Here is a 288,358-nt window from a genome sequence, read left to right on the forward strand (position 1 = left end):
TAGTGCTGTTGTGGAATTGTCATTGGATTACTAATACAGACCAGGCTAATGCTTGGGCAGCTGGTGGCAGCTGGTGGAATAATAAAAACAATTATTAACATATCGAGATCTAAAATCTGGTGTCAGTAACAGTGATCTTGCATCCAAACTTGATTGTTAACATCGATTTCCTTACCCTTTCAGGAAATGAATCTCCCATGCTTTCCTGGTCTGGCCTTAAAGTGTCTCCAGACACACAAACATGTGATACACTCTTCAATTGTCTCTGAAACAGCCAGCAAGACACTCAATTGTATCTACTGGTCCGAGCTCTTAAAGGATATACCCGGAGAGAACACCCGGTCCTAACCTTGGTGTCAGAAAAGGGAACGGGAAACATAGTCCTGTTGACCATGCAGAGACCTCCTTCCCAATGTCTTACGGTTTGTGACAATATTTACAGCGCTTTCCCACAGACAGCACAGGAACATCGGGAAATGAGTATGTTACACAACACATTACGCTTTCCCTCTGCTAGTTAATGGCCGAACATCGCCTTCATGAAGTTTTACCCATACAATATTTATATGCCTTAATATGTTTAAACATTGTGAAATATAAAATGAGAACTGCTGTAGTCCCTTCATCCCATCAATTTTGCTCCTTCATTCAATATATCGGCAGTTCTCAGAAAACGCGTGTTGATTAAATACAATTTGGCTGCAATGTGATTCGTGAACCTTTCCCCATAAAGTGAACTCCCGTTCATTGTGACGCAATTCCTTGCCGGAACCAGCTGAACAGCAAAACCCAGCCTCAGGATCCTCTGTCTGCAAAATGTACAATCAATGTGTTCAGCTAAAACAGGAATGCAATCTACTCTGGAAGCCTTGAAACTGAGCCTGAAACGGGGAATTGTAGTCTACATTTAGAAGGAACTTTATTTCAAACTGTGGGAGACTCTTGAGGAGAACTGGAATTTCCCCATCGACATCACGTGTTCAGTCAGCCCCACGTACTTTCTGGTGAATAATGTAGAGAAAGGGACACTGTTGTAGTGAGTGACTGTAGTGTGAAAGTGTTACATTTACAGCACTGTTTTATTACAATATGTGATTTAAAGATTTATTTAGACTGTGCTAGTGTGTGTATTAAACTAAAATTAACTTTTGCTTTTACTGATATTTGGGGCTTTGTCCCTTACCCTCTTTTTCCCACAGACGCCATCATTAATATTGCACGATTTTCTACAACACGGTGTTGCACAGGAACACAGCTACTGCGTTATTGGAGAACAACCTGGACTAATAGCTGATCTATCTTCGCAAGATTCTCCTGCTCTCTCCCTATCCCTATAATTTCCAGAAATCCTTATTTATATACAGCGACTTGGTTTCCACAGCCTGATCTGAGAAAGAGTACCCCTGGTTCGCCAGTCTCTGTGTGCAGACATTTATTCTCATCTCAATGCAAAGTAGCCTGTCTGTACTTAATACTGTGGCCCCTTGTTTTAGACGTCCAAGCCAGGGAATTAACATCCCTGCTTCCAATCTGTCTCGCACTGTCAGAGTTTTATATATTTCACTGTGATCACCACTCATTTTCATAAACGGCATGGAATACAAGCCCAGTCGCCTCAAACTCGGCTCCCACAACAAGTCTGTCATCCCAGAGATCAGTCTGGTCATCCTTCACTGTTCTCCCTCAATGTCAGGTTTGTCCTTTATTGGGTAAGTAGACCAAAGCTGCACACAATACTGTACAATGTTTGAGATGGGGTCTTACTAAGGCCCTGTACAGCTGCAGTAAGATACTCTTACTCCTGTACTCAATTCCCCTGAAATGAAGATGAATATACCATTTATCTGCATACCTGCTTTCTGCTCCTGCAATATTGCTTTTAGTGACTGATGTCCAGGAAGATCCAAATTCATTTCAATGTTCGAGTTCCACACTTGCAGGATCTATATACATTGGTCAACGTGCCAATGCCATTCCCAGTATTGACCTCTGGCTTCAGAACTCACTGTCCTACATGTACCTAGAGGGCTGTGCATAAATAAACAAAAATGCAGCTTAAGTTCCTTTACAGAACAACATTTTTCAACCACGCCCTTTTCAAATGAGAGGCTGCCATTTTATTATTCCCATCAAAGTGCACAACACCTCATCTCCCCCAATGGTCTCCATCTGCCACGTATTTTCCCGGTAATTTCACTTGTCTCAATCACTTTGGAGCTTAGTTACATCCGCCTGACCCATTCACATGCTGACATCGTTCAGTGCTGGCAGCAGAGTTGGGAATGTTGCATTTGAGCCCCTCAACCAAATATATGATGTGTATTGGGAATAGCTGGGGCCCAAGCCACGATCCTTGTTATATCCTACTAGTCTTCCATTTTCTTAAAACAAACATTGTTTTATTCCTACTCAGTGTTTCCTGACAGCTCTCCCATTCTAAAACCATGACCAAATTTGCACAATAGGCTTGGGCTTTATCAAAAATCTTTCTGAGATTGCACTCGTATTGCATTGATAGCTTCTCCATAATTTTGCTAAAAGCCACTTTCTCAAATATGATTCCCATTTCATAAATCTCTGTTGACATTGTCTACGCCCATTAATGTCAGTCCGTACTTTCTCTAAACTGTTGATTTGCAAATTTCATTATATTCCCTTTTTCGCACCAGACCAAAGATCCCTCGTATTGCTGGGAAGTTTTCTTTTTTGTTTTGTTTTCATCTGTGAAGGCATAACTAAAGTATTTGCTCCATAGTTCTGCAATTTCCCGGTCCTCAATTATCTGGTGTCAAACTGTAAGAAAGCTGCACTTTTCTTTCTCTTAATTTTGCCATTGGCATATTTTCAGAAAATATTACAAGTTCTGTCTTTTAAACTTTGTTAAGATATTCTTCAGAAACCTATCAATTCCTATTTTAAGGTACTCAGTGATTGGCCTTCCACAGCCATACAATCACTGAAGTAAAGACTCTGTACTATCAGAAATGCAGCATGGTCGACATTAGAACCAGTTCGCAACACAATAACCGTAGGCGTGAATATTAAGGCATTTCAAGTGAACTACCATGTATTTTCTACTGGTTTTGAGGTTACCATGACAACTCCCCTCTCAAGAATTGCATTTCAGCCTCCAACACACTCTGGGTGAAAAGCAATCCTTAAATCCTCACTAAACCGCAAACCCTTCACTTCATAAGTGTGGGCCTTTGACTGAAAGGAACAGCTGATGTCCATCCACCCTGTCCATGCTCCTCGTAATCCTGTGCTTCTGAATCACGTCCCCCTCAGCCTCCTCTCCTCCAGTCTAAACAACCAAAGGTTATCCAGCTTCTCTCCATAGCTGATATGCTCCATCCTAGTGAATCTCCTCTGCACCCCCTCCTGTGCATTCACATCCTTCCTGGAATGTGGTTTCCAAAACGACACACAGTATTCCATGTTGGCCACACCAAAGTTCCGCATTGCTCTTATAATCTGTGACTCAATGAATCAAGGTTTTGTTTACAGTCCCCTATGATTTCCCAACTTGTGTAATAACCTATCCATCACATTCAGGGATGTGTGTAGAAGCACCCTCTGACCTTCCCAGTGTGCTGCCGCTCATTGAATCCTCCCTTGCCTGTTTCCTTCTTCCAAAATATATCACCTCATACTTATCAGGGTTACATTCCATCTACCATTGAACTTCCCAGCTGACCATTCTATCTGTATCTTCACGTATGTTAAGGCCTTCCTCTTCACTGCCAACCAATCGGTCAATCTGTGTATCAAACAGAAACTTACTTATCACACTCCCCACCCCTCGTCCATATTCACAGCGACATCATTCATGAGTACCACAAATTTTAAAGTTGAAAATCACACAACATCAGGTTAGAGTCCAACAGGTTTGTTCGGAGGGCCTTTGACTACTTCTTCATCAGGTGATTGTGCTCTTTGAGGAAGAAGCAACACTTCGAAAGTTAGTGCCGCCAAAGAAACCTGTTGGACTATAATCTGGTGTTATGCGATTTATAGCATTGCCCACCTAGTCCAACACCAGCACCTCCGAATCACAAATAATAAGGGTCGCAGCACTGATCCCTGCAGTATACCATTGGACACTGGCCTCCAGTCACACAAGCAGCCGTCTACCACCACCTTCTGTGTCCTACCATCAAACCTCATTTGAATGCAATTTGGCAAGTCACTAATGAGTCCTATCTGTTCCCTGTTTATTCTGATTCCGCTGGGCACACTTGTAAAATATCTGGGAATTCTCCCTAATCTTGCTTTGCCAAAAGGTTTCCATGCCCCTGTGTTAGTTAGTCGCACACGCGTGCAGAATGTCCACCTCATTGCAGCCTTAAATCGTCTGTCCTTTATCCTGCCATCATTTCCCTTGATTGTGTATTAGACAGCTGGAGAAACATCCTGTTAATTTCCAACTTGTCACATGTTTTGTGACTTTTACAAATTTCACAATGACCCATCTCTCATTCTTTGAAACTCGAGAGAACACAGGCCGAGTTTCCTCATCACGCAATCGCGCCAATTGAGGGACTAATCTGGAGAATGCCCATTGAACTTCCTCTGTGGTCAGTATATTCTTTCTCAGATTTGGTCAACAAAACTGTACTCAATATTCCAGGTACAGTACTCACCAACACGCTGTTAAACTACTTCAACATGTCTTTACATCTGTATTCTGACTCCCTTAAAGCAAGGCAATCCAAACTTTAACTTACTACTTACATATATTCCTCCAAGTACCCTTCACATTTATTGCATTTACAAACTCATTGGGTGAGTTCTTATAGAAAGCCTTCTGATAATCTAAAATGTGCCAATTGTACTGGTTCCCCATTATCTATGCTGTAAGAATCAACTTCAAACAATTCCAATGCTTGTCAAGTTTGATTTCCCTTTCAGAAATGCAGACTGATTCTCTCCAATGTTGGTGTTCATTTCGAAATAACGAATATCACATCCTATATAATAGACTCCAACAGTTTCCCCACAAATGTCAAGGTAATTGGTCTGCAGTTCTCCACACTATGTCTTCTTCCCTTTGTAGATGCTTGGATCACGACCGTTCATCTATAGTGCTTGGATCACGTTTACAAATGTCCATTTATCTACAACGGCTTCCAGACTATGCACTGGGAAATGGAACACAGTCATCGATAGTGCAACTAATACTTCTATTAGTGGTTTACTTCTGAAGATTTTGGTGTGAAGTACATCTTGTTTTGTCAAGGTTAGCAATGCTCAATCCAGCTGCATGTTCAAGTAAAGCCTTGTTACTGATAAAAATTGACTTTATGTCTTTTGATCCACATGTCCTGTATGATGACGTCGTATTTTTGGGTGATTTTCTGGATCTTCCTCCATGAAGACAAATGCAAAGTAACTGCTTATTTGTTTGGTCATTTCCCTGTTATCCATAATAACCTCGTCTCTCCTGATTGCAAGATTTCCACATTTGACTATGTTTTTCTCTTTCCTTTGAAATATAGATCATAGGTTTATGCAGTCTTTGTGTTCCTGTTTGTTTGCATGCATGTTCCCTTTTTGATTTCCTGACACGTTTCATGGCCCTCCTTTTCTGGATCGTAAATTTCCGAGAATACTCAGGATTCCACAATGTATGGAATTCTTTGGAGGTCGCTTCTTGTGATTAATATAATCTTTAATTCATTATGCTAATCATTGTTAACTCACTTTCTCACTCTTGGGTGTTTTACCTGAAATAAATAGACATATTTTTCAGATTTTGCAGTGTTTCTATAAATCTCCTTGTACTGACCAGATATATTCAGGATCACTGCAGGAGGACAGGAAAGAAATAGCGGGGGCCCTGGTTGGTACTTTTGCATCATCAGTAGCCAACGGGTGAGGTCCTGGAGGACTGAAGGGTCCTTTCCCTTGACTGTTCTGCTATCTGTGGTGTCCTCATCCTCAGGGGCACATTGTTCAGTCATTTCGATGGGCTGAATGGTTTCCACATATTCATGTAACCAGCTCGAGATGCTGAATGAGCTCGTCAGGGAGCGGTGAAGACTCGTTTAATTTAGGTATTTTAGTTTGATCTTGACTGATCTTTTCCGGATAGGAGAGTCAATGTTTATTGGGAACAGACAGGAGACGGATGGTCAGACGCACTCGGATCAGCCATGAGCATTCTGGATGGTGCCGCTAAATGGCCAACTGCTGCCTCTTTCCAATGTGTTGTTCCCTCAATCCATGCTCCTGGCCTTTACAGAGATATACTGCTGCCCCTATCCCATGTGTTGTTCCCTCAATCCACTTCTCAAAGCTATTACAGGGTAGACGACCATCCCTTTCAGCCAGAATGGATCGTTACAATGAAACGGGAGGAGACCCTTCTGCCCCTCCAAAGAATTACACAGGAATATAGGATGAAATAATTCAGCTCGTTGAGTACATTACACAGACCAGGACGAGGCCATTCAACACGCCTGAACTGCTGCACGGGATCAGTGATGCTGTCACTAACAGGAAATAGTAGAGATATATGATTTTTTAAATAAATCTGTAACTAGTTTTGATGCAGAGATCACTGTAAGGTCATCAATGATCAATAATCTATGTAAACTATCTGGACGAAAGGACGGAATGGATCAAAGCTGAACTACCTTGTACACCAAAATGATCATTCAATAGATCTTCAAATGGAGGGAGTGAATCTGCATTATGATGTAGACAGGGAAGATCAGTGAGCATAACCTCAGTAGAAATAATATAATGTGAGTTTTCTATTGCAGTCGGGAACAATTTAAATGCAGAGAGATTGCAGAACTCTTTGATGCAGATGTTTTTCATATTCTTGGTACATGAATGATATGAAGTCTGTCTGCAGATGTAGCAAGTGATTCGGAAGGTAAGTGGAATGATGCTGTTTCTAGTAACGGGTAATGGGTTTAATTAGGATTATTTCACTGTATCTGTGCAGGGCATTGTTGAGACCACATCAGATACGCTGGGTGCAGTTTTGATCCTCTATACTAAAAATAAAACCGGATACAATTCCTTTCAAAGATGTTCAAAGATGTTTCCCTTTACTCATTCCTGAAATGAAAGTATTTTGTTATCGGGGATTACCTGTTTAGATCTTAGATGAGAAATCTTATTAAACCACGATTTTCAGAGAAGTCTTTCAACTGGTTACATATTTTCTCTTGTTAAGAAGACTAAAGCTAGATAATATTTTTTGAATGAGATGCATTGGTATTAACAAAAATATTATGAAGATATCAACCCGTTTTTAAAAATTACACAGAAAAATATAAACATGTCATCAAATTATAAAGAGGGCACATTTCCATACTGTAAGTAATCTAATCTAATCTAATCTATTTTTTTTTCTTTTGCTAATGAGAGGCACTGTGCACAACAATAGCAATGATGCTGCAAACAGCATGCAGTCTATTATCATCCATTCCAGAGAATGGACATGGAGAGTGCACATGGTCCAATTTGGTGTTCAGTTGACATTCTTGTATTTTTTCACACAGAGCCGGAGAAAAATAGTACTTGCTTCAGAAGAAGCAGCCAATTAGTCTCTCTCTCTTACTTTGTTCTGCCTGAAAACAAGGCGTGAGAGCAGAAAAATCCTGAGTCATCTTTACCACTCGCAGAGGATTCCTGATGAGGATTCCTAGGAATCTCTGTACAGCTCGAAGCAAAGGGAATTCAGCCAAATCCTACTGTTCCGGGAAGAAATCCGCATTTCCAGACATTTGTGTGAGCAGAATAAGTTCAAAGTCAGAAAAAACATTTGGGACACACTATCATTTTACCAATTCTTCAGAGTTCAACTTTCAGTGTCTCAGATTTTTCCAGAAAATTACTCAGTCCGATACCTATATCATTGGACACAGCACTCAAATCGTTCCACTTAAAATTTACTTTCACCAATAGAGGAGTGGGAAAAGTAATGAGTGACCCTCCAACATTGGGCAGAACATGAACAAGAGATTCTCAAAGGGTTGCTAAGGTGTGAATTCCCTTCCACAGAAGATTGTGATGCCTGGATATTTCCATTTGTTCAAAATTGTCCATTTAAGACATTTGAAAGACAAATGAATGTAGGGAAATGGCACACTGACAGAAAAGTGCTGCTGAGACCTTAATCAGATCATAGTGCATGGTAGAGCAGTGACAAAGTGTCTGATGATCCACTCTTGCTCCATAGTCCCGTGTTATTCAGCCTCTCACAGCTCCTGCAAGGTGCCGATGGGGGCCACTTGCTCCAAATGCCTGGTCCACAGTAACACAGGATTTCATTTAATCCCTCACAACTGTCACACACAGATTGGTACGGATTGGAAAATGTTATTTGGAACTCCAGGCTGGTTTTGAAAGACGCTTCTGGTCTCTTTACAGAGTGCCCCTCTCTGCAACTTTTGCTTCATTTGTTGGTCTTTGTCGAGACCAGGATTCATTATGAATAAAGCTGCATATCTCACTCAGAGATGACTCAAAAATGCTTTGCCCTCTCTGATTACAATATACAATAGCAGTACATCCAGGAAAATTACCGCCGTTTACTTTGAAATTACAGAAAATGAAAACATAAGGAACACGAATACGTAATTCGGACGGTCAAACCATTGTCTACGATCATGGCTGATCTACTGTTAGCATTAACTCCTCCTTAATGCCCAGTTGTTTACACTCCTCAGCTCTCTGATAGGTAGAAGATTCATGTGCCACCTCTTTAAATACTTTCAGTGATGTAGCTCCCCTAACTCTCTAGTCCAGATAATTTCTGACATTGATTGCACTCTGTGAGCGGAAAACACTCTCTACACATCCACCGTCACCTATTCATGTGAACAAGGGGTGAACACAGGGGCTCAGGAAAGAGTGAATGGCCTTTATATCAAGGCAGTAGTTGACTGAGGATGTCATCAGGACCACCTACTTTTTGAGCTTAATGAGAATCAAGTCTAACTTCCCCACTGGTTGGGGTCTTTCAGAGCACAAAGGAAGATGTTTGTGTTCGGTGGCCGACAATCCTCGCAGTCCAGGGATATCTCTTCAGGAGATCCTCAGATTAACTTCCTCGTGACAGACATCTTCACCTCCTTCGTCAACGTCTATGTGCCCCCATTCCCGGCGCGCCCCCATCTATCCCAATATCAGAAGTGGAGTGATCACTGAAGATCACACAATATTCAGAACATTTCGTCCCCACTAAGCTCCTGAGCCCCTCTGTGTCTATATTTAGCAAGACCCAAACAACATTCACGTGAGTGCTGTTAAAGTGTCGGTAACATTCACGTAAGTGTTGCCAGGCACTGCACATTTCCACAGATAAAAGAGGAGCTCATTCAGCATCTCAAGCTGGTTACATGGATATGTGGAAACCATTCAGCCCATCAAAATTACTGAACAAGTAGAGGGACAGCCCATTCAATCCTCCTGCCTGTTGCCCAGGAAGAGAGGTGTCTGGTCAGTACATTGAGCTGTTAAACAGGAACGGGCAGAGTCCAGTAAGACCTCTAAACCTGTTCTATGAAACCAGAAGGAGACCATTCACCCCTCGAGACACTTACACAGTAATAGTAGGGTGTCATTGATGCTCCAACCTCGAAAACGAATGGAGCAGAAACTGCACTCATAGACTGCTCACAATGTTCCTCGTGGCTCCATTGCCTGTGGAACAAATGATAATTCGGCAGTGAGGAAGGAAAACAAATGTTTTGTGCCGAACCTCAAGGAGGCATGTTCCATCTCCAAGAAGACAGACCTATGTTTTCCGTGGGGGTCAGAAGCTGCTGGGAACAGTTAACTGTTTTAGAATGAAGGTATTGTGACTCCTGTCGCGGTGGTGTATAACGTGAGGTTCTATGTATGATCACACACCAAATGCACTGTATTAATGTTGGAAGAGTTTAGTTAGACTGGCTCTCTCTCTCTCAATCGAAATGGGGAGGGGCGTGGACTGAGAGGAACGTTCTCAGAGTCTTTTGAGCCACCGAGAATCATGTAAACCAAGTTAAAAAAATCATGTAATTTATCACCATATTAGTTCTTTTTGGAATAGAATGAGTGACTGTCCATCACCTTACGTTTCAATGCAATCACCTCTTATTCTTCAAAGCGCAACAGATTAATCCTCATGCATTCCCTATTGTACAATTAGTCTGGTGAAACTCCTTTATGCTCTTTCTGCCAAGAGGATTATTCCTTATAAAGGAGAGAAAATCTGTGAAAAATACTCCAAATACTATCTCAAAAATACTCTAGGGTTGATCACAATAATTCTGTTCCCTCACTGAGCTGTCTCAGCTTCATTTCTGTGGAATAAAAAGCCATTCCTTCTCTCTGCACTGCGAATGATGTGGAATTTTGAAGTTTCTTACATCTGTGCGTCAGTCATCACCAGAGGTGTCGATGGAGATGTATATCACGAACAGACGGAGACTCAGTCAGAAAGAATTTACTTGAAACAGGGAATGGTCACCGACCTGAATGGAAATGACTTGCAGTAACATGGAAATCAGGCAGAGAAAGGGAGCTATCTTTCCTTTTGTTCTTCCCTCACAGGATGTGTGCAGCCCTGGTCAGGCCAGCATGTTATGCTGATCTTGAACTGAGTGGCTGATTCAGCTGTTGCACAGGATAATAAAGAGTAAACCACATTGCTGTGGGTTTTCAGTCACACAGAGACCTGAACATGAAAGGATAACCCATTACCATCTCTAGAGGACATGAGGCAAACAGATATGCTTTTGTTGAAAACTAGTGGTGATGATTTCATTTGCATTTCATCAACTTCCTTCATGAGATACCAACAGATTATTATTCTGTGCTGCTTGATTATGAGTCAATGATTTGACCACCATGCACTGTCTGTCCATCTGACAGATTCTGTGGAGAGGACAAATTAACCAGCTCAAGTGCAAATATTTTGTGACGTAAGCATAGTTTGAAGGGACTTGAAACGGTTATATCTGGATTTACCAAAGGCACAAACGATGGATTATTCAGCAGTTACATTGAGGCTGAGAAGGTGACTGAAATATCCTGTTTGTGGTCTTGGGTAGGATTGGTGAGTGGGGAGAATATGTAGAAGTGTAAATATGAATGAAGAAAAAAGATAATGTATATTAAGAAGAGTGTGGTTTCTCCTCACGTATTGTTGAGTAAGTTGTGAATAGTAATTTGCTAGTTATAATCAGTAAGCAATAACATTTCTGACCTGATCTGAAAATGATGACTTCCAAATTTTAAAATTTGAATATTAACAGCAATTCAGTTCAACTCAGCTTAATGGTCAGATGGATTGACTTACCAGGAACACCAATTGTAGCGAGGATGGGATAGTAACCACCTTGAATAATCCAAAGGATATATTCAATCCATTATGCTAATGATATCCAAGGCTGAGAAAGATAGTAAAGACCCAAGGATAAACTCCTGTCTGTTGTAATATTCCAGTCTAAGGTTCTCAGATTCTAATCCATTAATGGAACATCCCAGTCTAATGTTCTCAGATTCTTATCTCTCCTCCCCCCGTCTCTCGAGCTACTGATCCCTGTTAGTCCAGTCATTGATGCTCCCGCCGATACTGGAATAACACATTGAACCGAGTCCTTAATTAATAGAAGAGGCAAACCCTCCAGTGACACCTCTCGGATACACGGAGACTGACATCAATCACAGTCACTGAACAAATAGCTCCTGCCAACGCCTTTTAATTCAATATTGTTTTATTCAAATTCAAAACAATGATTCAAACTGTCATTTTCTGGATGGGCTATGTGACGGTGACTAATGGAACAAATCTTGAGGCTGGTAGATCAATTGAGTGTAACCATTCACTCTGTCTTGGATGTAGGAGTAATGCCATAAGTTTATCAGAACGTAAACATGCGTCTCTGATTATAAATAGAAACAAACATCCTGGAACTATTGATCAAGCATCATAATTTCAATTAAACATTGAGACAATTTTTATAGTTCATGATCTGCGGGGAATTTGTGTCTGTGAAACGCGGGGTTGTAACAGACAAATGGCATGGATATGTTAACAGAGAACTGAACGTAACAAATGCAATTCAGACTGTTATTCCAAGTTCAGAGAGAGGCAGATGAGGCCTGTGCTATTGATATTATCAATGTTAGTGAACTGTGATGAAATGTCATCTACTGGACTTCAATTACAGTGTGATTATGACATTGTTGAGGAGACAGAAAACAGAGAGAATTGGGGGACGTGGCAGTTCAGACTGGAGGGAGGGACAATAATATTCCCCAGTCATCAGTATTGGAATGTTACTCTTTATAACTCATATGAAGAACAGATTCAAAGATACATTTAAAGAGAGGAATGAGGAGTAAAATTTGTTTATTGAACACAAAATACTGGGACAAAATGATTTTCTGTCCGTACTAAACATTGGGAAGTACGAAGAAATAAGATATACTCATGATATTGAGCTACATAAATTGAAATGTGTATTAGAAAACCATGGAAGTGGTGTGCAATCTTTATCAAACATTATTTGTCCCACAGCTAAGATGCTGATTTCCCCTCTGTCAGTGATCCACCTCATTGAGATTCTCAGGCGCAGTGTCTCAGTATTGAGGGGGTTCTCAGTTCCTGCTGCTGTTCACCCAGTCTGTTTAAATTAAATCACCTTCTCACTGTAGAGAAAAAAAAAATCACTTGGCCTTTTGGACTCTGTTTAACTGTCAGCAACTCAGCTCTGTGATATTATTGGCGATAAATGCTCTGGGACCACAGCCAGTATCCGCACAGTGCTCAAACGGTATGGCAATAGATAAAGACCTTGCAGTCCGTGAGAATTTCTAAATAAAACTTCCATTTTCTGTCTGTTCCTGTTTATCTCCCCTCATACTGTCTTCTGATCTATCTAACTCACTTATTTAACATCCCTCCAATCACTCCCTGTTTCCAAATTGTGCAGTTGTACAGCTTGATGTTGCGGTCATTATGGAGAAATGGATCGAGCAGGGACAGGACTGATTGTTGTAGGATCCGGGTTTTAGATGCTTCATTAAGAACAAGGAAGGTACTAACAGTGGGGCAGGGGTGGGGCTTGGTGTGGGGGAGGGTGGGGTGGCATTGAAAATGAAAGACAGCGTTACGTTGGTAGAACGGATGCTTGATAAGTACTCGTCTACTGAGCTAGTATGGGAAGAGTTTAGAAAAAAAACGGAGAGGTCACCCTGTTGAAAGTTCTCTATTGCCGTCTGAAAAGTTCCAGAGATGTAGAGGAAAGGATTACAAAGATAATACTGGATAGGAGCGAAAGTAACAGTGTAGTTGTTATGGAAGAATTTAACTTTCCAAATATTGACTGGAAATGCTGCAGTTCAATTCCTTTATATGGGTCAGTTTTTGTCCAATGTTTGCAGAATAGTTTCCTGACACAGTATGTAGATAGGCCAACAAGGGCCGAGGCCAAATTGGATTTGGTACTGACTAATAAACTAGAGCAGGTGTTAGAATTGGAGATAGGTGAACACTTTGCTGATAGTGATCACAATTCAGTTATATTTACCTTAGCGATGGAAAGGGACAGGTGTATACCGCAGGGCAAGACTGATAGCTGGGGGAAAGGCAATTATGATGCAATTAGGAAAGGTTTTAGGTGTTATAGGATGGGGAAGGAAACTGCAGAGGATGGGTACAATTTAAGTGTCAGCTTTTTCAAACAACAGCTACTGTGTGTCCTTGATAAATTTATTCTTGTCAGGAAAGGAGGATGTGGTCGAGGGAGGGTGCTGTGGTTTACTGAAGAAGTGGAATCTCTTGTCAAGAGGAAGAAGGAGGCTTATGTAATGATGAAACGTGAAGGCTCAGTTCGGATGCTTGAGAGTTACAGGTTAGCCTGGAAGAACTGAAAGAAAGAGGGAAGAATAGCCAGGAGAGAGCATGAGAAGTCTTTGGCAAGTAGGATCGCGGAAAACCCTCAAGCTTTCTATCAGAGTGTCAAGAATAAAAGAATGACCAAATTAAGATTAATGGCAATCAAGGACAGCAGTGTTAAGTCGTGTGTGGAGTCTGAGGACAGGCTGTAAATTAATATTTGAATCAGTATTCACAACGGAAAAAGAAAATGCTGTCGAGGCCAATACTAATATAAAGACTAGACGGGATTGAAGTTCGTAACGTGGAGATGTTCGCAGTTCTGGAGAATGCGAAAATAGATAAGTCCCCTGGGCCAGATGGGATTTATCCTAGGATTCTCTGTGAAGCTAGGGAGGAGTTTACATAACCATCTGTTCGGATTTTTACATCGCCATTGTCTACAGGAATAGTGCCAGAAGACTGGAGGACAGCAAATGTTGTTCCTTTGCTCAAGAAATGGAGAAGAGACAACCCTGGTAATTATATACCAGGCTTCCTTTGGTTGTGGGTAAAGTGTTGGAAAGGATTATAAGAGATAGGATTTACTATCATCTAGAAAGGAATCATATGATTAGGGATAGTCAACAAGGTTTTGTGAAGGGTATGTCATGCCTAACAAATCTTACCGAGATCATTGAGAAGGTGACCAAACAGGTGGATGAGGGATAAGTGAGGTATATTGATTTCACTGAAGCGTTTGTTAAGGTCCCCCATGGTAGGCTATTGAAGAAAATACGGAGAGTGTGGTGTTGGAAAAGCAGAACAGATGAGGCAGCGTCCACGATGCATGCAAGTTGATGTTTGTCTTGTAAGCCCTTCATCAGGAATACGGTTTCAGGTCTGCAGCATCTGCAGTCTTCATTTTCTCCTCGGTCCTCGGATGTTGCCTGACCTGCTGTGCGTTTCCAGCGCCATACTCTCGACTCTGATCTCAAACATCTGCAGTCCTTACTTTCTCCCAGAAAATATGGAGATGTGAAAGTGTGGGTGATTTAGCGTTTGGATCACACATCGGCTAGCTGAAAGCAGACAGAAGGTGGTAGTTGATGGGGAATGTTCATCCTGGAGTTCAGTTGCTAGTGGTATACTGCAAGGATCTGCTTTGGAGTGACTGCTGTTTGTCCTTTTGAAAATGACCTTAATGAGTTTATAGAAGGATGAGTTAGTAAATTTACGGTTGACAGTAAGGTCGGAGGATCTGTTGGCAGTGCTGAAGGATGTTGTAGGTACTGAGCTGTAATGTTCTATGTGCATGCACCTACAATGGGCTAAATAGCTTCCTTCTGTGATGTAACGATTCTGAGGTACTCTGGCCCACAATAAAAGCTTTAGGTGCCTGGAGAGACAAGCTGGTCCAGTAAAGGACACACACTGCACAATCATCCATCATCTCTTCCTGTTCTCTGATATACAGCGGCCTCAAAATATCAGTCCAAACAAAATAGATTGATTCAAATTCAAGCGGTCAGGAGGACGTTCACCCGAGGGGATTGCCGTCAGAGGATTCAATGAATAATAAGAATTCAGAATAACACAAGAAAAAAAAACAATATCACAGCAGCATAATAATTGGCTGCAGAGTAAAACTTACAGTTCCAAATATTTCCAAGTTCAGCATTCTGTTCAGTTTTGGTCACCTTGCTATAGGAAGGATGGTATTAAACTGGAACTTTACAAGGATGTTGCCAGGACTCAAGGGTCTGAGTGAACGGGAGAGCTTGGATAAGCTGGGACATTTCTCTTTAAAGTGCAGGAGATTGAGGGGAGTGAAGTTCTTCGAGAAGCTAGTCATGGCCTTTATCAGTTCCAGTCTCCCAGCCTGCATCGATCCCCTTCAATTTTCCTCCCAGAGGAATGGGTCCATAGCGGGTGCCATATCCCTGGAACATCTGGACAACAAGGACACCCACGTCAAACACCTGCTCATTGACTATAGGTTCACCTTCAACACCATTATTCCCTTCAGAATAATCACAAAACTCCCTGACCTTAGTCTTGGCTCCGCCCTCTGAAATTCGATCCTCAGCTTTCTGTCCTACAGTACACAATCAGTGAAAATAGAAAATGTGTCTCTTCCAAGGTAACATTCTACACTGAAATCTCAAAGGATGTGTCCTCAGCCCCCTACTATACACGTGTACACCCACGACTGTATTGCCAAGTTTTGAACGAATGTTATCTACATGTTCACTGATGACACGAGCATAGTAGGCCAGGTATGTAATGATGGCACGTCAAAATACAGAACGGGCATAGAGGACTTAGTGATGTGCTGCACTGAGACCATCCTCCCTTTCAACGTCGGCAGAACTAACCAACTGATTAATGACTTTAGAAGGAAATAAGGAGAACATGCCCCCATCTGCATCAATGGAACTGAAGTTGAAAGAGTGGAAAGCATTAAGTTGCTTGTAGTGGCGATAACCGACCTCCCATGTAGATGTGACAGTCGAGATGGCACAACAACGCCTCTTCTTTCTCTGGCAGCTCAGGACATTTGACATGTCCACAAGGACCTTCACCAATGTCTACAAATGCACCACTGACAGCAAGGTTCTGGGTGCATAATGACCTAGTGTGGCCACATCCCTGTCCAGGACAGTAAGAGAAATGACAGCAGGTTGTCTGCACAGCCCTTGCCATCACGGAAACCAACGTCCTATCCATTGTCTTCATTTACACAGCTCACTGCCACGGAAAGGCTGACAACATGATCAAAGACCCATCGCACCCTGGACCTCCTACAATCTCTTCCATCATGCAGACAATACAGAATCTTGAACACACAAACCAGCGGCTCATGAACAGCATCTTCCCAGCCCATTATTAAACTGAGGAATGGACTCTGTAACTTCAAATAATGCTGATCTTGCTCACATTGATGTTGCCTATTCCATGCCCTTTCTGGTGTAGCCTGTATGCCTCAGTCCACGTTTTTCCTTCACCCTGTGATCTGTTTGTTCTTGCTTATTGTAGGAGCGAAATTCCCCAGCTAGGGACAAAGACTCTGGAGGCAGACGGAACACAGGCACGGAATGGACTTTAATTCAAGCAAAACCTGGTTAATGCTGGGAGAATACCAAAAGACCTCCCTCGAATCTCGCTTTGACATGAGAAGACAATCCTGTCCTTCATCTTTAGCTCAGATCAGAAGGCAAATCAATGACACACTTCGATTTTGCAGTAAAACGACAGTATTTTTATACGTTCTGTGTTTCAATGATCGAACAGAACTTTGTCAGTGTCCCCTCCACTTCCCTTCTGCAGAACCAATCTTGTAACACAACTGATCAATGATGGTCACTCGCATGGACAGACCGAGGTTCTTATTCGTTTCTGATGTTTAACGATTTTTGTTTTCTGTAGTCCTTGGGATCTTTCTATAATGCATTCCAAAGTTCGTGGCTGTGCTCTTTTTAGTCATATCCCTCATTGTTTATCTTGAAGGATTGCATAAATTCTATTCTCCAATGGGCAGGCTATCTCTTATCAAATTCCGTGATCACATTTTACATTAAAAAGCTGATTCTGATACAAAATTCGTAATATTATTATTATTTCTACTGTTAATCTTTTTCTTAGCGAATTAGACAAGACATGCCAGGCATCTCTTTAAGGTTTTATAATTCCGTTGAAATCTGTGTCCATGATTATTTACCAAATGTTTAACTAGAACTTATTACTATAGTAAACAGTTGCAAAGGTGCAGCTTGCTTCTGAATGATAACTTGAGTTGCTGTTTTTATGGATGAAAAGAATCCTTACTGAGATCAGAATAAGTTACTTTTTGGAGTGATTCTTCAAAGTTTTTTTGCTACAATTTTATTATTTCATCTGTGTTCTGTTACAAATCATCATTTTTTTTTTAAAAACGACCTTCTTTATCACAATGTTGGCATGTTTCAGAATCTTGCGAATCAGATTATCCTTTCTTTTGCCTTGGAATAATTCCCTTTTCAAAGTCCCTTTTTTCACTAATGCTAAAGCAATCTATTTTAATTTCTGGCTATTTTGTGGCTCTTCAGAAACAGACAGCTGAAGTAGACTTTTAAATTTAGGCCACTCCATGTCTCTAAAAAAAAGCAGCTCCAACTCTCACTATGATCTGCCAGAACTGTGTATAAACAAAGAATTTCACTCCACTTATATACATGCGACAATGAATCCTATCAAATCAAATGAAACCAAATCCAATGATAGAGAGAGCAAAATTGTCACAAGTTCAATACACCCAGCTCGAAACCTGCAGCCTGTCACATCCGGCCAAAAATCGTTGTAAACGATTAAACAACTAACTGATGGAGAGGGCTCCACAATTATTCCCATTCTATCAATGGATCGGCTCTGCACATCTGTGTAAAAAACAAGGAAATAGTATCTGTACCATCCTCGCCAAGGGTGTTGAGTCGATGATTCATCTCACCGTCATCATGATGCCCACAGAATCACAGATGCCAGTCTTCAACCAATTCTATTTGCTGCACGTGACATAAAGAAACAGCTGAACACAGTAGATACGACAAAGACAATGGGCCCTGTCTTTTGATAGAGGTATCAAGCAGCACAGACGTAACTCGTTCTGTGTGGTTTCTGATAGGTCCCCATGTGGACATGGTGCTGTTTTGGAAAAGTCACTGGATTAATATTGCAGACCAGGCTAATGCTCTGGCAGCTGGTGGAAGATAAGAACAATTAATAAAATATCGAGATCTAAAATCTGGTGTCAGTAACAGTGACCTTGAAGTCAATGTCGATCGTAAACACCAATTTGCTTTTCCAATGTACTTTCAGGAAGTCAACACCATCAACATACTGGCCAAAGAACTACAGCAGAAACTGAAACACCTGATCAGCGGATCCAGACAATCTATGCAATCGACACAGGAATTCTTGGACATCATCAGAAATATACACATAGACAAAGAGGAAACTATGTTTTCATTCGATGTAACGGCACTGTTCACCTCCATCGACAAAACCCTAGCCAAAGAAACAATAGCCAACCTGCTGGACAGACATAACAGACAACAGGACGTTGAACCTATCAATGAAAGACGGCATACATAAACTACTGGACTTGTGCCTCACAACGCACTTCACATTCAACAACCAAATATACGAACAAATCAACGGAACACCCATGGGCTCACCGATCTCTGGACTCATAGCAGAAGCAGTAATGCAAAGGCGAGAACACACAGTCTTACCACAAATTCAACCCAAACTCTGTGTCAGATACGTGGATGACACCTTTGTAATAATTTAAAACACAGAAATAGAGAACACACACCAGATCATCAACGCCACACTCACAGGAATCCGATTCACTAGAGAGGAAGAAAAGGACAACCAACTCCCATTCCTAGACGTGATAGTACAGAGAACACCGAACATTGAATTCACCACAAAGGTTTACAGGAAAGCCACACACACAAACCAAGTGCTGAACTATGAAAGCAACCACCCCAACACACACAAACGAAGTTGCATCAGGACACTATTCAAAAGGGCCACAACACACTCACACTGCAGCACACCGGAACTACTAAAAGAGGAAGAGGAACACCTATACAAGGTATTTGCCAAAAATGGATACCCTCACAATTTCATCAACAGATGCCTAAGGGAGAGACAATGGAACGAGGACATGCCGCAACCCAAAGGACTAGCCACACTACCATACATCAGGAGCATTTCTGAACTGACAGCCGGACTACTGCGAACACTAGGACTCATAACAACCAACAGCCACGCTCAGACAACAACTCACCAGAACGAAGGACCCGATACCCAACATGAGCAAAATTAATGTCGTGTACAAAATCCCATGCATGGACTGCACAAAACACTACCTCGGACAAACAGGAAGACAGTTAACGATCCGTATACACGAACACCAACTAGCCACGATTCGACACGACCAGCTATCCTTAGTAGCCACACACACAGACGACAAGCAACATGAATTCGACTGGGACAACACCATCATTATAGGGCAAGCCAAACAGGGAATTCCTAGAGGCATGGCACTCATCCACAGACTCTATCAACAAACACATCGACCTGGACCCAATATACGGCCCACTACAGCGGACAGCTCAAACTGACAAACGGAAGCGGCAGAGACAGGCCACTATAATTGCCGGTGGAAACAGCACAGATGCGCTTCACAGGAGGCTCCCAAGCACTGAGGATGTCACCGAGACAGGGGACGAAACGTTTGCAAGACAAATTCCCAGCTCGGCGAACAGAACCACAACAACCCTTCAGTCCAACCCGTCCATGTCTCCCAGATATCCCAACCCAATCTAGTCCCACCTACCCGCACCCGGCCCATATCCCTCGAAACCCATCCTATTCATATAACCATTCAAAATCCTTTTAAATGCTGCAATTGTACCAGCCTCCACCACATCCTTTCGCAGCTCATTCCATACACGTACCAATGTCTGTGTGAAAAAGTTGCTCCTTAGGTCTCTTTTACGTTTAGATTTCTTGAAGTATGGAAACAAGTCGATACCGACCCGCCGAAGCGCCACCCACCCAGACCCATTCCCCTACATTGACTGCTTAACCTAACACTATGGGCAATTTCGCATGACCAGTTCACCTAACCTGCACATTTTGGATTGTGGGAGGAAACCCACACAGACATGGGGAGAATATGTCAACTCCGCACAGACAGTCCACATAGCCTGAGGCAGAAATTAAACCCCAGTCTCTGGGATTGTGAAGCAGTATTGCTTACCACTGTGCCACTGTGCCACCCAATAACTTTTGCGTATCACACTAAACCTATGCCCTTTAGTTCTGGACTCCCCGACCCAAGGAAAAAGACTTTATCCATTTATCCTCTCCATGCCCTTCATAATTTTGTACATCTCTCTCAGGTCACCGCTCAGACTACAACGATCAAGGGAAACAACCTCAGCCTCTCCCGCCTCTCCCTGGACCTCAAATCCTCCCACCCTGTCAGCATCCTTGTAAATCTTTTCTGAACGCTTTCAATTTTCACAACATATTTCCGATAGGAAGGAGACCAGAATTCCACACAATATTTCAACAGTGGCCTAACGAGTGTCCCGTACAGCCGCAACATGACCTCTCAACTCCAATACTCAATACTCTGACCAATAAAGGAAAGCAAAACAAACGCCACTTTAACTGCCCTATCACCCTGCGACTCCACTTCCAAGGAGCCATGAACCTGCACTCCAAGGTCTCTTTGTTCAGCAACACTACCCAGGACCTTGCCATTAAGTGTATAAGTCCTGCTAATATTTGCTTTTCCTAAATGCAGCACCTCACATTTATCTGAATTAAACTCCATCTGCCAGTTCTCAGCACATTGGCCCATCTGGTCCAGATCCTGTTGTACTCTGAGGTAATCTTCTTCGCTGCCCACTACACCTCCAATTTTGTTGTTATTTGCAAACTTACTAACTGTACCTCTTACGCTCGCATCCAAATCATTTAAGTCAATGACAAAAAATTGAGGATCTAGCACCGATCCTTGTGGTACTCCACTGGTCACAGGCCTCCAGTCTGAAAAACAACCCTCCACCTCCACCCTCTGTCTTCAATCTTTCAGCCAGTTCTGTATCCAAATAGCTCGTTGTCCCTGTATTCCATGAGATCAAAACTTGCTCACCAGTCTCCCATCGAGAATCTTGTCGAACGCATTACTGCAGTCCATATAGATCACATTTACCGCTCTGCCCTCTTCGTTACTTCTTCAAAAATCTTAATCAAGTTGTGAGATATGATTTCCCATGCACAAAGCCATGTTGACTATCCCTAATCAGTCCTTATCTTTCCAAATGCATATGCATCCTGTCCTTCAGGATTCCGTTCAACAACTTTCCCACCACCGACGTCAGGCTCACTGGCCTATAGTTCCCTGACTTGTCCTTACCACCCTTCTTAAACAGTCGCACCACGTTTGCCATACTCCAGTCTTCTGTCACCTCTCCTGTGACTATCAACGGTACAAATGTCTCAAAAATAACTTCTCCAGCTTCTCACAGAGTTCTAGGGTACACCTGTTCAGGTCCTTGGAATGTATCCACCTTTATCCGTTTCAAGACATCCAGTACTTAATCCTCTGCAATATGGACATTTTTGAACGTGTAACCATCTATTTCCTGACATTCTATATCGGTTTCCACAGTAAATACTGATGCAAAATACTCGTTTATTATCTGCCCCATTTTCTGCGGCTCCACTCAAAAGATGCCTTGCTGATCTTTGAAGGGCTCCATTCTCTCCCTCGTTATGTATTTGTCATTAATGTATTTGTAAAACTCCTTTGGATTCTCCTTAATTCTACATGCTAAAGCTATCTCATGTCCCCTTTTTGCCCTCCTAATGTCCCTCTTAAGTATGCTTCTACTGCCTTTATACTCTTCTCAGGATTCGGTCAATCGATACTGTCCATACCTGGCATATGCTTCCTTCTTTTTATTAATCAACCCTTTAGTTAGCTTGCATTCCCTATGCCTACCAGCCTTTCCTTTCATCATAACAGGAATATACTTTCCCTGGATTCTTGTTATCTCATTTCTGAAGTCTTCCAATTTACCAGCCGTCCGTTTACCTGTGAACATCTCCCGCAATCTGCTTTTGAAAGTTCTTGCCAAATACCGTCAAAATTGGCCTTTCTAAAATTTAGAACTTCAAATTTTAGATCTGGTCTATCCTTTTCAGTCATTATTTTAAATCTAATACAATTATTGTAGCTGACCCCAAATTGCACCTCCACTGCCACCTCAGTCATCTGCCCTGCCTTATTTCCCCAGAGTGGGTCAAGTTTTGCATCTGCTCTAGTAGGTTCTTCCACATACTGAATCAGAAAAGTTTCTTGTACACACTTAACATGAGCAGCAATTTAGTCCAACCTGGCTCAATGACCAGATAGAATGACTTACCAGGAACACCAACTATAGCGAGGATGGGATAATAACCAGCTTGAATAACTATCAATGCATCATAGATCCAAAATGCTAATGAGATCTTAGGTTGACAAAGCCAGTAAAGACCCCCGGATAAAGTCCTGTCCATTGTTGGAACATTCCAGTCTAATGTTCTCAGATTCTGATCCATTGTTGGAACATTTCATTTTAATGTTCTCAGATTCTGTTCCATTGTTGGAACATTCCAGTTTAATGTTCTCAGATTGTGATCTCTCCTCCCCCTCTCTCTGGGTCTGCTGATGCCTGTTAGTGCTGTCGCTGATTTTCCCGCTGATACTATGGGATAGCACATTGAACTGAGTCCCTAATTAATAGAGGAGGAAAGCCCTCCAGTGACACATTTAGGATGCACGGAGACTGACATCAATCACAGTCGCTGAACAAATAATTCCGGTTAACCCATTTCAATTCAATACTTTTTAATAAAATTCAAAATCATGATTAAAATTTACACATTCTGGATGGGATATGTGGGTGTGACTGAGGGAACAAATGCAGGGTCTGGTAGATCAATCATGTGTAAGCATTCAATCTGCCTTGGATATGGGAGCAATGCCAGCGGTTTATCATAATATAACCATGTTTCTCCGTTTCTAAATTGAAACATACGTTTTGTGTCTACTGATCAGGCACTGCAATATCAGGAAGACTTTGAGAGAAATTTAATCGTCCATGATCTGAGAAGAAAATATCCCTCAGACTACGTGCGGTTATAACAGACAACGACATGGTTATGTTAACAGGGAATAGTAACTAAGAGACAATGGGGACTGCAGATGTTTGATAATTCAGTGTAGGCAAAGCATTGTGTTGGAAAAGGCACAGTAAGCCAGGCAACATCCGTTTAGCAAGAGAGTCGACGTTCCACGCAGGACCTTTCTTCATGACTCGGGAGGAAGAAGGGGGCAAAGTGAAACTGGGTGATGGGGTGAGGCTGGGGTAAAGATAAGTATTCGTTGAGCGAAGGTAGGAGGTGATAGTGGAGTGTGGAGCAGATGCTTGGAAGGAAGATGGACATTAGGTCTCCTCGAGAGGGCAGATGTGAGTCCGGGGGTTTGGTCTGGGATTTGGGTTGGCCAGGGGAGGTTGTACATCAGTGAATCCAATTTTCATGCCGTGTGTTTGCTGGATTCCGAGGCAGAAGATGATGTTTTCCTGGTAACATCCTGGTAAATCGCTTCTGAACCCTCTTAACAATCTTCTTCCTGTAACAGAACTGCACACAGTACTTCAGAAGAGGCTTTGTGAATGCCCTGCACAATCTCAGCATTGCTTCCCAACTTCTAACCACAAAGTCCTGAGCAATGCAGTAACCTTAAACACCCTGCACCACAACCTTCAAAGAATTATATCTGCGCCCCTGGGTCCCTCTTTTCTATATAACTACCAAAGCCCAGCATTAATTGCGTCAGCCCTGCCCTTGTTTGTTTCACCAAAATGCAAAGCCTCACATCTATCTAAGTTAAACTCCATCTGCCACACCTCAGCCCAGTGAATGATATTACTACCCCTTTATATTTATCCTTCGGATTAAAACGACAATCCCCTCTCCAGAAGGCCTACAGTCACCAACCTTAAGTTTCCCAAAGACCCAGAGCTTGGTTTGACTTGCGCAGGCAGAGGGGGGAGTCAGTAAGCGAGAGCTGGAAAGGAAACAGCTGCCTTGTATCAATGAATGATTTTAGGAAGAGGGAAGCCACATGTTAGAGATCTGAAATAGTGATCGGTGTTTTGGACCTATATTGTGCTTCTTCCTTATCTCTGGTCTTCAGTATTGATATCTACTCGAAATCCTTCATAGTGCAGCGTGTGTTTGCAGGATTTCTTCCACAAAAATAGGAGACTACTGATAATAGCCATTTCAACCAGAAATGATAGCCAAACAATTAAAGATCTTCATAGTTTATCTCAATGGCACAGCAAATGCACTCCACATCCTATAGTTAAGGCGAATAACTTGTAGTTTTTTCAATGAGAAATGTCCCGTGTATAATTTGGTAATGTTAAACAGAATTTAATAAATCCGTACACTTAAAATATGATTCAAAATCTGAGCATGGTTTAGGCCTTGATTAATGGATGGTGCCCACGTTTCTGAGGCAAAACGCTTGATTCGATTCCAGTCCATGACTGTCTGTTCGTGCCCCTATCTCTGTAGAAGATGGTGCATATTCATGGAGGTGTGTCACAGCATGTTACAAGAGGCTGATGAACAAACACACAGGAGCATCGTGTTGCAGCTTCAGCTGCTAATGCTGACTGAGGTTGTCTCCCTATCACTGGGCCGAAAATTCCAGTTTCAAAGCCCACAGAGCTGTTTCATAATATGTCTGAACAAGTTGATTAAACTCTTTTTGGAATCGTGCCTTGATGAAGAAGGAAGAGGTACGACTACTGAATTTGGGAATTGAGACGCAGGATGCCTGAAAGCACAGCCATTCGTGTCCATTGGAGTCACATTTGCACTTTCTAAAGGTTCATAAAATGATGAAGGGCATGGATAGAGTGAGTGGTCAAGGGGAATCTGAGGTAGCGTCTGGAAATACAGAGTAGAGATCATTACTCATTTTGTGTAAGGAAATCTGTAACCAGTGGAATTCTTCAGGGATCTGTGTGATGTCATCAACAAATTACAATCCATACCAATGAATTGGATGAAAGGGATGGAGCTCAGTTTGCTCATACATCAGGATAGTCATTCAATAAGATGTCAAATGGTGACAGAGCGTCTGCAAAGGGATACAAGCGGGGAGGGGGGCAGAGCGCCTGCAATGGGATACAGATAGGGGAAGGACAGAGCATCTGCAATGGGGTAGAGACAGGGGAAGGGCAGAGCATCTGCAAACGGAAAGAGACAGGAAAGTGCAGAGCATCTGCAATGAGATACAGACGGGGAGGGTAGTGCATCTGAAGTGAAATACAGACAGGGCGAAGGCATAGCGTCTGCAATGGGATGCCGACAGTGGGAGGGTAGGGCGGCTGCAATGGGATGCACAGAGAGGGAGGGCAGACAGTCTGCAATGAGATACAGCCCGGGGAGTGCAGAAGGTCTGCAATGGGACACAGACTGGCATTAGGTAATGGCAAAGAGACAGAGGACAGTTCTGAGCAAACCTTCACCAGAATAAAATAACACTACTATTTTATATATATATATATATATATATATATATATATATATTACACACACACACATGATGGGAATTTTCTGTTTTCAGGAAAAGTCAAAACAGCAGAAAATTATTTAAATGCAAGGATAATGCAGAACTTAGTGGTACCGAGGGATTTATGTGTTCTTGCACATCATTTGTAAGATAAATGGAATGATTCTGTTTCGTGCAAGGTGTGTTGGGTGTGATCTTAGCGATGTATTTTTCTGCATCAGTACAGGGCATTGCTGAGATCACATCTGAAGTATTATGTGTAGTTATAATTGCCTAAACTGAAAAAAAAAACAAAATTGCTTTCGAAACATTTCAAAGTTTTTTCTCTTTACTCATTCTTGGGATGAAGGCATTCCGTTATGACGAATTAACAGTTCAGCCTGAGAATTAGGGTTGTCGTGTTGACCATATAAGTTCTTGAGAAGAGTATAGTTGGTGAATATCTGGTGGGTATTTCTTCTTGTGTGGGAGAATAAAACTGGGGCAATAATTTAAGAATAAGTCAATTTGAAAGGCAAGGTCATTGGACTGAAAAATTGAACTTGATTTCTCTTCATATCTGACGCCCGGCAGGCTGAGCTTTTCCAGCAACTTCTGTATTTGTTTTAGAATAAAGCATCTTAACACAGATATTGTGAAGACACGAAACGCTTATTTTTACATTATGCAGGCACATATTAACAGAACTTCAAAACAAGTAGGGCCATTTATTGTTAATGAATTGATTCGGTGTATGACAACAGCAATAATGCACTGACCTGGAGTCGAGAACGTGATGGAGTCATATAGTTCGGACAATGTTCAAGGAGAGCTCACATGGTCCAGCTTGGAATCTGATAACGTTATTGATTTAACTTAGAGATGGAAAAAGGTAGCCTATCTGTGAAGGAACTGTCTATTGTCCATTTCTGTTTCCCTGTCGCGTATCACAGCAACGTGTGGAAGAGAAAAAAAACAGTCGCCTTTCCCACTCATGGAGGATTCCTGATGAGGATTCATTAGAATCTCCCCATTGCCTGAAGCAAAGCAATTCAACCAAATCCAACTGTTTCAGGAAGAAATTCCATTGGCAGAAGGTTGTGCGTGCAGAATACCTTCAGAAGTAATTATTCAGACTCGAAAGTGAGGTTGACAGTCAAGAGATGCTGTGGCTGCAAATGGGAATCCGGGATGGTGTTTCGCCTCCCACGTGCCAGCGTCGAGATGTCGCAGAGCGGCTGTCGAACGTTCTTACCGGGGTGGGGGAGCAGCCTGAAGTCATTGTGCACATTAATACAAATGACACAGATAGTCATAGTGAGGAAGTTGAGAGTGAATATAGAGAGCTTTAAAAAAGCATAAAAGACAGGACCGCGACAATGGTAATATCTGGTTTACTTCCAGTGCTCCTTGATAGTGAGTGCAAGAACAGGAGGATATGGCAGATGAATGGGCGGCTAAAGAATTGGTGCAGGGTGCAGAGATTTAGATTTTTGGATCACTCGGATCTATTGTGGGGCAGAGGTGATCGGATCGGGAAGGACGGGTTGTACCTGAACTGGAAGGGGATCAATATCCTGGCAGGCAGGTTTGCTAGTGCTGCAAAGAGTGTTTCAACGAGTTGGGTTGGGGTTGGGGAGGGGTGGGATCCTCAACAGCAGGAAGGCAGGTGTGAGACTGGAAAGAGATGCAGTAATCAGAAACAGTAAAGTGAAGAGACAGGTTAAGCTGGAAAACGACAGGGAGCAAAGAATGTCTGTTGGATTAAGTTGCAACTGCTTCAATGCAGGATGGCTGACAGGTAAGGCCGATGAACTCAGGGTGTGACTAGGTATGTGGGACTTGGATATTATAGCCATTACAGAATCATGGCTAAGGGAGGGACAGGACTGGCAGCTCAATGTACCAGGGTACAGATACTTTATGCTGGACAGAGACGGAGGAAGGGGGGATGGGGAGTTACATTTTTGATTCAGGCGAGTATCACAGCAGTTATCAGAGATAAAATAATTGATGGATCATCCAATGAGGATTTGTGGTTGGAGCTAAGAAATAAGAAGGGAATATTGATAGTATCTGGGTTGTTCTAGGGGCCCCCAAATAGTAAACGGAGAATTCGGAGAAAAAAAAAATAGGTAAAGAGATCGGGGAGACTTGTAGGGTCCATAGGATTGCCATAGTAGGAGATTTTAGTTTTTTCTAACATAGACTGGGAATGACATAGAATTAAGTACTAGATGGGCTGTATCTATTAAGTGTGTTCAGAAAAGTTTCCTCAAGCAGTAAGTAGAGGGTGCAACTCGAGAAGGGACAAAACTTGAAATACTCTAAGAACTAGTGCAGGACAGGTGACTGAGGTAACAGTGGGGGAGACCTCTGGGACAAGTGACCATTGTTGTGTTAATTTTAAAATAGTTATGGAGAAGGACAAAACTGCTCCACATGTTCAAGTTCTAAATTGGGGCAAGGCGAATTTTGATGGAATTAGACAGGAGCTTGTCGGGGTTGCTAAGAGGAGTTTGTTTGCAGGCGAAAGGACTTCTGGCAAGTGGGAGGACTTTAAAAGTGAAATGTCTTCAGTTCAAGGTCTATATGTTCCTGTCAGGGTAAAAGACAAGGTTGGGAGGAATAGGAAACCCTGGAAATCAGGAGATATTGAGGCTTTGACCAGCAAAAAGGAAGCGTGGCTCAGGTCCATGCAGCTGGGATCAAGGGGAATCCGTGGCGGTGTGTAAGAGATATTGGAGTTTACTGAAGATGGAAATCAGTAGGGCGAAAAGGGGGCACAAAATAGCCTTGGCTGAGAAGATTATGTTGAATACAAAGACGTTATTTAAGTATATTAAGGTAAAAGGAATAACTAAACGAGAATATGACCCCTCAAGGACCAAAGTGGACATGCATGTCGAGAACTGTAGGAGATTTGCGAGATTCTCAATGAATATTTCTTCTCTGTCTTTACTGTGGAGCAATACATGAAGACTTAGGAGCTTAACAAAGGACGTGGTGTTATCTTGGGGTGAGTCATTATCACAGCAGAGGACGTGTTGGATGTATTAGAATGTATGAAGGTGGATAAATCTCATCCTAAACAGATGAATCCACGAACACTGCAAGAGGCTACAGAAGAAACTACGGGGACCCTGGGTGATATTTTTGCATCATCGCTAGCCACAGGTTAGGTTCCAGAAGATTGAAGGGTAGCAAATGTTGTACCATTATTCAGGAACGGAAGCAAAGAAAAATCTGGGATTGCAGGCTAGGAAGTCTAACATCTGTGGTACGTAGGTTACTTGAGAAGATTCTGATGGCTAAGATATACATGCATTTGAAAAGACAGCGTTTGACTAGAAATTGTTTTTTTTTTCAGATTCTCTACAGAATGGAAACAGGCCATTTGGCCCAACAAGCCCACATCGACCCTCCAAGCAGTTACTCACCCAGTCCCATTGGCCTACCCTTTATTTATCGTTGACGAATGCACGTAACACTATGGGTAACTTAGCACGGCCAATCCACCTAACCTGTACATCTTTGGATTGTGGGAGGAAAATGGAGCACCCGAAGGAAACCCACACAAACACAGGGAGAATGTGTAAACTCCACACAGAGAGTCACCCGAAGCTGGAATTAAGCCCAGATCCATGGCACTACGAGGCAGCAGTACTAATCACTAAGCCACCATGCCACACTTGCTTGTTGGCAAAACAGTTCAATAACACAGGTGCAAAATCTATCTGCACTTCACCCATGCTGCAAGTTCCAATACAACTTATCATGGATAGTTTATTCTCCATTGAAAATGTCATCTTCTTATTATTATTGTTTATTGTTTGCTATTATTAAATTTAATAATTATTATTAATTGTTGTTTTTAGACTGAACAGATTGCGTGGCTTTGTGAGTGGGAGATCATGCCTCACAAACTTGTTTGAGTTCATTGATGAAGTGATCAGTACTATTGATGAGGGCAGGGCGGTAGCTGTAGTCTGTATGGTTTTCAGTAAGGCCTTTGAAAAGGTTACCATTGATAAGCTGTTCTGCAAGATTGAATCACATTGAATCCAGAGGGAGCTGGCAAATTGGATACACAATTGACTTGATGGTAGTACGCAGAGCGTAATCGTGGAAGGATGCTCTTGCATTGGAGGCCTCAGACACATGACGTTCATCTGGGGTCAGTGCTAGGTCCATTACTGTTTATTATCTATGTCAATGATATTCTTGAAAACGTACAAGGTATGATTAGTAAATTTGAAGATGAGACTAAAATAAGTGGTATCGTGGACAGTGAGGAAGTAGATCAAACATTGCAGCAGGACCTTGATCAACTGGAGAAATGGGCCGAGGACTATTTTTCGGAAAATGTGAAGACTGCAGTTGCTGGAGATCAGGGCTTAAAAATGTGTTCCTGGAAAAACGCAGCAGCAAAGGAGCAGGAGAATCAACTTTTATGGCATAAGCCTAGGAACCCTCCAACCACAAGGAGTGAATGCAGACTTCTCCAGCTTCCTCATTTCCCTCCCCCCACCTTTTCTCAGTCCCAACCTCAGACTCAGCACTGCCTTCTTAACCTGCAATCTTCTTCCCGACCTCTCCGCCCCCACCCCCTCTCAGGCCTATCTCCCTCATCTTAACCTTCTTCCACCTATCGCATTCCCAACGCCCCTCCCTCATGTCCCTCCTCCCTTCCTTTTATCTTAGCCTTCTTGGCACACCCTCCTCATTCCTAACGAAAGGCTTATGTCCGAAACCTCGATTCTCCTGCTCCTTTGATGCTGCCTGCCCTGCTGCGCTTTTCCTGCAACATATTTTGAAGCGAGGAATATATTTGCAAAGTTAGATCAAGGTAGGAGTTTCATGGTGAATGGTAGGGCCTTAAGGAGTGCAGTTTAGCAGAGGTACCACGAAGTTCATGTACACCGTTCTCTGAAATTGGAGTCACAGATGGACATGGCAGTGAAGAAGGCTTTTTGGCACACTAGCATTTATCAGTCAGCACAAGGGGGAGAAAATTGGGAAGTTGTGTTGCAGTTATACAGATGTCGGTGAGACTGCACTTGTCGTGTTGTATTCAGTTTTGGTCACATTGCGATCAGAAGGATGTTTTTAAATTGGAATGTGTGCAGACGGAATTTACAAAGATGTTGCCAGGACTCAACAGTGTGACTTATAGGGAGAGGTCGGACAAGCGAGAACTTTTTTCTTTAGAGTGTTGGAGACTGAGAGGAATGCAATAGCAGTGCACAAGATTATGACAGGCGTGGATAGGGTGAATGGACTCAGCCTATTTTCCCAGAGTTGTGGAATTGAGGACGAGAGGACATCAGTTTAAGGTGAGAGGGGAAAGAATAAAAGGGAAACTGATGGAAACTGTTTTACACAGTGAGTGGTACACAAAAGGAATGAGCTGTCAGCTGAAGTGGGTGAAGCATTTATATTAACAATATTTAAACAACATTTCGACAAGTACATGCGCAGGAAAGGAAAAGAAGTCTATGGGCCAAGTGCAGGGAAATGGGGTTAGTGTAGATGGACATTTAGGTTAGCATGGACCCGTTTGGGCCAAAGGGCCTTTCTCCAAGCTGTAGGACTTGATTAATCTACAAATGGAACAGCATTTGGGTGAAACTCTCGTTTTTCCTTTGGTCATGCGTTCAAATAATATTTGGACAAAGATCTTTCAAGTTAACTTTGTAGATATTTTGCCTTTCAGTTTATTATCAAACGTGTGTGTGTGTGTGTATGTGTGTGTGTGTGTATAAGTGTGTGTGTGTGTGTGTGTGTGTGTTTGTGTGTGTGTATAAGTGTGTGTGTGTGTGTGTGTTTGTGTGTGTGTGTGTGTGGTGTGTGTGTGTGTGTTACACAGTATTTTTCAAAGGGAAATATCAATGTACATATTTGCAAATCTTCTCATCATTCTTGTTTCCATCATAGTTTGAGTAATTTTGCTTTTGTCATAAACGTGTTGATTTAGCAGACAAAATAAATCCACCTGACTTGTTCCTAACACTGACCCTGACACACTCTGAAAACTATATCCTTGGCCATATCACCATACTAGTTTTTTTTTGTGGCCAGCGGAGGACTGTGACTAGAAAAGGGAACTGCGATCCAAAAGCACATGAAATTATAGACTCAGTGAGCCTAACATCAGTGTAGAGGAGTTTGTTGGAGGGGATCTGAGGGATAGGAATTCCATCCATTTGTAAAGACAAGGACTGATTAGGGATAGTCAACATAGTTTTATGCGATGAAAATCATGTCTCATTTATGTGTTTGAGTATTTTGAAGAGGTGACAAAGAAGACTGAAGGCACTGTTGTATATATTGTGTACACAGTCTTCAGCAAGGTGTTTAATAAGGTTCCCCATCGTAGACAGGTTACTAAGGTTAGGTCACAAGGAATCCAGGGAAAGCTAACCAATTGGTACAAAGTTGTCCTGAAGGTAACGGATTATTTTCCAGACTGGAGGCCTGTTGCCAGCGGTGTGCTGAAAGAATCAGTGCTGACCTCACTGCTTTTCATCATGTATATAAACGACTTGGATGGGAATATAGGAGGCATGGTAAGTAAGTTTACAAATAACATCAAAATCATGGTGCAGTGATGTTGATCACTGTGAAGAAGATTATCTCAGAGTACAACGGCACCGTTGACCATCAAAGTGCCAAGGACTGGCAGATAAAGTTTAATTTCGATATTTGTGAGGTTTTGCATTTTGGTAAGTTAAAGCAGGGTCGTGCCCTGGGGAATGTTGCTGAACAAAGTGACCTACGGGGGAAGGTTCATAGTTCCTTGCAAGTGTAATTACAGGTATACAGGGTGGTGAACAATGCGGTTGGCATGCTTGCCTGAATCGGTCACAACATTGTGTATAGAAGTTGGGTTGGCATGTTGTGCTTGCATAGGGACGCTTGTGAGACTACATTCAGAATACTGCGTACAATCAGTTTGGCTCTGCTAAAGGATTGATGTTGTTAAGCATGAGAGGGTGCAGAAAAGAGTTATAATGGTTTTCTGGAACCTTAAGGTTTCATCGACAGGGAGAGGATGAACAGGTTGAGGCTTTTCCCCCTGAACTGTCGGATGCTGAGGGGTGACATGAAAGTGGTTTATAAAATCATAAGGGGTATGGATAGCCTGAATGGCCAAGGTCTTTTCTCAAGGGTGGGGGAGTCCACAAGTAGAGTCATTGGTTGAAGGTGACGGGGGAAAGGTTTACAAGGGACGTTAGGGGTAACTTTTATCATGCAGAGGGTGGTGCATGTACGGAAAGTGCTGTCAGAGAAAGTGATGGAAGCGAGTACAATTACATGTTTAAATGTATCTGGACAGGTACGTCAATAGGAATGGTTCAGAGCGATATGAGCTAAATGCTGGCAAGTGGGACTAGATCAGATTGTGATATCTGGTCAGCACGGACTAGCTGGAATAAAGGATCTGTTTCAACGCTGTATGACTCTCTGATTGAATAAGAGGGATGAGGAAAGATTCTAAAAAAGGCATTTCAAGAGAAAATATTCTTCCCAGATGTTTGAGGTGTCTCTCTGTTTACAAGAATTCAAAGCTGAGTTAGTTAAATATTTGACAGAGAAGTGAGTCACGGATAATGTGACACAGACAGTAAAGTGGGGTTTACAACACAACCTGATCAGCCACAATCTTAGTGGCTGGTGGAAAAAGCTGAAAGTATCAAAAGACCTACTCTTGCTCCTCAGTCCCATGTTTCCATGTTCCATTCAGCCCCTCACACCTGCTATACAGGAGCAGTTGGAGTCCACTTGCTGCTATAAACTGGTGACAGAAACAGAGGCTACCATTCAGTCCCTCAATACTGTCACATACAGTTTGGGGAGATTTGGAAAATGTAATTGGAAATCCCAGGATGATTACGGAAGAGAACCCTCATCTCTCCTTACAGAGCTGCCCCTCTCTGCAACTTGTGTGTCATTTAATGGTCATGTTGTAGACCCAGGTTCATTGCGAATACAGCCCCCATACCTCAAACAGAGATGGCTCACAAAATTCTCTGGTCTCCCAGGCCACAACATTCAAACAGACCTTCCAGGAAAATAACACCCACTAACTTTCCAATAACAGAATGTGAGAACATCAGAAACAAGAGCATGTTGTTCACCTCCGCCCGCCACCACCACCCCCCCCCCCCCCGCCCCCCACCAAGCCTGCCTTGCCTTTCACTAAGATCGTGGCTGATCTGCTCTTAGTCTCAAATCCTCTTTGACGTTCAAATCTTCATAACTCTCAACTCTCTGACAGGTCGAAATCCATCTCCAGCCTCTAACAACACTTCCATCGAACGCAGAACATTACACAGTACAGCACAGTAGAGGCTCTCGTCCCTTGATTTTGTGCCATCCGTTTATCCTACTCTAAGATCAGACTCACCTACATTCTTCCGTGGACTTTCTTCCATGTGCCCATCCAAGAGTCTCCCAAGTTTCCCTCACGTATTTGACTTTACTCCCACCGCTGGCAATGCATTCCACACGTACACCACATTCTGTGCAAAAAAAAAACAACTGCTGACATCTCGTCTAAACCGTCCTTTAACTACCTTAAAATTATGACCCCTGGTGATAGACATTTCTGCCCTGGTGAAAAGTCTCTGGCTATTCACTCTCTCCTTGCCTCTCATCATCTTTTATCCTCGATCAATTCACCTCTCATTCTTCTTAACGCAAATGAGAAAAACCCTAGCTCCCTCAACCTTTCTTCATAAGACCTGCCCTCCAGTCCAGACAGGATTTCTAAATCTTCCTCATCCTTCCTATAATGGGGTCACCAGAAGTGAACAAAATACTCCAGGTGCGGTCTAACCAGGTCTTTACAGAGCTGCAGCATAACGACACGGCTCTTAAAGTTAATCTCCCTTCTAATGAAGGCTAACACACCATTCGCCTCCTTAACAACCCTATCAATTTAGGTAGCAACTTTGAGGGATCTATGGACATGGACGCCAAAATCACTCTGTTCTTCCACACTGCCAAGAACCCTATATTCTGCAAATATGAGCGTTCAAAGGGAATTACTTCACGCTTTTCCAGCTTGAATTCCATCTGCCACTTCTCAGCCCAGTTCTGCATGATGTCAATGTCCTGTTGCAATCTACAAAAGCCCTGCAAACACCCATGTACCACTTCACAAACCTACGTGTCATCGGCAAACTTACTAACGCACCCTTCTACTTCCTCATCCAAGTCAGTTATAAAAATCATAAAGAGAAGAGTTCCCAGAACTGATCTCTGTGGGACACCACTGGTCGCTTTCAGTGATCTAGCTCCGCTACCTCTCTGTGTAAGAGAATTCTTGACATTCACTACCCTCTGTTTGAAGAAAACATTCTCTGCTTCTACACCATGACGTATTGATATGAACACAAGATGGTACGCGAGGGATTAGACAGAGAGACTGACCCTGAACTCAAGGCAGTATTAGACTAAGGTTGGCATCATGGAGTCTGAGGAAAATCGCACTTATTGAGAATTGATCACGACCTTATCTACTGTTTGAAATCATTCACAGCACAAGAGAAGATGTTTATCATCAGTGGACATCAGTCACCTCAGTCGTAGGGCATCACTGCAGGATATCCTCAGAGTAGCTCCCTAAGCGCAGGCATCCCCCGTTTGTCATCATAGAATCCTTATAATGTGGAAGGAGGCCATTCATCCCATTGAGTCCAAAGTGAGAAAAATTGGGGATATTTACTGACGTTTACATAGTTTTTAGAACAAGATGGCCCGCCTCAGCTCTTGAAGCAGTCTGTGCCCATGTGTAACCAGAACTGAACACCATTCAAGATCGTGCTGTTAAAGTCTGGGTAACATTCACGTAACAGCACTGCTAGACACTGTACATTTCCACAGTAAAAGCTGCAGCTCATTCGGCACCTCAATCTGTGTTCACAAGAATATGTGGAAGTCATTCAACGCATCAAACTATTGGACAAGATGTGTGATAGCTCATTCAGTCCTTTCTGTCAAATACACAGTCTGCTCACTCTCTCACTTACAAGGGATCAGAAAGAGTGTGTTGTGCACCTGGAGTACTTACTGAGGGACAGAAAGCGGTCATTCAGCTTCTCAAGTCACTAACCCAGGAACAGGAAGGTGTCAGAGATGCTCCAACTTCACAAACAACTGGAGCAGGGACTAAACAGATAGACTGCACCATCTTGTTCCTCGTGGCTTAATTGCTCATAGTACATATGTGTAACTTTAACATGGTTTTCTGGCAGTAGGAATGAAACTAACTTTTTGAATCATTCACCAAGGTGTCTTGCATCTCCATGATATTGGACCCATGGTCTCCATATAGGTCAGAAGGTGGTGCGGAATTTGTTAACACGTTTAGAATGATGGTATTGTGACTGCTGACAGGATTGTGTCCAAAGTGACATTCAATTCAGTATCACACAGTAACTGTGCATTAAAATGCCAGGGACAATTCAAGTGTCAAGCACACTAGCCTCGCACCTTCATCAGGTGGTAGTGGTGGGCTCGATCCTCACACACAGAATTTATAGCAAAAATTTACAGTGTGATGTAACTGAAATTATACATTGAAAAATTGACTCTCTGTTAAGCGTTTCATCTGTTAGAATACCGTGATAGCTTCACTTCTTTCATGTGTAAATCACAAAACCTTTTTTTAAAAAGTTGCATTCTCGGGCTAACTGTTCACAACGGTGAAAGCTAGACAATTTGTTGAAGGTGTTGGCACCCTTTGTTCTCTGTCTAGGTCATGATGTTTAGGGGATCGCCATATGGTTGGGTCTCCGTGAATGGACGCAGCAGCTGATAACACAAACCCGAAAAAAGCGTCAAAAGAACCTCTCTTTACTCTGTAATGACAGGAGCAAGTCAAATCCCCACACACACGGTGCACCCATATATTGTTGAAAACGTTTCTCTTCTTAGCTGAAAAAAGCCGTTACATCTCTGCACAGTCCCACACTTACAGTTTCTCTCTCCAAAGAAGCAGTTGACAATGTAACGTTACCTTTCTCTGTATCTCTGCAACTATAATGGCAGCAATTGTATTGCAGATGGAGTAGATCACCTTACTTAGAGAAGAAGGACCAAGGAAATATAACTAAGTTTAAACAGGGACACATCAAAACTAACATGATATTCAGCAATCTGGGAAAACGGGAAATTTTAGAATTAGCTCCCACTTTATTTTCCTTCTGATTGATCATCAGCAGTACCTTTGTTCGCTTTTCATTTCTCGTGCTCTCTCTCTCTTTCTCTGTCTCTCTCTCTCGCTCTCTGGACATTTCTCCATGCATTCAACTAACCCCCCGATCACTCATCTGGCCATCCCTGACAGAAATAATATTATTTCCCAGTTGCTTTCAATTGTAATGTAGGGTCACTCGTTTCGACACTTTTTCTGTTTTTCTCTTGACAGTCGCTACCATACTTGCTGAGATTCTCCAAAATTTTCAGACACTGGAGAATTTTATTTCATATCTCCATCATCCACGGTTCCTTGGTTTATTTCAACTTTAATGCTGTCATTTCACAGGACGTCAGCATCTCTGGTAAGGGCAGCATTTGTTATCTGTCACTAATTGCCGTTGACTGCGAGACCATTTGTGCACACAATATGGAGCAGAATTTTTTTGTCACACTTAGTTTCTTTATCAAATGCTATCAGTGTATTAATAAAAGAAATCTTGATTTTTTATGGTTGCCGGTGTAAAATGAGGTTTCATTTCAATTGTTCCCATTCAAATTTAAGTTCTAACATCGGCTGTGGTAGGATTTGTAACAATGCTTTTAACGACATAACTTGTGCCTGTAAATTGCATCTGTAAACGGCCAGTGACATTATTACTCTGATATGAGATCCCTATTATGAAATAACTGGAGAGACAAGAAAAAGTTAGTGGTCAAAATATTTATAATTGGCAGACTTGTCAGAAAAGAACTGGAGCCATAAAATATGAAGTTATGAAGGAGGCAGATGATGGCTAATTCGGCAACAGCACTGACACAGTTGGAGATTGGAGATATTATAAAGGTAGGTGTAGGCAGGTTTGATGACAGAGAGAATACAAAGACATAAAACAGTTCAGGGCAAAAGGGAAACTCAAGGTTCTGAACATTCTTGTTACTTCTTGGATGTTTATGAATGAGGAGTCTGATATTGATGTAAATGAAGTGGAGTTTGCGACTGAAACTGAAGATAACAGTTTATGCATTTTAAAAAATATGAATAAATGAAATAGCAATAACCTTCACCGTCGTTTATAGAATGGGCAGAGATTGGCTTACCAAGAACACCAACAATAGCGAGGATGGGATAATAACGCGCTTGAATAATCATCAGTACGCCTCGTATCCGCAAGTCTAACCATGGCCAATGCTGAGAAAGCCAGTGAAGATCCAAAGCTGAACCCCTGTCCATTGTTGGAACATTCCAGTCTAAAGCATTCAGATTCTGATCCATTGTTGGAGCATTCCAGTCTATTGTTCTACGATTGTCTTCCTCTCCCTTTCTCTATAGCTGCTGATCCCAATCATCTTGAGGATGACACTGCCGCTGATGCTATGAGATAACACGTTGAAAAAAGTCACTTATTTATAGAAAAGGAAAGCCTCCACGCACACACTCAGGATCAATGAAGACTGACATCAATCACAGTCACCGAACAAACAGCTCAAATTAACCCCTCTCACAACAACTATGACAAATGACAATAATACGTGGTCTTCCTGAGATGTTGAAATCGCTATCGGGCTAATGGCACGTCACGTCACGAATTGTAAAATTAGAAGTGTGGCAGGGAGCTCAGTGATTCGCCTCTGTTTTGGCAGTGTAGGAATTGCTGGGCTCCTGAGGCTGTGTCTGATTACCAGGCCTGCTGCATCCTTTGGCTTTATTTATTTCTATTTAACTTTGACATTTATCTTACCAACATTGCATGGCTTAGGTGGGTTTAGGCATTTTTGAGAGACCTACTCAGTTGTATAGACGGTTAGATACAGTCCATTCCTTGTTGTCCTTGCAGCCGCGGCCTGGTCCTGTAGAGTGATGGTCAACCTCTCACTTAATCAGGGTTCTTAGTTTGACCTTTCACCAGTTATTGCTGGGGTCTCAGCAGGGCTGGAAGGCAGTAAATCTCTCTTGGCTGCTACACACTCTAGATTTCTCTCAGAATTAGCTTTGGATGCTCATCCCACCTGGATTGGAGAACTGCATGTCAGACAATATGTTTCCTGAATTGATTTTTGGACAAGTGTACGTTTATAGGATGTTGCCATATTTGAGCAGTTACTGTTCAGTAATTAAATAACCTATTAATCTGTTAGGTTTTCCAATAAATTAAATTATTCCAAGTTCCTCTTTATTGTTGAATTTTGCCTACAGTATTGGAATAAGTTGTGTTTTGCTTAATGTCAAATATTTTGAACAAACGAATTGCATCTGAAACACAGCACCTCACAATTACGTTAAAATAGGAAACCGTTTGGGTCGAGATGACCTTCTTCATATATTATGAGAGGCGTCTATTAGGATCCATAACAAGAAGGACAGATATTCATGGTTTAATTGGATAATTATTTGGTGGATAATACCTTTCAGGAACACGGGGTTTGACAGCGGAATGCGCCGAGCTGGATGAGTGATAACGCTATCAGGAATTATATTAGATACACAATCCACCCCACAGTTCCAGCCCAGATACGTATAAAACCAGATGAGATATCTGCTCAGCACGGAGTTCAGTGCAGACCAGGCTCAGTACAGTTCAGCAATCTATCCAGGAGGGAATACTGTGCAGCTCTCTTTAATCCACTCGCTATCTGTCCAACATGGGAAGCACTAAAGACCATACCAGTGCATTGATTAAGAAGCCTGGACGAAACGGTCTGTCCAGCTTGGATGATATGAAGAGTCTTGCTCTATAAACATTGACAACGTATCATGTTCAGTGTGGGAGCTGTCTTGTGAATAACAGTGAATTCATCTGTTACTCTCCCACCATGCAGAGCTGTGTACACCACCCCCGTGCATTGTTCAGTAACACTGGGTTAGATCATTGCCCAGCGTGGAGAAACTAGCAGCCCATGCTGGAAGTGACAGGATATGCAGCTCCCATCCATTTACAGCTCCATACCTCCGTTGTGCAATGACAAGGGGTGCTGTGGGTGTGTAAATCACTGCCAGAGAGTGATGACAGGGAAATCAGTTAAAATACCTACAAACAAAAGCATTTTGTGAGAAAAGGGAAAGGCAGATTGAGAGACAGCTTCATGGGAGATCACAGGTTTCAGAATTCTTAAATGAAGATATTTCGAGAGCATCCTACAAGATGAGCCATTATTATCAGGAATGATGGATGAATGTGCTATTGGTGTCAGTTCAGATGATGGAGAATTCTGGATAAGCATTTGTTCTGCAGCTTTGTAACTGTGAGTAGGGTCAGCAGTGTGTATTACTTATTGGGCTGAATCTAACAATAGTTTATCTGAGTGCCATTTTCATTGAGTGTGACAGAGGGATTGTCCTTCCGAGGCTGAGCTCGTTTCCTCATGCTATCTTTTCCAGCTCACCTCATTAACTACCCACCGCACCCCACCCTATGGTGTCCCTCTCATTCAATACCAACCAGATTCTCCCAGCCATCATGGCTGGAAGTACTCACCATCGCCCGGATGTCCCTGGGTATTCCGTGATCACTGGCACTGGTGCCATCTTTAAAAGGCCTATGGGCTCACGGTTGACATGCACTCCTTTGGACTTTGGGAGGAAACCGGAGCACCCGGAGGAAACCCACGCAGACACAGGGAGAACTGGCAAACTCCACACAGACAGTCGTCCAAGGAGCACATTGAACCTGGGACCCTGGTGTTGTAAGACAGCAATGCTAACCTCTGAATCACTGTGCCGCTTGAGGTACCTGCAGAACATCTGGGGATTCTTCCTAATCTTACTCTGCCAGCAAGTTTCCATGCCCCTGTTTTAGTCAGTCCCTTCAAGTGATTGATTTGCTTCTTCTATCTATTTTAAATGGCCTGTCCCTTATCCAGCCATTAGTTGCCTTAAGCATAGATTAGACAGGCAGAGAAACATCCTGTTTATTTCCAACTTGTCATATGTTCAGTGCATTTTCTAAATTTCACTGCGGTCACCTCTCAATCTCGCCGTTGGAGGGATTAATCTGGAGAATGTCCATTCCACTTCCTTTGCGGTCAGTATATTCTTTCTCAGATTGAGTCACCAACACTGTACACAATACTCCAAATACACAGTCTCACCAACACGCTGTGAAACTGCTTTACCATGTCCTTCCATCTATATTCTGATTCCATTAAATGAAGGCGAACATAACTTTAACTTGCCTCTTACATATATTCCTCAAAATGCTTTTCACATTTTTTTTACGAACTCACTGTATGAGTTCCTACCGAAAGCCTTCTAAAAATCCAAATATGCCAATTCTACTGGTTCCCCATTATCTATGCTGTAAGAAACAATTTCAAATAATTCCGAAGTTTGTCAAGTATGATTTCTCTGTCAGAAACACATGCTGATACTCTCAAATGTTGCTGTTAATTTCTAAATATCGAACATAACGTGATATGTAGTAGATTCTAACGGTTTTCTTACAGATGTCAAGTTAATTGGTCTGCAGTTGTCCACATTGTCTCCTCTTCCTGCAGATGCTCGGATCCATTCCATTTACCTACAATTCTTGGAACACGTTTACTTCCTTCCATTTATCTACAATGGCTTCAGGCCTCTGCACAAAGTGCAGGAAAATAAAACACAGTCATCAACAGCACAGTTAATACTTCTTTTGCCGATGTATTGCTAATATTTCGATGTGAAATACATCCGGTGTTTCAGACTTAGAAATGTGCAATCCAGCTACAGGTTCACGTATTACCTTGTTCCTGACATACATTAACTTTATGTCTTTAGCGTCAAAAGTTCCATATGATCATTTGGTAATTCTGGGTGATTTTCTGGGTCTTCCTCCATGAAGACAGATGCAAAGTAATTGGTTGATATCTCGTCCATTTCCCTGTTTCCAACAATACATTCTCCTCTCCCGATTACACAATTTCCTATTTGGCATTGCTTTATTTTATTTTTTTGCAATACAGATTGTAGATTTATGCAGATTTTGTGCTCTCTCCATTGTGAAAAAGGCCCTTGGGCCCAGCAGTTCCACACTGCCCCTTCGAAGAAGAACCCACGCAGACCCATTTCCATACGAGTCTACGTTTACGCCAGACTAATGCACCTAATTCACCCATCCCTGAACACTATGGAGCAATTTAGCATGGCCAATTCACCTAACCTGCAGATATTTGGATTGTGGGAGGAAACCGAAACACCAGAGGAAACCAACGGACACAGGGGGAGCATTGGAAACTCCACACAGACAACTTTCTGAGTATTCTCATGTTTTCACAATGTCTGAAATTCTTCTGAAGTCACTTCCTATGATTAATATAATTTTAATTTCTTATGTTAACCATCATTAAGTCACTTTCCCTGTCTTTGGTAATTGAACCTTAAAAAATAGACGTATTTTTCAGGCTATGCAATATTACTCTAGATCTCCTGGTCCTAACCAGATATGTCCAAGAACACAGCAATCGGGGAGAGAAGAAATTGCGGGAGTTCTGGCTGATAATTTTGCATCATTGTTCGCCACAGGTGAAGTCACCGAAGGCTGGTGGGGAGCGACTGTTGTGCTCTTATTCAAGAAGAGCTGCAACGAAGAACATAGGAACTATAAACCTGTTAGCTTCACATATGTGATAGGTATGTTACGTGAGAAGGCTCTGAGATAAGATATACATACATTCGGAAAGACACGGAGCAGTCAGCACGGCTTTGTGCATGGAAGATCACAATTTACTAATTTTTAGCGTTCTTTGATGAACTGACCAGGAATGTTGACGAGGTTAGGGTGACAAAAGTAGTCTACATAGATTTCAGAAAGGCCTTTAGATTAGATTAGATTACCTACAGTTTGAGAACATGCCCGCCGGCCCAACAAGTCCACAACACCCCTCCGAAGAGCAACCCACCCTGACTAATGCACCGAACACTACGGGCAATCTAGCATGACCAATTCACGTAACCTGCACATCTTTGGACAGTGGGAGGAAACCAGAAAACCCGGAGGAAACCCACGCAGAAACAGTAAAATGTGCAAACTCCAAACAGTCAGTTGCCGGAGGTGGGAATTGAATCCAGGTCCCTGGCACTGTGAGGCAGCAGTCCTAACCACTCAGTCACCGCGTCGCCCCAAGGTTCCACGTGATAGGCTGCTCTGAACTGTTCGATCACATGGAATTCAGAGGGAGCTGGAAAACTAAGCACACAATTGGCTTAATGGTAGGTAGCAGAGTGTAATAGTGGAAGGACGCTTGTCGGACTGGAGGCCTGTGGCAAGTGGAATGCCTCAGGAGTCTGTGCTGGGACCATTGCTTTTATCTCTATCAATGATTTTGTTGAGAACGTACAAGGCACGCTTAGTAATTTTGCTGATGACACTAAAATAAGCGGTATCGTGGACAGTGAGGAAGGTTATCAGAAATTGCAGCCGAACCTTGATCAGCTGGGGAGTGGGTCGAGATATGGCAAATCGAGTTTAATATAGATTAATGTGAGGTCTTTCATTTTGGAAAATCAAATTAATGTAGGAGTTTCATGGTGAATGGTTAGGCCTTAAGGAGTGCAGTGGAACAGAGGGTCCTCGGACTTCAGGTGCACGGTTCTCTCAAAGTAGAATCACAGGTAAACGACAGTGAGGAATGCTTTTGGTGCACTGGCCTTCATTAGTCAGGGAATTGAACATCGAAGTTGGGGAGTTACGTTGCAGTTATACAGGATGTTGGTGAGGCTGCGCTTGGAGTACTGTGTTCGGTTTTGTCCAGTTTGTTCCATGAAAGATGTGATGAAGTTGGAAAGAGTGCAGAAGAAATTCACAAGGATATCGCAAGTACTCAATTGTTGAGTTATAGGGAGAGTTTGGACAGGCTAGGTAATTTTTCTTTTGAGTGTACAAGACTGAGATGATAAATTACAGAAGTATATAAGATCATGAGAGACATGGATAGGGCGAATGCATTCAATCTTTTTTCCAGTGTTGTGAATCATAGACTAAAGGGCATCAGTTTAAGGTCAGAGGGGAAAGAATTAAAGGGAACCTGAGGGGCAACGTTTTTTACACAGAGGCTGGTACACATTTGGAATGAGCAGCCAGTGGTTGAGGGGGTTACATGAACAACATTTAAAAGGAATTTAGACAAATACATGGATAGGAAAGGATTAGATTGAAACGGGGGCAATGGCAGGGAGATGAGGTTACTGTGAATGCACAGTTTGGTCGGAATGGACCGGTTTGGAACAAAGGGTCTGCCTCTGTGCTTTAGGACTCTATGACGCTAACAACCATTGCTTGTCTCCCACTGAATGCCATATTGTACTTTCCCAATTCATTGGAGCGAACTTGACACTCCAGCCTCCAGGCTTCCATTATGTTTGACCGTCATGTTCAACATTCGATATTATATGCAGATGCCGTGTAAAATGCAACATATTCATGTCACTGTTCCTCAGAACAAGGTTATTAATTAGTCCTTCTGAGTACACATCACCAAATCCAAACTAACCTTGTCTCTAGTTTGGATCACAACACACTCTTCAAGCTACCTGATACACACTTCTGGAATTTATTTCTCACAGCATTAGCAGTCACTTAGTTTACGCAGTTTAGATGTAACGTGAGATAATTCAATATTCTTGCATCACCAGCAATACCATTTTTCCACAGCATAAGATATACAAAATTTGCACGACAATTTTACACGGCATGCTGTTTTACAATTTTACAAGGCCACGTGCTCCAAATACCTGGTCCACGTAACATAGGATTTCATTCAATCCCTCCAGACTGACACACAGAGTTTGGTGTGAGTTGGAAAATGTTATTGGGAAATACAAGCTGGGTTCGAAAGACATCTCTGGTCTCTTTACAGAGTGTTTCCGCTCTGCAACTTGTGGTTCGTTTGTTGGTCATGTCGTGGACCCAGATTCACTGTGAATACAGCTCACCGACATAACTCAGAGATAATACACAAAATACTTTTCTCTCTCTGACTGCAACATTCAGGAAAATTACAACCATTAGCTTTCCAGTTACAAGATATGAGAACATAAGGAACAGGATGAGGTCATTCGGAAAGTCAATCTTGCTGTGCCATTGTATACCATCATGGCTGATCCACTGACAGCATCAATTCAATTCAATTCCCAATTCTTCACACCCTTCTACTCAATGATAGTGGGCAAAAATAAATCTACTTCCTATGTAAATATTTTCAGAGATCTAATTCCCCGTACTCTCTCATCCAGATAGTTCCTGACATTCACTACCCTCTGTGAGAAGAAGACACTCCACACACAGGCACAATAACCTATTGATTTGTTCAAAAGAAGTGAATACAGGAGCCCAGCTAAGAGTGACAGACCCTGATAACAATGCAGGAGTTGGTTCAGGATGGTATCAAGGAACGCTGATTCAATTACATTTAATGGGAATCAACCACAATATTTCCTCTGGTTTGGGCTATCCATAGCACAAAGAAAAATGTTCGTAGTTTGTGGACATCAAGCCTTTCATTCACAGGACATCCCTTCAGGAGTTCTTCAGGATACCTTCCTGAACATAAACATCTCCAGCTGCTGCATCAATGTCTTTCCTCCACCATAAGATCAGAAGTTGTGATGGTCACTGAAGATCAGACAATTTTCAGAACATTTTGTCTCCTGTCGGGTCCTGAACCAGTCTGTACACATGAGCAGAAAAACCCGGACAACATTCAGGCTTGTGCAATTAAAGTGCTGGTAAAGGCCAGACACTGCACATTTCCACAGTTAAAAGAGGAATACATTCATAATCTCATGCTGGTTGCACATGGATATGAGGAAGTATTTCAGGCCATCGAAACGAATGAACAAGAAGAGGGACAAACCATTAAACGTTCTGCTTGTTTCACAGGAACAGATGCAGTCTGTTCAGTGCATCTAACTGTTAAACAGGAACTTGCAAAGTCCAATCAGACCCTTGTACGTGTTCCAACGTATTTGCGACCAGGACGAGAACATTCAGCCCCTCAACTGGGCAAAGTCTTATAGAGAATTGTAAGGGATAGGATTTATGCACATCTGGATAAGAATAATGTGATCAAGGACAGTCAGCATGGTTTTGTGAAGGGCAGGTCGTGCCTCACAAACCTTATTGAATTCTTTGAGAAGGTGACTAAGGAGGTAGATGAGGGGAAAGCGGTAGATGTGGTATATATGGATTTTAGTAAGGCGTTTGATAAGGTCCCCCATGGTATGCTACTGCAGAAAATACAGAGATATGGCATTGAGGGTGAGTTGGGGTTTGGATTAGGAATTGGCTGGCTGGAAGAAGACAGAGGGTAGTAGTTGATGGCAAAGGTTCATCTTGGAGTGCCGTCACTAGCGGTGTTCCGCAAGGATCTGTTTTGGGACCATTGCTGTTTGTCATTTTTATAAATGACCTGGAGGAAGGGTTAGAAGGTTGGGTGAGCAAGTTTGCAGATGATACGAAAGTCGGAGGAGTTGTAGACAGTGAGGAAGGATGTGGCAGGTTACAGCGGGATATAGAAAAGCTGCAGAGCTGGGCAGAAAGGTGGCAAATGGAGTTCAATGTAGCTAAGTGTGAGGTGATTCACTTTGGTAAGAGTAATAAAAAGATGGGGTACTGGGCTAATGGTCGGATACTTGGTAGTGTGGAAGAGCAGAGGGATCTTGGTGTCCATGTACACAGATCTCTGAAAGTTGCCACCCAGGTAAATAGTGCAGTGAAGAAGGCATATGGCGTACTGGCTTTTATTGGTAGAGGAATTGAGTTCCGGAGTCCTGAGGTCATGCTGCAGTTGTATAAGACTCTGGTGCGGCCGCATCTGGAATATTGTGTGCAGTTTTGGTCGCCATACTATAGGAAGGATGTGGAGGCATTGGAACGGGTGCAGAGGAAGTTTACCAGGATGTTGCCTGGTATGGTAGGAAGATCCTATGAGGAAAGGCTGAGGCACTTGGGGTTGTTTTCATTGGAGAAAAGAAGGTTTAGGGGTGACTTGATAGAGGTGTACAAGATGATTAGGGGGTTAGATAGGGTTCACAGTGAGAACCTTTTTCCACGTATGGAGTCAGCTATTACAAGGGGGCATAGCTTTAAATTAAGGGGGGCTAGATATAGGACAGATGTTAGGGGTAGGTTCTTCACTCAGCGAGTCGTAAGTTCATGGAATGCCTTGCCAGTAGCAGTCGTGGACTCTCCCTCTTTATGGGTATTTAAGCGGGCATTGGATAGGTATATGCAGGATAGTGGCTTAGTGTAGGTTAGGGGTGCTTTGATCGGCGCAACATCGAGGGCCGAATGGCCTGTACTGCGCTGTAATGTTCTATGTTCTATGTTCTAAGGGCTTGCGCAGGAACAGGAGGATGTCATTGATGCTCCAACCTGAAAAACCAATGGAGCAGAGACTACACTGAGAGACGACTCCATGATGTTCCTCGTGGCCCCATTGCATGTGGACCGTGTGCTATTTTAACATGGTTTCCTGGTAGTGAGGAGAGAAGCCAAATATTTTGTGCCAAGTCTCAAGGTGGCATTTTCCACCTCCGAGAGCACAGACCCATGTTCCCCATCGAGGAGAGAAGCTGTTGGGAATATTTAACTGTTTTAGTGTGAAGGTATTGTGGCTGCTATCTGGATTGTGGATAACATGACGTTCAGTGCAGAATCGCACATACCGAATGCACTATATCAACGTCGGGAGACTGTATGAAAACCCTGAACCTGTCTCTGTCAATCGACATGGAGAGTGGGGCTGAATTAGGGGAAACGTTTTCAGAGACACTTAAACTATCGAGAATGATAGCCCGACTAAAAAACCAAACAATGGAATTTAGCACGTTCTTACTGTCTGTTTTGAACTTAATGAGTGATTGTCCATTCCCCTCAAGTTTCAATACGATCATCTCATATTCTCTCAAAGTGCTAGAGATTAATCTACACTCACTCTTCATGGTACCATGATCCCAGTGATTCGTCTGTTGATACTATTTCAAACTCTCTCTGTGATGAGGAGATAATTACTTGTAAAGGAGAGAAAATCTGCCCACAATACCCTAAATACTGCCTCAACAACAATCTCAGGGATGATCATAATCATTTCATTCCCTCACTTTGCCGTCTCTGTTTCTTTCCTGTGGTGTGAAAAAGACACTCCTTCTCTATGCCGAGACTGACGTGAAATTTAAAAGTTTCGTACGTCTGTACATCAACATCAATAAAGCCAACACCAGAGATGGAGATGAACATCACTCTTGTGGAGAACTTCAAAGATATGGAATACACCTAAAACAAGGAATGGTCACCTCCCCCAATGGAAATGAGCTGCCGGAATATGGTAAACACGGAGAGGGAGGAGCTCTCTTTCCTTTGTTCTTCCCTCACGGGATGTGTGCAGCCCTGGTCAGGCCAGCATGTTATACCGATCTGAAACTGAGTGGCTGGTTCAGCGGTTCCACAGGACAGTAAAGAGTAAACTACATTGCTGTGAGTTTGCAGTCATACGGAGACCTGACCAGGCAAGAATGACCCATTGCCTTCTCGAAAGGACATGAGGCAAGTAGACGGGCTTTTTCTCACAAATGCTAATGGTTTCATTTTAATTATGTTAATTTCCTTCATTAGATATCAATGGATTATTAATCGATGGCAGTAGATTATGAGTCAATGACTTGAGCACGATACACTGTCTTACATCAGACAGGTTCTGTGCAGAGAACAAGTTAAACAACTCAAGTGCAATTATTTTGTAACGGACACGAGTTTGAAGAGACTTGAAGAAACAGCTGTATCGGATTTAACAAAAGCACAAAGGACAGTTCATTCAGCAGTTGCACTGAGGCTGAGTAGGAGACTGGGATATCATAATGGTGGTATTAGACAGGATTGGCATGTGGGGAGGTTATGGAAATGTACATCTGTGCAGGACAGAAAGGATTACGGAGTTTGAGAACAGTCTGTTTCCTTCTGGCATATCAGTGAGTAATTTGTAAATATTAATTTGCTTTATATAATTTCAAAGGAAATATTTTTTTGATTAGAAGTGAAGTCAAGGATTTCCAATTTCTAAACTGAACATGTCATGAGAAGAAATTCAGTTTAACCCAGTTTCACAGTCAAAGAGAATGCCTTACTAGTAACACCAACGATAGCGAGGATAGGATAATAACCACCTTGAAAAATCCATAGGATATCCTGGATCTGCCATGCTAATGATATCCAAGTTTGAGAAAGGAAGTAAAGACCCAAGGATAAACTCCTGTCCATTGTTGGAACATTTCAGTCTAAAGTTCTCAGATTCTGATCCATTTTTGGAACATTCCAGTCTGATGTTCTCATGGTCTGATCCATTGTTAGAACATTCCAGTCTAATGGTCTCAGATTCTGATCCATTGTTGGAACATTCGAGTCTAATGTTCGCAGATTCTTATCTCTCCACCCCTTCTCTCTGGAGGTGCTGATCCTTGTTAGTGCTGTCGGTGATGCTCCCTCTCACACTATGGCATAACACATTGACAGAGCCCATTTATCATTTATCGATGGAAACCTCCACTGGAATAATTGGAATCCAAAGAGATTGACAATAATCACAGTCAGTAAACAAATAGCTCCACTTAACCCATTTCAAATCAATGTTGAATTTATTAATATTCAAAATACCGTTTAAAATTTACACATTCAGCATGGGAAATGTGGGAGTGACTGAGAGAAAGGATGTAGGAGATAACAGATTTCTTGTGTGTAATCATTCAATCTGCCTTGGTTATGGGAGTGATAACAGAGGACTGCTGGAACATAAACCAGTTTCTCCGTGAAGAAATGGAAACGTACAGCCTGACATTATTGCTCAGTGATTATAATGTTGAGTGAACTTTTATAGTCCATAATCTGGTGGGAAAAGGTGCTCAAGACAATATGTATTATAACTCGCAAACTGCATGGATCGGTTCACAGAGAATTGTACGTGATAAATACAACTCAGATTGTTATTCGAGGATCAGACGGGGCAAGTGAGTGCCATGCTGGTGATGTTATTGATGTCAATGAACTATGATGAAGTATCATTTTTTGGAATTCAATTACGATGTGATCATGACATTGTGGAGGGGGCAGAAATCAGAGAGAATTGGAGGAAATTACTGATGAGACTGAAGGGAGAGATAATGATATTGATCGTCATCTGTATTGGGACGTGCCTCTTTATAAATCATAAGGTCAGACTCAGAACGCATCTATAGTGAGGGATGAGGACAGCCAACATTTACCGTGAGACCAGAAGACATAGGAGCAGAAATTTGGCCTTTCAGCTCACTGAATCTGCTCTGCCATTTTATCATAGCTTTAACCTTCTCAGTGCCATTCTCCTGCTTTCTCCACATAACCCTTTATCCTCTTGACAATCAAGAACCTATCGATCTCAGACTTAAATATACTTAATGACCATTTCTCTACAGCTTCTGTGGCCTTGAAGTCCACAGATTCCCACCTCTCTGGCTGAAGAAGTTTCTCCTTATCTCTGTTCTAAAAGGTCTTCGCTTTATGCTGGGCCCTTGGGTCAGAGTCTCTCCTATCAATAGAAACACTTTTCCAACATCCTCTCTGTCCATGTCATTCAGTATTTTGTAAGTTTCAATTAGAGCCCCACATATTCTTCTAAACTCCATCAAATGTTGACACAGAGTCCTCAAATGTTCCACATATGTTGAGCTTTTCATTCCTGGAAACATTCTTACGAATCTTCTCTGAACGTCCTCCAATGCCAGTGCATCCTTCCTGAGATATGGGGCCCAAAACTGCGCACAATACTGTAAATGTAGTCTGACCGGAGCTTTATATAGCCTCAGAAGTATATCCCTGCTTTTATATTCACACCCTTTTTAAATGAATGGCATAATTGAATTTGCTTTCCTAACTACTGACAATCTGCAAGTCTACCTTGCGAAACTCCTGGACTAGAACTCCCAAGTCTCTTTGCACTTCAGACTTCCTATTTTACTCTTAGTATTGAAAATAGTCCATGCCTCTTGTCTTTCTGGAAAAGAGCACGGCCACACACTTTCGCACACTGTACTCTATCAAGTAGTTCTTTACCCAATCTGCCAACCTGCCCACATCCTTCTGCAGGCGAAGGAGAGGACTGCAGATGCTAGAGATCACAGTCCAAAAGTGTGGTTCTGGAATATCACAGTCGGTCAGGCAGCATCCGAGGAGCAAGAGGTGCGACATTGCAGGCATAAACTCCTTGACAGGAGCGAGTGGGATGGGCGGTAGGGAGCTGAAAGATAAATAGGAGAGGGTGAGGCTGGGGAGATGGTAGCGTGGAAGGCGATAGTTAGACAAAGGTGGGTTGTGATAATGAAGGTCAGAAAAGATGGACAGATTGGACAGTTCGAAGGGGCAGTGCGAAGTTAGAGTGTTAGATCCGAGATAAAGTTGCAGGAAGGTGAAATGAGCAAACTGGTGAAATTGACATTGATACCAAGTGGTTGGATGGTCCCAAGATCGAGGATGAGATGTTGTTCCTCCAGGTGTTGGGTGACTTGGGTTTGGCAGTGGAGCAGCTCCAGGACTGGCATGTCCTTGGCGTATTGGGAGGTAAAGTTGAAGTATTCGATCATAAGGTGCTGGGGTCATTTTATGTTTGTGTGTGTGTGTGTGTGTGTGATGTACAGGAGACAGGGAACAATGTACAGAGTACAAGGTCTACGGGGTTTCGAAACATCCTTTGTGATCTTGGATGGTGGTGAGAGGGTTGGTGTAGCCACGCAATGTTGAGGAAGGGTGCGGGTTCAAGTACAGAGGTGTGGAAAGTTGAGGAGATTTAGTGGAACACCTTCCCGCAAGATCTCCACCACTTCAATGTTATCTGACTCTCTTCATATCTTTGTATTGTCGAAGCATCAGGCTGTGGGTGCCATGGTGGCTTAGTGCATCGTACGGCTGCTTCACAGTACCAGTGGCCCAGGATCGATTCTCACTACGGGTAACCACCAGTTTGGCGTCTGCCTATTCTCCCTATATATGTGGGTGTTCTGATTTCCTCTTGCAGTCTAAACATGTGTAGATTAGGTGAAACGGGTATTCTAAATTGCCCATGTATTAAGTTATTAGGCAGCGGAGCATGGGTCTGGTTGGGTTACTCTTCGGAGGGTTGGTGTGGGCTTATTTTGCCAAAAGGCCTGTTTCCGCACTCGAGTGATTATAATACTAAAAATTAGCCAAAGTGCCCTCAGTTCCTTCATCTAAGTCGTTAACTGCATAACGTGAAATTTGGTGATCCCAACACTGAATTTTGTGAAACAATGTTTGTCACTGATTGCCATCGTGCGAACGCACATTTTGCCCTTACTCTCTGCTGGCTTCTATCGATGCTAGCACGTTGCCTCTGACACCATGGATCCCCTTTCTCAATAACCTCCAGTGAAGCAATTTGTCAAAGGACGTCTTGAGGTGCAGGTAGATAATTAGATTTAGATTGCTTACAGTGTGGAAACAGGCCCTTCGGCCCAACAAGTCCACACCGACCAGCCAAAGCGCAACCCACCCATACATTTACCCCTTCACCTAACACTACGGGCAATTTAGCATGGCAAATTCATCTGACCTGCACATCTTTGGACTGTAGGAGGAAACCCATGCAGACACGGGGAGAATATGCAAACTCCACACAGTCAGACGCCTCAGGCGGGAATTGAACCAGAACTGAGGTAAAACACTGTAAGGCAGCAGTGCTAACCACCGTGCCGACCGCAAGCATCCATTGGTTGCTCTAAACTGCTCAGTACCTCCTCAAAGCATTCTCGTGGGTTTGTCAGGCATGACCGCCCCTTGATGAAACCATGCTAACTCTGCCCTATTTTACCATCTACAACCAAGTATTCAGAAATTGCCTTTACATCTGACGCCATGTTAATCAGTCTGCAATTTTCTGTTTTCTGTCTTAATCCCTTGTTAAACGGGGTGTCACGTTAGCGATTTTCAAGTCCACTTTGCACTTTCCTGATTCTAGTCATTCCTGCAAGATCACAACTAACGCTTGCACTACATCTTCAGCTATCTCCCTTACAAGACTGGAGTGTCGTCCATCTGGTCCAGATGATTTATCTAGATTCTGGCCATTCAGTTTTCTAACACGTACTCATTGGTGATGACCACCATACTCCGTTGTTCCCCTCACTCTGTTGATTTTTTGGGAAATTAATCGGACTCTTCCACTGTGAAGACTGACGCAAACTTCCTCAGCCATTTCTTTGTTGCCCACAACTATCTCTCTGGCATCATTTCCTATATCTCATTTTGCCTCTCTTTTGCACTTTATATATCTAAGTGGCTAGTTTCCCCCATTCTTTAATTTTCTCCCTCCTTATACATTTATTTGCCCTCTGTTGGTCTTTGTAAGATTCCCAATCCCTTGGTTTCACACTGTCCTTCCCCACATTATATACTTCTCTCTTTTGCTTTGATGCTATCCCTTACTTCCCTCGTCAGCCATGATTGCCTCATCCGCTCGTATCATGCCTCTTTCTCCTTGTAATGAATCTCTGCTGTGTTTCCTAAATTGCTCCTGCAATTGCTGTTCTCCTGGCTTTCCTGCTAGGCTACTCTCCCAGTCAATTCTACCCAGCTTCTCCCTTATGCCTCTGCAATTGCCTTTATTCAGTTGAAATACTGTTGCCTCTGATTCTATCTTCTGTCTCTCAAATTGCATAATAAATTCAACCATGCTATGATCGCTGCTTCCGACGGCTTCCTACAACTTAAACTCGCTTACCTAGTCTGCCTCTATGCACAACACTAAAACCAATATTGCCTGTTCCCTCGTGGACTGCACCACAAGCTACTCAAGAAAAAATCTTGTAGACATTCCATGAATTGCTTTTCTTACAATCCACTACCAAACTGATTTTCCCAGTCCTCCTGCATATTGAAATCCCCCATGATCAATGTAACCTTGCCATTTCTACACATCTTTTCTGTCTCCTGATGTATCTGGTTGCCCAGCTCCTAAGTACTCTTTGGAGGCCTGTTAAAGACTCCAACTGTGTTTGCTTTAACATTGTGTTTCCTCCGTTTTACCAATGCAGATTCTACACCATCTGACCCTATGTTATTTCTTGCTATTGATGTAATTTAATTTCGTACTAATAAGGCAACACCACCTCGTCTGCCCACCTGCGTATCTTTTGGATAGGGTGCATATCCTTGAACATTTAGCTCCCAATCCTAATCCCCTTCAGCCATGTCTCCGTTATGCCCATGACGTCATACCTGCCAATTTCGATATGGGTCATGAATTCATTTACCTTATTCCTTATACTGCATGCATTCAGATATCACATTGTCAGTCCTATATTAACCATCCCTCTTCTCATTGTCATTCGTTTTCCAGTGCATTTGTGGTTTGTTTGTTAACCATTTCTAGATACTCTATCCTATTTATGTCTGTGTTGGAGATTTTAATAATCTATCCTGAATTCTGCATTTTTGCCTCCTCTTTTAATTCAGGTTTCTAATCACCCCTACAACTGATTCCCGTTTCCCTATCCCCAACGCCATTCCTATTCCATTTACGTCCCTGTCTACAGCCCTAGTTATGCGATTCATTCGGACTCTGGTCCCAGCATGGATCCGTTGAAAGCTGTCCCATTGGCACAGGTCCTTTCTTCCCAAGTAATGAAATGTGATTATTCAACACAAAATACGGGGACAAAATGATTTTCTGGACAAACCAAAAATGAAATGTACAAAGAGATAAGATTGTTAAAATACACTCATGATATTGAGCTATATGAAGTGAAATGTGGATTACTCAACCATGGAAGTGGGGTGCAAACCTTTTCAGTCATTACTTGATCCACAGCTAACATGCTGATTTCCCCTCTGACAGTGATCCACCTCACTGATATCGTCTGGCCCAGTCTCTTGCACAGTGTCTCAGGAGATTATCAGTTCCTGCTAGTATTGGCACAGTCTATTTAAATTAATCCACCTTCTCTCTGGAGCCAGTCAATTGGTCTATTGGATTCCGTTTAGCTGTCAGCCACTCAACGCTGTGATATTTTAGGAGATAAGTGATCGGGGATCACAACCACTTTCAGCATGGTGTTCACAGGGTATGGCTCTCAGAAAAAGAGCTTGCGATTCAGGGGAATTTTAAAATAAAACTTCCATCTTCTGTCTATTTCTCCTCATGTTGCCTCCTGATCTATCTAATTTCATCTCCGTTTCACACCCCTTCATTTCTCACTCACTCTGTCACTCCGTTTTCTCTCCTCTCTGTTTATCTCCCATCACATTCTTTCTTCCTGCTTCATCCTTTCTCTCTCTCTGTCTTTATCTCCAATAACACTCTCTGCTTTCAGATAGTGTAGTTGGAGAGCTCGTGGGTGCATGAAGGACTGAATGGTTTCCGCCTGTGCTTTATTAATTCTGAGGTTCTCTGACGCAGAATAAAAACGCTGGTGCCTGGAGAGACAAGGTGACTCAGTGAAGAACACAGGGCACAATCATCCATTATCTCTTGCTGTTCTCCTATATACAGAGACCTCGAAATATCTGTTAAAACAAAATAGATTGAAATGCGAGCAGTCAGGAGGACGTTCGCCTGATGATATTGCAATCAGGACTTAATAAACAATTGCCACACACAAAATGTGAATTTGCCTGATAGCTGCTGCTCCCAATTATCACTCCTTAGCTCCTTCCTGATACTGACGTGACTTGCTTTACCCCAGTTCCATAGCTTCTCAAAAGCTAATGACTTATCCATGATCTAAGCTACATTAAAAATGAAGGAATTTCCAAAATGTTTCCAAAATGCTGTCCCCTGAAATATCTGTCACCTGTCCAGGCTCATTACCCAATACGAGATCGAGTCTGGCCCTTTCTGTAGAGGACTATGCACATACCGTTTCAAGTAACCCGCTTGGATGCACCAAACAAATTCTGTCCCATCTAAGCCACTTACTCTATGGAGTCCCAGTCAATACTGGGGATGTTGAATCACTCATTATCACAACTCTGTTTTTATTACACCTTTCCATAACTGGGCACACAATTGTTGTCAAAGTCCAGGTGGCTGTTGAAAGGAATATAGCATAATCCGAACACAGTAATTGCATCAATCTTATTTTTATGCTGTACTCATATTGCCTCAGTGGATGATCCCTCCAGTACGTCCTCTCTGAGTGCAAATGCAGCATTATCACTGATTATTAATACAACTCCTCCGCTTATTTTAACTTCCTCTCTATCTCGCCTAACAAAACAAAATCCTGGAACGTTGACCGCCCAATCCTGACCCTCTACAAACTAAGTGTCTGTAATGGCTGCAACATCATGGTCCCATGTATTGATTCAGGCTGTAAGCTCATTTGCCTTACCCATAATAATCATTGCGTTGACATAAACACAAATTTGCACAATGCCATCAGATCCTGACCTGATCGTTGGTTTGCGTTTCCATGATGTAAATTCTTCTCTTCTATTCTCCGCTAATCAATAAAACAGAAAATATTTAAACAGACAATTCCAGTTTCCTGCCTTGTCTCTTCAATACGTACATTGAATCACACACTCTGTCCAATTCCAGTAAAGTGCTGGATAATTATTTTACATTAAGCAACTGTCTCCAGCCACTCACTGTTTATTCTACAACTCTCTCTGGACCAATGGATTGGCATCTCCCTTGTCCCTCTCTCAAACAAATTTTTATAATATTAACATCGCAGCTATATATACTCACCCAAGCTCCAAGTTCATCCGTCTTGCCTGTCATACTCCTCATGTCATAATCAGCACACTTCTGACTGCCAGGCCCATTGTGTTTTAGCAACCTCTTCTGATTGTTGTTGGTCTTAGCTGTATTGGGATTAGTCGCCAGCCCCACTGCTCTGTTTCCCTCTGTGCACCCCCCCCCCCCGCCCCAGGACTGTACACTACATTGGGAAGACAGGCCGCCTACTTGCGGAACGTTTCAGAGAACACCCCTGGGGCACCCGCACCAACCAACACAACCGCCCCGTGGCTGAACACTTTAACTCCCCCTCCCAATCCGCCAAGGACATGCAGGTCCTTGGCCTCCTCCATCGCCAGACCATGGCAACACGACGCCTGGAGAAAGAGTGCCTCATCTTCCACCGAGGAACCCTCCAACAACAAGGGATGAACTCAGATTTCTCTAGCATTCTCATTTGTCCTCTCCCCGCCTTATCTCAGTCCCAACCCTCGGACTCAGCACCGCCTTCTTGACCTGCAATCTTCTTTCTGACCTCTCCGCCCCTTCCCCACTCTGGCCTATCGCTCTCACCTTAACCTCCTTCCACCTATCGCATTCCCAACACCCCTCTCCCAATTCCCTCCTCCCTACCTATTATCTTAGCCTGCTTGGCACACCCTCCTCATTCCTGAAGAATGGCTGATGCCTGAAACGTCGATTCTCCTGCTCCTTTGATGCTGTCTGACCTGCTGCGCTTTTCCAGTAATAAACACTTAAGTACGAGTTCATTAACTGGGAAAGATGAGTCTCTGAATCTGTCCAGTGATGACAGGATCTCATACTATCACCTCCAACAAACCTGCTTCACAACTAACTCCATTTTGCCAGAGCAGCGAGTAGAGAAGGAGGAGGGACGCCAGGAAGATTAGGGCTTAATTTATATCTGGGAAGTGGCTATAGCCGAAATACTACACGTGAATGTCCCTAATGCCGCCACCCTCTAAGCGCAAGGAAAAGACCCTGTAAGGTAATGCTTTTATTTCTTATGCTTCTTTTTCATTTATTTAAGTGCATTGCTAGTCCATACAAAGCTAACCTTACAAGGGCAGGGGTCCTCAGAGACGTGGTGTGTGACTTGCTTGATGTGGGAGCCAAGGAAAGTGTCTGACGTTACTGACTCTTACACTTGCAAGAAGTGTGTCCAGCTGCGGGTGTTGTTTGACAGCATGACGGTTCTGGAACTGCTGATGGACTCACTGTGGAGCATCCGCGATGCTGAGGAGTTAGTAGATAGCACGTTTAGTGAACTGGTCATACCACAGGTTAGGATACTAAATGGCTCCAGATACCACAAGATGCAGAAACAACACATCAACCGACTCTCCATCGTGTTTGTATTTAGCTAGTGCTGAATTTGTTGTTGATTTTTTTTTCTTTTTAACTATTTTCATATCTTTGCTTATGCAACTTGCAGCCAATAGATGAACAAAATACAATTTAAGGCAAATTCATATTTCGCAAAGTCCCAATTAGCCAATCAAATCACATCCTTTCTTGGTCAAACTTGCACATTCTTGCAGACTTGTCAATGGGACCTCTCCTTGACAAAGTCATGCAGACTCAGTCCTAATTTACTACGCACCTCGAAGTACTTCATTACAAGGACCCAGTTCTTCAGCGAAATATCCCAGGCCAAGCCATCTCCAGCTGCTTCATCAATATCCTTCCCTCCATCATAAACTCAAAAGTGGAAATGTTCAATGACAAATGTGCAATTCATACTACCCACAACTCTTCAGTTGAAATTTAACATAACACTATCAATTAGAGATTGGCCTACTTTAGATTTATGACAATGCAATGAGAAAGTCTAATTAATAGCATTATAATATTGGATTCCATGAGATCGGACTGTAGCATAGTTCATTCTGAAACTAGAGATTGAAATTTCAGCCAAGGGAACGAAGAGGGTATGAGTGGCAAGATAGCTTAGTTGGCAGGTTGGTGGCTTGGGCAAATCACAAAACGCTTTGCCAGTCGACAGGCAATGGCTAGAATTTGAAAATATACATCATTTATAACAGATATACATTCTTCAAATACATAAAAATGTAATTGAAAAGAGAAATCAACCATTGCTAATGAGGCTGGTACAATTGTAACATTTAAAACGCATCTGGATGGGTATATGTATAAAAAGGGTTTAGAGGGATATGGGCTGGGTGCTGGCAAATACGACTAAATTAAATTGGGATATCTGGATCGGCATGGACGAGTTGTACCGAAGGGTCTGTTTCCGTCCTGTACATCTCTATGACACTACTCTCCACATTCATTGTTATTACCAGGCTCGAAAACCCGATTAATGACCGATGTCAGGACAACTGCCTTATGATTTCTTGTCTTTTGCCTCACTTCCTTCCTTGCACAGAAATTTTACATTACGATTTTCCAGTTCTCTGGGACACTCCCTGACGATAGTTATTGCTGAAAATCCACCAGCAGTCATCCACAATTTTCTCCTCTATTTCCTTCAGAACTTTGGCTTGTTATCCTTCCAGTCTGTGTGATCTACCCATCTTCAAACATTACAGCTTCAACAGTACATTCTCATCAGCACCGACCACGACACTCATCTCTCGCCCTTGACTCTCTTGAAGTTCTGGAATGCTGCGAGTTGTCAAACATTGTTAGGACTGATGCAAAGCATCTATTCACTTCATCCTCTAATTCTTTGTCCTCCGTTTCTCTGTAACCAGCCTCGTTTTCTCGTTGTCCAATGTTCATTTTTGCATCACTTCCTTTCATAGATCTCAACTAAACTCCCGGGGTCTCCTTTTATATGGGGAGCAAGCTTATACTTTCCATATTCTCCAACTTGTTTTTTTAAATTATCTTCCTCTGCGAGAGAAAGACTTTCAAATCTAAACAAAAAGACTGACGGATAGTATTCCACGAAAGTGACTGCTGAAAGCAACATGTAACTACACTAACCCTGTTACCTATCATTGGTTAGCACGGTGACATGACTCTGCTGCCTCACAGTGCCAGGAACTCGGGGTCAATTCCAATCTCTGGAGCCTATCTGTGTGGTGTTTGTACAATCTACCCATGTTAGCATTTGGAGCATTAACTCCTTTCGCCTTTCCACCGTTTGTCTCCGTGTTTATGTCATCGGCAATATTTTTGCTTTAGGTCGATGAACAAATGCAGAAAATGCAATCGGTTTTCGTAAAAGTGACCCTAGTGCTCGGGCTGTCCTGGATCTTTAGGAGACTTGCCTGGCCACTTGTGTGAGTGCAGTGTCACTGGTTCCCACTCTATCCTTCTCAATCCGTCAGTTCATCCATCACTGAATGCAGCTTTTCCTCTAGCCACTCCTGAGACTACCCAGAACTCATCGCCTGGCATTGGATGCTCCCTTTGCAAGGCTGTGTATACAAAGACACTGGGCACTCTCTGACCCACTAGGGATGCTGGGAAAAGACCCTGCCATTGAAAGGAATAGAATAACTAAAATCCAATTGAAAATCAAATCAGAGTAGAGGGGATAAATTGCATCCGTCTGCTCTGTCTCTTTCTGGTATTTTGGACTAACTTCTGTTTATACTTGTCCATCTGCAAATAGAAGTTCCATATCGAACATAGAAAATTTACAGCCCAGGAAAAGCCCCTTCAGCCCTCCACGCCTGAAACCATCCAAATGTAATGTCTAAACCTTTCGGTCAATTCCGAAGCATCTGTATCCCTTTGCTCCCTACCTATTCATGCATCTGTCCAGATGTATCTTAAATGAATCGACCGTGCCTGCCTCTACCACGTCTGCTGGCAATACCTTCCAAACGCCCACCACCCTCTATGTGAAGTACTTGCTGCGTGTATCCCCCTTAAACTTTCCACCTCTCACCTTGAAAGCATGACCTCTCGTTATTGAATCCTGCACCCTGGGAAAAAAAGCTTGTCTCTATCCACACTGTCTCTCTTCTTCATGATTTTGCGAACCTCAATCAGGTCCCCGCTCAATCTCCTTTTTTTCTAGTGAAAATGTACCTAACCTACTCAATCTCTCTTCATAGCTAGCACATTCCATACCAGGCAACATTCTCATAAACCTTCTCTGCCCCCTCTCCAAAGCGAACACATCGTTTTGGGACGTGGCGCCCAGGACTGTACACAGTATTCTAAATGCGGTCGAACCAATGACTTATTCAATTTTAACATGACTTGCCAGCTCTTATGTTCAATACCTCATCCAATGAAGGCATGCATACTATATGCCTTCTTGACCACTCTATCCACCTGTGCAGCAACCTACAGGGAACAGTGGACCTGTACTCTCAGATCTCTCTGCCCATCAACTTTGCCTAGGGCTCTACCATTCGTTGTATAATTCCTCTAGAATTAGACTTGCCTAAATTCATCACCTCACATTTGTCTGGTTTGAAAGCAATCTGCCACTTTTCTGCCCAACTCTCCATTCTATCTATATCCTTCCTATTCTCTGACAGTCCCTTATGCTTTCTGCTACTCCGCCAATCTTTGGGTCATCTATAAACTTCCTGATCATACCTACAGTGCCCTCTTCTAGGTCATATATGTATATTACAAACAATAGTGGCCCCAACACTGACCCCAGTGGAACTCCATTTCGAGCAACTTCCTTCAACTCTTACTCTCTGTCTCTTGTTGTTCAACCACTTCTTTATCCACCTAGCGAGAACAGCCAATACAACATGTGACTTCACTTTCTCCACTAGTCTACAAAAGGCAAACTTATCAAACACCTTACTAAAGTCCATGTATATGACATCAACAGTTCTGCCTTCAAATAAACTCTTGGTCACTTCCTCGAAGTAGAAAGCGAGATAAGGTCCTAAAAGAAGTATTCAGGGAGCTAGGAGAGAAGTTAAAGGGGAGGACCTCAAACGTAGTGATCTCGGGATTACTACCATTTCCACGTGCTAGTCAGTGTAGAAATGAAAAAAAAATCGTCAGGATGAACACATGACTTGAAAAATGGTGTAGGAGGGATGGGTTCAGATTTATGAGACCGGTTCTGGGGAATCTGGGACTATTACAAAATGGACGATCTACATCAGAACCAGACCGGAACAAATGTCCTTAGGGGACTTTTTGCTGTTGGGGAGGTTTTAAACTCATGTGGCAGGGGACTGGGAACCAGAAGAGAAAACACTGGAGACTAATAATTATGAAGATAGCATTAATAACGGGAAGAATAGGTAGAGAGCAGGCGAGTGCAAAACAACTGGTGGCCTGAAATGCATCAACTTTAATGCAAGGAGTTTAGTCTGTCAGGCAGATTAACTTAGGGCTTCGATTGGTGCCTGGGCGTATGACATTATTGCTATCAATAAGACTTGGTTGAAGTAAGGGCGTGATGTTCGCAACTAAATGCTCCAGGAAATAAACTCTTCAGACAGGAGAGGGAGGAAAGTAAAGGGTGGAGTTGAATTGCTGGTCAGGGACGAAATCACGGTTGTGCTAAAGAAGGACACTATGGTGGTCTTGGAAGTGAGGCATTATGGGTGGAGCTGAGAAATAAGAAGGGTGCAGTTACATTGTTGCAGCTGTATTACAGACCTCACAACAGTGAGTGTGAGGTAAAAGAACAAATGGGTAAACAGATTATGAATAGATGTAGAGGCAATAGGGTGGTGGTGATGGGAGATTTTAATTTTCCCAACATTCACTGGGATACACTGAGCGTCAGAGGTCTGGATGGAGTAGAATTTGTAAGAAGCGTCCAGGAGAGTTTTCAAGAAGAGTATGTGAATAGTCCAACGAGGCAAGTGGCCGTATTGCACCTGGTACTGGGGAAAGAGCCAGGATAGATGGTAGAAGTTGCGGTGGTGAATTTCCTTGGGAACATTGGCCACAATTCTGAAAGCTTTCTAATACTCATAGATAAAAAAAGAGAGTGGTCCTGAGGAAAAAGTGCGAAACTGGGTCAAGGCCAATTATATCAAAATTAAGCAGGAGCTGAGAAATGTGGATTGGATACACCTATTTGAACGGAAGTCCACATTTGAGATGTGGGGGGCTTTCAAAGATTGGTTAACGGCAGTGCAGGATAGGCATGTCCCGTTGAAGCTTAAAAAAAGTGTTGCTAGAAAAGCACAGCTTGTCGGGCAGCATCAAAGGAGCAGGAGAATCGACGTTTCGGGCATAAGCCCTGAAGAAGGGCTTATGGCCGAAACGTCGATTCTCCTGCTCCTTTGATGCTGCCTGACCTGCTGCGCTTTTCCAGCAACACATTTTTAAGCTCTGATCTCCAACATCTGCAGTCCTCACTTTCTCCTTATGACCCGTTGAAAGCAAAGGATAGGAAGGGAAAGATTCGTGAACCGTGGATGACAGGAGAAATTGTACAACTAGCCAAGAGGAAAAGGCAAGTGTACATAAGGTCTGGGCAGAAAAGAACAGGACAGGCCGTGGAGAAATATCGGAAGTGTAGGACAAGTCTTAAACAAGGAATCAAGCGGGCTAAAAGGGATCATGAAATAGCTTTAGCAAGCAGAATTAAGGAAAATCCTAAAGCATTTTATTCTTATATAAGAAGCAAATGGATGGCTGTGTTCAGAACCTGAGAGAATGGGTGAGATTCTGAATGATCACTTTGCATCAATGTTCACTGAGGAGAGGATCATAATGAATTTTGAGATTAGAGATAGAAGTTTGATTAGTCTGCATCACGTTGGCATAGGTAGGGAAGTCGTGTTGGGTATGCTAAAGGTTATCAAAGTGCACAAATCCCCAGCACCAGATGGAATCTATCCCAGTTTTCTGAGGGAAGCGAGAGAGGAAACAACTGGGACACTGACAGATATCTTTGTGGCATCCTTAAACACAGGTGAGTTGCCAGAGTACTGGAATGTTGCTCACGTTGTCCCCGTGTAGAAGAAGGGTAGTCGGGATATTCCCGGTAACGACAGACCAGTGAGCGTGACGTCGGTGGTTGGGAAGTTGCTGGTCTACTCTAGCCCGTCTACTCTGCTTTGCATTTCAATTGGATTTTAGTTATTCTGTTCCCTTCAACGGCAGGGTCTTTACCCAGCATCCCTAGTGGGTCAGAACGTGCCCAGTGTCTTTGTGTACACAGTCCTTAATAGGGAGCATATGGTGCCAGGCGATGAGTTCTGGGGAGTCTCAGGAGTGGTTCGGGGAAATTCTGCATGCAGTGATGGATGGACTGAGGGAAAAGAGAAATAGAATGTGAGCCAGTGACACTGCACTCACACAAGTGGCCAGACAAGTATCCGAAACACCCAGGGCAGTCCGAGCGCCATGGTCGTTTTGAAAAAACCGGTTGAATTTGACACATTTCTTCATCGACCTAAGTAAAAATACAGCCGATGGCATAAACACGGAGACAGACAGTGGAAAGGCGAAAGGAGTTAATGCTCCTAATGCAAACATGGGGAGATTATACAAACTCCACACAGATAGGCTCAAGAGATTGGAATTGAACCCGAGTACCTGGCACTGTGAGGCAGCAGACCTGTGTCACCGTGCTAACCAATGGCAATAAACCAACAGGATTCGTGTAGTTACATGTTGCTTTCAGCAGGCACTTTCGTGGAATACTATCCGTCAGTCTTTTTTTTAGATTGGGAAGTCTTTCTATCGCAGCAGAGGATAATTTTAAAAACAAGAAGTTGGAGAATATGGAACGTATAAGCTTGCTCCCCATATAAAAGGAGACTGCAGAAGTTTAGTTGAGATCTATAAAATTAAGAGATCAAGAGTGAACATTTGACAACTAGAAAACGAGGCTGGCTACAGTGAAACGGAGAACAAAGAAGTGGAGGATGAACGGAATAGATGCTTTGCATCAGTCCTCACAATGGTTGACAACTAGCAGCATTCCAGAACTTCAAGACAGTCAAGGGCAAGAGATAAGTGTCGTGGTCGGTGCTGATGAGAATGTGCTGTTGAAGCTGCAACGTTTGAAGATGGATAGATCACACAGACTGGAAGGATAACAAGTTAAAGTTCTGAAGGAAATAGAGGAGAAGATTGTGGAGGCACTGCTTGTGGATTTTCAGCAATAACTACCGTCAGGGAGTGTCCCAGAGAACTGGAAAATCGTAATGTAAAATTTCTGTGCAAGGAAGGAAGTGAGGCAAAAGACAAGAAATCATAAGGCAGTTTTCCTGACATCGGTCATTAATCGGGTTTTCGAGCCTAGTAATAACAATGAATCTGGAGAGTAGAATCATAGAGGTGGACAGCACAGAAACAGACCCTTTGTTGCAACTAGTCCATGCCGAGCCAGATGTCCCAATTTAGATTTAGATTTAGATTACTTACAGTGTGGAAACAGGCCCTTCAGCCCAACAAGTCCACACCTCCCCGCCGAAGCGTAACCCACCCATACCCCTACATCTACATCTACCCCTTACCTAACACTACGGGCAATTTAGCATGGCCAATTCATCTGACCCGCGCATCTTTGGACTGTGGGAGGAAACCAGAGCACCCGGAGGAAACCCACGCAGACATTTAAGCTTGTTCCATTTGCCAGCACCCAGCCCATATCCCTCTGAACCCTTTCTATTCATATACCCATCCAGATGCGTTTTAAATGTTACAATTGTACCAGCCTCAATAGCAATGTTTGATTTATCTTTTCAATTAGATTTTTATGTATTTGAAGAATGTATATCTGTTATAAATGATGTATCTTTTCAAATACTAGCTATTGCCTGTCTACTGGCAAAGCGTTTTGTGATTTGCCCAAGCCACCAACCTGCCAACTAAGCTAACTTGCCACTCATACCCTCTTCGTTCCCTTGGCTCAAATTTCAATCTCGAGTTTCAGAATGAACTACACTACAGTCCGATCTCAGGAAACCAATCTTATATCGTTATTAATTCGACTTTCTCATTGCATAGTACAAAATCTAAAGTAGCCCAACCTCTCATTGATAGTGTTATGTTAAGTATCAATGGAGGGGTTGTGGGTGTTATTAATTGCACATTTGACATTGACCTTTCCTACTTTTGAGCTTATAATGGAGGCAAGGACATTGATGAAGCATCTAGAGATGGCTTGGCCTGAGATATTTCGCTGAAGAACTGGGTCCTTGTAATGCATTACTTGGAGGTGCATAGTGAAGTAGGGCTGAGTCAGCGTGACTTCTTCAAGGAGAGATGCAGCTGACACGTCTGTCAGAATTTTTCAGAAGATAATGTGCAAGTTTTACAAAGGATGGATGCGATTTGATTAGCTAATTGGGACTCTGCGAAACATGAATCTGCCTTAAATTGAATTTTTTTTAAATCTATTGGTTACATGTTGCATAAGCAGAGATATAAAAACAGTTGATAATTAATTTTAAAAAAAACAGATTCGGCATTAACTAAATACAATAATGATGGCAGGTGGTCGTGTTTGGGAAACCCACCTCCATCCACCTTCTGTATTCTCTGCTACATTCTCCTCAAACCCACTCCACTCGCAATTATTTCGCCACGCTCAACGCTCCGAACTTCATTGCTAATGAAGGGGTTTTGCCCAAAACACCTGTTTTGCTGATCCTCGGATGCTGCCTGACCCGCTGTGCACATCTTACCTGGGCTGCAGAGGATGTTATAGTGGGAGTGTAAAGGTTCTTTGGTCGTGGCCCATGTATGGACCAACCACATTTATAAAACTATGGCAGACCTTATGGTCAGGGCTATTAAGAGCTAGAATTTTTTTTTAAAGAAATAGAACCAAAAAGGTAATGATCTCTGGATTACTACTTCCGCCATTTGCTAATTGGCACAAGGTCAACAAGCTGGTAGATGCGTGGCTCAATGATTGGTGCTGAAGAAATGAGTTTGAAGTCATAGGACATTTGCACCTGTTCCGGAGAAGCAAAGACTGGTACTAATGAGGTGGTCTTCATCCGAACCGTGCTTGGACCAGAGTACGAGGGGATCACACATCCAGCGCAGTAGACAAGGCTTTAACCTTAATAGGGCGAGTGTGGGGAAGGTCAGATATTGGCGAAATTAGAAAACCCGAGTTAAAGGAGGAGGTAAGAGTGCAGAACTCAGGAGAAGTTATTAAAATCTCCAGGACAGACACAAATATGACACAGCATATGGAGAGTATTTGCAATCAAACTTCAAGCGAACAAACGAATGACAATGTGAAAAGGAAAGGTTAATACAGGACTGAATGTATACAGTATCAGGAATAGGGTAAACGAGCTTGTGGCGCAGATCGCCATTGGCAGATATGACGTGGCGAGCATCACGGAGACATGGCTGCAAGGGAATCAGGATTGGGAGATGAATATTCAAGGATATACATCTTATTGAAAAGATAGGCAGGTGGTCGGAGGAGGTGAGGGTGCCTTAAAGTAAGAAATAAAACTAAATCAGTAGTAAGAAATAAAGTAGGGTCACATGATGGGGAATCTGTGTGGCCTGGTGTGCCATAGTGGGATCATGGTCTAAGAAAAGGCTTGTTCTATATATTTTCTATCACTTGATTCTTAATCAGGTTGTACAGCTATTCTGAATTTCTGTATCTCCATCAAGTGCAGACGACATGTTTTTCTCGCCTAGTGTGGCGCCTCAACATTTCTTATTTTTTTACAGTATGTGCAACAGTGGGCGTTTATTCTAAGAATTTACTTCGAATTCAAGGAAGACGTTAGAATATGGTTTGAACTCCGGCAGTGTGTCCATTTGGTGCAATTTACTCGAATCTTTATCCTCATCACAGTCGCTCTTTCAAACAAACAATGAATTAGTCCGTAAATTCTGTAGATTTTTATTTACGCACTGACTATTGCTGGGGATGTTACAAAGGACATATTTCAATGTCACGGAAAATACAAATGTTCCAGTGCAAGGTACCAAATCCTAATCCATCCTAAATTGTTTACAAGTTGATAAATAATACATGCAGAGGTGGCAGAGCACACGTAAAACGAGGGTTCAGCTCTGTGTTCCAAATGTTATTTCTGGCTCCTTCATAAATGACCTTAACTACATCGCTCTGTAAATTAACCAAAATAAAAAGAGACTAGAATTCTTAATTCCTCATCTGTGAATACCATCTGGATAACATGAAAAAAATTAAAGTTTGTATGTGATATTCATAAGTGATGATGGTGAAAATATGGAAGATGCCGGCAGTGGAATGAAAAACAATTTTGTGGAAGGCCCAAAGCTTAGCTGGGTGGTTCACAGTGAGGAAGAAAGGGTTAGTTTGCAGGAGTGTATAAACAGTTAATTCAGATGGCCAGAACAATGCCCAATAAAGTGTAACACTGATAAATGTGAAGTGATGCACATCAGAAGTAACAAGACAAGAGAGTACTCAATCTATGAAGGGGGGATAAATTTGCTCGGTATTTCTTTGCAACAGCGAATGTTGAAGAGGTGGACATGGCCATAAGGGGTAGGAACAAGATGAATAGCTGTTCCATTCAGTGGAAGTTTCAAGAACAAAGGAAGACCACTGACAATATACCACCATTATTGCCACCATTATTACTGAAGCAGTAAGATGGAGACAGCTTTTCCTTCACAATAATACAGACTTCCAGCTATAATGGTCTTACTTCTCTGAAGCATAACAAGTTCCTTCACAGGTATTCGCTTTGACAAACAGCAAGTTTTCCAATGATTTTCCTGCAAGTTGTTCATCACAGCATTCACCACCCCACCCCAACCCAACATGCATGATCCGATGATTTTGCTTACTGTATTGTTGATTCAGTTCCATGTTTGGGTGTCTTAAACGTGTGATTACGAACGGGATGTTAGTATTTGAGACAGGCTACTTTGAGTGGATAGGAAAACACAAGTGTCCCAATTGAACTCAAACCCATTCTTCAGCACCATTTTAATATCCTCTGGTACTGGATCAGGCTGTGTCCCTCTTCTGAAATATGGGAACACTATTTAGGTTTAGCTGATGAGTGGCAAACAAGAATAATTGTTTACTTTTACCAGGCAGTAATTATCTCAAATAGGAAAGAATCCAGAAGCCGTCTATTGATATCAGTGACATAATCAACATCCAAAGACAAATATCCAGTCTATAAAGATTGATCAGAAATTTAACTGGACTGGCCATGGAAAAACAGCATTTCAGATGCTGGTAATTTTGTTTTGAGTAACTCACCTACTAAAGCTCCCCAAAATCTTTCTATTATTTACATGGCACCAGGCAGAGAGTGTAAAGCAAGACCCGCTGGTGCCTGGATGAGAACCATGCAAGAACTGTTGTCGAGGGGAAAGCATACGGCGAGTTAAACACTGCCTCCACTAGTAGTCAGTAATACTGAGTCCCTGCAACACTGACACACAAGATGCACTGTTCAGACTCTGTCCCAATAGCACTATTAATTACCAACACCAACTGCACTGAGGCTTCTCAGGGGCAATTAATGCTGCTCCCGCTCCGTTAAAATCCCATACTAATTAAAAAATAAACTCAATTTTCTAAAAATTGTTGAACAATGCAGATTTCTTTTATTGATCTGATGAGCCTGTCGCTATCTCTGAAGTTGTAGAAACCATTTCACGCATAAAATAAAAGACTAACTGACACCTCAGGCACAGATAATTCAAGATAATACAGCATTTAAGAAGCAGCTGATTCATCACTATAAATGTCAGGGCAGAGTAAGCTTTAATCTCGATACAAGTGAGATTAATGCATTTTGTTGGCTTTTGGCTGGCATATATCTGTGAGCTGAAGGTTCTGTCTTTATGCCGTACCGCTTTATGAATTGAATTTTTGAGAACAGAAGATGTAGTCCCACTATTTCCATCGCTGTGAGCATCATGTGGTGAGGAATAGAATCTCCAAGGTTACACAGTATCCTGAATTGAATCAATATCATTGTCCCTTCACTGTCACTTGTTCAGAATACTGTGGCTCTCTTTGAAACATATCTGTTAGTCTCCCTGCAACACAAGGATCACTGGGGTTCACCACCATATTCTGAATGGAAATTAAACACAGGCAATAAATGCTGGTCTTGCCAACGGAATTCATCTTACAAGAACAACTGAATAGACTCTGCTCTCTTCAAGGCACCCATTCTAACCGATCTGACTTATGACACAGTTTTAATGAGGCTTTAACTTTGACCTAAGCATCTGATCTTTCTGTAACTCCATGAAACTTCCACGAGTGCGTTCACAGTGCTGTTTGAAAAACACATTTGCAACTTGTGCTCATCATTCTGAAATGGAGACCCTTGTGCGCTTGGGAATGCTTTAATTATTTGTCAGTATCTAAACGCAATAGCAACGTAGAAACTAAAATCAGAAATAAGTGATTGGACAACTTGAACCAAGTCTGCTCTGTGATAAGATCATCGATGATCTGATTGTGGCCTGAAACACACATTCCTGCTATGCCTTATCACGTTAATGCATCATGTGTTAGGCGATAAACTATCTGCCTGCGTCTAAGAGTATTCAATGTCTTACTCTCTGTGAGGGGAGTTCCCACAGTCGCCAAACCCTTTGAGATGGTTAAAACAATCACCAACTCCTTCGCTGGAATATTCTCCAGTTTCCAGGAGACCATGCATTTCTGGAAATCTCTCGCACAAATTGAAATATTATTTCAGCATTCAACTTGAATAGACTACTCAGAATTATATGGGTTTAAACGGGATCATGCGTCATTTGCCTAAACACCAACTGATCCAAGTCCAGTCTGACAAAGTTTCCTCCAGAAATAAATGCTCCTCACAGGAATCAGTTGAGTAAATCTTCTCTGGACTGCTTTTCATGTCATTGTGCCCTCAGCTCCCCTCATGTGATCTCACCGTACCCTGCAAAACTGTAGAAAATCTTCCCTACTCCTGAATGTATTCTCTTTCAAAAGATTTGAATATATATATTGCCTCCCTATGATGTGCACGCAACGTGTTCTTTTTGTGATCCAGGTGCCTGATTTCTCAGTGCCTCAGCTTTGCAATCTCTCCATTGGAATAATACACTTTTTTTCCATTCACACCACCAATCTATTCAAACACAGACGCATTTTTCCTGCTATGCACCATATATCAATATATCATTGACTTGACCCACTTCAAACTCTCTATAATATTATGAGGTTGAGGTCAACATCCATCTGATCATTAAAAGCAATGCACCCAGCGAAGATCTCTTCGCCTTATAATATGATAAGGGAGTGCGACAAGTGATGTAACCCAACTCCTTTTTGATACCCAGTTTGATATGAAGGAGTGGTTCAATGAAATGGAATCCTTTCACACACTCTGTAGTTAACAAGTAACTATTTACCAATCTAGCGGCGGCATGCTGGCTCAGAGGTTAACAATGCTGCTTCACGGCACCTGAGACCCCGGGTTCGATTCCATCCTCGGGCAACTGTCTATGTGGAGTTATCCCATCCTGCGCGAGTTTCAAGCATGAGCTCCTGTTTTCTCTCACATTCCAAAGATGTGCATTTTAATTGAATTGGGTGTGCTAAATTGCCTACAATGTTCACGGATGTGTGAATTAGGTGCATTAGTCAGGGTTAAATATAGTTAATAGGGTAGAGGGATGCATCTGAGTTGTTTACTCTTTGGAGGGTCCGTGTGGTCCTGGTTCGTCTGAAAGGCCTGTTTCCCTACTCTAGGTATTCTATGATTCCAACTTTAACAGTGAATAAACCACTATCAAACTGAAAAATCTCTCTGTAACTCATTACTTATTCTGGAATAAAACAAGATTTTCCTGACATGCGGTTTCACTAATGCGGATTCCACTCATAAATCCATTATTAGTAAGAACAGAATTAAAAATGAGTTTCTTAAAGTTCACACAGAATGGACTCTGTTGACATTTCTGTATCTTATTCCCTCGTCTTTCTCTGTCTGAAATGCCATCTTAGTTGTTTTCTGGTTTCAAGGATATTTGCTCAGCGTGTTGTGCGCCTTTATTGATGGATGCGGCTTTTTAAGCAGAGTATGGAGATTTTTGTGAGACCACAATATTTCTTTCGCAGATGACACTTCCATGTCATCATTTTTTTTCAGATATATGTTGATTCTCCTCATCTGTCCAATTGCCTCTCTGTTTTATATCAATGTTATGTACAAAAGTATTGTATGATTGGTCTCATATTGTGAACACTAAATGGATCCTTCACCTCTCAGTACCTTTTTAAGTTAATTGGTAGCATTTGAACTGTTATCTGGATAAAAATGCTGCTTGTGCCTGATAACTGAACGGGTTTGATCTATTCTGTCAATTTGGGCACCTGTAAACTGCTTACCCACAGACATTCATTCTTCTCTTTAATCACTGAAAAACACCTTAGCCTTTCAAAGGTCATCATGGTATTGCCCAAAGTTTTGCAAGTTCGCCGTTTTTACGCACCAATCGTCTGATATGCACACTGATACCTCCTCCTCTACAATTATAGTCCGATCAAAAAATCCTGATTACGATTTTTAAATTAATCTTATTTCAAAACCAGGCAGCTGTCGGTTTTCTCCATATTCCTGTCTTCTTTCCTTATTCTTGGGGATTCTGCTTCCCAGGCTTTTGGTTGATAAAGGTCCCTCTCAGAGAGCAGATCTTTCTGCTGCCAGGCTGGACTTGTTAGCGGCTTGCTGCTCTTTGCCGCTCTGGCCAACTGTTCAAAAAGTTTAATATTTATACCCTAAAAGATTGGATTGTTTCATAGGTTTTAATATTGTCAAAACACTAAATACAAACTTGATTAGCGTTTGGCATCTTAGTACATTATTTAAACTGATTGGCTGAATTTGAATTTGAAGTTGTCTCATAGCAACTCAGATACAACTCGCTGTTTAATCAAATATTACATTTTTAATTTTTCCACGACTCTGTGAACTTGCTAAGCCCTTGGCCAGCCGTTCAACACTCTTGAATGTATAGTACACTTTAAAATTCATAACACTGTCCACGATTTCTTCCCCTCTGATTATCTCATATAGATCAATTCAGATACCTCTCAACCTTCTTCGCTCGAACGAAAACAGCAGCAATGAACTCAGACCTTTCTTGTATGACCTTCCCTCCAAACCAGGCAAAATCCTCGTAAATCTCTTTTGAACACATCCCAAATTCTCCACGTCCTTCCTGTAATGCAGCAAGCAGAAATATACGCAGTATTCCAAGTGTGGCCACAACGGAGTTTTGTGCACATGCAGTATGGTCATGTGCCTCCAAAATACTATCCCTCCACCAATAAAAGCTAACATAATATACGCCTTCTGAACAAGCCTATAAACCAGATTCACAACTTTCAGTGATCTACGTACATTGACACCGAGATCTCTCTGCTCATCGACACTGCCAAGAATCTTACCATTGGCCGAGTACTCTTTATTCCTTTTGCTCCTTCCAAAGCGAATCACCTCACACTCTTGCACATTAAACTCAAGTTGCCACCTCGCAGCCCAATTCTGCAGCTTATCTATGTCCCTCTGTAACCTGCAACATCCTTCACCACTATCCACACTTCACCAACCTTAGTATCATCATTAAATTTACTAACACGTCATTTTATGCCCTCATCTCGGTCATTTATAAGAAAAATGACAAACAACTGTAATCCCAACAAGATCCTGTGTAGGAACTATAGTTTTTAGTCTAGTCTGTGAGAACAGAAAGCATTGCTTTTGTGCCGCTGCCATTTTTGAGTTTTTCATTGTTACCTTCTCAGTTTCATCCTGCAAAGAGCCATCACTTAGTTTCACTCTGCGCTTCTTTTTTTACTGAAAGCTACTGGAAAAAGTACTTATGTTTCCGTTCATTTCCTGTCATAGCTTCACTTAATGTTAACCCTTTGCTGATTTGTTTTTGTTTGTTTTCGTTAATTCACAGGAAGGGGCATTGCTGCACAGGCCGGAATTTATTGCCCATCCTTGATTTGCCAGAGGGCAGTTAGGAATTTTCTACATTGCTGTGAGTCTGGAGTCATATATCGGTCAGAGCAGGCAAGGATGGCATTTTCTTTCCCCATAGGACATTAGTGAAAAAGGTGAGCTTCTCCTGAAAATCTATTCATGTTCACCACCAGTTTGTTAATCCCAAATTTGAATTCAACTTCTACCATCTGACATGGCAGGATTCGAATCCAGCTCCACAGAACATTATCTGGGTCTCTCGATGAACAGTTGAGCTATAATGCACTAGGCCACTGCCTTGCCCAATCCCCAGAGCGTGACTAACTTGTGCAGTATGACTTGCCCTAGTTTTTGACCTCATGCTGTCATTGAGTTCCTTATCGAGACATGGATAACTTTTCTCTGTCATGCAATTCCTCTTCTCTCACAGATATACTTTAATAGAGAGGTATTTAGTATCCCCTTAAGTATTTGCCAAATTTCTTCATCTGTCCTGCATTTGACTGTTCCACTAGCTCCCACCAACACCTTCCTTCGGCCACTGTAAGTATCATTACACAACACTAAGGCTCTCATTTGTGACTCTGTTCTCATTCTTTCCATCTGAATTTGAAACTACAGTATGTTGTGGTCATTCTTTTCAAGAGGACCATTAACTGCAAGATCGTTTTTCATTTCTACCTTACATCAAATCTAAAGTACCCTGCTCTCTGGGTGGCTCCATGATATGTGTTCTCAGAAACAATCCTTCATATACTCTACGATTTGTATTTGGAGCCTACTTTTTGCCAAGTTGATTAATTGATTAATTGAATCAATATGCACGTTTATCTCACCGTTGTTATCTTGTCACGAGCCCTCATTATTTCCGACCTCAGAAGTACTTTGGGGAGACGGTGGCTGAACATTACTCTCCCAAATAGGTTTCTTCAGTTGCTTTTTGTTTGCACCTGGACTAATTTTCATTTTGTTCCCTCGTGCCAATATCATTGCTTAATATAGCCTTGATATTATCCTTAACCAATACACCAATTCCACCTCCTTTACCTTCATGTCTATCCTTTCGGAATACGGAGTACCCATGGACAGTTCCCTTTCCTGTCCTGATCTTCCTGTAACCATGTTTCAATCATCCTTACAAGGTCATAACCATTTATCTCTGTATCTGCTGCCAGCTCATCAATTTTATTCCAAATGCCGTGTGCTTTCAGGTCTAAGGATTTTAATTAAGTTCTTTTGATTTGCTTTTCCCCTTTAATATTTTCTTGAGTACGAGCTTCCTGAGCTTACACACCTCACTCCGTTACGTCCCCCATTCATTTCATTTTCATTTGTTAATCTCTGGTTAACATCTCTATCATTTATTCCAACCTCCAACTCACATTTTGGACTGATTTGATTCCTTCTCGCAACATGGTCATCATACTGGCCATGCCTGATGTCCTACTCACCTCTACCTTCTGCTCAGTTCCTGACCTGCTGCTTTGTTTCCGAGCCTCCTGGTTTATTAGTTTAATTCCACTCAATTTGCACGAGAAAACATCCCCACCAGGATGTTGGTGCTCGTCCAGTTAAGATGCAATATGTCCATTTCTTAAAGCCCCCACCTGTCATGGAAGTGGGCCCAATGATCCAGAAATCTGAAAACCTCGCCCCGAACTAGCTCTTCTACCATATGTTAACCGTCACCTCATCCTTTTACACGAGGCACTGGGTGTAATTCAGACATTACAGAGAATTGTTTCTCTCTCTCTCTCTCTCTCTCTCTCTCTCTCTCTCTCTCTCTCTCTCTCTCTCTCTCTCTCTCTCTCTCACACACACACACACACACACACACACACACACACACACACACACACCCTTCATTACATTGAAGAAGAATACCTGGAACCTTATAAATAATCAGAATGATAAGTGGAATGAAGAAATTAGTTAAAGGTAGGACGCGAGAAATTAGAGTAATGAAATTACTCTTTATTGATCACAACGGACGAAGATGTGAACTTATTGCAGTGATCAAAATTATGAAAAAACAGGATAAAATAAGAATCCTCTGTTTCTCTTAGCTCGCATTACAGCATTCCAGATTCAAGATAAGGCAAAAGTTCTTTCTTGAGAGAGTTGTTACAATTTGGACTGCCCTGCCTGGGGGATTTGTGAATGAATATTCAGGAGGGAACTGGATATATATTAGAAAGTTCCGAATTTAAAGGGAAACAGTGATAGAGGTAGAAAATGGGAGGATGGGGGAGACATTTCACAAAATGATGCATACAGTGGCCCAGGAGCCTCCTTGCATATATTAATTTTCTGTACTCTGTCATGTACAAATGCAAGTCAAAGCCAGTAACAGATTATTTTCAGCTGTAAATATTGGCAAATATCTGATCATTTTGCTGCAGCATAACCATTTATAATGCAAGTATTGCAAGCTCAGCTTGATGATGAATTCTAATTAGTACTCAGCACACGAATATTTTAAATCATGTATCCCAACAACTAAAACAAATATTTCCTTTGCTTTGCCACAAAACTCTTTTGAAAGTGTCTGACTGTTCACTCACACGGATGTATGTTCATCGTTCTTTTTCACATTTCACATTAAAAAACATTCATTCTAAAAATTGCATTGTTTCAAATTGTCGTTAACTTCAATTTAATAACACAAATCATTTATTTAATCTAATGTTCTCTAAATCTAAATACTGACAAAGAGTATGTAATAGTAGCGAGTTTGGGAAGATTTGCAGCTCAGATTGAAGTTTTGGATGTAGACTTCTTCGCTGAGCTTGCAGGTTCATTTTGAGATGTTTTACGTCTTCATCTTCAGTGGGCCTCAGGGGAACCAATGCTGAAAATTCCTGCTTTCTATTTATATGTTTCAATTTCTTTGGGTTGGTGATGCAATTTGCTGTTGTGATGTTATTTCCTGTGGTGAAGTCACATTCTGTTCCTTTTTTCAGGGGTGATAGTTGAGGTCTAACTCGATGTTTTTGTTGATAGAGTTCTGATTGGAATGCCATACTTCTAGGAATTCTCGTGCATGCTTCTATTTGATTTGTCCGAGAATGGATGTGCTGTCCCAGTCGAAGTGGTGTCCTTCCTCATCTGTATGTGAGAATACTAGTGAAAGAGGATGATGTATTTTTGTAGTTAGTTGATATTCATGTATTCAAAAGCATGTAATTGTGATCACCACTATAGTCAGATAACATGTTCTTTGTTCCATATTAAATAAAATATGCATTTTTAATTTTTGTATCATAAGTTGTCAACAGGAATGCATATTTTAGTTCCATAAATATAACATAAACCTAATTGTTTTCAGAGGTGATGCAATTATTGTTTGGTTGAATAATGATATTTCACATTTTTGTGAATCACAATTCACGAACATAGCAAATATCGGATTTTTTCAGATCAGATTTCGATCATAACCTACATTGAAAAAAGACTTTAAAAGATTTGAATTCAGACACAGCTGCCTGTGATACTGGGTAAGACATTTGTCTGCTCTTAAATGAATTAAAAGAGCTTCCACCTGGGTCAGGGCAGTCATTCAAACATTATTTCACAACAAATTATTTCGACTCCATCTTCGGTCTGAGCCTTGACTGGGGGCAGATGAATGGACATGGAGTGTCAGAATCACATCGCACAAGTTACTTATGGTGATGGCATCTGGCCTGCCTCCCAGACTCCAAACATCTGCTACATGGACCAGGCACTGGGCGAAGACGTTAACAAGTTGACAGTTTTCTGCAGCACATTTTGTCTCGCAAAGAAAGCTCCAAAATCGTGTCCAATAAATGTCACCCTCACATTTGCCAGTATACAAATAAAATCGTACATCTCTGTTGATAGACAAAAATTAATACATGGGTCAACCAACAAAATCTATCTGAAGAAAACAGCAGCAAATGGCAAGTCCAGAATCACCTTAATAACAGAACTTGACGGATTCTGTCTGGTGTAGGTCGTCACACGCATGTTGTACTGATACTCAGGTGACTGTAAGAATGCACCCCTGAAGTGGACGTCTTGGCCGAACGCCCCTTCAAAGCTTCCTGATCTCACACATTCAACAATTGATAAGAATCCACATGCTGTGTGAAACATAGAACAGTACTGTACACTGCAGACCCTTTGAACCTTGACGTCCTGCCGATTTTTTATCCTACTCTAAGATCAGACTAACCTACATACCCTTCATTATACTATCATTCATTTGCCTATCCATAGCTAATAGTCGCTTAATATATCCCCAATGCAGCTGACTCTACTACAGTTGTCAGCAGTACATTCCACACATCCACCATTCTCTGTGTAAGGAACCGACCTCTGACATCTCCATTCAACCTTCGTCCACTTACCTTTAGGTTTTTCTCCCTCGTGATAGATATTTCCAACATGGGAAAAAGTCTCTGGCTATCCACTCTATCTTTGCCTCTTGTCATCTTATACACCTCTATTAAATCATCTCTCATTCTTCTTTGCACCAATGAGAAAAGCCCTGAACTCTTCAATGTGAGCATACTGATAAATCTCCTCAGCACCCTCATTAAAGTTTCCACATCCTTCCTACAATGAGTCGAGCAGAACTGATCACAGTATTCTGAGTGCGATCTCACCAGGGTTCTATAGAGCTGCAGCAAAATCTCGCAGCTCTTAAACTCTATCCCCCTGCTAATGAAAACATCATATGCCTTCTTAACAACCTTATCAAACTGGGTGGCAACTCTGAGAGAGCTATGGCATGGACCACAAGATCGCCCTGTTCCTCTGGCAAGAATCCTGCCGTTTTTCTGCATTCAAAATGAATTGCTTCATCCATTTCCAGGTTGAACCTCATCTCCCTCTTATCAGCCCCGTTCTGCATCCTGTCAATGTCCTATTGAAAACTACAACAGTCCTCCACACAACCCACAACTTCAACAATCTTTGTTAGACCGACAGACTTAATAACTTACCCTTCCACTTCCTCATCCAAGTCAGTTATAAAAATTGCAAACAACATAGGTCCCAGAACCGATCCCAACTGAACAGCACTGATCACTGAGCTCCAGACTGAATACTTCCTATTTACCACCACTTTGTGTCTTCTACGTGACAGCCAATTCTGTATCCAGACTGACAGGTTTCCTTGTATCCCATTCCTCCTTCCTTTTTGAATGAACCTACATTGGGAAATATTATCAAACGCCTTGTTAAAATCCATGCACTCCACATCTACAGCTCCACTTTCTTCAATGTGTTTGATTCCACCCTCAAAGAATGCAGTAAGATTTGTGAAGGATGACCTGCCCCTCACAAAGCCATGCTGACTATTTCTAATCAAACTATGATTTTCCAAATAATCATAAATTCTGCCTCTCAGAAACCCCTCGACTACTTTTTCCAATACTGATGTAAGACTAACTGGTCTGTAATTCTCAGGATTATCCCTAGTAATTTCCTTGAACAAGGAGTAATTTTTACCGCCCTCCAATCATCTGTCGCTTCTCCAGTCGACAGTGAGGATGCAAAGATCATCGCCAAAAGCACAGAAATCTCTTCCTTCTCTTCCTGCACTAACCTAAAGTTTTGTCCGTCGGGCCAAGGGGATTTATCTATTCTTATGTTTGTACATCAATCAATCGGTATTTCACCTCAAAATATCTACTCTCTGTCAAAATAAATGATTGACTGCTTTCCATTTCAGGGCAAAATACAGTGCTGCATTCTGGAAGACATATGGTTCCCCATTTCCTGTCAATCATGGAATGGAAAATTTGGGAAGGCACCAAGGCCTTCCTGATGAACTGCTGATGCCCAAAACTTTGACTCTCCTGTTCCTTGGATGTTGCCCGACTGGCTGTGCTTTACCAGCGCTATACGTTTCGATTCTGATCCCCAGTACCTGCAGTTCTCACATTCTCCATTACCTAGAGCTGTCCCCTCTGCACACTGAACAGGGAATTAATCAGCAGAAAGTCATTGCATGTGGAACTGACAAATTAGTTCTGGAAAGATGCATTTAATGAATACATTTATTAAAAGAGAAATTACAATTAAACAAATATTCATTCATTCCCAGAGTTACAGTTTTGGTTCATGAATTGGGCAACTTGATAACAAACAATGAATGACTAAAGAAGTCTGCTTTGTAGAGTATTCCCGGTGTAATATTCCAGGCTGGATGTCCTTTACCTTCATGTTGGGAATATTATCGGATAAACAGATGTGATAACGGAATGAAGTGAAAGGGGAAAGTGTGACATTTTTGCCATCACAGGGATGTGTTTGAGGGAAGTCAAAGCTGAGAATTCAATATCCTGTGATACAAGATCTATAGGCACGACAGGAGAGGTGGTAAAAGAGGAAGTGGGGTTGCATTACTAATTGTGGAGTTAGTTACTGCAGTAAGAAGGATCTAATGAGGCTTGGTGGTTAGAGCTCAGGATCAAAACCATGACAGACACACCGCTGGGGATATTTTATAGACTCCCAAACAAAAGAAAGTACAGGAGCTGATATAAAATCAATTTACTGAGGTGTGTTAATACAACAATAGGATCATTATATTCAAGCATTTCAGTTCCAAACATTCATTCGGGCAGTGATAACTTTTCAAGAGGGGACAGATGCCTAGATATTTATTCCAGAGAGCTTCTTATATCAACGTGTAGCAGATACAACAATGAGCGGGGCTGCGCTGGGCCTCACCGTGGGGAACGAAGCCAGTCAGATGTTGCAGGCAGGATTTGGAACGCATGAAAGGACAAGTGGCCCTGATTCCTATGTCTTGAGTTTGCTAAGGAAAAGACCCAAAAATGTTTGAAAAATAAAAGCTTTTTGGATGTGGGAGAACGATTTTATGGAAAAGTACGACAGGATCTGGGCAAGGTTCAGTTGCTTCTGGGTGAAACTGTAGCAGAACAGCGTGGGACAGGAGTTAGGGTGTCATTTGATCAAAATGTAATTGATGACAATGACGGCCCAGCATGTTACACCGAAGATGAATTTTAGGAACACAACCTCGGATGTCGACACAAATTCCGAACAGGAGTGAAAAGGAAAAAGAGGCTTAAAGCAGTTACAAAGTAAACAGGTCAATTGAGGTCCGAAAAGAATATAGAAAGTGTAGGGGTAAACTTAAAAAGTCAGTAGAAGAGCAGAATAGGAGGCGGGGAGTTAAAACATTCAAGGGTAGAGATTAGCAAGAATTCAAAGACATTCTTTCGGGTAATGAAGGGGAAGAGGATAACGCGGGAGTGAATTGGGAGTATTAGGGACCAAGGGAGAAGCCTGTGCACGGAGCCAGAGAATATGATAAACACTGACGCTCTTTCGGCTTTCAGTTTGAAGAAGGAGTTCCTGGATTCAGGGAGAGAGAACCTTGTGATCCTTGAATGAATTGATACAGAAGCTGATAAAGAATTGGAAGTTTTTGCGGGATAGAGAGTGGGCAAAACCACCGATCAGGATGAGATGTATCTTAGGCTGACGTGAAGAGATTACAGTCTTTTAACTATTCATTTTTGTTTTGCCTCTGGCCACAGAGAAGGTGTGATAGGACAGGATAACATCTAATATTGGATACAACTTTCAAACCGAGTGCTAGAAATATCGCATGGGATCAAGGACCCCCAAGTCTCACATCACTGAGAGGGAAATCATTTTAGAAAATTCTGTGGGCTGTTGAGGCTGGCTCATTAAATATCTTTAGGATTGAGGCAGACTGATTCTCATACAAGGTTTATGGGGAAAATATAGACAAGTGGAATGGGGGATTATCAAAATCGATCTCACCGAATTGAGTGTAAAAACAGACTCAGTGAAAGGATAGACATATTTTTGTCCCTATGTCGAATTGTATCATTTTTACAATAGCCTTGTATTCACTGGAACATCAACCTCTCTCGCTATGGAGTGAGACACGGTTTGGAATGCAGTCGACGGATTTAAGGAATTAATAAATACAGTACTATTATACAGAAAGCACCAAGGGACTGTGACAACGCAGACTGGCTGTCGGCGTGAAGATTAGCATCAGCGCAGTTAGCACTATCAGAAGGAAGACCTCAGTAAGACATCTTCCAAGGCCAATCGGTGATTTTGGATGGAGAGCAGGTAGTCAGCGCCCAGGTGTCAAGGAGTGCTTAATGCCCAAGTGCTACATCACTGCAGTGTCTCCCTCTTTCCCTAACCAAAACTAAATGTGAAGGGGTATAGAGACATGCTGTTGGTAGCAGAGTCAGTAGTAATTTTTGGCTCAAGAGGTTTTAAACAGCAGCAGCTCAGCCAAAACTACAGGCAAGCTCAAATAAAATCCTTTCAACTTTAGTCTTGCAGGAATGGAAATGTCAGTTATGACAGTTGAACGTTCCTCCTGCGGGATGTGGGAGCTCAGGGAAATTCCACCGTCCCTGATGACTACACGTGTGGAAAATGTACCCAGCTGCAACTCTTAGGAGACTTTGTTCGGGAGCTGGAGCTGGATGCCCTCAGGATCATCTGAGATATTGAGAACTTCACAGATAAGAGCTTTCGTGTGGTGGTCACACCGAAGACCCGCCCCAATCATGTTTCTGTAATGACTATAATATCCCAGTCCCACGTTAAGATCCATGCGAGGAGTACATCCGGCTTTCCTGTCTGTCCTGTTGCATTTAAATAAAGGCAATTTAATCCAACAGGAGTCCTTGCTCCCTGTTGTGTTCAAGACACAGAGGAGGTAGGTGACCACCTGGAATGGCGTACTGAGTAGGCAGAGAATGCAGGAATCCCCTGTGGCAATTGCCCTCGAAAACAAGTATACCGTTTTGGATACTGTTCAGGGGAATGACGTTTCGGGGGAAGCAGCAGTAGCCAGGGTGGTGGCGCTACCATTGACTCTGGGGCACAGTGGGAAAGGGTAACGGTAAACAGGACCTTAGAGATAGGAGAGTCGATTGTTAGAGGGACAGATCGGAGATTCTGTGGCCTCAAATCGGAATCCAGAATGGTGTGTTACCTCCCAGGTGCCAAGGTCCAGGATGACACGGAGCGGCTGCAGAACATTCCCAATGGGCAGGGTGAGCAACCAGAAATCATTGTACACCTTGTCACAAATGACACAGGTAGATGTAGGAATGAGGTCGTACAGAGTGATTACTGAGACTGGGAGAAAAGTTTAAAACCAGGACCTTGACGGTGGTAATCTCCTGATTATTTCCAGGGTGATGAGCTAATGAAGGTAAGAAGAGGAGGATATGGCAGATAACTAAGTAACTAAAGAATTGGTGCGGGGGTGGGGTCAGAGAGATTCAGATTTTTACATCATTGGCGTCTTTTCTGTGACAGAGTTGACCTGATCAGGAGGGACAGGTGGCGCATGCACTGGGAAGGGGACCAATATCTTGTTGGCGAATTTTGGTTATACTACAAGGGAGGGTTTAAACTATATTGGCGAGGAGCGATACCGTCATGATCAGGGAGGCAAGAACGAGGCTGGAATTAGATACAGTAATCAGAAACAATAAAGTGACGAGACAGGTCAAGTTGGAACATGATAAGGAGTAAGGAATGCCTGTTGGATTAAACAACTTTTATTTCGGTGCAAGAGGGTTGGCAGGTAAGACCAATAAACTAATGGTGTGGATAGGGACGTGGGATTGGGATCATATAGCATTTATAGAAACATGGCTAAGCGAGGGACAGACTGGCAGCTTAACGCATCAGGGTACAGGTGCTTTAGGCGGGACAAGGATGGTGGAAGGAGGGGAGGAGGAGTTGAATTTCTGATGAAGGGGATGATCACACCAGTAATCAGAGATAAAATAACTGACCAATCATCCAGTGAGGCTTTGTGGGTGGAGCTAAGAAGGAGGAAGGAGATGATGATGTCACCGGGGTTGTACTATAGGCCTCCAAATAGTCAACGTGAATTAGAGTAACAAATGTGCAGAGAGAAGGGAGACATGCAGGAGCAACATGGTTGTCATAAGAGTGGATTTTAATTTTTGTAACAGACTGAGACTGCCGGAGCGCTAAAGAAGTTAATGGAGTGGAATCCAATAAGTGTGTTCTAGAAAGTTTCCTCCAGCAGTATGTAGAGGGTCCGACTTGGGATGGGTCAAAACTCGAACGACTCTTGGGAAACAGAGCAGGAGAGGTGACTGAGGAGTCAGTGGGGGAGCAGTTTGTGACCAGTGACCATCGTCCTATTAATTTTCAAATAGCTATGGAGAAGGACAGAACTGGTCCACAGGTTCAAGTTCTAAATTGGGACAAGGGGAATGTTGATGGGATTAGACAGAAGCTTGCAGGGGTCGACTGAAGTAATTTTTTGCAGGTAAATGGACCGTTGGCTAGAGGGAAGTCTGTAACCGTGAGATAGCGGGAGTTCAAGGACAATATGTTCTTGTAACGGTGAAGGGCAAGGTTGGCAGGAATTGGGAAGCAAGGATGACAAGAGATATTTATGCTTTGACTGGAAAAAAGAGGGATGCGTGGCTCAGGCACAGGCAACTGGGATCAAGGGAGTCCCTGGCGCACAATAAGGGATATAGGAGTTTACCTTTGATGGAAATCAGGAGGGCGACAAAGGTGGTATGAAAGAACCTTGGCTGAGAAGATTAGGATGAATCCAAAGAGGCACTTTAAGAATATGAAAGGAAAGCAATAACTAGTGAGAGTATAGGAAGGCTCAAATACCAAAGTGGACGTATATGTGTGGAACCATAAGAGATGAACGAGATCCTCAAAAATATTTCTTCTCCGTACTTACCATGGAGAAAGACATAAATAGTTGGGACCTTGAGGAAGTTCGTGGTGATATCTTAGGGGCAGTCCATATCACAGTAAAGGAGGTATTGGACGTACTGGAATGCTTGACGGTGGATTAATCTCATGATCCTTAACAAGTACATCCAAGAACACTGCAAGGAACTAGAGAAGAACTTGCGGGGACACTGGTTACATACATTTATCACAAATTTGAGATTCCGGAGGACAGGAGGATAACAAATGCTGTGCCGTTATTCGAAAAGAACCCCCCAAAAAAGCCTGGGAACTATAGACCAGTAGGTTTAACATCTTTGTTAGGTACATTACTTGAGAATGTACAAAGGAATAAGACGGAAATGTTTTTGGAAAGGCAGGGTTTGAGTAGGAATAGTAAGCATGGCTTTGTGCCTGGAGGTTTATGCCTAAAACATGTTAAAGTTAATTGATGATGTGACCAGAAACGTTGACTTTGGCAGGGTATTAGGCGTCGAAACGTATGGTGCTGGAAATGCACATCAGACCAGGCAGCATTCAAGGAACAGACATAAGCCCTTCATCAGGAATGTCCAAATATCGATTCTCCTGCTTCTCGGATGGTAACTGACCTGTCGTGTTTTTCTAGTGCCACACTTTTTTCACTCTGATCTCCAGCATCTGCAGTGCTCAATTTCTCCTCAGACAGTAGAATTAGTCTGCATGGATTTCAGTTACAACAGAAGGTTTTCACCCCCAGGACACTGATATACAGTTATAGGAGGAGGCTCATCAGCCCCTCGAGCCTTTCAAGATGTACCCAGAGTAGATCAACTAGCATCAGTATCCTGTTCCAGCAACAGGATCAGTCTGTTCAGTTACTTGAAGTCCGTAAAACAGGAAATCGAAGTGACCACAAACTGACTGTACTCTGGGGTATACTGGAATAACACGAGGCCATTTAGCTCCTCAATCCTCGTTTCCCTTCAGTAACTTCAGGGCCGATCTGGTCTCGGTTGCAATTTCTCTTTCATGCCCAATTATTTGTTGCCCTTGAATCTCTGACGTGTCAAAATCCATTGACCCACAATCCCACCCCCTTCTCAATCATTTCTGTAATGCAGCTGTGTGAGACAGAGAGTCCCCAACATTCTCTACCCTCTGAGAGAAGGCAACACTCCCCACACATATACCTTGGCTTATTGATATGAACAAAAATACGAACTCAGCGTCAGAGTGGCTGGCCTTGACAGTTACGGCAGGATTTGACGGACCAAGGTGTCAAGGAGTCTTAATAAGATTGAACTGAATGGGATCAGGTGTAAACTTCCCACTGGGTCATTCAGAAAACAATATGGCTGGTGGACAGCAATCCTCTTCGTCCCTGGATATCTCTGTGGGCGATCTTTCGGGTAGCTTCTTCGGTCCAAAAACCTTCAACTGCTTCATCAATGTCTTTCCCTCCATCATTCGATCAGAAGTGAAGATGTTCTGTAGCAATCACATAAAGCTTCAAAACCTGGGCAACATTCAAACCGATGTTGTTAACGTGTAAGTAACATTCATGTGACAGTACTGCTAGACCCCGAACATTTCCACAGGATAAAAAGAGGACCTCTTTCAGCATGTCAAGCAGGTTTCAAAGAAACGTGAAAAAGCCATTCAGCCCATCGAAACCATTGGATAAGCAGAGTCACAACCAATTCACTATTTCCTGCCTATTACACCTGAAGAGATTTTTTTTTAAATTGCAAATATTGGAAAGCAGGAGGCTGGAAGACCACATCAAGCAAAGCAGCATTAGGAAGTAGATAAGTCAACTCCTTGGGTGTAACATTGCTTCAAGAGTGGGGATGGAAGTAAGGAGGTTTATATAAAGAAGCGGCGTGGGGACGAGGAGGTGCTGTGGTGAGGTGGGGGTGGATCAACACTGGTAAAGGGTACCACCGGGTTAGTTGATTGAAGGAATTAATCTAGTTGGAATCTGGAAGAAGGGTGGTCAGAGGAACGGAAGGGAGTAGGATGGGCTGGGAAGGGAGGGGAGGTGATGGGATGGGAGTGGGAGGGACTGGGAAGGAGTCAGAAGATTGGAAAGGAGGTTATTTGAAATTGGAGAACTCAGTGATCTCGAGACATTGACACTTCAAAAGAAAAGAGGCCATTCAGCCCCTCCAAAGTGTGATACTTAAACAGGAGGATGTCTTTGATGCTGCAACATGACAAACTAATGAAGCAGAGACTGCTCAGACAGACTGTTCCATGTTGTTCCTCCTGGCCCCATTGCTATTGATACAGACGTGTTAAGTTGGCGTGGTTTGCTGACCGTGAGGAGGGAAAGCAAATGATTTGCACCAGGTTCCAAGGGGGCATCTTCCCTCTCCGAGATGTATGGACGAGTCTAGGCCACTCAAAACATTCTTAAGCAAACAGCCCAGAGTATAACTTTGAAATTTGTTTCATTAAGTGTACGATGAAAATTACCTGGTGTAATTTAGCTACGATGACTACTGGATTTTAAAACAGACAAAGACTTTATTCTCAAAAGTACACAATGAAACACAAAGAACAGAATAAACAACACCTACAGAACTCAACCTATCTAGCTAGACTTAATTATGCTGTTCCGAATGCACAGAAGAGTCCCAATAAACAAACTCCCTTTAAAAACCAGTATACATGGAACACATGCTTACAGGTTGAAGTTGAAGGGAAGACAAGAGAGAGTTTCCACACAGCTCTCTGTTGAACTTTCCAGTTCAAGACGCAACTGAAAACTATGCAGCTCAGCTCACTTCAGATAGTTCAGCTAAAAGAGTGCATCACTCCTCTTTCATTGTACAGGTCACTTCTAAAACACAACCACATTGGCCTGACGCCTCATCTGTTTACCGATAAACAAAAGACCCCTGAAAATCCTTTTAATCTCTGTACAAAACCAGACTGACGGGAATTAGGCCCCGATTTATTGTCCTTCTGAAAAGAAATCAAGGACAGCATCCACCTGAGCCAAGAAAAAGCTTCTTGAGAGAAAAAAGGAGCTAGCTTTGTGATGCCTCCCCCCTTAAAAAATGAACCATCAATACCAAAAGATGGCTGCATTTTTAACCATTCAAACTCAGTCGGTAGTCTAAAAACGGACGCATACACTATAGCAACTGTAAACGTGCAAACGTGCACAACCCCATTCAAATTCAACCCGCGGTACACCCAGCACCAAACGCCTCCATATTTCATTCAAGTTTCAGTAACGCATTGGCAATCAGGTTTTCACAACCTGCCACATGCACAATTGTCATAATGAATGACTGCAACAACAAGCTCCATCGAAACAGTCTGGCATTTTTGTCCTTAAATTTATCCACAAATATCGACGGGTTGTGATCAGCGTATATGATTGTCTCAGATGTATCGCTGGTGATATCAACATTGAAATGTTGTCAAGCCAACACCAAGCTTAAATTCTCTTTATCCACCATTGAATCTTTCTGTTGATGAAGTTCAACTTCCTGGAAAAACACCAGATGGGTCCCTTGATTCCCTCGTCATCCTCCTGCAGGAGCACCGCATCGACACCCACATCACTGGCATCGATAACCACTTTGATAGGTTTCGTGTAATCCGGTGGGTCTCTTACTGGGGGCAGTGGTTAACACAGTTTTTAGGCTGGCAAATGCCTTTTGACAGCTTGCTGTCCATGAGAGTTCTTGCCCTTTTTTAATAATTTGCTGAGTGGAGCAGCCACACTGCTAAAGTTTGGCACAGACTTTCAGTAAAATCCAGTCAATCCCAGGAACTGTCATACTGCTTTTTGACGATGGTAAGGGAATTTTCCCACTACTTTCGTTTTTATATCTCATGTAGCGATTGGTCCATGTCCAATAACATGGCCTAGGAATGTGACTTGGGCTTTCGGACGTTCATTTTTAGCTAGGTTTACCACTAAGCCTGACTTCTGAAGTCCAGAGAACAAGTCCAATACTGAAAGTGTTCTATCAATGAGTGACAAAAAAAATCATCAGGTCATCAATGTACGCTACATAGTTGGTTAATCCAGCAAAAACATTATTGTCAATCTCTGAAATGTGGCTGGAGCAGTTTTCACACCAAATGCCATGATTTTGAACTGATATAGTTCAGTTGGTGTTATGAAAGCCGAGATTGCCTTTGCTCTCTATGGCAGAGGTCCTTGCCAGTAGCCTCTGAGCAAGTCTAACTTAGAAATGTAAGTGGCTTCTCCCACTTTTTCGACACAGTTCTCCAAACATGGAATTGGATATGCATCAGTCTTTGTAACGGTGTTAATATTGTGATCGTCCCCTCATGACTTTCGGGTACCATCGGGCTTTGGCATCATGACTATAGGTGAGTTCCAGTCACTGTAACTCACTTTGAATATGCCATCTTGGTGCATTCACTCTCACTCTTTCTGAACCTGTGGCAACTTTGGAGGGTTATGCCTATAAGGATGTTGTTAATCAGAACAGAATCTCCTATAGCTACATCATTCACAATTATGCTAGTACTTTCCAGTTTATTTCCACATACCTCCCAGAGTGATAGTATTACATCTTTTGGGTCATTTCGATTTGCTTGTGGAAGGTAACTCAATAATTAATCCCAATTTTTGACAACTTTCTCCTTGTTCAATTTGATTTGAGGAATGTCCAATTCAGAATCCTCTGAACTTGGTTCTTCCTTCTGGGCTGCAGTCATGAACATCTTCTCCTCTTGCTTTCTCTCACTATCAACCTATCTTTTGAGCATATTCACATGGCACACTTTGTGAGATGTCTTCCTGTCTGGAGTCTTTATCAATTAGTTCATCTCACTAAAGTTATTCTCAATTTGATAAGGTACGCAAAATTTTGTTTTTAAAGGCTCACCTGTTACTGAAAGGAACACCAATGCCTTATTCCCAATTACAAAATTGCAAATTTGTGATTTATTATCTGCTTCCTGTTTCATTGTATGCTGTGATACTTTTAAATTCTGTCCAGCCAATTCTCCAGCTCTATTTAATCATTCCCTAAGATTTGACACATCGTCCAATGGGCGGTCTCTGAATTCTGACTTATTAATTCCTCCCTCATCAATTTTAATGGTCCTGCTAGTTCTTGCCCCAAATTAATTAAAATGGACTGAATTTGGTCGACTCATTCGATGCATCTCTGATCGCAAAAAGTTAAAAATGAATTTCCTTACCGCAATCATCTGGATAATCCTGATCACAAAAGCTCAATATGGTCTTCAGTTTTTGATGCCATCTCTCTCTTGCTCCCTGTGATTCTGGATAGTGAGCAGTAGATTTAATTTGCTTTATTCCCAAGTTATCCATCGCCTCCTTGAATAGTTTGGATGTGAAGTTTGATCATTGATCTGACTGTATCATAATTGGTAGCCCGTATCTAGTAAAAACATAAGTATTTTTTTCTACAACCTTTAAGTTGTGATGCTACATAATGAGATTGCCTCTGGATATCTAGTCGGCACATCCATTATTCTTAATAAGTGCTTATTCCCACCGTTGGTTTGTCGTAGGGCAAGTATGCAATCAATCAAGACTCTTGTGAAAGGGTCCTCAAATGCTGGGATAGTTATGAAAGATACAAGTTGTATTACTGCCTGCTTGACATGTTTGACATGTCAGTCAAAATTCAGCTACATCTTTATGCAGCCCAGGGCTGTAAACAAATCTTTATATTTTAGTCGGTGTTGTCCTCTCTCCATAATGACCTCCAACTGGTAGTGCCAATTGGTAGTGCCAACTGGTAGTGCCAAGTGCCAATCGTGGCACCTCCTTTATATACCCAACTGGCAAAATAATTTGATGTATTTCTGCCCATGTCTGATCCACTTGAAATTGTAATGGTCTCCATTTCTTCATTAAGACATCATTTGTTACGTAATAACAGACAGGAATGCTTTCTTTCTTGCTTGCTTAATGCCTTTTTATATAACTGTTTTAATTCCTCATCATTCTGCTGCAAGTCAAACAGCTTAGCAGAGTTAAAAATGAGTGCATGTTTTCCCACCTGCTCCTTCTCTGTTCTACTTAGCTGATCAAAATACGATTCAGATAACTCTACATCAGCTTTCTTTTGATCCATGCCTTTTGATTCCTCCTGATTCAACCTTTACATTGTGATCTGTGACCACACAATTAGGGAAAATTCCTGGTTAATCATTCTCCAGGTCTTCCGTTGCCTGCATCTCCACTGGCTTGTCATTAGAGAAGGCTGCGCTCTTTCTGGTGAATCAGCTATACCATTTGCAAGGACAAAGTTTTTTCCTGGGGCTGACAGTTTAGGGTCCAGTACTCATATCACACATTCTCCACTGTTCTCACTTTACATAACTGAGCACTTTTTGTCTCACCATGAATTCTTGACATCAGCACATTTTCTGTCAATAGTCTCTCAGGAGTGCTTATCGCCTCATCCCTCAGTGTTGCAGACTGAGAAGATTCCACGTCCAATAATATTGGAACCTCCTTACCTATTACTCCTGGCCTATGTGAATTACCTTTAATCTTGCAATATATATTTTTAAGTAGATCTGACACACACTCATTAATCAACCTCTGATCATCTTGTAAACTCTGAGACAGTTGTCGAACTTCTCTTGTGCTTTTTGTTACTAATCCAACAGAACATCCATGCTTGTCTAGTTTTCCTACATCTGGTTTTCTGCTCGCCCACCAACACTGTGATTTTGTGTGGCCCACTTTATTGCAATGAAAGCACCTGCGCCTTTTACTTCTTTTTCTCCCTCAATGGTTTCTTTTTTTACCCTGTGGTAAGTTATCCTTATGACCTTCACTGAGATATATCTTTCCCTTTACATGTGAGGAAGTCTTTTTGCTCCAATTTCTATCCCTCGTGGACTGAAATAGATTCTGGAAGCCCAACCGAGTATATGGAACAGTTCATAATCATCAGCCACTTCAACAGCTCACCTTGCTGTTTTAGCTCTCTTCTTTTCCATCTGAGTTCACACCACTTCAGGCAGTGAACTTTTGAATTTATGCAAAATACTTACCTCTCTAAGGCCATCGTAGTTTTGCTTGATTTTTAAAACGCTTATCCGTTCAACGAAGAAACTCTGTTTGATCGTTTCCAACTTAATGTAGGTTTGACCAGGGTCGCTCCTTAGATTTCTGAAAAGTTGTCTATAGCCTTCTTGTACATGCTCATATGAAGTTAAAATGGCTTTTTCACCTCCTCATACTCCCCAGATACCTCCTCTGATAGTGATGCATAAACCTCACTTGCCGTACCTACAAATTTCGGTTGGATCAACAAAACCCACATTGCCTCTGGCCACTGTATTTGTTTAGCCACCATTTCAAATAATATGAAAATAGACTTCTATATCCTTCTCATCAAATTTAGGGAATGCTTGAACATACTTAAACAGCTTCTCACTGGGTTTCTGACTATCAGAGGCTTGTTCATCCTCACTCTCTTCCTCACTAAGCCCACAAAGCCTTTCTTTCCAGCCTCTTATACTGACTTTCCTTTTTAAAGTGTCAGTTTTGGCGGTCAAAAAAAAGCTCTCTCGTTTTTCTCCTCTAATGCTCTCTCTTTTTCCGTTACTTTTGCTTTTAATCGTAACTAAAAACCTTTAATTTCTGCTGCCCTTTCCTTACCTCTCGCCTCTAACTCAAGCTTCTTCATTTACAATTGAATTGTTGCCAACTCTACAGATTCTGATGGTTTCTGTAGCAGGTTTAATTGATGTGTTACTGCTGTTATGATCTCTCATTTCCTCACAGAAACAGGCAGTTCCAATTCCAGCTTCTCTGCTAATTCTTGCAACATGGTCTTTTTTCACATTTTGCAAACCTTCCAGAGTCACTACATCCACATCAATAAAACTTCTGGCGACTGAAAGGGAAATTACTATCCCAAGATTTGCCTACCCAACAAAACCAGAACCCAAAATAAAGACACGAGCACCTCACACTCGCCGTTTAAAATCCCGCAAAGAGCCACCAATCTGTTATGGGCTCGGCTAGACCACTCAACACATTCTTAAGCAGGCAGCCCAGACCATAACTTTGCAATTTGTTTCATTTAATGTACGCAAATTACCCTGAGTAAGATAGCTAGGTTGTCCACTAGATTTTAAAACACACAAAAACTGTACTCACAAAATTACACAATGAAACACAAAGAACAGAGTAAAGAACCCCTATAGAACTCAACTTATCCAGCGAGATTAACTTAAATATTCCGAATATATCCAACAGTCCCAATTAGCAAACTCCATTTAAACCGCTGTATAAATGGAACACATGCTTACAGGTTGAAGGTGAAGGGCAGAAAAGAGAGGGAGATCCCAGTTCAAGACTCCACTGCAAACTGCTCAGTTCAGCTCAGCTAGTTCATCTAAAAGAGCTGATCACTCTCCTTTCATTATACAGGTCACTTCTAAAGCATGACCACTTTGGCCTGAAGTTTCATTTGTTTACATATAAACAAACATCTCATAATATACTTTTAATCTCTGTGCCAAACCAGACTGGTTGGAGCCAGGTCCTGTTCTTTGCCCCTAAAATCAAGGGCAGTCCCTTTGAGCTAAGGAAAAGCCTTGATAAAACAAAAGGGACTAGCATTTTTTGACAGAGACGACATGCTAATGTTCTGTATGGAGGTCACAATCTGGTGGGAATGGTTAACTCGATCAGAGGATGACTGCTGACAGATCTAGGAACAACATGACGCTAATCGCAGGGTCACATAGCAACTGCACATTGAGGCGGTGAGAGTTCTTTCAGAACCTGGAGCTCTCTCTCAACCATCATGTTGAAGGTGTCGACAGAGCTATGTAAACTAACATAGAGTCATAGAATCTTACAGCACTGAGACAGTCCGTTTAGCACAAACTGGTTCATGCTGTCAAAAATGTCCACTCATGCTAACCTCATTTCTCTGGACTTGGCCCATGTCCTTCTCAACATTTCCTATCTATATATTTGGCCAAGTGCGAAGACGCGTATCGCGGAAAACACATTGTATTTCACGCTATCAACGTTTTGTTTTGGAAATAATAAGTGTTACTCCATAACGCTCAAGTTTTAATACAATCAGTTTTTAAAAATTATTTTGTAAATATACAGCTTAAAGACTCATTTTCTTCACACTGTCCTCATGGTACCATCACTGCAGGGATAGTATGTCGAAACTTCATTATACTGTAACTCTGTAGCAAGGAGACCATTCATTATAAAGGAGAGAAAATCTGTTCACAGTGACAATGTACTGTCTCAATAACACTTTACAACTGCAGGAAGGTGTCATCACACTTATACATTAATCATTTTGCAATGAACGATACCACACATTTACTGTGCTGATTACTTACTACTCTGTATGAATTCTGTCAGTGGCTCATGTCCAAGGACATCCACCTCCTTTTCACCAAGAGCACTTCCCATCATTTCGCCTTCTCATAAATCCAAAATGAGAAGGATGGCATATTTTGCCAAATTATTTATTTGCCTTATCAAGCAAAGCTACACCAAAAGCACCATCACTATTGCCAGTGGAGATGCTGAGGAGGTGATGGTTTAGCTGTATTATCTCCGAAATATTAATCCAGGGAGCCAGGTAATGACCCAGAGCCGGAATTCGAATCCTACCACGGCAAATGTTGGAATGAGATCAATAATTTATCAGGAATTCAGAATCAAATAAAACAATGAAACCATTCTCGATTGTCCTAGTTGGCACCCTAATGCTCTGCAGGGAAAGCAATCTACCAACGTAACCAGTTCGGGCTAACATGTGACTCCAGAACCAAAGCAATGTGGTTAACTCTCAGTTGTAGTTTGAAACGGCCAAGCCAGCCACACAGTTATATCACTCACTACAAAGTCTCAAAAGAATGAAACAGGACGGAACTAAACACTGTCTCCTTAAGCCCATAGACTGCAGTGGGTCAGGAAGACAGCTCACCAACATCTTCTCAATGACAATGAGGAAAGAGAATTACATGCTGGCTCAGCGTTCATTAATGAATACAAGTAGATGATCACACTCAGGGAATAGAGACAAAGGGACATAATTTACTTCAACAGTGACTTTGCTTTATACCATACATGGGCATGATTTTCAGTCATATGGGAACAACAGTAAAATAAAAAAGGTTCATCTCGTTTTATTTTCCATCCCAGCTGACCATCAACAATCTCTTTGTGTCCTTCTTTCTCTCTCTCCCTCTCTTTCTCTTTCTATTCAACACAGTCCTACTCCCCTTTCCAACAGATTTCCCTGTCACCAGCATCAATCACGCTATTTTGCAGTTGTGTTCAGTTCTGATGGATGCTCATTGAACTCGAAATGGCAATTTTGTGTTTCTCTTGATCGGAGGCTGCCAAATCTGCTCAGTTTCTCTGGCACTTCTCGTTCTTTTTGCTTCTTATCTCTTGCGAATTGTTTTGTTTTATTTAACCTTTAAATTTGTTATTACATAGGGATGTCTGCATTGCTGGCAAGGGCAGCATTTGTTCACCTCATTAAATGCATTTTCCTGTGAGGTCATTCTTCAGGCAGTATACAGCCAAGCATATTGGCTGTGGATCTGACGTCAGTCTTATGTCTGAACAGATAATAATGCTCGATGTCTTTAACAAAGGACATCAGTGAAATAGATGAACTTATTGACAAAATTGAGGTGAAGTTATGGTTGATATGGGTGAAAATCGCTTTCATTTCCAATTCCTCTCATTTGAGTTTAAGTTCTGACATCATCTGTAGTAGGATCTGAAAAAGTATCATTATGTGTCACAACCTGGCCTCTGAATTAAATTTGTTGTGACATTACGAATATGACAGTGTGCCTCTCGTGGAGATAATTTAGAGACAAGAAAAATGCTGTGATCGAAATATTTGCAACTGAAATCGTGCTTCGAAGAGAGCTGGAACCATACAGTCTGAATTTTATGAAGGAATAGATAATCGTTATGAACCATCAGCATTGATGTCAAGATGGCAACTGGGGGAATTATCGAGCTGGTCGTGGATAGGTTTGGTAACAGCCAGAATACCGAGACATAAATTAATTCAGGGAAAAAGGTACTTCGGGATTGTGAACAGTCTTGTTATCAGATATTTGTGAGGCCAGGAGTGTGGGCGATTCTGAAATCTGTGGGTAATGAATGGAATTTGCAGTTGAAACTGAAGACAACAATTTCCGACTTTGCCAAAGATAGAAAACAGAAATAACAATGAAGTTTGACATGGTTTATGGGTTTAATAAATGGATAGAGATGGAGAGACTTACCAGGAACACCAACGATAGCAAGCATGGGATAGTAACCCGCCTGAATAATCAGCAGTGCACCGTGTATTCGATGTGATAATGTGTACCCAGACCAGGAAAAATAAATAAGCCCCAAGGATAAACTCCTGTCCATTGTTGCAGCATTCCAGTCTAATGTGCTCAGATTCTGGTCCATTAATGGAACATTCCAGACTATTCTCAGATGTTGATCTCTCCTCTTACTGTCCCTGGAGCTGTTGGTCGCTGTTAGTGTTGGATGTGATGCATCTGCTGCTACAATGGGATAAATCATTGCAAGAAGCCCCTAACTAATAGAAGAGGGAAACTATCCAGTGACACAATTAGGGTCCATGGAGACTGACATCAACTGCAGTCACTGAACAAACAGATCCAGTTAACTCCTTTCAGTATGGCTCCTTCAGATCACAATAACAACAGGACTGGACTGGATGCTGACATTGCAAGCTATTGGTCACATCTCCCATCACCCATTGCTCTAGTGACGTTCGTTGTGAGGGAGAATGATGGATGTTTTCTTATCGCAGGCTGGATGATTCTGCAGTGTTGTATGTTTGCAATGTTGCAATGCCTGAACCTCCGACAACCACCCCCCAGAAAACACAACCTAGATGCTGTTACTGAGCCAATCTCCCCTCGACGAGATTACGCAAAGCCAATAGATTCTCAGTGGGCATATTTGCCCTGACCAAACACAGCAAGTGTTGTTCTGTCTGGGTATTCCTTTCATTGCTCTGATAAGGCAATTTTGTAACTTCAATAAACAATGCGCTAAAGTATTTTTCAATTCAAACTCACAAACATCTTAATACACTTGATTTGCTTCAAACCAGTAAGTCTAACATTTCTTTGAATTCAGTCCAAAGCCAAATGTGGCATGTTACAAAGCCGGTTCCACTTAAAAGGTTATGTTGTCCTCGTTTATTTTCAGAGAGTGTTCTAAAAACCCAAGATTCCAATATACGTGAATTTTGAAAAGTCCATTGTGGCTCCTTTGATTGTACCTAGCAGGTAATACCTCAGGTAGGCCACTTTCATTTCATATAAAAAAATACTGGTGTAATCAAGAGGACATGGATGGGATGGACAGATCGTTTAAGTTTGGGGGTTAGATGAGTCAGGGTCACTGTTAACATTGGACGCTCTCTACCTCCTTCTGCCTTTTTGACCTCATAACCTGTAAGCTTATTGTGTCAGATTTACTGTTTGTGCTAAGAGGTTTGTTGACTGCGATTGAAGCAAGTAATTTGGAACAGCATTCTTAGGTCGGGATACCCTGTCGGTTGGATAGAGTAAGGAATTCGGGTATGATATGTTCAGTTTGTGTGCTTCATTCCGTAATTTGGCAAATAAATATTGTTTGTTTAGAACTCGGCAGTCTGACCAGCTAATTCACTCCTGGAATATACACTATACACTAGACTTCAATAAATAGCAAACGCATGGTCTGGGCAACCTGCTTAAAAAGTTTTGAGGGTTCGGGCCTGGTCCATAACAATGTATAATAGTCTTGTTCATTAAAAGTCATGAATTAATGAGAAAGGAATGGAATGAATAGGATATTGGCTATGAGACATAAAGGGCTTGGGCCAGTGACTGAGAAGCGCTGAGGGAAGCACAATAACATATCGTGGTCTCGAGTATTCAACCATCACTCTTTCTGACAAATGGAATGAAATACAATGCAGTGCAAGATAACAGATAACCTTCAGTTCATGGAATGCTGAACGACAATGTGAGTAGAAAAGGACAATTTTAAATGAGATATGTGGAATTGTATTTTATATTTAAACAGATTAATCACAGGTTATATAGATTGAGAAGATTGTTTATAAATGGACGTGATATTCAGAATTAAAAACAGACACAGATAATAAAATGTGTTGGGTTACATGGAGTTACAGCAGAGTAAGAGTGAAGATATAGCTCATTCCGAACTGGTTCAGAGATGATGGGCGACGTGACCACCATCTTTGCTATAATTATTCAGAGAAACATGTTGAAAACTTTCAGAGCCTAAGGATACAAGCTTAATGAGAAAGCGCACAGACAATGTCATAATTAATAATCTATTCCCAGTTTTCATCACGTGTAGCTGTCTCTAAAATGCGTATTAAATCAAAAACAATTTGCTGTGATTCGTTCATTTATTTTCAGAACTTAAAGAAGCAGACATGTAATACATGTGGTACTGGCAAAACAAAATGGGAACAGGATTGAAGCATGATGTCCAAATATAACCTGGTTCAGCATCTAGCCCAATCAAGATAAGCGAAATATATAGATAGTGGAAATCTTTAACACAAACAAAATGGTGGAGAAATGCAACAGATGACGCAGGATCTGGACGGAGAAACAAAGTTGACATATTGAGGCTTATACGAACCTGCTCTGAAAAAGACATATGGGATTCAAAAAGTTAATGCTGTTTTCCTCTGCTCCAATACTGCTTGATCTGTGGGGGTTCTCTCCAGCACTTTCAATTGGTGCAATTGCAGGAGACAGAGAGTAATGGTGGGCAGTTGCTTTTTGGACTGAAGTCTTGTGACCAGTAGTGTTACACAGAGAGTGGTTCTGGGTTTTCATTGTTTGTCATTTATGTAAACGATTTGGATGAGAATATAGAATGTATGTTAGCAAGTTTGTGGATGACACCAAAACTGGTGGCACAATGGACAGTGAAGGAGGTTTTCTGAGATTACAAAAGGATCTTAATCAAACGGGTCAATGTGCTGACAAATAGCAGATAGTATTTAATCCGGATGAATACGAGGTGCAGTCAATAGTGTGTGTTTGTTGCTGCCTGATGCACCAGGAATGGGATGATTTTATTCCCCATCTACTGGGTTCAGCGCAACATTATCCTTCATGATCTTTGAGAGGCCTTACCCGCTCCGTGAGTACCCTCTTGATGTTACTGTAGTAGCACAATATTTTTGGATTATCCTTATCTTAGCTGCCCAAACTATGCCAGTTCTCCTTTTTTCTTTCCTGATTTCTCTCTAAATAATGCCCCACTATCTTCATATTGATTAAGTCATCCAATTGAATGGAATTGTTTATACCTAAAATAACAATCTCTTTTATTCTTGTGTGGACCTCAACAACTTTAGTCACCCATTGTTCCTTCATCTGACCATCCTTACCCTTCACTCTAACAGGATCATAATGCCTCTCAACTCTCGACGTAGCACTGTTGATTGCCTCCCATTTGTCAGAAGTTATTTTACCTTCTAACAGTCTACTGCAACGAAACTTGGTAAGTCCTTGTCCCATGCCATTAAAATTTATGGTACTCCAATTGAAAAGATAACATTGATGGATGGCTGAATTATTTTCTATAACCATTTTGAAACTAATAGAGTTATGATTGCAAGATCCAAACTACTCGCCGACCTTTACTTCAGACAGATGCCCAGTATTTTGCACAGAAGAAGGCTCCTTCTGTAATGGGATCATGCACATACTGATAAAGAAAATTTTCTTGAATATATTTGACAAGTACGTCACCATCCAACCCTTTAACACTATGGTAGTCCGAATCAATTTTTAAAAAAATTAAAATCCCTTATTATTACAACCTTATTAAGTATACACATATTTGAAATCAACCTCCATGTTTGTTTCTCAATTTCTTTCTTATTGTTGGAGAGCATATGGTACAATACCATCCCCGCGTTCTTTCCTTTCTTATTTTTAAAGTTTCTTCCAGTATATTTTCACTGGGACGATTTGTCACATCTAAGATTAGACTCCCTACAGTATGGAAACAGGCCCCTCAGCCAACAACTCCATACCCGAACCTCCGAAAGAGTAACACACAAAGACACATTCCCCTTTCCTAAATTTACCTCTGTCAAATGCACTTCACACTATGGGCAATTTAACATGGCCAATTCAACTAACCAGCACGGCTTTGGATTGTAGGACGAAACCCGCTCAGACACGGTGAGAATGTGCAAACTCCACACAGATAGAGGTCTGAGTTTGCGATCAAATCAATGACCACTGAGCTGCCATGCCACATGCCACGCCATGCGTTGGTTTCATCCGGGTGCTCCGGTTTTTTTTCCCACAGACCAAAAATGTGCAGGTCAGGTGAATTGGCCATGCTAAATTACCCGTAGTGTTCGGTGCAGGGGTAAATGTAGGGGAATGGGTCTGGGTGGGTTGCGCTTCGGCGGGTCGGTGTGGACTTGTTGGGCCAAAGGGCCTGTTTCCACACCTTAAGTAATCTAATCAAATCTAAACTAAGCATACCGTACAATCTCTTCAAAGTGATCTTTCCTTTCTTATGTGTAATACTACCCTTATGTTTTATTTGTAGGGTTTTCAGAAATATCATCCCCAGTTCCAACAATAATTTATTACTTTATCAAAAACGGCAGGCATCCCTTCCCTGCTCATCAAATGCCCCTTTTTCTATCCTTTCTATGACACCTAACACGTGGAACATTGAATTGCCAGTCTTGAACATCACTCAGCCAAGTATCTTTCATAAATTTGATGTCCCAATCTCAGGTTCTTCAACATGCTCTGAGTTCATCAGCCTTCCGTGTAAGACCCCTTAAAGTGAAATAAATGCAATTTAGTTCTTCAGAATTTCTATATATTCTGATTCTCTCATCGTTCTTTTCTAGTTGATGTGCTCTCGCCACATTCATAATCTTCTCTATCCATCCTATCATGCACATTGCTACTTAGAATACCTCCCTTGCCTTCTCTGTGAATATAAAGACTCCCTACATATAGTGAGCAATTCTCACTGCTAACATATTGGTTGGTCTCCAGATTAGATTAGACTAATCATTTTTGAACAGATCGTTTCTATTCATAAACACATTCCAATTTCCCAAAATCTAAATCCCTCAACAACACACCAGTTCGTCAGCCATTGCTTTTACTCCGGTCACCCTTTGTTCATTTCCTGGTTGATTTTGAAATTGGGAGTAAACCAGAAATGAATACTTTAAAGTTTTTATTTTTAATCTTCGACATCACCTCTTCAATTCACTTTGTAGTGCTTTATTCTTTTCCCTAAAAAATGTCATTCCTACCAATATGTACAATAATTTCTGGCTACTCAATCTCACAGTTAACAATGTGCTTGAAGTGTTTGGAGTCATTCTTAATCCTTGCACAGGGAAGTCATAAGCCATGCTAAACTCACACTCAGTGCCACAGAATCTCCAGTTGACGTCCCTGACAGAAGAGTCCACTGTAGCAATAATTCTACTAAATCTTTTCAAACGCTGCCGAACATAAGAATCATTCGAAGTTTCCAATAATTGGCTGCTCTTTCATTTTTCTCAGAGAGATAATCCGCTTCAACAGTTCCAAAAACTGAAAATCGTTTTGGCAGAGTAATAGCCACCGCAGACGTTTGAACTACCTTCTTATATTTCCTGACACTCACTATTTATCTTACAGAAGTGCTGGATAATGATTTTTATGAATATTCTAGCCATCCTCTGTGTACCTTGTATTTGGCCGTAGTAATGTTATGTTTAAAGAAGGATTTTTCATGACACCTTATATAGGTTACCTTTCATTACCTACAGACAATAATGTTAAGATGGAAAGAATATAGAAACATTGACATATCGACATATCTCAATATTGAATAAAACCAACCATTTAGCTAAATAAATCAATAAAATCATTCATCTTCAATAAATGCCTCGAAGAGACAAGTTTTCTCTGGAGCTGAAAACATGTCGGACTCTCCGGAATTAAGGCACAACTCCTTATTTACAAAAAAGACTATTTAATTTTTCGAAAAAAATCTTTTGCAGCATAAAAAGACTTTTAAAATATGAGTCATGATTTGGAGGTGCCGGTGTTGGACTGGGGTGCACAAAGTTAAAAATCACACAACACCAGGTGATAGTCCAACAGGTTTAATTGGAAGCACTAGCTTTCTAAGCGACGCTCCTTCATCAGGGGATTGTGGAGGGCTGGATCGTAACATAAAATTCATAGCAAAAATTTGCAGTGTGATATAACTGAAATTATACATTAAAAAATTGATTATCTGTTAAGCCTTTCATCTATTAGAATACAGTGATAGTTTCACTTCTTTCATCTATAAATCACTAAACCCATTTTTTAAAGTTGCATTCTCGGGTTAGTTGTTAACAATGGTGATAGCTAGACAATATGTTGAAGTGCTTTTGCCCAAAACGCCGATTTCGCTGCTCCTTGGATGCTGCCTGAACTGCTGTGCTCTTCCAGTACCACTAATCCAGAATCTGGTTTCCAGCATCTGCAGTCATTGTTTTTACCTAATATGTTGAAGGTGTTAGCCCCATGTATTCTCTGTCTACGAACTGATGCTTAGATTGATTCTAGTCTAAAAAGTAAGATAACAGAGTTTTACACAAATTCCTGCAGTTTCTGAGCTCAGAGTTCTACATGAATTTATGCAGTTTTTGAGCACAGATATTCCTACAAACACACACTCCCACATACACGCAGACACAGGTACACACAGACGCGCACACAGACACCCACACACACCCTTATAGACACACACACTCCCATACTCACACATGCACTCCCTCACAGACCTAAGACATTCTGCACTCACGACACACACACATCCTCACACTCTCAACCTCCACCCCAGACAGACACACACACACAGAGACAAAGACCCACATGCACACATATATTTTGTGTGGTGAATTTATACTTGCAGAGTTACATTTCACTTTGCTCAAAAACTGCATACATTCGTGTAGAACTCTGAGCTCAAAAACTGCATGAACTTATGTAAAACTCTGTTATCTCATTTTTTTTAGATTATAATCAATCAAAATATCAGGTTATAGACAGAGAACGCAGGGGGCTAACACGTCAACATATTGTCTAGCTATCACCATTGTAAACAGCTAACCCGAGAATGCAACTTTTTTTTTAAAAATGGGTTTTGTGATTTATACATGAAAGAAGTGAAACTATCACTGTATTCTAAAAGATGAAAGGCTTAACATACAATCAATTTTTCATTGTATAATTTCAGTTACATCACACTGCAAGTTTTTGCTATAAATTCTGCGTTACGATCGAGCCCTCCACTATCACCTGATGAAGGAGCCTCACTTCGAAAGCTCGTGTGCTTCCAATTAAACCTTGTGGACTATAACCTGGTGTTGAATGATTTTTAATTTTAAAATATGAATACACTTTAATTTTTTTAAACCACCCCTTAAAATGTTCTTTAAAAAATATTCGTTTGAAAGAAACTCGTGACTTTTTTGCCATTTTTTGCATGTTAATAGAAATTGAAACATAATGTTATATTAATTAACTATAATAACTTGATCATCTGTAAAAAAAATGATAATAAATATTTAACGGCCTGCAACCCCAGAAGCAGTTGTCAGTTCCATGCTGCTCGGAGCGTATTTTTTGAAACTTTTTTTACCAAATGAATAAACGTGGCTGAATGTTTCATAATTTGTTTCCAGTTCAAGGTAGACTTGACGATATAATTTGATCTCCTGCCGTGAGTCTGTACGTAGAATTTCAATGGAGCTTTATCCTCATCACTCTAACCCTTTCAAACAAAATTATGAATCTGTGTCTATCCTACGGGCGAAAGTTCCTTCAGCTCTGACTATTGCAGGCAGGGCATGTTACAAAGAACATTATCCAGGTCCGCGTAAAGCACAAATATTGCAGTGAAAGCCACCTAAACCGAATCCAAATTAATTTTTAACAAGCCTTATAAATGAAACGCACAGAGGCGCATAGAACAAAAGGGGAATTCACCTACATGTCCAAAATAAAATTTGTGGCTCCGTCATAAAAAGAAATCAACTGCATCATGCTGTAAATTGTCAAAATACGAAAAAAATCAAGAGACTGGAATTCTCAATTCTTTCCCTGTGAGTAACATCTGAAGAACAGGAAGAATGTCAAGGCTTAGAGTGAACTTCATAAATGATGATGATGGGAATGGGAGGAATGAGTTTGGGGGAAATGATAAACAACGCTGTGGGTGATGCAATGTTTATCTACCCACATCGTATCGCTCTCATTTAATACCAGCACGATACTCCTACCCATCATGGCTGGAGTTACTCACCATTGCTCGGATGCCCCTGGATACTCCGTGATCCCTGATACTGGCACCATCTTTAAAGTGCCAATGGGCACACAGTTGAGCTTTCTCAGTGTGGAGCTGCCCTGCACAGTTTACACTGAGCATGGCAGATAAGGGACAATTACACCACGGTTTGTCGACAGGGACAACAGAGGTCCTGGTGGATGGGCTAGTACAAATGGGGACCATCTCTTCCCAGAGGGGGCCACACCACCAGACCCACCGATTATGGTCTGACCTCACCACCCAGATCAGTGCAGTAATGAACCCCTAAACTGAAAAAAATGCAACTGTTTTAGAAGCTTTTCTCAGATGTTTCACTTCATCCTTGCTAGAATAAAGGCCTGACAGAATCATGGTATCATACAGCATGGAAACAGACCCTTCAGTCCAGCTCATCTGCACCAACCAGATATTCCAATCTGATGTAGTAACATTTGCCAGCATTAGACACATAACACTTAAACCTTTCTTATTCATATACTAATCTATTTCCTCTTAAATATTATAATTGTACCAGCCTCCACCACTTTCGCTGTCAGCTAATTCCATATATGCATTATCCTCTGTGTGAAAAAGTTACCCCTCAGGTATCTTTTAAAATCTTTTCCCTCACACATTAAATCTCTGCCCTCTGATTTGGACACCTCCAGCCTCGGAAAATAACCTTGGCTGTTTCCCGTATCCATGTCCCTCATAGCCTGTACAGGGGCAGAGCACGTCAGGCCTGAGAAAGAGAAATGTTCATATTGAACCATTTAAGACCCTGGGGAGAGTCTATTGGGGCGTGAGGGATGAGAGAATAAAACTAAGGATTCAGTTTTAGAAATAACATACTCATTTTAACACAGGTAGTACAAAAACATGAATTTATTGTACAAACAATTACGCAGTCGCATGTAAACATACCTTCTAATTATAAATTATATGTCATTCCTAAATGGAGCAGATAACAGGGACGGAGTCATGCAATCAGGGGAATGTTCGACGAGACCTTACATGGGCTAGATTGGTGTTTGGGTAACATTACTGTACGTTTCAGATCAGACAGGGAGAAAATGCAACCTGTCGGAGAAGCAAAGGCCATTGCTCCATCTCTTTTATTGTTCTTCTCTACAGCAATACATGATAGCTTTACCACTTCAGAGACTGAAAAACAATTGAAACAATCTCAAATTTGCTTTTCTCATGAAATTAACTGTTACTTCAACAAAGCTCTTCTGAATTACTATTCTGCAGAGTTTCTTTTTTTCTGTTTGCCTTCAGCTGCGTGCGTGTGTGTGTGTGTGTTTGTGCACATGTTTCTGTGTCTCAGATTTATAAAAAAATAAATGTTGATGTGCATATTGTAAATGTACAAACTGTATGTCATTTATCTTTCCATCGTAATTCGAGTAACTTTCCTCTAGTTTTAGATTAGTTTTTTTTATATAAATTTATGAAATCTGCCTGTCTTATTCCGAACACTGAACTTGACCCAGTCTGAGACCGATATCATTTGTCATATCATACACATGGTTGCATTGATAATTTGTCGTGACTGATTGAGGAGTGGGACTAGAAAAAAGGAACAATGACTCTCCAACCACGTAGAAACAGGGATAAGTAGAAATTCTCAAAGGACAGTATCAGTGTGAAATCTCTTTCCCACAGGTCAATGGTACCAATGTGTTTACATTAATTAAAGGTGTGTCAGTTAAATATTTGATGGGAAAGTGACTCTAGGATAATGAACTGCAGATATGAACAAGGGGCTGAGACCACATTCTGATCAGCCACAATCCTAGTGCCTGGTGAAGTCGGGGCCCACTACTGTTTCTCTGTCCCTCTTCCTCCCATTCCATTCAGCCCTTCAATCTGGTAGTTAAGAGGAGTTGTAAACTACTTGCTGCTGTACCTGATGCACAGAAACAGAGGTGGCCATTCGGCCTCTGAAGACAGTCAAACATGGTTTGGTGTGGACTGGATACCATTCTTAGGCTAATCGTGGCTGTTACTGTGAAACAGACCCCTCCTCTCTCTTTACCGACGTTCCCTGTCTCCATTTATTTGTCATATTGTCGACCCAGATCCACAGTGAATGCAGCCCTCATTACTGTACCAAGATATTCCTCACAAAGTCTTCTGTTCTCTTTGACTACAGCATTCCTTCACAGTACTTCCAGGAAAACAAGAGCGATGAACCTTCCAAGAACAGAATGCAAGAATATTAGAAGAAGGAGTAGTTCATTCAGCCCCTGTAGCCTGCCTTTCTCTTCAATAGGATCATGGCTGATCTGCTCTAGGCCCAACTTCTGGAGTACCTGACCTTACACATATCCATCCATCCATGTCTTACAACTATCTCAATGATCTAACTTCCCTTCTTCTCTGGAATAGAGACGTCCCGACAGTTACTTCCCCCTGTGAGAAGGAAACACACCGCATACATACACCATGACCTTTTGACATCAACAAATTATATGAAAACCAGGTATGAGTGATTGGCCGTGACACCAAGGCTGTGGTTAACTGAGGATGGTATCAAGGAACATGAAAAAAAATGAACTTAATGGAAATCAGGGGTAACATCCCCACCGGTTGCAGTGATTTAACATAAAGACGATGTTTGTGGTTCTTGAACATTTACTACCGCAGTGCCGGGACATCTCTGCAGGGGATCCACTACACAAGCATCCTCAATTGCCCGTTAGTCTGTTCCCTACATCAGAAGCTCAGACGTGGGTATGGCGACTGAAAGTCATGCAATGTTCTGAACAATGTGACCGCTTTAGCTCCTGAAGCAGTCTGTGTCCATGTGCAGCAAGACCCGGATAGCATTCAGGATTGTAGTGTTGAAGTGTCGGTAACATTCATGTAACAGTCCTGCTGGATTCTGTGCATTACCACAGTACAGGGAAGAGTTCATTCAGCACCTCAAGCTCACTTTACGAAACGTAAGAAGGTCATTCAGCCCATTAATACGAATGCCCATTCATTCCCTCCTACCTGTTACACCGGAAGATAAGGAACCCAGTCAAACACATTGAGCTGTCAAACAGGAACCAGGTGTTGCCCAGTCAGGTTCTTGAGATTCTCCATGATATCAGGAGGTGGTCATTCAGAAATTCAAGCCCTTTGTACAGTAACATAACGATCTTATTGACGACGCAATAGAGCAAATGAATGAAACAGAGATTGCATGGATAGACTGCTCCGTGTCGTTCCTCCTGGCTCCATTGCTAATGGTATACAGTGCATACATTAATGTGGTGTGTTCAAGGTGAGGAGGGAAGACATTTCCCTCCAGGCTGGTATTCCCTATGGAGGTCAGAAGCTGTTGGGATGGCTACATTTTTTCAGGAGTTGGGCATTGCAGCTACTGACAGATTTTTGAATAAGGTGATGTTCAGTGTAGAGTCACACACCAACTGCACATTGAGACGGTGAGAGTTCATTCAGAACCTGGATCTCTCGCTTAACCAACATGGGAGCTCCACAGAGATACATAAACCACCAAGAAACTCGTACCCATGGCAAAATGTAACTTATCATGCCATCAGTGTCTTTCTTTGGACATAATGGCTGTTTGTCCATAATCTTCAAGTTTCAATGCAGTCAACTTTTATTCTCTCACCGTGCTACAAATTAAGCATTTATTTCATTCTAACTCTCTTCATGTTACCATTATTCCAGAGATTATTCTGATAAAAGAGCGTTGCACTGCCTCTGTGACAAGGAGATCATTGATTATAAAGGAGGGAAAATCTGTCCACAATAGCCCAAACATTGTCTCAACTACACGCCACAACTCCGACACATGATTCATATTGCAATGAAGGCTGCCATTTCATTTCCCGTCCTGATTAATGGATGCCCTGCATGAATTCTGTTCGTGAAGTGTGACCAAGGACATTCCGGTCCTTTTTTCCAAAAAAACTTCTCAACCTCGCACCTTCTAATAAATCCAACATGAAAAGGACTGTATGTGTTTTTCACATTCAATTCACTTCTTTCTGTTAGAAATAGCGATACTCCAAGCACTGATGCATGTGATACCCTATCAGTCGTGGCCTTCTGTCCAAAGGAGGACCCTAGTATCTGTGTTCTCTCCATCATCCAATTCTCAATCCATGTAGAGTACCTCCCCCTTACTCAAGGACTGTAACTTTCTTCTCTCACGTGTGTGCAACCGTGTCAAACTTCTTCTGAAAATACAAATACACCGTTCACACTAGTTCTCACTCGTCGATGTCACAACCAATATCGTCCATAAAATCCAGTACGTTTTTCAAAGGTAGTTTTCCTGTCCTGAATCTGGTTGTCGCTACTCAATCATAATATTAGTCTCCAAAGATTTATTTATGATAAATTACAACAATTGCTCATAGGTTCCTCACTAATGACATAAACTTATCCTCCAGTTGGTTTTCTGTTTTCACTCTCTGTCCTGTTGTAAATACGAGCGCTCATAATAGCCGCTTTCCAGTCTGCAGGATCCCTTGCAGAATCTAAAGAGCTTTGACCTCCCTCAAATAATTAAAGAAAAGGCAACAGAGAAGAGAGCCATTGATCCATCATGTCTGCACCAGCTCCGAAAAGAGTTATCCAGCAAGCTCAATTCTCCAACCCTATCTCTATAGCTCTCTAAATTCATCATTCATCTGGCCTAGCAGCCTATTAACCTTCAACACAATGATTTTTTCCAGTACTTCAACTTGACTAATTCTAAATTTCCTAACTTCCTCACTTTCACCAGTCACCCTGCTCTCTAATATTTCCCAAAAGATTTTCTGTTGCTTCCTCTGTTTGGACAGAACGAATGTATTCACCTCACTGGACAGAGGTTGACTCTGTTATCTCTAGGCTGTATGAGATGATGGGACTCTTGGATAATGGATATGTCCCCCACTCCTGCCTGGCAAGTTCCAGAATCAAAATGGTTGATGGCCATTTTGAGTACAGTCCTCTCCCTGGTATGAGACTGCACAGCTCTGTAACCTCCTCGTTGTTGAAGTAAACTGGCTTCACAATCTACAATTGGGAAAGGTATACCATTGGGAAATATTTATGGAAATCTCAGAAAGGATAGTGCATTGCCCTGCTCCTCCTAATGCAGTCTCTGCAAACCGAAATACAATATACAATCTATCCCCATACCTTGTACAGAGTAGGAACACCAGGCCCTCATGTCTGCCTGAATAAATGTAGCGGCTGACAACACAAATCCAGGAAAACCATCCATAGAACCTCCACTGACTTTCCAATGACAGGAGCAAGTCAATACTTTTATATATGGCAGACCCACTCATACTGAAAATACTGATAAACTGTTACATTTCTGTGCAGTCCCTGAAATATGAATAGATCTGCTCTCCATGGAAATAGTTGACAATGTAACAGCACAATGTTCTGTATCTTAGTCACGAGAATATCAAGACAGTTATTGATGGTGGAGAAGCTGGGGAGGTGATGGACTAGTGGTATTTTCTCTGCACGATAAATTCTGAGATTTCCACAAATATTTCCCAATGGTATACCTTTCCCAGGTAATTTCCCCAAACCCGGACTTCTATCCCGCCACAGTAGATGGTGGAATTTTAATTCAATAAATTTTGGAATTAACAATCTAATGAAATATTGCTGGTTGTGAAAACTGAAAAAATCTGGCCCATTAGTGTCCTTCAGCGAAGGAAATTTGCTGTCTTCGCTGGTCTGGCCTATATGCGATTCCAGACCTTCAGCAGTGGTAGACTCTCAAATGACCTATGAAATGGCCAAGCCAGCATTCAGTTATAACACTACAAGGTCTCAAAGAAGTGAAACAGACTGAAGCACTGCCAGCCTACTGCACATCAAAGTGCAGTGTTTCAGAGAGGCAGTTCCCCAGCATCTTCACAAAAGCAACTCGGAAATAGAAATAAATGCTGGACCAGCCAACAACACCAAAGACCCATTAATGAAGAAAAGAAGATAACCACACTCAGGATGGAGAGATAGAGGAGACAGAACTCACTTGAAACAGGGACTTGGATATATACCTACATGGACATGATACCCAGGAATATGGAAAAGGTGAAAACTAAATGAAAATGATCTCCCAATTTATTTCCATACCAGCTGATTAGCCATAGTCACTTTGTTTATTTTTTCTATTTCTCCATATGTTCAACTCAATCCACCAGCACATATTACACTATTTCCCAGCTACTTTCACATCTGATGCATGGTGAGTGGACTCAAAATGCTAACTCTGTTCTCTCCGGACAGAGACTGATAAACGTGCTCCGCTTTCCCAGCACTGTGTTTCTTTTTGTTTCAGAACCCCAGTAACTTTCTTTGTTTGATTTAACCTTTACTTTTCTTATTGTATGGGACATTGCCCCATCGAGTCCACACTGACGCTCTGCAGAGCATTGCTCCCAGACCAAACTCAAAGACCATTCCGGCATTTCCAATGGCTAACCCACCCCTTACCCTGTCCCTGCGTCTCCCATAGCTAACACACCGAGCTGCACATGATGGGTAATTTAGCATTGTCAATCTACTGAACCTGTGTGCACTGTGGGAGGAAACTGAACCTGACAGAGGTGTATAAGAGCATTCGAGGTATGAGCAGAGTGAACAGACAACAACTATTCCCCTTCATCAAAGGGTTAAAAACAAGGAGGAACACGTTTAAAATGAAAGACAAGATACTAAGAGAGGATTTGTGGAATATGTTTGGAACCCAGACGATGGTTTGTGTCTAGAATGCATCGCCTGGGAGGGTGGTTGAGGGATTATAACCTCACAAACTTTATAAAACACTTGTATAAGCAGTGAATATTGCAGACTTAATGGTCCTTGTCTATATTACATGACTTCATGTGGTGGCATCCATGATAGCTCTGATGTATTCTGAAGCAGCAGGCAACAGGATTTGTTGGTTTGTTCCATCGAACTGTGTTCAGTAAGTGATGAAATTACAAACCAGCATCATCCCATGAAGTCCCAGCACTTACTCAACCGAGGATAGCCCAGCCATCTCTGAAAACATCCAGGATAATTCACATGCTCAGTGCAAGATTCATCCAACGACAGCATCAACATTATTCCAGCTGATTGACACTATTATTTTAAGGACACTAATAACATAGAAGCAGACTTCCCTTCATTATTATATTCACTTCTCGTGTAAAGTTGTTATTTCTCTGAAGACTAATAAATTACTTCCCCTATATTCGTATTCACAAAGAGTCTGTTATCCTGCGAGCTGTTCATCAGAGCGTGGCGGCTTGTTTAACACTCCATCCACCACCAGTAATATTTACTCTCAGATAAACCGGCACATGAGATGCACTGCTGGTACTCTCTCTCAACATCACTTGGTTGGACCAACATCAATTGGACTGGAAGTTCTCAAGGGTAATTAATGCTGGTCTAGCTCCATTAAAATCCCAAATGAACTAAAAAGGCAATCCGATTTTCTAATAATTATTAAACAATGAGGTTATTTTATTGATCTGATGAGTTTGTCGTTGCCTTTGAAGTTGTGCGATCTATTTCCATGAAACCATTTCGTGCATATTTCGGCAGAACAAAAAAGCTCAGGTCGCAGATACACAGTAACGCATCATTGAAACGCAAATTATCAGGGAATAGTCGGCTATATGTCTTCAAGTAACTGGGAATAATACAGTTTGGTGTTTTCTGATTGATGTAGTTGTATTGGCCTGAAGGACCGGTTTGTATACTGTATGACTCTATCAATTTAATTGTTGGAAACAGAGAATGTGGTCTCACTATTTCCATACCTTGTGAGCATCAAATAATGAGAAATACAATCTCTCAGGGCACACAGGATTTGAAGCTATATCATTCTATCACTATCAAACTGTCACGATCAAATTGTTAAGAACCCCATTTCTCTCTATGTAACATACCTGTTAGTGTTCCTGCACCACAAGAATCCCTGGGGTCTATCACGATATTCTGAATAGAAATTAAACGCAGGCAACAGATTGCTGGCCTTGGTAATGAAACGCACCTGTCAAGAACAACTGAAAGGGATCTGCTGTATTAAAGTTATCGATTTGACCCAATCTGATTTCTAAAGGAGTTTCAAGCGAGGCTTTCCCTTGGTCCTGTGCTCCTGACTTCTCAACAACATCATGAATCTTTTCTGAGTGCTTTTGAGTGCCATTAAAAGTCACGTATGTAAAGCTGTACCCAATAATCTGAAAGGAAAAGTTTTCATGTTCATGAGAAACGTGTCATTTTTGTTTTCCGTATCGAAAGACAACGGAAATGTAGAATCTAGCATCAGGAGTAAGGAATCAAAACAGCTCCATTATGCGACAAGATCGTGGATGATCTGATTGTTACCTCAATCACACATTTCTCCTTATCCCTTACAACGTTAGTGCGTTATTCCTAGTCAAGAATATGCCTGCCTCTGTCTTAGGAATATTCAATGTCTTACCCTCAATCGCTTTCTGGGAAGAGAATCCCTCAAAGACACAACACTTTGAGAGAATTACAACAAATTACCATCTTCTTAACAGAGACATTCTTCAGTTTTATAGCTCATCCACTCATGGTAATCTCTCACACAAGCTGAAAGATTGTTTCAGAATTCAACTTGAAAAGACTACTTGGAATATTCTGGGGTTAACCAGGATCACATGTTGTTCGCCTAAACCTCAGCAGATCCAGGACCAGTCAGTTAAATGTTTCCTCCATAAATAAATGCTCCTCACACGAGTCAGCTGAGTGAGTCTTCTCTGGAAGGCATTTCATATCATTGTGACCATCACTCCCTCGATGTGGTTACACTGCTACATTGTAAATTTGTAGACAATCGTCCCTACTTTTAAATGTATTCTGTTTCAGAAAGTTTCAACATTTATCTTACCTCCCTAAAAATTTGATGTACATGTCAAGTTTTTATTTTGTAATCCAGGTGCCCGGTTCCTCTGTGCCTAAACCCAATCTCTCCACTGGAATAATACACTACGTTTCCTTTCAAGTGGCCAATATCTTTGAGCACAGAGACATTGTTCCTACTCTGCTCCATGCACAAATATTTGCCTGTTCACTTGACCCACCTTAATCTCTTTATAGACTCATGTCCTCTTCATAACTTCCTTCTCGAACAGTTTCAACAGTTTGCATTCTTCCATAAGACAGACAGAATATTTGGCCAAAGTATGCAGTGGCCATATTGCAAAGTAATTGACAATGAAATATTTTTTACTCCATGTGCAAACTAAAAGTTTGAGACAATGTTAAAATATTTTGCAGTTCCATTATTCAAAGTACGAATAGTCCATGTGCAAACTATAAGTTTGAGACAATGTTAAAATATTTTGCAGTTCCATTATTCAAAGTACGAATAGATGGTGTGGAACGTGCGTGGGTAGAATTGAGGAACCGCAAAAGTGAAAAATCATAGTTGGAGTTATGTACAGGTCTTCAAATCTAGTCAGGAGCTGTGGCAGAGGACACATCAGGAGGTCTAAAAGATGTGTAAGAAACGCAAAGTTAAAGTGATGCGGGGGGGGGGGGGGGTTCAATACGCAGGTGGACTGGGAAAATTAGTGGTAGTGGTTTGCAAGGAAAGGAATTTGTGGAATGTCTACGAGGTGGCTTTTTGAAGCAGCTTACGGTGCAGGCAACGAGGAAATGGATAATATGGATTTGGAGTTGTGCAGTGAGGCAGACATGATAAGGGAGGGTGAAGGAACGTTTCGGAGGCAGTGATCATAATATGATTGAACCTACTCTTCAATTTGAGATGGAGAAGGTAGAATTGCAGTTAATATTACAGCTGAATAGAGGCACCTACAAAGACAGGAAGGCGGATCTGGGTAGAATTGACTAGGAGAGGAGCCTAGCAAGAAAGACAGTGGAAGAGTAATGGCGGGAGTTTCTGGGAGTAATTTAGAAGTCAAAGCAGAGGTTCAAAGCGAGGTAAAAGATGAATTGTACAGGTAGGATGAGGCAAACATGGATGACTGGGAAATTCATGGATCGCATAAAAGCAAAAGAGAATGCAGATAACATGGCAAATGGCAATGGGAAACCAGAGGATTCGGAAGGTCATAAAAAATAAGAGAGGGCAATAAAATAAGAAATAAGGAGGGGAAAGATTAAATGTGAGGATAAGCTAGCCAATGATATAAAGGACGGCAGTAAGAGTTTCTTTAGATATATAAAGGGCAAAAGAAGGGTAAAAGGTGATATTGTGGCACTGGAAAATGATGCTGGAGAGATAGTAGTGTGGAACAAAGAATAGATGAGAAACTGAATATTAATTCACGTCAAATTTCACGGCGGAAGACATGAATAATATCTTAACACTTCAAGAGAGTGAAGGGGCCCAGCTGATTTAGAGAAGTTAAAAACAAAATGGAGAAACAACCTGGATCCGACATTAATGGTGTTCGTTCAGGAATCTCTACAATCAGGGAGGGTCACAGAAGACGACAAAATTGCGAACGTAACACCCTGTTTAAAAATGAATCAGGCAAAAGACAGAAAATTACAAACTGATTAGCCTAACCTCGGTCGTGGGTATGTTCCTGGAATCCATTGTGCAGAATGAGATTTCTGAATACTTGCAAGTACATGGTAAAATAGGGGAAAGTCAGTATGGTTGCACCAAGGGGAGGTCATGTTAATGAAGCTGTTAGAATTCGGTGAGGATGTAACAAGCAGGTTAGACCAAGGAGAGCTCATGGATTCTATCTATCTGGACTTCAAGAAGGACTTTGACAAGGTGCCACATAGGAGGCTGCTGAGTAAGATAAGGACCCACGGTGTCAGAGACAAGGTACTAGCGTGGAGAAGCTTGGCTGTCTGGCAGAAAGTAGAGAGTGGGGTCAAAGGTTACTTCTCAGAATTGCAGCTGATGAACACTGGCTTTCCGTAAGACTGTGTTGAGTCGATAAGTAACTTTCTTACTTTGTACAGGAACGATCTAGACGAAAGAACTGAGGGTATTCTGGGTAGGTTTTTAGGTGATACAAAGGTAGATAGAGGGACAGGTAGTATTGAGGAGCCAGGGAGGTTGCAGAAGGATTTAGACAGGGTAGGAGTATGGACAAAGAAGCGACAGCTGGAGTACAACTTGGCGAAGTGTGAAATGATGCACTTTGTGAGGGGGAAGAGAGGCATGGATTAATTTTAAAATGGGGAGAAAATTCAGAATTCTGAAGGGCAAAGAGAGTTGAGAGTTCTATATCTCATATCTTATTATTGCCCTATTCACAAACATGACAAACACTTGATTGTTGTTCAGATCAGTAAGCCCATCACTTTGCAATCATTAAAAATGAATTCCAAAAGTCCTGAATTCGGGTACAGTGCCACTGGACCTCACAGCTACCTGTGGCACTCAGTGAGACACTGGCCTACTCCTGAATCTGTCCAGAGAGTTTCCAAGCTGGGTGAGAGCAATCATTCAAACATTCCCTCACAGAGAATCATTTGGAATTCAACTTCAGCAGCAGGAAACTAGCCAACAGGCGATCACTGCTCTCAGTGTAGGTACAAATGCTGTCTAACTTAGATACAAATGACTGACCAGGAACCAGGTGTAACAAATTCATGCTCAGTCAGAGCCTGGCCCATGGAGCAGATGTATGGACATGGAGTGTCAGAATCACACCCACAAATACTTATGGTGATGACATCTGGCATGTCCCCCAAGACAACATATACCTGCACCCTGGACAAGACCTGTTTGAAAACGTTCACATTTGACAGTCTTCTGCAGCATCTTGTGTCTCATGGTGAATTCTCTGAAGCTTTATTCAATTAATGATACCTTCACATTCACCAGTATCAAAGTAAAACTGTACATGCCTGATATTAATACATGGTCACCCAACAGAATGTATCTGAAGAAACCAATAGCACACGGCAAGCCAAGAATCACTTTAATAACTGAACTTGGTGGATTTTGGCTGGTCTAGATAACCACACATATTGTACTAACACTCTAGTGACTGTAACCATGCACACCAAAACTGGAAGTCTTGGCCTAACGCCCCTCCCCAGCTTCTTGACCTCACATACCTCACTCCCTCGCACAATTAGAAACTGATGACAATCCACAAACTGAGTGAAACTTGAAACATAGAACAGTACAGCACAGTAAGAGCCCTTCAGCCCTCAATGTTTTACCAGCCTTTTATACTACTCGAAGATCAGACTAACATACATAAGCTTCAATGCAGTAACTTCCATGTGCCTATCCAAGAGTCTTCTTAAACATCTCTAATGTATCTGACTCTACCACCACCATTGGCGGTGCATTCCGCCCCCACCACTCTCTGTGGAAAGAACATATCTCTGACATCCCCATGATACCTTCCTCCAATTACTTTAAAATTATGCACCTTGTTGATAGCTATTTCTGCCCTTGGAAAAGACTCTGGCTATCCACTCTATGTCTCTCAACATCTTGTACACCTCTATCAAGTCACCTGTCATTCTTCTTCGCTTCAGGGAGAAAAACCCTGGCTCCCACAGACTTTCTTCCTAAGACACGTCCTCCAGTCCTGGCAGCATCCTGGTAAATCTCCTCTACACACTCTCTGAGGCTTCCAAATGTTTCTTATAATGAGGCAAGCAGAACTGTACACAATCTTCCAAGTGTGGTTGAAAAACAGCTTTATTGAGCTAAGCATTAACCTCGCTGCTCTTAAACTGAATCCCCCATAATGAAAGCCAACACTCAATACGCCTTCTTTACAAACCTATTAACCTGGTTGGCAACTTTGAGAGACCTATGGACATGGAGCCGAAGATCCCTCTGTTGCTCCACATTGCCAAGAATTCTGTCTTTAACCCTGTAATCTGCATCCAAATGCAATCTTCCAAACAAAATCGCTTCACACTTTTTAAGGTTGATCTCTATTTGCCACCTATCAGCCCAGCTCTGCATCCTGTCAATGTCCCATTGCAAACTACAACATCCCTCCACACGATACACAACACCACCAACATTCGTGTCATCGGCAAACCTACTAACCCACTATTCCAAATCCTCATCAAAGTCATTTATCAAAATCACAAAGAGCACATGTCCCAGAGCCAATCCCTGTGGAACACCACTGGTCACTGAGCTCCAGGCTGTATACTTTCCATCTGTTACTACCCTCTGTCTCCCATGGGCCAGCCAAGTCCATATACAATCAGACAGATTTCCCTGCGTCCCATGCCTGCTTACCTTCTGAATGAGCGTACAATGGGGAACCTTCTCAAATGCCTTGCTAAAATACTTGTTCACTGCATCTACTTGACTACCTTCGTCAATGTGTTTTTCCATCTTCAAAGAATTCAGTAAGGTTTCTGAGGGATACCATGCCCCTCAGAAAGCCATGCTGACTATCTCTAATCAAACGATTGTTTTCTCAGTAATTAAAAATCCTGTCTCTCACAATCGTCTCCAGTACTTTGCCCACCATTGATGTAAGACTGCTCGGTAATTGCCAGGGTTATCCCTGTTCCCTTTCCTGAACAAAGGGATTGCCACCGTCCAATCATCGGGCACTACTTCAGTGGAGAGTGAGGACGCAAACATCATCACCAAAGGCAAGCCAATCTCTTCCATCACTTCCTGGAGTAACCTCATGTACACCCCATTTGGCTCAGGAGATTTAACATTCTTTGTACTTTAATCAGTCTGTACTTCCCCTCAACTTGTCTGCACCCTGTCTAACCAACTGATTGACTACTTTCAGTTTCAGTGTTATATACAGTTCTGCTTTCCTTAGCAAGTACAGTTCCCAACATCCTGTGAATTACGGAATGAAACAAAAAGGAATGCACCTGCGCTTTCCTGATGAAGGGCTTATGCCTAAAACATCGACTCTCCTGCTATTCGGATGCTGCCTGACCTGCTGTGCTTTTGCAGGATCACACTTTTTGAGTTTGATCTCCATCAACTGCAGTCCTCTCTTTCTCCATTACTGAGGACTGTCCCCTCTGCACATTAGTCGGGATTTAACCATCACAATCTAATTATAGGTGGGAGTTGACTGATCACCTTTGGAATGTTGCACTTTATGAATACATTTTTAAAAAAATAAGTTATAATTCAACAAATATTCATTCAACCTCAAAGTTCCAATTTTGGTTCATGGTTTGGGCAGCCTAATAAAACACATTGAATTACTGAAGAACTACAAGGCACAGACTATTCCAGGTGTGATATTCCAGTTTACGTTAACGTTGGGAATATTATCAGACAGACTGATGTGATAAAGGAATGAGTTGAGGTGTGGAGGTGTGACATTTTTGCCATTACAGAGACGGGTTTGATGAAGATCAGGGCGAACAACTCAAGATTCTGTTGTACTGGAACTATAGGAAGGGCAGGAGAGGGTGTTAAAGAGAAGGTGGTGTTGCATTATTAATTAAGGAGTTAGTTAATGCAGTAAGGTGGGACGATATCTTGGAAGTGTCTTCAAATGAGGCTTTGTGGGTCGAGTATACGATCAGAACAATGACAGATACACTGCTGGCGATGTTCTTTTGAGGTCCCAGAAAGATGAAAATACAAGCGCAGATATATAACCAATTCACTGAGCTGTCTAGGAAAGCAAGGCCAGATATGTTACAGGATAGAAAAGCAAGGCTGGATATGTTGCAGAGACAGGAATGCAAGGCCAGCGACGATACAGAGAGAGGAAAGCAAGGCTCTAGATGTCACAGAGACAGGAAAGCAAGGCTGAAGATGTTACAGAGAGAGGAAAGCAAGACTGAAGATGTTACAGAGATAGGAAAGCAAGGTTGGAGATGTTACAGACATAGGAAAGCTAGACAGGAGATGTTACAGACATACAAAAGCAAGGCTGGAGATGTTACAGAGAGAGGAAAGCAAGGCAGGAGATATTACACAGATATGAAAGCACGGCTTGAGATGTTACAGAGCGAGGAAAGCAAATCTGGGGATGTTACAGAGACAGGAAAGCAAGGCTGGAGATGTAACAGAGACAGGAAAGCAAGGCTGGTGATGTTACTGAGACAGGAAAGCAAGGCTAGAGATGTTACAGAGATAGGAAGGCAAGGCTGGAGGTTTTACAGAGATATTAAAGCAATGGTGGAGATGTTACAGACATAAGAGAGCAATGGTCAAAAGGTTACAGAAATAGTAAAGCAAGGCTGGAGATATTACAGAGACAGGAAAGCAAGGCTGGAGATGTTACAGACAAAGGAAAGCTAGGATGGAGATGTTAAAGAAATAGGTAAGCAAGACTGGAGATGTTAGAGAGAGATGAACGCAAGGCTGGATATGTTACAGATATAGGAATGCAAGACTGGAGATGTTACAGATATAGGCCAGCAAGGCTGTAGATGTTACAGAGATAGGAAAGCAAGGCTGGAGATGTTACAGAGATAGGAAAGCAAGGCTGGATGTTTTTCAGAGATAGGAAAGCAATGGTGGAGATGTTACAGACATAAGAAAGCAATGGTCGAAAAGTTACAGAGATCGTAAAGCAAGGCTGGAGATGTAACAGAGACAGGAAAGCAAGGCTGGCGATGTTACAGACAAAGGAATGCAAGGATGGAGATGTCAAAGAGATAGGAAAGCAAATCGGGAGATGTTAGAGAGAGGGAGGAAAGCAAGACTGGAGATGTTACAGAGAGAGGAAAGCAAGGCTGGAGATGTCACAGAGGGAGGAAAGCAAGACTGGAGACGTTACTGAGACAGGGAAGCAAGGCTGGAGATGTTACAGAGACAGGAAAGCAAGGCTGGAGATGTCACAGAGAGAGGGATGCAAGGCTGGAGTTGTCACAGAGATATTAAATCAGGCTGGAGTACTTACCGAGACAGGAAAGCAAGGATGCAAATGTTACAGGGTTAGGAAGCAAGGGTAGTGAAGTTACAGAAATAGGAAAACAAGGCTGGACATCTTACAGGTAACGGAAAGCAAGACTGGAGATGTTATAGAGAGAGGAAAGCAAGGCTGGAGCTGTTAAAGAGAGTGGAAAACAAGCCAGAGATGTTACAGAGATAGGAAAGCAAGGCTGGAAATGTTACACAGAGAGGCAAGCAAGACTGGAGATGTTACCGTGATAGGAAAACAAGGCTGGAGATGTTACAGGGACAGGAAAGCAAAGTTGGAAATGTTACAGAGAGAGGAAAGTAAGGCTGGAGATGTTACCGTGATAGGAAAGCAAGGCTCGAGATGTTAATGAGACAGAAATGCAAGGGTGGTGGAGATGTTACAGAGACAGGAAAGCAAGGCTGGAGATGTTACAGAGATACGAAAGCAAGCCTGGAGACGTTACGGAGTGAGGAAAGCAAGGGTGGAGATGTTACAGAGATAGGAAATCAAGGTTGGAGTTGTTACAGTGAGAGAGGAACGCAAGGCTGGAGATGTTGCACAGATAGGAAAGCAAGGCTGGAGATGGCCGACAGATAGCTTGGCGTGTGCATGCTGGAACAGGTTAGTGAGATATTTTTGAAATTAATTCACAGGATATTGGGAGAGGTGTAGTAGCTGGAGGTTAGACAGATAGGGAGAGATGTAGGGGCTGGCAGAATTTACAATGATAGATGAGGCTGGAGTATGAGATAAAAATTGCGGAGAAACGGAGGGTTACAGAGATACAGATGGATGTAGCGGCTGGAGGAGATGATGAGGAAAGATACAGAGATGCACGTAGACAGTTTAAAAATTGAGTTGTGCAATGTCTCAATAGAGAAAATATTGTAGAAATCTTTGAAATAGACAAGGCACTTGGAGGAACTGAATGAGTTAGACCTTGGATTGTCCAGTCACAACAGTTATAGAGTGAGTGGCATACACCACAGGAGAGGCACTTCAGTTGATAGCAACAAAACTAAAAAGCCCTGCAGATCCCGAAAACCCTCCAGGGGTCAGATCAAACACTGAAACGGAAACTTCCTGCTGACTCCCCTCCTTCAGCCTCATTGGGTCAGATCAAACACTGACATGGAAACCTCTTGCTGATTCCCCTCCCTCAGCCTCACGGTGTTAGAGCAAACACTGAAACTGAAACCTCCTGCTGACTCCACTCCCTCAGTCTAACGGTGTCAGATCCAACACTGAAACTGAAACCTCTTGCTGACTCCCTTCCCTCAGCTGGAGGATCAGTGTCCCTCCACATTGAACAACACTTGCAGGAAGCCCTGAGAGAGTAACAAAGGTGGAGAATGTATTCTGGGTGGGCCATTTCAAAACCAAACACCAGTAAGGCTCAGCAGCAGCATTGCTGATCGAGGTGGCAGTTCCAAAAGGTCATAACTGCTTCACTGTGTCTGCACCGGATGGGGAGGCAATGTCCAAGAGGGAGAAAAATACTTGACCTCATCCTCACCAACCTACTGGCAGCAGACACATTGATCGATGACCATATTGTGAACAGTGACTACCACACACAGTATTTCTAGAGACAAAGCTCCACTTTTGCATCGTGAAGACCCCTGTGTATGTGTGATGCCATTACTGTGCTGAACAGATCAGATTTCCAATAGATTTAGGAATTTTGTACTGGCTGTGTGAGGTGATTCAGGTCATTACCAACAGCAGCAGAATTGTACTCCAGCATAATTTTCACTTTCACTGCCTGGAATATGCTCCACTTTACCCTCACCAACAGGCCAGGGAATAAACTCTTGTTAAATGGAGAATACAGGAGGGCCTGCCTATAGCAGCACCAGATACAAATCAGAATGTGGTAAACTTACTAAAATGGGCTACTTACTCGCCAAGTGGTATAAATAGCAAATGATACACAGATCTAACGAATGAATCAGACCTAATCTCTGCAATCCTCTCACACGCAGTCTGGGTGAGTGGTGGTGGACAATCGCAGAACTCACTAGGGAAGGAGGATCCTCAAATACCACCTTCCTCAATGATAGAAGCAACCAGCACAACAATAGAAATGTTAAGGCTGAAACATTCACAACAGTATTCAGGCAGAAATATCGACAGGATGATCTATTTTAGTCTCCTCCAGATGGCAGTCTGCAGCTAATTCGATTCATTGTGTTTGGTAACTCCAAACTGCTGGAGGGATAGGATAATGCAAAGGTTGTGGACCCTGATAGCATTCCATTCAAGCTGTTCCTGCTGGGAAACTGCACTGGGGCAAACCTGTCAATGTGGGAAACTATTCAAGTGTGTCCTGTACACACAGAGAGAAAACATCAGACAATCAATGGCTGCCCCATTGCTCTAATCCTTATCATAAATAAAGTGATGAAAGATGTCATCTAGCGGTATCACGTAGCACTTCCTCAACACCAACCTGTTTACTAAAGCTCAGTTTGGCCTCTCATCCATTGGGCTCATTGAAGCCTTGGTTTAATGATGTACAACAAGAAAACACACAGCTGAATTCTAGAGGTGAGGCGACAGTGACTGCACTTAACATCGTCATAACTGCATTTGGCCAAGTGTCATACCCAGGATTAACGGCAAATAGGAATCTTCTACACTGAAGTTATACCTGGTACAAAGGAAGGTGGCTGGAGTTGGTGGAGAGTAGCCATCTCAGCTCCACTGCAGTTCCCCAGGGGAGGGGTTTCTGAGTAAACCTGTAGATCAGAAATGGAAAGGTAGGGCACCATACCCCTACAGGATGTTAGGGTTGTTCTCTCATCAGACAGATGCGACTGGCGGTTGTTTAACTGGACAGGCATCATGTCTCAAGCAAGGGAGCAGTTCGGTAGGACAGCCCTTTTCAGACACCTCAGTCAGTGCAGAATTGAATCCACACTGTTGGCATTCATCTGCAATACAGACTAGCCATCCAACTGATTGAGCTAACCAAGTCCTCACTGAGCTCCTTGGCGAAGATACTGTAACATTATTCCGTTCAACTATGTTGATAGACACCTCTGCAGCAGGTGAACTAGAAGCCAGCTTCCTAACCCAGAGAGAAGGGCAGCATCAGTGAAATAAGAGTGTTTTTTGCCCTCGGCCCAATAATTTTCAATTGTTTCATTAATGACTATAAAATCACAACTGGGGAAGTTTGTCAATGATTGGACAGTATTCCACACCATTCGTGATTTACTCAGATACTGAAGCAATCCTTATCCAAATGCAACAAGGACCTGGAAATATGCAGGTGTGCGCTTAACAGTGACAAGGACCATTCCCATTACACACGTGCCAGACAACGATATACCTTTAACAATTGAACCATATCCTTTAATGTTCAATGCCACCACCATCAGTGAACACACACCTAGCAATATCCCGGGGATTACCGTTAACCAGAATCGGACTGACCATATAATTTCATTCCCCATTCATGTGAAGGGCTTATGCTAAAACAGCGACTCTTCTGTACCTCAGATTCTGCCTGACCTGTTGTGCTCTGATGCATAAAATTCATTGGCTACAAGAACATCTTAAGTGTTCAGATCCCTGCAGAAATAACATACCACATGATTTCCAAAAGCATGCACACCATCTATAAGACACACGTTGAATGTGTGTGTGATGAAATATTCGCCCCTTCCCCATTTGCCTGTGTGAATGCAGCTTCACCCCTCATCCACTGATACTCAGGAGCAGCAATGCCTGCCATCTGCAGAAGTTTAAGAAGGCTTATTACAACGTACCTCTGAAACCATGACCATCAAGAAAGACAAGGGAAACAGATACATGGAATCATCACCATGTTCGCTTTCCGTTCCAAACCACCCACCATCCTGATTGGGAAGTATATTGCCATTCCTTCAGTGTCACTGTTTCAAATTCCATCCCTAATGGTATTGTAAGTCCAATTACAGCACATCGACTGCAGTGATTCAATGTGGCAGCTCACCCTCACGTTCTCAAAGGCAACAAGGAATGGACAATAAATACTGGCCCAACCATATTCCATGAATAAATGAAAATGAAAATATTGTCCAGATTTGCCCAATGCTGGACACAATGCTTTGGGTTTTGTCAGCTTAGGCAGCTTGGGTCCAGTCAGTAACATGTTTGTTGTAAACAGCCTGAAAGGTTATGCTGGTTGAAACAATCTGTCAGTCTCTTAGAGGCATGGCCTACGTACCGAGTATCACACAGACACTGCCATTCACATCCCACATTACTGAGCTCTGAGCTAGACAGGAGCAATTCAAAATGTACTCATATCTGACTGGATCACGTTTAAACACACAGTGAATATTGTTGCCATGAAAATGTTTATGAGTGAGTATTAGCAGGGCAAAAGTGAGGACTGCAGATACTGGAGATCAGAGTCAAAAAGTGTGGTTCTGGAAAAAAAAACAGTCTTTAAGGCAGAATCCGAGGAGGAGGAGAGTCGACTGTTAATTCACAATATTAATACAAGGGAAAATAAACGTATATTTTCAAAGTCCTTGCACTTAATAATAATGAGGCTCATCATTTCAATGCTCCTTACTGTGAGTTGTGCACTGTTTTCATCATATTGTTGTTATAAAAGTGAACGGGATAAAGGGGTGATTTTGTGCATATTGGACAATGTAAAAGCTGGTATTATGAAAGGTTGTCGGACCTTCAGTAAAGAGACTTTGCTGTTAATGGTTAGAACAGTGCTGCAAACATTAACACAGAGCCTTCCCGCTCAAGTCACACACACGTTTATTGAGGTGGGATCACACTGGCCATCAATGGAGCTGCACAATTCTCTTTGGATACTGACATTGTGGGGCTAACATACACTGGATATGGTTTATGATGGATTCAATTCAATCCAGTGCTTCAACACTGGATCTATGTCATGTCTTCTGGACCAAAGTTCGATCCCTTAAATACACTCTGCTGTGTTCACTCTGAATGATCTTACCTCACTGCAGGATTTACTGAAGGCTCCAGACCTCACTCTCCATCTCTCTGGCTGACCAACTGTCTTCAGAGTGGTGATGAACGAACAGGAACTGGGAATTCTGCTGCGTCAGGAACATCCTGAGTACCTACGGGAGATATAGAAACAGACACAATGGGAAAGTAGACTGATGCAGCAAGGGTTATACAAGGAGAATGGCATTGAGTCCCACAGAGATGTGGAAAATCCCAGTCTCCATCCCTGGCCTATGCTGTTGCATCTCTCTGGAGTGGAGAATTCTGTTGGCTCAGGATCTGGCGTAGCTGCAAATGGTGGCAGCAATTAGACGCTCACAGTGACAGATATCACATGGAGAGATACTGAGAGATATCACCAGAGTGCAGGAAGGTATCAGGATCAAACCACAGTCAGGAAGAAGGTGCACTAGGATCAGTACTCAGGGATGAGGGAGCAATCAATGGGGCAGGCAATGACCTTGTGTTCCTCTCAGTGAACGGTTCATCCAGAATTTAATGCCGGTGTCAGGGATACCCATCTAACTGCTTCATACCTTCTCAGTCAGGAAATATGTTTTTGGCTGCCTGTCTGTCCTACATATGAATCCAGACCCAGAGCAATGGAATTGACGCTCAAATGCCCACTGCCATGACCTGGCAAGCTGCTCAGCTCGAAGACTGGTCAGGGTGGGCCTGAGATGCTTGCCAGTCAGAGACAGCAACATCCCATGAGTGAATTAAAATCAACCCTGCTGGGAGCAGTGTCCTGGTCAATCATGTCGGCAGGTTTATGGACAGGGCCTTAAACTGACAGAGAGGATACAGGGACAGTGTTCAGGTTAAAGGAGCTTTCCAAATCCAAAGAGAAAATATGAAGCCTAGGAACAGCATGGGGATATGGCTGAAGACAAGCAGAAAGGAAAAGGAAGGGGCAGCGTTTAACGAAAACAGTACATCAATGAATCGGTTTGTGGCAGGACATTGTGGGAAAGAGGAAATTATAATTTTTTTGCATGAACAAAGTATCTACAATAGGTGACTTGTGACACAGAGAAAAATGAGACTTAGTCACCAGACAGACGTGATTACAGGGTGAACAAAAGGTGGAACATAAATATTCAACAGTAAACAACCTGACAGGATCTCAGGCAGAATGGAAAAGCAAGATGGGAACCCTTACACTAATGGATAACAAAGGTATTACAGAGAAAACATTTGGCCTCAGATTATGCAGTTGAATCAGCCTGAATGCAAATTCTGGGTGCTATGTGTCAAAAACACAAGCAGGTGAACAATTTTTATGCTGCCTTGCAGTATTTCATTGCTCATCCCTGCATTAAACTGGAATTCATTAGAAATTGTAGCAAAGGTGGTGAGATAATTTTTGCAGTCTTCAATCTTTGTATAATTTGGGACAGACAAATTGGCAAGAGTGATATCCGAGATCCTCCTTAGTTTGTGTCAGTGTTTCTATTGTGCAAATAGCTATGGATGGAACTATCTCAGATCGACCGTTGGGAGATGAAGCTGAGTGAATGAGTAATATCACATCGAGATCCTCCAAGAAGTTACACCGGAATTCAAAGAGATTATGGCATTTTAAAGTGACTATAAAGCACACCCGAGAACCAGTAACAAAGCCAATTACATGCTTTTGAGAGAGAACTGACCAAGGTTAACAGGGGAAACAGACTGAAATGTCAGTCTGTAAATGAACATGGAAAACATTTACAGCCAGAGAGTCCTAGAGACGTACAGCACATAAATGGACCATTCGGTCCAATTCGTCCACGCAGCCCAGATATCCTTTCCTAATCTCGTCCCATCTGCCAGAACTTGGCCCATATCCCACTAAACCATTTTTATTCATATACCAATCCAGATGCGTTTTGAATGCTGCAATTGTACCAGCTTCCACCACTTCCTCTGGCAGTACATTCTATACATAACCACACTCTGCGTGAAAAGGTTGCCCTTAGATCCCTTTTAAATCATTCATCTCTCACCCAAAACCTATGCCCTCCAGCTCTGGTCTCTACCACCCCAGGGAAAAGACCTTGTCTGTTTGTCCTATCCATGCCCCACATGATTTTACAAACCTCAAGAATATCATCCCTTCGCCTCTGACGCTCCAGAGAAAACCGTCCCAGTCATTCCAGCCTCTCCTAATAGCTCAAATCCTCCAACCCTGGCAACATCATTGTAAAACCTTTCTAAACACTTTCAAGTTTCACAACATCCTCCCAATAGGACAAAGACCACAACTACACGAAATATTGCAGAAGTGTCTTAACCAGTGTGCTGTACAGCTGCAACATGACCTCCAAACTCCGATAATCAATACCCTGACCAACAAAAGGAAAGCATGCCAAACACCTTCTTCACTATCCACTTACCTGCGACTCTAGTTTCAAGGAGCTATGAACTCCAAGGTCTCCTTGTCCAGCAACATTCTCTAGTACCTTCCCATTATGTGTACAAGTCCTGCTCAGATGTGCTTTCCCAAAATGTAGCACCTCACATTTATCTAAATTAAACTTCATCTGTCACTCCTCAGCCCATTTGCCCATCTGATCCAGATCCCGTTGTAATCTGAGGTAACCTTCTTCACTGTCCACAAAATCTCACTTTCTGGCTTCATCTGCAAACTTGTTAACTGTACCTCCTATGTTCATGTCCAAATCATTTATATAATGACGAAAATTAGTGGCACCAGCACCCATCTTTGTGGCACAGCATTGGCCTCCAGTGTGAAAAGCAACCGTCCGCCACTACCCTCTGTCTTCTACATTCGAGCCAGTTCTCTATCCAAACAGCTAGTCCTCCCTGTATTCCATGAGATCTAACCTTGCTAACCAATCTCCCATGAGGAACTATTTCAAGCACCTCACTGAAGTCCATAGATCACGTCCAATTTATCGGCCCTCATCAATCCTTCTTGTTAGTTTTTCAAAAAACGCAATTAATTTCTTGAGACATGTTTTCCTACACACAAAGTCACGCTGACTCTCCCTAGTCACACTTTGCCGTTCTAACTACATGTAAATACAATCTTGCAGGATTCCCTTCAACAATTTACCCACTACTGATGTCAGGCTCACTGGTTTATAGTTCGCTAGCTTTCCCTGACCACTTTTCTTAAATGGTAGTACCACGTTAGTCAACCTCCAATCTTCTAGCACCTCACCTGTGATGGTTGATGATACAAATTTATCAGCAAGGGGCCCATCAATCACTTCCCTACCTTCCCACAGATTCCAAGGTACACCTGATCAGATCCTGGGGATGTATGCGCTTTTATGCATTTCAAGACATCCAGCACATCCTCCTCTTTAATATGGACGTTTTTCAAGGTGTCATCATATTTTTCCCGACATTCCATATCTTCCATTTCCTTCGCCACAGTCAACACTGATGCAAAACACTCAGTTAGTATCGCCCCCATCTCCTCTGGCTGCACACAAAGGCTCCCTTGCTGATCTTCTCCCTAATTACCCTCCTATCCTTTATGTATTTCTAAAAATCATTTCGATTCTCCTTAACACTATTTGTCAAAGCTATCTCATGTCCCCTTTTCACCCTCCTGATTTCCCACTTAAGTATACTCCTCCTGCCTTTATATTCTGAGGATTCACTTGATTTCTCGTGTCTATACCTGACAAATGTTACCTTCTTTTTCTTAACATAAACCTTTGTTCTCTCATTATCCAGCATACCCTACACCCACCAACATTTCCTTCCACTCTAACAGGAATACTATGTACTGTCTCTGGAAAGCCGTTATCTAATTTTTGAAGGCTTCCTAATCTCCAATGATAAAGGCTTCATTCTCTTAACATGGAATCAACGCAATTCCTGCATCTCACGGAACTGACACTTGAAAATAATAATAATAAAAAGAACATTCTAAACGAAGGCTTTGAGAAGGTGAGCTCTGGTCAGTCCTGTCGACCTGGAAGTTACCAGATACACGGAGAGTGCTTTCTATTAGAGCAGCACCAGGTCAGTGTCCGGCACACAGACAGAATGGGCAAATAGATACACATCTGACCTCACATCTCCCAGCCTGGGAATCTGAAGCTGTGCACAGACAATTCTGGGAAACAACTGCAAACTTAGGTCATCAAGATCAGGCCAAAAGTCTAATCAAAAACAAATGAGTCATTCAGACTAAAATATCGTTCAGGGTCCACAATGCAGTCTTGGTCCCATCCTGCAGGTTATATGAATTCTCCTACCTCTAACCTCCTGCAGAATCCCCGTCCCTTCCTACATTTGCACCATCCTCCAGGTTCTGCAGCCCTTCCTACCTCCGTAACATGACCTGGACTCTACAACTCTTCCTCCCTCTGCAATGTTTCCCAGAAGGGCAACGGAGGATGGTGTGGTTTACAGAGTTCGGGAGGAAAATCAGGATTGGAGGATTTTGCAGTTATTAATAATATTGAAGTGGCTAAAATTGGCTTTGGTAGTTTTGAGGGTTCACGTCAAGGAGGTTACAGAGCTAAGAAGGATTGCAGGGACGGGAAGACGCTTCACAGTTTATGAGTTTTGTGGGGACTGGAGGAAGATACCAAAATAGGGAGGGTTTAAGATTGAATGATTCTGCAGAATACCTCTACTGGGTTAAAGGCAGAATTCTTCGTAGTGTGGAGAAACAGAAGAACCTTGGGGTTCCCATTCATAGATCCTTCAAAGATGCCAGCTAGGTTGATAAGGGTGGTAAGAAGGCGTGTGATGTGTTAGCTTTCATGAGCAGGGGGATTGAGTTTCAGACCTGTGAGGTTATGCTGCAGCTCCATACACCCCTGGTTAGTCCACTCTTGGAATATTGTGTTATGTTCTGGTCGCCTTATTATAGGAAAGATGTGGAAACTTTGAAGAAGGTGCAGAGATTTGTAAGGATGTTTTCTGGATTGGCGGGCAGGTCTAATGAAAAAATGTTGGAGAAGCCCGGACTTTTCTAATTGGAGTTAAAAAGGATGAGAGCTGACTTGATAGAGGTGTACGAGATGATAAGAGATGTACGAGATGATGAGAGGCATACACAGAGTGGATTGGTCCGAGAATTTTCCCATTGTGAAAATGGCTATAATGATGGGCCATAATTTTAAGGTACTTGGAGGAAGACTTATGGGAGATATCAGAGGTACGTACGTTACACAGAGAGTGGTGAGTATGTGGAATGCACTGCCAGCGTTGGTGGTAGAGAGAGCAACATTAAGGACATTTAATTAACTTTTGGATATGCACATGGATTACAGTAAAAATAATTTCTCAAAATGGAGACCTGTGCCCTGTGGTATTCCACGGTGATCCGTGCTGTGTCCACTGTTTTTGTGATATACATAAATGATTTGGAGGAAGGTATCAGTTGCCTGATTAGCAAATTTGCAGATGACTCTAAGATTAGTGGAGTAGCAGATATTGACGGGGACAGTCAGAGAACACTGCAGTGTATAGATCGATTGGAGAGATGGGCAGAGAATTGGCAGATGGGGGGTTCAATCCAGGCACATGCAAGGGGATGCATTTCGCAAGATCCAATTCAAAAGTGAACTATACAGTAAATGGAGAAGTCCTGGTGAAAATTGACGTGCAGAGAGACCTGCGTCCATTGCTCTCTTCAGGTCCATTGTTCCTTGAAGGTGACAACGCAGGTCCGTAAAGTGGTTAAGGTGGCATACAACATGCTTTCCTTCATTGGACGGGCTCTCGAGTAAAAAAGTTGGCAGGTCATGTTATAATTGTATTGGATTTTGGTTCGGCCACATTTGGAATGTTCCATACAGTCATGATCACCACATTACCAAAAGGAAGTGGATGCGTTGGAGAGGGTGCAGAGGAAGTTCACCCTGATGTTCTCTGGTATGGAAGGGGCTAGCTATAAAGAGAGGTTGAATAGATTATACTGGAAAGACAAAGGTTGACTGGAGACCTGATTGACGTCTACAAACTCATGAGATGTGTAGAAATGGTGGATAGCAAGAAGCTTTTTTTCCCCAAAGTGTGGAATGCACTTATTGGGGGTCACAAACTCAAAGTGAGAGGGGAAAGGTTTAGGACAGATATACGTGGAACGTTCTTTATGCAGAGGTTGATGGGGGCCTGGAACGCGTTGCCAGCGGAGGGTAGAGGCGGGAACTATGACGTCATTTAAGATGTATGTAGACAGATGCATGAATGGGCTGGAATCAAAAGGCTACAGATCGTTAGAAAATAGGCAGCAGGTTTAGACAGAGGTTCTGGATCAGCACAGGTGTGGAGGGCCGCACGGCCTGTTCCTGTGCTGGAATTTTCTTTGTTCTTTTCTTCTTTGAATGGTCTGCAGGTTAGAGTAGGATAAAAGATCGGCACATTATCAAGGGCCGAAGGGCCTTTACTGTGCTGAACTGTTCTGTGTTCTAAATAGGGAGGGGACAATGGCAGGAAGGTGTTTCGGGAGGCTGGAAAGGATGGGATCTGAATGAATAGATACAATTAGGAAGATTTGTTCGGAGTGCCACAGGTAACAGGAACACCAGTGGTCTGATCTGGAAGAGAAGACCCAGACTGGGAGGGCTGTGGCGACTGGGGTGGTTTCACAGGGAGGGAGGACCATAGAACCACGAGGGTGTTACAGAAATGTGGAGGGCTGTCGGGCCTGCAGGATTTCATGAAGCTGGGGAGGTTGGGAGAGATGGAGCAGTTTACACAGATATGGATGTTGGTAGGATGGAGTGGTTTACACAGACAGGAGTATTTTCGGTGAATGGAGAAGTTTAGACAGAAAGTAGGTTGTATAGACTGGAGGACCAAACAGAGATATGGAGAGTAGTCATGGATGATGTTTATAGATACAGGAATGTTTAGATTCTGCAGATTAGTTAGAAACAGAGGGTGTGGAGTCTAACAGATTTTCCAGAAAGGGAGTAATTTTGGTTGAAGACAGTTTCACAGATTAGTAACCTACTCCAGAATGGTAAAACTGGGAAGGGTTGTTGGGGAGGGTGGCCTTTACACAGATAGAGGTGTAAGTGCTGGAGAAGGTTATGGAGATGAGTAGTGGATGGAGAGACTGGAGGAGATTACATTAATAGTGGGGTGCTAGTAATGGGAGGATGTTCCACAGATTACTGAGTCTTATAGGAACTGAAAGTCACATGATTTGGGGTGGGATCTACAGGTTGGGAGTGTTGCAGGAAACCGAGAGGCCTTTTGGGTCTCCCCAGATTGATCGTGTCTTTAGGACTGTAAGAGGTTACATAGATACGGAAACATTAAAGACAATGTGTGCCTTCCCCTTTTTCCTGAACAGAGTGACGACACCTCTCATCAGCTAAGGATTCCTAAACCTGCCAGCTTTTCAATTCACCCTAACAGGGACATACTGGATTCTTGAGATCACACTTTTAAAAGCCTCCCATTTGCCAGTTATTCCTTTTCATTTAAACAGACTGACCCAATCGATTTTAGTCATGTTTTGGACGTGCCGGTATTGGACTGGGGTGGGCAAAGTTAATAATCACACAACACTAGGTTATTGTCGAGCAGGTTTATTTGCAAGCACTAGCTTTCGAAGCACTGATTCTTCAACAGGTGGATTGGAGCACAATCCTAATGCACAGAATTTATAGCAACAGGAAGGCAGTGTCATGGAATGAAATATTAAACAAGCTTAGATTAATTCCTTCATCTTTTTAGACTGATTACCAGAGCTTCTAAATCTAGCGCTTTCAAATACAAAGGGACCTTGATTATCCAAATATCAATTAACCCAATATCGGATTATCCAATGGAGATCTCGAGTTCCCAATAGAAACGTTACATCAAAGAGCCGTTTCAACCCTGATTGTGTTTGTTTTTGTTTACACTGATTAAAACCGATCTCGTCTCACTGAAATGCTGCTGAGAACAGTCCTGGGACAATCTCCAAATGACTGATCTCTCACCATCTCTCCACACTTAGCCGAGAGTTATATAGAGAGGTAAATCTGAAACCCCCCTTGTCCAGATATTCTCTCCAACATTGTCCTGTATAGTGCAGAATTGAAACTTTTTGAGAAGTTGCAGTAATAAGTTGTGTGTGGCAGTCTGAACGTGTGTGTGCATGTGCGTGTGCGCGATTTGGAGACTTACCCCCGCAAAGGCAGTAGATGTCTTACTGTTGGTGACCACTCCATCTGCCCAGAAGGGGGAGGGGTTGATGGGGGCAGGGGGCTGGGGGCATGGGCGTGGACATGGATTGGACGGTGGGTGTGGTAGGCGGAGGGCGGTGTTGCACGGGTTTGGGGACGGGCTGAAGTTGATGTCGAACGTGTTTGGGAAGTGAGGGCAGGCGGCGAGTGGAGGGTGGTTTCGGACGGTTTTGGCAGCAGGACCCGCTTTTTGGTGTGGTTGGGACAGGTGGGGGGGCGACGTTGAGGGGCGGTGTTGGATGAGTTTGGAGGTGAACGGGATGCGTTTTTGCGGTCTGACAGGGTGTGGGGGCTCGCTCATGGCTTGCTGCTGCCTAGTCACCTGAACAGGGATCAGACGGGACTGAAAACTCCGAGCCCCAGAGGAAAGGTATTGAATCGATTAACCGAATAATCAATTATCTGAACGAAATAGTGCCCGCCCATCTCGTTCAGATAATCGAGGTTCCTCTGTAAACCATCTGGACTATAGCCTGATGTTGTGTGAGTTTTACCTTCACCCAATCAACCCCTGCTCGATCCTGCTGAATGGCCCCAATATTGGCCCGGTTCCAGTTTAAGACCTAAATCTGTCAACCCGTCTGATCTTTTTCCACAACTATGTTAAAACAAAGACAGTTGTGGTGACTGGACGCAATGTGTTCTTCGACTGATACTTCAGTCACTTGCCTGACATCATTTTCTCAGGAGAGGTCTCGTGTTGCATCCGCCTGAGTAGTGTAGAGTCATCTACGTCTTGGTTTAGGAAACTTTCTTGGACACATTTTACAAATTCCACCCAGTACGGGCCTTTTACACTCTGGGTGACCCAGTCAATCCAGGGGACGTTAAAATCTCCATCCAATACTCCTCTATTATTTTTATAGGTACCTGCAAACTCACTACACATTTCCTCCTCTCGTGTCCACTGGCTATTTGAGGGTCTAGAACACGATCCCAGCAGACTGACCATCCCCTCTTTGTTTCTAGCTTTTAAATTTATCGCCTCATTTGATGACTGCTTAACAGAATTGTCTCGATGCATAGGTGTCATGTCCTTCCTAATCAAAAGGACAACTCCCCCTCCTCACTTGCCTTTCTGTCCCGCCTGTAGTTTCTTTATCCTGGAACACTGAGCAGCCAGTCCTGCCCTTCTCTCAGTCATGTTTCTATAATCCCAGTCCCCAGAGCTAATCCATGCTCTGAGCTCGTCTGCCTTACCAGTCAGGCCTCGTGTGTTGAAATAAATGCCCTTTAAACCAAAAGTCTTTCCATCCCTCGACTGTACCCCTGGATATCCTGAATAGGTAACTTGCTCTTGATGGCTGATTTATTTCCACTGACTTTTCGATGGTCCCTCTCACACTCAGAGTCTCAACTCCCTGCCAAACGAGTTTAAATCCTCCTGGGTAACACTAGCAAATCTCCTCCCTGGGATAATTGTGCCCCTTTGCTTCAAGTGCTAACCATCCCCTTTGTACATGTCCGCTCTACCCCAGAAGAGATCCTAATGACCCAAGAACTGAAAACCCTGCCCACTTTACCAGATCCTCAGCCACACCTCCATCCGGCCTACCATTCTATTTCTATCCTCACTGGCACTTGGCACTGGGAGTAATCTGAAGATCATTAATGTCAACATCCTCATTTTTTAACTTCTCACCTGATTCCCTGTACTCATTTCACAGGACCCCCTCCCTTTGTCTACCTCTGTCATGTGGACCCATGTGCACAATGACCTCTGAATGTTCACCCTCCCCCTTCATAATGTTCAATAACGACTCAGAGACATCCTTGATCCTGGTACCTGGGAGGCAGCACACCATCCTGGGGTCTCCTCTGGAGCCACACAGTCTCCTGTCTGTCCCCCTCACAACTGTGCCTCCTATCAGTATCACGATCATTACAGAGGATCTGGCAAACAGAGACAGGGAGGAACTCCCTGCAGTTGGGTCCATGTTAGGAAAGTGGAGTATTTTAAATCGCAGTGAGAACGCAGGGCCAGTGTGCTCCTCGAAGAGTGAATAATAAAGACAGCAAGTCCAGGGAATACTGATCAAGTGATGTCGTGAGTTTGATAAAGAAAATACAATGCAATAAAATCAATTGAAGCCCTTCACAAGTATAGAGAGTACAAGGGGATTGTGGAACATGAGGGACAAACAATGGTCATGAAATATATTTGGCAGATACAATTGTGGAAAAGCCACAGTATTTTATCAGCATCGTGAGAGTAAGAGAATTCCCAGCGAAAGAGGAAGGCCTGTGAGAAACCGAAGCGACAATCTGTGCATCGAGCCAGAGAAAGCAGCTGATGTCTTCAATGAATACTTCCCATCTGTATTCACACAGGAGAAAAACATTGGAGCCGGGGATTTCAGTTTGGATGCTGAGGTTCCAAAACATATTAAGATCAATAAAGAGGAGGTATTAAATGTTTTCACAGGCATAATGGTGGAGAAATCTCCAGTGCCCAATGAAATGTATAGAACATAGATAGAACACAGATCAATACAGCACGATGTTGTGCCGAACATTTATCCTAGCTTAAGCACCCATCCATGTACCTATCCAATTGAAGCTTAAAGGTCACCAATGATTCTGACTCTGCCACTCCCACAGGCAGCACATTCCATGCCCCCACCACTCTCTGGGTAAAGAACCTACCCCTGACAACCCCCCTTTACCTTCCACCCTTCAGCTTAAATTTATGTCCCCTTGTAACACTCTGTTGTACCCGGGGGAAAAGTTTCTGACTGTCTACTCTATCCATTCCTCTGATCATCTTATAAACCTCTATCAAGTCACCCCTCATCCTTCGCTGATCCAATGAGAAAAGGCCTAGCACTCAAAGCCTATCCTCGTACGACCTATTCTGCATTCCAGGCAACATCCTGGTAAATCTTCTCTGCACCCTCTCCAACGCTTCCACATCTTTCCTAAAGTGAGGCGACCAGAACTGCACACAGTACTCCAAATGTGGCCTAACCAAAATCCTGTACAGCTGCAACATCACCTCACGACACTTGAATTCAATCACTCTGCTAATGAACGCTAATACACCACAGGCCTTCTTACAAGCTCTATTCACCTGATTGGCAACTTTCAAAGATCTATGAACATAGACCCCAAGATCCCTCTGCTCCTCCACCTTACTAAGACCCCTACCGTTAACCCTGTATTCCGCATTCTTATTTGTTCTTCCAAAATGGACTACCTCACACTTGACAGGTTTGAACTCCATCTGCCCCACCTCAGCCCAGCTCTGCATCCTATCTAAGACCATTTGCAGCCGACAACAGCCCTCCCCATTATCCACAGCTCCACCAATCTTCATATCATCTGCAAATTTACTGAACCACCCTTCGACTCCCTCTTCCAAGTCATTAATAAAAATTACAAACAGTAGAGGACCCAGAACTGATCCCTGCGGAACTCTACTTGTAACTGGGCTCCAGGCTGAATATTTACCATCTACCACCACTCTGACTTCGACCGGTTAGCCAGTTTTCTATCCAACTAGTCAAATTTCCCTCTATCCCATGCCTCCTGACTTTCCGCATGAGCCTACCATGGGGAGCCTTATCAAATGCCTTACTAAAATCCATGTACATCTACATCCACTGCCCTACCCTCATTCACATGCTTGGTCACCTCCTCAAAGAATTCAATAAGACTTGTAAGGCAAGACCTCCCCCTCACAAATCCGTGCTGGCTGTCCCTCATCAAGCAGTGTCTTTCCAGATTCTCCAGTTATCCCTCAGTACCCTTTCCATTTCTTTGCCTACCACCGAAGTAAGACTAACTGGTCTGTAATCCCCGGGGTCATCTCTATTCCCTTTTTTGAACAGGGGCACAACATTCGCCACTCTCCAGACCCCTGGTACCAATTCCGTTGACAGTGAAGACGCAAAGATCATTACCAACGGCTCTGCAATTTCCTCTCTTGCTTCCCACGTAATCCTTGGATATATCCCGACAGGCCCGGGGGATTTGTCCATCCTCAAGTTTTTCAAAATGCCCAACACATCTTCCTTCCTAACAAGTATCTCTTCGAGCTTACCAGTCCGTTTCACACTCTCCTCTTCAACAATATGGTCCCTCTCATTTGTAAATAATGAAGGCAAGTACTCATTCAAGACCTCTCCTATCTCTTCCGACTCAATACACAGTCTCCCACTACTGCCCTTGATAGGACCTACCCTCGTTCTCGTCATTCTCATGTTTCTCACATACGCATAAAATGCCTTGGGTGATCCTTGATCCTACCGCCAAAGATTTTACATGCCCTCTCTTAGCTCTCCTAATCCCCTTCTTCAGCTCCCTTCTGGCTATCCTGTATCCCTCCAACGCTCTGTCTGAACCTTGTTTCCTCAACCTTATGCAAGCCTACTTCTTCCTCTTTACAGGACATTCAACTTCCCTCGTCACCCAATGTTGCCTCACACGACCATCTCTTTCCTGCCTGACAGGTACATACATATCAAGGACACGTCGTATCTGTTCCTTGAAAAAGTTCCACATTTCCACGACATCTTTCCCTGACAGCCTATACTCCCAACTTATGGTCCTCAGATCCTGTCTTACAGCATCGTATTTACCCTTCCCCCAATTGTAAAACCTACCCTGTTGCACGCACCTATCTCTCTCCATAACCAAGGTGAAAGTCACAGAATTGTGGTCACGATCACCAAAATGTTCACCCACGAACACGCCCATCACTTGTCCAGGTTCGTTACCAAGTACCAAATCCAATATGGCCTCCTCTCTGGTCAGACAATCTACATACTGAGTTAGAAAAGCTTCCTGGACACACTGCACAAACACTGCTGCAGTTATCCCAGGCTGCTATGTCATTCAGAGAAGGACATCTGTCCACCCTCACATGGTCAGCACGACATAGCCACAGCAAAGTATTTGCCTCCCAATAACCCTCTTCAAAGGACAAGCAAGTTACTCAGTTCAAGGGCAGCTAGGACTGGGCAAGAAAGGCTGGTCAGCCAGAGACGCCCACCTCCCATACCTGATTTAATAAATAATCCATTAGGATGGTCCCACTGGAACCGTGCTGGGACAAGGTCCTGGTCGATCATGTCGGTAGGTTTATGGACAGTGCTTTAAACTGACAGAGGGAATGCCTGGACAGGGTCCAAATCCAAAGTTAAAATGTGAAGCAATGGAACAGCATGGGGATGTGACTGAAGACAAGCAGAAAAAAATAGGAAGGCACAGGGTTTAACTAAAATTGTACATCAGTGAAAAGATTTGTGATAGAAAATTGTGGGAAAGTGTCAGTTATGTTTTTTAATGGACAAGGTCACTGTAATAAGGTAGATGGATTTGTGACACAGAGATAAAAGAGATTTAGACACCAGGGAGACAAGCATACAGGGTGAACAAAAATATTCAATGGTTCACAATCTTGCGGAAACTCAGGAAAAATGTGTGACACTAAAAAAAATGGATAACAAAGGCAGGACAGAGAAAGCATTTGGCTGCAGATCATGAAGTAGAGTCAGTCTGAAAGTAAATTACTACTTGCCAAGGACACATTTCAGCAGAACAGTTTTAGCCACTGAACAGTATTCCATTGCTTATCACTGCATTACAAACAGACTCATTTTTTGTAATTAAAAAAACAGACTCATTAAAAGAACTGAATTTTTTCACAAAGGCATTGTGATAATTTTAGAAAACTTCAATATTCGTATAATCTGGGACAACACACGGTCAACATTGATATTGGAATAGGACTTCGGTTAAATTTTTTTCAGTGTTTCTTTGAAAAACACATAACTAGGGGCATAACTATTGCAGAGAGACCGTGTAATGAAACTTAGTGAATGAGTCATGTCACCGGGAGAGATCCTTCGGGAAATTGGGATAAAGTGCAGATTAAAAAAAGTTTTAAAGTGATTCACAGAGGACAAGGTATAACTAGAAACAAAAATAGCCAATTACATGTGTGTGAGAGGAGAATGACCAAGGTAAACAGGCTAAACAGACTGTGACATGTGTCTGTAAATGGACAGCAGAAAACATTTGAACGAACAGTGTAAAACACTCATCAGAAGGACATTCCATTGAAACAGTATAAACCTCAGCAGGAAATCCCCACTAATCCCGCATCCAGAACAAAAGGGACCATACTAGATTATGAGGCTGAGAATATCCCCAAAAAGTACTTGAAATCCTGAAGTGAGAGAATGATTTAGGAGTAAATGTTAAATAGATTGCAAAGAGTATGCTAGCAGGAGGAGGGCAGTGGTAAGGGGAACCACGGTCAGGGTTTATTGACACAATAGGAATAGGGAAAGGTGAAGGTGCTGGAGGTGGTGAGAGTGTTCCTGAGAGTGGTCAGGGTCTGAACGGTATTACAAAGCCAGTACGGATTGCTGCAGCTGGAGGGGTTTACAGAGGTAGGGATGGTCATATGTGTTTTTATTTATTCATTCATGAGATGTGGTTGTCACTGCCTGGACTAACATTCTTTGACCCAACTGCTAATTACCCAGAGGGTAGCTCAGAGTCAGCCATATTGCTGTGGTTCTGGAGTCAAATGTTGGCCAGAACAGGTTAGATTATGTAATGCCCTTCCTTAAAGCAAGTAAGTAACTAGAGGAGTTCTTCCTACTGATTAACAGTGTTTTTATGGTGTCCCCACCAATGTCTTTTACAGATACAACATGACATCCTAACTCTTACTCTTAATGCTCTCCCCAATGAAAGTAACCACGCCAAACGCCTGTTTCACCAGCCTGTCTACCTGTGACACCACATTCAAAGAACTGTGTACCTCCATCCCTGGGTCTCTGATTGATAACACTACCCAGGGCCCGAACATTAACTGTACAAGTCCCGCCCTGGTTTGTTTCACCAAAATGGAACACTTCACATTTACCTAATTAAACTCCATCTGCTATTCTTCAGCCCACTATCCCAGCAGTACTGTCAATCCCGTTGTATCATAGATAACCTTCTCCACTGTCCACTTTACCACCAATTTCAGTGACACCCAAAAACCTTATTTACCAGGAAACCAATTATCCCATCCAAACCATTTATCAAAATGACAAACGACAGTGGACCCACTCCACCGCTAGTCACATACCTCCTGTCAGAAAAACATGTCTCCCACAACCCTCTGTCTCCTACCATCAAGCAAATTTTGTATCCAGTTCACAAGCTCCTCCTGAATGCCATATCCTTTTACACTGATCTAAGCTTATTACCCAGTTTACCACACAGAACATAGATGCTCTGCCAACATTTTATCCGACTGTAAAATCAAACTAGCCGACATACCCTTCATTTTACTACTATCCATGTGTCTGTCCAAGAGTTTATTAGATGTCCCGAATGGGTTTAATTTTACTAGAACCATTGGCAGTCCATCCAACCACCTAACATTCTCTATCCTCTTGTCCATCTTCCAATCACCTTAAAATTATGACGCCTTGTAATAGCTATTTATGCCATTGCAGGAAAGGTCTCTCACTATTCACTCTCTCCGTGCCTCTCATCATCTTGTTCACATCTATCAAGTCACCCAACCCCCTTTTTCACTCCAATGAGAAAAGCCTTAGCTCCCTCAAACTTTCTCCAGAAGAAATGCCCTCCATTCCAGGCAACATCCTAGTAAATCTCCTATGTACGCTCTCTAAAACTTGCACATCCTTCCTGTAAAGATCGGACGAGAACTGAACACAATATTCCAAGTGTGGTCTCACCCTGTCGCTATAAAGATGCAGTAAAACCTCACGGCTCTTGAAATTGATCCCCTTGCTAAGAAAAGCCAACACAACGTATGCCTTTTTAGCAACCCTATCAATGTGCGTGGCAACTTTGAGAGATCTATGGACATGGACGCCATGACCTATCTGTTCCTCCACAATGCCAAGTATTTTGCCTTTTAACGCTGTATTCTATATTCAGGATCAACCTTCCAGAATGAATCACTTCACACTTTTCCAGATTGAACTCCATCTGCCACTTCCAGCCCAGCTCTGCGTCCTGTCAATGTCCCATTGCAACCTAGAACAGCCCTCCACATTATCCACGACTCCACCGACCTTCGTGTGATTGGCAAACTTACTAACCCACTCTCCAACATCCACATCCGAGTCATTTACAAAAATCACAAAGAGCAGAGTCCCAGAGCTGATTGTTACAGAACACCACTGATCACTGAGCTCCAGGCTCAATACTGTCCATCTGCCACCATACTCTGTCTTCACTGGACCATCCGATCCTGCATCCAGACAGACAGATTTCCCTATATCCCAATCATCCTTCTTTTCTGAATGAGCCATCAACGTATTCTGTCATATCCTCAAAGAATTCAATAAGGTATGTGAGGCATGACCTGCCCCTCACAAACCCATACTGTCTCTAATTTAAATATGGCTTTCCAAGTAGTCATAAATCCTTTCTTTAGAGTCCTCGCCAATAATCTGCACACCACAAACATTAGACCAAATCTGTAATTTCCAGAATTCTACGTCCGTAATATGGTCCAGACGCTAGAAATCTTCTCGCCTCTGTCATGTTCCCCAGAAGGACACTGGAGGGTGCTGGGGATTACAGAGTCAGGGAGGGATATCAGGACAGGAGGATTTTGCAGACAGTAGGAGGGGTGCAATGCCAAAGGGAGATTTCAGTAATTGTGAGGTTTCATGGTGATGAAGGCATTTGAGGAGGGAGGGAGGGAGGATTGTAGGGTAATGAGAGGTTTCACAGTTAAGGTGCTTTGTTAGGACTGCAAGAGGTTACTGAGTTGGGGAGGGTGTAAGCACTGGTGGATGTTACATAAACATCTGGTTTTGGTTGCAATGGCAGGAGGAGGATTCACGAAGCTGGAGAATATAGGGTCTGAACGAGGTTACACAAATGGAAAGAGTTGTCAGGAGTGGAGGTATTTAGAGAGACAGCAATGGTCTGATCTGGAGCAGAGGACCCAGATTGGGAGGGATGTGGGGACTGGAGGTGATTTCACAGGGAAGGAGGACCATAGACCCACAGGAGGTTACAGAAATGTAGAGAGCTGTAGGGCTGACAGGGGTTCATGGAGATGGGAATGTTGGGAAGGATGGAGAAGTTTACAGGGATAAGGATGCTTGTTGGACAGGGCTGGATTACACAGACAGGGACTGTTTTAGGGAGCTGAACAGATTACTAAAATAAAGAGGTTTGTATCATCTGGCAGAACAAAGAGAGATATGGAGGGTCATCGTGACTGAAGATGTTTATAGATATAAGAAGGCTTAGTTTCTGGGGGTTATTTGGACATGGAGGCTGTGGTATCTGGATTCTTTTTTGAGAGATTGGGTAGCAAGTTTGGTTGGAGGCAGTTTCACAGATAAGGGAGCATACCACAAACAGAAGGAAGTTCCTGCTGTAGGGAGGATTCAAGTGGAGAGTGATGTTTACACAGATGGGGATAAGAGCTGGAGAATGTTATGGAGATGGGTAAATGTTTGGAGATACAGGAGGAAGTTACATTGACAGGGTGGGTGATAGTGACGGGAGGATGTTACATTGTTAATGAGTCTTGTAGGAACAGGAACTGGAGAGGCTCAGGCATTGGAGTGGGATCTACAGATCAGGAGTGTTGCAGGGACCTGAGAGGATAACACAGAGAGGGATGGTGGTAGGGTCTCCGCAGACTGATGGCGTTTTAGGGACTGGAAGAGGTTTGGTAGATTGGGAGGGCTGTAACAGCTACAGGAACTTATGGAGAGTTTAAGAGTTGGAGCAGTTCACAGATTGAGGGTTCTCCGAAAGGAGATGGTCACGGTTAGTGAGGGTTGTGTGGCCAGAGATAGTTAAAGAGAGGGGATTTTTCGGGACTGGAAGATATTACACTGACAGGGACAGTTGAGGAGACTGTCGCAAAAATGCATGGAGAAGGTGACACAGATAGGGAGATGAGTAGGGACTGAAGGTGAATACACAGACATGGAGGGTTGTATTGTTAGACGGAGCTTAGAGGGATAGGGACTGGTGTAGGGATTTACACAGATAGGGAAGGTTGTGTTTTTGGAGAATGTTACACTGATACAGACAGTGTTAAAGATTTTTTAATGGACTGCAGAGGAGCTCAGACAGAATCTATTTTGGGGAGTGGAGGAGATTACAGACACAGAGATGGCTGCCGGTTTGAAAAGATCATCTACAGATCCTCAGTGCTGTAAAGCTGGAGGGAGGTTACAATAATAAGGGTAACCTACATTTAATGACTTTTTTGATATTAGAAAGTCTTAGAACGGGATTGTCAAAAGGAAGTATAGTCAGTCCAGATGAGTTTACAGAAATTTAAATGTTTTTGGGGGTTTCAGGATGGAACAGTGATTGGGAGTGATGTAACGAATGGCAACAGTTATAGGGATTGTTCTAAAAGCAGGAAGAGGTGAGTTATATCGATCGTGGTAAGGACTGGAGAAGCTTACATCGCCAAGGAGTGTTTAAGAGTCTGTTGGAAATTACACATATATGGGGAGTATTGGGGATGAGGTAAGGTTCAGGAGACAGGGATGGTTGACAGGACTGGACAATAACCTGAATGGAAACTCCAGTGTAGAAACAGGCCATTCTGCCCAACAAGTCCACACCAACCCTATAAAGAGCATCCTAACCAGACCCATCCCTCTCCCTGTCCAAGAAACCTTGCATTCCTCATGGTGAACTCACCTAAACCACACTTGCCTGAACACGACAGGCAATGTATGATGACCAATCACGTATCGTGCAAATTTTGGAATGTGGCAGGAAACCAGAGCACCCGGAAGAAACCCACAGAGTCGGGTGGAGAACAAGCAAAGTCCACACAGACAGTCGGCCAAGGCTGGAATTGAAGCCAGGTTCCACGCACAGTGAGGCTGACTATACAGAGCACTGCAGAGATTGGACTAGGTCACAAAGTTCACAAGGGTTTATTGGAACGGGAGGATAATATTAGCCAGGAACAGGAGAAGCTTACATAGATGGAGTCCATGAGAGGGACTGGAGGAGGTTAACGCAATAGGGAGGGTTGTGCATTCTCTCGACAATTAGAGATAGGGACGGTTGGGGAGACTGGATGAAGTTAGTCATACTCAGAGTTATACACACTCTGAGAAATGGCGGATGGAGTTTACTTCTGATCACTGTGAGGTAATGCACTGTGGGAAGTCTCGTAAGCGAAGGATATACATCATGAATGGTCGGTCCTCCTGGAGAACTGAGTAACACTGGGACCTTGGTGGGCAAGTTACTGGATGTCTGAAGGTGTCAGCACAGGTTGACAGGGTGGGGAAGGCACCTGAACTGGAAACAGGAGGGGGACCCACATCCTGATGGGGCGAATTGTGAGAGCTGCTTGAGAGGATATCATCTAATCTGGCAGGATGTTGCACCTTAAACAGTCATAAGGCCAGAAAGAAGATTGAGGTTGGTGCACAAGTTAAAGACAGCAATTGCAGCAGACAAGGCAGCCAATAACATAGCAGGAAATGGGGGAGGGGGGACTGATGATTAAACTGCATTTATTTCAACGCAAGGGGCCTGACAGCTAAGGAAGATGAACTTAGGACATGGATTGGAACATGGGGACAAGGATATTACATTCATTACAGAAACAAAGCTGAGGGAGGGACAGGGCTGGCAGTTCATTGTTTTAATGTGGAGATGCAACAAGAAGCATCGAAGGGGAGGCAAGAGAGGATGTATGGTGATGGGTTTTGATTGCATGAATCTGTACCGAGAGAGGATATTCCTGTGGGATCACCCAGTGACGCTATGTTAGTGGAACTGAGAAATAATAATGGGTCATCGCTCTGACACGATTGTCCTACTGACCCCGAATAATCAGTGGCAGACTAAGGAACAAACATATCAGGAGATCTCAAATATCAGTCCTAATAATAGGGCTGTTATGGTTGGGGTTTTTAAACTTTCCAAACCTAGACTGGGACTGCCAGTGTTAAGTCTTTGCAAGGAAGGAATTTGGTAATTGTGTTCCAGAAAACTCCCAATCAATATGTTAATGCCCTGAAAAGAGAAAGGGGCAAAACCTGACCTCCCCTTGGGAAACAAGGTAGGAAAAGGGACTGAGGTTTAATTGGGAAAGCATTTTGCCAAAGTGACTCAAGTCTATTAGTTTGAAAATAGCGATGGAAAAGGACAGGGCTGGTCCATAGGTTCAAGTTATAAAATGAGGCCAGACTAATCTTGATAACATTAGCCAGGAACTCTCAAAAGGTGATTGGGGAGTCTATTTGCAGGGAAAGGGAAGTCTGGCAGGTGAGAATATTTTAAAAGTGAGATAAACTGATCGATCACCACCAGAATGTTCATGTTTTGTGTGCAGGCAAATGCTGACAGCATTTGTAAACATTGGCCGTCCATTGTGGGTGTGGTCAAGGAAAAGGGGCCTTCATGTCAGGTATAGCCAGCTGGACCAAGGGAATCCCTGAGGATCACAGGGACTTCAGGAATACACTTTGGGTAGAAATCAGGAATGCAGAAATGGTACATTAAATAGCCTCAGCAGAGAATGATAAGGAGAATCCAAAAGTGATTATATAAATATATTAAGAGTAAAAGAGTAACTCGAGACAAAATAGTGTCCCTTAAAGACCAACGAGACCGTTGGTGTGTGGAATCGCAGGATATGGCTAAGACCTTTAACACATTTTTTTTCTCCAGAACTTATTGTGGACAAAGACTGGGGAAGTCAGGGGACAAGAGTAAGATGTTAGACCACATTTGGAGTTCTCTGCAATTCCAGTATCCCCGCTATAAAAATGATGCTGTGAAAGTTGAAAGTGTTCAGAAAAGATTTACAAGATGTTGCCAGGGTTGTTGCTGAATAAGCTGGGGTGATTTTCCCTGGAGCATCGGAGACTGATGGATGACCTGACAGAGGTTTATATGAACATGAAGGGTATGGATTGGGTAAACAGTCAAGGTCTTTTCACAGGAGTTGGAGAGTCCAAAACTAGAGGGCACAGGTTTAAGGTTGAAGGGGAAAGGTTTAAATGGCACGGAAGGGAGAGCATTTTTATGCACATTGTGATGTATATATGGAATGAGCTGAGAGAGAAAGTAGCAGATACTGATACTATGACAACATTTATAAGGTATCTGGATGGGTATATGAATAATAAGGGTATAGAGGTACATGGACCAAATGCTGGTAAATGGGATGGATTTATTCAGATCTTCTGGTCAGCATAGATGAGTTGGACCAAAGGGTCTGTTTCAATGCTGCCCATCTCTATGACTTAAAAAGAGTGCATTTTACAGAAGAGGTGGTGCTGGAGATTTTACAAAACTAAGGAATGGAAAGACCCAGGACCTGATTAAATGTATCACAGGACATTGTGCGATGCTAGGGAAGAAATTATGGAGCCGCGAGCAAAGATATTTGTACCATTGACAGCCATGTGTGATGTGTTGGAAAGGCTAGAGGGTGGCATAGTGGGCAGTGAAGGAGGTCTTTTGAGACTACAAAGGGATCTTGATGAAATGGGTGAATGGGCTGAAAAACTGTAGATGATATTCAATCTGAATAAATGCGAGGTAGTGCACTTGGTAAAATAAACAAGGGTAGAGCTTATACAATTAATGTTCGGGCCTCGGTTAGAGATTTAGAGCTGAGGGACCTCCAGTTCCAGGTACATAATTCCTGACGTTTGCATCACAGGATGGATAAGGCAGTGCTTTGCATGCCTGACTATTGTTCAGTTCATTGAGAGTACGATTTGGGACGTCATGTTGAGATTGTGCAGACATTAATGAGGAGAAAGTGAGGACTGCAGATGCTGGAGATCAGAGCTGAAAATGTGTTGCTGGAAAAGCGCAGCAGGTCAGGCAGCATCCAAGGAACAGGGGAATCGACGTTTCGGGCATTTTTCCTGAAGAAAGTCTTGGATGCTGCCTGACCTGCTGCGCTTTTCCAGACATTTATGAGGCCTCTTCTGCACTCCTCTGTCCAGTTCTGGTCGCCCAGTTATAGGGAGGATATTATTAAGCTGCAGGGTGTTCAGCAGAGAATTACCAGGACATTGTTGGATATGGAAGGCTTGAGTTCTGAAAAATAGCTGGAGAGGCTGAGTCTTTTTTTCACTGGAGCCTGGAGTTTGAGATGTGATGTTATAAAAGTTTCTTTTTAAAATATTTGAGGTGCCGGAAGACTGGAGGTCGGCGAACGTGGTGCCACTGTTTACGAAGAGTGGTAAGGACAAGCCTGGGAATTATAGAGCAGTGAGCCTGACGTCGTTGGTGGGCAAGTTGTTGGAGGGAATCCTGAGGGACAGGATGTACTTGTATTTGGAAAAGCAAGAACTGATTCGAGATAGAGATTTGTGCGTGGGAGATCATGTCTCACAAACTTGATTGAGTTTTTTGAAGCATTAAAGAAGATTGAAGAGGGCTGAGCGGGAGATGTGATCTATATGGACTTCAGTAAGGCGTTCGACAAGGTTCCCCATGGGAGACTGATGAGCAAGATTCGATCTCACGGAATACAGGGAGAACTAGCTATTTGGATACAGAACTGGCTCAAACGTAGAAGACAGAGGGTTGTGGTGGAGGTTTGCTTATCAGACTAGAGGTCTGTGACCAGTGGAGTGCCACAAGGATTGGTCCTAACAATGGTGAATACCCAAGAGTAAGGGAGTCCAAAACTCGAATGTACAAATGGGACGTGAGAGAGCAAAGATTTAAAGAGGGAGCTGAGGGGCAACATTATCCACAGAGGATGGTGCACAGACTGCCAGGGAACATGGTAGAAACAAGAAAAATTACAACATAGAAAAGACATTTGGGCAAGTACATGGAGGGGAGAAGGTTTGAAGAGCTAAGGGCCGAACACAGGCAAATGAGAGTCATTCATTATAGGAAACATGGAGAGCATTGATGAGTTGTATCACAGGTTCTGTTTCCTGCTGTATTACTCTGCATCCAGTTAAAGAGGATTACAGTACCGAAAGAAAACATGTTGTAGACACTGAAGCAATTTACAGCGATAAGGCTGGTAGTCTGGAATGCAGTACATTTCAAATATGTGGAGGACGATCGGGAAGGGAGGTAGTTACAGGGACAGGAACTATTATAGGAGTTAAAAATTACTGAAGATACTGGTGCACAAGCCATGCCATCGGCACAGAGTTGCAGAGTAGTGAGTCTTAGCGCAGTGGTGGAGGGAGAACACATAACAGAAAGATCCCAGGCATCATTTCCAAATTCTCGTCTGAGACCTGCTTGCCGCTCCGTTGTCCTGATGCTCACTAAGACAGCACAGGCCTGGATTGATAACTATGAACTCCCCATGCTGTCTCAGTGCAACATAAATTAAAGTAGAGGTGGTGATTGAGTCTGGGGTGTGTCTGTACTGTACTGTGCTCCCCCTACAGCACTGTATCTATGTCATGTCCTGTTAGCGATGTTTGGAGCCCTCTCCTTGCTCCCTGCTTTGTGCACTATGAGTGATCTTACCTCACTGCAGGATTTATTGAAGACTCCACATCTCCCTGCCCTTTATCTCTCTGGCTGACCAACCATCTTCAATGAGGTGATGGACGAGACCCCCAGCAATGGGGAGGTGAATTGAGTCAGGAACTTCCTGAGTACCTACAGGATACAGAGAAATAGACAGAATAGAAAATTAGACTGCTGTAGTGAGGGTTACACATGGAGAATGGAAATGAGCCCCACAGATATCTGGAAAATCCCACTCCATCCCTGGGTTGTGCTGTTGCATTTCTCTGGAGTGCAGAATTCTGTTGGCTCAGGATCTGGAGTAACTGGAAGAGTGGGAGGCGCTGACAGAAGCAGCAATTAGACCCACACAGTCAGGGATACCACATGGAGAGAGACTGAGTGATATCACCAGAGTGCGACAAGACTTCAGGATCACAAAGTCATATTGGAAGAATGGGTTTAGCTTCATGGTGCTCTGGTATCAGTACTCAGGGATGAGCAACCAGTGAGCAGGCGAACTGATGGCCGCGTGGTATTATTGGTAGAGCATATATCCAAAACCTCAGCTAATGTTCAGGGGAAGAGGGTTTGAATCCCACCATCAGAAATGGTGGAGTTTGAAATTAATAATTTTAAAAATAGTAATTACCAATCCATAAATAAATATTAAACCATTGCTGATGTACAAAAAAAACCAAATACTTGTGCTTTAGATAAGAACATCTGCTCATCACTACGTGGTCTATACGACATACCCACAGCAAAGTGTTTGCCTTTCAATTAACCTCTGAAATGGCCGAGTAAGTTACTTAGCTCGAAGGCAGCTAGGGCTGGCCAAGAAAGGCTGGTCAGCCAGAGACACACACATCCCATACCCGATTTAATAAATAATCCATCAGGATGGTCCCACTGGAACCGTGCTGGGACCAGTGTCCTGGCCAATCACGTCAGTAGGTTTATGGACAGGGCTTTAAACTAACAGAGAGGATGTTGGAACAGGTATCAGGTGAAAGGAGCTTTCCAAATCCAAAGAGAAAAGTTGAAGTATGGGAGCAGCATGTGGATGTGACTGAAGACAAGCAGAAAGGAACAGGATGGGACAGAGTTTAACTAAAATTGTACATCAAGAAATCGGCTTGTGACAGGAAATTGTGGGAAAGAGTAAATTATGTTTCTTTTTTGAATGGACAACGTTGCTGCAATAAGGTCGACGGATTTGTAACACAGAGATAAAAGAGATTTAAACAGCAGAGAGACATGTGTAAAGGGCGAACAAAAATATTCAGTGGTTCACAATCTTGTGCAAACTCAGGCAAAACGGACAACGCTAACAATAATGAATACCAAAGGCATTGCAGAGAAAGCATTTGACCTCAGATCATGAAGTAGAGTCAGTCTGAATGAAAATTTTGGTTACTACTTGCCAAGGACACAAGCAGCAGAACGGTTTTATCCACTGAACAGCATTTCATTGCTCATCACTGCATTAAACAGGAACTCATTGGAATTTTTTAACAAAGGCATTGTGATAATTTTGGAAAACTTCAATATTTGTATAATCTGGGACAAACACATGGTCAACATTGATATTGGAAGGAGTTCGGAGAATTATTTTTTCAGTGTTTCTTTGAAAAACACATTGTGCAATTGGCGAGGGACATAACTATCTCAGAGCGACCGTATAATGAAACTTAGTGAATGAGTAATGTCACCTGCAGAGATCCTTAGGAAATTGTGATAAAGTATAGTTTAAAGAAATATAAAGTTTTAAAGTGAATCACAGAAAGGACAAGCTACAACTAGAAACAAAAATAGCCAATTACATGAGTTTTAGAGGATAACTGACCAAGGTAAACAGGCTTAACAGACTGAAACATGTGTCTGTAAACGAACAGTAGAAATCATTTGAAGGAACAGTGTAAAACACTCAACAAAAGGACACTCCATTGAAACAGTAAAAACCTCAGCAAAAAATGCCCACTGATCCCTCACTAAGGACAAAAGGGATCACACTAGATTATGAGGCTGAGAAGATCACCAAAAAGTACTGAAAATCCTGAAGTGAGAGTGTGCTTAGGGAGTCAATGATAATGGATTGGAATGGGTCTGCTCGCAGTAGGATGGCTGTGGGAAGGGGAACCATGGTCACGGTTCATTGATACGATCGGCAAAGTGAGAGGTGAAGGTGCTGGAGGTGGTGAGAGTGTTATTGAGAGTGGTCAGGGTCTGAACGGTGTTACAAAGCCAGTACGAATTGCTGCAGCTGGAGGTGTTTGCAGTGGGAGAGAAGAACATAGGTATTTGTATTTTTTCATTCATGGAATGTGGGTGTCACTGCCTGGACTAACATTCATTGACACAACTGCTAATTACCCAGAGGGTAGCTCAGAGTCAGCCATATTGCTGTGGGTCTGGAGTCAAATGTTAGCCAGACCAGGTTAGAATATTTGATGTAAGGAGGTAAGTGATCCAGAGGAGTTCTTCCTCCTGATCAACAATGTTTTTATGGTGTCCCAACCAATGTCTTTTACAGCCACAACATGACATCCCAACTCTTACTCTTAATGCTCTCCCCAATGAAGGTCACCAACCCAAACGCCTGCTTCACCAGCCTGTCTACCTGTGACACCACTTAAAAAGAACTGTGTACCTGCATCCCTGGGTCACTGACTGACAACGCTACCCAGGGCCTGAACTTTAACTGTACAAGTCCCACCCTGGATTGTTTCACCAAAATGGCACACTTCACATTTATCTAATTAAACTCCATCTGCTATTCTTCAGCCCACTATCCCAGCAGTACTGTTCATCTTGTTGTGTCATATATAATCTTCTCCACTAACCACTTTACCACCAATGACAGTGTCACCTAAGAAGCTTACTTACCAGGAAACCAATACTCCCATCGAAACCATTTATCCAAATGGCAAACAACAGGGGACCCACTACACCGCTGGCCATATTTCTCCAGTCAGAAAAAACATGTCTCCCATCACCCTCTGGCTCCTACCATCAAGCAAATTTTGTATCCAGTTCACTCGCTCCTGAATGCCATATCCTTTTTACACTGATCTGAGTTAATTACCCATTTTTCCAGACAGAACATCGAACACAGATCACAAGACCCTTCGGACATGATTTCATGCATACCTTTTATCCAATTATAAGATCAAACTAACCTACATACCCATCATTTTACTATTATCCATGTGTCTGTCCAAGAGTCTATTAAATGCCCCGGATTTGTCTAATTTTTCTACCACCATTGGCAGTGTATTCCAACCACATACCATTCTCTATCCTCTTATCAATCAAACATTCACCTTAAAATTACACCCCCTTGTAATAGTCATTTATGCCATAGGAGGAAAGGTCTCTTACTATTCACTCACTCTGTGCCTCTTATCATCTTGCTCACCTCTACCATGTCGCCCCGCCCCCTTCTTCACTCCAATCAGAAAAGCCGTAATTCCCTCAACCTTTCTTCATAAGAAACGCACTCCATTCCAGGCAGCATCCTGGTATATCTCCTGTGTACGCTCTCTAAAACTTACACATCCTTCGTGTAAAGATGGGACCAGAATTGAACACAATATTCCAAGTGTGGTCGCACCAGGTCGCTATAAAGAAGCAGTAAAACCTCACGGCTCTTAAAATCAATCCCGTTGCTCAGGAAAGCCAACACAACATATGTCTTATTAACAACCCTACCAACGTGCGTGGCAACTTGAGGGATTTATGGACATGGACACCATGAACTCTCTGTTCTTCCACACTGCCAAGTATTCTGCCTTTCACCCCGTATTCTGTATTCAAATTCGACCTTCCAGAATGAATCACTTCACACTTTTCCAGGTTGAACTCCATCTGTCACTTCCAGCCCAGCTCTGCGTCCTGTCAATGTCCCATTGCAACCTACAACAGCCCTCCACATTCCCCACCACTCCACCAACCTTCAGGTGATTGACAAACTTACTAACCCACTCTCCAACATCCACATGCACATCATTTTAAAAAAATCACAAAGAGCAGAGTCCCAGAGCCGACAGTTACAGAAAGCCACAGGCCACTGAGTTCCAGGCACAGTACAGTCCATCTGCTGCCATACTCTATCCATCCTGAGGTATCCAATCCAGTCTCCAGACAGACAGATTTCCCTCTCCAAAATCAATTTTTTTTGAACGAGCCATCAACGTATTCCACCATATCCTCAAAGAATTCAATAAGATTTGTGAGGCATGTGCTGACCCTTCATAAACCCGTGCTGCCTGTCTCTAAGTTAACTATGGTTTTCCAAGTAGTCATAAATCCTGTCTTTAGAATCCTCGGCAATAATCTGCACACCACAGACATTCAAACAAATCTGTAATTCCCAGAATTCTACCTCTGTAATATGGTCCAAACTCTACAAATCTTCACTCCTCTGCCATGTTCCCCAGAAGGGCACTGGAGGGTGGTGGGGATTACAGAGTCAGGGAGGGATATCAGGACAGGAGTATTTTGCAGACATTAGGAGGGGTGCAATGCCAAAAGGAGGTTCAGTAATTGTGAGGTTTCATGGTGATGAGGGAGGTAGGGAGGGAGGATTGTAGTGAAATGAGAGGTTTCACTGTTTCGGTGTTTTATTAGGACTGCAAGTGGTTACTGAGTTGGGGAGGGTTTAAGCACTGGTGGATATTACATAAACATGTGGCTTTGGTTGCAATGCAGCAACAGGATTCGGGAAGCTGGAGAGTATGGGGTCTGAACGAGGTTACACAGAGAAGAAGGACCATAGAGCCACAGGAGGTTACAGAAATGTGGAGTGCTATAGGACCAGGGGTTCATGGAGTTGGGAATCTTGGGAGGGATGGAGAAGCTTACAGGGATAAAGATGTTTGTAGGACAGGGCTGGGACACCGACAGGGAGTGTTTTAGGGAGCTGAGCAGATTACAGGGATAAAGATGTTTTTATCGACTGGAAGAACAAACAGATATGCAGGTTAGTCGTGATTGGAGCTGTTAATGCATGTAGGGAAGGCATAGGTTCTAGGGGTTATGGAGGTTGTGGAATCTGGATTTCGTTTCAGAGATTGGGATAGCAATTTTGGTCAGAGACAGATTCACAGATAAGGGAGCACAGCACAAACAGGAGGGAGTTGTCGAGGAAGGTGATGTATAAACAGATAGTGGTGTAAGAGCTGGACAAGGTTATGAAGATGGGTCGATTGTGGAGACACAGGAGGAGCTTACATTGACAAAGGAGTGATAGTGACAGGAGGGTGTGAAATAGATAGTGGGTTTTGTAGGAACTGGATTGGGATACGCACAGGCATGGAGTGAGTTCGACAGATCAGGATTACCGCAGAGACCTGAGAGGATTACACTGATAGGGACGGTGGTCGGGTCTCCACAGACTGTTGGTGTTTTAGGGACTAGAAGAGGTTTTGTGGATAGGGAGGGTTGTAAGAGTTGCAGGAGCTTATGGAGAGTTGAAGAGTTGGAGCAATTTGCAGAGGTAGGTTTCTCAGACAGGAGTAGGTTAGAGATAGTGAGGGTTGTGTGGTCTGAGGAAGTTAAAGAGAGGGGTTTTTCGGGTCTGCAAGAGATTACACTGGCAGGGACAGTTGAAGAGACTGAAGCGAAAATGCATGGAGAAGGTTACACAGACAGGGAGGTGAGTAGGGACTGAAGGTGAATACACCGACATGGAGGGTTGTGTTGTTAGACAGAGCTGAGAGGGATAGGGACCGGTGTAGGGATTTACACAAATAGGGAAGGTTGTATTTTTGGTGAAGATTACACTGATACGGACAGTGTTAGGGAGTGGTTAGTGGACGACAGAGGAGCTCAGAGAGAATGTATTGTGGGGAGTGGAAGAGATTACAGACACAGAGATGGCTTTCAGGTTGAAATTTTGGATGAGGGGTGACTTGATAGAGGTTTATAAGATGATCAGAGGAATAGATAGAGTAGACAGTCAGAAACGTTTTCTCCGGGTACAACAGAGTGTTACAAGGGGGCATAAATTTAAGGTGAAGGGTGGAAGGTATAGAGGGAATGTCAGGGGTAGGTTCTTTACCCAGAGAGTGGTGGGGGCATGGAATGCGCTGCCTGTGGGAGTGGCATAGCCAGAATCAATGGCGACCTTTAAGTGGCAATTGGATAGGTCCATGGTTGGGTGCTTAAGCTCGTACAAATGTTCGGCACAACATCGTGGGCTGAAGGGCCTGTTCTGTGTTGTATTGTTCTATGTTCGATATTCTATAGGACAGGCACACACACACAGCGAGGAGGAGACACATGCACACACAGCAAGGGAGGGCCACACACACACATAGCAAGGGAGGGACACACACACACACACATACACACACACACTCACAAGGAGGGCAGGACATGCACACACACAGCGAGGGAAGGACATGCACACACACAGCGAGGGAGGGATAGAGACAAACACACAGAGCGAGAGAGGGACACGCACATAAACAGCAAGGGAGGGACAAGGACACACACATGGAAGCAGGGACAAGCAGACACACGGCGAGGGGGAGAGCATGTGCACAGAAATTGAGAGGGGGCACGCACACACAGCGGGAGTGGACGCGCACAGACATGGCGAGGGAGGGACACACGCACACACAGCAAGGGGGGACAGGCACTCACACAGCGAAGGGCAATGCAAACACACCACAATGGTGGGGATATGCACAAAGAGCAAGGGAGGGTCACACACACACACACACACACAAGGGACGGGCACACACTCACAGAGTGAGGGAGTGACACGCGCACACACAGCAAGAAGCACACACACACACCCACACACGCACAAAGCATGGGAGGGACTCGCACACACACACAGACACACAGCAAGGGAGGGACACACACACAGTGTGGGAGTGACACGCATACACACACACGCATACACACACACTCAGCGAGGGAAGGACACTCACGTACACTGTAAAAAGGTCACACATACTCACAGCAAGAGGGGACACGCACACATAGCGAGGGATGGACACACACATGCTCAAGCACACAAACACAGACACACAGCGAGAGAGGGGTACGCACACACATAGCGGGGGAGAGACATGGACACACACACACACACACACACAGAGCAAGAGAGGGACACGCACACAAACAGCGAGGGGGAGACACATGCACACACCGCGACGCAGGGCCATGCACTCACATGCACAGCAAGTGTAACACACAGGGCAGGGAACTGACACATAAACAGTGAAGGAGGGACACATATGAATACACACACACACACACACACAGTGAGGGAAGGACACTTACATTCACTGCAAGAGGGATGCACATATTCACAGCAAGAGGGGGACACGTACACACAGCGAGGGAAGAACACGCACATGTGCAAGCACACAAACACAGATACACAGCGAGAGAGGGGCACGCACGCACATACACAGCCAGTGAGAATGATGGACATGGACACACACACACACACACACACACACACACACACAGAGCATGAAAGGGACATGCGCACACACAGCAAGTAGGGGCCACACACACGCACAGCAAAAGGGACACACACACACACACACAGAGCGAGGGAGGGACACACATGCACACCGACAGCGAGGGAGGGACATGCACACACAGTTAGGGAGCAACATGCGCATGAGGAATCACACAAAAACAGACAAGCACAGTGAGAAAGGGACACGCACACACACAGCCAGGGGGAGACATGCACACACACACAAACACACACACACAGAGCAAGAGGGGGACACGTGCACACACACCGAGGGAGTGACACATGCACACACAACGAGGGAGGGCCACGCACACGCACACACAGCAAGAGGGGAACACACACAGAGCAAGGGGGAAAACTCACGCATACACAGTGAGGGAGGGACACGCACACAGGCAGCGAGAGTGGGACCCCACACACACACACACACACAGAGCGAGTAAGGGCCACGCACACACACGCACAGCATGAGACACACAAACACACAGAGCGAAGGGGGAAACTCCAACATACACAGCGAGGGGGGATGCGTGCGTGCACACACACACACACACACACACACAGCGCGGGAGGGACACACGCACACGCACAGCGAGAGAGGGACACACACAGTGAGGAAGGGACACACACAGCGAGGGAGGGACACACAGAAAAAGGGCACACACACAGACACAGCGAGGGACGGACATGCACGCGCACATACAGAGAACGATGGGACACACACACGAGTGAGGGAGGGAAACGCAGCGAGGGAGGGAGCATGGACACACACAGCATGAGAGGGACACGCACACACATAGTGAGGGAGGGACACACAGCGAAGGAGGGACGAGCACACACAATGCGAGGGGGAGGACATGTGCACACAAATTGAGATGGGGCAGACACATGCAAAACGAAGGAGGGACACGCACAAATACACACACACACACAGCGATGGAGGGACACGCACATACACAAAGTGAGAGGTTAACACACAGACACACGGCGAGGGTGGGACACACACACGCAAAATGAAGGAGGCACATGCACACATATACACACACACATACACAAACGCAGAGCAAGGGAGAGACACGCACACACAGTGAGGAAGGGACAAACACACACACTTATGGTGAGGGGAATGCACGCAGACACACAGTGAGGGAGGGACACGGACATACACTGCAAGGGAAGGACACGCACACACCGTGAAGTAGGGACAAGCAAACACATGTCAAGGGGGAGGGCATGAGCACAGAAATTGAGAGGGACACACACATGCAAAGCGAGGGAGGGACATGCACAAATACACACACACACACACACACACACATACAGCAAGGGAGGGACATGCACATGCACACAGTGAAGGGGATACACGCAGACACACAGCGAGGGAGGGACACACACACAGCAAGGGAAGGACACGCTCATGCACACAGTGAAGGGGATACACGCGGACACACAGCGAGGGAGGGATAAGCTCAGGCACACAGTGAAGGGGAGACATGCGGACACACAGCAAGGGAGGGGGACACACACACACGTACTTAGGGTGAGGGGAATGCACGCAGACACACAGCGAGGGAGGGACACGAACATACACTGCAAGCGAGGGACACGCACACACTGCGAAGGAGGGACAAGCAGATACATGTCAAGGGGGAGAGCATGTGCATAGAAATTGAGATGGAGCACACTTATGCAAAGTAAGGGAGAGACATGCACAAATACACACACACACACACACACAGCAAGGGAGGGACACGCTCATGCACAGTGAGGAGGATACACGCAGACACACAGCGAGGGAGGGACACACACGTAACAGCGGGGACGGGGACACACATCCAAAGCGAAGGAGGGACACGCGCACATACACACACAGACACACACACACACAAACACAGAGAAAGGGAGAGACGCACGTTCACAGCGAGGCAGGGACAAACACACACACTGACGGTGAGGGGAATACACGCAGACACACAGCGAGGGAGGGGCACGCACATACACTGCAAGGGAGGGACACGCACACACCGCGAAGGAGGGACAAGCACACACATGTCGAGGAGGAGGGCATGTACACAGAAATTGAGAGGGGGCATGCACACACAGCGAGAGAGGACACACACAGACACTGCAAAGGTGGGACACGCGCACACAGCAAGCTCGTCACATACTCACGCACACAAGGGGCGGACACAGACTTGCAAAGCGAGGGTGTGACATGCACACATACATACACACTCAAACAGAGCAAGGGAGGGACATGCACACACGCACACAAGGGACAGACACACACATGCAAAGCGAGGGAAGGTCACACACATATACACAGACACACACACACATAAACACAGAGCAAGGGACGGACGCGTGCACACACAGCAAGGGAGCGACATACAAACACACACAGTGAGGGGGTTAGCCGCAGACTCACAGCGAGGGACGGATACATACACAAACAGAGCAAGGGAGGGACACACACACATACAGCGAATGAAGAGACACACACATGTCAATGGGGAGGGAATGTGCACAGAAATTGAGAGGTGGCACGCACACACAGCGAGAGGGAACACACAAAGACAAAGCAAGGGCGGGACACTCGCACACAGCAAGGGGGGACACGCACCCACACACACAAGGGACGGACACACCGACACACAAAGCGAGGGAGGGTCACGCACACATACATACACACACATAACCACAGAGCAAGGGAGGAACATGCAAACGCACACACAAACAAAACGGAAGGACACACACACACACAGAGCAAGGGAGGGACATGCACACACACACACACACACACACAGGACGAACACACACATGTAAAGCGAGGGAGGGACACGCACATATATATACACACACACACACACACACACACGCACACAGAGCAAGGGAGGGACATGCACGCACGCGCGCACACACACACACACAAAAACACACAAGGGATGGAAACACACACGCAAAGCGAGGGAGGGACTCGCACAGGTACACACACAAATACAAAGCAAGGGAGGGACACGCGCACACACAGCGAGGGAGCAACACTCAAACACAGATAGTGAGGGGCTTACCCGCAGACACACAGCGAGGAAGGGACACACATACACAGACACAGCGAGGGGTGACATGCACACATACACTGTGAGGGAGTGACACACACACACACGCACAGCGGGGGAGGGATATACGCACACACGTCGAGGGAGGTATACGCGCATACACAGCAAGGGAGGGACACATGCGCACACACACACAGACGGAAGAACACGCACACACAGTGAGGAAGGGACACACACACACGCAGCGAGCGAGAGACACACACAGCAAGGGAGGGACACGCACACATTCACACAAACACTCAGAGCGAGGGAGGGATATGCAAACACAGCGAGGGAAGGACATGCACACACAGCGAGGGAGGGACACACACGTGTGCGCACACACACACACACACACAGGGAAGGAGGGACACGCACAGACACGGCGAGGGAGAGGACACGCACACACACCACGAGGGGAGAAGCGCACACACAGTGAGGGGGAAATACACAATATGCGATTGAGGGACACACATACACACATACACAAGGGATGCACACACACGAAGAGCGATGGAGGGACACGCACACACACAGCCAGTGAGAGACATGCACACACAACGAGGGAGGGTCACACAAACACACGCACAGGAAGAGGGACACACACATACACACAAACACATGGACACAACACACACACACAGAGCAAGAGAGGGACAGGTGCACACACAGCCAGGGAGGGACATGCACACACAGCGAGGTAGAGTCACACACAAACACACACACACAGAGCAAGGGTGGGACACGCACACGCACAGCGAGGGAGGGACATGCACACGCACACACACAACGAGGGAGGGACACACACGCGCACACACAGCGAGGGATGGACACACACGCGCACACACACACACACACACACACACACACACAGAGGGAAGGAGTGACACACACAGACACGGCGAGGGAGGGACACGCACACACAGCGAGGGGGGACATGCCCTCACACAGCGAGGGGAGAAGCGCACACACAGTGAGGGGGATATGCAAAAAGTGCAATGGAGGAACACACGCATACACATACACAAGGGATGCACACACACACGAAGAGCGAGGGAGTGACACGCACACACACAGCCAGAGGGACACATACACAAAGCGAAGGTGGAACACGCACATACATGGCAAGAGGGACACACACACTCACAGCAAGAGGGATACACACACACACAGAGCAAGGGAGGGACATGCGCATGCGCAAGCACACAATCAGAAACACACACACACAGTGAGAGAGAGAGATGCACACTGCGAGAGAGGGACACATGCACACACAGCCAGGGAGGGACATGCATACACAGCGAGACACACACACACAAACACACACACACATACACACACACACACAGAGCAAGAGAGGGACACTTGCAAACACAGCGAGGGGGAGACACATGCACACACAGCGAGGGAGGGCCATGCACACACGCGCACAGCAAGAGGGACACGCACACACGCACAGCAAGAGGGATACGCACACACACGCACACACAGCGAGGGAGGGACACATACACACACAGTGAGGGAGGGACACACGCACACACAGTGAGGGAGGGACACGCGCTCACACAGCGAGGGAGGGACACGCGCTCAAACAGCGAGGGAGGGACACACGCACACACAGCGAGGGAGGGACACACGCACACACAGCGAGGGAGGGACAAGTGCACACACAGCGAGGGAGGGACACGCTCACACACAGCGAGGGAGGGACACGCGCTCACACAGCGAGGGAGGGACATGCGCTCACACAGCGAGGGAGGGACACGCGTTCACACAGCGAGAGAGGGACACGCGCACACACAGCGAGGGAGGGACACGCACACACACAGCGAGGGAGGGACACGTGCACACACAGCGAGGGAGGGACACGCTCACACACAGCGAGGGAGGGACATGCTCACACACAGCGAGGGAGGGACACGCGCTCACACAGCGAGGGAGGGACACGCGCACAGACAGCGAGGGAGGGACACGAGCACACACAGCGAGGGAGGGACATGCGCACACACCGTGAGGTACGGACACGCGCACACACAGAGAGGGACAGACACTTGCACACACAGCGAGGGACGGACACGCGCACTCAAAGCGAGGGAGGGACATGCGCACACACAGCGAGGGAGGGACACGCACACACAAAGCCGAGGGAGAGACATGCACACAAAAGCGAGGGAGAGACACGCCACACACAGTGAGGGAGGGACACACACACACAGTGAGGGAGGGACACACACACACTCTCACACAGCGAAGGAGGGACACACAGACACACAGTGAGTGAGTAATACGCATACACACACATACAGAGCGAAGGGAGGACACCTTCACAGACTGCAAGAGGGGCACACACACTCACAGCTAAGAGGAACACACACACAGCGAGGTTGAAACACGCAGACACAGCGAGGGTGAGACATGTGCTCAGAAAGCGAGAGGGGGTGCACACTCACCGCGAGTGGACACCCACACACACACACACACACACACACACACACACACACACACACACACTGAGGGAGGGAGACACGCAGACATACGCACACACAAACACACACACAGTGAGGGAGAGACATGCTCACACAAAGCGAGGGAGGGACAAACACACACAGTGAGGAGAGTTACACACACACACAGCGACGGAAGGGGATACGCACGCATACACACACACACACACAGAACAAGGGAGGGACACGTGCACACACAGTGATGTGTCTCCTCGGACGTGTCATCGTCCAGCTCTCACTCCAGTCTGCTCCCTCTCAGGGTCACCGTCTCTGTGACTCCCAGGTACAACTACGCCTCGATCCTCAGTGCTGATTTATATTCTCCCAGGTATGAGTCAGCCTCAAGCTCCTGCCCCAAGTTGCTCCCTTACACGGTTACTCCTTCTGTGACTCGGTGCTGATTTCGAGCCTCCTGCTCTGCTTTTTATCCAAATCCAAGTCCCAGTCGGCCTTGACCCTCGCTGCTGATTTATATTCGCCAGTTTTGTGCTGCACTCGCTCAGGTTCTCTCCCCTTGCGACTCCCAGGTAATAGTAGGCCTCAAGCCTCAGCTGAGATTTATAACATCCCATTCCGCACTGCTCTCTTACAGGATCGCCGTTGTACCTGGAAGACAGTGGGGAAGAGGAGGATGACACAGAGCAGAGGGTGGTACAGTGATTGGGGGAGCTGTAGGGGATGAAACAGGTTATCTGGGGAGCTAGGCAGACCTGCAGTAACTAAAGAACGTTACTGGAAGATACAGCGAGAGTTGCAGACACTGAAGAAGGCAAAGGAAATAGAGAGATAGTGGATTGTTCATGACGGAGCTTTGTAGAGTCTAAAGGGCTTCAAAGTTTGTGAGAAGATTTGTAGCACGTGTGCTCGTTGTTGTGATTCTGTTCGCCGAGTTGGGAATTTGTGTTGCAGACGTTTCGTCCCCTGTCTAGGTGACATCCTGAGGGAGCCTCCTGTGAAGCGGTTCTGTGATGTTTCCTCCGGCATTTATAGTGATTTGCAACTGCCAGTTCCAGCTGTCCGCGGCAGTGGTCAGTATATTCGGTCCACGTCGATGTGCTTAGTGATTCAAACTGTGGATGAGTGCCATGGCTCCAGGAATTCCCTGGCTGTTCTCTGTTTGGCTTGTCCTATAATAGTAGTGTTATCCCAGTCGAACTCACGTTGCTTGTCATCTGCGTGTGTGACTACTAAGGATAGCTGGTCGTCTTGTTTCGTGGCTAGTTGGTGTTCATGGATGCGGATCGTTAGGTGTCTTCCTGTTTGTCCTATGTAGTGTTTTGTGCAGTCCTTGCATGGGATTTTGTACACTACATTGGTTTTGCTCATGCTGGGTGTCAGGTCCTTCGTCCTGGTGAGTTGTTGTCTGTGAGTGGCTGTTGCTTTGTGTCCTGTTATGAGTCCTAGTGATCGCAGTAGTCTGGTTGTCAGTTCTGAAATGTTCTTAATGTATGGTAGTATGGCTAGTCCTCTGGGTCGTGGCATGTCTTCATTCCGTTGTCTTTCCTGAGGCATCTGTGGATGAAATTGCGTGGAGCTTGACCCCACCCCGCAGCTCACCAAAAGGTAAACAACACACTGAGAAACCTACAAAACAAAAACGGACAGATAACCAGGTTTGACCTATAGAGAATAAAACCTGAAAGCAACAACACCCTCAGATTCTATGGACTACATAATGTGCGCAACCCAGACATCCCACTCAGACCCATAGTATCACTACCAGGGACACCATCACACAAACTGGCTAAAGAACTACAGCAGAAACTGAAACAACTGATCAGCGGATCCAGACACTCTGTACAATCAACAAAGGAATTCTTGGACATCATCAGAAATATACACATAGACATGGAAATAACTATGGTCTCATTCGATGCAATGGCACTGTTCACTTCTATCGACAAAACCCTAGCCAGAGAAACAATAGCCAACCTGCTGGACAGACAGAACAGACAACAGGACGGCGAACCTATCAACAAAGACGGCAAACTCAAACTACTGGACCTGTGCCTCACAACACACTTCACATTCAACAACCAAATATATGAACAAAACAACGGCACACCCATGGGCTCACCCATCTCTGGACTCATAGCAGAAGCGGTAATACAAAGATTAGAACAAACAGTCTTACCGCAAATTCAACCCAAACTCTGGGTCAGATATGTAGATGATACCTTTGTAATCATTAAAAACACAGAAATAGAGAACACACACCGGATCATCAACTCCACACGCACAGGAATCCGATTCACTAGAGAGGAAGAAAAGGACAACCAACTCCCATTCCTAGATGTGATGGTACAGAGAACAGCGATTGGAGAATTCACCACAAAGATATACAGGAAAGCCACACACACAGACCAAGTCCTGAACTACGAAAGCAACCACCCAAAACACACAAAAGAAGTGGCATCCAGACACTGTTCAAAAGGGCCACAATACACTGCAGTACACCAGAACTGCAAAAAGAGGAAGAAGAACACCTATACAATGTATCCGCCAAAAACGGATACCCCCGCAATTTCATTAGGGATTGTCTGTATGGATTTGCGAGACGACTGTCCACTCAACTCAGGACAAACCCGGTCTCCTTAATGATCAATGAAGGCAAAGATGTGTGAAATTACAAGATCCAAAACAAATATTTCACTTTGGAACTCACTGTGGATAAAGACTGGGGCGCTCAGGGAACTAAACAGTGTTTGACCTGACCACTATTGGAATACTGTGTGTAATTCTGGTCTCAATGCCATCAGAAGGATGTCGTGGAACATGAAAGGGTTCGGAAGGACTGACCAAAGATGTTGCCAGGGTTGGAGGGTTTGCGCTTCAGGGAAAAGCCTGAATAGGCTGGGGCTGCTTTGACTGGAACATGGGAGGCTGAGGAGTTAACCGATAAATGGTGTTTAAAATCATGAGGGTCATCGACAGGGTCAATAGACAAGGTCATTTCCCCAGGCGAGGGAAACTTTTCAAAGGGATCTAAAGGACAACTCGCTCCCGCAGAGTGGATGGAATAAGCTGCCAGGGCAAATAGTGGAGGCTGATAGAAATACATTTAAAAGGCATGTAGATTGGTGTATGAATAGCAAGGGTTTAGAGGGATATTGGCAAAATTGTAACAAATGTGACTAGAAACGTCATGCAGGAGTTGGTCCGAAGGGCCTGATTCTGTGCTGTACAGCTCTATGACTCAACGTCTTGAAATGAGTCCACATTATAGAAAAGGAGGTGCTGGAGGTTTTAAAACACAAAGGTAGATAAATCCCCAGGACGTGATCAAATGTATCTCAGGACATTGTGGGAAGCTGACAAAGAAATTGTAGGGCCCCTAGCAGAGATATTTGTACCATAGAGTGCTATGTGTGATAGGCTGATTGACTGGAGGCATTGTGGACAGTGAAGAAGGTTTTCTGAGATTACAAAGGGATTCTGATGAAATGTGGGAATGGCTGAAAAATAGTAGATGGAGTTCAATCTGAATAAATGCGAGGTAATGCTTTTGGTACAACAAACACGGGCAGGACTTATACAATTAATGGCAAGACCTTGGGTAGTGTTTTAGAACAGAGGGACCTGAGGGTTCCGCTACATAATTCTTTGAAGTTTGTAACATGGAGAGACAGGAGAGTTTAAAAAACGGAGCTTGCCTCAATTGCTTTCATTGCTCAGTCCTTTGGATATAGGAGTTGGAAAGTCTCATTGAGATTATACAGGCCATTGGTGAGTCCTCTTCTGGAATACTGTGTCCAGTTCTGGTCGCCCAGTTATAGGAAGGATATTATTAAGCTGGAAAGGGTTGGGAGGAGATTTACTGGGATGTGGCTGGGTACGAAAGGCTTCAGTATAAAGAAAGGCTGAATAGGTTGGTATTTTTCACTGAAACCTGAATGTTGACAAATGACCTCGTAGAAGTTTATAAAATCATGTGGGGGATAGATAGAGTTAATGGGAGTTGTCTGTTCCAATGGACAGGGGAGTTTCAAGACAAGGCACTACATGTTTAAGTTTAGAGGAGAGACATTTAAAGAAAAAAGACATGAGAGGCACATTGTTACACAGAGAGTGGGTTGTGTGTGAAATGAACTTCCCAAGGATGGGGTGAACATGGGGACATTTCCAATGTTTAAAAGACATTTGAATTAGTACAGGAATAGGAAAGATTTGAAGGGATATGATCCAGGAACAGGCAGGTGGGATGAGATCCGTCTCAGAGTATGGTTAGCATTAACCAAACAGTGCGGTATGACTCTCAGACTATGATTATAATATTGTGTCATTAATTAAGAAAGGCTGCAAGAGAAAACCAGGGAGCTACAGACTGATGAGCGAGACATCAGGGTGGGTCAGTTGTTGGAGGCCATTCTGAGAGGTAGGCCGTCCATGCCTTTGGAAAGACAAGGCTTGATTACGGACAGCCAGCATGGCTTTGTGCATGGGAAAACATGTCTCACAAAGTTGACTGGAGTTTGCTCAAGATGTGACCAAAAAGATAGACGAACGCAGAGCAACAGACATTGTTTCTGGCTTCCGCAAACCCTTGTTCAGGGTGTAGCATGATACATTGGTTAGTAAGGGTAGCTCACAAGGGATCAGGGAGAGCTAGCCAACTGGATACAAAATGGGATGACAGCGGGTGGTGGAAGAGGGTTGTTGTTCTGACTGGGGCCTCTGACCAGCATTGTGCTGAAAGGATTGGTACTGGGACCACCGTTGTGCACCATTTACATAAACAATTTGAGTGAAAATATAGGAGTCCCTACTGGTATGTTTGTGGATACCAAGATTAGTGGAAGAGTGGGCAGGGAATATAGTTATCGAAGGGGATGTTAATCAACTGGGCCAGTGGGCCAAGGAATGAAAGATGGAATTTAATTCAGGTGTTGGATTTAGTTTAGACAAACCAGGGAGGACTAACACAGTTAATGGTTGGACCCTGGACATTGTTGTAGAAAAAAGAGAGACCAAGGGGTGCAGTTACATTGTTCCTTGGACTGGCATCACAGGTCGACAGGGTGTTGAAAGCGGCAATTGGCACACTTGTCTTCATTGGTCAGAGCATTGAGTACATGAGTTGGAGATATTGGTAACACTGTCATGGAGCCCACAAGGAAGCAGGCTATTCTGGACCTAGTGCTTTGCAATGAACCAGACTTTATAAAATATCTTAAATTAAGGGAACCCTTAGGAAGCAGCGATCATAATATGGTAGATTTCAGTCTGGAGTTTGAAAGAGAGAAGGCAAAATCGGATGTAATGGTGTTACAGTTAAATAAAGGTGATTATGAGGGCATGAGAGAGGAACTGACAAAAATAGACTGGAAGCAGAGGCTTGCGGGGAAGACAGTAGAGCATAAACGGCAGGAGTTTGTGGGTATAATTGAGGACACTGTACAGAGGTTCATCCCCAAGAAAAGAAGATTATACAAGGAGGGATTAGACAGCCATGGCTGACAAAGGAAGTCAGGAAATGTATTAAAGAAAAAGAGAGATCCTATAAAGTGGCCAAGAGCTGTGGGAAATCAGAAGATTGGGCAGGCTACAAAAACAAACAGAGGATAACAAAGAGGGTAATAAGAAAGGAGAGGATCAAATATGAAGGTAGGCTAGCCAGTAATATTAGAAACGATAGTAAAAGTTTCTTTCAATACATAAGAAACAAACGACAGACAAAAGTAGACATTGGGCCACTTCAAACTGATGCTGGAAGCCTCGTGATGGGAGATAAGGAAATAGCAGGAGAACTTAACAAGTACTTTGCGTCAGTTTTCACAGTGGAAGACAGGAGTAATATCCCAACAATTAAAGGGAGTCAGGAGGCTGAGTTGAGTATGGTTGTCATTACAAAAGAGATAGTGCTAGAAAAGCTAAAAAGTCTTAAAATTGATAAATCTCCTGGCCCCGATGGGATACATCCTATAGTTCTGAGAGAGGTGGCTGAGGAAATAGCGGAGGCATTGGTTGAGACCTTTCAAGAGTCACTGGAGTCACGGAAAGTCCAGGATGATTGGAAGATCGCTGTTGTAACCCCATTGTTCAAGAAAGGATCAAGACAAAAGATGGAAAATTAGATTACATTAGAACATAGAACATAGAACATAGAACAATACAGCGCAGTACAGGCCCTTCGGCCCTCGATGTTGCGCCGATCAAAGCCCACCTAACCTACACTAACCCACTATCCTCCATATACCTATCCAATGCCCGCTTAAATACCCATAAAGAGGGAGAGTCCACTACTGCTACTGGCAGGGCATTCCATGATCTTACGACTCGCTGAGTGAAGAACCTACCCCTAACATCAGTCCTATATCTACCCCCCCTTAATTTAAAGCTATGCCCCCTTGTAATAGCTGACTCCATACGCGGAAAAAGGTTCTCACTGTCAACCCTATCTAACCCCCTAATCATCTTGTACACCTCTATCAAATCACCCCTAAACCTTCTTTTCTCCAAAGAAAACAACCCCAAGTGCCTCAGCCTTTCCTCATAGGATCTTCCTACCATACCAGGCAACATCCTGGTAAACTTCCTCTGCACCCGTTCCACTGCCTCCACATCCTTCCTATAGTATGGCGACCAAAACTGCACACAATATTCCAGAAGCGGCCGCACCAGAGTCTTATACAACTGCAGCATGACCTCAGGACTCCGGAACTCAATTCCTCTACCAATAAAAGCCAGTACGCCATATGCCTTCTTCACTGCACTATTTACCTGGGTGGCAACTTTCAGAGATCTGTGTACATGGACACCAAGATCCCTCTGCTCTTCCACACTACCAAGTAGTCTACCATTAGCCCAGTAATCCATCTTTTTATTACTCTTACCAAAGTGAATCACTTCACACTTAGCTACATTGAACTCCATTTGCCACCTTTCTGCCCAGCTCTGCAGCTTCTCTATATCCCGCTGTAACCTGCCATATCCTTCCTCACTGTCTACAACTCCTCCGACTTTCGTATCATCCGCAAACTTGCTCACCCAACCTTCTAACCCTTCCTCCAGGTCATTTATAAAAATGACAAACAGCAATGGTCCCAAAACAGATCCTTGCGGAACACCACTAGTGACGGCACTCCAAGATGAATCTTTGCCATCAACTACTACCCTCTGTCTTCTTCCAGAGAGCCAATTCCTAATCCAAACCTCCAACTCACCCTCAATGCCATATCTCTGTATTTTCTGCAGTAGCCTACCATGGGGGACCTTATCAAACGCCTTACTAAAATCCATATATACTACATCTACCGCTTTCCCCTCATCTACCTCCTTCGTCACCTTCTCAAAGAATTCAATAAGGTTTGTGAGGCACGACCTGCCCTTCACAAAACCATGCTGACTATCCTTGATCACATCATTCTTATCCAGATGTGCATAAATCCTATCCCTTATAATTCTCTCTAAGACTTTGCCCACAACAGAAGTGAGACTCACTGGCCTATAGTTACTAGGATTATCCCTACTCCCCTTCTTGAACAAGGGAACCACGTTTGCTAGCCTCCAGTCCTCTGGCACTACTCCTGTCGACAAAGAGGACACAAAAATCAAGGCCAATGGCTCTGCAATCTCCTCCCTTGCTTCCCAGAGAATCCTAGGATAAATGCCATCAGGCCCAGGGGACTTATCTATTTTCACCCTTGCCAGAATTTCCAACACCTCTTCTCTACATATCTCAAAGCCATCCATTCTACTTATTCGTGCCTCAGTATTCATATCGACAACAATGTCCTGTTCCTGAGTGAATACTGACGAAAAGTATTCATTCAGCGCCTCCCCAATCTCTTCAGCCTCCACACGCAACTTCCCATTACTATCCTTGATTGGACCTATTCCTTCCCTAGTCATTCTTTTATTCCTAACATACCTATAGAAAGCCTTAGGGTTTTCCCTAATCCTACCAACTAAGGACCTTTCATGTCCCCTCCTTGCTGCTCTTAGCTCTCTCTTCAGGTCCTTCCGGGCTACCTTATAACTCTCAATTGCCCCTATTGAACCTTCACGCCTCATCTTTACAAAGGCCGCCCTCTTCCATTTAACAAGGGATTCCAACTCCTTATTAAACCACGGCTCCTTCACACGACCCTTTCCTCCCTGCCTGATAGGTACGTACTTATCAAGGACACTCAATAGTTGCTCCTTGAACAAGTTCCACATATCAATTACGCTCTTGCCTTGGAATCTACTTTTCCAATCCACACATCCTAAGTCATGCCTCAACGCATCATAATTTCCCTGCCCCCAGCTATAACTCTTGCCCTGTAGTACACACTTATCCCTCCCCATCACGAGACTAAAAATCACCGAATTGTGGTCACTGTCCCCAAAGTGCTCACCTACCTCTAGTTCTAATACCTGGCCTGGTTCGTTACCCAGAACCAAATCCAGTATGGCCTCACCTCTTGTTGGCTTATCTACATATTGTATCAGGAAACTCTCCTGCACACATTGCACAAACACTGACCCATCTAACGAACTTGAGCTATAGCTTTCCCAATCAATATCAGGAAAGTTAAAGTCTCCCATAACAATCACCCTATTACTGTCACTCTTCTCCTGAATCATCTTCGCAATCCTTTCTTCAACGATTCTAGGACTATTAGGAGGCCTGTAAAAGACTCCTAACAGGGTGACCTCACCTCTCCTATTCCTAACCTCAACCCAAACTACCTCAGATGGCAAATCTTCATCCATCTTCCTTTCCACCGCTGTAATACTATCTTTGACAAGCAAAGCCACACCCCCCCCTCTTTTACCCCCACCTCTGACCCTACTAAAACATTTAAACCCTGGAACCTGCAACAGCCAATCCTGTCCCTGATCTAGCCATGTCTCCGTAATAGCCACAACATCGAAGTCCCAGGTACCAACCCACGCTGCGAGTTCACCTACCTTATTTCGTATACTCCTGGCATTAAAGTATACACACTTCAAGCCACTCTTCTGTTTACAGGCACGATCCTTTAAGATTGATACCATATTCCTACCCTCCCTACACTCCAGGTCCTGCACCCTAAAGTTACAGTCTGGGTTCCCATGCCCCTGCAGAGTTAGTTTAAACCCCCCCCAAGAGCACTAGCAAACCTCCCCCCAAGGATACTGGTGCCCCTCAGGTTCAGGTGCAGACCATCCTGTCTATAGAGGTCCCACCTTCCCCAGAAAGAACCCCAGTTATCCAAATACCGAAATCCCTCCCTCCTGCACCATCCCTGTAGCCACGCATTTAACTCTTCTCTCTCCCTATTCCTCGACTCTCTATCACGTGGCACGGGTAACAAACCAGAGACAACAACTCTGTTCGTTCTAACTCTGAGCTTCCAACCTAGCTCCCTAAAGGCCTGTCTAACATCCTCAGCACTCCTACCTATGTCATTGGTGCCAATATGGACCACGACTTCAGGCTGCTCCCCCTCCCCCTTAAGGACCCAGAAAACACGATCAGAGACATCACGTACCCTTGCACCTGGGAGGCAACATACCAAACGTGAGTCTCTCTCGTTCCCACAAAACCGCCTATCTGTGCCCCGAACTATCGAGTCCCCAATTATTATTGCTCTGCTCTTCTCCACCCTTCCCTTCTGAGTAGCGGGGACAGGCTCCGTGCCAGAGGCCTGAGCCCCGTTACTTACCCCTGGTAAGTCGTCCCCCCCACAAGTATCCAATTAGATTATATTAGATTACTTACAGTGTGGAAACAGGCCCTTCGGCCCAACAAGTCCACACCGCCCCGCCGAAGCGTAACCCACCCATAACCCTACGTCTACATCTACATCTACATCTACCCCTTACCTAACACTATGGGCAATTTAACATGGCCAATTCACCTGACCTGCACATCTTTGGACTGTGGGAGGAAACCGGAGCACCCGGAGGAAACCCACGCAGACACAGGGAGAACGTGCAAACTCCACACAGTCAGTCACCTGAGGATGGAATTGAACCCGGGTCTCTGGTGCTGTGAGGCAGCAGTGCTAACCACTGTGCCACCGTGCTGCCAATTAGCCTAACCTCGGTTGTTGGTAAAATTCTAGAATCCATCATTAAGGATGAGGTTTCTAAATTCGTAGAAGAGCAGAGTCTGATTAGAACAAGTCAACATGGATTTACTAAGGGGAGGTCATGCCTGACAACGCTGTTGGTATTCTTTGAAGAGGTGACAAGTAGGTTAGACCAAGGAAACCCAGTGGATGTGGTCTGTCTAGACTTCCAAAAGGCCTTTGATAAGGTGCCACCCGGGAGACTGCTGAGCAAGGTGAGGGCCCATGGTGTTCGAGGTGAGCTATTGGGATGGATTGAGGATTGGCTGTCTGACAGAAGGCAGAGAGTTGGGATAAAAGGTTCTTTTTCAGAATGGCAGCTGGTGACGAGCGCTGTCCCGCAGGGTTCGGTGTTGGGGCCACAGCTGTTCGCATTATATATTAATGATCTGGATGAAGGGACTGGGGGCATTGCCGATGATACGAAGATAGGTGGACAGGCAGGTAGTACTGACGAAGTGGGGAGGCCTCAGAAGGTTCTGGACAGGTTGGGAGAGTGGTCCAGGAAATGGCTGATGGAATTTAACGTGAGCAAGTGCGAGGTCTTGCACTTTGGCAAAAAGAATAAAAGCACAGACTACTTTCTAAACGGTGAGAAAATTCGTAAAGCCAAAGATCAAAGGGATCTGGGAGTGCGAGTCGAGAATTCTCTAAAGGTCAACATGCAGGTTGAGTCCGGGATTAAGAAAGCGAATGCAATGTTGGCACTTATCTCAAGAGGGTTGGAATATAAAAACACCGTTGTGCTACTGAGACGTTATAAAGCTCTGGTTAGGCCCCATTTGGAGTACTGTGTCCAGTTTTGGTCCCCACACCTCAGGAAGGACATACTGGCACTGGAACTTGTCCAGCGGAGATTCACACGGATGATCCCTGGAATGGTAGGTCTAACATATGAGGAACGGCTGAGGATCCTGGGATTGTATTCATTGGAGTTTAGAAGATTAAGGGGAGACTTCATAGAGACGTACAAGATAATACATGGCTTGGAAAGGGTGGATGCTTGGAAATTGTTTCCGTTAGGTGAGGAGACTAGGACCCGTGGACACAGCCTTCGAATTAGAGGGGGTAAATTCAGAGCAGAAATGCGGAGACATTTCTTCAGCCAGAGAGTGGTGGGCCTGTGGAATTCATTGCTGCAGAGTGCAGTGGAGGCTGGGACGCTAAATGTCTTCAAGGCAGAGATTGATAGATTCTTGTTGTCTTGGGGAATTAAGGGCTACGGGGAGAATGCAGGTAAGTGGAGTTGAAGTGCCCAGCAGCCATGATTGAATGGCAGAGTGGAATCGATGGGCCGAATGGCCTTACTTCAAATCCTATGTCTTATGGTCTTATGGTATTAATATTTCTCCCGGGCAGAGGAGGCCACGGGGTGACCATATAAAGGTTTATGAAACCATGTATGGTCTAAGTAAGGTGAATTGCCAAGGGTCGGTGAGTCCAAAGCGAGAGACATACACGTGGGGTGAGAGAGCAAGGATTTAAAGAAGGAGCTGAGGGGCAACATTATCCACAGAGGTTGGTGCATAGATGGAATGGACTGCCAGAGGAAATGATAAAAACAACTACAATTACAACATGTAAAAGACACTCGGGCAGGCACATGGAGAGGAGAAGGTGTGAAGGGATATGAGCCAAACACAGGCAAACGCGACTCATTCCATTTAGGAAACCTTGGCCGAAGAGTCATGCCGCATAGAAACAGAACCTCTGTCTCCAGTTATTGGAGGAGGAGACTATCGAGACAAGGCATGTTGTAGAGACTGAAGCAAGTTACAGCGATACGGATGGTCATCTGGACTGGAGGTTTCAAATATGTGAAATAATTGGTGAGAGGGGAGGAAATGACAGAGATAGGAACTGTTCTAGGAGTTAGAATGATTGAAGACACTGGTCCTCAATACAAGCCATAGATACAGTGTTGGAGAGGGAAAAAGGAACAGAAAGATCCCAGGCAGCATTACCACCCTCTCGGGGGAGGCCTGCTTTCCCCTCAGTTGTTCTGATGCTCCCTAAGAAAGCACAGGCCTGGACTGATAACTGGGAACTCCCGATGCTGTCTCATTACAACAAAACTTGCAGCAGGCGTGGTGATTGAGCCTGGGGTGTGTCTGTACTGTGCTCCCCCTCCAGCACTTTCTCTATGTCATATCTTGTTAGCTGATGTTTGGATCCCCTTTATTACTTTCTGCTCTGTGCACTGGAATGATCTTACCTGGCAGCAGGATTTATTGAAGACTCCTGACCTCCCTAACTTTGTCTTTCTAGCTGACCAACCATCGTCCCAACTAGCAGTTGGCAAGTCTGTTGAGTCAGGAACTCCATGAGTACCTGTAGAAGACACAGAAATAGGGGAAATGGGAAATTAGATGAATGCTTTGAGGGTTACACATATAGAATGGCACTGAGCCCACAGAGATCTGGAAAATCCCAGTCTACATTCCTGACCTGTGCTGCCTCATCTCTCTGGAGTGGAGAATTCTGTTGGCTCATGATCTGGAGTGAGAGACGCTGACAGAGGCAGCAATTAGACCCACACAGTGAGGGATATCACATGGAGAGGTACTGAGTCACATCACCAGAGTGCCAGCTCAAACAATTGTGCAGGAAGAAAGGGTTTTGATTCATGTTGCACTGGGATATACAAACTGTGAGCAGGCGAAGTGATGGCCTCGTGGCATTATGTGTGACAATTTATCCAGAAACTCAGCAAGTGTTATCTGGACACAGGCTCAAATCCCACCATTGCAAATGATTGAATGTGAAGTAAATGCTTCAAAAGCGATGTAATTAAATACCTGTAAATGAGTATTAAACAATTGCTGATGTTAAGAAACATCCAACGGGTGCATTCATGTCTTTAGTGAAGTAATCTATGATGGGACTGGGATTACAGAAACACAGCTGAGGGAGGGACAGGACAGGCAGCTCAATGTTCCAGGGGACAGATGCTGCAGGAAGGACAGAAGGGGAGCTGAGAGAGGAGGAGAGATGCTGGTTCTGATTGAGTGATACATCACAGCAGGACTGAGAGAGGATATTCCTGCAGGATCGCCCAGTGAAGCTGTGTTCGTGGAATTCATCAATAAAAATTGGTCTTCCCTTTCCTCTGATTGTTCTACAGACCCCTATAACCCCGCCCTCCTGCACCTTGACCTTCTCAAGATGGCGGCCCGCAGACCCGCGCTTCCTCTTCCCTCAAACAAATGGCGGCCGTGACCCTGGGCCACTTCCCTGATCAGAGACCATCACCTCCTTACCCGGGCCTGGAGGGTCTTTTTCGTTTTTTTTTTACCTCTATTCGGGATTTGTGAATTTTCTCCGCTCCTTTCTCCCAGCGACGGCTCCCACACACTGGCTCTAAGCGCCGCTCTCTGAAGCCGATCGCAGCCGCTGCCGGAGAAAACAGCTCCATGTCGCTCTCTCTGTCATGATCAATGTGATACTGCGCATGCTCTCCATAGAAACCAAACTGCGCGTGCGTCTCAGGTTTCTGATGAGTTTATACAGACTATTCATTACTGCACAGAATCATGGGTGAAATAATTGTTATTAACAACTGTTCTGTCGACTTATGGACATAGAGCTGTCTAGTATGCGAGTAGATTGTTCGGTCCAACTTAACCATACCAGCCAAATATGTCAATTACCAGTCGTTCTGAGTTTGAAAAGAAGTTTCTTACTCAACTTGTGCAAATCGATTGGAAACATGTACGTTATCAGATTTGCATCACAACTATTTCTTGAAATCTCACATTGATTTATGAGAGAGGTTTAACACTCCACTACGTAATGACAACGATCACTCCTGCATAACAGTTTGCTTTCTGACCAATTCTGAAGCGCTCACTCCTGGAGAATGCTTTGGCCCCGCTCCTCACTCACTCTGGTTGGAGGACCAAGCTACTTGGTCCTCCAGTTCCGCCCCTAAGTCCAATTTGCAAAGTTGATTCGGGAGTGACTAAGCAGCTAAGCACCAGAAACATTCAGGGACAAGGGAAGTTAGAGTCGATGTCTTGTGCTGCGGTTAAAATATCCCGAATCTTGGACCGGGAGGCTGGGTTCAATTCACGGCGAGTGCAGGTGTGTATAATAACAACTTTGAACAAGTTCATTCGGAAAAACAAGGGAAGTCTGGAACAGAGTAAAACCAATATATAATGCAAACAATATGGTGGGGTTCTCAATGCCCAGATGATTTTAGTATTTACCAAGTGTTTCAGGGCCCCAATGGGTCCCAGTACAGACTATTCTACTCCAACTAGTGCACTGCCGGATACCACGATTGTGGGGCAAAGTGTTGTGGTGGGATACAGAGGTGCTTTTCTGGAACTCCCTCGGTTTTGGAGGTGAAAGTAGATGAGAAGAAGCAGGGTTTTTTTATGGAGTTAACTGTTCCCCTCCTGTTGCAGCAACTTATTATTGCCCTGACTCGACCTCGTACATTTTTGGTAGCGATGAGTGACATTTCGTAAGCCAACATACAAGATCAGTCACTCTGTTTAAGACAGTGGAAATTTCTTGTTGCGCAATAGTCATAGAACAATACAGCGCAGAACAGGCCCTTCAGTCCTTGATGTCACGCCGACCTGTGAACTGTTCTCGGCTCGTCCACCTACACTATTCCAAAATCACCCATGTCCATATCTAAGGATTGTTTAAATCTTCCTGATGTGGCTGGAGTTGTCTACATTAGCAGGTAGGACATTCCACAACCTTACCACTCTCTGAGTAAAGAACCTGCCTCTGACATCTGTCTTAAATCTATCACTCCTCATTTGTAGTTATGCCCCCTCGTGCATACTGACATCATCATCATAGAAAAAGACTTCCACTGTCGACCCTATCTAAGCCTCTGATCATCTTGTATGTCTCTATCAAATCCCCTCTTAGCCTTCTTCTTGGCAAGGAGAACAGGTTCAAGTCTCTCAGCCTTTCCTCATAAGACCTTCCCTCCAGACTAGGCAATATCCTGGTTAATCTCCTCTGCACCTTTTCCAATTCCTCCCATCCTTCCTGAAATATGGGCACCAGAACTGCACACAATATTCCAAGTGTGGCCACACCAGCGTTTTGTATATTTGCACCATGATATTGCGGCTCTGGAACTACATTACTCTATGAATGAAAGCTAACACACCGTATGCCGCCTTAATTGTACTATCCACCTGGGCACATGGACTCTGACATCCCTCTGCACATCCACACTACCAAGAATCTTTCCATTGAACCAGTACTCTGCCTTCCTGTTATTCTTCGCAAAGTGCATCACCTCACATTTAGCTGCATTGAACTCCATTTGCCACCTCTCAGCCCAATTCTGCAGTTTATCCAAGTCCCCCTGCAACCAGTAACACACTTCCATACTGTCCACGACTCCACTGACTTTAGTGTCAATAGCAAATGTACTAATCCATCCACCCACGCCTGCGTCTAAGTCATTTCTAAAAATGACAAACAGAAGTGGTCCCAAAACAGATTTTGTGCCACACCCCTAGTAACTGGACTCCAGTTGAATATTTTCCATCAACCACTACTCGCTGCCTTCCTTTAGAATTCACCACAAAGATATACAGGAAAGCCAGTCACACAGACCAAGTCCTGAACTACGAAAGCAACCACCCCAACACACACAAAATAAGTCGCATCAATCCACTATTCAAAAGAGCCACAACACACTGCAGTACACCAGAACTGCTAAAAGAGGAAGAAGAACACCTATACAATGTATTCACCAAAAACGGATACCCGCGCAATTTCATCAACAGATGCCTAAGGGGACACTCTCTGACACTCTCTGCGACAGACTGTCACACTTTCCGACTCTCTGAGACACACTGTGATACGCTTTGACACTCTCTGAGACACACTGTGACACTCTCTGTCTCTCTGAGACACACTGTGAGACTCTGTGACTCTCTGAGACACACTGTGACACTCTGTGACTCTCTCTGACACTCTGGAAAACACTGTGACACTCTCTGTCCCTCTCTGACACTCTCTGAGACACAATGTGACATTTATGACTCTCTCTCTCACACTCTCTGAGACACACTGTGACACTCTCTGACTCTCTCTAAGACAAACTGTGACTCTCTTTGACACTCTGAGATACACTGGGACGCTTTCTCACACTCTCTGAGAAACACTGTAACACTCTCTGACAGACTGTGACAGACTGTGAAACTTTCCGTGACACACGATGTCACTCTCTGATGGACGGTGACACTCTCTGACTCTGGGTGACATTTTCTGAGACACTGTGACACTCTCTGAGGCACACTGTGACACTCTCTGACTCTGTCGGATACTATCTTCGACTCGCTGTGACTCTCTCTGAGGCACACTGTGCCACGCTCTTACAGACGGTGATACACTGTGACACTTTCTGACACTCTCTGAGACACACTATGACACTCTCTAACACACTGTGACACACTGTGACACTCTCTGAGACAGACTGTGATAATTTCTACTCTCTCTTAATCACTGAGACGCACTGTGGCACAGCCTGACACACTCTGAGACACACTGTCACATTCTCTGACTATCTCTGAAACTAACTGTTACACTCTCTGACAGACTGTGACATACCTTGACACTCTCAGAGACAGACTGTGACACTTTCTGACTCTCTCTGAGACACTCTGCAACACACTGTAAGAGTATCTGACAGATCGTGTTTCACAGTGACACTCTCTGAGACAGACTGTGACATATTCTGTCTCTCTCTGACTCTCTCTGACACACTGTGACAATCTCTGACACTCTCAAAGGCACACTGTGACACTCTCTGACACTCCCTGAGACAGACTGTCACACTTTCTGATTCTCGTTGACTCTCTGAGACACACTGTGACACGCTTTGACACTCTGAGACACACTGTGACACTCTGTGAATCTCTCTGACACTCTTTAAAACACTATGACACTCTGTCCCTCTCTGACACTCGCTGAGACACAATGTGACATTTATGACTCTCTCTCCCACTCTCTGAGACACACTGTTACACTCTCTGACTCTCTCTGAGACAAACTGTGACTCTCTTTGCCACTCGGAGATGCACTGTGACGCTCTCTCACGCTCTCTGAGAAACACTGTAACACTCTCTGACAGACTGTGACAGACTGTGACACTTTCTGTGACACACGATGACACTCTCTGATGGACGGTGACACTCTCTGACTCGGTGACATTTTCTGAGACACTGTGACACTCTCTGAGACACACTGTCTCTGACTCTCTCTGATACTATCTTAGACACACTGTGACACGCATTGTTCTTATCTAACGCTCTCTGACTCTCTCTTAAACTAACTGTTACACTCTCTGACAGACTGTGACACTCTCTGAGACAGAGTGTGACACTTTCTGACTCTCCCTGTGTCTCTGAGACACATTCTAAAAATCTCTGATCTTATTGGACACTCTCTGAGGCACACTGTGACACTCTCTGACAGACTGTGACACACTGTGACACTCTCTGACACTTTCTTAGACACACTGTAACACGCACTGTTCTTATCTAACACTCTCTGACTCTCTCTGAAACTAACTGGTACACTCTCTGACAGACTGTGATACACTGTGACACTCTCAGAAAGACTGTGACACTTTCTGACTCTCCCTGTGTCTCTGACACACATTCTAAAAATCTCTGATCCTATCGGACACTCCTGAGGCACACTGTGACACTCTCTGACAGACTGTGACACACTGTGACACTCTCTGACACTTTCTTAGACACACTGTGACACGCACTGTTCTTATCTAACACTCTCTGAGACGCACTACAATACTCTCTGATCTATCTGACACTCTCTGAGACACACTGTGACATTCTCTCACAGACTGTGACACTCTCTGAGCCAAATGCTGACACTCTCTTAGACACAGTATGTCACACTGTGACACTTTCTGACTCTCTCTGAGACACACTGCAATACACTGTAAGATTCTCTGACAGATTGCGTCTCACAGTGACACTCTCTGAGATATACTGTGACACATTCTGACTCTCTTTTAAACACACTTTGACATTCTCTGACTCTCTCTAAGGCACACAGTGATGCTCTCTGACAGACTGTGACACACTGAGACACTCTCAAAGACAGACTGTGACATTTTCTGATGCTCTCTGACACTCTTTGAGGCACACTGTGACACTCGCTGACAGACTGTGACAAACTGAGGCACTCTCAAAGACAGACTGTGACACTTTCTGACTCTCTCCGACTCTCTCTGGAATATACTGTAACCTTCTGTGACAGACTGTGACACACTGTGACACTCTCTGACAGACTGTGACACACTGTGACACTCTCTCAGACAGACTGTGACAGTTTCTGACTCTCTCTGACACTCTGAGGCACACTGTGACACTCTCTTAGACACACTGTGACCCTCTCTGACACTTTCTTAAACACACTGTGACATTCTCTGACTCTCTCTGACACTCTCTAAGGCACACCTTGATGCTCTCTGACAGACTGTGACACACTGTCACACTCTCTGACTCTCTCTGAGGCACACTGTGACACTTTCAGACTCTCTCTGACATTCTGTGACAAACTGTGACACTCTCTGACAGACTGTGACACTCTCTGAAACCCTCATAGACACACTGTGACACTCTGATTCTATCTGACACTCTCTAAGACACACTGTGACACTCTTGGACTCTCTGAGACACACTGTGACACTTTCTGAGACACACTGTGACACTCTCTGACACACTGTGACACTCTCTGAGACAGACTGTGACACTTTCTGATTCTCTCTGACTCTCTTAGGCACACTGTGACACTCGCTGAGACACACTGTGACACTCTCTAACAGACTGTGACACTTTCTGACTCTCTCTGACACTCTCATAGACACACTGTGACACTCTCCGATTCTATCTGACACTCTCTGAGACACACTGTGACACTCTCTGACAGCCTGTGACATACTGTGACACTCTCTGGCTCTCTCTGACACTTTGTTAGACACATTGTGACACTCTCTGATCCTATCTAACACTCTCTGAGACGCACTGTGACACTCTCTGACAGACTGTGACACACTGTGACACGCGCTGACTCTCTGAGACACATGCTGATTCTCTCTGACACTCTGAGACAGAATGTGACACTCTCTGATACTCTCTGAGGCACAGCAGTGCACACTTTGACACTCTCTGGCAGGTTGTGACAAACTGACATTCGCTGACTTACTCTGACACTGTCTTAGAGACACTGTGATACTCTCTGACTCTCTCTGTCACTCTCTGAGACACACTGTGTCACGCTCTGACAGACTGTGACAATTTCTGTGACACACTATGACACTCTCTGAACGACTGTGACACACTGACACACTCAAAGACAGACTGTGACACTTTCTGACAGACTGTGACACTCTCTGAAACCCTCATAGACACACTGTGACACTCTCTGATTCTATCTGACACTCTCTAAGACACACTGTGACACTCTTGGACTCTCTGAGACACACTGTGACACTTTCTGAGACACACTGTGACACTCTCTGACACACTGTGACACTCTCTGAGACAGACTGTGACAATTTCTGATTCTCTCTGACTCTCTTAGGCACACTGTGACACTCGCTGAGACACACTGTGACACTCTCTAACAGACTGTGACACTTTCTGACTCTCTCTGACACTCTCATAGACACACTGTGACACTCTCCGATTCTATCTGACACTCTCTGAGACACACTGTGACACTCTCTGACAGCCTGTGACATACTGTGACACTCTCTGGCTCTCTCTGACACTTTGTTAGACACATTGTGACACTCTCTGATCCTATCTAACACTCTCTGAGACGCACTGTGACACTCTCTGACAGACTGTGACACACTGTGACACGCGCTGACTCTCTGAGACACATGCTGATTCTCTCTGACACTCTGAGACAGAATGTGACACTCTCTGATACTCTCTGAGGCACAGCAGTGCACACTTTGACACTCTCTGGCAGGTTGTGACAAACTGACATTCGCTGACTTACTCTGACACTGTCTTAGAGACACTGTGATACTCTCTGACTCTCTCTGTCACTCTCTGAGACACACTGTGTCACGCTCTGACAGACTGTGACAATTTCTGTGACACACTATGACACTCTCTGAACGACTGTGACACACTGACACACTCAAAGACAGACTGTGACACTTTCTGACACTCTCTGAGGCACACTATGACACCCTCTGACAGACTGCGACACACTGAGACACTCTCAAATATAGACTGTGACAATTTCTGACTCTCTCTGACTCTCTCTGACTCACTCTAAAATATACTGTAGCCTTCTCTGACAGACTGAGACACACTGTGGGTGGCACGTGGGCACAGTGGTTAGCACTGCTGCCTCACAGCGCCTGAGACCCGGGTTCAGGCGACTGACTGTATGGAGTTTGCACGTTCTCCCCGTGTCTGCGTGGGTTTCCTCCGGGTGCTCCGGTTTCCTCCCACAGTCCAAAGAAGTGCAGGTCAGGTGAATTGGCCATGCTAAATTGCCCGTAATGTTAGGTAAGGGGTAAATTTAGGGGTATGGGTGGGTTGCGCTTCGGCGGGTCAGTGTGGACTTGTTGGGCTGAAGGGCCTGTTTCCACACTGAAATGTAATCTAAACACTGTGACACTATCTGAGACAGACTGTGACAGGTTCTAACTGTCTCTGACTCTCTGAGACACACTGTGACATTCTCTGACTCTCTCTGAAACACACTGTGACACTTTCTGATTCTCTCTGACTCTCTGAGACACACTGCGACACTCACTGAGACACACTGTGACAGTCTCTGATCCTATCTGACACTCTCTGAGACACACTGTGACACTTTCTGATTCTCTCTGACTCTCTGAGACACACTGCGACACTCACTGAGACACACTGTGACAGTCTCTCATCCTATCTGACACTCTCTGAGACACACTGTGACACTCTCTGACTCTCTCTGACTTTTTGAGACGCACTGGGACACTCTCTGAGCCTATCTGACACTCTCGGAGACACACTGTGACACTCTCTGACTCTCTCTGAAACACACTGTGACACTCTCTGAGACGTACTGTGACACCCTCTGAAACACACTGTGACACGCCCTGACAGACTGTGACACACTCTGACACTCACTGAGACACACTGGGACACTCTCTGACTCACTCTAACAATTTGAGACACACTGTGACACTCTCTGATCCAATCTGACACTCTCTGAGACACACTGCGACACAGTGTGACACTATCAAAAACAGACTGTCACACTTTCTGACTCCCTCTGCCTCTCTGAGACGCACTGTGACACTCTCTGAGACATACTGTGACAGTCTCTGATCCTATCTGGCAATCTCTGAGACGCACTGTGACACTCTCTGACTCTCACTGAGGCACATGTGACACTTTCTGATTCTCTCTGACTCTCTGAGACACACGGCTACACTCACTGAGACACACTGTGACACTCTCTGACTCTCTCCGACTCTTTGAGACGCACTGGGACACTCTGAGCCTATCTGACACTCTCTAAGACACACTGTGACACTCTCTGACTCTCTCTGAAACACACTGTGACACTCTCTGAGACACACTGTGACACCCTCTGAAACACACTGTGACACGCTCTGACAGACTGTGACAAACTCTGACACTCGCTGAGACACACTGGGACACTGCCTGACGCAGTCTGACAATTTGAGACACACTGTGACACTCTCTGATCCTATCTGACACTCTCTGAGACACACTGTGACAGACTGTGACACTCTCAAAACAGACTGTGACACTTTCTGACTCCCTCTGACTCTCTCTGACTCACTCTGAAATATACTGTAACCTTCTCTGACAGACTGTGACCCACTATGACACTCCCTGAGACAGACTGTGACACACACTGAGACATACTGTGATACAGTGTGACTCTCTCTGACACTTTCTGAGGCACAGTATGACACACTATTACACACTCTGACTCACTCTGACACTCTCTGAGATACACTGTGACACTCGCTGAGAGACTGTGACACACCCCGACTTTCTCTTACATTTACTTAGACCAACTCTGACACTCTCTGAAACACACTGTAACACTCTCGGACAGACTGTGACTCACTGTGACACGCTCTGACACTCTCTGAGACAGACCGTCACACTTTCTGACTCTCTGAGACACACTGACACACTTTGACACTCTCTGAGACACTCTGCAATACACTGTTAAATTCTCTGACAGATCATGTCTCACTGTGTCATCTCTGAGAAATACTGTGACACATTCTGACTCTCTCTGAGTCTCTGAGACACACTGTGACACTCTCTTAGTCACACTGTGACCCTCTCTGACACTCTCTTAAAAGCACTCTGACATTTCCTGACTCTCTCTGACACTCTCTAAGGCACACTGTGACACTTTCTGACACTCTCTGAGACACAGTATGTCACACTGTGACACTTTCTGACTCTCTCTGAGACACTCTGCAATACACTGTAAGATTCTCTGACAGATTGTGTCTCACAGTGACACTCTCTGAGAAATACTGTGACACTTTCTGACTCTTTCTGAAACTCTGAGACACACCGTGACACTCTCTTAGACACACTGTGACCCTCCCGGACACTCTCTTAAACACACTGTGATATTCTCTGACTCTCTCTGACTCTCTATAAGGCACACAGTGATACTCTCTGACAGACTGTGACAAACTGAGACACTCTCAAAGACAGAATTTGACATTTTCTGACTCTCACTGACACCCTTTGAGGCACACTGTGACACTATCTGACAGACTGTGACCAACTGAGGCAATCTCAAAGACAGACTGTGACACTTTCTGACTCTCTCTGACTCTCTGAAATATACTGTAACCTTCTCTGTCAGACTGTGACACACTGTGACACTCTCTGAGACAGACTGTGGCACGTTCTAACTCTCTCTGACTCTCTGAGACACACTGACACTCTCTGACTCTCTCTGATGCACAGTGTGACACTTTCTGACACACTGTGACACTCTCCGAGACAGACTGTGACACTTTCTGACTCTCTCTGAAATATACTGTAACCTTCTCTGACAGTCTGTGACACACTGTGACACTCTCGGAGACAGACTGTGACACCTTCTAACTCTCTCTGACTCTGAGACACACTGTGACGCTCTCTGACTCTCTCTGAGGCACACTGTGACACTTTCCGACTCCCACTGACTCTGTGACACACTGTGACACTCTTTGAGACACACTGTGACATTCTCTGATACAGAATGTGACACTTTATAATTCTCTCTGACTCTCTGTGACACAGTGTGACACCCTCATAGACACACTGTGACACTCTCTGACTCTTTCTGAGGCACACTGTGACACATTCTGACTCAATCTGACTCTCTGAGACACACTGTGACACTTTCTGACTCTCTCCGACGCTCTGTGACACACTGTGACACTCTCATAGACACACTGTGACACTCTCTGATCCTATCTGACATTCTCAGAGACACACAGTGACACACTTCGAAACTCTCTGACACTTTGAGACATACTGTGACACTCGCTGACACTCTTTGAGACACACTGTGACACTCTCTGAGACACACTGTGACACTCATTGACAGACTGTCACACACTGTGACACTCTCTGAGACACACTGTGACATTCTCGCACAGACTGTGACACTCTCTGAGCCAAATGCTGACACTCTCTGAAACTCTCTGAGACACAGTATGACACACTGTGACACTTTCTGACTCTCTCTGAGACACTCTGCCATACACTGCAAGATTCTCTGACAGACCGTGTCTCACAGCTGAACTCTCTGAGAAATACTGTGACACATTCTGACTCTGTCTGACTCTCTGAGACACACTGTGACACTCTCTTAGACACACAGTGACCCTCTCTGACACTCTCTTAAAAGCACTGTGACATTCTCTGACTCTCACTGACACTCTCTAAGGCACACTGTGACACTCTCTGACACTCTCTGAGACAATCTGCAATACACTATAAGATTCTCTGACAGATTGTGTATCACAGTGACACTCTCTGAGAAATACTGTGACACTTTCTAGCTCTTTCTGACTCTCTGAGATACACTGTGACACTCTCTGACACTCTCTTAAACACACTGTAACATTCTCAGACTCTCTCCAACTCCCTCTAAGGCACACTGACAGACAGTGACACACTGTGACACTCTCTTAGACAGACTGTAACACTTTCTATCTCTCTCTCACTCTCTGAGACACACTGTGACACTCTCTGACACACTGTGACACTCTCTGACTCTCTCTCTGACACACTGTGACAATCCCTGACACACTATGACACCCACTGAGACGCTGTGACACTTTCTGATACATTGTGAGACACACTGTGACACTCTCTGAGGCAGACTGTGACAATTTCTGACTCTATCTGACTCTCTGTGACACACTGTGACAGTCTCATAGACACACTGTGACACTCTCTCATCCTATCTGACATTCTCAGACACACTGTGACACACTTCGACTCTCTCTGACACTTTGAGACACACTGTGACACTCGCTGACACACTCTGACACACACTGTGACACTCTCTGAGACACTCTGTGACACTCTCTGACAGACTGTCACACACTGTGATACTCTCTGAGACGCACTGTGACACTCTCTGATCTTATCTGACACTCTCTGAGACACACTATGACACTCTCGGACAGGCTGTGACACTCGCTGACACTCTCTGGCACACGCTGTGACACTCTCTGATACTCTGTGACACTCTGAGACGCACTGTGACACTCTCTGATCCTATCTGACATTCTCACAGAAACACTGCGACACTCTCTGATACTCTCTGAGACACACCGTGACACTCTGTGACAGGCTGTGACACACGGTGACACTCTGAGACACTCCGTGACACTCTCAAACTCTCTCCGAAAGGCACTGTGACACTCGCTGAAACACACTGTGACACTCTTTGAGACACACTGTAACACTGTCTCACTCTCTCTGAAAAACACTGTGACACTCTGACACATGCTGAGACACACTATGACACTCTCTGACACTCGCTGAGACACACTGGGACACTCTCTGACACTCGCTGAGACACACTGGGACACTCTCTGACACTCGCTGAGACACACTGGGACACTCTCTGACACTCTCTCAAACACGCTGTGACATGCTCTGTCAGACTGTGACACACTGCAACACAGTCTGACACTCGCTGAGACACACTGGGACACTCTGATTCTCTGTCAATTTGAGATGCACTGTGACACTCTCTTATCCTATCTGAGACACACTGTGACACTCTATGACTCTCTCTGACACTTACGTAGACAGACTGTGACACTTTCTGACTCCCTCTGACCCACTCTAAAATATACTCTAGCATTCTCTGACAGAGCCTGACCCACGCTGTCACTCTCTGGGACAGACTGTGACTCACTCGGACACTCTGAGACACACTGTGACACTTCCTGACTCTCTCTGACTCTCTGAGACAAACTGTGACAGTCTGTGACTCATTCTGATACTCTGGAAAATACTGTGACACGCTCTGTCCCTCTCTCACACTCTTTGAGACACACTGTGAAACTCACTGACTCTATCTGAGACACAATGTGACTCTCTCTGAGTCTCTTTGAGACATACTGTGACTCTGACACTCTGAGATGCACTGTGACGCTCTCTCACACTCTCTGAGAAACATGTTTACGCTTTGTAACAGTCTGTGACCCTTTCTGTGACACACTGTGACACTCTCTGACCCGCTCTGACACACTCTGCCTCTCTCTGAGACACACTGTGACTCTCTCTGAGGCACACTGTGACACTCTCTGACTCTCTCTGACAATCTCTTAGACACACTGTAACACTCTTTGAGACACACTGTGACACTCTCTGATCTGCTCTGACTCTCTGACTCTTTCTGAGACGCACTGTGACACTCGTTGATTCACTCTGGCACTCTCTGAGGCACACTGTGACACTTTCTGAGAGACTGTGACACTCCTGACTCTCTCTGACTCACTCCAAAATATACTGTAGGATTCTCTGACAAACTTTACACACTGTGACACTCTCAGAGCCAGACTGTGACACGTTCCGACTCTCTCTGACTCTCTGAGACACGCTGTGACTCTCTCGTAGACACACTGAGACTCTCTGACACTCTCTTAAACAGACTGTGACACTCTCTGACTCTCACTGACACTCTCTGAGGCAGATTGAGACAATCTCTGTTACACACTGTAACACTCTCTCACAGACTGTGAAACTCTCTGATACACTCTGCGGCACACTGTGACATGCTCGGACAGACTGTGACACACTGTGACACTCTCTGACCATCTCTGAGACCGACTGTGACACTCTCTGACTCTCCCTGACACTCTCTGAGGCACGGCACCACATCTGTGACCCTCTCTGACAGATTGTGACAAACTGTGACACTCTCTGACACTCTCTTAGGCACACTGTGACACTCTTTGACTCTCTCTGAGACAGTCTGTGACTCTATAACACTCTCTCACAGACTGTGACCCCCTCAGAGACAAACACTGACTCACTCTGACACTCTCTGAGACACAGTAGGAATCACTGTGACACTCTCTGACACTCTGACACACTCTGAAATACATGTAACCTTTTCTGACAGACTGTGACACACTGTGACACTCTCTGCGACACACTGTGACACACTGTGACAGACTGTGACAGATTGTAACACTTGCTGACTCTCTGAGGCAAATGCTGATTCTCTCTGACACTCTCTGAGACAGAATGTGACACTCTCTGACACATTCCGAGGCACAGCACAACACACTGTGACAGTCTCTGACAGGTTGTGACAAACTGTGACATTCTCTAACTTTCTCTGACACTGTCTTAGACACACTGTGACACTGTCTGACTCTCTGTCACTCTCTGAGCCACACTGTGTTTTCTCTGACAGACTGTAACAATTTCTGTGACACACTATGACACTCTCTGAACGACTGTGACACACTGAGACACTCTCAAAGACCGACTGTGACACTTTCTGACTCTCTCTGACACACTCTGATACACACTGTGACGCTCTCTGAAAGACTGTGACACACTGAGATACTCTCAAAGACAGACTGTGACAATTTCTGACTCTCTCTGAAACACACTGTGACATGCTCTGAGACTCTCTGATACATCGGGACCCTCTATGACAATTTGAGACGCACTGTGACACTCTCTGATCCTATCCGACACTCTTGAGACACACTGTGACACTCTCTGAGACACACTGTGACACTCTCTGACTCTATCTGAAAAGCACTGTGACACTCTTTGACAGACTGTGACACACTGTGACACTCCCTAACTCTCTGAAAAACACTGTGACACTCTCTGACAGATTGTGACACCCTGAGACACTCTCTGAATTGCACTGTGACACTCTCTGATAGACTGCGACACACTGTGACACTCTCTGAGGCACAGTGTGACACTCTCTGACAGACTGTGACACTTTGAGACACACTCTGAGACACACTGTGACTCTCTCTGACAGGCTGTGACACACTGTGATACTCTATGACACTTTGAGACACACTGTGGCACTCTTTGACTCTCTCTGACACTTTGAGACACACTGTGACACTCGTTGACACTCTCTGAGACACACTGTGACACTCTCTGAAAGACTGTGACACACTGAGATACTCTCAAAGACAGACTGTGACAATTTCTGACTCTCTCTGAAACACACAGTGACTCTCTCTGAGAGACTGTGACACACTGTGACACGCTCTGAGACTCTCTGAGACATATCTGGACCCTCTATGACAATTTGAGACGCACTGTGACACTCCCTGACACACTGTGAGACTCTCTAAGACACACTGGGACCCTCTCTGATAATTTGAGATGCACTGTGAAACTCTCTGATCCTATCCGACACTCTTGAGACACACTGTGAAACTCTCTGAGACAGACTGTGACACTCTCTGACTCTATCTGAAAAGCACTGTGGCACTCTCTGACAAACTGTGACACACTGTGACACTCCCTAACTCTCTGGAAAACACTGTGACACTCTCTGACAGACTGTGACACCCTGAGACACTCTCTGAGGCACAATGTGACACTCTCTGACAGTCTGTGACACTCTGAGACACACTCTGAGACACACTGTGACACTCTGAGACAGACTGTGACACTCACATAGACACACTGTGACACTCTCTGATCCGATCTGACATTCTCAGAGACACACTGTGGCACTCTTTGACTCTCTCTGACACTTTTAGACACACTGTGACACTCGCTGACACTCTCTGAGACACACTGTGACAACTCTCTGAGACACACTGTGACACTCTCTGAGACACACTGTGACACTGTCTGACTCTCTCTGAAACACACTGTGACACTCTCTAACAGACTATGAAACTCTCTGATACACTCTGCGGCACACTGTAACACACTCTGACAGACTGTGACACACTGTGACACTCTCTGATCCTCTCTGAGACCGACTGTGAGACTCTCTGACACTCCCTGACACTCTCTGAGGCACGGCACGACATTTGTGACCATCCTGACAAATTGTGACAAACTGTGACACTCTCTGATTCTCTCCAAAATATACTGTAACCTTCTCTGACAGACTGTGACACACTGTGACACTCTCAGAGACAGACTGTGACACGTTCCGCCTCTCTCAGACTCTCTGAGACACGATGAGACTCTCTCTTAGACACACTGTGACACTCTCTGACACTCTCTGTGGCACACTGTGACACTCTCAAAGACAAACATTCACTCTCTCTGACTCTCTGAGACACACTGTGACACTCACTGAGACACACTGTGACACTCCCTGACAGACTGTGACACTATGACTCTCTCTGAGACTCTCTTAGACACATTGTGACACTCTCTGACTCTCTCTCTGACACTTTGAGACGCACTGTGACACACTGTGATCCTATCTGACACTCTCTGAAACACATTGTAACACTCTCTAACTCTCTCTGAAACACACTTTGACACTCTCTAACAGACTGTGACACTCTCTGCCACACTCTGAGGCACCCTGTGACTTGTTCTGACAGACTGTGCCGCACTGTGTCACTCTCTGACACTTTCTGAGACACACTGTTACATTTTCTGACTCTCTCTGGCTCTCTGAGACACATAGTGACACTCTCCGACCCTCTCTGGGACCGACTGTGGGTCTCTCTCTCACTCTCTCTGACACTCTCTGAGGCACCGCACGACACACTGTGACACTCTGACTTTCTCTGACACACTCTTAGGCACACTGTGATACCGGATTAGTGGTGCTGGAAGAGCACAGTAGTTCAGGCAGCATCCAACGAGCAGCGAAATCGACGTTTCGGGCAAAAACCCTTCATCAGGAATAAAGGCAGTGAGCCTGAAGCATGGAGAGATAAGCTAGAGGAGGGTGGGGGTGGGGAGAGAGTAGCATAAAGTACAATGGGTGAGTGGGGGAGGAGCTGAAGGTGATAGGTCAAGGAGGAGAGGGTGGAGTGGATAGATGGAAAAGAAGATAGGCAGGTCGGACAAGTCCGGACAAGTCAAGGAGACAGTTACTGAGCTGGATGTTTGAAACTAGGATGAGGTGGGGAAGGGGAAATGAGGAAGCTGTTGAAGTCCACATTGATGCCCTGCGGTTGAAGTGTTCCGAGGCGGAAGATGAGGCGTTCATCCTCCAGGCGTCTGGTGGTGAGGGAGCGGCGGTGAAGGAGGCCCAGGACCTCCATGTCTTCGGCAGAGTGGGAGGGGGAGTTGAAATGTTGGGCCACGGGACGGGTTGGTTGATTGGTGCGGGTGTCTCGGAGATGTTCCCTAAAGCGCTCTGCGAGGAGGCGCCCAGTCTCCCCAATGTAGAGGAGACCACATCGGGAGCAAAGGATACAATAAATGATATTGGTGGATGTGCAGGTTAAACTTTGATGGATGTGGAAGGCTCCTTTAGGGCCTTGGATAGAGGTGAGGGAGAAGGTGTGGGCACAGGTTTTACACTCCTGCGGTGGCAGGGGAAAGTGCCAGAATGGGAGGGTGGGTTGTAAGGGGGTGTGGACCTGACCAGGTAGTCACGGAGGAAACGGTCTTTGCGGAAGGTGGAAAGGAGTGGGGAGGGAAATATATCCCTGGTGGTGGGGTCTTTTAGGAGGTGGTGGAAATGTCGGCGGATGATTTGGTTGATACGAAGGGTTGTAGGGTGGAAGGTGAGCAACAGGGGCGTTCTGTCCTTGTTACGGTTGGAGGGGTGGGGTCTGAGGGCGGAGGTGCGGGATGTGGACGAGATGCGTTGGAGGGTATCTTTAACCACGTGGGAAGGGATATTGCGGTCTCTAAAGAAGGAGGCCATCTGGTGTGTCCTAAGGTGGAACTGGTCCCGCTGGGAGCAGATACGGCGGAGGCAGAGAAATTGGGAATACGGGATGGCATTTTTTCAAGAGATAGGGTGGGAAGAGGTGTAATCCACGTAGCTATGGGAGTCGGTGGGTTTGTAAAAAATGTCAGTGTCAAGTCGGTCGTCATTAATTGAGATGGAGAGGTCCAGGAAGGGGAGCGAGGTGTCAGAGATAGTCCAGGTAAATTTAAGGTCAGGGTGGAATGTGTTGGTGAAGTTGATGAATTGCTCAACCTCCTCGCGGGAGCACGAGGTGGCGCCAATGCAGTCATCAATGTAGCGGAGGAAGAGGTGGGGAGTGGTGCCGGTGTAATTACGGAAGATCAACTGTTCTACATAGCCAACAAAGAGACAGGCATAGCTGGGGCACATACGTGTGCCCATAGCTACCCCTTTGGTCTGGAGGAAGTGGGAGGATTCAAAGGAGAAATTGTTAAGGGTTCTGACTCTCTCTGACCCTCTCTGAGACACACTGTGACTCTTTCTGAGTCATTCTGTCACTCTCTGAAACACACTATGACACTCTTTCACAGACTGTGACCCTCTCAGAGACAATCACTGACCCACTCGGACACTCTCTGAGACAAAGTACGACTGACTGTGACACTCTCTGATTCTCTCTGACAAACTCTGAAATACATAAAACCTTTTCTGACGGACTGTGACACTGTGTGACGCTCTCTGAGACACACTGTGACACTCTCTGACTATATCTGACACTCTATGAGATATACTATGACAGACTATAACACACTGTGACATTCTCTGACAATCTCTGAGACAGACGGTAACCCTTTCTGAGTGAATGTGACACTCTGACAGACGGTGACACTCTCTGTGACAAACTGTGATGCTCTCTGACAGACTGTTACTCTCCCTGACCCTGTCTGAAACTCTCTGAGACACCCTGTGACACTCACTGAATCTCTTTGGCACTCTCTGAAACATACTGTGACACTCTCTGACACACTATGAACTCTGAATGACTCTAACAGACTGTGACATTTTCTGTGACACACTATGACACTCTCTGACACACTGCGACATTCTCTGACCGACTGCGACACTCTCTGACCGACTGTGACACTCTCTGACACACGGTGACATTCTCTGAGAAATTGTGACATTCTCTGAGACAAACTGTGACACATTCTGATGCTCTCTGACGCTCTCTTAGACACAGTGTGACACTCCCTGACTCTCTGTGACACTCTGAGACCCACTGTGACCCTTCTCTGACACTCTCTAAGACACGCTGTGACACTCTCTGACCGACTCTGACACTGTTTGAGACACACAGTGACAACCTCTGACCCTCTCTGAGACAGACTGTTAAACTCTTTCACTCTCTCTGACACTCTCTGAGGCACAGCACGATACACTGTGACACTCTCTGACAGATTGTGATAAACTGTGACACTTTCTGACTTTCTCTGGCATTCTCTTAGACACACTGTGACACTCTCTGACTCATTCTGACCCACTCTGAGACACATCATGACCCTCTCTGACAGATTGTGACCCTCTCTGAGACAAACATTGACCCTCTCTGACACACTCTGAGACAGAGTACGACTCACTGTGACACTCTCTGACTCTCTCTGACACACTCTAAAAAGCACTGCAACCTTCTCTGACAGACTGTGACACACTGTGACACTCTCTGAGACACACTGTCACACTCTGAGACACACTGTGACACTCTCTGAAACACACTATGACACTCCCTGACAGACTATGACACACTGTGATATTCTGACTTTCTCTGACTCTCTCTGAGGCACACTGTGACAATCCCTGACAGACTGTGACACAGTCTGACTCTCTCTGAGACAGACTGTCACACTTTCAATGCTCTCTGAGACTCTCTTAGACACACTGTAACATTATTTGCCACTTTCCAACTCGCAGAGACACACTGTGACACTTTCAGACCCTTACTGACACTCTCTGAAACACACTGTGACACTCTTTGACAGACCGTGACAGACTGTGACACTCTCTGAGACACACTGTAACACTCTATGACACTCACTGAGACACACTCTCGGACAGACTATGGAACACTATGACATTGTCTGAATTTCTCTGACTCTCTCTGAGGCACACTGAGAGACACTGTGACAGACTGTGACACACTAAGACACTCTCTGAGACACACTGTGACACTCTCTGACTATCTCTGACACTCTGAGACACATTGCGACATTCTCTGACCCTCACTCAGAAACACTGTAACACTCTCTGAATCTCTCTGGTACTCACTGAGACACACTATGACGCTCTCGGACAGTCTCTGAGACACACTGTGACACTCTGACTGAATGTGATACTCTGACAGACGGTGACACTCTCTGTGACACACTGTAATACTTTCTGACTGAATGTGACACTCTCTGACAGACGGTGACACTCTCTGTGACACACTGTGATACACTCTGACACACTGTTACACACTCTGACACGCGGTGACATTTTCTGAGACACTTTGACACTGACTGAGACACACTGTGACACTTTCTGTCTCTCTCTGACTCTCTCACAGACTGTGACATTCTCTGAGACAAATGCTGACCCTGTCTGACACTCTCTGAGACACAGTATGACTCACTGTGACACTCTCAGACTCTCTCTGACACACTTGGAAATACACTATAACCTTCTCTGACACACTGTGACACACCGTGACACTTTCTGAGACACACTGTGACACTTTGTGATTCTCACTGACACTCTCTGACTCTCTGAGACACACTGTGACACTCTCTGAGACTCAGTGTTACACTCTCTGACTCTCTCTGACACTCTCTAAGACACACTATGAAACTGGCTGACAGACTATGACACATTGTGACGTTCTCTGACTTTATCTGACACTCTCTGAGGAACACTGTCACACTCTCTGACAGACTGTGACACACTCTGACCCGCTCTGAGACAGACTGTGAACTCTCTGACGTTCTGTGACACTCTCTTAGGCATGCTGACACTCTGTGACTCTCTCTGACACACTGAGACACCCTGTGACACTCTCTGACAGACTGTGACACACTGTGAGACACTCTGACTCTGTCTGACTCACACTGAGACCCCCTGTGACACTCTCTGACAGACTGTGACACACTGCGACACTCTCCGAGACACACTGTGGACTCTCTGACACTCTCTGAGACAGACTGTGGCACTCTCTGACTCTCTCTGACACTCTCTGAAACACACTGTAACACACTATGAACCTCTCTGACACATTATGACACACTCTGACACATTGTGACACTCTCTGACACACGGTGACATTCTCTGTGACACTGTGACACTCTCGGAAACATACTGTGACACTTTTGACTCTCTCTGAGACACACAGTAACACCCTCTGACAGACTGTGACCCTCTCTGAGACAAATGCTGACCCTCTCTGACACTCTCTGAGACAGTACGACTCAATGTGACACTCACTGACTCTCTCTGACACACTCTGAAATGCACTGTAACCTTTTCTGACAAACATTGACACTCCCTGAGACACACTGTGACACTTTCTGACTCACTCTGCCACTCTAAGGCACACTCTGACGCTCTCAGAGGCACACTGTGACACTCTCTGACCTATCTGACTCTGTCTGAGACACACTATGACACTCAATGACTCTCTCTGACACTCTGAGACACAATGTTACACTGTCTGAGACAGTCTGTGACACTCTCTAACATGCTCTGAGACACAGTATGACACACTATGACACTCTTTGACTCTCTCGGACATTCTCTGAAACAGATGTGGCACTCTCCGAGACACACTATTACGCTATCTGACACTCTCTGACATTCTCTGAGACGCACTGTGACTCTCTCTGACAAATTGTGACGCACTGTGACACTCTCTGATTCTCTATGACACTCTCTGAGACACACTGTGATACTCTTAAACTCTCTGAACAGCACTGTGAAACTCTCAGACAGACTGTGACACACTGTGGCACTCTCTGACTCTCTCTGAGTCACAATGTGACACTCTCTGAGAAACACTGTGACACTCTCTGACAGACTGTGACAATTTGTGAGACACACGATGACACTCTCTGACCTACTGTGAAACTCTCTGACACACGGTGACACTTTCTGCGACACTGCCACACACTCTGAGCCACACTGTGACACTTTCCGTCTCTCTCTGCCTCCCTGAGACATTCTGTGACACTCTCTGAATCTCTCTGAGACACAATCTGACTCTCTCTGACACACTGAGTTACCCTTTGACGCTCTCTCACACTCTCTGCGATACACTGCGACACTCTCTGACAGACTGTGACAATTTCTGAGACACACGATTACACTCTCTGACCTACTGCGACACTCTCCAACACACGGTGACATTTTCTGCGTTACTGTGACACTCACTGAGGCACACTGTGACACTTTCTGACAGACTGTGACACACTGAGATACTCTCTGACACTCGCTGTGACGCATTCTGACACTCTCTGAAATACTCTGTGGCACTCTCTGACAGACGGTGACACACTGTGACACTCTCTGAGACAGACTGTGACACATTCTGACTCTTTCTGACACGCTCTGAGACACACTGTGACACTCTCTGACAGACTATGACACATTGTGACATTCTCTGACTTTCTCTGACACTCTCTGAGGAACACTTTGACACTCTCTGACAGACTGTGACGCAATCTGACCCGCTCTGAGTCACACTGTGACACTCTCTGATGCCCTGTGACACTCTCTTAGACATGCTATGACACTCCGTGGCTCTCTCTGACAAACTGAGACACCCTGTGACACTCACTGACAGACTGTTACACACTGTGAGACACTCTGACTCTATCTGACTCTCTCTGAGGCACACTGTGACACTCTCTGATTCACTCTGAGACACACTGTGACCCTCTCTGACAGACTGTGACACTCTCCGAGACACACTGTGGACTCTCTGACACTCTCTGAGACAGACTGTGACACTCTCTGACTCTCTCTGACAATCTCTGAATCACACTGTGACACACTATGAAACTCTCTGACACACTATGACACACTGTGGCACACTCTGAATCTCTGACACACTGTGACACTCTGACACACTATGACACTCTCTGACACACGGTGACAGTTTCTGAGACACTGTGACACTCTCGGAGACACACTGTGACACTTTTGACTCTCTCTGAGACAAACAGTAACACCCTCTGACAGACTGTGACCCTCTCTGAGACAAATGCTGACTCTCTCTGACACTGTCTGATACACTCTGAAATATACCGTAACCCTCTCTGACAGACTGTGACACAATGTGACACTCTCTGCGACAAACTGTGACACTTTGTGGCACACTCTGAACCTCTGAGACACACTGTGACACTCTATGAGACACAATCTGACACTCTCTGAGACTCTCTGACCCTCTCTCGACACAGTGTAACACTCTCCGACTCTATCTGACACTCTCTGAAACACACTGTGACACTCTCTGACCCTCACTTAGACACTCTGTGACACTTTCTGACTCTCTCTGACACTCTCTGAAACACACTGTCACACTCTCTGACTGACTGTGACACTCTCTATGACACTCTCTGCCTGACTGCGATGCTATCTGACACATGGTGACATTCTCTGAGACACTGTGACACGTTCTGTCTCTCTCTGATACTCTCTGCGACACACTGTGACACTCTCTGACACTGAGGCACAATGTGACACTTTCTGACTTTTTCTGTCAATCTCTGAGACACACTGTAACATTCTCTCACGGACTGTGACATTCTCTGAGACAAACACTGAACACTCTCTGACACTCTCTGAGACACAGTATGACACATTTTGACACTTTCTGATTCTCTGACTCACTCTGAAATACTTTGCAACCTTCTCTGACAGACTGTGACACTCTCTCAGACACACTGCAACACCTTCTGACTCTTTCTGACGCTCTGAGACAAACTGTGACATTTTCTGACTGTCTATGACACACTGTGACATTTGCTGACTTTCTCTGAGGAACACTGTATCAATCCCTGACAGGCTTTGACGCACTGTGACAGTCTCTGACACTCTATGACACTCTCTGACAGACTGTGAAACACTGTGACACATTCTGACCATCTCTGAGACACACGGTGACACTCTGTGACTCTCTCTGAGACACACTGTGATACTCACTGACTCTCTCTGACACTCACTGAGACACACTGCGACACTCACTGACTCTCTCTGACACTCACTGAGACACACTGTGACACCCTCTGACAGCCTATGACAATCTCTGTGACACTTTCAGTCTCTCTCTGACTGAGACACACTGTGACAATCCCTGCCTCTCTCTGAGACACTCGTTCACTCTCTCAGACACACTGTGACATCTTTTGACTCTCTCTCACACTGTTTGAGACACATTGTGACACTCTCAGACAATCTCTGAGACACTCTGTGACACTCTCTGACAGATTGTGACAAACTGTCACACTCTCTGACTCTCTCTGACACTCTCTTAGACAAACTGTGACACGCTCTGTCTCTCTCTGACATTCTCTGAAACTCAGTGTGACAGTCTATGACTCTCTCTGACTCTCCCTGACACCCTATGACACACACTGTGACACTTTCTGACTCTTTCTGTCACTCCCTGAGACACACTGTAACACTCTCTGACAGACTGCGACCCTCTCTGGGACAAACGCTGACCCTCTCTGACAGTCTCTGAGACACAGTACGACTCAATGTGACACTCACTGACTTTCTCTGGCACAGTTTGAAACATACTGTAACCTTCTCTGACAGACTGTGACACTCCCTGAGACACACTGTAACACTTTCTGACTCACTCTGACACTATGAGGCACACTCTGACGCTCTCAGAGACACACTGTAAAACACACTGCCCTCTCTGACTCTGTCTGAGACACTCTATGACACTTACTGACGCTCTCTGACACTCTGAGACACATTGTGTCACTCTGCGACTCTCTCTGACACTCTGAGACACACTATGACAATGTTTCACTCGCTTCGACACTCTCTGAGACACACTGTGACACTCTCTAAGACACACTGTGTCACTCTCTGACACACGGTGACGTTCTCTGAGACACTGTGGCACTCTCTGAGACGCACTGTGACACATTTTGTCTCTCTCTCTGACCCTCAGAGACACACTGTGACACGCTTTGAGACACACTGTGACACTCCCTGCCTCTCTCTCTCTGAGGCACTCGGTCACTCTCTGAGACAGAGTGTAACATACTGTGACATCTTATGACTCTCTCACACACTCTCTGAGACACACTGTGACACTCTCTGAGACACACTGTGGCACTTTCTGACTCTCTCTGACACAGACTGAGACACTCTCTGGCTCTCTCTGACACTCTCTGAGATATAGTATGACACACTGTGACACTCTCAGACTCTCTCTAACACACTCTCAAATACACTGAGACACACTATGACACTCTCTGACACACGGTGACACTCTCAGAGATAGTGTGTAACTCTCTGACCCTCTATTACACTCTCTGAGTCACACTATGACCCTCTCTGAGACAAATGCTGACCCTTTCTGAGACACACTGTAACATTCTCTGACAGACTGTGACATTCTCTGAGACAAACACTGACACTCTCTGAGACACAGTATGACACATTGTGACACTCTCGGACTCTCTCTGACACACTCTGTAACCTTCTCTGACGGACTGTGACACACTGTGAAACTCGCTCAGACACATTGTGACACTCTCTGACACTCTCTGAGGCATACTATGACACTCTTTGACAGGTTGTGACACACTGTGACACACTCTGACCCTCTTTGAGACAGGCTGTGACACTCTCTAACAGTCTCTGACGCACTCTTTAACACACTGTGACACTCTGACAGACTGTGACAAACAGTGACACTCTATGTCTTTCTCTGACACTCTCTGAGGCAGACTGTGACACTCTTTGACAGGCTGTGACACACTGTGACACACTCTGACCCTCTCTGAGACCGACTGTGACCCTCTCTGACACTCCCTGAGACACACGGTGACACTTTCTGACTCTATCTGACGCTCTCTGAGACACACTGACTGTCTCTGACAGACTGTGACACACTGAGTCACTCTCTGAAAATCTCCGAGACACACTGTGACACTCTGGCAGACTGTGAGACTATCTGACTCTCACTGACACTGTCTGAGACACACTGTGACACTCTCTGACTCTCTCTGGCACTCTCAGACCGACTGTGAGACACTGTGACAATCCCTGATACACTGTGACACTCTCTGAGACACACTGTGACAATCTCTGAAACACACTGTGGCACTCTCTGACTCTCTCTGACACTCTCTGAAACGTGTTGTGACACTCTCTGACAGACTGTGACAAACTGTGACACGTTTTGACTCTCTCTGACATTCTCTGACACTCTCTGAAACACACTGTGCTACTCTCCGACTCTCTCTGTCACTCTCTGAGAAACACTGTGACATTCTCTGACAGACTGTGACACACTGTGATACTGTTTGACTCTGTATGAAGCACTCTCTGACTCTCTTTGAGACACACTATGACACTCGCTGACACACTGTGACACTCTCTGACTCTCTCTCTCTGACAAACTGTGACAATCCCTGACACACTGTGACACCCACTGAGACGCTATGACACTTACTGACACTCTGTGAGACTAACTGTGGCACTCTCTGACACACTGTGACACTCTGTGAATCTATCTGACACACTATGACAATCTCTGACACACTGTGACACTCTCTAAGACACTGTGACACATCCTGACACTCTCAGAGACAAACTGTATCCCTCTCTAAGACACTGTGATAAGTTCTGACTCTCTGTGAGACATACCGCGACACTCTCTAACAGACAGTGACACACTTTGACACTCCCTGACTCTCTCTGACACTCCCTGAGACACACTGTGACACTCTCTGGGACACACTGTTACACTGTCTGATCCTCACTGACACTCTCTGTAACACACTGTGACACTCTCTGACACACCGTGATGTTCTCTGAGATGCTGTGACACTCTCTGAGACGCACTGTGACACATTCTGTCTCTCTCTCTCTGACCCTCATAGACACACTGTGACACTCTCTGAGACACACTGTGACAATCCCTGCCTCTCTCTCTGAGATACTCGGTTACTCTCTGAGACAGAGTGTGACGCACTGTGACATCTTCTGACTCTCTCTCACACTCTCTGAGACACACTGTGACACTCTCTGACTCACTCTGAGACACACTGTGACACTTTCTGACACACTGTGACATGCTTAGAGACACTGTGAAACTCTCTGAAACACACTGTGACTCTCTCTGACACTCTGATACAGACTCAGACACTCTCTGGCTCTCTCGACAATCTCTGAGATATAGTATGACTCTCTCTAACACACTCAGAAACACACTGTGACACACTATGACACTCTCTGATACACGGTGACATTCTCAGAGACACTGTGTCACTCTCTGGCCCTCACTGACACTCTCTGAGTCACACGATGACCCTCTCTTAGACAAATGCTGACCCTCTCTGACAATCTCTGAGACACACTGTAACACTCTCTGACAGTCTGTGACATTCTCTGAGACAAACACTGACACTCTCTTACACTCTCTGAGACACAGTATGCCACACTGTGACACTCGCAGACTCTCTCTGACACACTCTGATATACACTCTAACCTTCTCTGAAAGACTGCGACACACTGTGAAACTCTCTGAGACACCCTGTGACAGTTTCTGATTCTCTGAAATACACTGTGACACTCTGAGACACACTGTAACACTCTCTGACTCGCTGACACACTCTGTGACAAACTATGACACTCTTTGACAGGTTGTGACACACTGTGCCACATTCTGACCCGCTTTGAGATAGACTGTGACACTCTGTAACACTCTCCGACGCACTCTGTAACACACTGTGACACTCTCTGACAGACTGTGACAAACTGACAGTCTCTGTCTTTCTCTGACACTTTCCGAGGCAAACTGTGACACTCTTTGACACTCTCTGAAACATACTGTGACACTCTTTGACAGGCTGTGACACACTGTGACACACTTTGACCCTCTCTGAGACCGACTGTGACACTCTCTGACACTCTCTGAAATACACTGTGACACTCTCTGACAGACTGTGACACTGTGACACACTCTGAGACACACGGTGACACTTTCTGACTCTATCTAACTCTCTGAGACACTCTGTGACTCTCTCTGAGACACATAGTGACACTCTCTGCCCGTCTCTGAGACAGACTGTGACACTCTCTGACTCTCTCTTAAATACACTGTGACACTCTCTGACAGACTGTGACACTGTGACACTCTCTGAGACACACGGTGACACTTTCTGACTCTATCTAACTCTCTGAGACACTCTGGGACTCTCTCTGAGACACATAGTGACACTCTCTGCCCGTCTCTGAGACAGACTGTGACACTCTCTGACTCTCTCTGACCCTCTCTGAGGCACAACACAATACACCGCGACAAACTGTGACACTTTCTGACACTCTCTGAAGCACGCTGCAACACTCCCTGACAGACTGTTACACACTGTGACACTCTCTTACTCGCTCTGACACTCTAAGAGACATACTGTGACACTCTCTGACTCTCTCGGACACTCTCTGAGACACACTGACTCTCTCTGACAAACTGTGACACATTGAATCACTGTGAAAATCTCCGAGACCCACTGTGACACTCTGGCAGACTGTGACACTATCTGACTCTCACTGACACTGTCTGAGACACACTGTGACACTCTCTGACTCTCTCTGGCACTCTCTGACCGACTGTGAGACACTGTGACAATCTCTGATACACTGTGACACTCTCTGAGACACACTGTGACACTCTCTGAAACACACTGTGGCTCTCTCTGACACTCTCTGAAACGTACTGTGACACTCTCTGACAGACTGTGACACACTGTGACACGTTTTGATTCTCTAACTCTCTCTGACAGTCTCTGAAACACACTGTGCCACTCTCCGACTCTCTCTGTCACTCTCTGAGAAACACTGTGACATTCTCTGACAGACTGTGACACACTGTGATACTGTTTGACTCTGTATGAAGCACTCTCTGACTCTCTCTGAGACACACTATGACACTCGCTGACACACTGTGACACTTTCTGACTCTCTCTCTCTGACACACTGTGACAATCGCAGACACACTGTGACACCCACTGAGACGCTGTGACACTTTCTGGCACTGTAAGACAAACTGTGGCACTCTCTGACACACTGTGACACGGTCTGAATCTATCTGACACACTTTGAAAATCTCTGACACACTGAGACACTCTCTAAGACACTGTGACACTTTCTGACACTCTCAGAGACATCCAGTATCCCTCTCTAAGACACTGTGATAATCTGACGCTCTCTGAGACATACTGCGACACTCTCTACCAGACTGTGTCACACTGTGGCACTCCCTGACTCTCTCTGACACTCCCTGAGACACACTGTGACACTCTCTGAGACACACTGTTACACTGGTGACCCTCTTTGACACTCTCCGTATCACACTGTGACACTCTCTGACTCTCTCTGACACTCTCTGAGTCCCACTGTGACACTCTCTGACATTGTCTGGGACATACTATGCCACTCTCTGATACACTTTGACACACTCTGACTGTCTTTGAGACACACTGTGATATTCTCTGACGCACTGCAACACTCTCTGACACACTATGACATTCCGTGACTATCTCTGATACACTGTGACACTCTCTGAGATACAATGGATCACACTGAGACCCTCTCTAAGACACATCCTGAGACATACTATAACACTCTGACTCACTGTGACTCTCTCTGAGACACGTTTTGACACCCTCTGACTCTCTGAACTCACTGTGACAGTAATAGAAAATTATCCATTTACTGTAAAGTTTAAAGACAATGCTTATTTTAAATTAATGCTGTGCTGAGCTTTGTAAACGATGCTTTGATGAAGGGTTGCAGTTAGCTTATCTCTGTTTGATTTCTGTAAGCATTCAACTCGAACTTGCGATAGTCGAACTCAGTAAAAGCTGAATAACTGTTATATCTAGCACCAGGGGATGAGAGGATAACAACTTGAGTTTCTCCAGTGTCTGCCCTTGAGAGTGTGGTAAGGAATGCTGTAAGGCAGGTGTCTATGTAAATGTTTGGGTACTCATTGCATTGAGGCATCTGACTTAGTGTAATGTGTCAATCTTGTAAAATTTTTAATAAAACCTTTGCTTTGCTCTTGCTAATTATTGAGACAAGTCAATTTAATTTCCATGACAGTAAACTTGGGGGCTCGTTCCAGGACCCCACGACTGGATGAGATTCTGAAGATTCCCAGGAAGCGCAGGTGCCAGCGCCTTGAAGGACTTTCACTTCATCTCGAGCGCTGAATTGACACTTTTGCGTGAGAGGACTGGGAATCTGTAGATTGCCCTAGCGCCGGGGTTTCAAATCAATTAAGGTTGGGTAATATCGTGGTTTATGTAATCCTATATAGAGAGTCATTATAAGAGAATAAATACAGCAGGAAAAGGGTTCAGTGAACTCTCACGTGGTATTAGAGTAAAACCTCAAGGGAAGGGGATTGCTGTCTGAAGAGTGTTTAGGAGACAGCAAGGTTAAGGCTGGTTTTAGACTTGGCACCACCACTGGCTGAGTTGGACTCGCCGAAGACGTACCAGGTACGTGGTTTCTTGGTTTACGAAAACCAAGGCTTTGAGGCGGACGTGCCCAGTGTGAGAGGGGACCTCCGGAGGGAAAAGCAAGTCAAAAGGGAAAAGATAACTGTACCACGAGAGCGAGAGACAGAGAGAGAGAGAGAGAGAGAGAGAGCTGAACACTTTTCCAGTTACACTAAAAATGGGTTCTGGCAAGAGCAAACAAAGGGTGAGTCCACACAAAATGTGGAATGGCCAACCAAAAATACAGTACATGCTAATTAAGTACCGCCCAGAATGTGTAAAGCAGTTAGAATTGTGGATTAAGGAATGTGGTTTTCAGGAGGGAGGAAGTTTTAGTAAAAAACAGCTGGAAATATGGAAATATTAAGGTTGAGGTAGGAGGAGAGAGAGAAGGAGAAAAGGGACAGAAAGATCGAACCTATGAATTGGAGTGCTTCTTGTATGTGGAAGGCTGGGGCTGATATCAGAGAAAGGAATTCTCAAGTAAAGGATAGATCAAATACACGTACAACCACCAGTGCCCATGTGGGAAACAACCTAACGAAGCTGTACAGTGTCTTAAATCTGTTTCAGACCCTGACCTTGATGACTGCCCTCCGAGTCCTGCAGCCCCCCTACGGGATCTGCCTGGTGAAAGTTCCACGTCAGCGACCACCACCCCAGGGCCTGCTCGATCACCGATAGCACACCATACCCACAACAGACCGAAGCAAGAAGTCCAAAAGAAGGACGACCACTCCAAGGTGGAAAGGCATCCAAGGCCTGTCAGTGATCACCCCCCGACGAATGATGAGTCCGTGAGGGTACTGGAGTACGATTATCTAACCAGGTCGTTCTACAAGCCCCAATGGTTGTAGTTGCAGGTCCAGAAGGGCGCCCAGTGTTGGCCCACTGACCATGGACCATGACAGATCTGGAAAGTGCCTGTGGGCAGTTGCCTGACCCACGCGAGGTTGGAGCTAATAAGAAGTGACAAAGGTCTGTACTGAGTTCCGTCCCATGTCGCAAGAGATGAGACGTCTCCTGGGATGAAAACCTGGTGCCAATGTCACCAAACACAATTTTTCCTGGCCAGCTGCAAACGTCCATGCAAGAGCAGCCAACCCGCAAGTGCAGAGAAGGGAGACTTTAATGCTTTTGTTGCAGCGCTGGCAACTACCTGTAGGGAGGCATTCCCAGTAGGGAGACATGACCAAAACAGCAATGTGAAAACAATGGGAATGTGAGAGAGTGTTCCAGTACCTTTCGCACCTCACTGAAGTCCATAACGCCCACAGTGTACTGAGACGACATGAGGACATAACAACGGCAGAAATCACACTGTATGAGGCACACCTGAGGAACAGCTCCATCAATGGAATGAAGGAAGAAAGAGCGAGAAAGTTAAAAGACACATGTATTACCTGGGACACGGGAAAGCTGAATTTGATAGAACAACATGCAATACGTGCTGAAATATTGCTTACCCAAGAGAAGGATCAGCGGAAACTAAAGATGGAACAGCAAACACATAAAGCTCAGCTTACTCTGATGCAAATCGTCACCCAGCTGTTGGAGGGAGGTGCTGCAGGAAGAGAGAGAGGGAGAGGGGGAGGTTGCGGAAGAGGAAGAGGTCGCAAAGGAGGCACTGATAGAGGGAGATCTGGCAGGTGCTTTGTTTGCAGAGCAATGGACCACTGGGTGAGACGGTGCCCACACAGACAGCCTCACTCGGCCCTAGAGTTGGGACAACAGGATGACTGACAGGGGATGGCTGAGGTGGAGGTGGGCAGCCCACAAGGTACAGGTAAGCCGCTTGCCTTTATGCTTGGCAATGAAGACTCGCTTATGCTAATCTCTTCTACTAACCTTTCGCACACTGAGACGTATCTCACCTCATTGTTCAGCACTGAGATTGCAAAGTGTGGACGGTATGTCCAACATCACAATGATGTGTATAAGCCGATGCCCACCTCTACGTTATATTTGAAAGTACATCAGTTACCTTTTTGGTAGATACAGGGGCAACATACTCAGTCCTTAAATTAAGCCCGTTTAGACAATCGACACAAATAAAGATGAGTGAAAGGTTCCTGAACACAATGGGTGCATCAGGAGTCATGGTGCGGGAGACATTTCCTGCACCTCTACTAAGCAAAACTAGTATAAGGGAAACATTCCAATTCTCCTTCTTGTTATCGGAATTTTGTCCTTTAAATTTGATGGGCCGGGATCTCATACAGAGACTGGGATTGGATTTGGTCAGTACTCCGACGAGCTTGCAGATAATTCAAAGAAACGATTTACCAGTGCAGGCTGTAAAATATGACCTACGACCCCTGATGTCTGTCTATGAGTGGTTATTAATCCAGCAAGCGATAAGTTCAGTGAGAAATTCACTCGCCCTGGAAGCACGTAACTTTGTTAATCCTATGAACACCGATTTTCTTGCTGGAGACATGCTACACTGCACAGCACACATACACCGTGATGGTCCTGATGAACCATATGAGAAGGATTGGTTCAGGAGATTGGTGAAACCAGATCAGTTGTTATTATGTGAATTTTATTGGAGTGATCACAGATGTGCAGTCAGTGTGAACTTATCTAAAGTATCTGTGACGGCAGGTCGACCCTATTTTGTTGATGTGGAAGGTTCTGATCTCACGTGTCACTGGCGAAGGATTCTCGTGACAGATGGTAGGATTGAGGAGCATGGGTGCTAAAGGCACAATGAATGAAAGATTGGGTCTTCAGGGACGATGTGAGTATCTGGTTAAATGCAGATATGCGGACATATAAGAAGAAATTAAATTGGCTAACTCAGGCAGATAGGACAGTCCAGATAATGCCCGCTAGCCCTGAGATGCCTAGGGGGATAGTCTGGCGTTTCCCTAAGATAGAAGTCTCACACCCAAGATTAAAAATGGTCCCTACTGAGTTGTGGACAAAGGGCAAACATGATATGGGCTCATATGGGGCTGTGAGCCCATAAGGATAACCGCGAAGTCTGAGTATCGTCCTTGCAGAGCACAATACCCGTTAAAACCCTAAGCCATAGAAGGAATTACTGCAGTCTTTGAATCCCTCCTAAAGGCTGGAGTGATAATCCCCTGTGAAAACTCATCGGTGAGAACCCCCATTTATCCGTTCAAAAAGACAAACATTCCCGGTGAACTGGAGGAATGGAGATTTGTTCAAGACCTGCAGGCTGTCAATGACGCTGTTGTTGCTCGTGCCCCAAATGTTCCCAATCCCTATACTATATTGGCTCAAATTCCACCGGACAGGAAATGGTTCCTTGTTGTGGATTTAACAAATGCCTTCTTTCGTGTACTGGTACACCCAGATAGTAAATTCTGGTTCGCTTTTTTATTCAAAAGGAAATCATATACCTTCACGCGAGGTTACTGTGAGTCTCCCACCATATATAATGTGGCTCTACGCAGGAGTCTGGAGACTCTTGTTCAAACCCCGGGGTCAGTGCTGCTGCAGGATGTAGATGATTGCTTGATGGTGGCACCAACAAAGGAACAATGTGGAAGGAGACCCTTGCGTTGCTCTGCCATCTAGTGCGGGAAGGGCACAAAGGCAGTCTCGCAAAGCCATAATTTGTGAAACAACAGGCAAAGTTCTTAGGTCACCTAATATCTGAATAAGGGAAGGCTATTGGTCAAGACAGAGTTCAAGCAATCCAGCAAATTCCAAAGCCTCATACGAAGAGACAATTGCTCTCCTTTTTGGGCATGTGCTCCTACTGTAGGATGTTTATCACACGTTACACAACCCTTGAGGTTCCCTAAGTGTCATAGCCCATGGAAAAGGGTTGCAGAACCAGAGTCCATTAGAGTGGACCCAGAGGCCGAGAGTGCCTTTGCTGAATTAAAAAGGGGCTCTCCAAACTACACCTACACTGGGGATTCTGAACCCAAACCAGCCTTTTGTACAAACTGTAGATGATGAGCGTGGCTGCATGACATCTGTGCTGTTCCAGGATCATTGGGGAAGATTGAGGCTGGTAGCACATTTTTCAGCTAGACTAGACCCTGTAGTGGCAGGATTGCCTCAATCCCTGTGAGCTGTGGCTGCAGCTGAAAAGGCTGTGGTAGCATCCAGGGATATAGTCGGCTGCGGTGAATTAACCCTTCTGGTCCCACATGCAGTATCCTGACTGCTTTCCGAGCAAACGACTGCACACATGTCAGCAGCACGTTGGCTCCGATACAATACTGTGTTATTGGAGACGCCTAACGTTACAATAAAGCGATGTAACGCCATTAACCCTGCTAGCCTTCTCCCCACAGAAGGAGACAGAGACCCACACGATTGTGTTGCTGTAACTAATGAAATTTGCAGCCCCAGACCAGATTTGCAGGATTGACCATTTCAGAATCCAGATATGGAGTTTTTGTGGATGGGTCAGCATTCAGGAGCAAGGAGACAGGCCAGAATTGTGTTGGATATAATGCAGTGACTATCTACGAGATAGTCAAACTGGATCACTCCCTTCTCATCTGTCAGGGCCAGCAGCGGAGCTGATTGCCTTGACTGAGCCCTGTAAATTGGCTGAGGGAAGGACAGTGAATATTTACACCGACATCAGATATGCCTTTGGGGTTGTACATGATTTTGGAACCCTGTGGAAACACAGGGGCTTCTTCACCTCCACCGGAAAGCCCATCACACACTGCGACGTCCTGGAACGGTCCTGTTGCCTAAATCAATTGCTGTGTATAAGTGTAAAGCCCACACAAAAAATAATGATCTTATTTCCCAAGGCAATGCAAGGGCAGACTCAGCAGCAAAACCAGCAACTCAGCAGCCGCCAAGTGAGCAGATTGAAATATATATGATAAAAAAATGTACCCCACCAACAGATGTACGGGGGCGACAGTCACAGGCTACACCAGAAGAAAAGCGTGAGTGGACGAAAGCAGAATGCAGTGTGGGGGAAGGAGTATGGTGTGGTCCCAATGGTAAACCCTGTCTACCACCATCATTATTTCCATTCTATGCCAAACTGACACAATGTAAGGACCACGCGTCAAAAGTGGGGACGTACAACAGTATTTTGGCACACTGGAACAGTAAGGGATTTACTCATTAATCCCAGAGCTATTGTGAGTGTTGTGTTACTGTGCCATTAATAATGTGGGGAGGGAATACAGATGAGTCAGGCAGCGCACCCCCAACCCCAAAAACCTTTTGAACATTTACAGATGGATTTCATTGAGCTAACGCCCAGCGAAGGGCAAAGGTATTGTCTGGTAATAGTTGATATGTTTTCCAAATGGGTGGAAGCGTTCCCCACGTCTAAACAGGATATCAGTGCAGTAGCCAAGGAATTGCTCACTGAGATAATTCCGAGATGGGGCATCCCTGAAACGATCAGAAGTGACAACGGGACACCATTTGTCAAAAATGTCTTACAGCAGGTCAGTGATTACTTGGGAATAAACATGAGACAACACTGTGCCTACCACCCAGCGAGTGGTGGGGCAGTGGAAAGAGAAAATGCTCATCTAAAAATAAATTGACAAAATGTTGTGAGGAACTAGGGATGACATGGACAAAGGCAATCCCGATTGAGCTAGTGTATATGAGATGTAGAAGGAAAGGAAGAGCTAATCTTAGCCCGTTTGAGATTTTGCTTGGTAGACCGCCCACCACAGGAATTGGCCCAAGACGTAAGGTAACACAGATAACAGGCCACTGTGAGGATGAGATGTTGTGTTACTCTGTAAAGCTTTCTCCACTTTTATCTCAAATACGGATTCAAGTGAAAGCAGCACTACCCCAACCAGCAGGAGGGAAGCTGCATGATCTAAAACCCGGTAACTGGACAGTGGTGAAAGACTTCAGGAGGAACAACTGGAAGGCAAAGAGGTGGCTTGGAGCGTTTCAAGTGCTCCTCACAATACAGACAGCAGTTAAGATCGCAGAAAGAGCCACGTGGATACACACCAGCCATTACAAGCGTGTAGCTGGGCCTGAGGAGATATCGGACAGCACCAGAACCAATTAAGTACAAGTAGTGATTAGAAGCCTCATACGAATATGGAGCTGCCACAGCTCACACATGGGCTATGTACAGGGCACACCAGAGAAAGTGAAGATACCACCACAAAGCTGTGTTTCGGGTAGGTGGTGTCTGAGGAAAGGCCTGGTGTTTCCTAAACGTTTTTTGATGTATAGCTATTACGCCTCTGAATTTCTTTGTAGTTGTTGCTGTAGTTGGCTTTGTTGCCATAAAATGACAAAAAGGGGTGAAATGAAATGGGAAATTATCCATTTACTGTGAAATTAATTGTCCATTTGCTGTGACATTTAAAGAGAATGATTTTCTTTAATTCAGTGCTGTACTGAACTTTGTAAACGATGCTTTGATAAAGGGTTGCCGTCAGCTTAACTCTGTGCGAATTCTGTAAACATTCTACTTGACCTTGCGATATTCGAACTCAGCGAAGGCTGAAGAACCCTTATGTCTGAACGACCAGGGAATTGCCCTTGAGAGTGTGATAAGGAACACTATATGGCAAGCATCTGTACAATGTTTCAGTGCTCTTTGCATGAAGGCATCTGGCGTAGCGTAGTGAGTCAATCCTGCAGGATTCAAAATTAAGATCCTTTCTTTGCTCCTGCCAATAGTTGAGGAGATTTAATTTCCATGACAATGACCCTTGATTGTATTTTAGTTGAGAAAATCTATTCTAGTTGTTTCTTGTAAATCCAATGTTTCTGAGGAACAGATTATTCTCCCCAAATGGTAGACTCTGTAAGTATCCTCAATATTTTAATTATATTACATTGGCTATTCTTTATGACAGGGTTTGTCTCTTCTTTTATGAAAAGAGATGGTAATTGAAAACTCTTCAGTCCTCTGACCACACTTCCATATCTATGGAGCATTAAATAGTTAAGATCAATCACTTTGCTGTTGCGTCCATTCCTCAGAAACAGAGGTGAAAATGTGTTGCTGGAAAAGCGCAGCAGATCAGGCAGCATCCAAGGAGCAGGAGAATCCTGAAGAAAGGCTTATGCCCGAAACGTCGATTCTCCTGCTCCTTGGATGCTGCCTGACCTGCTGCGCTTTTCCAGCAACACATTTTTACCTCTGATCTCCAGCATCTGCAGTCCTCACTTATTCCTCAGAAACACTCAGACATCCCATCCAGACTGAGCAAATGTATTAATTTACCATGTTATAAAACAAATTGGTTTGAATGGGGTTAAGTGAACCTGCTCGTTCAGTGAGTGTAGTTAATGTCAGTCTCCATGCATCAAATTATTTCACTAAATGGTTTACTTCCTATTAATAAGGGGGTCTTACAATATTATCACATAGTATCAGTAGGAACTTCACTTGCAGCACTACCCAGGAACAACAGTTCAAGAGTGAGGGAGAGAAGAGATCACAGTCTGAGAACAATGCACTGGAGTGTTCCAACAATGGACCAGAATATGAGAACAATAGACTGGAATGTTCCAATACTGACCAGCGGTTTACATTTGGGTCTTCACAATCTTCCTCAAGATTGGGTGGACCTTAAAAGTGCTTTGGCTGATTCAAGCTGATTTCTATCATCTCCTCACTGTTATTCCTGGTAAGTCTTTCTATCTGACTATGAATTCAATAAACTTTTTTGAACTAACTTACTGTCCTCATAATTTAAATACTGAAAAAAAGGAAGCTTTTGCCATGACGTCTGTCCACAAACTCTATTCCTAACCAAACAATTTTAATATCTGAAGTGGAATCAAACTGCGTATAACTCCAACATGTACTTCGGCTCTAAGCTGATATCTATTTCCATATTCTCTCCAGCACCAATCCTGTTCACTATCAACTCCGCAATATCTCAGGTCTACCATTTTGTCTCAGTCTAGCTGCTGAATAAACCATCATCTGCACCCTAGTTATATCCAGATTCAACTGTTCCTATTATCTTCCTGTCACAAATAGTTTGACCAGAAATGGTTCTGTTCGCCGAGCTGGGAATTTGTGTTGCAGACGTTTCGTCCCCTGTCTAGGTGACATCCTCAGTGCTTGGGAGCCTCCTGTGAAGCGCTTCTGTGGTCTATCCTCCGGCATTTATAGTGGTTTGACTCTGCCGCTTCTGGTTGTCAGTTCCAGCTGTCCGTTGCAGTGGTCGGTATATTGGGTCCAGGTCGATATGCTTATTGATTGAATCTGTGGATGAGTGCCATGCCTCGAGGAATTCCCTGGCTGTTCTCTGTTTGGCTTGTCCTATAATAGTAGTTATACTGACAACCGGAAGCGGCAGATTCAAACCACTATAAATGCCGGAGGAAAGATCATAGAAGCGCTTCACAGGAGGCTCCCAAGCACTGAGGATGTCACCGAGACAAGGGACGAAACGTCTGTAACACAAATTCCCAGCTCGGCGAACAGAACCACAACAACGAGCACCCGAGCTACAAATCTTCTCACAATCTTTGACCAGAAATGTTGAGTGTTCTCCCTGAAAGGTGCTGACTTCAGGAGAGTCAGTGCGATTGTGATAATATCACTACACTTCAAATCAGAGCCGCAGGCTATTACTGTGGATAGTCAGAGCCTTTTTTCCCAGGATACTCATCTCAATTACAAGGGGAAATAGTTATAAGGTAAGAAGGGAAAGTTTAAAGGAGATGTGAGACAGTTTTTTTTTGCACCGATGGCGATAAGTACCTGAAATGTGCTTCTGAAAGGTAATGGTGGACGTGGATACAATAGCAATGTCTTGAATAGGTAGGGAATCGAGGGATATGGACCATGAAAAGATAAAAGGTTTTTCATTTGGAAAGGCACAGTCTTAGTGGGCCGAAGGGCCTGTTCCTGTGCTGTACTGTTCTTTATTCATTACTCTCTGTTTCCTCTTTAGGTTAGATTAGATTAGATTACTTACAGTGTGGAAACAGGCCCTTCGGCCCAAGAAGTCCACACCGACCCATTCCCCTACATTTACCCCTTCACCTGTTTGAGGTTTGGTAGTTCTTTAAAGACAAGCAACAACTGCCAATTTCCAAGCACCGTAATACAACTCATCCGCTTTATCCTCAATTACAATGTCTTCACCTTTGACAACAGGTTCTTCATCCAGACACACGGTTCAACACGAGGACCAAATTTGCACCCCAATATGCCAACATCTTTTGGCTCATGTCTGAACAAGATTTCTTCTCTACGCAGGACCTCCAACCAACACTATACACCAGGTACATCAACGACATTTTCTTCCTCTGGACCGATGGCGAGGAGTCACTGATAAAACTACACAGTGACATCAACAAGTTTCATCCCACCATCAAACTCAAAATGGACTACTCTCTACTGTTTCATTTTGGACATATGTATCTCCATCAAGGATGGGCACCTCACTCTACCGCAAACCCACAGATAACCTCACAATGCTACACTTCTCCAGCTTCCACCCAAAACATATTAAAACAGCCCGCCCCTATGGACTAGCCCTAGGCATACACAGAATCTGTTCAGATGAGGAGGAGTTGTTTAAAAGAGTTGCATCACTCCTTGGTACACTGTGTAGTACGTTCTATGTGCTGAATGCAAGTTCCTATGCAACTCTTTAGAGGGGCTGAATGGTATATTCCTGTGCCTCAGTAATAGCTTTGAGGAATTCTGTCAGAGACGTGTTGTGTGACATTACACTGGAGGTAGGAGCACCAGTTGGCCATTCAGTCTCTGCTACACCATTCAGACAGATCAGAGCTGATCTGACTGTGGCTGAACTCCCTGTCCATAGTCTTAAATAAGGCAACTTTGATTGGTTACAAAGATGAAGAGATTTTTCTCCTTTTCTCAGAGTGCTGTGAGGCATAGAATTACAGAATAGGATCCTTACAGTGTGCAAGACTCCAAGTTGCCCCACACGTCTGCACTGACCTCAGGCCCAACACCCCCACCCTGTCCCTGCATTTCCCAGAGCTAATCCAAATAACTTGCACAATCCTGGTCACTCTTGGGCAAATGTACCATGGCCAATCATCTAACCTGCATATTTTTAGGCTGGACTACAGAGTAGAAACCCATGAAGACACAGGGAGAATGTACAAACTCCACACAGACTGTTGAACCAGACTGGAATCAAGCCCATGCTCTTGCCGCTGTGAGGCAACAGTACTAACAATTAAGGTACTGTTATCTTACCTCCAAATTAATGTATAATTTGTTTTTTTGCCTTCCTCACAGTTAATGTAGTGATGATCTTCATGCTGCTTGATAAAGAATGTGGATTGTCTCGATGTGATACCCATTACTTGGTGGCCATGGTCGTGGCAGGTCGACTGGTCGTTATCCTCAACCTGATCCTGAGACACATTCTTATTGTTTATTGAAAACACCACAGTTTCCTATAGGGCGTCCTCATGTGTAGTATCTATGCTGTAATGTTTTATATCGGGGTGGACGGTCCTGTCTGGTTTGCCATCACTTTCACCTTCGATTTGATTTGTGGCCATTTGTTGCCAGAAACTGAAGTTAAATATTGCAGTTAGAAAACTGCTCTGGGAACAGCGACTGTGCTGAGCTGTTTAAAGAACATCTTCTGGTGTTTTATGTTCCCAGCTCGGTATTGGCTGGATAACGGCCCCTGGCTTTGTGATGTAACAATTGGTGTTTATTACTCTTGGGTCTGGATCATAATTGAGTTCCTCCACCAAATTCTAACCAGACTTTCCAATTTCCCCTGATTCTGCTGCTTAATGTGTTCATCATCAGACACATGTTAATGACCAGCAGAGCCCACAGGAGACCAGTGGAGAGTCTCACAGGGACACCAAAATGCAAAGCTGAAGTAAATCCATCTTGTTATTGTTCGTGTTAACAATGTATTCAATATGGAGCCAAATGTTTGTGATAGGCTATTGGCCTACGTATCAACATGAATTGTGCTGGAATTGGGATTCATGATGCAGTTTTTCAGTTGCTGCATGGTATTTTTGCCTTTACCCTTACAAACTTCAGTCTGCAACTGAAGAAGGTGCTGAACGATTCCTTCACTCGAATCAATGAGTGAATCAATCAAATTCATTTGGTGTGTACTTCGTGGGCTGAACGGCCTGTTTCTGCACTGAGGACATAGATGTGTCAGTGTTGGACTGGCCAAAGTTAAAAATCACACAACACCTGGTTATAGTCCAACTGGTTTATTTGGAAGTATACTAGCTTTCGAGAACATCATTGGGTAGTTAATGGGGCAAGATCATGGAACACAGAATTTACTATAAATTCGGTGTCCTGTGATCCTGCCCCACTAGCTACCAGATGGAGGAGCAACGTCCAGTCAGTCCAGGTTTTTCTCATTTTAATTCAAATTCACAGCAATGAAGCAGCCTATCACAATGATAACAGACTGAGGACAGGTGACTGAGGTGTCAGTGGGGGAACACTTTGGGGCCAGTGACCAGAGTTTGATTAATTTTAAAGTAGCAATGGTTTTGTGTGTGGGAAATCATGTCACACGAACTTGACTGATTTTTTTGAAGAAGTAACAAAGAGGATTGATGAGGGCAGAGCGGTGAACGGGATCTGTATGGACTTCCGTAAGGTGTTTGACAACGGTCCCCACGGGATACTGGTTAGCAAGCTTAGATCATTTGGAATACAGAGAGAATTAGCCATTTGAGTTGGCTCAAAGGAAAGAGGTGGTGGTGTAATGTTGCTTTTCAGACTGGGGGTCTGTGCCCAGTGATGTGCTCCAATGATCGGTGTTGAGTCGACTGCTTTTCATCATTTATATAAATGATTTGGATGCAAACGTAGGAGGTACAGTTAGTAAGTTTGCAAGTGGCAACAAAATTGGAGGGGCAGTTGACAGTGAAGAAGGTTACCTCAGAGTACAATGGGATCTTGATCAGATGGGCCAATGGGCCGAGAAGTGGCAGTTGGAGTTTAATTTAGATATATGTGAGGTGCTGCATTTTGCAAATGCAAATCAGGGCAGGCCATATCCACTTAATGGTAAGGGTGTGTTGCTGAACAAAGAGACATTGTAGTGCAGGTTCATAGTTCTGTGTAAGTCGAGTTGCAGGCAGATAGATAGTGAAGAGGGCATTTGGCTTGCTTTCCTTTATTGGTCAGATGATTGAGTAATGGAATCAGGAGGTCATGTTGTGGCTGTACAGGATATTGGTTAGGCCACGTGCAATTCTGGTCTCCTTCCAAATGAAGTATGTTGTGAATCTTGAATGGGTTCAGAAAATATTTACAACGATATTGCCAGGGTGGAGGATTTGAGCTATAGTGAGACGCTGAAATTGGCTGGGGCTGTTTTCCCTGGAACGTCGGAGGCTTAGATTAGATTACTTTACAGTGTGGAAACAGGCCCTTCGGCCCAACAAGTCCACACCGACCCGCTGAAGTGCAACCCACCCATAACACTACATTTACCCCTTACCTAACACTACGGACAATTTAGCATGGCCAATTCACATCTTTGTGACTGTGGGAGGAAACCGGAGCACCCGGAGGAAACCCACGCAGACTCGGGGAGAAAGTGCAAACTCCATACAGTCAGTCGCCTGAGGCGGGAATTGAACCCAGGTCTCTGGTGCTGTGAGGCAGCAATGCAAACCACTGTGCCACCGTGCTACCCACAAGCTTCTCAAGTTTCATAAAATCACGAGGGGCATGGATCGGACGAAGTCTTTTCCCTGGGGTGAGAGAGTCCCAATCTGGAGGGCATAGGCTTAGAGTAAGAGGGAAAGATATAAAATGGACCTAAGGACACAACTTTTTCACATAGAGGATGGTGTGTGTATGGAATGAGCTACCAGAGGAAGTGGTGGAGATTGGTACAATTACAGCATTTAAAAGGCATCTGGATGGGGTATATGAATAGTAAAGTTTAGAGGGATACTGTCCAGGTGTTGGCAAAAGAGACTGGATTAGGTTAGAATATCTGGTTGGCATGAATGATTTGGACCAAAGGGTTTGTTTCCAAGCTGAACATCTCTATGACTAAGTGCAGTATAACAGAGCATTCAGGGCTCCCTTAGTGACAACAAGGGAGTGTTTGCACTGTGGTGATATTTGCACTCTAAATCTACACATCTGTACATGACAAATACCTCAAAGTACAGAGACCAGGAGGGCAATCTGTCACGACTTGAATTCTCTAACCAGAGACTGTGAGAACGAGAACATTTCTGGGGGGCATGCTAGATGGATGTAGCTTCACAAATCAAAACACATGTATCCTTCAGTTCCTTTGATAAAAAAAAAGCTTCCTCATTTAAACTGACGAACAGTTCCAGTATCCACTGTCGTTTGTGGAAGAGAGTTCCAAACCTCTCCCACTCTTTGTGTGTAGATGTGCATCCTAACATTTCTCCTGAACGCTCTGGCTCTCATTCTCAGACTGTGCCCCCTCGTTAGAGAATTGCCAGCCAATGGAAATCATTTATCTTTTTCTGTTAATGTCTTGGAGGACTTCACTCAGATCAGCCCTTAACCTTCAAGATTCTTGCGAACACAGGCTTCATTTGTATATAAAAAAAAGAAATTGTTCAGCAGGTCTGGCAAGCATCTGTGAGAGAGAAAGTAGAGTAATGTTTCAAGTCCAGAGACCCTTCTTCAGAACTAAGTTGCATGAGCTCTTTTCATACCTTCAGAATATATGAAACCAGAACAGAAGACAGAATACTAAAGTCAGGAAGTTCTGCAGCAGCAGTGACTTTGGGAGTCTCTGTCAATGGAAAATTGTACCATGAATGCTGCTCACTGGATTGTTATCACTGTTTTGGGAAAGCGCAGCAGGTCAGGCAGCATCTAAGGAACAGGAAAATCGACGTTTTGGGCATAAGCCCTTTTCAGGAATCATTCCTGAAGAAGGGCTTATGCCCGAAACGTCGATTCTTCTGTTCCTTGGATGCTGCCTGACCTGCTGTGCTTTTCCAGCAACACATTTTCAGCTCTGATCTCCATCATCTGCAGTCCTCACTTTCTCATCACTGTTCTGGGGTCTGGATATGGCTGGAGGAGAAAGTGAGGACTGCAGATGCTGGAGATCAGAGCTGAAAATGTGTTGCTGGAAAAGCGCAGCAGGTCAGGCAGCATCCAAAGAACAGGAGAATCGACGTTTCGGGCATCATTCCTGAAGAAGGGCTGATGCCCGAAACGTCGATTCTCCTGTTTTTTTGGATGCTGCCTGAACTGCTGCGCTTTTCCAGCAACACATTTTCAGCTCTGGATATGGCTGACCATCAATGAGATGGTGGCGTTGTTGTTCAAAAGGTAAAACCAGAGAGCAGATTAGCAGCGGATTAAAGTAAGTCCAAAATGTCTTTATGCCACACCAGGAACACCAATAATAGCAAGGATGGTGTAGAACACCTTCACCACCTGCTGAGTTGGTCGATGCATTTTTCCATCTGAAGTGGTCTGTCCCTTCAGGCAGCTGACAAGCTCCTTGTTTGAAACTCTGGGCTGATGCATGCCCAGAGATGCTGCCTTATACTGTCTGAAAGCTCCTTTGGGAGACTGACACATCAGCATTGCTCAGCTTTGTGTCAAAACTCTGACAATAACAAACTCATTACAATAACAAGTTTCATCCCAATTAGGAAGGGGCGTTGCTGTTTAGTATATCATAATGAAATAAGAAAGAAAACAGAACCTGGGATCTCTCAGCATTAATGCTGCCCACACAAATACCATGAGCCCCATCACAAGATCACAAATAATTTCAACCAATGCTGCATCGAGCCAGTTTATTCCATGTGTGAAAATATATCTCAGAGCTGGTCTTCTGTTCTCTAGAGTAGGAGCTGCCCTCTTCAAACAACAGCATTTCACTCACTGGTGGAAATGTGATTCTTCTTCCACACTGAATGTGTGCATTACTGCCGAGGTCAGCATTTATTCCACATCCCTCATGGCCCAGGTTCCAGAGGCACATGAAGGGCTTTCCTGGAGGAAGGGACTGAGTGAATAAGATGGGCTTCCGACAATGGAGGTATCACTGATGTCACTTTTATTGTCATTCTCCATCCTTCCCAAAGGGAAACTAGGAACGAGTAATAAACACTGGCCCAGCCAGTGATTCCCACATCCCGTCAATAGATAAGAATAAAGTGATAACCCTGGAGGTTCGATCTACCTTATAGCCCCTGGTCTGTATTCATCAGGATCATACCCATGTGTGGGGATATGTGCCATTTACAAACTGCAATCATAACCACCAATATCCCGAGATATATCATGGTGAGTGCAATTCGGACCACGCTTGATGTGAGAGGAGCCAAATTCATGGATGACAGGCAATGGGCATGTGATCATATGGCCTGTTCCTTCACATTTACTTAAGAGTGGCCCCTGTCAATGTCCCCTCTATCTCCACATTATGTGGGAGGAAGATATGTTAAGCCATCTAAATACATATTTTAGATATAATTCCGTTAATTTGGACATCATCCTAACTTCGTCACTTGGAATAATTGGAATCCTTAGCACTGAGAGTGCCCTTGCAGTTGCCATTAAACCAGACCTTAGTGAGCTGCTGTAATTGGGGTGGATGGTTGCTCAGTGGTCAGCATTGCTGCCTCACAGCACCAGGGACATGGTGTCATTTCTCGCCTTGGGCGACTGTCTGTGTGGAGTTTGCACATTCTCCCCGTGTCTGCATGGGTTTCCACTCACAGGCCAAAGATGTGCAGGTTAGGTGAATTGGCCATGCTAAATTGCCCACAGTGATAGGTGCTTTGTCAGTGGTAAATATAGGGTAGGGAAATAGGTCTGAGTGGGTTCCTTTTCAGAGGGCCGGTTGGACTTGTTGGGCTGAAGAGCCTGTTTCCATATTATAGGGATTGTAATTAAAACTGACAGTGAGAGATATTGGGGTGGGTCTTCTCCTGGAACAAATGTTTACACTGTTTGTCACAAATTTGCTGTGGGGCTTTCCCTTGGATGGCCTGTCTGAACTCCCCCCTCATCCTTTTCTTGCAGATACTGCACAGGGTGTCCCAGCAGTAATGGCGGTGGGCAACAAAACTGCATTCTGTGCAGTATCTACAGCACAGAGACGCAAAGATTTAGAGCATGAGGAAGTCTGTGATTTTGCTCCTCATCATGTCTGGGAGCTTCATTCTCCTGTTGTTCATCTATGTTTTAAGTTTGTTACATTGTGTTATTCGAGGACTCTATTTTGAAGATTACTCGCTTTTCCTGCATAACTTCACAAAACTTGGTGATATGCTGCAGACCCTATGTTGGTGCACAAAGAAGTTTATTTATGCAGCAATATTATGTCGGTGGCTGTGGGTTTGGAAGGTGCTGTCTGAGGATCTTTGGTGAATATCTGCACTGCATTTGTAGGTGGTACACACTGCTGCTACTGAGCATCTTTGGTGGAGGGAGTGGATATTTGTGGGTGGGGTGCCAATCAAGAAGGTTGCTTTGTCCTGGATGGTGTCAAGTTTCTTGAGTTTGAATTGGAGCTGCATTCATACAGGCAACCAAACAATTTGGTTGAAATTGTTTTCTAATTTCTTTGAGAGGAAGATGCGAGATGGGCATTAGCTCTCTTGCACGACAGCAGTTGCTCGCTATTCGATGGCAGTTGCTCTCCCTCATACTTTAAAAATACCAGGTTTATACTAACACAGCAAAGTAGCGAGATACACAAATTCCTTGCATAATGAATAAATAAAACTCCTTAGTGAAGCCACAGGAGGGTCCTGTTGTTCCAGGCATGAAACAATGTTTCAAATTCATTCATGGGATGTTGGCGTCACTGCCCAGGACCAGCATTTTTTACCCATTCCTAGTTGCCCCTTGAGAAGTTGGTGGGGAACTGCCTTCTTGAACCGCAATTGTCCATGTAGGTCAACCCATAACGTTGTTAGGGAAGGAATTCCAGGAATTTGACACAGGGAAATATTTCCACTTCAAGATGGTGAGAAGCTTGGAAGGCAATTTGCATAAGGGGATGTTCCCATGTATTTTTTGCCATTGTCCTAAATGGAAGTGGCTGTGGGTTTGGAAGGTGCTGTCTGAGGATCTTTGGTGAATATCTGCACTGCATTTGTAGGTGGTACCCACTGCTGCTACTGAGCATCTTTGGTGGAGGGAGTGGATATTTGTGGGTAGGGTGCCAATCAAGAAGGTTGCTTTGTCCTGGATGGTGTCAAGTTTCTTGAGTTTTAATTGGAGCTGCATTCATACAGGCAAGTGGAGCATATTCCATCACATCCGACAGAGAGTCCTTATCCCAGTGTAGAGGCAGGGTTGAGCTGGGAACAGGCAGATTCCCCATTTTTGCATAATCTAAAGAATTGTCCAGGAAAGTGGAATTTCCAACTGGGTAAGTCCTATCAGGTTTGAACCCACTAAGTGTCCGTCAAAAAATCAAATTCTTCAGCGGGTTCTGATACAGTTAAACAGACGAGTTAATCTGTAAATATTCCATGTCAACCAACCCTATACTAATGTCCCAAATAGCGATCTATGGGCTGTATTGAAGTGAGAAATCGTGGCAGGTTATTATTAGATATACATTATTAGATATATTAGATATACATGATATTATTAGAACCCACTCACCAAAGAAATGGTTGGCCTCTATTTTTCAGCATCAAGCTTCCAGTTTCTTTGGGCTGCTTATCCATTGCAGTCTGATCAGAAATTTCCTGCCATTGATTACGATGCAGAGATCGAACCTCTCTGTTAATTAAACCAAACATCCAGAGGGTCTTGGTTCACTCTGTAATCTGTTAAAATAATAGGGACAGAGAACTCTAAAATTTCAATACATTAAGAAAATTATAATTATTTTCTTAGCTCTAATAGTGAACACTAAACAACAACTGTTCACAAATCCAAGTCCCCTTCTTTTACCTACTTAGTATCTGACTCCAACTCCACAAAAGTACACTGTCCCAATTATTAAACGTGACACTTATTAAGCATTGCTTTAACTTAATCTGAAGACCAAACAGGTTCCTCTGAATTCAATCCTCTGGCTGCTGATCTCGCTGGGCCATCTTGTTTCTTTTTTTTAAAGTGAGAAGGTTGTACATGAAAAGGTACTTTGGTTCAAATTGTTTTCTAATTTCTTTGAGACGAAGATGCGAGATGGCCATTTAGCTCTCGGGCTCGACAGCAGTTGCTCGCTATTCGATGGCAGTTGCTCTCCCTCATACTTCCAAAATACCGGGTGTATATCACACCCACGACTCAATAAACTCTTATAATCAGTTTCAAGGTGTCAAAACAATCAAACCAAATGACATTCGTTTCTGGTATCCTGGGCACAATTTAAACTAATTGGGTAAATTGGAATTGTGGTCAAAACAGCAGCCAAACCTCATGTAATTGGAACATGTCTCTATTTTAGTACAGCTCCTCCCTCAGATGGCAGGTGTTGCTGTGTTTAAATTCAAAAAGCACTTTCTATCTTGCAGCCAACATACACTCTATTGGCTTTGGAACAATGTGGATTCGTTGGTTACAGTTCCAGATACAGACTGTACATCCATCTGTACTGTCACAAAAAAAACAGATTCACCGACACTGCAGTCACCCCTCCCCCCGACTGATCCCTACCCAACACTGTAATCTCCCCCTCCCTGACTGATCCCTACCCAACACTGCAATCTCCCCCTCCCTGACTGATCCCTACCCAACACTGCAATCTCCCCCTCCCAGTCTGATCCCTACCCAACACTGTAATCTCCCCCTCCCCCCGACTGATCCCTACCCAACACTGCAAACTCCCCCTCCCTGACTGATCCGTACACAAGACTGCACCCACCACCTCCCTGACTGATCCCTACCCAACACTGCACCCATCCCCTCCCTGACTGATCCCTACCCAACACTGCACCCACCCCCTCCCTGACTGATCCCTACCCAACACTGCAATCTCCCCCTCCCAAGGAAAAAAGAATAACTAGAGAGAAAATAGGACCCTTCAAGGACCAAAGTGGACATGTTTGTGCAGAATCGCAGGAGTTATTTCCCCTCTGTGTTGACCTTGGGAGAAGGACATGAAGGCTTGGGAACTTGGGAAAGTTAGTGATGATCTCTTGGTGTCAGTCCATATCACAGGAGAGGATGTGTTGAATGCATTAGAATGCATGAAGGTGGATAAATCTACTGGACCTGACCAAACATATCCAACCGCACCTCAAGAGGCGAGGGGAGTACTTGTGGGGTCCCTGCTGATCTTTTTGCCTCACCGTTAGCCACGGGTGAGGTCCTGGAAGGCTGGAGGACAGCACATGTTGCGCCCTTATTCAAGAATGGCTGCAAAGATAAACCTGGGAAGTATAGATCAGTAAACCTAACATCCGTGGCAAGTAAGTTACTTGAGAAGATGCTGAGAGATTAGATAGACATGCATTTGGAAATACAACATTTGATTGGGAGTAGTTAGCAAAGCTTTGTGCATGGGAGCCCATGCCTCACAAATTAGTCAGCGTTCTTTATTGAAGTGATCAGGAAGTTTGACGAGGGCAGGCCAGTACATGCAGACTCTACAGATTTCAGGAAGGCCTTTGATAAGGTTCCACATGGTACCTTGCTCTGGAAGGTTAGATCGCATGGAATACAGGGGGCATTGGCAAGCTGAGTACACAATTGGCTTTATGGTAGGAAGCAGAGAGTAACAGTCAGACTGGAGGTCTGTGACTCGTGGTGTGCCTCAGCGGTCATAGAATCATAGAATCCCTCCTCTGTGGAAACAGGCCCTTCGGCCCAACAACAAGTCGACTGGCCCTCTGAAGATTATTTCTCTCAAACCCATTCCCGTACTTTATTACTCTACATTTACCCCTGACTAATGCAACTTACTTACACATCCATGAACATTCTCGGCAATTGAGCATTGCCAAATTACTTGACCTGCAGAGCTTTGGATTGTGGGAGGAAACCGGTGCACCCAGAGGAAACCCACGCAGACATGGGGAGAACGTACAAACTCAGTTGGTTTGGCATGGTGGCTCAGTGGTTGACACTGCTGCCTCACAGCGCCAGGTACCCAGGTTCGACCCCAGCCTCGGGTGACTGTCTGTGTGGAGTTTGCACATTCTCCCTGTGTCTGCGTGGGTTTCCTTTGGGTGCTCTGGTTTCCTCTCCATTCCAAAAATGTGCAAGTCAGATGAATTGGCCAGGCGAAATTAATTGCCCATAGTGCTAGGTGCATTTGTCAAGTGTAAACATTGGTAGGAAGAATGGCTCTGGGTGGGTTACTCTTCAGCAGGTCGGTGTGGCTTGTTGGGCCAAATGGCCTGTTTCCATACTGTAGGAAATCTAACCCTAACAGGATCGAACCCACACAGAGCATCATGTAAGTTTGGAATTGAACCCAGATCGACAGTGCTGGAAGGCAGCAGTGCTAACCACTGATCCATTGTGCCGCTGAGCTGGTCAGTGCTAGGCCCACTACTGTTTGTTATCTATATCAATGATTTGAATGAGGATATTTAAGGCATAATTAGTAAGTTTTTAGATTACACTATAATAAGTGAGGAAGGTTCTCAGCAATTGCAACATGGCCTTGATCAGCTGGCGAATTGGGCTGAGAAATGGCAAATGGAGTTTAATACAGACAAGGGCGAGATCTTGCATTTTGGAAAGTCACATCAAGACAGGGGTGTCATGGTGAATGGTAGGGCCTGAAGGAGTGTCGTGGAACAGAGGGATCTTGGATTCCAGGAGCACGGCTCTCTGAACTCAGGGAGACAGGGCAGTGAAGAAGGCTTTTGGCACACTGGGCCCTTCATCAGTCAGGGCATGGAATATCGAAGTTGGAAAGTTCTGTTGTAGTTGTGCAGGATGTTGGTGAGGGCGCACTTGGAATATTGTGTTCAGTTTTGCCCACCTTGCTATACGAAGGATGTTATTAAACTGGAAAGAGTGCAGAAGAAACTTACAAGGATGTTTCCAGAACTCAACTAGACAGATATAGTGAGAGGTTGGACAAGCAAGGACATTTTCTTAAGTGTGTAGGAGACTGAGGGGTATCCTTATAGAGGTGTATAAGATCATGGGAGGCATGGATAGGGTGAATGCACTCAGTTTTTATCCAAGGCTTGAGGAATCAAGGATGAAAGGGCATCAGTTTAAGATGAAAGGGGAAGATTAAAAGGGAACCTGAGGGACAACACTTTTATCCAGAGGGTGGTACACATACGGAATGAACTACCAGTGCAAGTGGTCGAGGAGGATACATTTAATAACATTTAAAATGCACTTGGACAAATACATGGAGAGGAATGTATTGGAAGGATATGGGCCAAGTGCAGGGAAACGGGGTTAGTGTGGATGGGCCAGTTTGGGCCAAAGAGCCTGTCTCCATCCTGTAGAACTCTATGACTCTATGAAAATACCCAGGTGTCCCATAATACAGAAGCAGCCAAAGCAATAGGAACACGAGCCGGTACAAATGTGAAACAGTCCTGCAGATTTTGGCAGGAAGGCAGCCTGGCCTTGCAGCGAAAGATTCCTGGTACAGGAGCTGTGGTGAGATGCCCATAGAGAGCTGGGGAAGGAAGCTGGAAAGCTCACTCCACTGCCGATAGCCTGGAGGACCCCCGGCTGGGATAAGGCAGCTGGGACCCGGTCACCCCAGGGAAATCGACAGGCTGTGACCGAGCTAGGTCTCCTCCACGATGAGCAGGACAGAACATTACAGGAAAATCTCACCCACTTGGGACTACTCCAGTTACAATTGGGAAGAGCCCAATCCAGTGAAAGGAGGGTCTCTGGGATGGGGAGGCAGCCTCAGGTTACATTGACAATCTGGAAGGACAGTGTATGAGCTCCAAGCAGCTGCATGGGTCCTGTACACCTGCAACACGGAGCAACACACATCAGGCCCTAGTAGGAGGTATCAGGAGCAAATACAATCCCTGGGGAACTCGGACTCCATCCAGAATGGGATAATGTGTCCCTTTGGTGTTCTACCTCCCCAGGGAGATAACGACAGGCCCCACACTGACACATCCACACCCGCTCACAGATGGGGACTCCCACTGCCTTTCTCCCAGGTAACTGCACCTTTTGCCCCCAGCCCTGACCCACAGACGCACCCAGATTCCATGAATCCTGTGGTTACCCAGAGTCAGACAGCTGATGGTCTCACTCTGTACACAACAGCCGTTCCAGGCACCCTGCTGGTGGGCAGCACCAAAAAGGCCACTCTGTTTGATCCTGTCTCAAACCCAGATACATTTTTAGATGAGATAGACCGACAGTCTGTCATACACGGACTGGATGCTGATAAACAAATTAAATTAATAACCATGTGACTTTGTCTACCAGGCCATTCAGCCCTCCCTGAGGGACAACAGTGAGGGAGGGACATACATGATGAAATGAAGGCAGCGATCCTCACTGCTCGAGAAAAGTCCCATTCCGTGTTCGTGACAAACAGCGGAAATATTTGTTCCAGGAGAACACCCACATGAACATGTCTCACTGTCAGTACAGCAGCTCACCAAGGGCTGGGTTAATGACAGCTGTAAGGACACTTTCGGTGGGGCACTGGGCTTGGTGCGAGGGATTCCAATTATCCCAAGTGACAATGTTAGGATGGGGATCTTTGAAGTCGAAAGTATCGGAATTACATTAACAAAGGTATTTGGATGGGTTATCATGATTCCCTCCCACATGCTGTGGAGATAGAGGGGACATTGACAGGGACCACACTTCCGGAAATGTGAAGGAACAGGCCATACCATGACATTCCCACCGCCTGTCATTAACGAATTCGGCTCCTCTCACATCGGCTGTGGTCCTAACCGCACTCACCTTGATATATCTCGGGATACCGATGGTTAGGATTGCAGGCTGTAACAGATGGGTACGATCATGGTGAATAATGCCTGGACACACCCCCAGGGACTGGAAGGTAGATGGAACTCCCCGGGTGATCACCTTAGTTTCATTCATTTGCAGTGTTTGAGTGTTCCTGGCTGGGCCCAGTATTGATTGCCTGTCTGTAGCTGCTCGGGAGCTAGTTTTGGTGGTGAGCTGCCTCCTTGAACTGTTGCAGGTGGTGGACTCACAATGTCCTTCGGGAGGGAATTCCTGGAGTTTGAACCAGCAGGTCTCATTCACTTGCATTTATTCTGCTCACCGGATGTTGGCTATGCATCACATTTCTGCTGTTCCAGCACCACTAATCCAGTCATTGACTATCCTTCCTGTGGAGACCTCTTCTCCACCCTGTCTCAGATTTTGCATCACATGCTATCCCTCCCTCCATCTCTCTCTGACAACAGCCCCTCCTTTCTCCACCAACCCCAAAACCCCATCAAACCCTCCGGGTGTCTCTGGCTGTCCCACTCTCTCCTTGTCTCCCACTCTCCCCCTTCCCAAGCAGACTCACAGCCCTTGGGTTGGAGGACATAGTGCAGAGACTAACTCGCCTTTTGACTGACTGCTGTAATGCACAGCAAGATCCCACTCTGAAACTATCGCCAAGTACACGCACTGTCCTTCTCCCTCAATGTATGCCCTTCTCACTCTCTCTCTCTCTCCCTGTCCCTCTCACTCTGTCCTTTTCTCACTCCACCTCCTTAGCTGTCACTGCCCATTTCTCTCTCTCCACTTTCTCCATCTCCACTCTCTCCATGTCTCTCTCTCTTTTTATCACTCTCCCTTTCTCTTTCTCTTTTTCTTTATTTCAGACTCACTCAGAAAAGTACTTCATGTTCCTTCCACTCACCCCCTCCCCACAGTGGGGGTAAAACCTAGGAGAGACCAGGCAAAGAGGCAAGCTCTTCCAAATGCCCCTTCCCCCAGTCACTGGGACAGAGCAGAGGGGTCCAGGGAGAAAGAGGGAGAGCAACTACAGGAGAGAAAGAGAGATGGATAGACAGACAGTGAGAGGGAGGGAGAGAACAAGAGAAAGACGGGCAGACAGAGGGGGATAGAGGAAGTGAGAAGAACTGAGAGAGAGCAGGACAGAGACAGACAGAGAGAGAGAGAGAGTGAAACTCCAGGAAGAGAAATACAATGTCAGACAGATACAAGGTGAAAATGGGGATAGAAAGACAGGGAGAGTTCAGGCAGACAGCAAGACAGAAATCCCAGGGAGAGATATAGAACAGAGAGAGAGAGAGGATTTACAACAGCAGAGAGACAGAGCTGAGAGAGTGGGGTGGTAGTGGGGCTATGATGTTGCTAGAGTGATGTACAGACAGGAATAGCAAGATCCCACAGAGCTGAGAGACAGATGCAGAGAGAGATGAGCAAGGTGTTAGTTTTGTGAAAGACTGAATGATTAAGGATTCCTGAAAAACCAGGTGAGGTGACAAAGGAAGAAGGGAATCTACTGGGAAATGTAAACAGGACAGAGATGCGATGGATGTTGAGGAATAGAGATTGAAGGAAAGATGTGGGAGAGAGAACTGGGAAAACAAAAATAGACATGAGAGCTGCAGAGAGAGAGGGAAGGAGAGAAATCTGTTGGATCAGATCACTCTCTAGCATTTTGCTCCTTTGTCTCTCCCCGTTCCCACAGACGGCCTGAATCCCACATATTGTGTGTGTGTGCGTGTGTGTGTGTGTGTGTGTGTGTGTGTGTGTGTGTGTGTGTGCGCGCGCGCTCTCGTCTGATGATTCCTCATGGCAGAATAATTTGATTCTCTGTCTCTGTACTGTCCGGGTTTCAGCTCCCAAATCAATACTAAATCATTCACGATTCTATTGAATAGTAGAGCAGGCTCGATGGGCTGAGTGGCCTCCTCCTGTTCCTATTTCGAATGGTCTTATGTTCTTAACACTACCTCCCAGCTCTTGGTCCCCACACTGGAGGTTATGACTCCACAAGGCCCTGATCTGTAGAGTGCTGCACTCTTCCGTGAGTCTCGGAGGGAACCAGCCTGATTTGGATTGGAGTTGCAGCCTCTCAGTGAGAAGTGAAATCCCCTTGAGGGTCCCCTCAGTCTCTCACTGTAAGGTGGAGCAGGCCAGTCATGGGGATGCAAACAGCAGGCCAGGTCTGCCCTGTCCTCCAGCTCCATTTCAGAAGGCCACATGGGAGGGGCTTGGTTCCTTCATCAGCTTCCCGTACTCTCCCTTCTGGGTTAGGGTGGGGGGCCGAATGGCCTTGCTCCTGGCTCTTATTGAGGTGCAGGCTGGCTATGATTGGGTTATACATGGCATGCCCCTGAAGTGAGGTTGGTTAGCTCAGTTGGCTGGTCAGTTAGCTTACCACACTAGCTAAAGTTACTCTGAAGGACTCTCCTTCCCAACCTCTCCCATCAGCTGGGCCATGGTGACCCTCTGATTAAAACACCACCAGACACTGCTGTGTAATGAGGAGCTGTCCCATGCTCTGGTAAGACTACGGTGACATTACATTAGTTTGTACCAGGAGCACTGTGTGCAGGACTAGTCACTGCATTGCCAGAGGGATGTTAGTGTGTGGGGAAGGTTTACTGGATGAATCCCCACTGGAATGAACAGCACTCTTCCCCAGTTGAGCCACCCTGACAGGTTTTGTTTCTTTGGAGACACAAGGACCATTTCACCTGAAACAGCAGCTGGATTTTACATTCATGGGCACCTGATAAGATTGGCTAGTTGACACACACACACACACACACACACACACACACACACACACACACACACACACACACACACACACACACACACACACACACACATTCTCTCTCTCTCACACACACTCACTCTCTCAAACATACATACACTCTCACTCCCTCAAACACATACACACACACTCTCTCTCACACACACACACAAACACACACTCAGACAGACACGTACAAAAACACATAATGCCTCTCTCACACACACAGACATACAGAGATACACACACATGCACTCTCTCACACACACACGGACAGACACTCGCTCTCTGTGTCTCTCTCTCACACAGAGATAAACACACAAAACCACGATTACTGTACAAACGTGGAAGAAGCTTCCATGGAGAGATCACTTTCCTAGGACTGAACCCTGATCTCGCATGATGACTGCTCTAGGGAGACTGACAGCAACTGCAAATGACTTGTTGGATCTTCCTGTGCACCGCATCTTGCATCGACAGCGTTGGTCTGTTTGGGTGCCTGCTTTTCTAGAGAGTCTCCAAGCATCAAATGACCATACATTGACAACAGTTTTTCTCCAATCCATGTTTAAGACACATGGTGATGTTATTGTTCACTGATTGTTTAAAAAGATCTGAATCTTCTAAAATAGACGTGGCCTCCATCCCAAACCATTTCCACAAGCCATGCTGACCATCCCTAATCAATCCTTGCTTTTCCAAATGCATGTAAATTGTCTCTCAGAATGCCCTCCAACAGCTTACCCACCACTGACCTCAGGCTCACGGGTCCATAGTTCAAAGGCTGTTGCTTGTAGCCTTACTTCAATAATGGCACATCATTAATCACCCTCCAGTCTTCAGGCACCTCACCCGTTGCCACTGATCGGTCCATCTGACAAGGCCATCTCCATCCTTCTGTAATCTAAGGCTATCCTCCTCAGTATTTATCACCCAACCAATCTTCATATCATTCATGAACCCACTGATTAACCCTTCACCATTCAAATCTAAATCTTTTCTATCAACCACATCAGCAAGACCCCGACAGTGAGACATGAACGGACAGAGATTTCTAATTGGGCCATTACTGTCTGCTTCCTGCCACTCAGCATTCTGCGCCAAATTCCTTGGATCTTGAGTTTTTATGTTCACTATCAGTTTCCAATATGGATCCTGATAAAAGCCTTACTGACTTCCAAGCAGGCGACAGGAAAGTGTTGCACTTATTTACACACCTGGTCACCTCCTTAAAAAGTGCAATCCCATTGGTCAGACCTGACCTCCCCTTAACACAACCATTCTGACTGTTCTTCATGAACTCCAGTCTCTTTAAATGCTGATTAATTCTATTTCCCAAAATTGCTTCCAACAGACGCCCCACTCACGATATTAGCCTGACTGGCCTGTAGCAGCCTGGTATATCTCATGCTCCTTCTTGAATAACAGTACCACATGGTCAGTCTGACGACACATCTCCTGTGGCCAGAGGGGATTTGAAAATGTTTGCAAGTGTACCCGCTACTTCCTCCATCACCTCATTCGGTAAACTGAGATACATTTCCACCGTCTTTGGGGATTTATTGGGTTGTAAGAAGGTCAGACCACTCAGAACCATCTCTCTCTCTATATATGCTCATTCATTTAATTGTATCACAGAGCATCTTCACGATTTCATATCAACCCTGTCCCAATGAGCATTGACAAAATGAATCCATTCACTGTAGCCTCTGGGTCCATGCACAAATTCTCACTGTGTTTCTCTCATTAGCAATTCACCCTTAATGTTACTGTAAGGTACTTTCAGATTTTTATTTCCTCTCTTAGCACTCCTCTCTCCCAGGCAATTAGCCTGCGATACGATTTGGAGGAGTGTGGGATGTCTTTCCGAATGTGGATTAGCATTCGGATGCTCAGAAATAAGGAACATCCAACTGTGCTGAGTGTGAGGCAGTGGGATTCATTTGGGATGAGCAGACGGAAGCTGAGGAATAAAACAAAAACTCAATCCCTGGGAAAAGAGGGTGGAAGCTCTTCAGGTTCAATAACCAAATGAAGACTCTCTGTTTGAACACAGTCTCTGGAATCTGGATGTGGGAATCATTGCTGAGCAGGCTATGAAGAACGCAGTGGCAGAAATGTACTGAACAATTTCAGATATTCCTCTGAGAAATCAAGACATGGAAGCAGCAATCAGGCCATTCAGCCCATCTAATATTGTGGCACTAATTCAGAGATGACTCTCTTACAATGCAGGTATCCCTCAGACTGAAACGCTAACAGTGTAGCTCTCCCTAAGTAATGACCGTCTGACAGTGCAGCACTGCCCCCATATTGACCCTCTGACATTGCGGGAATCCCTCATTTCTGACCCCCTTGACAGCGCAGCACTCCCTCAGTACTGACACTCTGACAGTGCAGCAAACCCTCAGTACTGACCCTCTGAAAGTGCAGCACTCCCTCAGTACTGACAATCAAACAGTACAGCACTCCCTCAGTACTGACCCTCTGACAGTGTGGCACTCCTTCAGTACTGACCCTCTGACAGTGCAGCACTCCCTCAGTACTGACAATCAAACAGTACAGCACTCCCTCATTACTGACCCTCTGACAGTGTGGCACTCCTTCAGTACTGACCCTCTGACAGTGCAGCACTCCCTCAGTACTGACAATCAAACAGTACAGCACTCCCTCAGTACTGACCCTCTGACAGTGTGGCACTCCCTCAGTACTGACCCTTTGACAGTGCAGCACTCCCTCAGTACTGACCCTCTGACAGTGCAGCACTCCCTCAGTACTGACCCTCTGACAGTGCGGCACTCCCTCAGTACTGACAATCTAACAGTACAGCACTCCCTCAGTACTGACCCTCTGACAGTGTGACACTCCCTCAGTATTGACCCCTTGACAGTGCAGCACTCCATCAGTACTGACTCCCTACAGTGCAGCACGCCCTCAGTACTGAACGTCTGACAGTGTGACACTCTTTCAGTACTGACCCTCTGACAGTGTGGCACTCCCTCAGTACTGACTCCCTACAGTGCAGCACTCCCTCAGTACTGACCCTCTGAAAGTGCAGCCCTCCCACAAACTGACCGTCTGACAGTCCAGCACACCCTCAGTACTGACCCTCCGACAGTGTGGCACTCCCTCAGTACTGACCCTCTGACAGTGTGGCACTCCCTCAGTACTGACCCCCTCACAGTGCAGCACACCCTCAGTACTGACACTCTGACATTGCAGTGCTTCCTCCTTCCTGACCCTCTGACAGTGCTGCACTCTTTCCATACTGATCCACTCACAGTGCAGCACTCCCTCAGGTTCTGAACCTCTGACATTCCAGAACTCCCACAGTACTGATCCTCTGGCAGTGTAGTAATCCCTCAGTACTCACCCTCTGGCAGTGTAGCACTCCCTCGGAACAGAACCTCTGACATTGCAAGACTCCCACAGTACAGACCCTCCGACAGTGTGACACTTCCTCAGTACTGACTCTCTGACAGTGTGGCATACCCTCAGTACTGATCGTCTGACAATGCATCACTCCCTCACTACTGACATTATGGCAGTGCAGCACTCCGTCACTACTGACCCTACAACAGTGCAGCACTCCCTCAGTACAGACCCTCTGACAGTGCATCTCTCCCTCAGTATTGACACTCTGTGCAGCACTCCCTCAGTGCCGACCCACTGTCAGTGCAGCACTCCTTCAGTACTGAACTGCTGACAGTGTAGCACTCCCTCAGTACTGACCCTCTGACTGTGCAGCACTCCCTCAGTACTCACTCTTTGGCAGCGCAGCACTTCCTCATTGCTGATGCTCTGACAGTGTGGCACTCGCTTATTAATGAAACCTCTGCCAGTGCAGCACTCCCTCAGTACACACACTCCGACATTGCAGCACTCTCTCAGTCCTACCCTCTGACAGTGCCTCACTCCCTCAGTGCAGACCCTCTGATTGTGTCACACTCCCTCAGTACTCACCCTCTGACATTGCAGCACTCCCTCAGTACTGACGCTATGGCAGTGCAGCACTCCCTCAGTACTCACTCTTTGGCAGCGCAGCACTTCCTCATTGCTGATGCTCTGACAGTGTGGCACTCGCTTAATAATGAAACCTCTGCCAGTGCAGCACTCCCTCAGTACACACACTCCGACATTGCAGCACTCTCTCAGTCCTACCCTCTGACAGTGCCTCACTCCCTCAGTGCAGACCCTCTGATTGTGTCACACTCCCTCAGTACTCACCCTCTGACATTGCAGCACTCCCTCAGTACTGACGCTATGGCAGTGCAGCACTTCGTCAGTACTGAACCTCCGACAGTGCAGCACTCCCTCAATACTGACCCTCTGACAGTGCAGTACTCTATCAGTATTGAAACTCTGACAGTGCAGCACTCCCTCAGTACTGACCCTCTGACAGTGCTGCACTCCCTCAGTACTGAGCCTCTGGCAGTGCGGCACTCCCTCAGTACTGAAACTCTGATAGTGCAGCACTCCCTCAGTACTGACCCTCTGACAGTGCAGCACTCCCTCAATACTGACCCTCTGAGAGTGCAGCACTCCCTCAGTACTGCACCTTTGGCAGTGTAGCAGACCCTCAGTACTGATGGTCTGACAGTGTGGCACTCCCTCAGTACTGTCCCTCTGACAGTGTGACACTCCCTCAGTACTGAGCCTTTGACAGTGTGGTCCACCCTCAGAACTGAGCCTGTGACAGTGGAGCATTCCCTCAGTATTGACCCTTTGAGAGTGAAGCACTCTCTCCGTACAGACCACCCTGACGGTGTTGCACTACGCTCAGTACTGACCCTCTGACAGTGTGGCACTCCTTCAGTACTGTCACTCTGACACTGCAGCGCTCCCTCAGTACTGACCTTCTGACAGTGCAGAACTCCCTCAGTACTGACCCTCCGACAGTGTGGCACTCCCTCAGTACTTATGGTCTGACAGTGTGGCACTCCCTCAGTACTGACCCTCTGACAGTGTGACAGTCCCGAAGTACAAACCATCTGACATTGCACCAATCCCTCAGTGCTGACACTCTGACAGTGCAGCAGTCCCTCAATACTGACACTCGGACAGTGTGGTACTCCCTCAGTACTGATCCTCTGACAGTTTGGCACTCTTCAAAACTAACACACTGACAGTGAAGCACTCCCTCAGTACTGACCCCTCTGACATGCAGCACTCCCTCAGTACTGACAATCAGACAGTGCAGCACTCCCTCAGTACTGCACCTTTGGCAGTGTAGCAGACCCTCAGTACTGACTCTCTGACAGTGTGACATTCCCTCAGTACTGATGGTCTGACATTGCAGCACTCCCTCAGTGCTGACACTCTCAGTGTGACACTTCTTCTGTACTCTACCTCTGACAGTACAGCACTCCCTCAGTACTATCCCTCTGACAGTGTGCAACTCACTCAGCACTGACCCCTCTGATATTGCAGCACTCCCTCAGTGCTGACCCTCTGACTGTGCAGCACTCCCTCAGTACTGACCCTCTGAAAGTACAGCACTCCCTCAATACTGTCCCTCTGACAGTGCGGCACTCCCTCAGTACTGACCCTGTGAAAGTGCAGCACTCCCAGGACTGACACTGTGACAGTGAAGCACTCCCTCAGAACTGATACTGTGACTGTGAAGCACTGTCTCAGTACTGACCCTCTGATCGTGCAGCACTCCCTCAGTACTGACCCTCTGGCAGTGCAGCACTCCCTCTGTGCTGACAATCTCAGTGTGACACTTCTTCAGTACTGACCCTCTGACAGTACAGCACTGCCTCAGTACTATCCCTCTGATAATGTGGAACTCACTCAGCATTGACCCCTCTGACTTTGCAGCACTCCCTCAGTGCTGACCCTCTGACTGTGCAGCACTCCCTCAGTACTGACCCTCTGAAAGTGCAGCACTCCCTCAATACTGTCCCTCTGACAATGTGGCACTCCCTCAGTGCTGACCTTCTGAAAGTGCAGCACCCCCAGTACTGACACTGTGACAGTGAAGCACTCCCTCAGTACTGACCCTCTGACAGTGCAGCACTTCCTCAGTACTGTAACCCTCTGACGGTGCAGCACTCCCTCAGTACTGACCCTCTGAGAGTGCAGCTCTCCCTCAGTACTGACCCTCTGAGAGTGCAGCTCTCCCTCAGTACTGACCCTCTGATAGTGCAGCTCTCCCTCAGTACTGACACTCTGAAAGTGCAGCACTCCCTCTGTACTGACGCCTGTGACAGCGTGGCACTCCGTCAGTACTGACGCTCTGGCAGTGAAGCACTCCCTCAGTACTGACCCTCTGACAGTGTGGTACTCCCTCAGTACTGATCCTCTGACAGTTTGGCCCTCCCTTAGTACTGATACACTGACAGTGAAGCACTCCCTCGGTACTGACCCATCAGTCATTGCAGCACTCCCTCAGTGCTGACCCTCTGACAGTGCAGCACTCCCTCAGTACTGCACCTTTTGCAGTGTAGCAGACCCTCAGTACTGACCCTCTGACAGTGTGGTACTCCCTCAGTACTGATCCTCTGACAGTTTGGCGCTCCCTCAGTAATGACCCCTCTGACAGAGCAGCACTCCCGCAGTACTGAACCTCTGACATTGCAGCACTCCCTCAGAACTGACCCTCTGACAGTGTGACACTCCCTCAGTACTGAACCTCTGACAGTGCAGCCCTCCCTCAGTACTGCACGTTTGGCAATGTAGCAGACCCTCAGTACTGACCCTCTGACAGTGTGACACTCCCTCAGTACTAATGGTCTGACAGTGTGACACACCCTCAGTACTCATGTTCTGACAGTGTGGCACTCCCTCAGTACTGACCCTCTGACAGTGTGACAGTCCCGAAGGACAAAACATCTGACATTGCACCAATCCCTCAGCGCTGACACTCTGACAGTGCAGCAGTCCCTCAGTACTGACCCTTTGACAGTGTGACAGTCTCAAAGTACAAACCATCTGACATTGCACCAATCCCTCAGTGCTGACACTCTGACAGTGCAGCAGTCCTTCAGTGCTGACACTCTGACAGTGTAGTACACTCTCAGTACTGATCCTCTGACAGTTTGGCACTCCCTCAGTACTGATACACGAACCGTGAAGCACTTCCTCAGTACTGACCCCTCTGATAGTACAGCACTCCCTCAGTACTGATCCTCTGACAGTGCAGCACTCTCTCAGTACTGGCAATCAGACATTGCAGCACTCCCTCAGTGCTAACACTCTCAGTGTGACACTTCTTCCGTACTGACCCTCTGACAGTACAGCACTCCCTCAGTACTATTCCTCTGACAGTGTGGCACTCACTCAGCACTGACAGCTCTGATACTGCAGCACTCCCTCAGTACTGACCCTCTGAAAGTGCAGCACTCCATCAATACTGTCCCTCTGACAGTGTGGCACTCCCTCAGTACTGACACGCTGAAAGTGCAGCACTCCCAGGACTGACACTGTGACAGTGAAGCACTCCCTCAATACTGACACTGTGACAGTGAAGCACTCCCTCAGAACTGACCCTCTGACAGTGAAGCATTCCCTCAGTACTGACCCTCTGATCGTGCAGAACTCCCTCAGTACTGAAACTCTGACAGTGCAGCACTCATTCAGTGCCGACCCTCCGACTGTGCAGCACTCCCTCAGTACTGATCCTCTGGCATTGCAGCACTCCCTCAGTACTGACCATCTGACAGTGTGACACTACCTCAGTACTGACCATCTGACAGTGCAGCACTCCCTCAGTACTGACCCCTCTGACAGTGCAGCACTCCCTCAGTACTGACAATCAGACCGTGCAGCACTCCCTCAGTACTATCCCTCTGACAGTGTGCCACTCATTCAGTACTGAACCATCTGACATTGCAGCAAACCCTCAGTGCTGACCCTCTGACAGTGCAGCACTCCCTCAGCACTGCACCTTTGGCAGTGTAGCAGAACCTCACTACTGACCCTCTGACAGTGTGACACTCCCTCAGTACTGTCCCTCTGACAGTGTGGTACTCCCTCAGTACTGATCCTCTGACAGTTTGGCACTCCCTCAGTACTGAACCCTCTGACAGTGCAGCACTCCCTCAGTACTGAACCCTCTGACAGTGCAGCACTCCCTCAGTATTGACCCTCTGAGAGTACAGCACTCCCTCAGTACTGGCAATCAGACATTGCAGCACTCCCTCAGTGCTGACACTCTCAGTGTGACACTCCCTCAGTACTGACCCTCTGACAGTGTGACACTCCCTCAGTACTGACCCTCCGACGTGTGGCACTCCCTCAGTACTGACCCACTCACAGTGCAGCACTCTCTCAGTACTGACACTCTGATATTGCAGTGCTTCTTCCTTCCTGACCCTCTGACAGTGCTGCACTCTTTCCATACTGATCCACTCACAGTGCAGCACTCCCTCAGGTTCTGACCCTCTGACATTGCAGAACTCCCACAGTACTGATCCTCTGGCAGTGTAGCAATCCCTCAGTACTGACCCTCTGGCAGTGTAGCACTCCCTCAGTACTGATCCTCTGGCAGCCTAGCACTCCCTCAGAACTGAACCTCTGACAGTACAGCACTCCCTCAGATCTATCCCTCTGATAGTGTGGAACTCACTCATTATTGACCCCTCTGACATTGCAGCACTCCCTCAGTGCTGACCCTCTGACTGTGCAGCACTGCCTCAGTACTGATACTCTGACAGTGCAGCACTCCCTCAGTACTGGCAATCAGACATTGCAGCACTGCCTCAGTGCTGACACTCTCAGTGTGACACTTCTTCAGTACTGACCCTCTGACAGTGCAGCACTCCCTCAGCACTATCCCTCTGATAGTGTGGATCTCACTCAGTATTGACCCCTCTGACATTGCAGCACTCCCTCAGTGCTGACCCTCTGACTGTGCAGCACTCCCTCAGTACTGACCCTCTGAAAGTGCAGCACTCCCTCAATACTGTCCCTCTGACAATGTGGCACGCCCTCAGTACTGACCTTCTGAAAGTGCAGCACTCCCACTACTGACACTGTGATAGTGAAGCACTCAATCAGTACTGACCCTCTGACAGTGCAGCACTCCCTCAGTGCTGATCCTCTGACTGTGCAGCACTCCCTCAGTACTGACACTCTGAAAGTGCAGCACTCCCAGTACTGACACTGTGACAGTGAAGAAATCGCTCAGTACTGACCCTCTGATCGTGCAGCACTCCCTCAGTACTGAAATTCTGGCAGCGCAGCACTCTCTCCTCATTGACACTCTGACAGTGCAGCACTCCCTCAGCACTGAAACTCCGACAGTGCAGCACTCCCTCAGTACTGACACACTAACAGTGAAGCACTCCCTCAGTACTGACCCTTCTGACATTGCAGAACTCCCTCAGTACTGACAATCTGACAGTGCAGCACTCCCTCTGTACTGACCCTCTGACAGTGTGACAGTCCCTCAGTACTGACCATATGACAGTGCAGCACTCCCTCAGTACTGATCCTCTGACAGTGCAGCACTCCCTCAGTACTGGCAATCAGACATTGCAGCACTCCCTCAGTGCTGACACTCTCAGTGTGACACTTATTCCGTACTGACCCTCTGACAGTACAGCATTCCCTCAGTACTATTCCTCTGACAGTGTGGCAATCACTCAGCACTGACCCCTCTGATATTGCAGCATTCCCTCAGTACTGACCCTCTGAAAGTGCAGCACTCCATCAATACTGTCCCTCTGACAGTGTTGCATTCCCTCAGTACTGACACGCTGAAAGTGCAGCACTCCCAGTACTGACACTGTGACAGTGAAGCACTCCCTCAATACTGACACTGTGACAGTCAAGCACTCCCTCAGAACTGACACTGTGACAGTGAAGCACTCCCTCAGAACTGACCCTCTGACAGTGAAGCACTCCATCAGTACTGACCCTCTGATCGTGCAGATCTCCCTCAGTACTGAAACTCTGACAGTGCAGCACTCATTCAGTGCCGTCCCTCCGAATGTGCAGCACTCCCTCAGTACTGATCCTCTGGCATTGCAGCACTCCCTCAGAACTGAACCTCAGACAGTGTGACACTCCCTCAGTACTGACCATCTGACAGTGCAGCACTCCCTCAGTAATGACCCCTCTGACAGTGCAGCACTCCCTCAGTACTGACAATCAGACAGTGAAGCACTCCCTCAGTACTGACCCTCTGACAGTACAGCACTCCCTCAGTACTATCCCTCTGATCGTGTGGAACCCACTCATTATTGACCCCTCTGACATTGCAGCACTCCCTAAATGCTGACACTCTGACTGTGCAGCACTCCCTCAGTACTGATCCTCTGACATTGCAGCACTCCCTCAGTACTGATCCTCTGACATTGCAGCACTCCCTCAGTACTGACCTTCTGAAAGTGCAGCACTCCCACTACTGACACTGTGACAGTGTGGCACTCTCTCAGTACTGACTCCCTACAGTGCAGCACGCCCTCAGTACTGAACGTCTGAAAGTGCAGCCCTCCCACAAACTGATCGTCTGACAGTCCAGCACACCCTCAGTACTGACCCTCCGACAGTGTGGCACTCCCTCAGTACTGACCCTCTGACAGTTTGACACTCCCTCAGTACTGACCCTCTGACAGTGTGACACTCCCTCAGTACTGACCCTACGACAGTGTGGCACTCCCTCAGTACTGACCCCCTCACAGTGCAGCACTCCCTCAGTACTGATACTCTGACTTTGCAGTGCTTCCTCCTTCCTGACCCTCTGACAGTGCTGCACTCTTTCCATACTGATCCACTCACAGTGCAGCACTCCCTCAGGTTCTGACCCTCTGACATTGCAGAACTCCCACAGTACTGATCCTCTGGCAGTGTAGCAATCCCTCAGTACTGACCCTCTGGCATTGTAGCACTCCCTCAGTACTGATCCTCTGGCAGTGTAGCACTCCCTCGAACTGAACCTCTGACAGTACAGCACTCCTTCAGTACTATCCCTCTGATAGTGTGGAACTCACTCATTATTGACTCCTCTGACATTGCAGCACTCCCTCAGTGCTGACCCTCTGACTGTGCAGCACTCCCTCAGTACTGACCCTTTGAAAGTGCAGCACCCCCTCAATGCTGTCCCTCTGACAATGTGGCACTCCCTCAGTACTAACCTTCTGAAAGTGCAGCACTCCCACTACTGACATTGTGACAGTGAAGCACTCCCTCAGGACTGACCCTCTGACAGTGCAGCACTCTCTCAGTGCTTACCCTCTGACAGCGTGGCACTCCATCAGTACTGACCCTCTGACAGTGTGACACTCCGTCAGTGCTGACCCTCTGACAGTACAGCGCTCCCTCAGTACTGACCCTCTGGCAGTGTGACACTCCGTCAGTGCTGACCCTCTGACAGTACAGCGCTCCCCCAGTACTGACCCTCTGGCAGTGCAGCACTCCCTCAGTACTGACCCTTTGATCGTGCAGCACTCCCTCAGTACTAAAACTCTGACAGCGCAGCACTCCCTCCTCATTGACCCTCTGACAGTACAGCACTCCCTCAGTACTGAAACTCTGACAGTGCAGCACTCCCTCAGTACTGATCCTCTGACATTGCAGCACTCCATCAGTACTGACCCTCTGACAGTGTGACACTTCCTCAGTGCTGACCCTCTGACAGTGTGACAGTCCCTCAGTACTGATCCTCTGACAGTGTAGCACTCCATCAGTACTGGCAATCAGACATTGCAGCACTGCCACAGTGCTGACACTCTTAGTGTGACACTTCTTCAGTACTGACCCTCTGACAGTAAAGCACTCCCTCAGTACTATCCCTCTGATAGTGTGGAACTCACTCAGTATTGACCCCTCTGACATTGCAGCACTCCCTCAGTGCTGACCCTCTGACTGTGCAGCACTCCCTCAGTACTGACCCTCTGAAAGTGCAGCACTCCCTCAATACTGTCCCTCTGACAATGTGGCACTCCCACAGTACTGACCTTCTGAAAGTGCAGCACTCCCACTACTGACACTGTGACAGTGAAGCACTCCCTCAGTCCTGACCCTCTGACAGTGCAGCACTCCCTCAGTGCTGACCCTCTGACTGTTCAGCACTCCCTCAGTACTGACACTCTGAAAGTGCAGCACTCCCAGTACTGACACTGTGACAGTGAAGGAATTGCTCAGTACTAACCCTCTGATCGTGCAGCACTCCCTCAGTACTGAAACTCTGACAGCGCAGCACTCCCTCCTCATTGACCCTCTGACAGTGCAGCACTCCCTCAGTACTGAAACTCTGACAGTGCAGCACTCCCTCAGTACTGATCCTATGACATTGCAGCACTCCATCAGTACTGACCCTCTGACAGTGTGACACTTCCTCAGTGCTGACCCTCTGACAGTGCAACACTCCCTCCTTATTGACACTATGACAGTGCAGCACTCCCTGAGTACTGAAACTCTGACAGTACAGCACACGCTACGTATTGACACTCTGACAGTGCAGCACTCCCTCAGCACTGAAACTCTGACAGTGCAGCACTCCCTCAGTACAGATCCCACTGACAGTGCAGCACTACCTCAGTACTGACCATCAGACAGTGCAGCACTCCCTCAGTACTGAACCTCTGACAGTACAGCACTCCCTCAGTACTATCCCTCTGATAGCGAGGAACTCACTCATTATTGACCCCTCTGACATTGTAGCACTCACTCAGTGCTGACCCTCTGACTGTGCAGCACTCCCTCAGTACTGATCCTCTGACAGTGCAGCACTCCCTCAGCACTGGCAATCAGACATTGCAGCACTCCCTCAGTGCTGACACTCTCAGTGTGACACTTCTTCAGTACTGACCCTCTGACAGTACAGCACTCCCTCAGTACTATCCCTCTGATAGGGTGGAACTCACTCAATATTGACTCCTCTGACATTGCAGCACTCCCTCAGTGCTGACCCTCTGACTGTGCAGCACTCCCTCAGTACTGACCCTTTGAAAGTGCAGCACCCCCTCAATACTGTCCCTCTGACAATGTGGCACTCCCTCAGTGCTGACCTTCTGAAAGTGCAGCACTCCCACTACTGACACTGTGACAGTGTGGCACTCCCTCAGTACTGACCCTACGACAGTGTGGCACTCCCTCAGTACTGACCCCCTCACAGTGCAGCACTCCCTCAGTACTGATACTCTGACATTGCAGTGCTTCCTCCTTCCTGACCCTCTGACAGTGCTGCACTCTGTCCATACTGATCCACTCACAGTGCAGCACTCCCTCAGGTTCTGACCCTCTGACATTGCAGAACTCCCAAAGTACTGATCCTCTGGCAGTGTAGCAATCCCTCAGTACTGATCCTCTGGCAGTGTAGCACTCCCTCGAACTGAACCTCTGACAGTACAGCACTCCCTCAGTACTATCCCTCTGATAGTGTGGAACTCACTCATTATTGACTCCTCTGACATTGCAGCACTCCCTCAGTGCTGACCCTCTGACTGTGCAGCACTCCCCCAGTACTGACCCTTTGAAAGTGCAGCACCCCCTCAATACTGTCCCTCTGACAATGTGGCACTCCCTCAGTACTAACCTTCTGAAAGTGCAGCACTCCCACTACTGACATTGTGACAGTGAAGCACTCCCTCAGGACTGACCCTCTGACAGTGCAGCACTCTCTCAGTGCTTACCCTCTGACGGTGCAGCACTCCCTCAGTACTGTCTCTCTGAAAGTGCAGCACTCCCAGTACTGACACTGTGACAGTGAAGCAATCACTCAGTACTGACCCTCTGACAGTGCAGCACTCCCTCAATACTGAAACTCTGACAGTGCAGCACTCCCTCAGTACTGAAACTCTGACATTACAGAACACACTACGTATTGACACTCTGACAGTGCAGCACTCCCTCAGTACTGACCCTCTGACAGTGTACCTTCCATAAATACTGACAATCTGATGTACAGCACTCCCTCAGCAGTGAAACTCTGACTGTGCAGCACTCCCTCAGTACTGATCCTCTGACATTGCAGCACTCCCACAGTACTGACCCTCTGACAGTGTAACACTCCCTCAGTACTGACCATCTGACAGTGCAGCACTACCTATATACTGACCCTCTGACAGTGCAGCACTGCCTCAGTACTGCACCTTTGGCAGTGTAGTAGACCCTCAGTATTGACCCTCTGATAGTGTGACACTCCCTCAGTACTGATGGTCTGACAGCGTGGCACTCCGTCAGGACTGAACCTCTGACAATGTGGCACTCCCTCAGTACTGACTCTCTGCGAGTGCGACACTCCCTCAGTACTGACCCTCTGACAGTGTGACACTCTCTCAGTACTGACCATCTGACAGTACAGCACTTCCTCAGTACTGAAACTCTGACTGTGCAGCACTCCCTCAGTATTGACACTCTGACTGTGCAGCCCTCCCTCAGTACTGATCCACTGACATTGCAGCTCTCCATCAGTACTGACCCTCTGACAGTGTGACACTCCGTCAGTGCTGACCCTCTGACAGTACAGCGCTCAATCAGTACTAACCCTCTGGCAGTGCAGCACTCCCTCAGTACTGACCCTTTGATCGTGCAGCACTCCCTCAGTACTAAAACTCTGACAGCGCAGCACTCCCTCCTCATTGACCCTCTGACAGTGCAGCACTCCCTCAGTACTGAAACTCTGACAGTGCAGCACTCCCTCAGTACTGATCCTCTGACATTGCAGCACTCCATCAGTCCTGACCCTCTGACAGTGTGACACTTCCTCAGTGCTGACCCTCTGACAGTGCAACACTCCCTCCTTATTGACACTATGACAGTGCAGCACTCCCTGAGTACTGAAACTCTGACAGTACAGCACACGCTACGTATTGACACTCTGACAGTGCAGCACTCCCTCAGCACTGAAACTCTGACAGTGCAGCACTCCCTCAGTACAGATCCCACTGACAGTGCAGCACTACCTCAGTACTGACCATCAGACAGTGCAGCACTCCCTCAGTAATGATCCTCTGACAGTACAGCACTCCCTCAGTGCTGACACTCTCAGTGTGGCACTTCTTCAGTACTGACCCTCTGACAGTACAGCACTCCCTCAGTACTATCCCTCTGATAGTGTGGAACTCACTCAGTATTGAACCCTCTGACATTGCAGCACTCCCTCAGTGCTGACGCTCTGAAATTGCAGCACTCCCTCAATACTGTCCCTTTGACAATGTGGCACTCCCTCAGTACTGACCTTCTGAAAGTGCAGCACTCCCAGTACTGACACTGTGACAGTGTGGCACTCCGTCAGTACTGACACTCTGACAGTGTGGCACTCTCTCAGTACTGACTCCCTACAGTGAAGCACGCCCTCAGTACTGACCCTCTGAAAGTGCAGCCCTCCCACAAACTGATCGTCTGACAGTCCAGCACACCCTCAGTACTGACCCTCCGACAGTGTGGCACTCCCTCAGTACTGACCCTCCGACAGTGTGCCACTCCCTCAGTACTGACCCCCTCACAGTGCAGCACTCCCTCAGGACTGATACTCTGACATTGCAGTGCTTCCTCCTTCCAGACCCTCTGACAGTGCTGCACTCTTTCCATACTGATCCACTCACAGTGCAGCACTCCCTCAGGTTCTGACCCTCTGACATTGCAGAACTCCCACAGTACTGATCCTCTGGCAGTGTAGCAATCCCTCAGTACTGACCCTTTGGCAGTGTAGCACTCCCTCAGTACTGATCCTCTGGCAGTGTAGCACTCCCTCGAACTGAACCTCTGACAGTACAGCACTCCCTCAGTACTATCCCTCTGATAGTGTGGAACTCACTCATTATTGACTCCTCTGACATTGCAGCACTCCCTCAGTGCTGACCCTCTGACTGTGCAGCACTCCCTCAGTACTGATCCTCTGACAGTGTAGCACTCCCTCAGTACTGGCAATCAGACATTGCAGCACTGCCACAGAGCTGACACTCTCAGTGTGACACTTCTTCAGTACTGACCCTCTGACAGTAAAGCACTCCCTCAGTACTATCCCTCTGATAGTGTGGAACTCACTCAGTATTGACCCCTCTGACATTGCAGCACTCCCTCAGTGCTGACCCTCTGACTGTGCAGCACTCCCTCAGTACTGACCCTCTGAAAGTGCAGCACTCCCTCAATACTGTCCCTCTGACAATGTGGCACTCCCACAGTACTGACCTTCTGAAAGTGCAGCACTCCCACTACTGACACTGTGACAGTGAAGCACTCCCTCAGTCCTGACCCTCTGACAGTGCAGCACTCCCTCAGTGCTGACCCTCTGACTGTTCAGCACTCCCTCAGTACTGACAATCTGAAAGTGCAGCACTCCCAGTACTGACACTGTGACAGTGAAGCAATTGCTCAGTACTAACCCTCTGATCGTGCAGCACTCCCTCAGTACTGAAACTCTGACAGCGCAGCACTCCCTCCTCATTGACCCTCTGACAGTGCAGCACTCCCTCAGTACTGAAACTCTGACATTGCAGCACTCCATCAGTACTGACCCTCTGACAGTGTGACACTTCCTCAGTGCTGACCCTCTGACAGTGCAACACTCCCTCCTTATTGACACTATGACAGTGCAGCACTCCCTGAGTACTGAAACTCTGACAGTACAGCACACGCTACGTATTGACACTCTGACAGTGCAGCACACCCTCAGCACTGAAACTCTGACAGTGCAGCACTCCCTCAGTACAGATCCCACTGACAGTGCAGCACTACCTCAGTACTGACCATCAGACAGTGCAGCACTCCCTCAGTCCTGAACCTCTGACAGTACAGCACTCCCTCAGTACTATCCCTCTGATAGCGAGGAACTCACGCATTATTGACCCCTCTGACATTGTAGCACTCACTCAGTGCTGACCCTCTGAAATTGCAGCACTCCCTCAATACTGTCCCTCTGACAATGTGGCACTCCCTCAGTACTGACCTTCTGAAAGTGCAGCACTCCCACTACTGACACTGTGACAGTGTGGCACTCCCTCAGTACTGATCCTCTGACAGTGCAGCACTCCCTCAGCACTGGCAATCAGACATTGCAGCACTCCCTCAGTGCTGACACTCTCAGTGTGACACTTCTTCAGTACTGACCCTCTGACAGTACAGCACTCCCTCAGTACTATCCCTCTGATAGTGTGGAACTCACTCAGTATTGACCCCTCTGACATTGCAGCACTCCCTCAGTGCTGACCCTCTGAAATTGCAGCACTCCCTCAATACTGTCCCTCTGACAATGTGGCACTCCCTCAGTACTGACCTTCTGAAAGTGCAGCACTCCCACTACTGACACTGTGACAGTGTGGCACTCCCTCAGTACTGACCCTACGACAGTGTGGCACTCCCTCAGTACTGACCCCCTCACAGTGCAGCACTCCCTCAGTACTGATACTCTGACATTGCAGTGCTTCCTCCTTCCTGACCCTCTGACAGTGCTGCACTCTTTCCATACTGATCCACTCACAGTGCAGCACTCCCTCAGGTTCTGACCCTCTGACATTGCAGAACTCCCAAAGTACTGATCCTCTGGCAGTGTAGCAATCCCTCAGTACTGATCCTCTGGCAGTGTAGCACTCCCTCGAACTGAACCTCTGACAGTACAGCACTCCCTCAGTACTATCCCTCTGATAGTGTGGAACTCACTCATTATTGACTCCTCTGACATTGCAGCACTCCCTCAGTGCTGACCCTCTGACTGTGCAGCACTCCCTCAGTACTGACCCTTTGAAAGTGCAGCACTCCCAGTACTGACACTGTGACAGTGAAGCAATCACTCAGTACTGACCCTCTGACAGTGCAGCACTCCCTCAGTACTGAAACTCTGACAGTGCAGCACTCCCTCAGTACTGAAACTCTGACATTACAGAACACACTACGTATTGACACTCTGACAGTGCAGCACTCCCTCAGTACTGACCCTCTGACAGTGTACCTTCCATAAATACTGACAATCTGATGTACAGCACTCCCTCAGCAGTGAAACTCTGACTGTGCAGCACTCCCTCAGTACTGATCCTCTGACATTGCAGCACTCCCACAGTACTGACCCTCTGACAGTGTGACACTCCCTCAGTACTGACCATCTGACAGTGCAGCACTACCTATATACTGACCCTCTGACAGTGCAGCACTGCCTCAGTACTGCACCTTTGGCAGTGTAGTAGACCCTCAGTATTGACCCTCTGATAGTGTGACACTCCCTCAGTACTTATGGTCTGACAGCGTGGCACTCCGTCAGTACTGAACCTCTGACAATGTGGCACTCCCTCAGTACTGACTCTCTGCGAGTGCGACACTCCCTCAGTACTGACCCTCTGACAGTGTGACACTCTCTCAGTACTGACCATCTGACAGTACAGCACTTCCTCAGTACTGAAACTCTGACTGTGCAGCAATCCCTCAGTATTGACACTCTGACTGTGCAGCACTCCCTCTGTACTGATCCACTGACATTGCAGCACTCCATCAGTACTGACCCTCTGACAGTGTGACACTCCGTCAGTACTGAAATTCTGGCAGCGCAGCACTCTCTCCTCATTGACACTCTGACAGTGCAGCACTCCCTCAGCACTGAAACTCCGACAGTGCAGCACTCCCTCAGTACTGACACACTAACAGTGAAGCACTCCCTCAGTACTGACCCTTCTGACATTGCAGAACTCCCTCAGTACTGACAATCTGACAGTGCAGCACTCCCTCTGTACTGACCCTCTGACAGTGTGACAGTCCCTCAGTACTGACCATATGACAGTGCAGCACTCCCTCAGTACTGATCCTCTGACAGTGCAGCACTCCCTCAGTACTGGCAATCAGACATTGCAGCACTCCCTCAGTGCTGACACTCTCAGTGTGACACTTATTCCGTACTGACCCTCTGACAGTACAGCATTCCCTCAGTACTATTCCTCTGACAGTGTGGCAATCACTCAGCACTGACCCCTCTGATATTGCAGCATTCCCTCAGTACTGACCCTCTGAAAGTGCAGCACTCCATCAATACTGTCCCTCTGACAGTGTTGCATTCCCTCAGTACTGACACGCTGAAAGTGCAGCACTCCCAGTACTGACACTGTGACAGTGAAGCACTCCCTCAATACTGACACTGTGACAGTCAAGCACTCCCTCAGAACTGACACTGTGACAGTGAAGCACTCCCTCAGAACTGACCCTCTGACAGTGAAGCACTCCATCAGTACTGACCCTCTGATCGTGCAGATCTCCCTCAGTACTGAAACTCTGACAGTGCAGCACTCATTCAGTGCCGTCCCTCCGAATGTGCAGCACTCCCTCAGTACTGATCCTCTGGCATTGCAGCACTCCCTCAGAACTGAACCTCAGACAGTGTGACACTCCCTCAGTACTGACCATCTGACAGTGCAGCACTCCCTCAGTAATGACCCCTCTGACAGTGCAGCACTCCCTCAGTACTGACAATCAGACAGTGAAGCACTCCCTCAGTACTGACCCTCTGACAGTACAGCACTCCCTCAGTACTATCCCTCTGATCGTGTGGAACCCACTCATTATTGACCCCTCTGACATTGCAGCACTCCCTAAATGCTGACACTCTGACTGTGCAGCACTCCCTCAGTACTGATCCTCTGACATTGCAGCACTCCCTCAGTACTGATCCTCTGACATTGCAGCACTCCCTCAGTACTGACCTTCTGAAAGTGCAGCACTCCCACTACTGACACTGTGACAGTGTGGCACTCTCTCAGTACTGACTCCCTACAGTGCAGCACGCCCTCAGTACTGAACGTCTGAAAGTGCAGCCCTCCCACAAACTGATCGTCTGACAGTCCAGCACACCCTCAGTACTGACCCTCCGACAGTGTGGCACTCCCTCAGTACTGACCCTCTGACAGTTTGACACTCCCTCAGTACTGACCCTCTGACAGTGTGACACTCCCTCAGTACTGACCCTACGACAGTGTGGCACTCCCTCAGTACTGACCCCCTCACAGTGCAGCACTCCCTCAGTACTGATACTCTGACTTTGCAGTGCTTCCTCCTTCCTGACCATCTGACAGTGCTGCACTCTTTCCATACTGATCCACTCACAGTGCAGCACTCCCTCAGGTTCTGACCCTCTGACATTGCAGAACTCCCACAGTACTGATCCTCTGGCAGTGTAGCAATCCCTCAGTACTGACCCTCTGGCATTGTAGCACTCCCTCAGTACTGATCCTCTGGCAGTGTAGCACTCCCTCGAACTGAACCTCTGACAGTACAGCACTCCCTCAGTACTATCCCTCTGATAGTGTGGAACTCACTCATTATTGACTCCTCTGACATTGCAGCACTCCCTCAGTGCTGACCCTCTGACTGTGCAGCACTCCCTCAGTACTGACCCTTTGAAAGTGCAGCACCCCCTCAATGCTGTCCCTCTGACAATGTGGCACTCCCTCAGTACTAACCTTCTGAAAGTGCAGCACTCCCACTACTGACATTGTGACAGTGAAGCACTCCCTCAGGACTGACCCTCTGACAGTGCAGCACTCTCTCAGTGCTTACCCTCTGACAGCGTGGCACTCCATCAGTACTGACCCTCTGACAGTGTGACACTCCGTCAGTGCTGACCCTCTGACAGTACAGCGCTCCCTCAGTACTGACCCTCTGGCAGTGTGACACTCCGTCAGTGCTGACCCTCTGACAGTACAGCGCTCCCCCAGTACTGACCCTCTGGCAGTGCAGCACTCCCTCAGTACTGACCCTTTGATCGTGCAGCACTCCCTCAGTACTAAAACTCTGACAGCGCAGCACTCCCTCCTCATTGACACTCTGACAGTACAGCACTCCCTCAGTACTGAAACTCTGACAGTGCAGCACTCCCTCAGTACTGATCCTCTGACATTGCAGCACTCCATCAGTACTGACCCTCTGACAGTGTGACACTTCCTCAGTGCTGACCCTCTGACAGTGTGACAGTCCCTCAGTACTGATCCTCTGACAGTGTAGCACTCCATCAGTACTGGCAATCAGACATTGCAGCACTGCCACAGTGCTGACACTCTTAGTGTGACACTTCTTCAGTACTGACCCTCTGACAGTAAAGCACTCCCTCAGTACTATCCCTCTGATAGTGTGGAACTCACTCAGTATTGACCCCTCTGACATTGCAGCACTCCCTCAGTGCTGACCCTCTGACTGTGCAGCACTCCCTCAGTACTGACCCTCTGAAAGTGCAGCACTCCCTCAATACTGTCCCTCTGACAATGTGGCACTCCCACAGTACTGACCTTCTGAAAGTGCAGCACTCCCACTACTGACACTGTGACAGTGAAGCACTCCCTCAGTCCTGACCCTCTGACAGTGCAGCACTCCCTCAGTGCTGACCCTCTGACTGTTCAGCACTCCCTCAGTACTGACACTCTGAAAGTGCAGCACTCCCAGTACTGACACTGTGACAGTGAAGGAATTGCTCAGTACTAACCCTCTGATCGTGCAGCACTCCCTCAGTACTGAAACTCTGACAGCGCAGCACTCCCTCCTCATTGACCCTCTGACAGTGCAGCACTCCCTCAGTACTGAAACTCTGACAGTGCAGCACTCCCTCAGTACTGATCCTATGACATTGCAGCACTCCATCAGTACTGACCCTCTGACAGTGTGACACTTCCTCAGTGCTGACCCTCTGACAGTGCAACACTCCCTCCTTATTGACACTATGACAGTGCAGCACTCCCTGAGTACTGAAACTCTGACAGTACAGCACACGCTACGTATTGACACTCTGACAGTGCAGCACTCCCTCAGCACTGAAACTCTGACAGTGCAGCACTCCCTCAGTACAGATCCCACTGACAGTGCAGCACTACCTCAGTACTGACCATCAGACAGTGCAGCACTCCCTCAGTACTGAACCTCTGACAGTACAGCACTCCCTCAGTACTATCCCTCTGATAGCGAGGAACTCACTCATTATTGACCCCTCTGACATTGTAGCACTCACTCAGTGCTGACCCTCTGACTGTGCAGCACTCCCTCAGTACTGATCCTCTGACAGTGCAGCACTCCCTCAGCACTGGCAATCAGACATTGCAGCACTCCCTCAGTGCTGACACTCTCAGTGTGACACTTCTTCAGTACTGACCCTCTGACAGTACAGCACTCCCTCAGTACTATCCCTCTGATAGGGTGGAACTCACTCAATATTGACTCCTCTGACATTGCAGCACTCCCTCAGTGCTGACCCTCTGACTGTGCAGCACTCCCTCAGTACTGACCCTTTGAAAGTGCAGCACCCCCTCAATACTGTCCCTCTGACAATGTGGCACTCCCTCAGTGCTGACCTTCTGAAAGTGCAGCACTCCCACTACTGACACTGTGACAGTGTGGCACTCCCTCAGTACTGACCCTACGACAGTGTGGCACTCCCTCAGTACTGACCCCCTCACAGTGCAGCACTCCCTCAGTACTGATACTCTGACATTGCAGTGCTTCCTCCTTCCTGACCCTCTGACAGTGCTGCACTCTGTCCATACTGATCCACTCACAGTGCAGCACTCCCTCAGGTTCTGACCCTCTGACATTGCAGAACTCCCAAAGTACTGATCCTCTGGCAGTGTAGCAATCCCTCAGTACTGATCCTCTGGCAGTGTAGCACTCCCTCGAACTGAACCTCTGACAGTACAGCACTCCCTCAGTACTATCCCTCTGATAGTGTGGAACTCACTCATTATTGACTCCTCTGACATTGCAGCACTCCCTCAGTGCTGACCCTCTGACTGTGCAGCACTCCCCCAGTACTGACCCTTTGAAAGTGCAGCACCCCCTCAATACTGTCCCTCTGACAATGTGGCACTCCCTCAGTACTAACCTTCTGAAAGTGCAGCACTCCCACTACTGACATTGTGACAGTGAAGCACTCCCTCAGGACTGACCCTCTGACAGTGCAGCACTCTCTCAGTGCTTACCCTCTGACGGTGCAGCACTCCCTCAGTACTGTCTCTCTGAAAGTGCAGCACTCCCAGTACTGACACTGTGACAGTGAAGCAATCACTCAGTACTGACCCTCTGACAGTGCAGCACTCCCTCAATACTGAAACTCTGACAGTGCAGCACTCCCTCAGTACTGAAACTCTGACATTACAGAACACACTACGTATTGACACTCTGACAGTGCAGCACTCCCTCAGTACTGACCCTCTGACAGTGTACCTTCCATAAATACTGACAATCTGATGTACAGCACTCCCTCAGCAGTGAAACTCTGACTGTGCAGCACTCCCTCAGTACTGATCCTCTGACATTGCAGCACTCCCACAGTACTGACCCTCTGACAGTGTAACACTCCCTCAGTACTGACCATCTGACAGTGCAGCACTACCTATATACTGACCCTCTGACAGTGCAGCACTGCCTCAGTACTGCACCTTTGGCAGTGTAGTAGACCCTCAGTATTGACCCTCTGATAGTGTGACACTCCCTCAGTACTGATGGTCTGACAGCGTGGCACTCCGTCAGGACTGAACCTCTGACAATGTGGCACTCCCTCAGTACTGACTCTCTGCGAGTGCGACACTCCCTCAGTACTGACCCTCTGACAGTGTGACACTCTCTCAGTACTGACCATCTGACAGTACAGCACTTCCTCAGTACTGAAACTCTGACTGTGCAGCACTCCCTCAGTATTGACACTCTGACTGTGCAGCCCTCCCTCAGTACTGATCCACTGACATTGCAGCTCTCCATCAGTACTGACCCTCTGACAGTGTGACACTCCGTCAGTGCTGACCCTCTGACAGTACAGCGCTCAATCAGTACTAACCCTCTGGCAGTGCAGCACTCCCTCAGTACTGACCCTTTGATCGTGCAGCACTCCCTCAGTACTAAAACTCTGACAGCGCAGCACTCCCTCCTCATTGACCCTCTGACAGTGCAGCACTCCCTCAGTACTGAAACTCTGACAGTGCAGCACTCCCTCAGTACTGATCCTCTGACATTGCAGCACTCCATCAGTCCTGACCCTCTGACAGTGTGACACTTCCTCAGTGCTGACCCTCTGACAGTGCAACACTCCCTCCTTATTGACACTATGACAGTGCAGCACTCCCTGAGTACTGAAACTCTGACAGTACAGCACACGCTACGTATTGACACTCTGACAGTGCAGCACTCCCTCAGCACTGAAACTCTGACAGTGCAGCACTCCCTCAGTACAGATCCCACTGACAGTGCAGCACTACCTCAGTACTGACCATCAGACAGTGCAGCACTCCCTCAGTAATGATCCTCTGACAGTACAGCACTCCCTCAGTGCTGACACTCTCAGTGTGGCACTTCTTCAGTACTGACCCTCTGACAGTACAGCACTCCCTCAGTACTATCCCTCTGATAGTGTGGAACTCACTCAGTATTGAACCCTCTGACATTGCAGCACTCCCTCAGTGCTGACGCTCTGAAATTGCAGCACTCCCTCAATACTGTCCCTTTGACAATGTGGCACTCCCTCAGTACTGACCTTCTGAAAGTGCAGCACTCCCAGTACTGACACTGTGACAGTGTGGCACTCCGTCAGTACTGACACTCTGACAGTGTGGCACTCTCTCAGTACTGACTCCCTACAGTGAAGCACGCCCTCAGTACTGACCCTCTGAAAGTGCAGCCCTCCCACAAACTGATCGTCTGACAGTCCAGCACACCCTCAGTACTGACCCTCCGACAGTGTGGCACTCCCTCAGTACTGACCCTCCGACAGTGTGCCACTCCCTCAGTACTGACCCCCTCACAGTGCAGCACTCCCTCAGGACTGATACTCTGACATTGCAGTGCTTCCTCCTTCCAGACCCTCTGACAGTGCTGCACTCTTTCCATACTGATCCACTCACAGTGCAGCACTCCCTCAGGTTCTGACCCTCTGACATTGCAGAACTCCCACAGTACTGATCCTCTGGCAGTGTAGCAATCCCTCAGTACTGACCCTTTGGCAGTGTAGCACTCCCTCAGTACTGATCCTCTGGCAGTGTAGCACTCCCTCGAACTGAACCTCTGACAGTACAGCACTCCCTCAGTACTATCCCTCTGATAGTGTGGAACTCACTCATTATTGACTCCTCTGACATTGCAGCACTCCCTCAGTGCTGACCCTCTGACTGTGCAGCACTCCCTCAGTACTGATCCTCTGACAGTGTAGCACTCCCTCAGTACTGGCAATCAGACATTGCAGCACTGCCACAGAGCTGACACTCTCAGTGTGACACTTCTTCAGTACTGACCCTCTGACAGTAAAGCACTCCCTCAGTACTATCCCTCTGATAGTGTGGAACTCACTCAGTATTGACCCCTCTGACATTGCAGCACTCCCTCAGTGCTGACCCTCTGACTGTGCAGCACTCCCTCAGTACTGACCCTCTGAAAGTGCAGCACTCCCTCAATACTGTCCCTCTGACAATGTGGCACTCCCACAGTACTGACCTTCTGAAAGTGCAGCACTCCCACTACTGACACTGTGACAGTGAAGCACTCCCTCAGTCCTGACCCTCTGACAGTGCAGCACTCCCTCAGTGCTGACCCTCTGACTGTTCAGCACTCCCTCAGTACTGACAATCTGAAAGTGCAGCACTCCCAGTACTGACACTGTGACAGTGAAGCAATTGCTCAGTACTAACCCTCTGATCGTGCAGCACTCCCTCAGTACTGAAACTCTGACAGCGCAGCACTCCCTCCTCATTGACCCTCTGACAGTGCAGCACTCCCTCAGTACTGAAACTCTGACATTGCAGCACTCCATCAGTACTGACCCTCTGACAGTGTGACACTTCCTCAGTGCTGACCCTCTGACAGTGCAACACTCCCTCCTTATTGACACTATGACAGTGCAGCACTCCCTGAGTACTGAAACTCTGACAGTACAGCACACGCTACGTATTGACACTCTGACAGTGCAGCACACCCTCAGCACTGAAACTCTGACAGTGCAGCACTCCCTCAGTACAGATCCCACTGACAGTGCAGCACTACCTCAGTACTGACCATCAGACAGTGCAGCACTCCCTCAGTCCTGAACCTCTGACAGTACAGCACTCCCTCAGTACTATCCCTCTGATAGCGAGGAACTCACGCATTATTGACCCCTCTGACATTGTAGCACTCACTCAGTGCTGACCCTCTGAAATTGCAGCACTCCCTCAATACTGTCCCTCTGACAATGTGGCACTCCCTCAGTACTGACCTTCTGAAAGTGCAGCACTCCCACTACTGACACTGTGACAGTGTGGCACTCCCTCAGTACTGATCCTCTGACAGTGCAGCACTCCCTCAGCACTGGCAATCAGACATTGCAGCACTCCCTCAGTGCTGACACTCTCAGTGTGACACTTCTTCAGTACTGACCCTCTGACAGTACAGCACTCCCTCAGTACTATCCCTCTGATAGTGTGGAACTCACTCAGTATTGACCCCTCTGACATTGCAGCACTCCCTCAGTGCTGACCCTCTGAAATTGCAGCACTCCCTCAATACTGTCCCTCTGACAATGTGGCACTCCCTCAGTACTGACCTTCTGAAAGTGCAGCACTCCCACTACTGACACTGTGACAGTGTGGCACTCCCTCAGTACTGACCCTACGACAGTGTGGCACTCCCTCAGTACTGACCCCCTCACAGTGCAGCACTCCCTCAGTACTGATACTCTGACATTGCAGTGCTTCCTCCTTCCTGACCCTCTGACAGTGCTGCACTCTTTCCATACTGATCCACTCACAGTGCAGCACTCCCTCAGGTTCTGACCCTCTGACATTGCAGAACTCCCAAAGTACTGATCCTCTGGCAGTGTAGCAATCCCTCAGTACTGATCCTCTGGCAGTGTAGCACTCCCTCGAACTGAACCTCTGACAGTACAGCACTCCCTCAGTACTATCCCTCTGATAGTGTGGAACTCACTCATTATTGACTCCTCTGACATTGCAGCACTCCCTCAGTGCTGACCCTCTGACTGTGCAGCACTCCCTCAGTACTGACCCTTTGAAAGTGCAGCACTCCCAGTACTGACACTGTGACAGTGAAGCAATCACTCAGTACTGACCCTCTGACAGTGCAGCACTCCCTCAGTACTGAAACTCTGACAGTGCAGCACTCCCTCAGTACTGAAACTCTGACATTACAGAACACACTACGTATTGACACTCTGACAGTGCAGCACTCCCTCAGTACTGACCCTCTGACAGTGTACCTTCCATAAATACTGACAATCTGATGTACAGCACTCCCTCAGCAGTGAAACTCTGACTGTGCAGCACTCCCTCAGTACTGATCCTCTGACATTGCAGCACTCCCACAGTACTGACCCTCTGACAGTGTGACACTCCCTCAGTACTGACCATCTGACAGTGCAGCACTACCTATATACTGACCCTCTGACAGTGCAGCACTGCCTCAGTACTGCACCTTTGGCAGTGTAGTAGACCCTCAGTATTGACCCTCTGATAGTGTGACACTCCCTCAGTACTTATGGTCTGACAGCGTGGCACTCCGTCAGTACTGAACCTCTGACAATGTGGCACTCCCTCAGTACTGACTCTCTGCGAGTGCGACACTCCCTCAGTACTGACCCTCTGACAGTGTGACACTCTCTCAGTACTGACCATCTGACAGTACAGCACTTCCTCAGTACTGAAACTCTGACTGTGCAGCAATCCCTCAGTATTGACACTCTGACTGTGCAGCACTCCCTCTGTACTGATCCACTGACATTGCAGCACTCCATCAGTACTGACCCTCTGACAGTGTGACACTCCGTCAGTACTGAAATTCTGGCAGCGCAGCACTCTCTCCTCATTGACACTCTGACAGTGCAGCACTCCCTCAGCACTGAAACTCCGACAGTGCAGCACTCCCTCAGTACTGACACACTAACAGTGAAGCACTCCCTCAGTACTGACCCTTCTGACATTGCAGAACTCCCTCAGTACTGACAATCTGACAGTGCAGCACTCCCTCTGTACTGACCCTCTGACAGTGTGACAGTCCCTCAGTACTGACCATATGACAGTGCAGCACTCCCTCAGTACTGATCCTCTGACAGTGCAGCACTCCCTCAGTACTGGCAATCAGACATTGCAGCACTCCCTCAGTGCTGACACTCTCAGTGTGACACTTATTCCGTACTGACCCTCTGACAGTACAGCATTCCCTCAGTACTATTCCTCTGACAGTGTGGCAATCACTCAGCACTGACCCCTCTGATATTGCAGCATTCCCTCAGTACTGACCCTCTGAAAGTGCAGCACTCCATCAATACTGTCCCTCTGACAGTGTTGCATTCCCTCAGTACTGACACGCTGAAAGTGCAGCACTCCCAGTACTGACACTGTGACAGTGAAGCACTCCCTCAATACTGACACTGTGACAGTCAAGCACTCCCTCAGAACTGACACTGTGACAGTGAAGCACTCCCTCAGAACTGACCCTCTGACAGTGAAGCACTCCATCAGTACTGACCCTCTGATCGTGCAGATCTCCCTCAGTACTGAAACTCTGACAGTGCAGCACTCATTCAGTGCCGTCCCTCCGAATGTGCAGCACTCCCTCAGTACTGATCCTCTGGCATTGCAGCACTCCCTCAGAACTGAACCTCAGACAGTGTGACACTCCCTCAGTACTGACCATCTGACAGTGCAGCACTCCCTCAGTAATGACCCCTCTGACAGTGCAGCACTCCCTCAGTACTGACAATCAGACAGTGAAGCACTCCCTCAGTACTGACCCTCTGACAGTACAGCACTCCCTCAGTACTATCCCTCTGATCGTGTGGAACCCACTCATTATTGACCCCTCTGACATTGCAGCACTCCCTAAATGCTGACACTCTGACTGTGCAGCACTCCCTCAGTACTGATCCTCTGACATTGCAGCACTCCCTCAGTACTGATCCTCTGACATTGCAGCACTCCCTCAGTACTGACCTTCTGAAAGTGCAGCACTCCCACTACTGACACTGTGACAGTGTGGCACTCTCTCAGTACTGACTCCCTACAGTGCAGCACGCCCTCAGTACTGAACGTCTGAAAGTGCAGCCCTCCCACAAACTGATCGTCTGACAGTCCAGCACACCCTCAGTACTGACCCTCCGACAGTGTGGCACTCCCTCAGTACTGACCCTCTGACAGTTTGACACTCCCTCAGTACTGACCCTCTGACAGTGTGACACTCCCTCAGTACTGACCCCCTCACAGTGCAGCACTCCCTCAGTACTGATACTCTGACTTTGCAGTGCTTCCTCCTTCCTGACCCTCTGACAGTGCTGCACTCTTTCCATACTGATCCACTCACAGTGCAGCACTCCCTCAGGTTCTGACCCTCTGACATTGCAGAACTCCCACAGTACTGATCCTCTGGCAGTGTAGCAATCCCTCAGTACTGACCCTCTGGCATTGTAGCACTCCCTCAGTACTGATCCTCTGGCAGTGTAGCACTCCCTCGAACTGAACCTCTGACAGTACAGCACTCCCTCAGTACTATCCCTCTGATAGTGTGGAACTCACTCATTATTGACTCCTCTGACATTGCAGCACTCCCTCAGTGCTGACCCTCTGACTGTGCAGCACTCCCTCAGTACTGACCCTTTGAAAGTGCAGCACCCCCTCAATGCTGTCCCTCTGACAATGTGGCACTCCCTCAGTACTAACCTTCTGAAAGTGCAGCACTCCCACTACTGACATTGTGACAGTAAAGCACTCCCTCAGGACTGACCCTCTGACAGTGCAGCACTCTCTCAGTGCTTACCCTCTGACAGCGTGGCACTCCATCAGTACTGACCCTCTGACAGTGTGACACTCCGTCAGTGCTGACCCTCTGACAGTACAGCGCTCCCTCAGTACTGACCCTCTGGCAGTGTGACACTCCGTCAGTGCTGACCCTCTGACAGTACAGCGCTCCCCCAGTACTGACCCTCTGGCAGTGCAGCACTCCCTCAGTACTGACCCTTTGATCGTGCAGCACTCCCTCAGTACTAAAACTCTGACAGCGCAGCACTCCCTCCTCATTGACCCTCTGACAGTACAGCACTCCCTCAGTACTGAAACTCTGACAGTGCAGCACTCCCTCAGTACTGATCCTCTGACATTGCAGCACTCCATCAGTACTGACCCTCTGACAGTGTGACACTTCCTCAGTGCTGACCCTCTGACAGTGTGACAGTCCCTCAGTACTGATCCTCTGACAGTGTAGCACTCCATCAGTACTGGCAATCAGACATTGCAGCACTGCCACAGTGCTGACACTCTTAGTGTGACACTTCTTCAGTACTGACCCTCTGACAGTAAAGCACTCCCTCAGTACTATCCCTCTGATAGTGTGGAACTCACTCAGTATTGACCCCTCTGACATTGCAGCACTCCCTCAGTGCTGACCCTCTGACTGTGCAGCACTCCCTCAGTACTGACCCTCTGAAAGTGCAGCACTCCCTCAATACTGTCCCTCTGACAATGTGGCACTCCCACAGTACTGACCTTCTGAAAGTGCAGCACTCCCACTACTGACACTGTGACAGTGAAGCACTCCCTCAGTCCTGACCCTCTGACAGTGCAGCACTCCCTCAGTGCTGACCCTCTGACTGTTCAGCACTCCCTCAGTACTGACACTCTGAAAGTGCAGCACTCCCAGTACTGACACTGTGACAGTGAAGGAATTGCTCAGTACTAACCCTCTGATCGTGCAGCACTCCCTCAGTACTGAAACTCTGACAGCGCAGCACTCCCTCCTCATTGACCCTCTGACAGTGCAGCACTCCCTCAGTACTGAAACTCTGACAGTGCAGCACTCCCTCAGTACTGATCCTATGACATTGCAGCACTCCATCAGTACTGACCCTCTGACAGTGTGACACTTCCTCAGTGCTGACCCTCTGACAGTGCAACACTCCCTCCTTATTGACACTATGACAGTGCAGCACTCCCTGAGTACTGAAACTCTGACAGTACAGCACACGCTACGTATTGACACTCTGACAGTGCAGCACTCCCTCAGCACTGAAACTCTGACAGTGCAGCACTCCCTCAGTACAGATCCCACTGACAGTGCAGCACTACCTCAGTACTGACCATCAGACAGTGCAGCACTCCCTCAGTACTGAACCTCTGACAGTACAGCACTCCCTCAGTACTATCCCTCTGATAGCGAGGAACTCACTCATTATTGACCCCTCTGACATTGTAGCACTCACTCAGTGCTGACCCTCTGACTGTGCAGCACTCCCTCAGTACTGATCCTCTGACAGTGCAGCACTCCCTCAGCACTGGCAATCAGACATTGCAGCACTCCCTCAGTGCTGACACTCTCAGTGTGACACTTCTTCAGTACTGACCCTCTGACAGTACAGCACTCCCTCAGTACTATCCCTCTGATAGGGTGGAACTCACTCAATATTGACTCCTCTGACATTGCAGCACTCCCTCAGTGCTGACCCTCTGACTGTGCAGCACTCCCTCAGTACTGACCCTTTGAAAGTGCAGCACCCCCTCAATACTGTCCCTCTGACAATGTGGCACTCCCTCAGTGCTGACCTTCTGAAAGTGCAGCACTCCCACTACTGACACTGTGACAGTGTGGCACTCCCTCAGTACTGACCCTACGACAGTGTGGCACTCCCTCAGTACTGACCCCCTCACAGTGCAGCACTCCCTCAGTACTGATACTCTGACATTGCAGTGCTTCCTCCTTCCTGACCCTCTGACAGTGCTGCACTCTGTCCATACTGATCCACTCACAGTGCAGCACTCCCTCAGGTTCTGACCCTCTGACATTGCAGAACTCCCAAAGTACTGATCCTCTGGCAGTGTAGCAATCCCTCAGTACTGATCCTCTGGCAGTGTAGCACTCCCTCGAACTGAACCTCTGACAGTACAGCACTCCCTCAGTACTATCCCTCTGATAGTGTGGAACTCACTCATTATTGACTCCTCTGACATTGCAGCACTCCCTCAGTGCTGACCCTCTGACTGTGCAGCACTCCCCCAGTACTGACCCTTTGAAAGTGCAGCACCCCCTCAATACTGTCCCTCTGACAATGTGGCACTCCCTCAGTACTAACCTTCTGAAAGTGCAGCACTCCCACTACTGACATTGTGACAGTGAAGCACTCCCTCAGGACTGACCCTCTGACAGTGCAGCACTCTCTCAGTGCTTACCCTCTGACGGTGCAGCACTCCCTCAGTACTGTCTCTCTGAAAGTGCAGCACTCCCAGTACTGACACTGTGACAGTGAAGCAATCACTCAGTACTGACCCTCTGACAGTGCAGCACTCCCTCAATACTGAAACTCTGACAGTGCAGCACTCCCTCAGTACTGAAACTCTGACATTACAGAACACACTACGTATTGACACTCTGACAGTGCAGCACTCCCTCAGTACTGACCCTCTGACAGTGTACCTTCCATAAATACTGACAATCTGATGTACAGCACTCCCTCAGCAGTGAAACTCTGACTGTGCAGCACTCCCTCAGTACTGATCCTCTGACATTGCAGCACTCCCACAGTACTGACCCTCTGACAGTGTAACACTCCCTCAGTACTGACCATCTGACAGTGCAGCACTACCTATATACTGACCCTCTGACAGTGCAGCACTGCCTCAGTACTGCACCTTTGGCAGTGTAGTAGACCCTCAGTATTGACCCTCTGATAGTGTGACACTCCCTCAGTACTGATGGTCTGACAGCGTGGCACTCCGTCAGGACTGAACCTCTGACAATGTGGCACTCCCTCAGTACTGACTCTCTGCGAGTGCGACACTCCCTCAGTACTGACCCTCTGACAGTGTGACACTCTCTCAGTACTGACCATCTGACAGTACAGCACTTCCTCAGTACTGAAACTCTGACTGTGCAGCACTCCCTCAGTATTGACACTCTGACTGTGCAGCCCTCCCTCAGTACTGATCCACTGACATTGCAGCTCTCCATCAGTACTGACCCTCTGACAGTGTGACACTCCGTCAGTGCTGACCCTCTGACAGTACAGCGCTCAATCAGTACTAACCCTCTGGCAGTGCAGCACTCCCTCAGTACTGACCCTTTGATCGTGCAGCACTCCCTCAGTACTAAAACTCTGACAGCGCAGCACTCCCTCCTCATTGACCCTCTGACAGTGCAGCACTCCCTCAGTACTGAAACTCTGACAGTGCAGCACTCCCTCAGTACTGATCCTCTGACATTGCAGCACTCCATCAGTCCTGACCCTCTGACAGTGTGACACTTCCTCAGTGCTGACCCTCTGACAGTGCAACACTCCCTCCTTATTGACACTATGACAGTGCAGCACTCCCTGAGTACTGAAACTCTGACAGTACAGCACACGCTACGTATTGACACTCTGACAGTGCAGCACTCCCTCAGCACTGAAACTCTGACAGTGCAGCACTCCCTCAGTACAGATCCCACTGACAGTGCAGCACTACCTCAGTACTGACCATCAGACAGTGCAGCACTCCCTCAGTAATGATCCTCTGACAGTACAGCACTCCCTCAGTGCTGACACTCTCAGTGTGGCACTTCTTCAGTACTGACCCTCTGACAGTACAGCACTCCCTCAGTACTATCCCTCTGATAGTGTGGAACTCACTCAGTATTGAACCCTCTGACATTGCAGCACTCCCTCAGTGCTGACGCTCTGAAATTGCAGCACTCCCTCAATACTGTCCCTTTGACAATGTGGCACTCCCTCAGTACTGACCTTCTGAAAGTGCAGCACTCCCAGTACTGACACTGTGACAGTGTGGCACTCCGTCAGTACTGACACTCTGACAGTGTGGCACTCTCTCAGTACTGACTCCCTACAGTGAAGCACGCCCTCAGTACTGACCCTCTGAAAGTGCAGCCCTCCCACAAACTGATCGTCTGACAGTCCAGCACACCCTCAGTACTGACCCTCCGACAGTGTGGCACTCCCTCAGTACTGACCCTCCGACAGTGTGCCACTCCCTCAGTACTGACCCCCTCACAGTGCAGCACTCCCTCAGGACTGATACTCTGACATTGCAGTGCTTCCTCCTTCCAGACCCTCTGACAGTGCTGCACTCTTTCCATACTGATCCACTCACAGTGCAGCACTCCCTCAGGTTCTGACCCTCTGACATTGCAGAACTCCCACAGTACTGATCCTCTGGCAGTGTAGCAATCCCTCAGTACTGACCCTTTGGCAGTGTAGCACTCCCTCAGTACTGATCCTCTGGCAGTGTAGCACTCCCTCGAACTGAACCTCTGACAGTACAGCACTCCCTCAGTACTATCCCTCTGATAGTGTGGAACTCACTCATTATTGACTCCTCTGACATTGCAGCACTCCCTCAGTGCTGACCCTCTGACTGTGCAGCACTCCCTCAGTACTGATCCTCTGACAGTGTAGCACTCCCTCAGTACTGGCAATCAGACATTGCAGCACTGCCACAGAGCTGACACTCTCAGTGTGACACTTCTTCAGTACTGACCCTCTGACAGTAAAGCACTCCCTCAGTACTATCCCTCTGATAGTGTGGAACTCACTCAGTATTGACCCCTCTGACATTGCAGCACTCCCTCAGTGCTGACCCTCTGACTGTGCAGCACTCCCTCAGTACTGACCCTCTGAAAGTGCAGCACTCCCTCAATACTGTCCCTCTGACAATGTGGCACTCCCACAGTACTGACCTTCTGAAAGTGCAGCACTCCCACTACTGACACTGTGACAGTGAAGCACTCCCTCAGTCCTGACCCTCTGACAGTGCAGCACTCCCTCAGTGCTGACCCTCTGACTGTTCAGCACTCCCTCAGTACTGACAATCTGAAAGTGCAGCACTCCCAGTACTGACACTGTGACAGTGAAGCAATTGCTCAGTACTAACCCTCTGATCGTGCAGCACTCCCTCAGTACTGAAACTCTGACAGCGCAGCACTCCCTCCTCATTGACCCTCTGACAGTGCAGCACTCCCTCAGTACTGAAACTCTGACATTGCAGCACTCCATCAGTACTGACCCTCTGACAGTGTGACACTTCCTCAGTGCTGACCCTCTGACAGTGCAACACTCCCTCCTTATTGACACTATGACAGTGCAGCACTCCCTGAGTACTGAAACTCTGACAGTACAGCACACGCTACGTATTGACACTCTGACAGTGCAGCACACCCTCAGCACTGAAACTCTGACAGTGCAGCACTCCCTCAGTACAGATCCCACTGACCGTGCAGCACTACCTCAGTACTGACCATCAGACAGTGCAGCACTCCCTCAGTCCTGAACCTCTGACAGTACAGCACTCCCTCAGTACTATCCCTCTGATAGCGAGGAACTCACGCATTATTGACCCCTCTGACATTGTAGCACTCACTCAGTGCTGACCCTCTGAAATTGCAGCACTCCCTCAATACTGTCCCTCTGACAATGTGGCACTCCCTCAGTACTGACCTTCTGAAAGTGCAGCACTCCCACTACTGACACTGTGACAGTGTGGCACTCCCTCAGTACTGATCCTCTGACAGTGCAGCACTCCCTCAGCACTGGCAATCAGACATTGCAGCACTCCCTCAGTGCTGACACTCTCAGTGTGACACTTCTTCAGTACTGACCCTCTGACAGTACAGCACTCCCTCAGTACTATCCCTCTGATAGTGTGGAACTCACTCAGTATTGACCCCTCTGACATTGCAGCACTCCCTCAGTGCTGACCCTCTGAAATTGCAGCACTCCCTCAATACTGTCCCTCTGACAATGTGGCACTCCCTCAGTACTGACCTTCTGAAAGTGCAGCACTCCCACTACTGACACTGTGACAGTGTGGCACTCCCTCAGTACTGACCCTACGACAGTGTGGCACTCCCTCAGTACTGACCCCCTCACAGTGCAGCACTCCCTCAGTACTGATACTCTGACATTGCAGTGCTTCCTCCTTCCTGACCCTCTGACAGTGCTGCACTCTTTCCATACTGATCCACTCACAGTGCAGCACTCCCTCAGGTTCTGACCCTCTGACATTGCAGAACTCCCAAAGTACTGATCCTCTGGCAGTGTAGCAATCCCTCAGTACTGATCCTCTGGCAGTGTAGCACTCCCTCGAACTGAACCTCTGACAGTACAGCACTCCCTCAGTACTATCCCTCTGATAGTGTGGAACTCACTCATTATTGACTCCTCTGACATTGCAGCACTCCCTCAGTGCTGACCCTCTGACTGTGCAGCACTCCCTCAGTACTGACCCTTTGAAAGTGCAGCACTCCCAGTACTGACACTGTGACAGTGAAGCAATCACTCAGTACTGACCCTCTGACAGTGCAGCACTCCCTCAGTACTGAAACTCTGACAGTGCAGCACTCCCTCAGTACTGAAACTCTGACATTACAGAACACACTACGTATTGACACTCTGACAGTGCAGCACTCCCTCAGTACTGACCCTCTGACAGTGTACCTTCCATAAATACTGACAATCTGATGTACAGCACTCCCTCAGCAGTGAAACTCTGACTGTGCAGCACTCCCTCAGTACTGATCCTCTGACATTGCAGCACTCCCACAGTACTGACCCTCTGACAGTGTGACACTCCCTCAGTACTGACCATCTGACAGTGCAGCACTACCTATATACTGACCCTCTGACAGTGCAGCACTGCCTCAGTACTGCACCTTTGGCAGTGTAGTAGACCCTCAGTATTGACCCTCTGATAGTGTGACACTCCCTCAGTACTTATGGTCTGACAGCGTGGCACTCCGTCAGTACTGAACCTCTGACAATGTGGCACTCCCTCAGTACTGACTCTCTGCGAGTGCGACACTCCCTCAGTACTGACCCTCTGACAGTGTGACACTCTCTCAGTACTGACCATCTGACAGTACAGCACTTCCTCAGTACTGAAACTCTGACTGTGCAGCAATCCCTCAGTATTGACACTCTGACTGTGCAGCACTCCCTCTGTACTGATCCACTGACATTGCAGCACTCCATCAGTACTGACCCTCTGACAGTGTGACACTCCGTCAGTGCTGACCCTCTGACAGTACAGCGCTCCCTCAGTACTGACCCACTGGCAGTGCAGCACTCCCTCAGTACTGACCCTTTGATCGTGCAGCACTCCCTCAGTACTAAAACTCTGACAGCGCAGCACTCCCTCCTCATTGACCCTCTGACAGTGTAGCACTCCCTCAGTACTGAAACTCTGACAGTGCAGCACTCCCTCAGTACTGATCCTCTGACATTGCAGCACTCCATCAGTACTGACCCTCTGACAGTGTGACACTTCCTCAGTGCTGACCCTCTGACAGTGCAACACTCCCTCCTTATTGACACTATGACAGTGCAGCACTCCCTGAGTACTGAAACTCTGACAGTACAGCACACGCTACGTATTGACACTCTGACAGTGCAGCACTCCCTCAGCACTGAAACTCTGACAGTGCAGCACTCCCTCAGTACAGATCCCACTGACAGTGCAGCACTACCTTAGTACTGACCATCAGACAGTGCAGCACTCCCTCAGTACTGAACCTCTGACAGTACAGCACTCCCTCAGTACTATCCCTCTGATAGCGAGGAACTCACTCATTATTGACCCCTCTGACATTGTAGCACTCACTCAGTGCTGACCCTCTGACTGTGCAGCACTTCCTCAGTACTGATCCTCTGACAGTGCAGCACTCCCTCAGCACTGGCAATCAGACATTGCAGCACTCCCTCAGTGCTGACACTCTCAGTGTGACACTTCTTCAGTACTGACCCTCTGACAGTACAGCACTCCCTCAGTACTATCCCTCTGATAGTGTGGAACTCACTCAGTATTGAACCCTCTGACATTGCAGCACTCCCTCAGTGCTGACGCTCTGAAATTGCAGCACTCCCTCAATACTGTCCCTTTGACAATGTGGCACTCCCTCAGTACTGACCTTCTGAAAGTGCAGCACTCCCACTACTGACACTGTGACAGTGTGGCACTCCGTCAGTACTGACACTCCAACAGTGTGGCACTCTCTCAGTACTGACTCCCTACAGTGAAGCACGCCCTCAGTACTGACCCTCTGAAAGTGCATCCCTCCCACAAACTGATCGTCTGACAGTCCAGCACACCCTCAGTACTGACCCTCCGACAGTGTGGCACTCCCTCAGTACTGACCCTCTGACAATTTGACACTCCCTCAGTACTGACCCTCTGACAGTGTGACACTCCCTCAGTACTGACCCTCCGACAGTGTGGCACTCCCTCAGTACTGACCCCCTCACAGTGCAGCACTCCCTCAGTACTGATACTCTGACATTGCAGTGCTTCCTCCTTCCTGACCCTCTGACAGTGCTGCACTCTTTCCATACTGATCCACTCACAGTGCAGCACTCCCTCAGGTTCTGACCCTCTGACATTGCAGAACTCCCACAGTACTGATCCTCTGGCAGTGTAGCAATCCCTCAGTACTGACCCTCTGGCAGTGTAGCACTCCCTCAGTACTGATCCTCTGGCAGTGTAGCACTCCCTCGAACTGAACCTCTGACAGTACAGCACTCCCTCAGTACTATCCCTCTGATAGTGTGGAACTCACTCATTATTGACTCCTCTGACATTGCAGCACTCCCTCAGTGCTGACCCTCTGACTGTGCAGCACTCCCTCAGTACTGATCCTCTGACAGTGTAGCGCTCCCTCAGTACTGGCAATCAGACATTGCAGCACTGCCACAGTGCTGACACTCTCAGTGTGACACTTCTTCAGTACTGAACCTCTGATAGTAAAGCACTCCCTCAGTACTATCCCTCTGATAGTGTGGATCTCACTCAGTATTGACCCCTCTGACATTGCAGCACTCCCTCAGTGCTGAAACTCTGACAGTGCAGCACTCCCTCATTAATGAAACTCTGACATTACAGAACACACTACGTATTGACACTCTGACAGTGCAGCACTCCCTCAGTACTGACCCTCTGACAGTGTACCTTCCATAAATACTGACAATCTGATGTACAGCACTCCCTCAGCAGTGAAACTCTGACTGTGCAGCACTCCCTCAGTACTGATCCTCTGACATTGCAGCACTCCCACAGTACTGACCCTCTGACAGTGTGACACTCCCTCAGTACTGACCATCTGACATGCAGCACTACCTATATACTGACCCTCTGACAGTGCAGCACTGCCTCAGTACTGCACCTTTGGCAGTGTAGTAGACCCTCAGTATTGACCCTCTGATAGTGTGACACTCCCTCAGTACTGATGTTCTGACAGCGTGGCACTCCGTCAGTACTGATACACTGACATTGCAGCACTCCATCAGTACTGACCCTCTGACAGTGTGACACTCCGTCAGTGCTGACCCTCTGACAGTACAGCGCTCCCTCAGTACTGACCCTCTGGCAGTGCAGCACTCCCTCAGTACTGACCCTTTGATCGTGCAGCACTCCCTCAGTACTAAAACTCTGACAGCGCAGCACTCCCTCCTCATTGACCCTCTGACAGTACAGCACTCCCTCAGTACTGAAACTCTGACAGTGCAGCACTCACTCAGTACTGATCCTCTGACATTGCAGGACTCCATCAGTACTGACCCTCTGACAGTGTGACACTTCCTCAGTGCTGATCCACTGACATTGCAGCACTCCATCAGTACTGATCCTCTGACAGTGCAGCACTCCCTCAGCACTGGCAATCAGACATTGCAGCACTCCCTCAGTGCTGACACTCTCAGTGTGACACTTCTTCAGTACTGACCCTCTGACAGTACAGCACTCCCTCAGTACTATCCCTCTGATAGTGTGGAACTCACTCAGTATTGACCCCTCTGACATTGCAGCACTCCCTCAGTGCTGACCCTCTGAAATTGCAGCACTCCCTCAATACTGTCCCTTTGACAATTTCTGCACTCCCTCAGTACTGACCTTCTGAAAGTGCAGCACTCCCACTACTGACACTGTGACAGTGTGGCACTCCGTCAGTACGGACACTCTGACAGTGTGGCACTCTCTCAGTACTGACTCCCTACAGTGAAGCACGCCCTCAGTACTGACCCTCTGAAAGTGCAGCCCTCCCACAAACTGATCGTCTGACAGTCCAGCACACCCTCAGTACTGACCCTCTGACAGTTTGACACTCCCTCAGTACTGACCCTCTGACAGTGTGACACTTCCTCAGTACTGACCCTCTGACAGTGTGGCACTCCCTCAGTACTGACCCCCTCACAGTGCAGCACTCCCTCAGTACTGATACTCTGAAATTGCAGTGCTTCCTCCTTCCAGACCCTCTGACAGTGCTGCGCTCTTTCCATACTGATCCACTCACAGTGCAGCACTCCCTCAGGTTCTGACCCTCTGACATTGCAGAACTCCCACAGTACTGATCCTCTGGCAGTGTAGCAATCCCTCAGTACTGACCCTCTGGCAGTGTAGCACTCCCTCAGTACTGATCCTCTGGCAGTGTAGCACTCCCTCGAACTGAACCTCTTTCAGTACAGCACTCCCTCAGTACTATCCCTCTGATAGTGTGGAACTCACTTAGTATTGACCCCTCTGACATTGCAGCACTCCCTCAGTGCTGACCCTCTGACTGTGCAGCACTCCCTCAGTACTGACCCTCTGAAAGTGCAGCACTCCCTCAATACTGTCCCTCTGACAATGTGGCACTCCCACAATACTGACCTTCTGAAAGTGCAGCACTCCCACTACTGACACTGTGACAGTGAAGCACTCCCTCAGTCCTGACCCTCTGACAGTGCAGCACTCCCTCAGTGCTGACCCTCTGACTGTTCAGCACTCCCTCAGTACTGACACTCTGAAAGTGCAGCACTCCCAGTACTGACACTGTGACAGTGAAGCACTCCCTCAGACCTGACCCTCTGACAGTGAAGCACTCCCTCAGTACTGAAACTCTGACAGCGCAGCACTCCCTCCTCATTGACACTCTGACATTGCAGCACTCCCTCAGTACTGAAACTCTGACAGTGCACCACTCCCTCAGTACTGACACACTAACAGTGAAGCACTCCATCAGTACTGACCCCTCTGACAGTGCAGCACTCCGTCAGTACTGACCCTCTGACAGTTTGACACTCCCTCAGTCCTGTGTAAAAACAATAACTGCAGATGCTGAAAACCAAATACTGGATTAGTGGTGCTGGAAGAGCACAGCAGTTCAGGCAGCATCCAACGAGCAGCTCGTTGGATGCTGCCTGAACTGCTGTGCTCTTCCAGCACCACTAATCCAGTACTCCCTCAGTACTGACCATCTGACAGTGCAGCACCCCCTCACTACTGGCAATCAGACATTGCAGCACTCCCTCAGTGCTGACACTCTCAGTGTGACACTTCTTCCGTACTGACCCTCTGACAGTACAGCACTCCCTCAGTACTATCCCTCTGACAGTGTGGCACTCACTCAGCACTGACCCTTCTGATATTGCAGCACCTCCTCAGTACTGACCCTCTGAAAGTGCAGCACTCCATCAATACTGTCCCTCTGACAGTGTGGCACTCTCTCAGTACTGACCCTCTGAAGGTGCAGTACTCCCAGTACTAACACTGTGACAGTGAAGCACTCCCTCAGTACGGACACTGTGACAGTGAAGCACTCCCTCAGTACTGACCCTCTGACAGTGAAGCACTCCGTCAGTCCTGACCCTCTGACAGTGCAGCACTCCCAGTACTGACACTGTGACAGTGAAGCACTCCCTCAGAACTGACAATCAGATAGTGCAGCACTCCCTCAGTACTGACCCCACTGACAGTACAGCACTCCCTCAGTCCTATCCCTCTGATAGTGTGGAACTCACTCATTATTGACCCCTCTGACAGTGCAGCACTCCCTCAGTACTGATCCTCTGACATTGCAGCACTCCCTCAGTACTGACCCTCTGACAGCGCAGCACTCCCTCAGTACTATCCCTCTGATAGTTTGGAACTCACTTAGTATTGACCCCTCTGACATTGCAGCACTCTCTCAGTGCTGACCCTCTGACTGTGCAGCACTCCCTCAGTACTGACCCTCTGAAAGTGCAGCAATCCCTCAATACTGTCCCTCTGACAATGTGGCACTCCCTCAGTACTGACCTTCTGAAAGTGCAGCACTCCCTCAGTACTGACCCTCTGACAGTGCAGCACTCTCTCATTGCTGACCCTCTGACAGTGCAGCACTCCCTCAGTACTGAGCCTCTGAAAGTGCAGCATTCCCAGTACTGACACTGAGACAGTGACGCACTCCCTCAGTACTGAAACTCTGACAGCGCAGCACTCCCTCCTCATTGACACTCTGACAGTGCAGCACTCCCTCACTACTGAAACTCTGACAGTGCAGCACTTCCTCAGTATGAAACTCTGACAGTACAGCACACACTCAGTACTATCCCTCTGATAGTGTGGAACTCACTCATTATTGACCCCTCTGACATTGCAGCACTCCCTCAGTAATGATCCTCTGACATTGCAGCACTCCCTCAGTACTGACCCTCTGACAGTGCAGCACTCCCAGTACTGACACTGTGACAGTGAAGCACTCCCTCAGAACTGACCCTCTGACAGTGAAGCACTCCCTCAGTACTGACCCTCTGATCATGCAGAACTCCCTCAGTACTGAAACTCTGACAGTGCAGCACTCATTCAGTGCCGACCCTCCGACTGTGCAGCACTCCCTCAGTACTGATCCTCTGGCATTGCAGCACTCCCTCAGTCCTGACCCTCAGACAGTGTGACACTCCGCCAGTACTGACCATCTGACAGTGCAGCACTCCCTCAGTACTGACTCTCTGAAAGTGCAGCACTCCCTCAATACTGTCCCTCTGACAATGTGGCACTCCCTCAGTACTAACCTTCTGAAATTGCAGCACTCCCACTACTGACATTGTGACAGTGAAGCACTCCCTCAGTACTGACCCTCTGACATTGCAGCACTCTCTCAGTGCTGACCCTCTGAAAGTGCAGCATACCCCGTACTGACCCTCTGACTGTGCAGCACTCCCTCAGTACTGATCCTCTGACAGTGCAGCACTCCCGCAGTACTGAAACTCTGACAGTGACGCACTCCCTCAGTACTGAAACTCTGACAGCGCAGCACTCCCTCCTCATTGACACTCTGACAGTGCAGCACTGACTCAGTACTGACCCCACTCACATTGCAGCACTCCCTCAGTACTAACCATCTGACAGTGCAGCAATCCCTCAGTACTGATCCTCTGACAGTGTGACACTCCCTCAGTGCTGACCCTCTGACAGTACAGTGCTCCGTCAGTACTGACCCTCTGACAGTGACGCACTCCCTCAGTACTGAAACTCTGACAGCGCAGCACTCCCTCCTCATTGACACTCTGACAGTGCAGCACTCCCTCAGTCCTGAAACTCTGACAGCGCAGCAATCCCTCCTCATTGACACTCTGACAGTGTCGCACTCCCTCACTACTGAAACTCTGAGCGCAGCACTCCCTCAGTACTTAAACTCTGACAGTACAGCACTCCCTCAGTACTATCCCTCTGATAGTTTGGAACTCACTTAGTATTGACCCCTCTGACAATGCAGCACTACCTCAGTGCTGACCCCCTGACTGTGCAGCACTCCCTCAGTACTGACCCTCTGAAAGTGCAGCACTCCCTCAATACAGTCCCTCTGACAACGTGGCACTCCCTCAGTACTAAACTTCTGAAAGTGCAGCACTCCCACTACTGACATTGTGACAGTGAAGCACTCCCTCAGTACTGACCCTCTGACATTGCAGCACTCTCTCAGTGCTGACCCTCTGACTGTGCAGCACTCCCTCAGTACTGACCCTCTGAAAGTGCAGCACTCCCAGTACTGACAATGTGACAGTGAAGCAATCACTCAGTACTGACCCTCTGACAGTGACGCGCTCACTCAGTACTGAAACTCTGACAGCGCAGCACTCCCTCCTCATTGACACTCTGACAGTGCAGCACTCCCTCAGTACTGAAACTCTGACAGTGCAGCACTAACTCAGTACTGAAACTCTGACAGTACAGCACACACTACGTATTGACACTCTGACAGTGCAGCACTCCCTCAGTACTGACCCGACTGACATTGCAGCACTCCCTCCGTACTAACCATCTGACAGTGCAGTACTCCCTCAGTACTGACCCTCTGACAGTGTGACACTCGCACAGTACTGACCCTCTGACAGTGTGACCTTCCATCAGTACTGACCATCTGATAGTACAGCACTCCCTTAGCAGTGAAACTCTGACAGCGCAGCACTCCCTCAGTACTGATCCTCTGACATTGCAGCACTCCCTCAGTACTGACCCTCTGACAGTGTGACACTCCCTCAGTACTGACCATCTGACAGTGCAGCACTGCCTATATACTGACCCTCTGACAGCGCAGCACTCCCTCAGTACTGATCCTCTGACATTGCAGCACTCCCTCAGTACTGACCCTCTGACAGTGCAGCACTCCCTCAGTACTGCACTTTTGGCAGTGTAGTAGACCTTCAGTATTGACCCTCTGACAGTGTGACACTCCCTCAGTACTGATGGTCTGACAGTGTGGCACTCCGTCAGTACTGACCCTCTGACTGTGCAGCACTCCCTCAGTACTGAACCTCTGATAGTGTGACACTCTCTCAGTACTGACCATCTGACAGTACAGCACTCCTTCAGTCCTGAAACTCTGACATTGCAGCACTCCATCAGTACTGACCCTCTGACAGTGTGACACTCCCTCAGTGCTGACCCTTTGACAGTATAGTGCTCCCTCAGTACTGACCCTCTGACATTGCAGCACTCCCTCAGTACTGACCCTCTGACAGTGTGACACTCCCTCAGTACTGACCATCTGACAGTGCAGCACTGCCTATATACTGACCCTCTGACAGCGCAGCACTCCCTCAGTACTGATCCTCTGACATTGCAGCACTCCCCAAGTACTGACCCTCTGACAGTGCAGCACTCCCTCAGTACTGCACTTTTGGCAGTGTAGTAGACCTTCAGTATTGACCCTCTGACAGTGTGACACTCCCTCAGTACTGATGGTCTGACAGTGTGGCACTCCGTCAGTACTGACCCTCTGACTGTGCAGCACTCCCTCAGTACTGAACCTCTGATAGTGTGACACTCTCTCAGTACTGACCATCTGACAGTACAGCACTCCCTCAGTCCTGAAACTCTGACATTGCAGCACTCCATCAGTACTGACCCTCTGACAGTGTGACACTCCCTCAGTGCTGACCCTTTGACAGTATAGTGCTCCCTCAGTACTGACCCTCTGACATGAAGCACTCCCTCAGTACTGACCCTCTGATCGTGCAGCACTCCCTCAGTACTGAAACTCTGACAGCGCAGCACTCCCTCCTCATTGACCTTCTGACAGTGCAGCACTCCCTCAGTACTGAAACTCTGACAGTGCAGCACTCCCTCAGTACTGAAACTCTGACAGTACAGCACATCCTACGTATTGACACTCTGACAGTGCAGTACTCTCTCAGTACTGAAACTCTGACAGTGCAGCACTCCCTCAGTACTGAAACTCTAACAGTACAGCACTCCCTCAGTACTGAAACTCTGACAGTACAGCACTCTCTCAGTACGGAAACTCTGACAGTGCAGCACTCCCTCAGTACTGATCCTCTGACATTGCAGCACTCCCTCAGTACTGACCATCTGATAGTGCATCACTCCCTATATACTGACCCTCTGACAGTGCAGCACTCCCTCAGTACTGCACCTTTGGCAGTGTAGTAGACCCTCAGTATTGACCCTCTGACAGTGTGACACTCCCTCAGTTCTGATGGTCTGACAGTGTGGCACTCCGTCAGTACTGACCCTCTGACAGTGTGACACTCCCTCAGTACTGATGGTCTGACAATGTGGCACTCCCTCAGTACTGACCCTCTGGCAGTGCAGCACTCCCTCAATATTGACACTCTGTGCAGCGCTCCCTCAGTACTGACCCTCTGACAGTGTGACACTCTCTCAGTACTGACCATCTGACAGTACAGCACTCCCTCAGTACTGAAACTCTGACAGTACAGCACTCTCTCAGTACTGACCCTCTGGCCGTGCAGCACTCGCTCAGTATTGACACACTCTGACTGTGCAGCACTCCCTCAGTACTGACCCTCTGACAGTGTGACGCTCCCTCAATACTGACCCTCTGGCAGTACAGCACTCCCTCAGTACTGAAACTCTGACAGTGCAGCACTCCCTCAGTATTGACACTCTGACTGTGCCGCACTCCCTCAGTACTGATCCTCTGACATTGCAGCACTCCCTCAGTACTGACTCTCTGTCAGTGTGACACTCCCTCAGTACTGATGGTCTGACAGTGTGGCACTCCCTCAGTACTGACCCTCTGATAGTGTGACAGTCCCGAAGTACAAACCATCTGACATTGCACCAATCCCTCAGTGCTGATACTCTGACAGTGCAGCAGTCCCTCAATACTGACCCTCTGACAGTGTGGTACTCCCTCAGTACTAACCCTCTTACAGTGTGGTACTCCCTCAGTCCTGATCCTCTGACAGTTTGGCATTCCCTCAGTACTGACACACTGACAGTGAAGCACTCCCTCAGTACTGATCCCTCTGACATGCAGCACTCCCTCAGTACTGACAATCAGACAGTGCAGCACTCCCTCAGTACTGCACCTTTGGCAGTGTAGCAGACCCTCACTACTGACCCTCTGACAGTGTGACACTCCCTCAGTACTGATGATCTGACAGTGTGGCACTCCCTCAGTACTGACCCTCTAACAGTGCAGCACTCCCTCAGCACTGGCAATCCGACAGTGCAGCACTCCCTCGGTACTGACCTTCTGACATTGCTGCACTCCCTCAGTACTGACCCTCTGACAGTGTGACACTCCGAAAGTACAAACCAAAAGTCAGTTCTGAAACTCTGAGAGTGCAGCAATCTCGCAGTATTGACCGTCGGACAGTGCGGCACTCCCAAAATACTGATATTCTGACAGTGCAGCAATCTCTCAGTACTGACCCTCTGACAGTGCAACACTCCCTCAGTACTGACCGTCTGACAGTGCAGAACTCCCTCAGTACTGACCCTCTGACAGTGCAACACTCCCTCAGTACTGACCCTCCGATAGTGTGGCACTCCCTCAGTATTGACACTCTGACAGTACAACGCTCCCTCATTACTGATCCTCCGACAGTGTGATACTCCCTCAGTTCGGATCTCTGACAGTGTGGCACTCCCTCATGACTGGTCGTCTGACAGTGTGGTACTCCCTCAGTACTGACCTCTGACAGTGCAGCACTCCCTCAGTACTGATCCTCTGACAGTTTGGGACTCCCTCAGTACTGACACTCTGACAGTGAAACACTCCCGCAGTACTGACCCCTCTGTCATTGCAGCACTCCTTCAGTGCTGACACTCTCAGTGTGACACTTCCTCAGTACTGGCCCTCTGACAGTGCAACACTCCCTCAGTACTGACCCTCCGACAGTGTGATACTCCCTCAGTTCGGACCTCTGAAGGTGTGGCACTCCCTCATGACTGTTCCGTCTGACAGTGCGGTACTCCCTCAGTACTGACCTCTGACAGTGCAGCACTCCCTCAGTACGGATCCTTTGACAGTGCAGCACTCCCTCAGTACTGATCCTCTGACAGTGTGGCACTCCCTCAGTTCTGACCCTCTGACAGTGTGGCACTCCCTCGGTACTGACCCTCTGAAAGTGCAGCACTCCCAGTACTGACACTGTGACAGTGAAGCACTCCCTCAGTACTGACCCTCTGACAGTGCAACACTCCCACAGTACTGACCCTTTGGCAGTGCAGTACTCATTCAGTGCCGACCCTCCGACAATGCAGCACTCCCTCAGTACTGAAACTCTGACAGTGCAGCACTCCCTCAGTATTGACACTGATTGGGCAGCACTCCCTCAGTACTGATCCTCTGACATTGCAGCACTCCCTCAGTGCTGACACTCTCAGTGTGACACTTCTTCAGTACTGACCCTCTGACAGTACAGCACTCCCTCAGTACTATCCCTCTGACACGGTGGCACTCACTCAGTACTGACCCCTCTGACATTGCAGCACTCCCTCAGTGCTGACCCTCTGAAAGCGCAGCACTCCCAGTACTGACACTGTGACAGTGAAGCACTCCCTCAGTACTGACCCTCTGATTGTGCAGCACTCTCTCAGTACTGTCCCTCTGACAGTGTGGCACGTCCTCAGTACTGACACTGTGAGAGTGCAGCACTCCCTCAGTAGTGACCCCTCTGACAATGCAACACTCACTCAGTACTGAACTTCTGACAGTGCAGCTCTCCCTCAGTACTTACCCCCTGACAGTGCAGCACTCCCGTAGTACTGACCCTCCGACAGTGCAGCACTCCCTCAGCACTGACCCTCCGACAGTGCAGCACTCCCACAGTACTGACCCTCTGACAGTGCAGCTCTCCCTCAGTACTTACCCCCTGACAGTGCAGCACTCCCTCAGCACTGACCCTCCGACAGTGCAGCACTCCCTCAGTACTGACTCTCCGACAGTGCAGCACTCCCTCAGTACTGCCCTCTGACAGTGCAGCACTCCCTCAGCTTTTGCCCGAAATGTTGATTTTACTTCTTCTCGGCTGCTGCCTGAACTGCTGTGCTATTCCAGCACCACGAATCCAGAATCTGGTTTCCAGCATCTGCAGTCATTGTTTTGACCTTGCACTCCCTCAGTACTGACCCTCTGACAGTGCAGCACTCCCTCAGTACTGACACTCTGACAGTGAAGCATTCCCTCATTCCTTGACCCACTGACAGTGTGGCACTCCCTCAGTACTGGCACTCTGACAGTGCAGCACTCCCTCAGTACTGACCCTCTGACCCTGGGGCACTCCCTCAGTACTGACCCTCTGACAGTGCAACACTCACTCAGTACTGACCCTCTGACAGTGCAGCACTCCCTCAGTACTGACACTCTGACAGTGTAGTGCTCCCTCAGTAAGGAGCCTCTGACATTGCAGCACTCCCTCAGTGCTGGCCCTCTGACAGTGTGGCACTCCCTCAGTACTGACCCTCTGACATTTTGGCACTCCCTCAGTATTGACACTATGACATTGCAGCAATCCCTCAGTTCTGACCCCTCTGACAGTGTGGCTCTCCCTCTGTACTGACCCTCTGACAGTGTCTCACTCCTTCAGTACTGACCCTCTCACAGTGCGGCACTCACTCAGTACTGACCGTCTGACAGTGTGACATTCCCTCAGTACTGACCCTCTGACAGTGTGACACTCCCGCAGTACTAACCCTCTGACAGTGCAGCACTACCTCCGTACTGACCCTCTGACAGTGCAGAACTCCCTCATGACTGACCCTCTGACAATGTGGAACCTCCTCAGTTATGACCCCTCTGACAGTGTAGCACTCCCTCAGTACTTACCCCTTTGACAGTGCAGCACTCCCTCAGTACTGACCCTCTGACAGTGTGGCACTCCCTCAGTACTGACCTTCTGACAGTGCAGCAATCCCTCAGTGCTGGCCCTCTCAGTGAGACACTTCCTCAGTACTGACCCTCTGACAGTGCAGCCCTCCCTCAGTGTTGACCCTCTGACAGTGCAGCACTCCCTCGGTGCTGACCCTCTTTTTTGCTTCAGAAATTGGGGTCATAGAGTTGTTCAGATTCTGAGGAAGCATGAGAGACACACAAACCAAGCCCTGTCTGAAACTCTCTGCAATAGACTATTCAGAGGCACAGAGTCACTGAGATGAAACTCTCTGCAATAGATTATTCAGAGGCACATGGTCACAGAGATGCACAGCTTGGAAATGGACCCTCCTGTCCAACTCGTCCATACCAACCAGATATTCTCATCTGATTTCATTCTATTTGCTAGCACTTGGCTGATATCCCTCTAAACCCTTCCTATTCACATACTCATCCTGATGCCTTTTAAATGTCGCAATTATACCAGCCCCCATCACTTCCTCTGGCAGCTACCTGCATGCCATTGAATAAGTGCTCAAACATTCATACAGTCGATACAAACTCTAATAAACACAAACCTACGAAAGGCTATCATTGTCATTTTCAACCGATCCTTAGCTTCTTAATTACGCTGATTTGAACAGAGGTAAAGAAACAGTGTTAGTGACCATCCACCGTCATCCTGTTAGAAAACTTATTTTCAAATGTGGCTTGTATGTGATTCCCACACCCTCTAATAGTTGCCTGGAAGATGGGGGTGAGCTGTACTCTCCTGCTGCAGTCCTTGGGTGTCCCACAGTGATGTTAGGGAGGGAGCTCCAGGAGTTTGACCTGAACCATGTAAAAAGCTCTCTTACTGGAGTGCCTTTTTAAAGTTGGGAAGTTATTATAGACCAGGAGGACCCGAGAGCTGCTGTCTTGTCAGAGGGAGAGGCCTGGCGGCTCACACACCTCAGGTGAGGGCCGATGTTGAGAAGCTGGGGACTTCATGGTAATATCAAACATGATAGAGATTGAACCAACAATGTTGGCATCACGAACCTGTTAGCTATGGTAACTGAACCCCCCTTGTAGCAGAGGGATTCAATCCCTTGAACAGAGCAAGCTTTAGAATTCAACACGAAAATCAATCTGTACAGACACGCTAGAGACCTGAAACATCAATACAGAGATTGCTGAAGAAGCTAAGCATGTCCGGCAGCATCTCTGAGGGGAGAGAGAGAAAGAGACAGAGAGAAAGTTTACCTTTTAATCCAGTGATTTCTGCAGGAAAGTTCCTTCAGAACAGACCGTTTTGAGGAAGTGCCACTTGACAAAGGCACTTCACAAAGATCCTGATCAATGTAGCTTTGTGATGTTAGTTCAGAAGGAACAGCTCAGACCTAACATTTCAGTGTGCCTGTGTTCTGTATCTGTTCTCCCATGTAGCTCGCCCTCTGAATACAATACCTTACACAGCCTTAAACCTGCACACCTGCTGTGCTCTTCCAGCACCACTCATCCAGAATCTGGTTTCCAGCATCTGCAGTCATTGATTTTACCACAGCCTTAAACCTGTTTGTCAACTTTCAACAGGATCAGCCTCAGGGCATTGAACACAGACTGAATTACTCAGTGACGTTTGAATGAGATCAAGTTCTCAAGTAAACAGATGGTGGGGAAATTCAGCACAATTCAGCAGGTAGCAACGGTGAAGAGAGAGGAACAATTCGCATTTCAAGTGACTCTTCCTCAAAACGGTCTGTTCAGAAGGAACTTTCGCGCAGAAATCACTGGATTGAAAGGTGAACTTTCTCTCTGGCTCTTTCTCCCCCTCCCTTCACAGAAGCACTATCTGAGGTAATGAGGGGGCACATTCTGAGGTAATGAGGGGGCACATTCTGAGGTACTGATGGAGCATTATCTATGGTACTGAGGGAGCACTTTCTATGGTACTGAGGAAGCACTTTCTGAGGTATTGCGGGTGCACTTTCTGAGGTATTGAGGAAGCACTATCTGAGGAATTGAGGGAGCAATTTCTGAGGATTTGAGGAAGCACTATCTGAGGTATTCAGGGAGCACAATCTGAGGTATGGAGGAAGCACTATCTGAGGTACTGAGGGAGCACTTTCTGATGTATTAAGGAAGCACTGTTCGACGTAGTGAGGGAGCAATTTCTGAGTTGTGAGGAAGCACTGCCTGAAGTACAGAGTGTGCACTATCTGACGTATTGAGGGAGCACTTTGTAAGGTATTGAGTGAGAACTATCTGAGGTATTGAGGGAGCACGTTCTGAGGTATTGATGGAGTACTATCTGAGGTATTGAGGGAGCACTTCCTGAGGTATTGAGGGAGTACTATCTGAGGTGTTGATGGAGCACTATCTAGGTACTGAGGAAGCAGTTTCTGAGGTATTGAGTGAGCACTTTCTGAGGTAATTCGGGAGCATTATCAGAGGTATTGAGCGAGCACTTTCTGCAGTACTGCGGGAGCACCTTCTGAGGTACTTAGGAAGCACTATCTGAGGTCCTGACGGTGCACTATGTGAGGTATTGAGAGAGCCATTTCTAGGGTATGAAGGGAGCATTTTCTGAGGTAGTGAGGGTGCATGATCTGAGATACTGATGGTGCACTATTTGAGGTACTGAGGGAGCCCTTTCTAAGGTATTGAGGGAGTGCTTTCTGAGGTATGGAAGGAACTCGTTTTGAGGTATTGAGGGAGCACTATCTGAGATGTTGAGGGAGCACTGTCTGAGGTATTGAGGAAACAATTTTCTGAAGTACTGAAGGTGCACTTTCTGAGGTATTGAGTAAACACTTTCTGAGATATTGAGGGAGCGTTATGAGGAACTGAGAGAGCACTTTCTGAGGTATTGAGGGAGCACTATCTCAGGTATTGAGGGAGCATTATCTGTGGAACTGAGGGAGCACTATCTGAGGTACTGAGGGAGCACTTTCTGAGGTATTGAGGGAGACTATCTGAGGTATTGAGGGAACATTATCTGTGGAACTGAGGGAGCACTATCTGAGGTACTGAGGGATCAGTTTCTGAGGTATTAATTGTGCACTTTCTGAGGTATTGAGGAAGCGCGATCTGAGATATTGAGGGAGAACTATCTGAGGTTTGGAGGGAGCGCTTTCTGATGTAGTGAGAAAGCACTATCTGAGGTATTGAGGGAACATTATCTGAGATACTGAGGGAGCATTATCTGATGTATTGAGGGAGCATTATCTGAGGTACTGAGGGAGCACCGTCTGAGGTTTTGGGGGAGCATTATCTGAGGTACTGAGGGAGCACTTTCTGAGGTACTGAGGGAGCACTTTCTGAGGTATTGAGGGAGCAATTACTGAGGTATTGAGGGAGCACTTTCTGGGGCATTCAGGAAGCACGATCTGAGGTACTGAGGGAGCACTTTCTGACGTATTGAGGCAGATCCATCTGAGGTATGGAAGAAGCTCTTTCTGAGGTATTGAGGGAGCACTATCTGAAGTATTGGGGGAGCTCCTTCTGAGGTATTGAGCGAGTAATTTCTGAGTTTTTGAGGAAGCACTATCTGAGGAACTGCGGGAGCACTTTCTGACGTATTGAGGAAGCATTGTCCGACGTATTAAGGAAGCACTGCCTGAGGTACTGAGGGAGCAATCTCTGAGGTACTGAGTGTGCACTATCTGAGGTATTGAGGGAGCATTATCTAAAGTATTGAGTGAGCACCTTCTGAGGTACTTAGGAAGCCCTATCTGAGGTATTGAGGGTCCACTACCTGAGGTGTTAAGGGAGCACTTTCTGTGGTAGTGATGGAGCACTTTCTTAGGTACTGAGGGTGTACTATCTGATGAATTGTTGGAGCATTTTCTGAGGTATTGAAGGTGCACGGGCTAAGGAATTCAGGGTGTACTATCTGAGGTATTGAGAGAGCACAATCTGAGGTACTGAGGAAGCACCATCTGAGGTATTGAGGGAGTACGTTCTGAGGTACTGAGGGAGTACGTTATGAGGTATTGAGCGAGAACTATCTGAGGTACTGAGGAAGTACTATCTGAGGCATTGGGAGCACTTTCTGAAGTATTGCGGAAGCACTATTTGATTTGCTGAGGAAGAACTCTCTGAGGTACTGAGGGAGCTCTTTCTGAAGTATTGAGGAAGCACTATTTGATTTGCTGAGGAAGAACTCTCTGAGGTACTGAGGGAGCTCTTTCTGAAGTATTGAGGAAGCACTATTTGATTTGCTGAGGAAGCACCCTCTGAGGTACTGAGGGAGCAATATCTCAGGTGTTGAGGAAGCACTATCTGATGTACTGAGGAAGCATTCTCTGATGGACTGAGAGAGCAGTTTCTGAGGTATTGAGGAAGCACTATCTAAGGTACTGAGGGACCACTCTCTGAGGTATTGAGGCAGATCTCTCTGAGGAATGGAAGAAGCTCTTTCTGAGGTATTGAGGGAGCACTATCTGAGGAACTGTGGGAACAATATCTGAGGTGTTGAGGGAGCACTTTCTGAAGTAATGTGGAAGCAATTTTCTGACATACTGGGGGAGCACTTTCTGAGGTATTGAGTGAACACTTTCTGAGGTACTGAGGAAGCACTCTCTGAGGTATTGGGGAGCATTATCTGAGGTATTGAGGGAGCAATTTCTGAGCTATTGTGGGAGCAGTGTCTAAGGTATGGGAGAGCACTATCTGAGGTATTGAGGGAGCACTTCCTGAGCTGTTGTGGGAGCAGTATCTATGGTATGGGGGAGCACTATCTGAGGTATTGAGGGAGCACTTACAGTGGTATTGAGGGTGCTCCTTCTGAGGTATTGAGCGAGTGCTTTCTGAGGCATGGAGTGAGCACAATCTGAGCTATTGAGGGTGCACTATCTGTGGTACCAAGGAAGCACTTACTGATGTATTGAGGAAGCACAATGAGAGTACTGAGGGAGCACTCTCTGAGTTACTGAGGAAGCGCTATGGGAGTTAGTGAGGGTGCACTGTCTGAGGTACTGAGGGAGCATTTTCTGAGATGTGTGTGCACTATCTGAGGAACTGAGCAAGCACGATCTGAGGTATTGTGGGAGTACTTTCTGAGGTACTGAGTGAGTACTTTCTGCGGTATTGAGCGAGCACTATCTGAGGTGCTGAGGAAGCACTATCTGAGGTACTGAGGGAGCATTATCTGACATACTGAGGGAGCATTTTCTGATGTACTGAGGGAGCACTTTCTGTGGTACTGAAGAAGCTCTTTCTGAGGTATTGAGGGAGCACTATTTGAGGTATTCGGGAGCATTATCTGAGCTATTGAGGGTGCACTGTCTGAGGTATTGAGGGAGCATTTTCTGAGGTTCTGACGGTGCACTGTCTGAGGTACTGAGGGAGCCATTTCTGAGGCATTGTGTGTTCACTATCTGAGGAACTGAGGAAGCTCTAAATGAGATATTGAGTGAGTACGTTCTGAGACACTGAGGGAGTACTTTCTGTGGTATTGAGCAAGTACTATCTGAGGTACAGAGGAAGTATTATCTGAGGTGTTGAGGGAGCACTTTCTGAGGTATTGAGGGAGCACTTTCTGAGGTAATGACGGTGCACTATCTGAGGTACTGTGGGAGCCATTTCTGAGGCATTGTGTGTGCACTATCTGAGGAACTGAGGGAGAACTATCTGAGGTATTGTGGGAGTATTTTCTGAGGTACTGAGGGAGTACTTTCTGTGGTATTGAGCAAACAATATCTGAGGTACTGAGGAAGTACTATCTGAGGTATAAAGGGAGCACTTCCTGAGGTATTGAGGAAGCAATATCTGAGGGACTGAGGGGGCATTATCTGAGGTATTGAGGGAGCACTTTCTGTGGTACTGAGGAAGCACTTTCTGAGGTATTGAGGGGGCACTATCTGAGGTACTGCGGGAGCACTGTCTGAGTACGGAGGAAGCACTGCCTGAAGTACAGAGAGTGCACTATCTGAAGTATTGAGGGAGAACTTTCTGAGGAATTGAGTGAGCACTATCTGAGTTATTGAGGTAGCACTTACTAAGGTATTGTGGGAGAATTTTCTAAAGTTTTGATGGAGCACTTTCTGAGGTATTGAGGGAGAACCTTCTGAGGGACTTAGGAAGCACTATCTGAGTTATTGAGGGTGCACTATCTGAGGTATAGAGGGAGCTTTTTCTGAGGTATTGAGCGTGCACTACCTGAGGTATTGAGCGAGCACTTTCTGAGGTACTGAGGGTGTACTATCTGATGTATTGATGGAGCATTTACTAAGGTACTGAAGGTGCGTTGGCAAAGGTATTGAGGGAGCACTATCTGAGGTGTTGAGGGAGCACTATCTGAGGAATTGAGGGAGCACTTTCTGAGGTAATGAGGGACAGACTATCTGAGGTACTGAGGTCGTCCTTTCTGAGGTATTGGGTGTGCAGTATCTGAGGTACTGAGGGAGCACTTTCTGATGTATTGAAGAAGCACTATCTGATATACTGAGGGAGTACTGTCTGAGGTATTGAGCAAGCCCTATCTGAGCTACTGAGGGTGCAATATCTCAGGTATTGAGGGAGCACTTTCTGAGGGATGAAGGAAGCACCGTCTGATGTACTGAGGAAGCACTTTCTGAGGTATTGAGCAAGCATTGCCTGAGGTACTCAGGCAGCACTCTCTGAGGTATTAAGGTAGATCTATCTGAGGTATTGAGGAACACTATCTGAAGTATTGAGGGAGCACTATCTGAGGAACTGAGGGAGCACTATCTGATGTACTGAGGTAGCACTTTCTGAGGTATTGTGTGAGCATTATATGAGGTACTGAATTAGCACTTTTTGAGGTATTGAGGGAGCACTTCCTGAGGTATTGTGGGTGCTCTTTCTGAGGTACTGAGGGAGCACTTGCTGACGTAGTGAGGGTGCACTATCTGTGGTACCGAGGAAGCACTTTCTGAGGTATTGAAGAAGTACAATGTGAGTGCTGAGGGAGCACTACATGAGGTATTGAGGAAGCACTATCTGAGGTACTGAGGAAGCACTATCTGAGTTATTGAGGGTGCAGTATCTGAGGTAGTGAGGCAGCATTTTCGGAGGTATTGAGGGAGCATTTTCTGAGATACTGGCGTGCACTATCTGAGGTATTGAGGGAGCACTATCTGAGATACTGAGGGAGTACTATCTGAGGTATTGAGGAAGCACTATTTGATATACTGAGGAAGCATTCCCTGAGGTACTGAGGGAGTCCTTTCTGAGGTATTGCGGAAGCACTATGTGAGGTACTGAGGGAGCAATATCTTAAGTATTGAGGGAACACTTTCTGAGGTATTGCGGGAGATCCATCTGTTGTATTGAGGGAGATCCATCAGAGGTATTGAGAAACACTTTCTGAGGTATTGAGAAAGCGCGATCTGAGATATTGAGTGAGAACTATCTGAGGTTTGGAGGGAGCGCTTTCTGATGTAGTGAGGAAGCACTATCTGAGGTATTGAGGGAACATTATCTGAGATACTGAGGGAGCATTATCTGATGTATTGAGGGAGCATTATCTGAGGTATTGAGGGAGCATTATCTGAGGTACTGAGGGAGCACCGTCTGAGGTTTTGGGGGAGCATTATCTGAGGTACTGAGGGAGACCTTTCTGAGGTACTGAGGGAGCACTTTCTGAGGTATTGAGGGAGCAATTACTGAGGTATTGAGGGAGCACTTTCTGAGGTATTGAGGGAGCACTATCTGAGGTATTGAGCGAGTACTTTCTGAGGCATTGAGGAAGCACGATCTGAGGTACTGAGGGAGCACTTTCTGACGTATTGAGGCAGATCTATCTGAGGTATGGAAGAAGCTCTTTCTGAGGTATTGAGGGAGCACTATCTGAGGTTTTGGGGGAGCTCCTTCTGAGGTATTGAGCGAGTATTTTCTGAGTTTTTGAAGAAGCACTATCTGAGGTACTGAGGGAGCACTTTCTGACGTATTGAGGAAGCATTGTCCGATGTATTAAGGAAGCACTGCCTGAGGTACTGAGGGAGCAATCTCTGACGTACTGAGTGTGCACTATCTGAGGTATTGAGGGAGCACTTTCTGAGGTATGGAAGGAGCTCGTTTTGAGGTATTGAGGGAACACTATCTGAGATGTTGAGGGAGCACTGTCTGAGGTATTGAGGAAACAATTTTCTGAAGTACTGAAGGTGCACTTTCTGAGGTATTGAGTGAACACTTTCTGAGATATTGAGGGAGCGTTATGAGGTACTGAGGGAGCACTTTCTGAGGTATTGAGGGAGCACTATCTCAGGTATTGAGGGAGCATTATCTGTGGAACTGAGGGAGCACTATCTGAGGTACTGAGGGAGCACTTTCTGAGATACTGAGGGAGCATTATCTGAGGTATTGAGGGAGCACTTTCTGAGGTACTGAGGGGGCACTATCTGAGGTACTGAGGGATCAGTTTCTGAGGTATTAATTGTGCACTTTCTGAGGTATTGAGGAAGCGCGATCTGAGATATTGAGGGAGAACTATCTGAGGTTTGGAGGGAGCGCTTTCTGATGTAGTGAGGAAGCACTATCTGAGGTATTGAGGGAACATTATCTGAGATACTGAGGGAGCATTATCTGAGGTACTGAGGGAGCACTTTCTGAGGTACTGCGGGAGCACTTTCTGAGGTATTGAGGGAGCAATTACTGAGGTATTGAGCGAGTACTTTCTGAGGCATTGAGGAAGCACGATCTGAGGTACTGAGGGAGCACTTTCTGACGTATTGAGGAAGCATTGTTCGACGTATTAAGGAAGCACTGCCTGAGGTACTGAGGGAGCAATCTCTGACGTACTGAGTGTGCACTATCTGAGGTATTGAGGGAGCACTTTCTGAGGTATTGAGTGAGCATTATCTAAAGTATTGAGTGAGCACCTTCTGAGGTACTTAGGAAGCCCTATCTGAGGTATTGAGGGTCCACTACCTGAGGTGTTAAGGGAGCACTTTCTGTGGTAGTGATGGAGCACTTTCTGAGGTACTGAGGGTGTATTATCTGATGAATTGTTGGAGCATTTTCTGAGGTATTGAAGGTGCACTGG

The sequence above is a fragment of the Chiloscyllium punctatum genome, chromosome 24 (assembly GCF_047496795.1).
Source record: "Chiloscyllium punctatum isolate Juve2018m chromosome 24, sChiPun1.3, whole genome shotgun sequence".
Classification (NCBI taxonomy): Eukaryota; Metazoa; Chordata; class Chondrichthyes; order Orectolobiformes; family Hemiscylliidae; genus Chiloscyllium; species Chiloscyllium punctatum.